Genomic DNA, 228,024 nt, shown 5'->3' on the forward strand with positions numbered 1-228,024 from the left:
GTAACCCCGTACTGGCCTGGCAATGAGAGCATTCACCAGAGAAGCAGTCAAGAGACCCATGGTACCTCTGGGGAAGCTACTGAGATTCACAACCTCTGGTGGGAGAATCTGTAGACTACTACTATTGACACACACTCCACAAATCTGGCCTGCATGGAAGAGTGATTAGAAGAAACAGCCATTATTTACGAAAAAAAACAAAAAACATAAGAGGTCCCACTTGCAGTATGGGGGCAATAAGGGGAGCATAAGGGGACACATCAAACATTTGCTTTGGTCAGATGAGACCTAAAATGTAACTTTTTGGGCTTCATGCAAAGCACTATGTGTGTCAGAAAGCTGCACATCGCAGAATTGTGGTTTAGGTTGGCCCATTCAAAGTCTAGACCTTAAACCAATTCAAAGTCTAAGAAAGACATGAAAAATACATGTTCACAGACTCTCGCCATCAAATCTGACTGAACATCAGCTGTTTTTGAAAGAACAAAAAGCAAAAATTCCAGTCTTCACATGTGAAAGCTGGTACAGATATACTCCAAACACTTGCAGGAGCAAGTGTAGGAAAAGGAGCGTTCTACTAATGGTTGACTTAGGGGGCTTGAATACATAGTGCTTTTCACTCTTTTTTATAAAACATTTAGAAAAAACATGTATCATTTTAACTCCACTTCACGAATAGGTGTTATTTTGTGTTCATCAATCAGATAAAATTTCAACAAAATACACAGAAATCTGTGGATGTAAGACAACGAAACGTGAAAAAGCTCAGGTTTCACAGGTTTCTCCAAACTTCAGGACAAACTGCGGAGTTGCTGAATTATGGATCTACGGGGGGATCAGTGAGAGCTACGACACGATCTTAATTAAACACTCTTTGATAGAAGGCCATGAAGTCTTACAGAAACTACAAAAAGTGTCTCCAATTTATGGTGTGAGCTGCAGTCAGTGTGTCACTCTGAGGATATACGTTCACGAGCCCCAGTCAGGAGAAATTATACCCGAACACTGTGACTGACGGTATCTTAATGGAGGGGGACAGATCAATAAGTAATATGAGCATGTTTTAATTCCAGGCACCTCACATAAACCTTTACCAACTTCACAATGTCACTCCGTGTTCATAAAAGTTTTCTCCTCAGCCGCCTTGGACAAAAAGAAAAGATAAATCCATCAAAAAGTCTTCTCCATTTTATAGCCCTTCTCTCCCACTCCCTTCCTCTTCCTCCTCATCTCCATTTTGATGTCTGTCTATTAGCAGAGGGTGAGGCCTTTCCTGCTCTCCCATCCAGGGGCTAAATTAGCTCAATCAGCCCTCTTTCACCTCTCTTCCGTGGGCTTCGGGCTGAGTGACATACTGCTCCCATGAGATATAGAGAGGACACACATACACACCAAGCCCAGCAGCAATGGAAGGAGGGGGCTGCTAGAGAGCGATGTGTTGGGAAGGAGGAAGAAGGATGAAAAGGAAGGATTGGTCAGAGCAGAGCATAAAGTTTCACTCTTCCTCACTCCATTAGAGGTTTCAGCTCTGAACGGAGCACCTTGTTCGCTCCTTGTTGAACTTTATTTCATCATTTCCCTCTTCTTCATGCCTTTCTAGGCAAAGATGTGCTCACTTCAAAAAGGCCCCTTCCACATAGAAAGGGGAACCTAGGAGTAACTACTCTTAAAGCGTCTCCTCTTACTCGGCCCCTAGCCCTCTTAGTCAGAGCCAGTCTGCTTTCCTGAGCCAACTTTTCTTAAATTGCCCCTTCATGTTTGATTTGTCTCAACCCTTCCCCTCTTGCTAAACAGCCAACCAAGTGTTAGTAGAAGTGCAAGGCATGCATTTCTGTAGTCATGCGCGCATGTATGTCTTCGGAGGAGGAAAGATGGGTGAAAAGGTGGTGATCAGAGTGAGCCATAAGATCTTCTCTTTGCAGCTCTAGAGGGATTTATTAGACCGGGAAGTACATTACCATCATAAAGACCCTAGAGAATAGGCCTGTGGATGGGCTGCAGACACCATCATCGCACTCCAGCGTGCTTCTCACTATCAGGGAGCTTTCGAGTGTGTGGATGAGGGAAAAGATTACCCTGATTTAACTTAAGAAAGGCAGTTAGATGGTTTATGGATCATCCCAAAGCAGCGCCTGACTAATACATCAGGAGATGATGGAACGAGGTGCAGGAGAGGTGAAAATGGGCGAACTACAGAAGACATGTAGCATTTAAACCTGAACTGGTATGAGCACATCGTGTCTTGTCAAAAATGTTCTTGTTTAGATTGTACAGTAGTGATGCAATAATTGTTTTAAAACTGTAAAATTCAAATGCGACTCTTGCAATTTATACCTTTCTGTCTATTGAGAATGAGCAGGAATTTAATTAGTTAATTGAGTGGTTTATTAAAAGGATTAACTACACATAGACTTAGGCCTCTGTGACTGTTAAGAAATTAGCAGTCAGAAAATACGAGGAAGTTGGTTTGATGTCCCTTTTTTGTAAAGCTCTGGTGCCCTCTTCTGGACAGGCGATGCAATAACATTTAAAAAAGCATCTAACGCGCCTGCCTCCATACACCAGAAAATATCATAGACACAAATACCAGGATTTAAAGGTGAAGGCTGTAATTCACTATTTTGATAAAGGTTGCATTTGAGACTGTGGAACTCAAACCTTTAATCTATCTCGCCACAAAATCTGAAGACAGTTTTTGGTTTATGAGGTTTTCCTTGTTTGTTTTACTTTATATTATTCAAAAACCCTGTTTATCATATTATTTTATGGCTCACATTTTAACTTTTTTTGGCAGTGCAATATGACAAACATTAATATTTAAATGTCCCCTCCCCATTTTTTTCTCAGAGGAATGCAAAGATTATAATCGCAGATTTCAGAGCACAAGATGACTTTGCAGCTAGACTGAATAAGTTTAGATGAAAGCATATTTATGTGTTAGAATAGCCAAAATCAATAACTTAGAATTTGTGGCAATAAAACTGATGTTCATAGCTGCTCTTCATCCAGTCTGACTGAGATTGAGCTGTTTTGAAAAGATGCATGGGCAAGAATTACATTTTTTAGATGCAAAACACTTGCAGCTGTAGCTGCAATGAATGGTGGCATTGAATTAGGAAGGGGGTTAATCTCATATGCACCCCACTCTTTTCATTGTTAGTTATAAAAAACCAAAAAATACATTTATCATTTTCCTCATTTAACAAATAAACTCTATTTTGTGTTTATATCATAAAATCCCAACATGTCTTAGAAGTAAAAAAAACAAACCAAAAAAAACAGATCCAAAGCCAAATGATGGATTCTGGTAAAACATTTTATATTTTTAGTAAAATTCAGAACCACATTTCTCTGTTGGGTTGCTTTGCAGAGCAAACTGAAATCAAATAACAGATGAGGCCCAAGGAGCTCTTTGGAGTGTGGTCTGGGTGTCTGTGCAACATGGGTTGAAGTGTAGCAGAAAAAAAGCACAAGTCTGGACAACAGCATATGCAGAGTCAATGATAAAGAACCACAGAGGCATAAAAACTCTGGTTTTCATGGAGTTCACAGAAATGTCCCTGGAGACCAAAATCAGGAAGGAAACAAGAAGGTGGAGGAAAAATGTTTGATGTATTTCAGCTCAACCAGAACCACTCTAAACCTTACATTCATTAAATAAGTAATCGGATTTCAGTCAAATCACAGAATCATGTTTAATCTGTATCTGCCAAAATTTAAAGCAGACCGAATCATCTAAAAATCATGTCCCAAATGTACATAATCTTTTCATCTTTAAACAAAAAAAATTTGAAATTCAGAAATTTATAAACCTTTTACTTTTTTTGTTGTGTGAAACACTTTATGACGTAGTTCCCCAAACTGGCTCTAAGAGGAGCAGGTACTTTGGAATAGAATTGAAATAGAACTAAAGCAACAAATACAAATAAAATACATTTAAGTGGCATACTGGTATACAACATCGGAAATAAATCTTATTCCATGTACAAAGTCTAAATAATACAGATTCCAGTGCTTCGAGAGATAAAACAAATGACAAATTCTAAAATAAAGAACACAGGTCAACATAAAAATCACTATCAATATTCTTTTTTGTAGTTTTTTGGGGTTTTATCTGTTCTGATCAAAAGCAACAATAAATAAAAGTCAAACTCAAGCAGAGACACAACAGACTCAACCTGCTTCAACCGTTAATGTGACGGCTGGAGTGATGGATCACCTCAAGGTAACGGCAGACCTGAGGTTCGCCTTCCGTGTCCGTATGAACTGTAATGCATACATGTTGCATTACAGTCTTTTCATGTTTCTGTAAAGAGTGTGAAAGAATGCATGTGTTCTGATTCTGTCCTTACAAATCCAAGATTATAAATGCGTGACCAAACTTTCTCAATCCTTCTTCAGTAAAGCTTAACTGCATCTTTCTTTCATGTTGACCTTATTCACAACCCCTAAAAACTGAACTCAAAACCATGGTTATCCCTTGGAAACTGCATAGTTTAGCCAAAGCAAAGAGCAGAAAGGCATGGCTGAATGTGATATTAAACCTCGATGGCACAAAACATATAAAAACATGCTGTAAAAAGAGGCAGAAGCAAAACTCAAGAGGCACGCAAGGCTATGGATTTTGGCTCTGAAACAACTGAGTTTAACATCTGATGAAAACTGATGCTGTTTCTGTTACAGTACCTGAGTATTTTCTTCTAAGTTAATGCTAAATCTTTCAGATCATCTGAAGAATTTGATGAAATTACTCCTAAAGGATTTGACAGCATCTGAGTGAAGGTCATGACTAGGGATGTCCAGACCCTGTCCAAAGGATCAGATCAGGTTTCCAGTCAGGGTATATTTCCTGGCTGGACTTTGCTCCAAATACCGGTTATTATGATTTTATGCCAGTTGCACCCACAGCGAGATGTAAGTCTGCAAATTGCAAAGCCAGATTTAAAAAAAAATATCATGGTCTGTTTTTACAATAGTTGTGCACAACATTCTGTTTATTTGGGTTTTTCCAAGCACTCAGAAGATGAGTCTATTTCCTACTGCAGCTAAATGTCCGTCAGTGCTATGTGACTTAAGAGAGGAGCTGTAAAACTGCATGTTAAATGTTATGTTTATGAAGCTGCAAGTTTCATCTGCACACAAGTAACTGGATCCACATTAAGATATGTTTCAACCCACATCAAAACAAAAAGTAAACATACTAATAGTAGCCACCCACATTAGCAAGCTGTGCTGCAGGAAAACATGCAGGATAAAGATTTTATTGAGGACTTTAGCTCTATGTGTTGAGTCAGATGTCATCAACTGCCTGTAATTTGGTATCAACTGATCGCTATTCCTCAATTACTTGGATCAGCATCAGGGAGAACAATTCATGGTTGGGATGTCCCTAGTCATGACAATATCAAGTGAAAGTTTGGTATATCACATTTAATCTGAGAAAAAAAAAAAAAAGATCAGCTTGCAAAAGATCATCGTCCAACCACTGAGTAATTTTTTTTATTTTTATTGAATCATAAGATGTGAACACTTATAGAGATCCCTCCAATTTATCAGGGTAACTCAGATCTTTGTCAACACCTAACATGTGTGGCCAAAGCTAAATGTGGAAAAGCAGATTGAGGAGAGCAGCTATGTCAGAAGACTGCTTCCCCTACATGATGAATTATGCATGCAGGACCATAAAGCTATTTCCTTTTATTAACTATCATTCACCAAATCATTTACGGTTATTAAAAAAGGTGTGCAGGGGGTAAATAACAATCAAGTGAGACAATGCCCCCATTTGCCCTTGCATCCGATTCTGTCAATCTAATTAACTACTGGTGTTGTCCTCTGCTTAGTTAGGATTCAGAGTCACCTGATGGAAATACGGCTAAATGTGCTGCACAACTGGTCTGCATACTTGAAAATGCTCAGCCTGCAAGGTAAAGCTTCAAGCTGCACAGATTAACTTGCAGGCACTTGAGTGTCTATGCAAAAAGTTTACTCTAACCAGAGCCGGCCCAAGAAAGTCTTTGGCCCTTAGTCGAATCTGATTTGGGACCCCTTTCCAGTCCACATTATTTGGTTAATAAATAGTTTCAATGCAGACTCAGTAGGGTTGGGAAGTATCAAGGGCAAAATGTGCCACAATCTAAACACCATTAAATTTAAATTACATTTATGTGAAAAAAAAACATATTTCAGTATTTCATATTTCCTGTGCTACACCCCATCATGAAATAATTTAAACTGTAAAAATAATGCTGTGACATAGGATAATTAACTATTTGAATAAATACTTCAATTATATATGCTCCTAAAATGAATACAAACTGTATTAAATTACTGGTTTTATTTGCTGAATTTCCAATTAATGTATTAAATGTATGTATATTCAGTTTTATTTATATTATCACTTATATAAATAGTTATTTTTTAACCTATCAATGTATTGAATTGTGGCCCTTTTGTTTATCCTTGAGGTGTGACTCTAGCAGACATTAACAGCAGCAATGATAAACTAGAAACATTAAATTTTGACCGTTAACATAATGAACAAACTATGAATATATGATTACAACTAGTGCCTATGTCAGTTTCTTTAAATCTTAAAGTAATTAAAATGTAAAATTTTAAAGAATTATAAATTCGTCTACATAAATATTATTTTAATTGTTTAAAGCAATTTTGAGGTTTTTGATATAAATATATATATATATATATATATATATATATATATATATATATATATATATATATAAAGATATATACTCTGTCTAAGAGGTCAAGCACTCTTAGAGCGCCCCTTGCTGGCCCGGAGGCCCCAAGCAGAAGCTAAGTTTGATTTTGCCTTGGGCCGGCTCTGACTCTGAGAGTGGTGTACCATACCATTAAAGATAGATAACTGTACCACTAAGTGTGTGAAAATATGTGATGTTGGAACCTGGTAAATAATCAGTATTTTTTTTTTTTGTGGAGAGTGAATATTTATGGTGTTTTCCTTTTTTTGCTGTTTACAGTTAAACTGCAACCACACTACATTTCTACATGATGTCTCCATCCTCTATGCTAAAGCTGGATCTGCGGCTGGAGTCGACAGATGCCTCAGGGGACATTCCGGACAGCAGTGGGTCTCCACCCATAGGGGACAAAGGCTCGTCCATCATCAAGAAGCCCAGCTCGCCTCTTCTCCCTTGGACGTCCAGTCCGCCCAGGTCGCCCAGCCCCGACATGCCGTCTGAGAATCCGGGTATCCCATCGCACAAGTCCAGCGACTGGGTAAAGTCATAGGTTTGGGAGCTGCCCACGGCTGGGAACTGGATGGGCTGTTGGGGTGGGAGGTGCTGTGGGAGTGATGGCATTTGCCGGAGCTGAGGCTGGAGCTGGTTCTGATGATGGAGGTGGGTCTGGGGGAGGAAGTGGTGCTGTTGGGGCTGAGCGTGATTGTGGGGTAGGTGCTGCGCCTGGTGGAGAGCTTGTGGCTGAGGGTGAGAAAAGTTCTGCTCTGGGCTGGCCTCATGTTTTATGTAAGGAGGCATCATTTCATTCGGGTTTAAGCCAGATGGGGAGTTGCTTGGCAGGCCATGCAGCTGAGCCTGCATCTCCAACTCCTGTTGACAGAAGAATCAAATGTCATCCCAAGTATCTTCATCTTTTTTTTTTCGTTTATGCATTTCTGTTTGTGTTTTAACCTGGATACGTAGCAAAAGCTGCTTGTTGGCCATCTCCATCCTTTTGAAGTTATTCTCCACCTCTCTGGACCTCTGCACATCTTTCTGCATACGTTTTATATAATCTACAGAGGCCCGCAATATAGTACCTTTGTTCCAACGCACATCGCTACAAACAGAGGAAAATAAACACAACAGCTTATCCAATGACCTTTGAATGATAGACACATCTCAATAAATTAGAATATCGTTAAAAATGTATACTTTGTTTTTCAGTAAGTCAGTTCAAATAGTGAAACTTATAAGTTAATATAGATTATTATAGCCTACAGATAATGAAAATCCAAAATTCAGATTCTCTGAAAAATTTTATATTACATAATACCAATAAAACATGACTTTTTTATACAGAAATGTTGGCTTACTAGAAGATATATTCATACACTGTACAGTATATGCACTTTAAGTCCTGTGAAATAAAATCAGCATTTCCATAAAGCTTGTCAGCAGAGGGAGGTATGAAGTGCTCTAAAATATACTGGTAGACACCTGTGAAAACTGCACACTGGACCTCAACTTGTAATGTGTGCCTCTCCACTCCAGACTCTGGGACCTTAATTCCCAAATGAAATGGAAAAAGTAATGTTAGCTAAAGAAGGACTTTGAACCTCTGAGTAACACTCCAGTCCTTTTTCTCCATTGTCCAAGTAAGACACTCTTGACATTGTCTTCTCTTCGGGAGTTGATCAACACAAGGAATGTAAAAGATGTAAAACGTTTTCCTTCCACTTAATCTTTCCATTAATATTAATACAGCACTTGACTCTCTGCTGCATGACTGTGTAGGCCATAACACGCCCATAACAAGGCCATCATATTCATATGAAGAATGCCTTTTTATTGGTCTTATGTAATATGTTGATTTTCAGAGAAACAGAATTTGGGCTTTTCATTACCTGTAAGCCATAATCTTCAAAATTAACAAAAATAAATTCTTTTGAAATAAATAATTGAGTGTGTAATGAATCTAACATGAGTTTAGCTTTTTTGACAGAATTTAGATGAAATTCTAATTTATCGAGAAGCACCTGTAAAAAAACAGCCAAGTGAAAGGAACTCACAGGTCATTGGTCTTAGGAATCATAGTGCCCAGCTCTTTGATTCGGTCATTAATGTTGAATCTTCTCCTTCTTTCAACTGTTAAAGAGTAAAGAGACAGAAACAGTAAAGCAACATAGTTAGTGAGGGTAACCTTTTACAACTGATGTGTGGGCTTTGCATTGTCTACACATCCAGGTCCACATTTTTGCATTTTGGAGATAAACAGGAAAGAGCACCACAAATACACACGCACATACACATACAAAAAGTCACACATAGTCACAGGCAATTACTCTTAAGTGCTAGAACAGCAGAAATGATCAAGTTAACTATCCACCCACTTGTTGCTCTATGTCAGCTAAATCAGCACGAAGCTCTAGACTGTGCAAGAGGCTGACTACAATGTTCATGTTTGTCAAATATACTTACTCAGATTGTGGTTGTCTTTCTTCTGTCTCTCCTTGGCCAGCGCACGGGCTTCTGCGTCTTTGCAAAAACAAAATATAATCAACTAAAGACTGACAAAGTGGCATGACCTCCCAAGGTGAGTCACCGTGGTGACATGCAACGTCTGTGCCATCTACTAACAGTCAAACGTGGAGAGCAAGATGTTTTAAAACTCAGTTGTTCGCACCTGACAGTTCTCGCTTGATGGTTAGGTTGGCGGGACAGGAGTTACTCGTCATTGCGATAGTCGGCGCCTTCATCCCAGGGCCTGTGTAGACGTCCAGGTGGCTGCTGGAAAGTGGGAGCTGGGGACAGGGGGAGCACACACAAAAAATTATGTACACATTTTACTACAAAACACACGTTTACAAACTCAGTTAAGTATTTAAAAAATAATTATTTCATTGTACTAGCCTAAATAAAGGTTCAAAGTATTTTTTGTGTATCAAAAAGTCCACAAGAAAGTAAGTTTTTAGGTCAGAAATAAAAAATGATACCATTTCAATTTATGCTTGAGTTAAAAGTAAGTTTAAATCAAATTTATAAAATACAGCATAAATTGTATACTGTCAATCTACAGTTCTTCAGTTTACATCTGTTATTTCTTACAGAGAAATCATTCACAGCTTCATACACCTTTTAAACTACTTTTATGAAGTCAGTGTTCATGTTTATTGTACTGTAAAGTGCGCACAGCAGCACATATTGCAATAACATCACACCTGAAGACAGCTTGCCAAATGCACAGCAATGATTGACAATTGTGTTATCTACCTTATCTGCCTTTATGATTCGATTCCCTCCTCTGACATCTCCTGCACCTGAATTTACACCTCTGAAGTGCTCCAAACTCCAATATCTTGCACTTTAGACGCTATATAACAGAGATTTAGCTCTGCGAGGAGTGTTAAAAAGAGCTAATTTCACCTTAATTGTGCATGTCAATGATTCAGTAAGTTTTAGGCTAGTCGAGGAGCCATGTCACACTACTCTGAAGCACTAGGGACGAATATGGCACTGCTAATGAGGCCTAACAGATAAACAGCTGAAAGGGAAAGATAACTTAATCTGCAAGCTACTGTTCAAGCTAGGAGATGAATCACATTTGTAGACATAGACATAAACCGGCATTTCTGCAGCTTAGCGACGACATTCAAAGTTTTCAATGCTTATATGAACAAAAAGCTTCAAGTTATTAGAAAGTTGAGCTGTGTAGGTATGGAAAACAGTTAAGAAAAACGTAAAATGATTATTAACAACTTAATATAGCCGCTGTTTGATAGCATTATTCAACAGTGTGGCTATTCAGTTATAGGGAAATCTGATGCTTTTAAGGGTTAATGTTTAAAACAAATCAGTGTGCCATCACAAGTAATAAAATCCCAATAAACACTTTTATTTGATCGCACCTGGTCGTGTTAACATTATTTCTGCTGACATCAGATAACCTACAATACCCATGCTGTGTCCCAGTATCTTCCTCCACGGTTTCTGCACTCCACGCATCTTGACCAACAAAAAAAACTCAGTCCGTTTGTTTAATTAGCAGCTAATTCTGACCCAGTGTCACCACCTGTTCGCAGACTTTTAAAGCATTTCCTCTGTGCCTGGTATTCAGTGGTGTCCCTGGCCCTCGCTAAACTTGAAAAGATTCCAAGAATTCCAAGGAATTTGCTGTCCTAATCCCCGTCAGGATTAGCAGGTGAGTTTTACTCACTGTTCTGACATTAAAAGGAATAAAGAGAGAGGGTGAGGGAAGCTGGAATCTATGCAGCACAGTTAACATACTGATATAAAGTACCTAATGCTTTAAGAGCCATCTTTTGAAACACAGTCTGTTCTGAGATTGATTAGTGCGCGCTGGCCAATCTAATCACACAGTGCAGCACAGACTCGTGCACAAAGACAAAGTTTAAGTGATTAAACCAATCAACCACACAGGGCAGTGTGAGATAAAGTCACAGCAGCATATGTGGGTTTCCCTCTCTCTACACAGCAGTTAGCAAGGTTGAACTTTTACATAGTGTCTGAGCCTGCTTTGATTTAAACTCAGACTAAATTGTAAGACCCAATAATGCAAAATGAAATGAGTAAAATCTTGATTTATCTGCAGCAAAAAAAACATCCAATAACGTGAAAAATAGGTCAGCAATATGCAACCTTTTTCATTTTGTCTCTCATAATTAAAGATGGAAGCAAAAACTGCTGCTGCTGCATCTCTCCTCACTGAAGTTTAAACTATTAACACACAGCATAACCCACTTGCTCAGATCTAAATCAGTCATGTTAAAGCATCCAGAGAGCTTTTATCTTACCAGCTGAATCTGTTCTCCTTCAATGACTTCCACAATGGCATACGTCTTATTCATCTCCTTCATCCTACACTCCTTTGCCTATAAAGGCCGAGGGGGCTTTCAACTTCTCTACTGTGCTCGGTCAGCACATGCAGCGTTCAGTGGCACCCGCCTCCCCTGCTGCTGCTGCTAAGAGAATGACCTCAGCGGCGCTCCTGCTCGTCTTCTACCTCCGTTCTCTACTGAACAGGAGTGAACTTTCCCCCAACTGGACTTTCAGCCTGTTTTCCCTTCAGCATAAATTGTCCTCATCGCCCCCACCCACATCCCCCCCCCCCCCCCCCCCCCCTCCTCCTTTTTTTCTCCTCCACCTCGCTCTCTCTGAATGTCTTGTAAACAAGTTGAACTCTAACTGGTAGCGGCTTAATTGTTAATTTTCTGAGTTTGCTCCTTCAGACACAAAACCTTGTGTCCCTCGGACATAAGGCTTTGTGTCTTCCCTGATGTTTCTAACTATGTCCAACACGGGTTAGGGGTGGAATGTTTAGTATTTAAGCCAATTATACACTTTGTTTGGCACACTTCACTTTGTTTGTCTATGTGTTTTTGTTTATGGCTGCACAAAGACATAACTGATTGGAAGCTGTGGGTATGTGCTGAATGAAAAAATGGATTTGGAGTGACATTCAATGGCTGCTTTGAAACATTAACTCACTGTGGTTTAATTAACAGATGAGCCTAACAATGCCCATTAATAGTAGCAAACACTAGCAATGCAGGTTATTGTAGCAACAAAGTCTGATGGCTGACTTGCTATATCCAACTATATGACTGATTTACTAAGCTTGCATAAGCCCTAAAGGTATGGGAGAACAGCAATTAAATTTGAAAGAGAAAAACTTTAATTTTATAGTCTACATAATAGGGTTTTCTTCATTTTATTCATCTAAGCAAGCTTCAAAGAGACTTAAAGTAGTACAATATTCTTGGAAAAGTGTAATTATGTCCATAGCTAAGTTTTAAAACCAAATTAATTTCAATAATGGAATAAAGTGAAACAAATTCTTTAAAATTCATACTTTGCTCTAAAAGAGACTCTTCCCAATCTACCTAATTAGATAGATACAGTGCATGCAATGCAAACGTGTTCATACCTCTGGAACTTCACTCATTTTGTCACATAACAAGGTTCCACATTTTAGCCATTTGTTCCTTGCAAAACAGCTCAAGTTCAGAGAGACTGAACTGAAAACATGTATGGACATCAATTTTTAAGTCTTACTACTAACTGGTAATTGGATTTAGCTCGAGACTTTGACTGGGCCATTCTATCACATTTACAAGCTTTAATCCACCTGATTGATTGATTGATTGATTGATTGATTGATTGATTGATTGGTTTGTTGGTAGGTAGGTAGATAGGTAGGTAGGTAGATATCCGAAACAGTTGCATTTAAGCGGAGATTAAATCCCACACAGGTGGAGTCTATTTATTAATTAGGTGTCTTGTACAGGAAGTTGGTTGCGCTGGAGTTCATTTAGAGGTATCGGAGAAAAGAGGACTGCATACAAATTCATGCCACAATTCAGGTTTATTTGTAAAAAAAAAAAAATCTGTAAAACCCTGAATCTTCTTGCTTCTGTTCATCTATGACATTAAATCTCAACAGAGATCATTGAAGTTATTAGTTCTAACGTGACAAAATAGGGAAAGTTTCAAGAGGTATGAATACCTTTGCAAGGTACAGTATGTTAATTTAATTTGATGTAATATTTAAATAATTAATATGTAAAGAAACATTACTGCAAACTGTAAAGGAAAAAAAACTGCTGAATTGTTCACAGCAAAAAATCACTAGTGACAAGTTTGCCTTATAAGGGTTTACAGCCTGAGGAGCCAGCGATGAACTCAATCTTACCTCCAGGTTAACTGGATGCAAAGTACAGGCATCATATAAAAACACCATGAAAATGAAGGAATCTGCTTCTTTTTAGGAGGGTTCTCTCTACTTACTGTGTTTGGCATCTGGACAGGGTCCATGTAACCCTGAACGTCATCGTAACTGGACTGCATACTTATAATGTCATCAATAACTTCGTCCATCTGCAAAAGAAAACCAAAATCTGATTAATTTAAATACCACCACTACACCAACTGAATTCAGTTCAGTTTATATGTCTAGCACCAATTCACAACAAATTTAATCTCAAGACACTTTACAAGACAAACAGTTTCTGTGCAGAAATAAAAGTTGCTGATGAGACAATAAAGTAAGTTTAAGATTCTTGTTCAGCAGGTCTAGAGGAACTTGTGGTAAATAGTATTCAAATATTCAGCAGATAAGACTCTAAAACCACTGGCCGTTTTTGCATATTTGTTTTACTGAAGCTTTAAAACCCTGAACGCATTTAGACACTTAAATAAAGACATTTTCTTTCTGTCTTGTAAAGTTATTTTTTACTTAGAGAGAATCAAGAGGAATTGCCAAGTTGAAGGCAGTGTTGGTCAAAGTCCCCCAGGTTCAAAGGCCCTTACGTTCTGCTGTCACTCTGTCACTTGTTAAGCTGTAATTACTGCAGGAAGGCCATTATGGAGCATTTAAATTCCACTAATTGCCTCTCTCAGTTAGTCACCACTTTCTTCCTTCGCAAGTGCTGCTCCTGCCACCAAGGGGACTATTAAAACATTATGATGCTTTCATAAAAAGTGGAGATCATGTCGCTTTTGGGCTAATTTTCAACCCTTATAATTTTATATACAGGCATAATTAAATCGTAATACAAGAGATTTGTATTGGGTCCTTGCAAACTGAGCTTTAAAACAAGACCATGAGCTTAATGTTTATGGGCTTCAGTCTGCCTAGCACGCTTGCAAGCGCCTACCTCCTTCTCATGGCTGGAGCCAATGTTGAGCATGGCCATGGGGCTGTTGGGGGCGCTGTTGCCAGACATTAGCTGCTCCTTCCGCATGTGCGGGGAGTGGAGAGGTGGAGGTGCAGACGCTGAACCCCCTGCAGGTCCCATGTTTGTGGGTGGAGATGGGGGCATGGGCCCTGCCACTGCATGGACTGTCTGGGGACACAAAGAGAAAGTTGACAGTGAAGGTAATCTGGAAAGACTTAAAATCTGTCACTGAAACTATGGTCTGTTCTTCTATTTACTACAAATAATTAAGAGATACAGTGCCTTGCAAAAATGTTCATTCCTCTAGGAACTTTCTCACTTTTTATCACATTACAACCACAAACTTCAATGTATGTTTTCAGAAATTTATGTGACAGACTGACACAAAAGTAGTGCATAAATGTGAAGTTTAAGGTAAGTACATAGTTGAAGAAAAACTCAAACATACCACCCCCATGGTGACATACGGGGGTGGCACCATCATGCTACTTTTGTTTTCATCTTTTCATGATGACACTTTTCTTTCACAGGCAGATCTAAAACAGGATAATCCTGGAAGAAAACCTGTTAGAGGCTGCAAAAGACTTTAGACTAGGGCAGAGGCTCACCTTCCATTTGGATAAGGAACCTAAAGACAATACGATAGAATAATTCAAATGAAAGCAAATCTATCTGTTACAATGACCCACTCAAAGCCCCAACTTAAATCCAATTGAAAACATGCTGCGAGATTTTTAAATGTTCACATATTCTTACTACCTACAGTCTGATTCAGCTTGAAAAAGTTTGCAAAAAGAATGGGATACATTTACAAAACGTAGATCTGAACATATAGGAGAGAAATACCCAAAAACCATTGTAGCTGTTATTGCAGTAAAAGGTGGTTCTCCAAACCGTTGACCCAGGGAGAAATACATTTATTAACACGCCATATTTTAGTGAGCATTTTTTATAACATTTTCTCCTTTTTGCTTCACTTTGCAGTCACGCACTACTTTGTGTTTGGGTGTAAATACTTTTGCATAGCACTCTGCAGAGTTCACCAGACAAATACCTGTTTGTTGGCATAAGTGGTTGAAAGATATTCTTTCACTTGTTGTCTCCGTGACTGACGGATATGGTAGTCTGTTGGATTTTCAAGGTGTGTTTGCACCTGTATAAAGCAAAAACACAATAAGTCAGTGTAAATCATAAAGTAAATGTCACTTTTTTTATTAATCCAAACCCTGAACAATACAATTTGAAAATAATTAAGCTGATATCAATGACTAAAACCTTAACACAGACATAAATAAATCAATTTTAAAAAGTCCCTCTACATTATTCAGTGAAAGATAAAAAGCCAGTTAGCTCATTACATTTTAACACTAATATTTAAACCCACAAGACCTTGTGTTTAGACCTTTGTATAACTCAGTGATGTGATGGCACAGGATATATAGCAGCCAGTCAGTGATGTCTACAGAGGCAAAGCTGCACTAAATCCCCAAGTGTGGCTGCATAGACCCATGTTCCGGCCTCATTCCTTCACATCAACGGCCAGAGCTGAGGAGGGAGCTGCACCCTCCTGCTTTTATCCGCGTTAATAGCAAAGAGCAGGATGACAGCAGGAGAATCAGAAACCTTTCAGTAAATAGATATTTCTGCTACTTTCCACAGACATAAGTGTTTCACAACTCCCTCATCAAAGCCAGTACTACTGCTAGATCTCATTTTACCTGTTTCCCTTCTTCTATGACACTCTTCTACTGGGACACTGAGTAGGCTGTGCTTGCAAATATACCCAGACTTATTTATTTTCTTACCTGAATAAGTTCCAGCACTAATCTTTGGCATATGTGTCATATCCTTTTAGGCATTTAATGATGCACTTCAGCTGTTCTTTTTCAGGCTGGACTGACAATAAATGCAACTTCAATGTTTTTTTTGCAAACAATAACTGGGTGCTCAAGTTTGAATTTGTGTGAATTTCTGTTTGAATTTACTCTAATTCACGCAGGCTCAAAATTAAATATCTACATGCAACCCCACAATTCTTAGCAGAATTTGTAAAACTCATTTAAATTGGTTGGTTTCCTTCAAGGACCCAACTTTTATGCAATTTGCATACATTTTCAAAAACACTGAGGTCGTGGCCATTCTGGAAAGCTAGTAGTGGCCTACTTTATTCATTACAAATCTAGTTTTGATGTGTGTCCAAATTTTAACGAGTTAAGGAATCTGGAGCTCGGTCTTCATTAATTCATCGAACTTCTGGCATATGATGGATCCTCAGCATGATGCTACTATCACCATGCTTGACAGTGCAGTGTTGTTAGGTGTGAAAGCCTTGCCTTGACTTCTCCAAACATTCTTCTTCTCATTGTGGCTAAACAGCTCAATCTTTGTCTCATCTAAAACTTTTATTCAGAACATTTTTGTCACATATCTACACAGTCCATGTTGATGTAAAACGTACAGGGACACTGGTGTTCCAGAAGTTTAAGGATCATTGCAGGCTTGAGACCTGGTGGTTGTTGGGTAGTACTTGATCGTTAAAATACATTTTTTCTCATCAGAGGGTGACAGTTTGGGTCAGATGAGTGAAAACTTGTGATAGGTTGGAGTATTTCACCAGGACAGTGACCCTGAACACACATCAAAACTGATTTTGGAATGAAAAAAGTAGGCCAACGTTAAACCTTCTTAAATGACCCTAACCTTAACCTTTTAGAAAATATACCTTATGCTGGCCAGTGCCAGGAAACCAGTTGATTTGAATGAGCTCTCCCGAGTTCCGATATGAAGAATGGTGAAATATTCAGCTAGAATAATATCAGTGCTTTGTTGATGGTTAGGGACATTTATGAAAACATTAGTAGGGGTGTATGTATAGTTGTGTTTGTATGTATAATTTTGACCTTTCTGTAGAGAAGATTCACAAACATTCTTGTTTTTAATAATCCTTGAAGTTATATGCCCTATGATCATTTCACCCTGGAAAAAAAATGGTTCAAGCGCATCATTAAAAGCACAAATCAATAAGATGTTCCTGCTGATGATGAGTGTTTGCAAACCTCTGACCTGAACACTACACAGACATACTGAAGTTGAGTCTGTTTACATAAACTGATGGGTAGGTAAAGACATAGTTGTAGGGATAGGAGCAGTGCTAGAAATCATTGTTTGAACTTTTAAATAGAATGATCTGCATGCACAGAAAACTCTATGAAGTCATTTTTTTGGCAACAAGTTCCATGAAATCAGACTTTGTAGATTATTGCATAACCTTGCTTTCAAACGGACAATGAACGCAAATGATTACATTCCTGTCTCTCAGCTCCTCACCTTGCAGAAGGAACAAAAATCCTCACTGATAAGCAGACAATAAAAACACGTCTAGCACAGAGAAAAAACTATTCTGTGGTGACAGCTTGACCCGTCAGGTCGAGTGGTACTGGAACAGATGAACGCCATTGAAATGTGTTGCAGTAGGTATGACAGCCTTAAAGGGCCAGACAAACAAATAACTTCCTTTAACTACAACAGGAAAAACACTGAGATTTCATAAACATTATTCCATTCAGTTACACACACACATGCACATAAAGTAAACAGTCAATACAATATAGGTATGTTGCCTCACACTGTGAAGACTGCACACATACTCGACAGATATACAGTTACAAACAAGACAAAAAAACAAAGCACCTGAAGGAGTGTTGCACAGACACATAGATAAGGACAAACACAGGCAGCTCTGGAATCAGGCAAATTGTCACTTTGCTTTATCAGTGCCTGTATGACCCTATCTGCATCAGCCCTATCTGGCCTATCTGGCCTACCCTATCTGGCTTGAATTCAATCGAGCCACAAGTTTCTATTAATAAAAGACATGCACAAAAAAATCTTACTCATTAGTAAAGTTCTCTAGTAGACATATAAAACATTTCCAGTTTTTCTAAATAGAATACCATCAAAAAGTGATCAATATATATTTGCAATCCTAATATTTTTCAGAACAATATTTCCTCAAGCCTTATGGTCACTGAACTTAAAACCAGCTGGTCAATAGTAATAATCAATGCCTGTGGCCTCACCAACCTTTAAAACCTCCACGGGAACCTCCATGCTTTGGTACTGCTGCGGGGTGCTAATGGCTGGCGTAGGTGCAGGTGGACCAGTCATGCATTGCTGCATGTACTGCATCGCCACGTTCTGCTGCTGCTGCCGCTCACGCTGCTCCTCCTGCTGCAGCTGGTCTCGCATCAGCTAAATGCAACCAAACAAAAACAATTTAGAACGCTTCAGGAAACCAAGAGTAGGGCAAGATATTGAATAATTATGGAAAAGTTAAATAGTTACATCAAAATAGAACAGCAGAAAACAGCACATAATTTAGAAGCAGAAGGAAAATTATGCATGGTTATAAAATATGTTTACAATAGAAGAATCAAACAAAATGTGTTGCATTTAAATTCATGTCCTTTTATTTTGAAACCTCAAATCAAAATCAGATACAATCAAGTCCCTTAGAAAACATCTAATTAACAAACAGAGTAAATCTGGTGTAATTGATTCATTCCCGTATTATTACAGAAATGAATCAATTACACAGTTTTTTATGAAGGTTCAAGTGAGATAATTAGTTGCACAACTATGAGGTGTGCATGCTACAAATCTGATAAAGTGGCAAGAAGAAAGACATCTCTAAAAGAAAGCCATTGGAATTTTTTTTTTAGATTAGCCACGCGCCATGTAGAATAAACAATAAAAGCATGTGGAGGAAGGTGCTCTGGTCAGATCAGATGAAACATTTACTGTGCAAACGCACTGTGCGACCGAAAACTAACACTGGGTATCACCCTCGATGCAACATCACCACTGTAAAACGCAGCGGTGGCAGTGTCATGCTGCGGGGAGGCTTTTTGTTGGCAAGTACATGGAAGTAGATTAGAATTGATTGGAGGATTCATGAAGCTAAATACAGGGCAATTATGGAGAAACAACCTCTTAGGAGCTTCAGATGACAGTCCAATGGATGGTTAGTTTTTACAAAGAAGAATGGGCAAATATTCATGTTTCTATATGTGAAAAGCTTGTAGATCAGATGAAATCAGGGGGCTGAATACAAGCGCATACCACACTTTTTAAAAATTTTGAAGTAAAGAAAACACTAAAAGTCACTTTACAGTTATACTCTACTTTTTGTCAGTCTATTACATAACCCCCCCTCAAATAAACTAAAGTTTGCAATTGTCCCATGGCAAAATATAAAAAAACTCAAAGCGATATGAATACTTTTGCAAAGCACCCTAGCTACCGTCCAAGTAGAAATTATGAAATTGCTGAGAGTAATTTCTTAACCAAATTTAGGATGATAATAGCAAGCAATAAAATATAATCACAATTGCTAATGAATGTACGGATTTCTGAAAGCTTGAATGAAGCTGCGTTGTACCTGCATTCGCAGCCCGATGCGTGAGGCCATCGCTGGGGGCCGAGGGGGCAGGGGAGGGCGAGCCGACGTTAATGCACCACAGTCCAGCCCGAGAGGTAGAGAGATCTGTGCAGAAGATAAGGAGAGGGATGGTGTAAGGCTAGACAAGGGGAGGAGAAAATCAAAGATGGAAACAGAAAGGGACAGTAGAATTTCTGTGAATATTGCAGATAGCAGTCTTCATCAGATCAGTGGTTCATCATGAAGAAAACCAATAATTATGATGGCCTGGCAACAGTTCTTTTATATCTCTATTAAACTTAAATGAATGCCGGACTATTTATGAGAACCACTGTTTTGAGGAGGCAGATGATTAAGTGTTTGGACTTTTACATCTTATCTCAAGACAAAGCACAAAATGCTAATTTTGCTCATGCTACTTGTAAGGCTATACATGGGTATAACTAAAAAAAACTGAATATTGTGAAAAAGCTCAATATTTTTTGTCACTCATCTCAGAAAGTGAGACTCATGTAGATTCATTCCACATAGAGTGAAATATTTCACGTCTTTATGTTTTGTATTTTGATAATTATGGCTTACAGATAATGAAAATCTAAAATTCAGTGTCTTTGAAAATTAGAATATTCCACAAAATCCTTTGAAAAAGAAAGTTTTAAATAGAAATGACAGGCTTCAGAAAAGTATTTCCATTTGACATGGCACCCCAAATCTTTACTGACTGTGGAAAATTCACTCTGACCTTTAAGCAACATGGATTCTGGGCCTCTCCACTCTTCCTCTACTCTGAGATCTTGATTTCCAAATTAAATTCCAAATTTACTCTCACCTGAAAAGAGGACATTGGGTACCTAAGTAACAGGCCAGTCTCTTGTTCAGGAGTAGCAGGACAAAAGGAATGTATCATATAAAGCCCATGTGTAGGATTTGTCTGTCTGTAATGGCTCTTGATGTGCTGACTCCAATCTCAGTCCACTCGTTGTGATCCTCCTCAGAGTCTTGAATGGATTTTGCTTGACAGTCTTCTCAAGGCCCCCTCCTTGAACCGACACCTTAACGTGGTGGAGGGGTTTGAGTGCTCGAATGATCCTAGAGGCTATGTTGTCTGGGGCTTAAATGCCCCTGGTAGGGTCTCCCATGGCAAACAGGCTCTAGGTGACGGGTCAGACAAAGAGCGGTTTGAGAATCCCTCATGACGACTACAGAATCGAGGCACGTGACGTCGCCCGGTATGGCGGAGCCGGGGTCCCACCTTGGAGCCAGGCCTGGGGTCGGGACTCGTCGGAGAGCGCCTGGTGGCCGGGTTGCTCCTCGCGGGACCCGGCCGGGCCAAGCCTGAACGAGAGACGCAAGACCATCCCCCAGTGGGCCCACCACCTGCAGGGGGAACCGTGAGGGACCAGTGCAAAGAGGATTGGGCGGCGGACAAAGGTGGAGACCTCGGCGGACCGATCTCCGGATGCTTAGGCTGGCTCTAGGGACGTGGAATGTCACCTCGCTGGGGGGGGAAGGAGCCTGAGCTGGTGCGGGAGGTCGAGAGATATCGACTAGAAATAGTCGGGCTCGCCTCCACGCATAGCGTGGGCTCTGGAACCCATCTCCTTGAGAGGGGCTGGACTCTCTTCTACTCTGGAGTGGCCCGCAGGGAGAGGCGGCGGGCTGGTGTGGGTTTGCTTGTTGCCCCCCAGCTCAGCCGTCTCGTGTTGGGGTTTACCCCAGTGGATGAGAGGGTCGCATCCCTGCGCCTTCGGGTTGGGGAGAGGTCTCTGACTATCATTTCGGCCTACTGGCCGAGTGGTAGTGCGGAGTACCCGGCCTTCTTGGCGTCCCTGTCGGGGGTGCTGGATAGTGCCCCTCCTGGGGACTCCATTATTCTGCTGGGGGACTTCAACGCCCACGTGGGAAACAACAGTGACACCTGGAGAGGCGTGATTGGGAGGAATGGCCTCCCCGATCTGAATCCAAACGGTGTTTTGTTATTGGACTTGTGTGCTAGTCACGGATTGTCCATAATGAACACCATGTTCAAACATAAGGGTGTCCATCAGTGCACTTGGCACCAGGATACCCTAGGCAGGAGGTCAATGATCAACTTTGTTGTCGTTTCATCAGACCTTCGACTGCATGTTTTGGACACTCGGGTGAAGAGAGGGGATCAGCTGTCCACTGATCACCACCTGGTGGTGAGTTGGATCCGCTGGAGGAGGAGAAAGCCGGACAGACTTGGCAGGCCCAAGCGCATAGTGAGGGTCTGCTGGGAACGTCTGGCAGAGCCCTCGGCCAGGGATGTATTCAACTCTCACCTCTGGAAGAGCTTTGACCAGATTCCGAGGGATGTTGGAGACATAGAGCCCGAATGGACCATGTTCTCCACATCTATTGTCGATGCTGCTGCCCGTAGCTGCGGCCGTAAGGTCTGCGGTGCCTTACGCGGCGGCAATCCCCGAACCCGGTGGTGGACACCGGCAGTAAGGGACGCTGTCAAGCTGAAGAAGGAGTCCTATCGGCTGTGGTTGACTTGTGGGACTCCTGAGGCGGCTGACGGGTACCGTGGGGCCAAGCGTGCCGCGGCCCGGGCGGTGGCAGAGGCAAAAACCCGGACCTGGGAGGAGTTCGGTGAGGCCATGGAGAAGGACTACCGGTTGGCCCCGAAGCGATTCTGGCAAACCGTCTGGCGCCTCATGAGGGGGAAGCAGTGCTTCGCCAACACCGTTTACAGTGGGGGTGGGGAGCTGCTGACCTCGACTGGGGACATTATCGACCAGTGGAAGGAGTACTTCGAGGATCTCCTCAATCCTGCCATCCCGCATTCCCTGGGGGAAACAGAGGCTGGGGACTCGGGGTTGGACTCTTTCATCACCCAGGCTGAAGTCACCGAGGTGGTTAAAAAGCTCAGCGGTGGCAAGGCTTCGGGGTTGGATGAGATCCGCCCTGAGTACCTCAAGTCTTTGGATGTTGTGGGGCTGTCATGGTTGACACGCCTCTTCAACATTGCGTGGCGGACGGGGACAGTGCCTTTGGATTGGCAGACTGAGGTGGTGCTCCCCCCTCATAAGAAGGGTGACTGCGGGGTGTGTTCCAACTACAGGGGGCTCACACTCCTCAGCCTCCCTGGTAAGGCCTACGCCAGGGTATTGGAGAGGAGAGTCCGGCCGATGGCCGAACCCCGGCTTCAGGAGGAGCAGTGTGGTTTTCGTCCCGGCCGTGGGACACTGGACCACCTCTATGCCCTCTACAAGGTACTTGAGGATTCATGGGAGTTTGCCCAACCGGTCCACATGTGTTTTGTGGACCTGGAGAAAGCATTCGACTGTGTCCCTCGTGATGCCCTGTGGGGGGTGCTCCAGGAGTATGGAATCGATGGCTCTTTACTAGGGGCCATCCGGTCTCTGTACAAGCGGAGTAGGAGTTTGGTTCGCATTGCCGGCACTAAGTCGGACCTGTTCCCGGTGCATGTTGGATTCTGGCAGGGCTGCCCTTTGTCACCGGTCCTGTTCATAACTTTTATGGACAGGATTTCTAGACGCAGCCAAGGGCCGCAAGGGGTTTGGTTTGGGGAACAGAGGATTTCGTCTCTTCTTTTTGCAGATGACGTGGTCCTGCTGGCCCCATCTAGCCAAGACCTACAGCAAGCACTGGGGCGGTTCGCAGCCGAGTGTGAAGCGGCTGGGATGAGGATCAGCTCCTCCAAGTCCGAGGCCACGGTTCTCGACCGGAAAAGGGTGGCTTGTCCTCTTGAGGTTGGGGAGCGGGACGTCTGGGCGTCTCTGCTGAGTCTGCTGCCCCCGCGACCCGGTCCCGGATAAGCGGAAGACGACGAGTACGAGTACGAGTGTTCTCAAGGCTGCAGTTTTTCCTCAAGGCTGTTGTTGTTTCCTGTTGTTGTTTTTGACATGTACCAAAAAAGCTCATTTATCTCATGATATTTAAACCTCCTCACTCTTGTTAGGGTCCACAAATAAAGAATTGATGGCTTATCTGCTCCACCATCAATGAGTAAGAGGAAATTGCTAGCGTTGAAACCATTTAATTAAATATGTTGTAACAAATAAACATGTACATATACTATAGATTTTAACTAAAGAGCACACACAATATACTGTTAAAATATTGAGGGAAGGCTCTACATGTTATTTTTATGATAAATCAGATAAAAGAAGATTATACTAGCATTGAATAATAAACAATTAGCAGACTACGTAGTGTCTGGAACTCCTGGATAATCTGACTGATTAGTAACAAGTGAATATACACTGCTCAAAAAAATAAAGGGAACACTCAAATAACACATCTTAGATCTGAACGAATGAAATATTCTCATTGAATACTTTGTTCTGTACAGAGTTGAATGTGCTGACAACATAATCACACAAAAATCATCAATGGAAATCAAATTTATTAACCAATGGAGGCCTGGATTTGGAGTCACACACAAAATTAAAGTGGAAAATCACACTACAGGCTGATCCAACTTTGATGTAATGTCCTTAAAACAAGTCAAAATGAGGCTCAGTGTGCCTGTATGACCTCCCTACAACACCTGGGCATGCTCCTGATGAGACGGCGGATGGTCTCCTGAAGGATCTCCTCCCAGACCTGGACTAAAGCATCCGCCAACTCCTGGACAGTCTGTGGTGCAACGTGATGTTGGTGGATGGAGCGAGACATGATGTCCCAGATGTGCTCAATCAGATTCAGGTCTGGGGAACGGGCGGGCCAGTCCATAGCTTCAATGTATTCGTCTTGCAGGAACTGCTGACACACTCCAGCCACATGAGGTCTAGCATTGTCCTGCATTAGGAGGAACCCAGGGCCAACCGCACCAGCATATGGTCTCACAAGGAGTCTGAGGATCTTATCTCGGTACCTAATGGCAGTCAGGCTACCTCTGGCGAGCACAGGGAGGGCCATGCAGCCCTCCAAAGAAATGCCACCCCACACCATTACTGAACCACTGCCAAACCGGTCATGCTGAAGGATGTTGCAGGCAGTAGATCGCTCTCCACGGTGTCTCCAGACTCTGTCACGTCTGTCACATGTGCTCAGTGTGAACATGCTTTCATCTGGGAAGAGCACAGGGCGCCAGTGGTGAATTTGCCAATCCTGGTGTTCTCTGGCAAATGCTAAGCGTCCTGCACGTTGTTGGGCTGTGAGCACAACCCCCATTTGTGGATGTCGGGCCCTCATACCATTCTCATGGAGTCGGTTTCTAACCGTTTGTGCAGACACATGCACATTTGTGGCCAGCTGGAGGTAATTTTGCAGGGCTCTGGCAGTGCTCCTCCTGTTCCTTCTGCACAAAGGCAGAGGAAGCAGTCCTGCTGCTGGGTTGTTGCCCTCCCACGGCCTCCTCCACATCTCCTGGTCTACTGGCCTGTCTCCTGGTAGTGCCTCCAGGCTCTGGACACTACGCTGACAGACACAGCAAACCTTCTTGACACAGCTCGCATTGATGTGCCATCCTGGATGAGCTGCACTACCTGAGCCACTTGTGTGGGTTGTAGAGTCCGTCTCATGCTACCACGAGTGTGAAAGCACCACCAACATTCAAAAGTGACCAAAACATCAGCCAGAAAGCATAGGTACTGAGAAGTGGTCTGTGGTCCCCACCTGCAAAACCACTCCTTTATTGAGTGTGTCTTGCTAATCGCCAAAGATTTCCCCCTGTTGTCTATTCCATTTGCACAACAGCTGTGAAATTGATTGTCAATCAGTGTTGCTTCCTAAGTGGACAGTTTGATTTCACAGAAGTTTGACTTACTTGGAGTTATATTGTGTTGTTTAAGAGTTCCCTTTATTTTTTTGAGCAGTATATATATATAATATATTCTATATTGTAGTTAAAAATGTAAAACATGTCCTATTCTACACCTATAGGTACTTTTGGGTACTTTTTTCAGTTGTGCCGTAACAGTACAAAAAAAGAACAATAACAAATGTACCCAAAAGTATACTGAAAAGAAAAAGGAAGTAACATCTCCAAAGTAATCATCTTTACATTCACTAGATTACAGACATTAACAACAAAGAAAACTTCCTGTCATGTCGAGGAGGTCATGTGGAAGTCATGTTATCTTGTTGTCCCTGCGAGATCATGTGAGCAGAAAGACCAGGGGAACACCCATCACCTCTTAGCAGCATCTCCGCCTCTTTTCTCGCACGCACAGATTCTCCAAAACATTCAGAGGGGAGTCCCGGCGGAGACAGTTCCCCTTCTGCAATGACTTGTGTTCATCTCTGCCTGACTAAGCTCATCTGGACCCACAAGCATAATGAAACGAGAGCCTGCTTTCTGCTCTGTTCAGATGGTGATGCAGCATGTGTAGGGTAATGATAGACAGCACAGCTTCAGTCAGAATCCGATTCGTCGGATCTTTCATCAAAAACGCTGTCTGTATATGGTCATAAAGAGAGAATGACCCAGAGAGAAAGACAGACAGAGGGAGAAAAGCTCATTGTGCGTGAGGTACAATAAGAAGGACAGCTCCTATTGAGAAGGACTGAAGCCGCCTGTTGTCCAAAGTGTACATTTCAGCAACCGAGGGGGCACACACTGCCCGCTTTGTGCCAGTTAGATGGCCTACATGAATAACACGCACCCATGCAGAGATAGACATTGATACGCATTCCAACACAAACTTGGACCAGAACGTGGATTTCAGCAAACAGTAACATTGCACTCTGCAATGAAGTCCTTTAATCTAATACTCATGACAACTGATCTAAACATTTGGTATTCCACCCCTGAAAAAGTCAACAGTAACTGTACACATCACGGTCCCTACGCAGAGAAACAAGTTTGTATGCATGCATACACAAGAGGTGGAAGGTATATTTAGGCTTTAAGTATGTGACAAAAGGAGAACCTATGTCTGAGGAATTAACCTGTGACCTAAATTAGCATGTATAGTTTGTTCCATGTTGCAAGGAAAAATGAAGGTTATAACTGCCAGTAAAAACAAAAAAACAAAAAATTGCATTTGACGTGATAGAGCAAAGCTACTTTGTTCTGTAATTTATGTGAAACAAAAAAAAGGCCAATCAAACCTCAGCATTTTACTTTGAAATGTACACAAACACATTTCCAACATAAACATTATTAGACTAAACACCAATTTGGCAATAAGGGCTTTATTCACTATCCTCCACGCACAACACTGCTGCCTGTGATTTGATCATTTCACAGAAAAACTCAGACATAATGGCTCATTGCAGAAGTATAAACTAAAGGATCCTAGTTTTTCTCTAAAAATATAGGACTCTCTCGTTACTTCAAAATATAGCAGTCACTTTCAACACTTGGTAGTAAGTACTGTCCACTTTTGAAAGAGTTTACAGCTACAGATACACTTCTTATTGTGCCAAGTAAACACAATTCCAGCTGGTTAGCACGGGTATAGGTAGTGACAACTCAGACAGCACAACTAACAATTGCAGTGTAAGATATTGTAAGATACTAGCTTAAAAACTTCTCATGTTAATGCAAATCATGTCTGGATTTTAATAAAATATTTTATTTTATGAGTGATATGTTTTTCTTTTTTGGCAGTATTAAACAGGTAGGTATTACCCCTAAGCAATTTATAAGGACTATTGTTTTTCCCAAATTTAACTATGAGACATGAAGATTAGACTTTGCAGTTTCCTTTTTGATCAACGTTTGCCAGAAATTCCTAAAGGAAAGCAGAAAACAAGTATCAACAAGATATATTGGCAAGAAGGCATTCCTCATACAGCTGCCAAGAAATTTTATGTACCGGCTACTTGTCATAATCAAGAACCCTGTTGTCAATGCACACCTTGATCTGGCAGACCATTATAACCACCTGTATAATGGCATGTTAGTCACCCTTCTGCTGCCAAGACAGCTCTGACCAGTCAAGGATGAACTACACTAGACCCAACAAGGTGCTCTGTGGTATCTGGCACAAAGCCCTCAGCAGCAGATTCTATAAGAACTATAAGTTGACAGTTGGGGCCCTCTGAATTTCTTTTCCCAGCACATCCCACAGAAGCTTGATTGAATTGAGATCCAGAAATCTGAAGGCCATGTCCTCATATCAGACTTGTCGTTGTCCGCTGCAGACCATTACTGAACAACATTTACTTTGAGGCATGGGGAATTATCCTGCTGAAAGAGGCCACAGGCATCAATGAATATCGCTTCCATCCAGACTGGTCTGCGGCTGCAGCCCCGTACACAAAAAACTGTAATGCACTGTGTACTCTGACGCCTTTCTATCAGAACCAGCCTTTGCCCTTTGTCGTCTCGATGGATCAGATCACACAGGCCAGCCTTCATTCCCCTCGTGCATTACTGAGCGTGGTCGCCCATGACCTTGTCACCAGTTCACCATTGTTTCTTCCCTTAACCATTTCTGATAGATACTGACTAGAGCAGCACAATGTCACACTTTTCATTGAAATATCAGTTTGTACAATATTGCAATCACAAAGTATTCCATGGAGGCAATATTTGGTAAGGTGTTGAATATTCACACTCAACATCAGTAATACATTGATGCCTACCCTAGATGTAAATTTGTAGTGACTGAGATGCTGAAGCTCATGGAGAGTGATGAGAACATTGTGTAATAGTAAAGACAGACGTGCAGAAAATGTGGGTTAATCATAATTTATATCTTTATCGGCATTTTCTGTGATAGTATCACAGTTAATATTTTCCTGATATCATGCACCATTATTATTGACCACTGGAGCCAGTGGACAACACACAAGAGCTGTAATTTTGGAGATGCTTTCACCCAGGCTTATTGCTGTCACAATTTGAGCCTTGTGGACCTGAATACCAAGTCTAACCCCCTTTAGCGTCACGTTAAGTGCTGCTGAAGCTGAGAGCTATCCAGCCAAAGGTTCATGTTATTACTGCCAAATTTTCAAAAACACTGCAAGGATGTAAACCAAAGACCTTTTTATTTTGATTCTTACCCTTGCATGGGACATTTTACAATTAGCTCTTCAATTTCCAGAGGGTAGCATTCAGCGATCATTCCCAGCTGAATAATTTAAATTCACCATAACATAGTGTAACAGAGATAAAGCATAAATATGAGGGAATTCCCAGTCAATAAATAAGAAAATTATAGTGGAGCTTTACTCCAAGACATGGTGAAGTCATCTGAGGTTGTTTGTAGAAAAAATAAAATAAAATCATAATAGTTTTTTTTTTTTCATGAAGATAGATGAGCTTAAGGAGGTTAATAATTGCTGGAATGGGACCTAGAAGTTTTTTTTTAATATTACACCTAATGTCAGCTCGCACACATTTCAGTATAATTTTAACAATTTAATTACTTTAATGACCTTTAATATAATTTCAGACCCAAGCCAGAGGATTTTATTTTATTTATTATTAAATTAAATACTTTACCAGACTCAAACCTTTAGACTTGAATATAAGTCATGTCTAATTATCTGTAATTAAACACAATGCTGAAACTGGCTTCTGATTTACTTAAACGCAGATTATTTAAAGCAGTTTGTGAACTTTGGTACCTTTGTCAAAAATTTCTATTTTAGTGATTTGCTTGGCAGCTTAGACACAGTTTTGGAACCCCTGGTGTAGCTCAACCTCATTTTAAAGTAGTCTAGAGAGCAAACAGGTAGTAAAATGGCTTGATTTTTTCACACAGTAATCATTTTGTCAATAAGTGAAAAAACCTCAATGTGATGTGGCAGATAAAAGATGAAGTGTGCCAATTTAATTCAGATTAATGTAAAACCGCTGCAATTCTAAGAATCATTAGACTTTTCTCCCATAAGAAAGTGAAAGAAGGAAAATGTAATTTTTTTCCACACTTCTCCAGACCTGAAAAAAATGAATAGCAAATTCCAGACTTGCAGTAAGAGTTTCTAAATAGCTTATCTTATTCATGGTTTTAATTTATTTTCTGAGTAAAATTGCTTCTGGAGGTAGAGTCTCCAATGTTTACATTTAAAGCACCCTCCACCCCACCCCCAAACACATCTGCTGCATATAACCTCCAGTTCCCACTATGACTCAGCCATGATGCATACTGTATTACATTTAACATATTGCACATACATAGAATGGATGCAACTTCCTAATATAATATTCAAGACTCACTGCTACCAGACAGCATGATCCCATCCATGGGCCCTCTTGCTGCCTGACAACCGTGGGGACATTTGTGACGCAGTCGCAGCACACAGCAGCTATTGTGTGTCCAGTGCTGTAATGTCATGGCCCCCTTTACTTCAAACACTGACAGCCAGTAGGAAGATGCAGAGCGGAGGAAGCCCAGGTCAGAGGCCAGCTATGGATTGTGATGCTGGTTATTCACAGACAAACTCACTAAGCAACAAGTACGAATAGCGGTGTTTTAAGCATGTTGCATGATGACAGCCTGTCTATTCCAACAAAACATACATAATCGCAGATAAACTCAAAAGTGCACACACACACATACAGAGAGGAAGTAAGAGGCCATGGCACCTGTGCTCAGAGACATGGTGTTAATTTGTGGAGAGGGTATTTTTAGATGTGAATGTGCAACGCCAAGGGAAGCCTCTTTGACAGGCAGCACTTAAAAGTGGGATACACACACACACACACACACACATTATCCCCCTCACACAATTGTACACATGCACTCTGAGTTCGTAAAGTGTGCAGCCAAAAATGCAGAAAAAACCTTCAAGAGCATTTAATGGCAATGTAAGTATAATATTAAAAAAAATACTTTTAATTGAAGTTTAATCAGAAGAAAATCATCTAAGGTCACACATAGCTGAAGAATAAACCTCAGCAGTCCAGCCACTGCAAAACAAAAATTGTTCGGGGGAAGTCTGGAACAGCGTTAGACTTCCTGTTTCTCATCCACGTTACCACCGACCTTGATTTCCCCCCAGTATCTGCACATAAAAGTTAAGAACAAGGTTTTTCTTACCCTTGGCAGATTTAGGTTTAAAGGAATCTAATTATTTTACCAACGTGTTTCTTCTGATTGGAAGTAATATTAAGGTTATGAAGCTCTCCATCCAGAGTCCTGACTTAAATCTGATAGAGAATATGTGGGTGCTAAAGATTTGGGGGATGGCAAGGAGGCCAGTAGCTGGTCAGCATTTATAAAAATGGTTTGATTGCTGTTGTGTTAATAATGATTTTTCCATTGATTACTTCATGATTTCCTGTCTTGGTTGAATAAAATAATTTGAAATCTAAATCCGACCGAGGTCCGAATATTTTAGGGCTTAACTGTAATGTAGACTTTTTGACAAACAAAAACAATAACAAAAAACGCTGGCACATTTACTGAGAAACAGACCACAAGGTGAGAAGTGTCACCAGAAAATCTTCACCATCAGTAGGACTCCCTTTTCAGATTTAACTGAGCATACTTTAGTTACAGTTTCACTCTTGGGGTTTCTGATAACAGAAACAGAAATATAAATGATCACAATAGTTATTCAAGTGTATCAAAACAAAGCCCTAGAACATATACATTCATAAGACGCTTATTTGATAAAGAAAAATCCTCTTTTAGCCTTAAATCGAGCTTTGATTATCATCTTTTATACAGTTTTGACCTGAAAATATCAGAAGGTTTTTCTCAGCGTAACAATAACTGACAGAACATACTTCTTCTGCATTAAGCTGCCTGTCTGCCTGCTCTAAAGACTAAAATAACTCTCTGCTCTCTGTTCTCCTTTTCAGGAACACCCTGTTCCCCTGAGCCTTGGTGCATCTTTTATTTGTTTACATGCATGTGTGTATCTGCATGCATCTGTGAGTGCCTTTGTGTGAGTTGGTGGGCGTGATGGCATGCACGTAAGGGTTTGCATGCGTAATTTCTCTGTAGAGCTGTTTGGATATAGCACACGTTAAATCAACTATCAATGTTCAATAAATACAACTAAAACACACACAGTAAGTAGAGACGCCTCTGGAGGTTTGACTTTGTGGTCCCAAGATCACCTTAACACAAAAAGACTCCAAACTCATTTGTGGGGCTGGTAGACAGACACGTTCAAATCAATTTCACATGCCGACAAGTCACCTGCTGCAGGTGAACACCTATGATGGCATATTCAAACATGTACAGTACACATGCACATGTGCAATTACCTGTTTTAGAGGAAAAGACAGCTCACATAGAGGTGTACACTCTGCTTATGCTGCACGCTACATGTGTGGGTGCTGCAGAAGCGATGGTCAAGGGAGGTCACAGGGCAAGCAAAGATTGAGACAGGTGGTAAAGGTGCAAATGGAGAGAGAAAAAAAAGACAAGAACAAAAGGTGAAGATGGAAGACAAATGACTGGTGATTAACTGCAAAACAGCAAAAAATGGTAAATCAGCAGTTAGTTTGGGTCTAATAAAAAAACAAGCAGAGAAGACATTGAAGTTTTAAAGGGGGACGCTGCAGGTGTGAGCTGAACACTTTGAATAGCTAGCTACTGAAGAATTTCCACAGCGGAAGCAAAGGAAGCAATAGACCGTGGTTGAGGCATGAACATGTAGTCAGTTGAATGGGCTGGTATGAAATTCTTACTTTGTGTAAATCAATACAAACATTTAAAACTAAATGTATAACATACTCTTATTGCTTTCATTTTAAAAATGATTTATTCCTACTTCTATTAAAATAGTAGTATATATTCAATATTAAAGTTATAATGATGGTATTTATGACTTTTATCATAATTTGTGTTATCATAGACTGACTTAAAATAACAATGAACACCTGCAAAATGTGGCGGTTTTCAAGAGCTTCTACTGCAAAATATTATATCTTCTTTTCTTCTGCTCTTTATGGAGTCTGAAAAGCTGGTTTTACCTGGACAGTTATTCAGGGCCAGCTGCCAATCACCTGCCACTGGTAGCTTTCCAGCTGTAGTTTTAAAACAGCATTAGCTTCACGAGTGTGACGGGTTCATTTCCAAATAGCCGAATTTGCCTTTCTTTTAAATGAGGGAAATGTTTAAATCTTTCAGCCAGCTGATTAGCAGTTCACAGTAATAGATTTGTTGGAGGTGGCGCTGCACTACTCCGTGCTCCATACCACCAGAGCAAATTGGGGTTCCTCAGACACTTTGTCTGGCCTCTCATTAAAGCAACATTATAGGAATGGTAAAATCTTTGTGATTTTGAAATGTTTTAAAACCTTGGTGTGCCCTGATTCTGGTAAACAAACCATGCTTATCAAGCTCTTATGCTTTAAATGTTGTTGCTCCTCCTGCTGCGTGTTTTCATACATGTCTTTACAACTGACCCAAGGCAGGATTTATCTAAAAGGTTGCATTTAAACAACCACATCTTATTCAACCGGTATTAACACTTGCACGTTTCCAGAGACTTGACATTTCCAGCTTGGATCAAGCGCCTAAACATTTTAAAAACCCAAAAGGTACTTCCACATGACAGTAAACCTCAAAACAATCATTGCACCATCTTTTCGGTATGCTTGAGGTCAAAGGCTGGAAAATAGAAGCTCCAGAAAGACTGTCAGACAGCTGTTGATTGAAAATTTGTTGTAAGAATTTATTGAGTAATCTGTTAGGAGAAAGTGTCAAGTGCATTGCAACTGGGTCTAATTGCTGTCATTCACCCCAGTAGCCAGCTTCAGGAAGGTCATCTTGATGTATCGCTGCATCTAATCACAGTGTATAAATCACTCTGCCTGTCAGCTTCTAAACAGTCTGTTAATGGGCATTTCAAAGAGAGGGCCTCTGCTTTCCTACTGAAAATAAAGCACAGTATCCTTTTAAATAGAGATGCTACTAATCTGATCTTATATCAGACAGGATACTGACGTCACTCTTGGATTGAATGTTGGGCTCAGGCTGTCCACTGATCCAGATGTATTGTTGCAGGTCATAATATGGTTGATTTTACTCTGTAGGTTTAAGCATGCAGTGAAAAAGTTGTTGCAAATTTGTTAATAAAAATTACATTGTTGTCTCATAAACTGTATTTCAACAGATGTTTCAAACATATAAATTAAGGCTTGGACTTTAACGCAATAATTCTGAGTAATCCTTTACAATAAAATAACATCTGATTGCACCTCTGTAAGTTCCCTAATTATTATATTGTTATAAATATTACTGAAAAAAAATTGATTATTCAAGATTAGTTCATTTAACAGCTTCTAATTACTCAGATCAATTTTTAAAATTGTGTCCCACCACTATCAATAGATGTATTTTCTATTTTTTAGATTTTGCAGACTGTAGCACAGCATCACCTTCCTGTAACATATCATTAGGTTAAATACAACTAAGATGTTTGTTATGTGTTTTGCACAAACATATAAACCAGTGAGTGTCATGTTGGACCGTCACAGTAAAGATAGCTGAGTGGAGAACTGTGGAGCTCCACAGAGAAGCAACAAGGAGCTTCAACAGCAACAGAAAAGCTAACTGGGAATGTTATTACCTCCGCCATGGAGGTTATGTTCTTGTCAGTGTCTGTCTGTCTGTTTGCAAATACCTCAAAAAGTTAGAAACAAATCTGGATGAAATCTTCAGACAAGGTGGACAAGGAACAGATGATTATATTTGGAGGACAATACTGATCACCTTCTAGATCCAGGATTTTATTTTTCGAAGGATTTTTTATCATTGTCAGACCATGTTGCGATAACTTGGAACACCCACATGGTTCCTCACCCTATTAGCAGCTGACATGCAGTGGCCAGAAGTCCTCCAAATTAACGCTCATCAGTATAGAAAATAGTTGAGCCTATTGCCTTGGCGGAGGTCTGCTCTCTATGAGTACTTTTCTAGTTTTTTATTCTTTCAAACTCTATCTCTATCTGCCATAAAATATGAGAATTGGAGATGTAGGGTATCTGTTGAAGACATGCACACAAAGTAATTAGCAGTAAACTGGGCTTACTAAACGCTTACTAAATAAAGTGTGAAAAATGTAAACACCACACGTTTGACTTTGTTTCACTAAAATGGTGAGTTTATGTTTTACTGAGCAGTTTCTTAATATTTATCTCTATCTCTCAATTACAAACGTGGCATAATATTGTCTCTGGTCATGAATAAATAATGACTATTCATGGGACAAGACTTATTAAACTACACTTTTTTCATTGGATGTAGCAGCTTTTTAGACCATTTTACCAACAATTTACATCCCCAAAACAGACAGAGTTGGCAGCAGAAACTAAACTACTGTATTCTAACACTCTGAAGTGTGTTGAGCAACATACTTCCATGAAAGGATCATTCTGGGGCCTTTCATGTAATTATTTATTTTCTTAATATAAATACAACTGAACATATGGGGAAACAAATCCAGCGTTCTAGCTGACAGTGAATGGATGCAGAGCAGTAAAAACGGAAAATACTGGGAATAATAGATGATTACATTCAGATAATGGTATCTGGACAGAATCTATAAAATCTGGATCGGAGGTTATGTGCTTTATTCTGTTCAGGGTCATGGGGAGGATGGAGCCAGTCTCAGCCATCACAAGATGGTAAGAGATGGGTGTTAACTTGACAGATCGCTAGTCCATCACAGCGTCCTACAATCTAGCATTAACTGACTAAAGCACTGCTCAGTTAAAGACTGGGAAGACAATACAACATCATCATCAATAAATACCACAATGCATCACTTCCCCTTTCCTTTCATGAGTTTTCACAACTCCTTGTTTTGTTAGTGGTGAAGCAACTTCCTCTGCAGGCAGTCCGGGGAAAAAACAAAAAGCTTTTTGTCATACAAATTTCTAGAACTGGAGATTACTCAAAATCAAGATCCTTGCTCACTTTGTTTACTGCTGACACACCACTGCACACACGGTTCTTGAAATGATTCATTCTAACCAAACTGGTTAGACAACAACTATACCACTGTGCGGGATATGAGGGAGTAAAGAGCATGTTGCCGCTGAACTTGAACAAACATATTGAGATATGGAGCAGCTCCTGGAGCGATGTATGCCACATATAAACAGCTGCAAAGGTCCTAATAATGATCCAGTGGATCTGAATTCTGTTTGTTTTTGAGCAGTCATAGGTATTTTCACAGTACTGTTGATAACAATTCAATAAAAACTGTTACTGTCGCTTTTTACATGGAGCTAATGCATTTTTTGAGTGAGAAAACAGCAGTTTGTTATTGAAATGTCTTTGTCATTAAATGTGTTCACGTTTTCAGATTTATTTTTCACTGAAGAGCAAACCGGTATGACTGGATAGCAAACAGTGTCCAGTCAAACAACATATATCACAGGAAGTATGATTTTTAAGATTCTTACCAGCGATTCGCCTATTATCCCAAACACAACATAGTGAATCCAGGTGAAATCCACTCCTCCACGCGTTACTGCTTGAAACTGATAACTGATTGCCTTCTCAGCCAAGCTTGTGCGTACAAAGTGTGACGCCACTCCCCTCCCCGGTATACTGGGGGACGTACAGTAGGCTGAGTGCAGTCAGTATTAGTCACCTTCTTCCTCTCTAACTGCAGGCTCAGCTTCCAGCTCGCCCTCCTCCGTCTCCCAATCCCACTTCCCCTAAATTAGCCGGAGTCTAGGCAAACAACAAGGACAGCCCTGTTATTGAGTCAACTCATTTGTCTATTTTTTCTTGTCTTGCTCACTAAAGTGTAACTCCTCCTTCAGTCCGGCCTCCTCTCTATCTCTCTCTCTCTCAACGCAGTATTTACATACAGCAACACCTACACATGTGCATGCAGAAGCACACAGAAGCCCGAAGGCAATTCCTTATTTTGCTAGTAGGTCACAGTGGATGTGTTTTATAGCTCAATGCATCAGCATATTTACTTCTTTATTTGCCTACCCACATAATGTCATTCTGCCAAGCACGCAAAAATTCACACACGAATCTCCATGCAGCGATAGCAACTGAGAACTAAACAATATAAACTTTCATTGCACTCTGTGTCAGTTCCATGTTAGTTAACCCAGAATGTGCTGGCTTATATTAATAAAGACAGGATAAGATCCTCACAAGAACACTTTTTAATTAAAAAAGCTTTAAAAAAAAACCAATACTTTAAATATAACTTAAAAATATGTGGAAAGACTATCAAAGCATTTCTTCAACAGTAACTTAAGAGGCATGTTATTGTTTTAGGGATAATACAAGAAGAAGTGAAATGGAAATATATCAAATTAAAAATACAGCTGTGTTTAACGCAGGGGTCAGCAACCTGAGACACTTTAGGCCCATTACAGTTTATCCTAAGACAATGGCCAAAAGTGATGTAAAACTGAGCAGTATTATTACATAAGAAAGGGAACAAAGACAAATTCCAGAATTTTTTCTATGTTTTGATGCAAAATTGCCAGAACATTTTCACAACAGAATGATATCAGAAAACAAAGTTTTTAACTACATTTTGTTTGTCATTACTTCGCAAATATGGAACAACATATAACATAAATTCTCTTGCCAAAAATGTGATATTCAGTGCAACTTTCGTTGCAATAAAACGCAAAAGAAAAATTAATACTGTTTTTATTTAACCATTAAAGAAATTAATTTTACATAATATACATTTTTAAATGGACATGTAGGCTTTGGAGCTCTAGGCAAACCTTACTAGTAAAAGCAAGGGCAAATACAGCTTTTTGGGTCGTAAAGGTTGGTAACACCTGGTTTAGTGTTAGTTAAGGAAATCCAATTTAGTGTGGATTGTATACTATTGCATATTAAAAAATATATATATATATTCCTCATAATGTTTCATAATTTACGGATAGTTGCATTCATGTGATGTTTTAGGCTGGGGTTTACCTCCCTGTAGTTGTTTTCTCATTTCTCAAATCAGTGGCATTTTACAAGAAGCCTTGCACTCTTTCAATTCCTTGGTTTTACATCAAGACATAATGAAAATCATCTGCTTATCACATTACCCATATTTATCACCCAAAAACCAAGTCAAAATGGGGAAGCAGTGTGTGAAGACTCAAGAACAGCTTTACCAGTTAAGGACTAGAAAGATAAACTCTCAGCTTGGCACTTTTTTACAGCTACACCTGACCTGTGACCACCTCTAAACACTAAAGGCAAAAGTGGAAATGCTTAGAGGTTTCATGTATATACTAACACTCTGCCGATGAGGACAAACATCATGAACAACCTCCGAAATATAGTTTACACTGCCCATCTATCTGGACAGGATTGTGAGGCCATTTCTGAACAATCTGTGAGAAACAATATAAACAAGTGCACAACATTCAAGACACGCAGTCACTGTCAAACAGGGGCATGACCAAGCAAGTGTGCCTCACTCAACACCATCTGCTTTTCTGAAAAGCATGCAAAGTTGCTGAGTTAATGAGATCAGGTTTATGTTTATTTTAGCACTATATTAGCCTTTGCAGGGCACTGCTTCAGCAACTCCTTCTGGCGTCCTCTTACATCGCACATATATTGACATAATACAATATATACAAACGAAATATAACAATACTTATACTCACAGGTAGAACAGGAAAGTACAGAGAACAATATAGGAGTGATGCATTTATGTAGTTCCACTTATATAATGCAACTTCAGATTCTTTTTGAAGTTGTAAGTAGTATTCTGTTGTTTTATGTTCAATGGCAAATTATTCTATACATGCAGGGTTTAAAATACAACTGTACTTTGGCTTTGACTCTTTCTATGCAGCTTTGTTTTGCATCACCTGTAACGTTTTTACATTTTTTGGTGAAGTGTTCAACCAAACAGCTGAACTGTAATCCAAATGCGACAGAACTATCCACTGAATAACATATGGGAGGATATAATTTCTGATATATTTAGATACACTGTTTGTTTTGATCATCCCAAGTCAGTTTATTGTCAATACAGACCCCTAAGAGCTTCACCTTCTCCGAGATTAAGGTGACATTTGTCTTTTAAAGAATGGTTAGTAGCATTCACAATATTTTTTTTAAACTTAAAACTAGTTTATTACTTTAAACTCAGTTCACAACTCACAAACTTGCATGTTTGAGGTCAGATTTTACTTCACCAATTGATTTCCCCACTAGGTTTAACGCTGTATCATCTGCAAACTTTGAGATGCCAGCCTTGCCTAACACTGATAGTAAATCATTTGTAAATACTGTGTACAAAAGTGGACCAAGGCATCTGCCTTGAGGTATGCCATGTTTGACAGTTTTAGTCTCTGAGTAAACTAGTTGATTCCTATCACATGAATAGCCATAACATTAAAGTTTTTTCAACAGAATTTTATGGTCAATTAGATCAAAGGCAGCCAAAAAAATCTAATACAGCTCTTATAATGTTATTTCGATCCATTTTCCATAACCATTCATCTGTCATTCGGGTCAACGCAGTTGCCGTAGAATGTTTTTTCTCTGTATGCAGGCTGGTAGTGCGTTATCAAATTATTATCTCTAAAAAGGGAATTTATCGGTTCACAAAAAATTTACTAAATACTGGAAATAAAGTGATAAGTTGGCTATTTGTTTCAGAAATGACATTTGTTTTTTTAATAAAGGTATAACTTTAGAAATTTCCCAAGCAGACAAATACATTGTTACTAAAGCACTGATTAATAACATAAGTGCTTACAGAGCAGTAATGGATGCTCTAGGTTTTAACAGTTGTCCATCTAGTTCATCCACCCCTAGAGGTGTCTCCTTAAATGTCATTAATAATTGTTAAACTTGTTTTGCATATTGTACTAAATTTAAAATAGCAATTTTATTTATTGAATTGTAGGATAAATTTAGAGTTTTTATTTGTAATGAGTTTCTTAAAGCCTCAGTTTTACTCAAAAAATAATTGTTAATAATAATAATAATAATTTGCAATGTCTAATGGTTTTGTCAAAACGTTATCTTTTGTCTTCAAGAAGGAAGAAGTAGATGTGTTACCTTTCAGAAGGGAAATCAAGTTCTTTCAATGGTCTTTCATTGAATCTTTCTAATTTCTCGTGATATGCCTTTTTCCATGGCATTTCTAAGTGGGCGTTATACACCCCATACTGACTGAAGTCCCTTTCTTGTTGCTTGATCCCTTTCCTTCATTTGTTTTCTTAAATCTTCATCCAACCATGTAGAGTAAAAATTACACAAAAAACAATTTCTTAATAGGTGCATATTTGTCCACAATGTTAGTTATTTTATATTTAGATAAACTTGTGAAAAGCTTCTTTAGGATCTTCCTCTTCCATAACTTTAGACCAATCAACCATCATTTGGAGATATGATGAATAGTAATTAAGCAAATGTACACTATTCTTTACAGGAGAAAAAGACAAACTAAAACAACTGATTATTTTGATATAAAATGAACTAATTGTAAATGCAAACATAAAAATAGAAGTATATTTTATAACAATAGTACAATCGACGTGTCAGAAATAAATATCGTCAGATTATCCGCCTGCATTTGTCGCAGGTTGCCAATGCTCATGTGTAGAGAGTAGCATGTGAATGTAGCACAGAGGTTAAGTTGCTTTGATGATATTTTCCATCACGGCCTCTATTCCAGAATTCCAAGTCCCTTCATTTATCCTCTCCCCACTCTGTCTTGTTAAATGAAGAAACATAAACCACTGACGCTGTTCTTGTCACAACAGAGAACAGAGGCCAAGGTGGCTCAGCAGCACCAAACTGACGAGAACTCTGTGTTTGCACACAAAGAATTCACCAGTGGGCTCACTCCAGCTCTCTTGGAGCATATAGTGCATGTACTGGGTTATTTTTGTCTGGGATGGACCCTCGGAGGCTGCCAGTGCATTGGTTAAGTAAGATGTGTTCCTGATCAGTCTGAACAGTCATAAACCAGTGTTCAAGACTTGTGGACTTTAAAAATGGCCCGTCGAAGACGCTGGATAAATTGAAACAGACGGCCTAACGAGCACCTATTTTCTACGACAGGTTTTCCCCCTTTAACTCTGTTGTTTACTATGGTAACCAGGAGCCTGCAAACAGACACTATAAAGTTTAAAGGTCATTACTGTGGTTCTGCTAAGAATGACAAGCTGTTTGGATATGGCAGAGGTGCAGCAATCTGAGCAAGACACTTTCTCTATAGCTTATTATATATTAAAAATAAAACAGATTTCTTTTTTTTTTTTTTTTGCTTTCAAGAGAAATCTATTTCAAATATCTATGTAACAAAAATGAGAGGATAGACTTAAAAAGACACTTGTGAAAACATCAGAGACTATAGGCCACCTGCAAAAAAATGTTTTTAAGAATTAGGAAAACACTGAGTAAAATCACTTAACTATGACAGTGTGTTTAAAAAAGTATCACGCGGTAACAAACCAGCCAGCCACACCACTTTTCTTTATGCATGAGTTAAAGTCATCGTATACGGGACAACAGAATGGGTGGCATTTGAGAGATGAGTCAAGAGATGAGGTGTATGCAGAGAAGCCGAAGCCCTGTCCACAAAGGGACAAGTTTAGGCATACATACTACAGCTTTTTTAGAGGCGATGCGTGCTCTCGTGTGGATATTTTTTCTAATACGGTGCCGTCTTTAAGGAAATCCTTTTTGAAATAATATGATTTTTGTCTTTGCGGGGACAATACATGGGAAAAAACTTTAAACCATTTCTTAATAAAACTGGTTTTTAAATCCTGTCATAAATCCTCTAATTTATCCAGATTCATTTCATTTTTCTCTGCTATTTTTATCATAAAATAGACAGCATGCAGCCTCTGTCCCTTTAAGAGTTTGAGAAAAGAGAGCAAGGGGATTAAAAAGAGGCCAAGTGGGGAAGCGGGAAGAAGGATGACAAGATAATGAGTGGAAGTGTGTGCTGAGTTTAAGGAGGAAAGGGATTTGCAGGATGCTTGTACAAAATGTTTATAGCCACATTTTCGAGACTTGGGTTTCTCATAGAGAAAAAACATTTCCTTGTACATCACAATCTCAACTCAAAAGGTTTTATTTAAGATTAAAGTAAGTGCAAAGCATGAATTAAGACTTATGGCTTGATGAGCTCATAAAATTTAATTTCAGGGACAGAAAACACTATACATTGTTTGAGTCCTGCTTGCTTTAGTGCATTAGTGATGTTTTAAGGTGAGAAGTTACATTAGGGTGATTACTAATCATTAACCCTCTAAAAGGACCCAATAATTACCCTTTATTTAAACTTTACTGGTATTTCAAATAGTTTAGGATGTAATGCTTGCTAACAAGGTTCCAAGAACAGAAACAGGCCTACAGTCGCACAGATCTTCCACCATACCTTACAGCAGACCTGAGTTGCTTTTCACATATTCATCCTCTGTTCTACACCAGACCCAGCTGGATGGACTGTTGCCAAAACACTAAAACCTGGTTTCATCTGACTGAAGTACACAGTTCCAGTAAAAAAAAATCCCAGCAGCCTTAAGCAATCTCTACACATTTATTATCAAAATGACAAAAAATGTGTGTTATTAATGGTTGTCAAGGAGACTTGGTGACTCAAAGATATTCTATGGATTTTCATTAAATGGACTTTCTAACAGCAATCTTTGGAGAATAATTACCTTCCTTACCATCCTCTTCCATGTATGTGGTACCAAGAGAAACAAGCCTTGTTTACAACAGTTCCAGTTTCATTTATTGCTCATACTGTATATATTGACAATTAGTTATATTCTTGTAGCTCTCTTCTGACTTATTAAGATCAACACACATCTGCCTTCCTTAAAATTACATGTTTTCCTTCCCATGGACATTAGTGTCATATCATATTCATCAAACAGAAAAACAGGAAACCATCAAATATAATGACAGGTTCCTAGACTCTGTAATCAGTTTTAAAAAAACAGTAAAGGTTACACTTTTAAAATATACTTGAGTTAGAATGATTTCATAGGAAAAAAACAATTTCTTAACACAACAATTAAAGGTTGGATTGTTCCCGAAGTTTTTGGTGAGACATTATGCTGATGCAAGAAACACATCTTTACCAGGGGTGCCAATAAGTGTGAGTATAATCACTCGAAACAAGAAAATATCCAACCTAAGTTAGATTAAATTAATTTTGCAGTTAAAACTTGTCATGTAAGGTAATAAAATATATAACAAAACTCAACATATTGGTTTTACATAAATGATTTCTGCTTTCTTTGAACTTGAAGAGTTAAATAATAGTAATCCTGTTAACATTTTGTTAAAATATGCGTAGAAACATATTACTAAAAAGAAAATTAATTAATTTTAAAAATAAAAGAAAATGTTAAAAATGTTCATCTTTATCCAATTTAGTCATCTTGTGAAACACTGAAAGTGATTCATTAGATAGTGAGGGTCATAGAGAGGTCTAAGGAAATTCTTCAAACTACAAAATGACGTGACAGACAATCGAGCCCAGTTTTCAATGGTTAGTCTGGAAACAGTCACAAAAAACAAATAATTCTATAGAAAAATACAAAAATATCAACTGAGTTTCTCCAGATATTTTTGAAATTCCTAAGTAATCGTAAAAAGAGAGCCAGATATATTTGTCAATAGATTGCCTTTCGTTTTGCTGCTGATACACCTGAATTTCCCCACTGAGGTACAGTAAAGGGTATTTCTATCCTGTTCTAATCTATTCTGTTTCATTCTTTTCTCTTCTTCTAATCAACTCCACTGCATCTGTCTGGAAGAGTAATGTCATGAGTAATCAATGGGCTATCAAACACTGTCACAGGAACAGTTGAAAACTGAATTTTATGGCCGAATTGTATTACCTCTCAATGGAAATGATACTTGGAATTACATTAAGAAAACTATGTTAACACATTTTTTATGGATGCGGTTCCATCCATGTATTTCTTCTTTTATTTTTAAGGATATTGTGGACATTGGAGTAAAAAAACATTTGCTTAGTTGGTTTTTATTGTTTGTTCATCTTTTCCCCAAAATTATTAAAGAACACAGTGCTTACGCTGTTTTCTTGTTCAGCAGTGTGATTAAGGGCTGTTTCACAGCTTAAAGTTTAATTCCATAATAATTCTGATTTCAGCAACTCTGGATTACATAAAGACCTACATGACATTTTGTGATTGGTCCCCGTGCCTCCATTTCACAAAATTCCAAAAAAGTGCAAATTACAAGGCTTTGTTTCGCATCTAAACCAAGCCCAGTTCAAACACCTTGGGTCCAATTCAAAACATAAAATTAAGATCATCATCCAAATATAAATCCATGCAAAAAGGCCTTTGATTTTATCTTTTACATAACAGAAGTCTGGAAATTCAAACACTTTTTTTCATACTCTGTTTTTTACTATCCCATAATTATCTAGCCATGGGAAATGTTAACCTTTTTCCAGACTGCATATGAATCCTGCATTCAGGAAACAAGTCTCCTTATTAGGATATTAGTATGTCTTATAATTGCCGTAATTTTGAAAACTAGATTTCGAAGCTGATCAGTGAGAAGTTAAAACATAACAGCGAAATTTGTTCTAGGACTTTGAAAGGGATGAAATTTCAAAGTCACATCTGAATGATCCCTGTGGTTCATACTAATAAGCAAATTGTCCAAACACCCACAGCTGGGCAGCAGCAGAAAAAGCTTCACATGAGCAGCTTAAATGACCTTCTTACACAGAAAAGAGACAAGAGCAAGACTGCCACTACTGTCTTTTGTTCAAAAGAGGATATGAAACTGTGGAGTGGAGAGAAGATGAGGAAGTGGAGTCATACATTCAGCACATGCTCTAAAATGGCCCACCCACACTCACTTCTGATCGATCATGGGTCATATTGTCATGCAGCACATGCCACGCTGTCATCCCCCTGGTTTTTAAGAAAAAGTATGAGTTTTGTTGACAAGGTTGCTTTGTTGTTTTGCCTAATTTTGTGTGCCCAAAGAAACCAGATCACCACAGAGACAGCTCTTAATACACCTTTTCTTGGCCTAATCACAGAGCAGCAAGACAACCGTCCACGTCACGGAAGATGTGTCCATATGGCAAACGGATGAAGCTGTGTTTACACACACCTGATGCTCTTTCACACTAGAGTACATATACTGAACCAAGCAAACTTGCTTGTCTGTCTTAGCATTTGTATGTGTGTGTGTGTGAGGGTGTGCATGGCCCATCTGCATACACGGTGCAAATCTCTGTTTACCTGAACAAAATGTATCCCATCACTGACACTTTTAAGCAAGACGAACGCAATGAAGATAAGGTTTCATAAAAGCAACACAAAGAAAATTTCAATGGCTCAAAAAAACCTCAAACACGCTAACAAAATCCAGCTAAAAGAAAGCATAATGATCTTTATCGACATGGTAACCAATCCTGTAATATTCCCATCCTCCTCTGTACTCTCTTTATGTCAGCTAGCCAGCTGGGCAACTTGCAGCTGTGCAGCTGGAAAGAGTACAAGTCCATCAGCTGTCACCAATGCTCTACATGCTCGCTAGTGACCTCTGACTGTGTGCTTTCTGTGGTGGATCTCTTTCATCCTGAAACCCTGGAAACATACCTGTTTTAAGACCAGAGCAGGAAAACCATCTTGTATTTACATACTTATATAAACTTTCTCTTTCTTCAACACACACCTTCTGTTGCACAAGTGGTTTTACCTTACATAATTAGTCTTGTCATAAAACGTCTAACAGTTATGAAACTGTAAAAACTGAATGCTATTATGTGCGAAACAAGCCTGTTAAAGCTCTTTAACTATGAACTAGTCCTAACTATTTAGTGAATGTCTGCCATCACATCCACAGAAGCTCCTCTTGCTCAAGGAAAATGTGTGTTTTCAACAGAGATTATGACATGTTATGGAGAAGATGTGTGGCCAAATGCTAAGGAGCCAACCTAGCTGATCTAGTGAACATGCAAGTAATCCAGCACAGTCCTGCTAGTGTGTATACATTGGATAACAGGATGGATTTACAGAACCCCCACAGCATGCACACCCATAACCGGCACAAAGGCAACCTTTCTGACTGCAGCTATATGTACTGCCTGGCAGCTAAAATCATTTCATCAAGAGGACAGAGATACGCCAGCTGCAAAACCTACATCACAGTGTTGTAAATATCTGAATGTCTGTCTATACAGCAGTTCCTACAAAACAGGGATTTACTTATATTTTAAAACTAAAATCATTACAAGTTTTACATTTAAAATAGTTGTTATCATGTTAAATGAGAAATTAACACAGTTGTCATGGCCTGTACACCCATAAAAGAATGAATGAATGAATTAAACCCAAAATCTATTAGTGCATTAAAACAGCTGTCACCATGTTCATTTCTTAGAAAATGCAGATTCTTACATTAACTCTTATTTCCGAAAGGTTTCCAACATTTCCAAACTAAGCATGCTTCACTGCAGACTGAAAGCAACTTTCCTATATTATATCCAGCCTTCCTGCTATCTACTGAAAATCTGTTTCTCTCATTCCAGTGCAGCCTGAGTGAATGGCAGATATGTCTTGACACAGTGCAGAAAATACTGTTTTCATTTACACATCTTCTTACACCTCTGTCCTTCAGACTTCTTTTTTAAAGACCCCTCTTATATTGAAAATAGCTAACTTTGGGTCTTCTTCAATCAGTAACAACTTCTACACTGAAGTGTGTTTCCAACACCTTCTGGTAGTGCCTACGTATGATGGGGGCCAATCAAGCTGAACATTATCAAAATTCTGGTCAACAGCCAATTTCCGCGTACGTCGGTACAACATTAGGTTACCATGGAGACCGAATGGGGGTTATAGATTAGACATTACTGAACAAAGAGTCCCACTGATTTGTTGGGCAAGTTTCAAAAGAAGTGACAGGTGCTGCTCACCTCCCGGGTGCTGTTTGATCATCTATAACTGATGGAAGACACTACTTAATCTATATCCTCTATACAGAAATGCAGTTTTATACCATTGTATATGTTTTTATTTGTACATGAAATAAGAAAAAATAGCTTACTTGCTAAATTAAACAGTATATTAAAATTTTAAAACTCCAATGACAATGTAGTAGGGCTTGATTTGAGAGAGGATACCACTAGTTGATGGCTGTACCAGTCAGCCATGACATTATGACCTCTGAGTAACGTTCAGTGGGCTCCACACCCACAGAGAATCAGTGTAGTGTGCATGAGATTACTTATTCTTGCCTTAATGCTTTAATTCAGCATAATATTATGAATGACTCTCAATTACTGACAATTATACAAACTTTTTCAGTATTTTGTTTTCTCTGTGAAGGTTTTTAAAACGTCAATTTAATTTTAGTTTTCATTAAAAAAAGTTAGTCAGTTTTAACTTTTTCATACAGCAATCCCAAGTCCTATGATTTCATGAAAAATACTATTTCACAGTCATTCCCATGAGCACTATACAAACACAGGGTCACATGATTAAACTGAGCAACAATAATATAATTAAACTTGTTTATTCACATGCAAAAATTCTGATCAGTTACAGCTCAACTCTGCGCCAGTGCTACCGCAAAGTGGATCCATTTTAATTGTTTGGTTACATAATAGAATAGTTTTCATTCACGGACTAGATAAAAAGGAAACATTGGATACAGAGAGTGAACAAGTAGGACAATGGTAGACACACTTTAAAGTACTCCAATGCTTCAAAGTATACATAAGTTCCTCAGACCAATGCAATAAGCAGGTTCTGTTCATTTGTGTGCCACTACTAATCGGTAATAGAGAACAACACTCCAGCAATGTATTTACGCAGGATTTTTAGACCGAATCCTTAAAAAACTAAAGGATATGTCCAACTATTAACAATGATCTTGCGTAACTTCCCCTCAAAACTCATCTTACTGGAAGTGATTCAAAGCAAAGTTGAAAAAAAAAAAAAACCAATGAAAAGAAATATTATTCCTGTATGACAGTAGTTAATTTCATACACATTTCATCATTGTTTGAAGTTAATATACCTCAACCAGACACAAAATGTGTAATATGTGAGTGAATAATATTTGTTTTCTTGGATAGCTGAGCTCTACATTTTCTATTTGTAGTGCCTAGTGTCCTTGTGTTTAATTACACAACACCATTACTGCCAAAGGTGATGTCTCAAGAGCGTTTTCTTGGAAAGTAAGTAGATCATAACAGAAATTTACAAAACATTTAACAAAAGTACATAGGTGTACACATGCCATGTCTAGTGTTCATACACTTTTTCAAGCTTTAAAATGTTGCAATCACAAAAGGCAATGTATTTTATTGGAATTTCACGAGATAGACCAACACAAAGTAGTGCATAATTATGAAGTGGAAGGCGAAGGATTGGTTACAATTGTTTTCACAAAACAGCCTCCTAAACGTTTGTTGTGCATTTATATTCAGCAGCTGTGAGGCAATAGCCACTTTTCGCAGCATTTACAGCAAGTCTCTACCAGCTTTGAATATCTAGGGCTGACATTTTTGTCCATTCCTCTTTGCAAAACAGCTCAAGTTTAGTCAGATTGAACTGAAAACTTTTCAAGTCTTGGCAAAGGTTCTCAATTGGAGTTATGTCTAGACTTAGTCTGGACCTTTAAAAACACATAATTATGCATATTCCTTTCAATTGCTCATTGTCCTGGTGGAAGGCGAACGTTCATCCTGGTTTCAAGACTTTTGCAGCCTTTAACAGATTTTCTTTCAGAAATGCCCTGCATAATGTGTCAACCTGTCCACGCAGGTTGGCTGTACTTACCTTACCCTCATCAGCTAACTTCTAAGAGTAATTGGTTACCCTAGATTTCATTTGGGGGTATCATGGTAAGGGGGTCAAAACGTAAAGGATCAAAATGTTCGCCATCATTTTTAGATTTTGCTTTGTTAAAAAAAACAAAAAACTTAAAGACCATGTTTCATTTGCCTTCAACTTTGCTTCTTTGTGTTGCAATAAAACATAAAATCACAAGAAAACACATAACATATTTTGAGGCTGCAATATAAAACAGTAACAAAGATTCATGGGTCATGACTACATGTTCAAGGCATTGCACTCTTCACTTTCAAGCAGGCTCACTGAGACACCGTGATCACTAGACCTTATGTTTTTCTTTACAGCACAATATGTCTGATGACAGAGGCCAGACACAGAGGTCAAAGATCAGAGAGTGAGGCCTGCTGTTGTAATGCCAGGTGGCATGCATGCAGTAGCCTTAGAAGCCAAAACTTCAGCAAAATGGGGGGGAAATGTAAAACAAGAAATTATATATATATATATATATATATATATATTTCAAAGTAAGGTGTACATATTCATAGTAAGAAAACAAACAAAGCAGGTATGATGGTCATATTGCTGACATCAGATATTCAGACTGCACTGGACAAACAGGCATTAACCACTGCTCTTTCTCAACTCATGCTCACATGCATTTCGAATAAATTCAGAACCACAGAGGTGTGTAACCAGTCAGCAGTGCCTTCGTTATTTCTGTGTGGGCGCTATGCAGGACTGTCAGCCACAGGCCTTGAATAAGCAGCATAGTATTACACACTGTACTGTTTACAGTCATCGCTTATACATAGCAGCATACCCCACTGCTGAGGTGTTGTCACTGATACCGACCAGGCTCCAAGTGTATAAATGGCGAGAAGGGCAGCTCCCTCCAGACTCACAGATGACAGTAAAACGGAAGCATGGTGCTCTGCATGTTCTGTTAACTTCATTATCATTTTTTTTTTTTTTTATCTTGTTTTCCACCCCACACTTAAGGTGACAGGAAACAATAAATCTGGCAGTGATGTTTCAAAACAAGCTGATAAATATAACTTGGATTTATTTTTCTCTGCATACTATATTAATAGATTTAATCTGCAAATATCCTTAAGAAATGATTGTGGGCTCCAACTATGAGATCTGAGAAGTCTTCACCAGCACTGCATGATTTGTGATGACTGACAACTACCTAGTATTTTTAGGTATAACGTGTGTGAAGCAAGTATTATTTTTGGAGCGATATAGCAAAGTTAGAAAAAAAAAATGTATGACACAAACTGAAGCTGGACCCCCCCTTCAGCCTATTTAGTCAATTAACGACACTTTTGGCTGTAAAACAGGAAATGCGCACTTAAAACCCCCTCCGCCGGGGTTTCCAGAGGTGTTTCAGCCGGGGCTTTATCCCAATAATGCCGCTGAAATACAACTCACCCGCTCTGAAGGTCAGACAGAACGAGTCAGGTTGAAGAAAAGAGCGCGTCCGCTTCCCTGAGCCCAGATACCAGACCCACCGACCGTTTTCAAACGGTGACTGGAAAATAAAAGTCCAAAACAAAACAAACTACAAAAGTTTAAAAGTTCAAAGTTTCTCAGAATTGCCACATACTGGAAGCAGACAACTGCTCGCACTTCGGCTCCTAAATTGTTTTCGGTTTGACGGTCGAGATGTTGTCACAACTCAGAGCGTCTGCGGTCACCTGTGCCACCGCCAATGACAAACCGCTAACGGGATTGTGGGTAATGTAGTTTTGGTTCATTCTCAGCTGTTCGCGGTCTTCTTGTCCTTGATTGTGTTACAAAGAGAATAATGTGACCTGTTACTATTCACTCGATACATGTGACAATTTTAAATAGTTAAATCGTTATCATTTTGTCATACAAATGAGAATGTTACTCTTTATGTACACTCTTATTCCAAGGAATCCTGGGTCTTCAGTGCCTCCCAAAGTATTCATGCTTTCTGAAAAATTTCCCACGTTGTCTCCATTATATTTTATATGTATTTTACATGACAGACCAACACAAAGTAATACATAACTCTGAAGAAATGGAAAATTATGCTTTTTTTTTTTTTTAAACTTTGCAAGATAAAATCTGAAGAGTCCCTTATTTACTTTGATAGCACAATCAAGAAACATAATTAGTAAATAGAAATCGCCTGTGTGTAATTTAATCTCATTATAAACCCACTATTTCATGGAGCATTTTAGAGAACCTTACTGAACAAACAGCTTCATGAAAACCAAGGAACAAACTGCTTGCTGAAGAGTTGTGGAGAAAGTAGTGTTTGAATATAAAACCTTGTTCCCAGCTTTGAACCTCAAAGTGTTGAGCATTGCGCAAATAATGCTTTATGGTTGAGTGGCAAGAAGAAAGACATGTTGAAAAGAAGACAAGAAGTCTTGCCCACAGTTGGTTACAAACCATGTAGGGGTCACTGCAAACATGGGAACACAGTACTCTGGTTAGATGGGACCAAAATGAACCTGTGAGCAGGCATGCAAAAAACCTAACACTGCACATAACACTGAACACATCATTACCAACAATGAAACACTGTGGTGGCAGCATCAAGCTTTGGGAATGTTTTTTTTTTAAAGCAAGGATAGTAGATCTGGTCAGGGTTGATGAAAGGAAAACTTTTAAAAGGGTACACTATTAGGGTCCAAAGAGACGAGGACAGTAGTCTCATACTGTATAAATACAAAACATGTTTTAAGGATAACAGTCAAGTTAAACAGATGGGATCTCAGCTTCAGGTGGAAAAAACTAGGTTTAATACAGGTCTTCAAGTCATACTGAAAGTTTTTTTTTTTTTACAAGTAAAAACTATTATGTTTGTAATCCATGAATATCACTGCAGATTTCCTACTTTGTTCTGCTTTACCAGACTTTTACTTCAGCTGTTTTCCAGCAACAAGACACTATTAGACTTTATTTTGCTTTCAACATGTAAAAGTTCATATTTTACAAAAGAAAAATAAGATTAATCTTCTGTCATTTGTTCATCTGGTGTCTCTCATCTTCCTTTTGAAACTGCTTCCGAGATATGAGATAGGTAAAACATTTCTTCAATGGGTTCAACTATTGTACACAAACCCTACTTCACAAACCAATAGCATACAACGATCAACCAGGCCAGGCTGTCCCCGCTCACCAGTACTTTTCAAACTAACAATAGAACCATTGGCCATAGCAGTGAGAAAAGATACAGGAATGACAGGCGTTATAGCTGGAGGAAGAGATCATCATTTCTCCCTTTTCGCAGATGACATATTTTTTTGACTAATTTAAGAAACAGTATTCGCAATCTTATGAATTTAATAGAAAGTTTTGGTGAGTTCTCAGGATCAATAACTCTAAATCAGTACTAAGGCTCCTCTGTGAGGAAGAGAGGAAAAAATCCTACTATGAACACCATTCATAAAAACTAATGAAAGTCTTAAATACCTAGACATAAAAATAACCCCAGAACTTCATGAAATAATTCCAGCAAATTATGACCTCTTGGTAAAGGAAATCACAGAAACATTAAGCCAGTGGTCCACTTGCTTAATATCACATTGCTACCTATACTCATCTGTTGTAAGAGCACAAAAAAACTCTCTTTCTGAAAAACACAATCTTAAAAGGGATGCTACACATAAACACAGAAGAGATTCCCTAGCAAACTCTCAGTTTAGCCTTAAAAGATGGAAGGTTTAAACTATGGAATGTGAAAGAGATCCAAAAACTTAAAGATGTGTACGAGAATAATGTTTTACTTACCTTTGAGCAATTAAGAGAAAAATACCAAATTCCTAAAAAACATTTATTTAAATATTTACAGCTCAGATGTTATATGCTTAGCAGATCCAGAAAAATCATGCAGATCCCACAATTATCAAAAATAAAAGAAAATATCAGTAAAGAAATTATAAGGAAAAGGTTCCTCTCATCATTTTATAAGGTAGGGATCTCTAGCTCAAATGACTCAGCAATGGACAAACTCAACACCTGGAGGCACAATATTCAAGAAGACGTAAACTAAACAGACTAGAGTGAGGCCTGTTTAAAAGGCACAAAAACAAACAATAAATACTCGGTTTAAAATGCTACAATATACGTGGCTGATTAGGATATATATAACCCTCGCCAAACTTCACCAGATGTTCATAATGTTCCAGATGTATGTCAGAAATGTTTCAATGATAAATTAACCATTTTGCATTGCCTGTAATATTATTCAGGATTTTTGGAAAGAAGTTATCAGTCATTTGTCAGTCTTAATATTTCTTTTGATGTAAAATTACGTGTGCTTGGAATCTACCCAGAAGACCTCAAACAAATGAAGAAACAAACCAGATTACTGGACTTCAGACTTCTACAAGTCAGGAGAGTAATTACCTTCAGTTGTAAAAGTGCAGAAGCTCCCTCCATTAAACAATGGATAAAAGAACTTCAGAATGTTTAGGTCTGGAACAACTAACTTGCATGGGTAAAGGTAAATCAAAAGACCCAACTCTGGGGACCATGTATGAATAATATAGAAGCTGGACATGTAAATCCTGATCTCATAATAATGCATTTTTATGGGTGTATAATTGATGCACGTTGGTGTTACTATGAGAAGTGTCTGTATTGATTCTTGGTTAATTTCAGATCTTTTTTCTCAAAATCCATTTTATTTTTATGCGATGTCATAAACAAAAACAAATAAAAACATGGGGGGAGAAATGCTTTATTTAAATTAGTGTTATGTGATATTACACTGCTCAAAAAAATAAAGGGAACACTTAAACAACACAATATAACTCCAAGTAAATCAAACTTCTGTGAAATCAAACTGTCCACTTAGGAAGCAACACTGATTGACAATCAATTTCACATGTTGTTGTACAAATGAAATAGACAGGGCCCGACATCCACCAATGGGGGTTGTGCTCACAGCCCAACACCGTACAGGACGCTTGGCATTTGCCAGAGAACACCAGGATTGACAAATTCACCACTGGCGCCCTGTGCTCTTCACAGATGAAAGCAGGTTCACACTGAGCACATGTGACAGATGTGACAGAGTCTGGAGACACCGTGGAGAGCGATCTGCTGCCTGCAACATCCTTCAGCATGACCAGTTTGTCAATGGGTTAGTAATGGTGTGGGGTGGCATTTCTTTGGAAGGCCGCATGGCCCTCCATGGGCTCACCAGAGGTACCCTGACTGCCATTAGGTACCGAGATGAGATCCTCAGACCCCTTGTGAGACCATATGCTGGTGCGGTCGGCCCTGGGTTCCTCCTAATGCAGGCCAATGCTAGACCTCATGTGGCTGGAGTGTGTCAGCAGTTCCTGCAAGATGAAGACATTGAAGCTATGGACTGGCTCGCCTGTTCCCCAGACCTGAATCTGATTGAGCACATCTGGGACATCATGTCTCGCTCCATCCACCAACGTCACGTTGCACCACAGACTGTCCAGGAGTTGGTCGATGCTTTAGTCCAGGTCTGGGAGGAGATCCCTGAGGAGACCATCCACCGTCTCATCAAGTGCATGCCCAGGTGTTGTAGGGAGGTCATACAGGTACATGGAGGCCACACACAATACTGAGCCTCATTTTGACTTGTTTTAAGGACATTACATCTAAGTTGGATTGGCCTGTAGTGTGTTTTTCCACTTTAATTTTGTGTGTGACTCCAAATCCAGGCCTCCATTGGTTAATAAATTTGATTTCCATTGATGATTTTGTTGTCAGCACATTCAACTTTGTACAGAACAAAGTATTCAATGAGAATATTTAATTCATTTAGATCTAGGATGTGTTATTTGAGTGTTCACTTTATTGTTTTGAGCAGTGTATTTCTGAGACACTGAAATGTGGGCGTTCATTATCTGTAAGCCATAATCATCAAAATTACAAGTAAAAGGCTTGAAATATTTAACTTGGTGTATTAAATCTATAAAACATACTGTTCACATTTCTGAAATGACTGAAAAAGATTATTCTGCTCTTTCAAGATATTCTAATTTTTTGAGACGTACTTGTATATTCTTCTGGGTTATGCTTTTTTCTTTGTACTAGCTCTGGATATAATTGACAACTAGCGTAAATATATTTGTACTTGAAGTTGGATGACAGAAAAAAAGAACTTGAACACATGAAAAAAGGATGTTCTTTTAAAATTGTTCCCTGTTATTAAATGTAATTCTAGGACTTCCATCATCATGATTTTTTGCTTGAATGGTTTGCATCCTCACCTAGTATTGTAGTCCTCTTTATCATCATCGTAGACAATGGACCATCTAAACAGTGCTTTTCACAGCTTTACTTTACGAAGATAAAACTTACTTAGTCCCCATCAATCCTTGTACCCCTTAGTGTAAATCAGGTATTTTGTGAGCAACCTTTAGGAGCCCCGTTTCAGTTTCACTGAGAACTCATTGAACCACATGTGTACATGGACAGTGTATATATGATATGCATTAACACATGTTGAGCACAAGTTCTGGACTTCTGTTACACAACATGCAACATGGCACACAATAACATATTGCTTTCAAGGCATATTGCAATCTAGTGAGTCCTGTTATGCAAAAAGCTGTGTCCCAATTCATTTAACACGTAAGCAAATCATTATTATAGAGGCTTATATCTTTTGTTATAAAGAAATTTATTCTCAAAAAGCTGCATAACAATTCCAATACTGCAGTGTGTGAAAGGCATATATGCAAAGTTAAAGAAAAATCTGGACTGCTTGCCCACCATGAAAACATATAGTTTAAATATTCATTACATGCAATACCAAGAGCGACCATAAGAGGGAGGCACAAATAACATTATTGTCCTGAAAAGGGTTATCCATGGGAAAGCTGCATCTGGGGATTCTGACCTTTACAAAATGTTAAAAGTTGGTACCATCCACATGAATCAGGTTCTTTTCCATAAAACACATTTGTGATAAGATGGCTTTTTTTGTTGTCTGTCAGTGACCATTCAGTTAAGGGTGATTTTCATTTCAGAAACAAGAGTGGGAAAGTCTGAATGAGCAGTTGTTTTTATTGTCCAATGTGTATATTACAAAAGCTTTCGTTTGATGAACCTAAAACATCATTTTACATAATTTGCTAACCTAAACATCCAGTTGTCCTTTGGTAAGTAGTAAAACGTCCAACAATAATTTCAATACTACAAGGATAAGTGGTTGATTTAAGGATTTCTTTTTCCTTGACACTTTACATGCAAATCAAATATTAATGAAATTGTTAAAACAATGAAAAGTGTAGCACTGCCCCCATCATCAAGCGTAACTGATCCAAATATAACATTCAACCCAAACCCAGAATAACACGGCCTATGGCAGTGAAAGGCAAACCTAAAGTAATGTGCAGGGAAATAATTAAGCTCTAAGGAAATAATTCAAAAGAAAACAAACCTGTCAGATCAGAGGATGACATCCGAAGTAAATTATATTTTTGGCCCCTTTCTAAAGCAAAGATGAACATAGTCAGAAGTGTTTCCCATTGAAAATAAACCAGAAACCTACTCTCTTGATGAAACGTAACAAATCTTAAAATAAATCTGCCAGATGAGTGAAATATTGGAACTGACAGAAACAGGCATGAACCAAACAGCTGGAACAACAGGACTAAATACTGCCCTGTTTATCTAATATTTCACTTCAAAGAAAACATCTGGAAACGGTGTATTACATATAATTTAAACAAGCAACACAACTGTCTTTGTATTATGGTCAAGAGCAGTCGACTCAACCAAATATATATTTATTTCATCCATGTGGCTGTAGTTGAAATATTCAATATTTCCATCAAGTTAGTGCTTCCTTTTTAAACATTTAACAGTCAAAATGTGTTATTGAATGTGATTTGGTTTTTTTATGGTTAATTCGGAATAGGTCCCTGGTTTGCTAAGGAGGGGTCAACATGTGTAGGGTAACGAAGGGTACAGTGGATGCCACCAGTCCATGAGCTTCACGCTGTGCACGGGATCCAAAACAACCTGTGTCCCACCTTGATCCCCTCTCTTCATTCCCCGCTGAAGAGGAGAGTCCTGGAAGACCAGACGAACCCGGTGGTGACGCATGTCCTGGCTCACATTGATTGTGAACTGTTAGCAAAACAAGAAAATCACATTAGGGGATTGGTTATAGAGGTGGCTAAGGTAAATATATGAATTATTCTTTGAACAAAAAAATATATACTGTACAGCTCCGAAATGAACAATAAACGGCTTAAAGGGGAAGACCAGTGTTTATCAAGCTGTTAAATTTGCTCTTCGATCTGCACAGAAAGTTCACACCTCATCGTTAAGATGAAATTTAAAATTTTATTAATCCTTGGGTTTTAATAATAAACTGATTAATGCAGTTTGCACAACCCCCAAAATCTGATAGTGCTGTTAAGACCGTTTCTTATGCTACAGCCGTTGCTTCTATGAAAGCACATAAATGTTGATTTCATTTCAAAATATTACTTAATTATTGCACACTGCTTAGCAGTACACTTGAACAACTTCCTGAAAACTGGTGTAAATTAGCAGCGTTTTTATTAATGAACATGTTTTATGTTTAGAGCAATATTTGTGTTTGTTAGACTCCGGCCGTACGCAGGGATAAACTTGGAAACAAAAAGAATGAGATGAATTTTTAAATTACTTTTTATTTTCACTATTATCCTCCTTTTCACCAATCCTTCATGGACAATATTAGCAAAGTAAACAATTGCGTCCAACTGTAGTACAGATAGACGCATCCGTTAGCGACTCGTCGTCTGCAGCCAGCATCATGAGAGAAGAAATGTTTAAAACAATTAAGATGTTACAATACAAACATACTGGACGTTGTTTTAAAATATTCATTAAAGTTTATATATTAAGAAATAAATATGTTAAACTGAAAATTTTTTAGATTTTTTTATTAAACAAATGAACATTTAGTATCACATACACACACACGAAAGTACCGAAAACTGGTACCGTTGAGTACTGATACCGATTCCCAGGTACTGGGCATCGTACCGTTTTGGTTCAAATGTGAAAGGTACCCATACCTAATTATAGGCATGTAAAGTGGAAACCCTCTACATTCAAAACATAATTGCCAAAAAATAGTGTTCAGAAGCCTCCTTTGTTATATTAATATTACACACACTGATCTTGTGATGAAATTTTGTTAATTTCTTTATTTATTTTGCAGCCAGAATGAGACATTCAATTGAATACTTGGCATTATCCATAAAATTCAATAGCTTAGAAGGAGATCATTTAACCTCTTTTTTGCCACATAACCGTGTTTTTAATTTGTAGAACATGATTTTTTTTGCATTAATCAAAACCAGTTTCCTTTTTGATTATTTACAGTTATTAGGAATGCTAGGATCCAACCCGGATTGGGCTCCCAATCATACAATCAGTATTGGAGTACCTGACTACATTCATCTCCTGACATTTTTGTATTCAATCACAAACCCAAGTAAGTTCCTAGATTTATATATATGGCACTGATTTTAATACAGTATCAGACTGGGATTGGATTCGGCCTTGGTCTGTTCTTAAAGGACTTGGATCGGTATCAGGGACAAATCCTGTCAGGACATTTTAAATAATTATCATTTTAGCTATCAAGGTAGGATACACTTGTTTTAAAGAAGAATGAAGCTACAACAAAATACAAGCCACTTGCCAGAGTAAGGGTCAGGCCCATGACTACAGGGATGAAGATGTAGTTGAGGGTGGTGACCTGAAGCACACTGCAGTCAGAGTCTGGATTCATATGAACATCTTCATATTGTTTGGGCAGGTGCAAAGACTTGGCACAACAATTCTTAATGTGTCCCTGCAGGGATGGAGATGAACAGAGACAGATTCAGATAGCCACCACAGCAGGGCACACAGCAAGTGAAATGTATTCATTTAAACAAACTGCAATCATTACAAAAAATAAAAGAGTGGGAGTTTACTTGTAAAAAAGGACAGATTTTGACCTGATTTTTAAATTTGAAGTTGAACTCCCACAATGCTTCTGGCCGAGTCCCTGACAACTTTTTGATCCAGAAGAGTAAACACTGCACCAACAGAAAACAGGCACATATTTATAGGTCAAATGTCAGCTATGGAAACAGTCCTCATTGTATGTCTGTTCCTGTTGTTTAACAAATATTAAAGGCAAACAAAACAAAAAAATATTAAATGCTAATGAACCTTGGAGTTGAGCAGCGTTGTGGGCGTGGATTCTGGCAGTGCAGGAACCTTTGAAGCACGCAAGCTAAACGGCTCGTACAAATGGAAAAGGGAGCGAATCACACAGGCCCGTAGACAGCGCATCCTATCTACGGAGACAGGCTGGAGACGAAATGGCAGGTCAACTTCAATCCTGTAGTGCCTTTAAAAAAAACAGACCACAAATAGGAGGGTTAAAAAAAAAACAATACTCTGTAGCAGTTAATCTGAAAATGAACACAATAGAAGTGAAGATTCAATTTTCTTTATAGTTGCACTATTTCTAATAAAGGGAATAAAAAGATTAATTCACTGGTAACAGCTAAGCTACTGCTGTTATCTGAGTGAAATAATAAGAAATAAATAAAGACAAGGATGGATAATTCTAGTCATTAGGAGCCAGTTTCCTGCATGTTTTAGATCTTTTCTTGCTTGAACACACCTGATTTGAATTAACGGGTCATTAGAAGCCTTGCGCAGAGCTTAAATTTAAGCTGAGAAGATATATAATTGGTATGATTCTGGTGTTTCGGAGCAAGGACATGTCTAAACAAAAACAAGACACGAGCCTTCTAAAGACCCCAACTGGCCACCGCTAACATGAGTGGTACATTACAAAAATTACCCAACGCTGATTAAAGCAAATTAATTAGATTAAAGTAGCTAGCTCCAAAATACTTTCAAATATTGGTCGTTCTAAGACAAGTTACCAATAAAATAAAATAAAACAGCTAGTAATAGCTACATTTACATGCACAAAATGTCACGATCGGATTAAAATGTATTCGGATTAAAAAAAGACATTTTTTATTTTTTTTTTAATCAGATTGTACCGTTTATATGGACAAAAGTAAATGTCATGTAAACTTGCCGATCGAAATATTCTGTTAGCATCTAGTCAGAGCGACTAGCCACTCAAGGCAGAAATACGTCACGTTGACGCAGGGTGCACATGCGCACTCAGGTCAGTTTGCCTCATTCAGAATAACTTGATCCTGTCAAGCGTTTCCATGCATGCCGATCGGATTATCAATCAGAATAAACCACCCCTCTCAGTCAGATTACAATTTCATTCCGATCCTGCCAAATCCAACTTATGTCCATGTAAATGTAGCTAATGTTTTAGAGACCTTATTCTAAATATGATGCTGTCTGGTTAGCTGTATTCTGAGATTTGTCACATCATGCATAACAGCGTAACTTGCAGAACAGTAAATATGCCAGAAAAAGATCATAATGGGTAATATTTTTGTATTAAACCATTTCATATTAAGCAAAGAAATTTCATGAAGTGAGCCAAAGATCCTGCTGTCTGTGACTTTAGCATTATGCAGGCTGTGCTACAGAGTAATAGCTAAAAGCCTGATACTAGGAGAACGAGGAGAAGAAGAGCATCTTAAACACAGACACGTTTTTGAGGAATTTAAAAAGATCAACAGTTCCATTTTTACAACACCAAAAATTAACATTACCTGTTTAATTATTACCAACATGCCGATAGCCCCATTACTCCTCTGTTCAGAAGTAGTTAACAGTTATGGCTAACAATAAACCTTAAACGTTACATTACGTTTGCAAGGGACCGTTATATATGATACATATTGGCTATTACTTTATGGTTCTGCACTAATTAGGACAATAAACAAATATGGTGATATTGTTAGCGCTTGGTTTTATCTTTATTGAAATTGCATCAAATACTTTACTAAGTGTCAAGTTTTATTATTGTGATCATCCCATTTCAAACACCTTATGCATACCGAAATGAATGCACCATTTACTGATTGGAAAAAGGTTGGAATTTTGAGTTTTAGGCCTGGAAACTTCTTATCGATGCAACTCTACTAAAAATCTAATTTCATTTGCTTTAAAATAGTCCAGGAACCCTTGAACTAATCACCTTCTGTAGAGTCTAGTCCAAAAAGCAGCAGTGCAAGTCACTGTCCACGCATTCCTGCAGATCAAAGCAAATCTGCACACGTCCTCAGGTCGAATGTAGGAAGAAAGTACCAACCAAATGTCTACTGGATAGTCCTCCCCATCACAGCTCTCACTGCTTTCTGGGAAAGTAAGAAGAAAGACACTGAATAAACTTGGAATAAATTACCGACTTCATCATGGGTTAAAGGAAACACAGAAGCTGTACCTTTCTTTCTCTTGTTTTTCTTCTTGCGGGCCACTTTAGTTTCATTTTCCCCTTCATCGTCCTCAGGGTCATCGCTACTGCCCACGGCGTCTGCTCTGACAGTCAATGCAGACGAGAGGACTTCCTCCACCGCCCCTTGAGAGGCTTCCAACCCGCACAGCAATTTTACTAAAACAAAAAGGATTTTTAGAATAAAACTACTGTCTTATTTTCATTCAGGGGACGCTGCATGCCAGTCAGTCAGCTATTACCTTCTTTTTCAATCGCATTTGCGACAGCTTTCTTCACCCTACCCGACTTCACAACGGCTGGGTCGGCATCAGCAAAATCAGCGACTGTGACTAAAATAAAACAAACAGAAAATCTCGTACATTATATACACTAAGAGAAAATACGTCTTAATCTGCCAAAACTGAATTTATAATATGTTTTAATTCTTCTCTATACATTCACATTTTACAAAGTTGAACTTGACTTCATAAAGCTGGGTAACTATACAAACAACATGGCTCTGTCACAGGTTGAAAGCTAGCTTCCTCCCGGCTAAGCTACCTGATTCCGAGCACACGTCCCCGGCCTTAAATTTCAGCCGTTTTCGGTTCCCTTTCTTGGGCATGTCGACACCAGTGATATGTAGACGCTTAACGGGGCTGTGAGTCCTGCCATGGCTCTATGGCAAGCCGACTTAAAGAGAAAGACAGAAAAATAACAGAGAAATTAAAAACTGTTCCACCGGGGTCTTCAGCCATCATGGAATGACGTCACATCACAAAAACCGCGAGAGTGAAGGCTGCCCTTGGTCTTCTCCCTCTTCATTGTGACTTCTGTTTTAGTAGCAATACTGCCATCCACTGGCGTTAACCGAGAGAGTTTATTGCTGTCACGCCCAGATACACTTAAATCATTTTAAACAAGTCAGCTTATATAATTAGGGTAATGTTTGTCCCTTTTCACCAAAGTATGTATATTGTTAGGGTTGTATATATATGGTTCATGTACATTGATTCATATCTAGTGCCTATTTCATGTTAACGCATGAAAAAAAAAATTATGTTTAAACTCTTTTAATGAAAATAAATACTCCTCTTGATCTTATCTTTAAATGTACATGTGCTTTTTATCTGTTCACACTCTCTTCGTCTCTACAATGCTAATCTGAGCTCTGACCTCTTTGTTCTTATTTCTTCACATTCTTCTTTCTACAGTACACGTTTAAAAATAGACCTAAAAGACTGAGTGTTTTCCTCAGTGGCAGAGTGTATTGCCAGTATTTCTCCAACATATCTGGTTTGCCATTATATTGTTGTCTGTCATCTGTTCATTCAGATGCATTCACTTGTATGTTTGCAACCCCCACATATTGACTTCACCTTGAAGATAACGTCTCCCTTTGTCCTTCATAAAAAAACAATATTTTCAGCACCCTGATCGATAGGTTTGCAGATTAGCCCTTAAGGTAAATTATAAACCACTGACTGCTTGAACCCAAATGCAGAACATGCAGTGCCTTGCAAAAATATTCATACCCCTACTATACCATATAGCACATTTTGTCACGTAAAGTGTGGCATGCATTTGCATTCAGCTTCCCTGATTTACTACTTTGTAGAATCACACTTCGCAGCAGTACAGCTGCAAGTGTTCTGCAGTTTAAACCAGCTTTGCTCATCTTGGAGCAAACAGTTTGTTCTATTATTCTTTGTAAATTTGCTCAAGCTTAATCAGACTGCATATAAAGGGTAAGTAAAAAAACATTTTGAATTCTTGCAAAAGATTATTAATGGGACATTTGGCTGTATTTTGGCTGTGTCATTCTAACATACATTGATGTAAATAATTTTATTGTAGCTTTGGCTTCAAATTGGATTTCTAATAATTTTATTTCAACAAAGGTTTGGCTCTCCACTTTTCCACATAGGCCAGATTGATGGACTAAACAACTAAGAGTTGTCCTGTCGACAGATTCTCCTACCTACTAACTAGGTGACCTCTGAAGGCAATCAGTTGCACTACATTTTATGTTGTCACTGTAAGGGGTTCTGATGATAAATGCACAGCCTACCTTCTACATACACTTTTAGCGAACAATTTATAAAAATCAATTTATGCTTTTCCTTCTACTTCATAATTATTTAGTGCTTTATGATGGCCTATGGGATAAAAACCCAACAAAATACATTGGGGCTTTTGGCTGTAATGTGACAAAGACATCAAAAAATTCTTCCTTTACTGCCCCTTTAAATATTATAGTGTTAGAAACAACAGTGTTAATTTGAAAAAGTAGTTAACATAGCTAGAGAGAAAAAACTGATTGCTGAAAAAAAGTGAATAGATACTATTTTTATCAACCTTAAGAGTAACTACAGCAACGTTTGCATTGCTATGGTTACTGCAATCTGTCAAATATTCATTAAAGAACTGGCTAAATTTATCATAAAGTGAAAAGGAAAGAAGGGGAGTTTTAGTAATCCACTGATGTCAACACACTAATAAACAGAGAACGGGGACACAAGAAGGGCTCCGATGTGCTGTCAAGATACAAAATTAACTTCTAACATTCACTAGAGCCAAAATCCCATGATTTGGCCTCAAATGGGACCTAAAAACATTTTGCTTTGTGACAATTAATTGTTGATTTTCTACTCCTTCAATGGTATGGTGTTATTCAAGGTATGGGTAAATTCAGGTATGTTGGGAGATCAGATACTCAGCTGCAGCAATTATTGTTTCTACTAAAGACTGTACACACTTTTTATTCTGATACCTTCCTGTCAGGACCAGCATGAACTTTTATCAATTTAAGCTACAGTGGCTTGTCTGTTGGACCCTGTCATTAGGTCCTCACTGTCCCTTCTTTGCACCACTTTAAATTTATACTGACCTCCGCAGACCACTTGCACGCCACGAGGAAACAGTTTTGGACATGCACTGAACCACTCATCTAGCCATCAAAGTTTGTAACTTACCAAATTGCATTACCTTGTGCCATGACCATAGGGACTTTGGTTTTGTTTAACACTTTGGTCTGAGTTTCATCCCTTTTGAGCTTTTTGTCATTTTGGTGTAATTATGTGTCTCAATTCTTTGAACATTGGATGTTGGTTTTGTCTTTACTTTGCAGTTGTTACAGTTTCATATTTGGATTTAAGTTGTAGTCTTAAGTTGGTGTTTTCCTCCAACCAGTTTGCAGTTCCTATTTTAATTTGAAATAATTTTTCTCTTGAGCTCTGTGGTCCTTTTATTTTCTGTTATTCCTGTTTTGGTGTCTCTTTGTTGTTTTTTTGGTTAGCTATTTTGTCATCCTTGTGTTGGTTATGTTCAGCCATTTCCTCCCATTAGACCTCTTCAGGCAATCCTAGCTCCCAATCTGTTAGTAATCACTCGCCTGTTTCCACTCTTGTCCGCCTGGTATTTAAACACCTCTTTTTCCTCCATTCATCACTAGATCCTGTTGTTGTCAGTCTTGCTGTCTCCATGTTCCAGAGCCAGGGTTTTTTCCCCTCCATGTTTAATTCCATTTTAAGTTTGGACTTATTTTTGATAAACCTTAAAGTTTATAATCATACCAGTTGTGATTATTCTGTGTCAGCCCTCCAGTTCCAAACAACCAGGTCCCACCAGAGCTGCAACCTGTCAGTTCAATTCAATTCAATTCAAAAATACTTTATTAATCCCAAAGGGAAATTAAATGTTTAATTAATGAATTAATTGATTAAAGTTTAATCACACTCCTCTTTTTTCTTTTTCAAGGTAGCAGTATTTTCATTGCTGTGTCAGTGAGCAAAATAACTAAATAAATCAGCAATGAAAAACAGCATTATATGAGGGAAGAATGAGAAAAATAGATTTATTTTACAAATATATATGCATATATGGGCAAGTTCATTACTTACCAACTAATACACTGGAGAGATAGGTTTTATGTTTTGTTGAAGTCATCGAATAGATGTGTGGAAAGTATTCACATACTTTTAAAAAGGCAAAGAAATACATAATGGCCAGCAGGAGTGCTGATAATGTAAAAGATAAAAAACAGATTTAAAAATAATAATAACATTAGTAACCACAATTCCAACAAGTCCCAGAGTAATAGTTATAATAAAATGGTTAACAGTTCCATTGTCAGGCTGCAGGATGAGTTGTTTAGTAGCACTGTTGCCTTGCAGCAACAAGGTCCTGTGTTCAAATTCTGACTTATGGTCTTTACGATGGAGTTGCCATGTTCTCTCCAGGTACTCTGGCTTTCCTCCACAGTGCAAAAACATGACTGTTAGGTTATTTGGTTTTTCTATATCTTCCTTAGGTATGAGTGTGTTGTGTGCATGGTTGATTGTCCTGTGTGTCTCTGAGTTGTCCTGTGATGGAATGGTCACCGGTCCAGGGTGTACCCTGGCGCTTGCCCAGTGACCACTGGAGATAGGCCTCAGCTCTCTTGTGACCCTGCAAGGACAAGCAGGTATAGACAATGAATGGATGGATGGAAATTCCATCTTCATTTCCATGATAAAAACTGAAAACTAAAGTGAAACAATAGATATGTACTTGTCTTGCCATCAGTAACCGTGAAAGGCCAGTAATCACCCTCTTCTGTATGTGTTGGTTCTTTAAGTTATTTTTCAGTTCCTTCTTTTATTTTTCTGCTACTCTTCATGCCCCTCGCCCAGTGTGTCCTGTGTCGTGGTCCTCTCGATGTCTCCAGTTTTATTAGTTTGCTATTCATTTTCATTAAATCACTTAAAAATGATCCTACCTGCTCTTCCCCACCTCACCCCAAATGTGAGCTTGTCCATTTTACCTGTGTCTAACAAATAAACCTGAAAGATGAAAATGTTCACATGCTGCCTAATATATTCCACCCACTAATAGATGTCACAATGAAGAGTATATTAGTGTTAGTTGCCTATCAGTGGTCGTAATGTTATGCTTAATAGGTGTTAGAAGCTGAAATCGCTGATTCATGCAAGATCCTGCAGGGTGCGCTGCGCACTCCATATGCATATCTGTAGATATTCCTTGGCCAACCTGAAACCACTGGATAGATAGATAGATAGATAGATAGATAGATAGATAGATAGATAGATAGATAGATAGATAGATAGATAGATAGATAGATAGATAGATAGATAGATAGATAGATAGATAGATAGATAGATAGATAGATAGATAGATAGATAGATAGATAGATAGATAGATGATAATGCCCCAGGAGCTATCAGGTCAGGACTGTGCTCGGTCTTACTGAAATGAGTGGACCCTGGGCGTGCGCGCTTCTCATAGTAGGGGTTCATTTATACAGGCTGTAGTGACAATTGCAGCAGATTCCCAATCCCCTGTGTGTGCGCACAGGGGGACCGTGTTTGTGTGTGTGTGTGTGAGTGAGTGAGTGAGTGAGTGGGAGGAGGAGGTAGCGTCGGTCCGGTGGCTGTGTGCAGGGATTGAAATGGAGAAGGCGGATTCAGCGAAGAGTCGCCCTCACTATCGCCAGGAATAAGGATCTCCACCTGGATATTTGTATTTTTCTGAATGCATGTGCGATGATATCCGCCTTTTTTTTCGAGCAACACCCATTTAGACTTACCCGTCTGTCTCTGAGCTGTCAATCATTTCACGCCGGGGACTCTACATGTGAGTGCATGGCGCGCCCGTCAGGGCGGATCTGGGGTGAAAAAACGCCGGTTAATATGGATAAAAGATCAACCATCATCTCTTCAGCCCAATCACTCGTTTAGGGCATGGCCGTAGAAAGGCGTATTTGGTGCATGAGAAATGCAGCTTAACGGGACTCGTGTGCGCATCTTGGATTGGTTTGGCTGTGTGGCTGCGCGACGTTATTAGGCCCTCTCTTATCATTCATTTAGAGACTGGTCCTCAGGTTCGTAACCGTCACATCCCCCTTTCTTAACCCTGGTTTAGCGACAGTGTCCCATAGCGTCGGTCAGACCGCAGAGCAGTGAAGATGATGTGCGAAGTGATGCCGACCATCAGCGAGGGAGACTCGGCTGGTCCTCCCAGAGGTACCGGCAGCGTCCCGAACGGCTCGGACCAGGAGGCCAACTTCGAGCAGCTGATGGTCAACATGCTAGACGAGAGAGACAAGCTGCTGGAGTCCCTCAGGGAGACACAAGAGACCCTCATCCAGTCTCAAGCTAAGCTCCAGGGGGCGCTACACGAGAGGGACATGCTCCAGCGGCAGATCAATGCCGCGCTGCCTCAGGTGAGCAGGGTGTGGGTTTCTTTGAAGAAACCTCGTTCATTCAAGTCTATAGAACATCAGCTTGTCATGTAATTCAGGGGCTGCATGTCTATTTAATAACAGACTGGACAGGTATCTGAGCAGTTTAAATTTTAGATGACCAATGGGTTTTACCTGGTGCATTTTCCCTGCGCTCAGTGCAGGTTGCAGGCCTATTTATGAGTTTTATTCTAAAGTATTAAATGTCAAATTAATTTACAAAATCAATAGAAAACTGCACACATTTGACCTATAAATGCCTCCATAGTAAGTTTTTAGTGTATCAAATGATGGTAGCACATAGCACTTTTCTAGCCATTTTGAGAACTCAAAGCACTTTACACTATAGTGCCACATTTACCCAGACGCACTCACTTACACAGATACGCAGATGGGTGGTCAACTAGGGGTTGGGTGCCTTGCCCAAGGACAGTTTGGTCACAAATGGGCATTAAGAAAATCAGTATGCATTGAACGAGACTCTTTTTACCCAGAATTTCTCTGTGCTAAATACCAACATAAAATGCATGGCACCTGAAATATTAAAGCCAGCCATTGGATACTGGTATTGCGATGTTGCAGACACTGAAACTGCAAAAACGATGGCAATCGTGCATGTGCCAATTTCCAGTATCAAGGTACACTAAGTTATAAAAAAGTTATGGTTTAAAACTTTTTAGTCATACCCTTTCTACAGGTAGCCAAAGAAAGTGTTCAGATTTTTCACATTTTCTTCAGCTGGTATGATCATAGAGTAACGTAGTGCTGCCCCTCCCCCACTTGTTGCTGTGCAATGCTATCTGCAAGAAACCACACTCTTCCCTTAGGTTTTAAATGATTTTCCTTTATTTCTTTACTTGTTATAAATTATTACATTTTTTTACTTATGCAAACAGTGCATGCCTGAGGCTCACAAATGATCAAAGGTGACCACATCTATGCACACACACATTCACACACCTAAAGATTTATCAAATACCAATGATTGCGACAGCTTTTATTTTTACTTTTCACTCCTGTGTAAGGTTTTCTCTCTCTTTTTCATGTTTTTCCTCTATCCTGAAAAGACTGATATTTTATTGTTTTTTGTTTTAAGTTTACGGTATTGTTTAGGTAGTGTAGGTATTAGTTGTTTGTTCTGCAAATAAAAAAAGACAACAACAAAAAAGAGACATATTGAGCTGCTGCAAACAACTGAAATAGCCGGTGAAAAGCTGAAATAGCCTGAATAACCTGAGATGGTGAAAACTGTGGACAATCTTGATGTGGAAACTAAAGGAGCACCACCCAGTACTCTTATCAACGTTACTCTATTATAGAACTACAGTTTGCAAGCTAAGAGTGTCTTTCAGACACCTGACTGTATGATGGCTAACCCAGCAGATGGGCTGGTTAATAGCAGCTTGTTATACTCATGTAACTCTAAAAACTGCCTAACATTCTACGTAAAAAGCATTTGAAAATGAATTAATTTAACAAATTCTAAATTTATGCCTAAGTCTTTGTACTAAAATAAAAATAATAAATAAATGTCAGTCAGTCATTTTCTACCGCTTATTCCATAGTGGGTCACGGGGAAGCTGGTGCATATCTCCAGCAAGCTATAGGCAGGATGCGGGGTACACCCTGGACAGGTCACCAGTCCATCACAGGGCAACACACAAACAACCATGCAGACACTCATTCACACACCTAAGGGCAATTTAGAGAATCCAATTAACCTAACAAGCATGTCTTTGGACTGTGGGAGGAAGCCAGAGTACCCAGTGAGAACCAACGCATGCACGGGGAGAACATGCAAACTCCATGCAAAAAGAGGGAGTCAAACCCAGGACCTTCTTGCTGCAAGGCAACAGTGCTACCAATGGTGCCACCGTGCAGCCTAGATAACATTTTAACAGTAAAAATCAAAAGTACATTATTTGAGCAGCATATGATATGATTGTTGCTCTTCTGTTGCAAATCAAAGCAAAGAGATCTTGTTATACATTTTTCTGTCACATATTGTGTTAAAACTGTGATACCGTGATACTGTGGTATTTTTAGTCAAGGTTATCATATCTGGAAAATCTCATACCGACCCGTGTGTAATTCCAAACCAAGATATTGTTCGGCTTTAACATTGTGGATTTCGTCTGTAGAGGCCTGAGCCACATGTTAGGAACCCCTGCTGAGGAGGGCACAGCCCTCTTGTAATTACCTCAGTGTAAGCGACCTAACTTCTGTACATGCTGACCTGCATGTAAAAGTGAGATGAGCTGGTTGTAAATCTAGTTATGTTTCACAGTCTTTGTTGGCTTTTTTCAGCAAAAGAGAGCTGAAGAAGGGCTGTTGCACTCACCGTACATGACGACAATAAATGCTCAGCACATACACTCACCGGCCACTTTATTAGGTACACCTTGCTAGTACTGGGTTGGAACCCCTTTTGCCTTCAGAACTGCCTTAATCCTTCATGGCATAGATTCAACAAGGTACTGGAAACATTCCTCAGAGAGTTTGGTCCATATTGACATGATAGCACATTTGATAGCAGATTTGTCGGCTGCACATCCATGATGCGAATCTCCCGTTCCACCACATCCCAAAGGTGCTCTATTGGATTGAGATCTGGTGACTGGAGGCCATTCAAGTACAGTGAACTCCTTATCCTGTTCAAGTAACCAGTCTGAGATGATTCGTGTTTTATGACATGGCGCGTTATCCTGCTGGAAGTAACCATCAGAAGATGGGTACATTGTGGTCATAAAGGGATGGACATGGTCAGCAACAATACTCAGGTAGGCTGTGGCGTTGACACAATGCTCAATTGGTACTAAGGGGCCCAAAGTGTGCCAAGAAAATATCCCCCACACCATTACACCACCACCAGCAGCCTGAACCATTGATACAAGGCAGGATGGATCCATGCTTTCATGTTGTTGAGGCCAAATTCTAACCCTACCAGCAGAGCAGAAATCGAGACTCATCAGACCAGGCAACTTTTTCCCAATCTGCTATTGTCCAATTTTGGTGACCCTGAGCCTGTGCGAATTGTAGCCTTAGTTTCCTGTTCTTAGCTGACAGGAGTGGCACCCGGTGTGGTCTTCTGCTGCTGTAGCCCATCCTCCTCAAGGTTCGACGTGTTGTGCGTTCAGAGATGCTCTTCTGCATACCTTGGTTGTAATGAGTGGTTATTTGAGTTACTGTTGCCTTTCTATCAGCTCAAACCAGTCTGGCCATTCTCCCGTGACGTCTGGCATCAACAAGGCATTTGCGCCCACAGAACTGCCGCTCACTGGATATTCTCTCTTTTTTTGACCATTCTCTGTAAACCCTAGAGATGGTAGTGAGTGAAAATCCCAGTAGATCAGCAGTTTTTGAAATACTCAGACCAGCCTGTCTGGCACCAACAACCACGCCGCGTTCAAAGTCACTTAAATCACCTTTCTTCCCCATTCTGATGCCCGGTTTGAACGGCAGCAGATTGTCTTGACGATGTCTACATGCCTAAATGCATTGAGTTGCTACCACGTCATTTGCTGATTAGAAATTTGCGTTAACGAGCAGTTGGACAGGTGTACCTAATAAAGTGGCCGGTGAGTGTACAGCTGCGTTACGCTCCGACCCTCTCATCTAAATGTGATACATGAAGTCACAGCGTGCCGTGTATTCATCTGTGTGCAAGAAAAAGAAAGCAGGGAGGAAAAACCATGCTGATTGAGAAGCAGGCTGCTACCTCTTGTGGAGGAAACATGGCTGCTTGTTAGAGCACATGGCCCTGGGCTGCTTGCTTCCACACACATCTGTGCGCATTTGTGTGCATGTGTAGCTTTTGATGTGAGCTGTCATGCTTGTCTTCTAATCCCACATGTTATTTTTTATTGCTGCAATAATATTAGTTATGCAGTCACATACCTACAGGGACGTTATGACTGATCTGTACATGCTCAGTGAAGAAGTGAAAGACTATTTGGCTACAAATTTGATTCTCTCACTATATCAGTCAGACTTTCAAAAAATAGCTGCTATGAAAGTCATCAGTGACAACACTCTTGGTGGCAAGCAATGCTATGTTTTCTCTGAAGAGCTGAATGCTGTCGATCACTGGATTTTAATTAAACCCTTTGGTTAGATGGTTTGCAAATAATCTCCTATAACCCAGACAATTTAGATAGATTGTTCTATCTCAGACCTATTGTAAGTTTATGAATGTCCAGAATGTCCAACAAGGTTAAATTGTTTGCCTTTTTGTTTTCTTAACAAACAAACGACCTAGGACAGAGCATTTCAAGTACAGCTTTTTCAATTCTATGCTGATAAAACTGTAATTTACCGCTCCGCACTTATTCAAGGCTTTTGAGTATCTTCAATCTGTCTTTGACAGAGTACAAGAACAGTTCCATCACATATAGCTTGTTTTAAATGAAGAGAAAACAAAGCATATAATTAGGAATTTGAGAAACGGCCAAAAAATAGAGTTGATGTCTACTTTTATATATTTAGGAGTTTTAATTGATTATAATTTGTCTTTTAAGGAGGACGTTCATATCTTTTTAAAGAAAGCTAAAATTGTTATCACGATTTTTTTATATATATAATTCTAGCTTTTCTTTTCATGTAAAGCTATAGGTAGAATCAACCCTTTCACCTCTTATTGTCTGTGGTGATGCACTGTATATGTATTCCAGTTCTTGTCTTCACATGTTGGATAGTGTATATCACAGATCACTTACATTGGTGCATACTCATATACAAAGCCACTTTAGGTAAAATTCCTTTACTTTCCATCCATTTTGATATAGAGAAAAGGAAATCAATAAATCAAACAACAATTAGCTCTGTGCAAGTGTTTTATGTAACTGATTATTTTGTTGTAAGATGATTGTAATTCCACTGTGTTGCCAAAAGTATTTAGATGCTCATCCACATCCTTAATTTTAGTGTTTTCTGAGAACTACAATTGCCACAGGTGTAAACAAAAATCAACCACCTTGACAAGCTGAGTGCTTCTACAAACATTTCTGCAGAATGTGTGACTCTCCACTGAATGACTCAGTGAATTCAAGCATGGTACCATGACAGGATGCCACCTGTGCAATAGATGAATTTGTGAAATTTCTTCAGAACCGAGCAATCCACCGTCAACTGTTTGTATAAAAAGTGGAACCAACTGGTAACAAGAGCCACTCAACCACAGAGTGATAGGCCACATAAAATGATGAAGGCTGTCTCATGCATCACGGGTTGCCAAATGTGTGCAGAGTCAGTCCTTTGGCCTTCAGATTAGCTCAAGAAGAGTGTACAGAGAGCATAATGGTATATGTTTCTATGACCGGCAGCCAAGGAAACCTATCATGAGTATAACATCCAAACTTTGCATTGCAAGGTAAAACCTTATATCAAAGCATTTGTATTAAAAATATGATAGTATTAACATTTATGGATGTTGAGGTAAAACAATATTTATGGAAGTATTGTGTATGTTTGCTAGGTCATAGTCCTGTGATCTCCAAAACCTGATTAAATAAAGAAAACAAATTAATGTTCTTGCTTCTGTTCTTACAAGTACTATACACACGTTTGCATTGCTCAGTGCTAAGCATCCGAGTAGTCAATCCCCACACACACACACAGAACCATGAGATGATCCCATGGATAGGGGGTGAAGTGATACAGAAAAATGAGGAAAATCCCAGTTGGAATCGATTTCCTCTCAGTTTAACTCTGCTCGACTGAGGAATGAGGATTGCCTGTTTTTGATGCATTACTGTGCAAAGAGCAGGCTGCAGTTTATAATGATGAGTGGGAAGTGTGGAAAAAACACATACTGTACCTGATATCTCAAGTTAAAGTGTGATGAATATATTAGAGCATGTTGGTGATGCTCCTGACCCCCTGTATCCTATTCTGTCAGTGGAAATTAGGTTAACTTCTCTCTACGTGGGCGTTGCTTATGTATTTATGTCCTCAGGTCAACATAATATCACAGGTTTTGGTTTAATGTTGTCGCCATCACTGTGTTGCCCTTGAGTTAGCAGTGGCTGCATATGTTTTTATTAATGTGCTGTTTCAGTCCTTATAGGTGCATACATTTTAGCACAGCCGTATCGCCTAGTCTAAAAGCAAATTTATTTTCATTTGGCAATCAGATGTTTTGTTTTCACCCTGCACACATGTGTGTGTGTGTGTGTGTTTGGTCCTCTGTAGGTTTCCTGACTCAGTGGGACTCGTCTGACCCAGAACTGTCAGGTCCATGTGTTTCCTTAAAAAGATGCATACTCAAACTCCTACAAATAACAGGAAGAATGGCTCCAAATTCAGGGATTTTTGAATGTTGTTTGACTGAAATAAATACATACATCGCAACTTGCATCAGTGCCCATATTTATGTTTGCCTCAGCAGGATGATAAAAATGGCACAGCACTTGCATTTCATCACCCCCCCCACACACATGTAACATAATACCACATAGGCAAGTATGAATATGTTCATCAGCAGCAGAGAATAGTTTTCAGATTAACACGTCAGCCCATTACTGAGCATAATGCTTCTATTGCAGCTCTAAGAGATGGGCTTGCCATACACAAATTAAGCTTTAAGGACACACACACACACACACACACACAGACACGCACACATGTCGCGCCTACGTTTGATTTCTATTGTTGCATACACTCAAACACATTGTTCGTTTTGTGTGTGAAGAAAACTGTTCTGACACTGTCAGAGAAAATGTGCTGTAAAGCAGCTGCATGTTAAAATGGGAGCGTGCTGCGAACAGGACGGAGAGTGGACGAGCATCATATGTGTCCAAACTAAGCAGGTCACGGTTCTTCAGCTGTCACTTGCTTCAAAAAAGCTTATTTATGTGTTTGGAGTAAAGAAAAAAAAATAAAACGTGAATATTTTGCATTAATAAAAAAAATATTGAAAATATGTAAAAAAAAAGTTACTTTAACTTTATTGAACTTTTGACTTTTTTGGCTGCAAAGAAAATTAGTTTACTTCTGTAATGAATTTCATAATTAACTAATTATAATCAAATGATTTGACGTTTTCTCTGGAAAAACACATTAGTTATTATTCCTTGTTCAATTTTTTGTAAGATGTTCAGTGGTGTTTGTGCGTTTGTAATTGTCTGTGTGTAATTGCGTGCGTGTAAGTGTGTGTGTGTTTAGACACCTGTTTCAGTCAGACACAACGCCGGCTATTTTTGCCACTGTACACGAGCTGAGATAAAGATACACACCTCCATGCCCTTCCAAAACAATCGTCTCTGTTCCAGTTTCACCTTCTCTGTTTCCACTCTGATAAACACCTACAGGACACATGTACAAAAGGTTCCAAATGTTTAGTTTTTTTCTAAGGTCACGGGTAGTTTTTCATAGTTGTGTTTTCTGTTTGTCCTTGTATGGACTCTTGAACTGTCAGGCAGTAGTTTTTGTTTATGTGGGAAAGAGTGTATGCCTTTGAGGTTACTGTATGTGCAAAAGTTTCCACCCTCGTTTTCCCTCTGGCGTTACCAGGTAAGGGTTGATGAAATCTCTCTGTAACAGCAGGACAAATTGATTTACAAGCCTCTGCATCTGGCACTCTATTATTAGTTCTTTTTTCCCCGTTTTTCGTACATTGGTTTCTTTCTATCTATATGAACTTCTCACTAACCCAGGAGTTCAGTAATTGATCTCTCACCCTGTGGTCCTGGCCTACTGCTGCTGTGGTTGACTGCTGAATGCTGCACAACAGAGTAGTACCAATAGGATGAGTTCAAAACATCGTCTCAAACAGGCAGGAGACCAATGAACTCTTTTAAAAATTAATTTTCATTTAAAAACATATATGAACTCACAGCCTCGATTAAAGCTCAAGTCTTGAATCAAATACTGAAATCCTCTTCAACTGAATTTTATTTTTTCCCTTATTTGTAATATTTATAAAAATAAATTATGTAATTTTAATTGTGTTTTAGATCACCTACTTGAAGTTTGTGTAAATGATTATTTTCTAAAAATGTTAAATGGAAGAAACTTAAAGTGTTTTTCCAGCTATACTGACAACTTAAGGCTCTTTTCCACTATGAGCCACGGGCCCTCACTACTCTACTTCAGATATTTTCATATGAATGATTTCTGCACTGTTTTTGCAAATCTGCCTATGTATTATCTAATCTATCAATTTAAAAATGCTGAAGCACACATGCTGTGCCAACAGGTGCCGATGATGTTCAAAATTAACCACATCACAACTGAAAAGAAGAAGATCCTAAGTATGGCTAAAGCGATTTTTGGAGCATTTCTGCCTTCACGTTTAATTTTAGAATATGAAGCACATACATACAAAGGTTTACAAATATTTAGCACGTGCTAATAGCTTTGTGCATCTTGCCCTGAGTTGTACAGTGTGAATTAATTTTAGTTAGGTACACTTAGTGGGTTAATTTTCTAAAGTTATATTCAACCCTGCTGACGAAGAGTTGAGAATAGTCAACACTCCATTGCAAAGTGTTCAGCTGGCAGTTTTAAAGACTTTTCAACTGAAAGTAGAGATTAAATCACTCAATTTTCAATTACAGAAGGCCAGTGTTCTGCATGTTTTAGAAGCTGCTCTGCTCCAGATACAAATAGATGATTTATCTCCTCTCTTCAAGTTGTACAGGCCATAAGCCATTCAATTTACTCCATCAGTAGAGCATGCACACATTTTAAGTTAAATCGGACTTAACAGTTTAAAATCATTAATAATTACCTTCTTGTGATTTCCAGTCCCACTTTTCTGTCCGTGGTAATTATTTTTGTAGTTAATTTTTAACTGTGCACTAACAGATTACTCTGCAAGCAAACTCAAAAGAGTTATTTGTTTCATTTTGCTCAAACTTTAAATATGCTGTCAGAACTTCAGTCGTCCTGACTAGACGTTTTGGAGTGGTTTGAATGTAGTGCAAGTCCAATAAAGGGGAAAGTAGATCACAGAAGATAATTTGTGTTCAAAGCAATGAATAAACACATGACCTTCAAACCTCTGTCCTTGTTCTAATATTTAGGTCAGGCTAAGATATGCCAGGGTATTTTACATTATTTTATCAAGGCCAGCAGAAGGGAGCCTTGCAGGCTTGACATGTAGCCACCATAGTTATTGCATTAAAGGTGTGTTGTGCATGCAGTTACAGTGTGAGGCAGTGTGGGTGTCAAAGATAATATATGTTAAACTGCTGAGGAAAGGAGCTCGAAGGTCTCATGCAGTATTTAGAAGTGAAACAACATTATATAATTTGCAGTTTTCAAGAGTAAGTATTTGCTAAGCAATTCAACTACCTCAAATTACAGGTCCTTCTCAAAATATTAGCATATTGTGATAAAGTTCATTATTTTCCATAATGTCATGATGAAAATTTAACATTCATATATTTTAGATTCATTGCACACTAACTGAAATATTTCAGGTCTTTTATTGTCTTAATACGGATGATTTTGGCATACAGCTCATGAAAACCCAAAATTCCTATCTCACAAAATTAGCATATCATTAAAAGGGTCTCTAAACGAGCTATGAACCTAATAATCTGAATCACAGAGTTAACTCTAAACACCTGCAAAAGATTCCTGAGGCCTTTAAAACTCCCAGCCTGGTTCATCACTCAAAACCCCAATCATGGGTAAGACTGCCGACCTGACTGCTGTCCAGAAGGCCACTATTGACACCCTCAAGCAAGAGGGTAAGACACAGAAAGAAATTTCTGAACGAATAGGCTGTTCCCAGAGTGCTGTATCAAGGCACCTCAGTGGGAAGTCTGTGGGAAGGAAAAAGTGTGGCAGAAAACGCTGCACAACGAGAAGAGGTGACTGGACCCTGAGGAAGATTGTGGAGAAGGGCCGATTCCAGACCTTGGGGGACCTGCGGAAGCAGTGGACTGAGTCTGGAGTAGAAACATCCAGAGCCCCCGTGCACAGGCGTGTACAGGAAATGGGCTACAGGTGCCGCATTCCCCAGGTCAAGCCACTTTTGAACCAGAAACAGCAGCAGAAGCGCCTGACTTGGGCTACAGAGAAGCAGCACTGGACTGTTGCTCAGTGGTCCAAAGTACTTTTTTCGGATGAAAGCAAATTCTGCATGTCATTCGGAAATCAAGGTGCCAGAGTCTGGAGGAAGACTGGGGAGAAGGAAATGCCAAAATGCCAGAAGTCCAGTGTCAAGTACCCACAGTCAGTGATGGTCTCGGGTGCCGTGTCAGCTGCTGGTGTTGGTCCACTGTGTTTTATCAAGGGCAGAGTTAATGCAGGTAGCTATCAGGAGATTTTGGAGCACTTCATGCTTCCATCTGCTGAAAAGCTTTATAGAGATGAAGATTTAATTTTTCAGCACGACCTGGCACCTGCTCACAGTGCCAAAACCACTGGTAAATGGTTTACTGACCATGGTATCACTGTGCTCAATTGGCCTGCCAACTCTCCTGACCTGAACCCCATAGAGAATCTGTGGGATATTGTGAAGAGAACGTTGAGAGACTCAAGACCCAACACTCTGGATGAGCTAAAGGCCGCTATCGAAGCATCCTGGGCCTCCATAAGACCTCAGCAGTGCCACAGGCTGATTGCCTCCATGCCACGCCGCATTGAAGCAGTCATTTCTGCAAAAGGATTCCCGACCAAGTATTGAGTGCATAACTGTACATGATTATTTGAAGGTTGACGTTTTTTGTATTAAAAACACTTTTCTTTTATTGGTCGGATGAAATATGCTAATTTTGTGAGATAGGAATTTTGGGTTTTCATGAGCTGTATGCCAAAATCATCCGTATTAAGACAATAAAAGACCTGAAATATTTCAGTTAGTGTGCAATGAATCTAAAATATATGAATGTTAAATTTTCATCAAGACATTATGGAAAATAATGAACTTTATCACAATATGCTAATATTTTGAGAAGGACCTGTAATTATCAGTTGTTGTCATGATTAAATATTTTTTAATTTGCTGAAAATGTGGTGTTTTAGTTCCAAAATGTAAAAAAAGGCTGCCTTTCTTAATTGAGATCAAATTATTATGGATTTCAAACAAGACATTTAATTTAACATCAGATCTTCCGTACAACACAAAGTGGCATTGTTTTACAGTTGGGATTCCTCATAGATACTGTCAAAAGCACTGTCGGCACACCACCCTGCATCTTCAAAGGCACTGTTTCTTTTCACAAATGTCTCCTCCTCATCCAGAGTGTGCGTGCTTGTAATATCTGTAAGTGTGTACGGCCTACAGCTAATATTGCTTATGCATGGATGGCTGAAACAGCTTTGTGCGCCCTGATAGGAGGATATTGAGGTGAGGGGAGGACGGGGCACAGGCAGATGAGAATTTACCATGTCTCATTGGTCTGTTTCTGAAGCTCAGATACTATGATGTTTGTTATGTAAACTCCAAATAGTGGAGCTAAGGTTGAAGGAAATTGGAGCATGAAGTGAGCAGCTGAACGTCACCGGGAAGCTCTGTAGGAGAGAGAGAGTAAAATAGGATCTGACACTGACACAAACAGAGGTCACAGTTTTACTGATCATGCGACTGTATTGATGTTATCCACATTCTTCTGATACTGTAAAGACATGTCTTTGTTTTGGAGACACCTAAACAGTGCACTTTATAGCCCCTGGTTATCTAAACACCTTAAAAGCTTAAATATCTTCTAAAATGTTTCGTAAACCTTTAGTGGAATACTAATAGAGCCGTTTTATAGTTGTATTGCACGTAGTTACATATTCAGGCATATTCAGTCACATTTTCTGACATACTGATACTGTACTCGTCACGCTAATTGATCCAATTAAAGTTAGATTATATTAAACTGTGAATAAATTTACGGCTTTTCTGCTACTTTCACACCACTGTACTCAGGGGTAGGGGTGTTAAGCATTGATCGAAAATTATTTCAGAATATTGTTTACCATTTTCTTAATGAAAGTGATCTTATGTTCTACCTTTAATCCCGGTGAATAGGATATTTACTGTTGTCTATTAGTGATACTTAAAAACAGCACAGAAATACTTATTTTTATATAAATCAAAATGAAATCACTGCAACATTCTATCAATTAAGAATATATATTTTCATCAATTTCTATTAAAATTATGAACAGCAACGTAAAGTCTCTGTCATAAACATATCCTCTTATAGCAGGTATGTCAGCAAAATGACACCAAGAGCATGTATCTAAAACCTATTTTTAGGTATTGCACTAAACATTCAACTAATTCACTGACTTGTATGAATCAATTTATTCAGCCAAAAGTTCATGTTTGTTACTGCAGAATATGTTTTTGAATCAAACACATTCTGCTTACATTACTTTTCAACGTAAACTTTATAGGTAAAGTCTGAAATATGGATAAAAATAGTTTGCAATTTCTGATGGAGAACAAACCTTGCTTGGGCAAATTATCCATCAAATAGGATACTTGAAAACATGACCTAGAAGGCTATTTGTTTGATGGAAAAAAAATCTACTGGTCTTTAGATAAAATAAACTATTTTGTTGGACCACAATTTCAAAAATAAACCCTGTTTTTGACATTCACAGGAATTAAACAAAGCTGATAATAAGTGATATGCTGGGTATGTTCATGTTACGTTATCAATGAGAACTTGCAAAACTTTGTTTTTGAGGTGACGGGGGAAAAGCCAGTAATTTAACCGCAAATCAAATGATTTTCTTATTGACAGCTGTTAGTGTGGAGTGCAACGACAACATTTGTGTCTTCTCATAGCAACCATCATGTCGGCGCTTCAATTAGGCCCAAAATGTAAGACGTCTGCAAACAGCAAAACTGTAGTTTTACTCTAACGTTGTTTCAGTTTGAAGAAAGTGAACTGAATCATTGTGGGGGGATCTTACAGTGACCACCTTTCCACATAGTTGGCAGAATTGGTTGGTTTGTCTGACATCCTCTTTCTTGGAGCCAAACCATCTCCGTGCCAAAGTTGAGAGAAGACCGGTGTGCACAAGCTCCAAAGAAGTAGTCAAGAGTCGACAACAGCAGTACTGTCTTGTTAGTGAGTTAGTCCTTCTTTCTTCGGTCAAAGCTCAGCAGTCCTTAACTTCCACTGACTGAAAAACATGTCACCAATACCTTACAGCTGATCCACTAGTACAACAAGCATGTGACAACGTGGATTTATAACGTTTCAAGGTATTTTGTTCTCACTATTTTATCAAAAATAGATTATACCAATGCCATCTGTGCATTTCCAGTTGGGAGGGACTGGTCCTTATCTCAGGCGGTCATTGGCAATAGACAGGGCAAAACCTGGACTGGTAGTCAATCTATCACAGGGCAACATAGAGACAGACAACCAGGTATGCACATACTCCCAGCTGAAGTGTGTGAGTTGGGCCAATTTACCCAACATGGAGTTTTTTGGACTTGTTTGACTGTGGGAGGTAGCTGAAGTAGCCAGAGAGCATACACATGTATGTACACGGAGAACATGTAAACTCACTCCAGAAAGGTTCCATATTTGAATCGAGATCTTCTTGCAGTAAGGCAACCATGCTACCAACTGCTCCACTGTGCAGCCCAGTGCCACATGCTTCATTAAAATAAATAATAAATAAATAATAATTTTTATTACTTAAACAGTATATATTGCACACCCTTACTCAGGTAATAATGCCTTGCGTTTAATGTGATTCAAATCTACATTTTGTTTTTCCAATAATTGGGATTTGTTTCCTTTCTTGAAATATATAAATCTAGACATTGGTAGAAGAATAAAGAGGAGCTTAAACTTGCCAAAATGTTCTTGGCTCACATGAATTGTAGCGTCAGCGTTGCCACTTGTGGTGGTTCCTGCAGTCTACATCCTAAACAGCAGACAGGGACACTCAGAAATTAATGAAACAGACATTGTTCAGGAAGTGAATTATTCATATGACCCTGTAGCAGTTTCAACTTGTCTGCTTTACATTAAGTTGCTTTTTTTTCTTGAGTTAACTTAATTGAACAAACCTCTTTACAGACTGTTTTGCTCTGCTGTTTCTGCTTTTCATAGCGTGCAAGCTGATGTAGAGATTATGAAATGTATTGCAGAGAGGCTTTGTTTTCAGACCTTACCACTTTTAGCATACAGGTCCTTCTCAAAATATTAGCATATTGTGATAAAGTTCATTATTTTCCATAATGTCATGATGAAAATTTAACATTCATATATTTTAGATTCATTGCAACTAACTGAAATATTTCAGGTATTTTATTGTCTTAATACGGATGATTTTGGCATACAGCTCATGAAAACCCAAAATTCCTATCTCACAAAATTAGCATATCATTAAAAGGGTCTCTAAACGAGCTATGAACCTAATCATCTGAATCAACAAGTTAACTCTAAAAACCTGCAAAAGATTCCTGAGGCCTTTAAAACTCCCAGCCTGGTTCATCACTCAAAACCCCAATCATGGGTAAGACTGCCGACCTGACTGCTGTCCAGAAGGCCACTATTGACACCCTCAAGCAAGAGGGTAAGACACAGACAGAAATTTCTGAACGAATAGGCTGTTCCCAGAATGCAGTATCAAGGTACCTCAGTGGGAAGTCTGTGGGAAGGAAAAAGTGTGGCAGAAAACGCTGCACAACGAGAAGAGGTGACCGGACCCTGAGGAAGATTGTGGAGAAGGGCCGATTCCAGACCTTGGGAGACCTGCGGAAGCAGTGGACTGAGTCTGGAGTAGAAACATCCAGAGCCACTGTGCACAGGCGTGTGCAGGAAATGGGCTACAGGTGCCGCATTCCCCAGGTCAAGCCACTTTTGAACCAGAAACGGTGGCAGAAGCGCCTGACCTGGGCTACAGAGAAGCAGCACTGGACTGTTGCTCAGTGGTCCAAAGTACTTTTTTCGGATGAAAGCAAATTCTGCATGTCATTCGGAAATCAAGGTGCCAGAGTCTGGAGGAAGACTGGGGAGAAGGAAATGCCAAAATGCCAGAAGTCCAGTGTCAAGTACCCACAGTCAGTGATGGTCTGGGGTGCCGTGTCAGCTGCTGGTGTTGGTCCACTGTGTTTTATCAAGGGCAGGGTCAATGCAGCTAGCTATCAGGAGATTTTGGAGCACTTCATGCTTCCATCTGCTGAAAAGCTTTATGGAGATGAAGATTTCATTTTTCAGCACGACCTGGCACCTGCTCACAGTGCCAAAACCACTGGTAAATGGTTTACTGACCATGGTATCACTGTGCTCAATTGGCCTGCCAACTCTCCTGACCTGAACCCCATAGAGAATCTGTGGGATATTGTGAAGAGAACGTTGAGAGACTCAAGACCCAACACTCTGGATGAGCTAAAGGCCGCTATCGAAGCATCCTGGGCCTCCATAAGACCTCAGCAGTGCCACAGGCTGATTGCCTCCATGCCACGCCGCATTGCAGCAGTCATTTCTGCAAAAGGATTCCCGACCAAGTATTGAGTGCATAACTGTACATGATTATTTGAAGGTTGACGTTTTTTGTATTAAAAACACTTTTCTTTTATTGGTCGGATGAAATATGCTAATTTTGTGAGATAGGAATTTTGGGTTTTCATGAGCTGTATGTCAAAATCATCCGTATTAAGACAATAAAAGACCTGAAATATTTCAGTTAGTGTGCAATGAATCTAAAATATATGAATGTTAAATTTTCATCATTACATTATGGAAAATAATGAACTTTATCACAATATGCTAATATTTTGAGAAGGACCTGTATGTCCGGTTCATAATGTCTTTGTTGTCATGCAAAGACATTATGTAGTTGTGAACCACAAGAGAACTTATACAGGTTTAGTTTTGCACAAGTGCAGGTTGGAGAGAACGTTTTGCATAAACTAGAAGGGGCTTTGGACCGTGGACTCTTAAGAGTGGTGTTGGTTTTTAGAGTCATGTTGAGAGTTTGCAGCTATATTTTATGGATGTTGTCAGCCAAAATGGTACTGAAGTGTCCAGAAAGCAAGGTTCCACTGTGAGTTTTAGGATAAATGAGAAAAGCATTGTTGTCAATTATTTAAAAACTTCAACGGTAACGTCTTATTCATTAAAATTTTTACCGACTATTTCATCCAGAGGCAACATTTCTTTTTAGGAGCCATCAAACACTGTTTAAATGAAATCTGTCTTTTTCTTTCACTGTTGTCTTAGTTTGAAATTTAAATCATGCCCAAAAAGCTGTTCCAACTTGCTGCAAGTATAATTGAATTTGAATCACATTAAGATGAAAGCCAGGTTATTTTAATGCAAATACATGTGTTCGGCCTTTGCTGGCTATTGGAATACTCAGCACTAAATGAAAGTTTTTTTTTTTTTTTTGCATTGACCTATTGAATTGAGGTGAAAACGTCTTATAGTAGTCCATACCTCCCTATCTCCACCCTGCTGTAGCCTCCTTCATTCATGATTCAACTATCCCTAATCTCGAGGGTTATTTTTATTGAATTTCTCTGTAACAAACGTGAGTAATATAGATCATAAAGCTGGAAATCAGCTTAAAAATCAGTGGTTTAAATAAATTACCTCCAGGTGCTTCTTAATAAATTACAATTTCATATTTCGCTTATTTAAAAAGTAACACTTAGAGATACTTAAAGTCATTACACAGAAATATACATTTCAAGTGTTAATATCTGCTATGTCAATGATTATGGTTTACATTATTCTGTATTTTGGTAGTTAGTACATTACATATAGACATGTTGGCCTGGTGAAAAGTATGTCAATGTGTACTTCTCCTAGGTTCATATTCTATGAATAAGCTCATTAATGAGGCGTGGCATGGAGGCAATCTTGCAGCTCTGCTGAGGTTTTCAGGGAGCCCAGGTTGCCTTCAGCTTGTCTCAGTTATTGGAAGGGGAGGATATGAAGTGCCCTAAACCTTCTTGGTAGACTGCTGCACCCAGTGGACCAACATCAGCAGATTAGATTGCTCGCAAAATCATCACTGACTGTGGTCACCTCCCACTTGACTTCTGCTTGGATTATTTGCCTGTCCACTCCTCCAGAGCGTGTGACCTTCATTTCAATATTAAATGCAACATTTATTTCTGTCTGAAAACAGAACTTTGGACCACTGGACAAGAGACCTGTCCTTTTTCCTTTGTCCTTAATTCTCTTACTCCAGCCACAGTGCAGGGCTGTTTAATCTCCCCTGCTACTCTTGATTGGGCTTCACTTCAAAAATATACTTTTCAATTATTTTCTAATCTGAGATGCACCCCTGAGATGCACATCCTTTTGCACAGTTCAGCATAACTTGATGGTAGAGATATACAACTAGAACAAGCTGTGAGTCTAACAACATATCCCAAACATATCTCCCCACAACTGACTGACACCCCTAAGGAACAAGATACCTCTGTCTTATCCTCTCCATGACATCTCTTCATCTTGACATTTTGGCCCGTCATCCACTATTCATCCACTATTTAATTTTTTTAACTGAGTCTTTTATATTATGCAGATACTGAATCTTTCTTTTTACCAAAGCTTTACCAGTCTGCACAAAGTTTTTGATCCCTGTGTGCTAGAAGATTATCAGCGTCCAAAGCTAGCTCTCCTATGCTGCTGTGTTATACCACGACTTAGACGTTCCCTCTCACAGGAGCATCCGTCCTTTCCTCCACCCTTCTGTAAGGGCCATCTGGCTCTCAGCACTGCACATTTAGCTCAGCTGGGTGCCAATTTGTCCCCGCGGCTGCACGGGAGAAATAGAAGGAAAGCAAGAGGAAAGGTGAGAAATCGAGACAGAGTTATATTATGGAGAGTTTCAGCAAACGGAAAATAAATCTGAATAAAAGCTGAATCAAGCATACCCGATGGTCCCCGGAAGCAAAGGACATGCTCTGGTAATGGGAAGAACAAAAAGCCACTCTATCTATGTGTGTATGTGTGTGTCCCTTGTAATAAGAGCAGAATGATTGGAGCTGCAGGACCACCACAGGCGAAGGCGAGAGTGATGAAGGAAGGGGCCAGGAAAGGACAGAATGAAAAAGACAAGGAGGAGGAATGGGAGTGGGGTGATGTGAGATGAAGTTTTCCAGCTAGCAGTTACGCCCACAGCGGCCCTGCCGTGCCTAACAACCACACAATTGGAACTCTGTCAGTTTGCTTTTCCTCCTGCAACTCTCTCAGAATAAAAGATAAGGCATCGAATAGGTAGGGTGGGGATGGGTATGGTAAAGGGCCGAAGTTAACAGTTTAAAAACAGGGGAGACTACACTTTATTGGAAAAAACAAATAGGATATCTTAAATGTGGAGGTTGTACTATCTATAACTGTATAAATCAGCTGAGACCCAAAACCCAAAATATGCACCCTCTCCTATAGACAAAGAGGCTGGGGGTAACTATAGATCCCAATTTTTTCCCAGCAAGAGATTTAAGTAGCAGAGGCAGAAGCGTCTCACACTAAGTCCCTGGCTGGACCCTTAAAGGGATTTAAAGAACTTCAAAATGCTTCCTCTGCTCCATGAAATAGAGCTTGTCAGTGTCTCACAACAGAGCACAAACCCCCCACTGCTGACTGTCAATAACAATCACACACACACACACACACACACACACATATAGACATGCTGAGATTGCAGAGCGCATGCCTCTGCAAGTGAAATACAGGATTTGTGAGAAGGACACAGTGGTAGGATAGATGTGTTTGTGCATTTCAAATGAACATACCATAGACCGGATTAGGTTAACATTTTGTTGTTTCAGTTGTGTGGCATTTATCATAGATTAAAAAGGTCACCTTTGTATTTGTGATAAACCTAGCATAATAAGGAAGCATTAAAAATGATTGTGTGGTATTTAAAGTGTTTACTACGTATTTCAACTTTAATATAATAACAATTACATTGCCTTCATGTTGACATATGAAAATATTTATACCCCTTCACATTTTATCACGTTGAAACCAAAAACTTTAATGTATTTTCTGGAATTTAATGTGTGTAATTTCATCTCAGTATAAATCCTGCTGTTCTCTGAAGGCCTCAGAGGTTTGTCAGAGAACATTAAAGAACAAACAGCATCATACCGAGATATTTAAAGCAGAGTTAGGTTATAAAACAATATAATATGCTTTTGACATTTGTTTTGCTGTTCAATCCATCATCTAAAAATGAAAAGATTACAACTAACACCAAAACTAACAATGGGATTGCCTTTATTAATCCCCTTCAGAATTAATTAAGTATTTTTTCATTGAATTCAATAGAGAGCATTAATCAGAAAATCATCCAAAAGGCCCAAAGAAACTTTGGAAAAGCTGCAGAGATCTACTGAGGAAAATCTGTTGAGAGTACTATTAGTCGTACTCTCCACAAATTTGTCCTTTATACATAACATGCAAAATTAAAGCCATTGTTAAAAGAAAACAAAAATAAGTCCTGTTTGAAGTTTTCAACAAGCAATGTCTAGTCAGATGAAAATGTAACTTTCTGACCTACATTCAAAATAATTTGCGTGAAGTAAAGCCAGCATTGCACATCGTCCTGAAAATCCTACTCCCATGGTAGTGGCAGCATTATGCCTTGGAGATGCTTTTCTTCAGCAGAGATGAAGAAGCTGGTCAGAAATGATGGGAAGCTGGATGGAGCTAATCTTGGAAGAAAACCTGTTAGAGGCTGTATATGTCTTGAGACTGGAGCAGAAGTTTGACTTCTAGCAGAAAAGCAACCCTAAACATTCAGCAAGAGAGACAATAGAATGTTTTAGTCTTTTGCAAGGCACTGTATATAGCCTATGGTAGGCATGGTTGCACACAGCAAAAAAAAGACATGTGGCCAGTTGTCCAACCTTTTTTCCAAACAAGTGCGTCAGCTCATGAAACCACTGTTTATATGTCAGCAAACAGTTGCATATTTCCTCAACACAAATATTTATCTGTAGACATTTTGCAGTGCAAAGATCTAATTGGATGTTGGTCATTTTATTCCTTTGCCATTGTTTGCATTTGGAGTCTTGGTTGATTGGCTACCATAGGGCTTTTGGTGTAGCCCATTTTTCTGACAACTCATGATTTAAAGTAACTATCTGTTATTTAGTCAGAAGCAATAAGAACATGTGTTGTGACACCAAAAATAATAGCATTCAGCAAGAGATATTTTGTTTAATCTTAAGTAAATATTGTGCAAAGAAAGAAATTTGGTCAGGTATAAAACAGGCGATACAAACTGACAAACAGACAAATTGACCCGATGGCATCAGATCATTACTGAGTTGGCAGCAGAAGTTGCCAAATTTGATGCCTGTAGAGTGAATAGACTCCATGCTTCATATACTTTAACCCAAATACAAGACAGACTCACAACTGGTCCCTAATAGAAAAAAAAGGTATATATCATTTCAAATGTTTTCATTGGCTGCTTTGGTTTTTCTTATCCTCCTTGCAGCTTTGGTTGTTTAGGGGTTCGTCCTGTAACTGGTGGGTTGCCAAACCCTCGCTCCGTCTGCCTCAGTCGTTGGGTCCTTGGGAAAGACACTTTACCCCCCTTGCCTGCTGATAGTGGTCAGAGGGTTCGGTGGTGCCAATTGTATGGCAGTCTCACTTCGGTCAGTCTGCCCCAGGGCAGCTGTGGCTACAATGTAGCTCACCACTGTCAGTGCAGGATATTTATTTATATATACGTATACATATACTGTATATAAATATAATTTGGCACCTATGTCTGTTTCTCATAAATTGTGTGTAATATTAGCAATAACAGACATAAAAGCAGCTTTCTAGCAATGTGTTTAATGTGTAAAAACAAAGAGGGTAGTTTTCCAGTGGGTCAGTTGGCAACACTCTTCTGTAATCTGGACCTTGGACAAGTGAATAAATGGGAATCTCTGCCTGGAAGCAACAAAGACAGCTCTAAATAGTTCTGCTCATTCTGAGTCACTGTTGTATCGCTTTTAGTACTAAATATAGACCTAAATAAACAATGCTTTGCTTGTGGGTAGAGTTTTAACAGTTAGCCCAAAGGTGTTTGAAATGCCTTTGGGTTAATATATTTTTTCCTTCCCATTTTTTTTTCTACCAACCAGAAAGGAGCCTTCTCTGAAGACATATCTAAATCAAGTCACTATTTGGAAGCAAAAAGCAAAGCAGGCCAAGACCTGCACATTATCACCACTATGTTTTACTGTCAGTATGGATGTTCTTTGTCTGAAATGCTGTGTTAGTTTTACAATAGATGTAATGGGATGCACACCTTTCAAAAAGCTTCACATATGTCTCCTCAGACCATAAAATAATTTCCCAAAAGTCTTGGGGATCATCAGGATGTCTTTTGTGTGTTTCTTTTGGTCTGCAGGGTGTCTGGCCTTCGAACGCTCATTGTTGAATCATGAACACCTTAACTTGAGGCAACATAGCCCTGTGGTGCTTTAGATGTTTTTCTGGACTATTTTGTAAGTTTTTGATTCGCTCTTGAAGTAAGTTTTGCAGCCTGTCCACTACTGGAAAGGTTTACCACTGTTCTAGGTGTGGACAATGTAACATGGGCTACAAAGGAAATAGTATGCCTTTTCAGAGTTATAGAGCAACATATTAGTTAATGTTTTGTCTCATATGTTGGGGAATTTCTTTAGATTGGCCCAGGATGTGTAGTTTTTTGAGATCTTAAAGCCTACTTCAAGTTGTCATAAAGGTTCTATGTAAATGGTTTATTGTTTCTACAGATCTGACTAATTGGGGCTGGGTGTGGCAAGGAAAATTTAACCAAAAATGACTAATCACAACTAATTTGTCATTAGAAGGGAGCAATTATATGTTCATGTAGGGCCAGATTGCTTTGGATAGCTTTTTTTCCTTTAGGTACGAAATCCTCATATAATCCTTTAAAAATGCATTTTGTATTTACTCAGGTTATTTCTGTCTCGTATTAAAACATGGTGGGCTCCTAAACATTTTCTGATCTGAAGCATTTCAGTGTGACAAAAAGAGGAGACCAGGAATAATCAGCTCTGTATTTGTGAAATTGACAACCATCACCACCTGTTTGGTGTAATACATTGATCATAAACCTGAATATAATCCTAGAAAATCCCAAATTTTCTAGGATTTTAAGTAAGTGTGCATAGAAGAATTGATGCTGGTTAAAAGGTGAAGGGGACTAACATTATATTTTCATTTGATTTTGAATTTTTGTATGTCTGCTAACTTTGCATTTGTAAATTGGGAAAATAAACAATCCTTTATATTTTCAGAAACATTCTTAATCTGCAGCATTTGTTTCACACCTGCCTAAAACCTTTGCACAAAACTGTCTATTAAATAGCTATGAGTGTGAGATAATTCCTTTGTATGTTGCTCGCTCATTAGTCTAGGTGAACCAAGTTTATATAAAATGGTCATAGTGATAAATAGACCACACTGATTCAGCACCTCTTGGTATTGTAAAAACTGGGCTGATACATCTCAGTCACACATAGACAAACATGTGGGGGCGAATAAACTCTCACACTACCTACAGAGTTGGATTCATCTCGGACAAATGTAGCTAACTCATGTGCTGACATGAGTTAGAAGTTAGCCATGCCGTCAGATGCCAATGCACGCATGTTGACGTACATTGACCTCATCATATTCCAAGGCTGATGCAAGGAGTGGGATTTCACAAGGTACTTACTGAAGAGGAGGACGATGAATTTCATGTGCCTGTGCATCCACTGAGTTCATAGATCATGTTGTCTGCATTAAATCTAGACCTATTTATTCAGCATCGCCCACGACATGCCTCAGTTCTCAGCTGCAGTCTGTTATTCATTTGCTTCCAGCTCCATTCACAGATATGTGGGCTGGAGCAGACACTGAGTGCTGACTTTCATCCAATAAGATACTCAAATACGAACTTCTAGTCCTGATTCACTGAGGTTTGTCACATTCAGTTTAATTTGTGTATCTGTGTATGTACAACTATGCCTTGTTGAAGATTTGATATCCCAGTGATTCAATATCCGAATGAAGGTGATCTCATCTGTCTTCAAAGGATCACCCTCCTCCTGTTGTTTCCTCTTTCTCAGTCTCATTATTTCCCTGCCTCGTAAGTCCCTCGCTCCATGTCTTATCAGTAATAATGGCTGTAAGCGAGGGTGCTGAGAGGTCTATTAGTTAGCTATCGTTCTGTCTGATAATGCTTTAGATCGAGCGGCTAAGTTCTTGTACATACAGCCTTGCTCCGACTCCTCAAGAAGGACTCACTGATACTGGCAAGTTATAAAGTCACACAAACGTGCACATTCTTCGTTTGATGTGTTCATCAAGACAAACAATAATAGTTTTTTTTATTAAATTTTACTTTTGTTGGACAAAATGGAGTGATGCTTTATTTAACCAGTTTTTCACCAGCCATATGTTTTAAAAATATTTGGTCTGTTTCCATATGTCCATCAGCAATTTTGCCTGTGCACTGAACTGACCTAATCACTTCAATGAGTCTTTACATGGCCTGTGTGTGTGGTGTCCGTTGATGATAAAGGTCAGTAAGCATTGTGTTTCTTCATTAGAATAATGGGAGCTGTGACGTGGGTTGCCCAATGCAAGATGAACATCATTCACACTTAGCTGCCTTGCTCTGCCCTGCAACATCTCTTCTTGCCCTCATTTCTACACTTCAGCAACCTTTTCATTTTTGCTGGCTTACTCTCACTCAGTCACTTCCTCTTGCACTGTCAGATTTAAATCGATCAAACACACTAGTAGTGTTTGAACCACTTGGCAGATGTTTAAAAGCAGCATATAAAGGGTCTTGCTAATGTATTCACACCCTTTGGACGTTTAATCATTTTCGCACATTGCAACCACAGACTTCAGTGTATTTTATAGGGATTATATGTGATAGAGCAACAGGTTGTCCATAATTGTAAAGTGGAAGGCAAATAATAAAAGATTTTCCTAAACTTTTAGCAGCGAATAATATTCAGCGCCTTTGACTCTGGTGCCCTTAAATGAAATCAAGTGGAACAATTTGCCTCCAGAACTTATTAGTCAACAGAGTCTGTCTTTGTGTGCTTAAATCTCTGTATAAATCCAGCTGTTCTGTGAAGGCCTCAGAGGTTTGATAGAAAGCATTAGTGAAGAAACACCATCATGAAGCCTAAGGAACCCAACAGACTAATCAGGGATTAAGTTTTGGAAACGTTTAAAGCTTACAGAGCACTGTTCAGTCAATTATTCGAAAACTGCAAACCTGACAAAACATGGCTGTCCATCTAAATTGACAGGCCCGTACAAGGAAAACATTAATCTGAGTAGCAGACAGAACTCTGGAGGCGCTATCTATTAATCAATCAATCAAACGTTTTTACAGAGCACTTTTCATAAAGTCTGATCTAGTACAAAGGGCTTTGTAGAGGTTAAAAACAGGAAGGCAGACATTTAACGACTAGAGACACACACAAGGAAATGATCAAAATGATCAATTCAAGTTAACAGACAAATAACTAAAACAAATCACTAATGATAAAACAATTAAGAATCAAAAGTCAGAGAAATCAACTAATTACAGATTCTAAGGATTACAGAGGATGGAAAACTGTTGACTACTTTACAAACCTGGCCTTTCTTTAAGAATGGCTGAAAGAAAACTAATGTTGAAAATAGGAGTGCACAATATTAATCTTAACCCAGTTAAATATGTTACTGTTAAATATTATGATGACGATATCAGTTGCAATAAACCCACATACCGTAATAGCCAACAAACATTGCATTCCAAATAGGTGTTGTGATATTTAGCTCCCACAAAAAATGCAGCCATAGTTGAAAGAGAGAAAGTAATGTGAAAGAAGGTGAGACTAAAAGTATTTTTTTAGTCTACATTCAAAACGCTGGGTGGCAGAAATCTAACACGTTGTGTTAGATTTCACTGTGAAACACGGAGGTGGTGGTGAAAACATAATAAAAATTCTAGGAGTAGCAAGACTTTTTGAAGTTAGTGTAGAAAGATAATATATAGATTATAAAAAGTTTTTAAGTGAGAAATGCTTATTGTAAATTGAACTGAAATGACTTCAGTTTTGAATCTATTTATGTATAATTACTCTGATCAGCTTTAAATCTCTGACCACTCCCAGTCAGGTAAAGATTAAACATTAACTCTCTTGTTATAAGGTTGTCTTACAATATTCACAATATTTTACAGGCAGGAAGTGAATGTTTTATCCTCGAAGTTGATGAGGGGGGAGCAGAAAAATGGGAAAGTGAGGAGCTTTAAGGAAAAGGTCCAAACTGAGAAAGTTTGAAAACTGAGTCATAGCATCTCCACTACTGCAGCTCTTGAGGTATGGTCTTAAGTCTCCACTAATAAGGACCTGCCAAAAACTGGTCCAAGAAAGAAGCAATTGTAAAGCGGAAGGAGTGACATGGCCAGGAGAAGGTTGTTCACGTACCACTGTGTAGCTCTAGACACCATCACGCATGCCTTATCATAATGAGTTGTTTTCATTTAGAATTTCTAAGCCTGAAATAGAAAATAAGGCACTGGAGAAAGCACAATATGTGGAGAAAATGCCCTGTTTTAGGTTATATGAAGACCAAATAAAGCTATGTCCATCAGACAGTGCCAAACCCTAACAATCCCAACCCCATCTGCAGGACCCATCCAGAGGTCCTCTCCAAACTCTGGCTCTCCAGTTTCAGCTGCTTCCTTGTGTCATTGTGACCTGTTCTTTGTCTTCGATCTGATCCTTTGTTTCCTCTCTCCATGCCTATCTAAACTCGCTGGGCTTCTTGTGTCGGCCAGTGAATGGCATCATCTTCCATTTTTTTTCCTTATTTATCTCTGCCTTCTTGTGCGTTCTGAGTTATGGGTGAAGGAGGGGCCCTGGAAGGAAGACAGGGGGCTCCAACAGACACGCATACTCTCTCTGACACATACACATTTATGTGCTCCCAACGATCTGTGCTTTAATTGGTTCAGACTGACTGTGGTCTTGCTGCCAGGGTGATTAATGTATTGTAGCATGCTATACACACACATACACACACTAAAATAAAATTGTTTTACAGTGAAACAGTTAATGTTCTATTATTTCATTGCATTTTTTTATTTTGTTTTTCATATTTTAAGGCATCTCTAAGAAGATAATAAAACAATATAACAGGAGTATCCATTTTGAAAAGTAAGTAAGTTTTTTTTTTTTTTACATTTTAATTAAAACTGGCATCCAAAAAATTATTTTTACCCTTCTCAATAATCAATTAAAAATCTTTATTGGTATTATGGCAATCAAGGTCTTCTTATAATTACTGAGCAGCTTTTCTGCATGTTTTCACAGGTATTTTGGTTATGGGGTAAGTCTTTGAGGTTGAAAGCCTTCTTTGCCATCACCTTAATGTTTAGCTCCCTCCACAGTTTCTCAGTCAAATTCAAGTCAGGCCTCTGGTTGGTCCACTCCAATATTACTTCCATTCACAAAAAACATGTTGGTTAAAATTAAAACATTACTTTAAACCTAAATCTGGAAGTGGTATATTATATTGTATTATATTATTTCAGGCTTAACTTGTGGACGTTTTAATAATAACATCTTTTAAACTGTTTTAGGCCACCTTTATCGAAACACCAGATTCTGAATAGCAGCAGAACATGAAAACATACCATAATCTACATCATCAATATTTTTAAGATTGTCATAATTAATTTGAAATTAATTCATAGCAAGCTAGCAACCATAAAAAGTTTGGTTTTCTCTATAGCAACAGGGAAGATAATATTTACTAGAAGTTTGAGGGCAACATCCATCAGCAGCACCAGGGTGCGACATGTTAATAGACATACATTCCCTTATTTAAATAAGCTGTTGCAGCCTTAAATTCCACCGGGAGCCCTGAGGTCAAGTGACCAGCTTCTGTTGGCTGTTCCTAAAGCCAGGATAAAGTCCAGAGGTGATAGAGTCTTCTCTGTGGCAGCACCCAGACTGTGGAACAGTCTCCCTTTGTCTGTCAAGTCCTCTCAGTTTTTAGGTCATTTTAAGACTGAAAACATATCTCTTTTCCATGGCCTTCGACACTAGCTGAAATAAGATAATAATGATGTACTTTATTGATCCCAGAATTGGGAAATTATTGCAATTTATTTGAAATGTAGTATATCTTGGCTTGTTGTTTTTACCATTACTTGTATTGTTATTTTATTGCTAATTTTATTATTATCAATAATTTTATTTTTATTACTTATTTCATTATTACCTATTTTTATCCATGATACAGTAACTATTGTGGTCTTTGGCCAGCTGAGGTTGTTTTAAATGGGCAAAATAAATACATTTTGAATTGAATTGAATTGTCAGTGAGTTGGCGCCTTTAAGACACATTGGATTTGTCATGCATGTCGGAAGTATGCTGAGACAGAGCAGCGTACCTTTGAATGCCTTATCAGTACTCGTGAATAGAAATGGTTCACAAAGGAGCACTTGGCATTGCGCCTTTGAGCCGCCAGCAGCTGACAATGTTGATGGGTGTTGCCCTTTAATATCTTTGATAAAGTACGTACCTTTGATTTAGTTGTTGGAAAAATAACTGACACTTGTAAACTGAGTGTCTTGACTGCGTCTTAACAGTTTTTGTATATCTTGGGATTTTTGCTTGAAATTTTCTTTGATGGTCAAACAGAGTAAGAAAATGTCGTTTGCCAAGGGGTTCTGAATAGTTTCTAGTTGACTTTTGTCAGGTTCAGACTGGGTTTAAAAAAAAACAAAAAACAATGATATAAAAGTGTTTTAGGAGTCAAAACTCTTAATTTGTTCAGTTGTTGATTACCATCGAACTGTGCAGGACCTCTTCAAAACACTGAGAGTAGTGTTATCCATCCTTTCATTAGCCAAAGCTGTATCCCCAACTTTCATGTAGTTTAACAAATAAAATTAAATAATGCTGTTACTAATACTAAACAAGAAAGGGTCAGTCTTTAAGGTGCTTCATCAGGTTTGTGGGGTTATTCAATTTTGTAGTCTCCTCTTTGTTGCACAGACGGTATAAGGCAAATCAAGATGCTTTTGATTTCTGTTTGTGATCTCTACAGACAAAATACTTTCAAACAACACTTTTGCTTTTTGCATTTTCGACTAACAAGGACTAACAAGACTCTTCCCTGGACGCACTTGAGTCGTTAGGGTAGTTTTCAACTACCGGCTTTCTGTTTTAATTGTCAGCCATCATTGTTTGCTTTAGATCACATATGTCAAAGTCAAGGCCCGGCCCGCGAATTAATGATCTATGGCCCCCTGGATGATATTTAATTACTATTAGAACCGGCCCGCAGGCCACAGTCGTCCGCTGGCGATTTGCACGCACGAACACTACATTCCCCACAATGCAACGGTAGTCCGCAAAGTCACTGTAGCAGCTTCATTGTTCATCAGCAATCACAGCAGGGATCAACTTTCAGGTACCCCCCTCCTCAAACATGGCTAAACGTAAGGTGGACGCTGAGAACAGGGGTTTCAAGCCAGGTGGGAGGCAGAGTACATGTTCACGGAGGCAAAAGGCAAACCTGTGTGTCTTCTGTATGGAGAAAGTTTGGCTGTAATGAAATAATATAATGCAATATAAAGTTTATAATGCACGCACTTTTATTTATGTATTCATCTTGATATTAAGAAACATACTTTGTATTTCAAACCAATTAAATTTTTCGCTGTTTGCCTGTTGAAAATGTTTCCACTTGAGGTTACTGACAGAGCCATAACAAAATATTGCTTTATTCATTTAATTATTAAATAATGTACTCTGTGTTAAGTCTTGGTTCAATAGGCTATATGCAATCATTTCAATATGTTTTAATAAACATTGAACCAGTCTGGCCCTTGGCTTGTAGCAAATTTGGTTTTTTGGCCCCCGGTGTATTTGACTTTGACATCCCTGCTTTAGATACTACAAGGAAGGGAAAGGGGTGATCATCAACATGTCTGCACCACTGTTGTGCTAAGTTGTGTGCCAACTTGGGAAGATGAATACAGCTCACCTTTGATAAATTTTTGTGCAGATAAGTCTGTTTTTGGTACAGGCTATATACAAACTTTATTTTGATGACCCTTGTTAGCAGTTGCAGTACACAGAGATCTTTATGAAAAATCTTTACCACAGAAAACTTGTAACATTTTGCTTAAATTGCAGGATCTTGTTGTGCTGTCTGTCACATCAGTGTCTTTCTGTTCTTTTATGGCACCCATTATATAAAAAAAGTGTGTCTTTCCCATTCGCTTCAAACTTAAGAGCAATGTCGTAACCATCAAAGTTGAAAGCCTATGCCTTGCTGTGCATGCACCCCATGGGAACATGCACATCATGCTCCAGAAGTGGAGAAAGTCCAGATGTCAACGTGCAGACATGGCAGAGAGGACGAGAAGCAGAGAAACATTTTAAAGACACTGTGCTACTTCTAAATTTCTCTTTGACCACTGTACATTCAAATATCTCTAAAATAAAATGCTGGACCTTGTTTTCAGGTTCAACAGATTGAGGTTTTGTCAGCTGATGTGTTACTTAAATGTATCCAAGCATTGCTAGAAAACTTTGATCTTGGGGACCATTGAGATTTCAGGGATGTCACACCCAAACAAGGCTATCACCCAGGATTGCCAACATTAAAAACATCAATAGCTTGTTAAATTAGAGCATCGACCTCACAGGGATTTAAAAATAAGCTTGATTAAAAATGCTTTCATGGGCTGCTTTTTAGTCTATATTTTGTTTTCTTTTCTTTTTGCTTTCTGAGAACAAGAACAGAAAAAATATTTGTATAAGAGTTGTGTATACAGGTCCTTCTCAAAATATTAGCATATTGTGATAAAGTTCATTATTTTCCATAATGTCATGATGAAAATTTAACATTCATATATTTTAGATTCATTGCACACCAACTGAAATATTTCAGGTCTTTTATTGTCTTAATACGGATGATTTTGGCTTACAGCTCATGAAAACCCAAAATTCCTATCTCACAAAATTAGCATATTTCATCCGACCAATAAAAGAAAAGTGTTTTTAATACAAAAAACGTCAACCTTCAAATAATCATGTACAGTTATGCACTCAATACTTGGTCGGGAATCCTTTTGCAGAAATGACTGCTTCAATGCGGCGTGGCATGGAAGCAATCAGCCTGTGGCACTGCTGAGGTCTTATGGAGGCCCAGGACGCTTGGATAGCGGCCTTTAGCTCATCCAGAGTGTTGGGTCTTGAGTCTCTCCACGTTCTCTTCACAATATCCCACAGATTCTCTATGGGGTTCAGGCCAGGAGAGTTGGCAGGCCAATTGAGCACAGTGATACCATGATCAGTAAACCATTTACCAGTGGTTTTGGCACTGTGAGCAGGTGCCAGGTCGTGCTGAAAAATGAAATCTTCATCTCCATAAAGCTTTTCAGCAGATGGAAGCATGAAGTGCTCCAAAATCTCCTGATAGCTAGCTGCATTGACCCTGCCCTTGATAAAACACAGTGGACCAACACCAGCAGCTGACACGGCACCCCAGACCATCACTGACTGTGGGTACTTGACACTGGACTTCTGGCATTTTGGCATTTCCTTCTCCCCAGTCTTCCTCTAGACTCTGGCACCTTGATTTCCGAATGACATGCAGAATTTGCTTTCATCTGAAAAAAGTACTTTGGACCACTGAGCAACAGTCCAGTGCTGCTTCTCTGTAGCCCAGGTCAGGCGCTTCTGCTGCTGTTTCTGGTTCAAAAGTGGCTTGACCTGGGGAATGCGGCACCTGTAGCCCATTTCCTGCACACGCCTGTGCACGGTGGCTCTGGATGTTTCTACTCCAGACTCAGTCCACTGCTTCCGCAGGTCCCCCAAGGTCTGGAATCGGCCCTTCTCCACAATCTTCCTCAGGGTCCGTCACCTCTTCTCGTTGTGCAGCGTTTTCTGCCACACCTTTTCCTTCCCACAGACTTCCCACTGAGGTGCCTTGATACAGCACTCTGGGAACAGCCTATTCGTTCAGAAATTTCTTTCTGTGTCTTACCCTCTTGCTTGAGGGTGTCAATAGTGGCCTTCTGGACATCAGTCAGGTCGGCAGTCTTACCCATGATTGGGGTTCCCTTTCAGTCGATTCACTCAGTACAACACATGAGTATGGGATATCATGCCCTGCGTGTCCTGGCTGAAGCCACCTCTAATCACGCCTCCTAGGCAAATGATGTGATGACGACAGGTGACAGGCCCCGCCTGCACTATATACTTGTCCGTCATCATCGTCATTACTCAGCTCTTACGCTCTTCACCTCGCTAAGAACACCTCTTTGAGTCAGGCTAGCTAGCTGCTGCTGGTTAGCTCTGTGTCTCTTTTCAAAGGGCTACTTGGAATTAGTTCAACTGCTTTTGTTGGAGTTAGCCACTGCTGCCTGCTGGTAAGCGTGTCTGCCCGCGAAGCGCTGATTTCAAGCAGTTCGGTCTGGCTTTGTGGTTCGGGATGAGCACAAAGCCAACACAAGCGAAGCAGAAGTCTTCTATTCGTCCCTGTCCTCAGGGGTGCGGCTTCTCGCTTCATGAGAAGGACCAGCATGAGGCTTGTCCCATCTGTCTCGGGATCATTCACGCTCGCAGAGCGTTGGCGGAGCCCGAAGCATGTGCGTTCTGTCACCAGCTTCGTCGCTCGACCCTGGAGAGGCGGGTTAAATTCCTCGAAAAGGTGCTGGGAGAGGCTGCTGTCTCACGGCGAGACCCACTGCTCTCCGAGGCGGGAAACCCAGTTTCGTCAGATTCTGACGAGGACGGCTTTTCGGTCGAAGTCCCCGCTTCCAGCTGGGCAGACCATATGGAGTATATTGATGGGTTAGCCGATAATGCAGGTGCTCGGTCTCAGCTTCAGCTACAACCCCTTCAGGGAGAAGAGGACGTACTGGACATCGGTTTGGATGTTCATGGTCTGTCCGATGATGAGGATGAGTCTCTGCCGAGTCAGGCTGCCGCTGCTGCGCCAGCAGACCCGGGCGACACGTCTTTCTTCTCTCTTTGCCGCCGTGCAGCTGATACACTGGACGTGGAAAGGCCATCCCCACCTCCTGCGGAGAAGCCATCGCGATTCGCGGGATTTTATCTCCCCTCGGAGCCGGCCGCAGTCAAGCATCATCTACCCATGTTCCCAGACTTTATCTCTGAGTTGACGTCTTCATGGAACAAACCACTGTCCACCCGCGTCACGGTACCAGGTTATGGACAGTATCTGGACCTGGAAGGCGCCGAAAAAGCCGGACTGGTGAATCTTCCGCCTATGGAACCGTCTTTGGCAGCATATCTGGCCCCATCCCAAAATCACGGTGTGGGTGGTCCAACATCGCTTCCGTCTAAGCACTGTAGGTTCTCCGCTGCTCAATTGGAGAAAATCTACAGGGCTCAAGCGACCACCGCTCGTGCCCTGAGCTCCATTACCATGCTGCAAACATACCAAGCTATGCGCTTGGCGGAGCTTGGAGCCGCAACACCGCCGGAGAGTCCTGTGATGCCACTCTTGAATGAGGTGAGAATCACCGCTGACTACATCCTCCGTGTATCCCGCTGTGCAGCGCTATCACTGGGCAGAGGGATGGCATCGACGGTGGTTGCCCAAAGGCACCTGTGGCTGACGCTCTCTGACATCCCGGATAGGGATAGAGCCGTCTACCTAGATGAACCGCTGGTAGCCGACGGGCTGTTTGGACAATCTCTCGACGCCATACAGGCGAAATTCGAGCAGAGGAAAAAGCAGACCGAAGCACTGCACAGTATCATCCCCAGGCGAGATGTGAGACTCAAATCCAGCTCGGGCACTCGCAAACCAGCTGTACCACCACCCCCAGCGAAGAGGATGACGCGACCCGTGAGCTTGAACCCTCAGACGGCACAGCCACAAAACCACGGCCAAGCTCCCCGAAAGACGGCCTGAAGCAGGGGTCCTCCTACGGGGCTCCAGAGGGACTCGACGTCCCGAAAGAAGAAACCACAGTCCTCCTAGCTGTGGGACTCGGGACTCAGGAGTTTCGGGAGCAGGGAGACATGTTTGCCAGTTGTCGGCGGGTGCCGTCCAAAAGAGGTTTTGCTGGTGTTGTTCGGGAACCCAGTCCCAAGAGGCGCTGCGTTTCCCCCACACAGTCTCCCAAGCACAATTTCCCAACAAATATATTTGCACTAAAAGCCCCCAGTTTGGGTGCGTTGAATGTGTTTCTGAGCACTGCAGTTGTCCCAAATGTTTGTATGGATGCTCCAAATGTTTCAATAAAGACAGTTTTTTCTATGAAAAAAAAGTCAAAATCAAAGAGCTGCAGGCAACGGCCAAATGAGGCTGCACCTCTCTCGCACGTCGGGAGAGGGCAGCACCGTTCCGCCAACAGTGCCGCAGGCCAGTCGCCTGGCTTCCCGTCTCCATATGTGGCGCGCATGCGCACTCCATCCTTGGGTGGAGAGGACCGTTGCTATGGGTTACGGTTTACAGTTTCGCCGGAGACCACCCCACTTTGTTGGCGTGGTAAACACGGCAGTAATGGCCCGAGCAGCAAAGGTTCTGAGAGAGGAGATAAATACACTGTTGGCAAAAGGAGCTATTCGTGCGGTTCCCGAGTCGGACATGAACAGAGGTTGGTACAGCCGTTATTTTGTTGTTCCGAAAAAAGGGGGCGGCTTCGTCCAATCATGGACTTGAGAGTTCTGAACAAATACCTCCGAACATACAAGTTCAAAATGTTAACACTCAAGCAGCTTCTGAGTGCTCGGGCGATTGGTTCACCACGATCGACCTGACAGACGCTTACTTTCACGTAGCAATATACCCGGACCACAGACAGTTTCTGAGATTCGCCTTCGAGGGCAAGGCGTACAAGTACCTCGTACTACCTTTCGGTCTGTCTATAGCGCCTCGCACATTTACAAAATGTGTAGAGGCAGCGCTAGCACCTCTCAGAGAGACAGGGGTCCGCATTTGAACTTATCTGGACGACTGGGCTTTAATAGCCAGTTCCAGAGAACAGGCGACAGTGCAGCTGTCTCGGGTTCTGTTGCACATTCAAGCCCTAGGATTTTTGGTAAACTCTCAGAAAAGCTCGCTGATCCCAAGTCAGCAATTTTCATTTCTCGGTCTGGAAATATGCTCCCTTACAAGCAGGGCACGTCTTTCCGACCACAGAGTGGCCGCGTTTCACCGCTGCCTCGCTCAGTTTCAGTTGGGACACAAACTGCGTTTCCAGACCATCTTACAACTGATGGGTATGATGGCATCTATGATTGCAGTAGTACCGCTCGGTCTACTGAAGATGCGCCCATTCCAGCGGTGGACCCGCTCTCACCGGTTGTGTGCATGGCGTCACCGCAGCAGAAAGCTAACGATAACCACTGCCTGTATGTCGGCTCTCAGTCCTTGGCGGGAACCAGGACTGTTGTGCCGAGGTTCGCCAATAGGGAGAGTAACCTTTCGCGAGGTGGTATCCACGGATGCCTCCCTGAGGGGGTGGGGCGCGTTGTGCGATGGCATGGCCGTGAAGGGGGTTTGGACACTAGTACAATCCAAACTCCACATAAACTACCTGGAGCTCTTAGCGGTTCTGCTGGCTCTGCAACATTTCTGCCATGTTCTGTTAAACCAAGATGTTCTGGTCAGGACAGACAACACCACTGTGATTTCATACATAAACAGACAGGGAGGGACTCGTTCACTTCCTCTCCTGAAACTATCTCACACCCTCTTACAGTGGTGCAGCATACATTTTCTGTCTATCAGAGCTACTCACGTCCCGGGACGTCTGAATCTGGGTGCAGATTTGCTCTCCAGAGGCGGACCTCGGGTGAGAGAGTGGAGGCTTCACTCTTCCGTGGTGGCACAAATATGGTGTCTGTTTGGGACAGCAGCAGTAGATCTTTTTGCCACCAGAGCCAACACCCACTGTCCTCTGTTCTTTTCCATAACAGATCAGGATGCTCCGCTGGGAGTGGATGCCCTGGCCCATCCATGGCCCAATGTACTCCTGTATGCATTCCCCCAGTGGAAATGATACTACCTGTACTAGAGAGGGTGCGCAAACAGGGTCTGTCCCTAATTTTGGTAGCACCCCGTTGGCCTGCAAAGTCATGGTATTCCGAGATAATCAGCCTGCTGGCAGCAGAGCCGTGGCAACTCCCCGTTTGCCGGGATCTCCTCACTCAGGCAGGGGGGGAGATATTTCATCCACACCCAGAGATGTGGAAGCTGCATGCTTACCTGCTGAGAAGTCCAGCTTATTAGCCAAGGGCCTCCCCCCTGATGTGGTGGCAACAATCCAGAATGCAAGAGCATCCTCCACTAGAGGCTTATACGCTTATAAATGGAAAGCTTTTGAGCAGTGGTGTGAGGACAAGCACATTGTTCCATTTCAGTGCTCTATGGTGGAAGTTTTAATGTTTTTACAGGATCTGCTGGATAAAGGTCTTTCCTTTTCCACAATTAAGGTCTACTTGGCTGCCATTTCTGCCTGCCATATTGGTTTTAATGGAGTCACACCAGGTGCTCATCCTCTGGCTGTACGCTTCTTAAAGGGGGTTCGTAGACTCAGACCTGTGATTAAACCCAGTTTTCCTTCCTGGGATCTCACATTGGTACTAGAAGCTCTTTGTGACCCTCCATTTGAACCTTTGGAGTCAGTAGATGTGAAGTTCCTTTCATATAAGCTTGCTCTGCTTCTTGCTCTGACAACTGCAAAGCGAGTTGGAGACCTCCATGTTTTGTCTGTAAATCCTACCTGCATACACTTTTCACCTGATGGTTCCAAGGTCACCTTGCGACCCAATGCAGCTTATCTTCCTAAGGTTATACCTTCGGACTACAGCTCCATGACTATGGAGCTTTCGAGTTTTTGTCCACCTCCTTTTGCATCTGAGGAACAAAGGAGGTTACACTTCCTGTGCCCTTTACGTGCACTGCGTAGTTACATTGACCGTACTCAGTCTGTGAGGTTGTGTGATCAACTGTTTGTGTGTATTGCTAACCCAGCAGGGGGGAAAGCTCTGTCCAGACAAAGACTCTCCCACTGGATTGTGGAGGCTATTTCTCTGGCTTACAGCAACAGGGGTCTCCCAATGCCACGTGGTGTGAGGGCTCACTCCACCAGGGGCATAGCGACCTCCTGGGCACTATTTAGAGGGGTGCCCATGAGTGACATTTGTGCTGCAGCCAGCTGGTCTTCGCCACACACATTTGTAAAGTTTTATCATTTGGATGTGACAACCCCTTCTGTGGCTCACTCTGTTCTTTCTGCTGGGTTTGAAGTGCTGCACTAGTATGCAGTGTATGATCCAGGTTTGATGGCTGCTCTGCGGGGCGTTTATATATGTCCCATACTCATGTGTTGTACTGAGTGAATCGACGTAAAGTTATGCATATAACTACTGTTCCCTGAAGGAGAGTAACGAAGTACAACACATTGCTGCCCCGCTGCTCAGCTGTGCTCGGTGAATAGCGGCTATCGAACTGAGTAATGACGATAATGACGGACAGGTATATAGTGCAGGCGGGGCCTGTCACCTGTCGTCATCACATCATTTGCCTAGGAGGCGTGATTAGAGGCGGCTTTAGCCAGGACAGGCAGGGCGTGATATCCCATACTCATGAGTTGTACTTCGTTACTCTCCTTCAGGGAACAGTAGTTATATGCATAACTTTACGTTTTGAGTGATGAACCAGGCTGGGAGTTTTAAAGGCCTCAGGAATCTTTTGCAGGTGTTTAGAGTTAACTCGTTGATTCAGATGATTAGGTTCATAGCTCGTTTAGAGACCCTTTTAATGATATGCTAATTTTGTGAGATAGGAATTTTGGGTTTTCATGAACTGTATGCCAAAATCATCCGTATTAAGACAATAAAAGACCTGAAATATTTCAGTTAGTGTGCAATGAATCTAAAATATATGAATGTTAAATTTTCATCATGACATTATGGAAAATAATGAACTTTATCACAATATGCTAAAATTTTGAGAAGGACCTGTATATACATTTGGTGAAAAATGATTTTCAAATCCGATCATTTTCTGATCTTCACACAATATCTGTTAGAAGAAACATATTTTCTCTGAAGGTATTATTAGACCTCACAAGATAAAACTGCTCGACGCTGGATCCTGTCTCCAGCGGCCAGTAGACGAGAGACGGGGTATACCCTGGACAGGTTGCAAGTCCATCACAGGGCAATACAGAGACACAAAGGACAAACAACCATGCACACAACATATTCATTCCTAAAGGCATTTTAGAGTAATCAACTAACCTAGCAGTCATGTTTTTGGACTGTGGGCGGTACCTGGGGAGAACCCACACTTGCAAAGGGAGAACATGTAAACTGCTTGCAGAAAGACCCCAGGCCAGTATTGGAACCCAGGATCTTCTTGCTGCAAGGCGACAGTGCTTCCAACTGCATCACTGAAGCCCTTTGTGATAATCATGCTAATCTCAAATATATGATGCCCAAGACAGTTTAAAACGTCAGCTCCTTTCTCCTTAATCATGTTGTATTTGTTTTGAATTATTGGTGAAACCCTGTATTACTGCAGAGCTGTGAAAAACTGACTGCTCTCTTTCACACACAGAGTAACACCTCTAACCCTGATTGAAACAGTTAAAGATAGATCACAACAAAAGGGCTTCTTGGAGGTTCCTTTATAGTTATAGTTATACATTAAATGAATCAATGATTTAACAACATAACAAATAACAGTATAACAGAGCTTTTTCCTTAGAAATATAAAGTTCAACATAGCTGTAAAATTGAGTGGATATTGTTATATTTACATTACATGTCCAGTTGTTTGTTCTGTGTGTCTCTGTGTTGCCCTGCGATGGACATGCAACCTGTTCAGATGTACCCCGCATCTCGCCTGTAGACCACTGGAGATAGGCACCAGCTGCCCCCCGATCCTGTATGGAAGAAGCGGGTATAGAAAATGGATGGATGGATGGATGGATGGATGGACGTGCAAAAAACTAATTCTGAGCTATAATCTCTCTCGTAAAGGATATATGTTATAATTGATTGTAGTTAGGCTTCATTTGTGGACATCTCTGTCTAACAATTTTAGTGCATTTGTAGATTTTAAGAGATGCAGATAGACACAGCTTTCTAACTTTGGGCTATTTTTGAGAAAATTTTGTTTTATTTTACCAGAAACTATTTATTATTGAGATTTCTTTGTTTATTTTTGTTATGTATAGTTAACAGAAATTGGAATCTGCAGGTCAGAGCCTTACAAAATCTGAGATTAGTAATATGCCACAAAATCTCTGATACTTGGTTGGACAGTTTGCAAATGTTACACAATGACATAATAATTATGGCTAATGAATGAGTTTATCTACTGACACTTAACAATCTAGTTTTGGAGGAACTTGTTAAGTAAAAAAGTGATCAGCAAATATACAGGTCCTTCTCAAAATATTAGCATATTGTGATAAAGTTCATTATTTTCCATAATGCAATTATGTCAATTTAACATTCATATATTTTAGATTCATTGCACACTAACTGAAATATTTCAGGTCTTTTATTGTCTTAATACGGATGATTTTGACATACAGCTCATGAAAACCCAAAATTCCTATCTCACAAAATTAGCATATTTCATCCGACCAATAAAAGAAAAGTGTTTTTAATACAAAAAACGTCAACCTTCAAATAATCATGTACAGTTATGCACTCAATACTTGGTCGGGAATCCTTTGGCAGAAATGACTGCTTCAATGCGGCGTGGCATGGAGGCAATCAGCCTGTGGCACTGCTGAGGTCTTATGGAGGCCCAGGATGCTTCGATAGCGGCCTTTAGCTCATCCAGAGTGTTGGGTCTTGAGTCTCTCAACGTTCTCTTCACAATATCCCACAGATTCTCTATGGGGTTCAGGTCAGGAGAGTTGGCAGGCCAATTGAGCACAGTGATACCATGGTCAGTAAACCATTTACCAGTGGTTTTGGCACTGTGAGCAGGTGCCAGGTCGTGCTGAAAAATGAAATCTTCATCTCCATAAAGCTTTTCAGCAGATGGAAGCATGAAGTGCTCCAAAATCTCCTGATAGCTAGCTGCATTGACCCTGCCCTTGATAAAACACAGTGGACCAACACCAGCAGCTGACACGGCAACCAGACCATCACTGACTGTGGGTACTTGACACTGGACTTCTGGCATTTTGGCATTTCCTTCTCCCCAGTCTTCCTCCAGACTCTGGCACCTTGATTTCCGAATGACATGCAGAATTTGCTTTCATCCGAAAAAAGTACTTTGGACCACTGAGCAACAGTCCAGTGCTGCTTCTCTGTAGCCCAGGTCAAGCCACTTTTGCCGCTGTTTCTGGTTCAAAAGTGGCTTGACCTGGGGAATGCGGCACCTGTAGCCCATTTCCTGCACACGCCTGTGCACGGTGGCTCTGGATGTTTCTACTCCAGACTCAGTCCACTGCTTCCGCAGGTCCCCCAAGGTCTGGAATCGGCCCTTCTCCACAATCTTCCTCAGGGTCCGGTCACCTCTTCTCGTTGTGCAGCGTTTTCTGCCACACTTTTTCCTTCCCACAGACTTCCCACTGAGGTGCCTTGATACAGCACTCTGAGAACAGCCTATTCGTTCAGAAATTTCTTTCTGTGTCTTACCCTCTTGCTTGAGGGTGTCAATAGTGGCCTTCTGGACAGCAGTCAGGTCAGCAGTCTTACCCATGATTGGGGTTTTGAGTGATAAACCAGGCTGGGAGTTTTAAAAGCCTCAGGAATCTTTTGCAGGTGTTTAGAGTTAACTCGTTGATTCAGACTATTAGGTTCATAGCTCGTTTAGAGACCCTTTTAATGATATGCTAATTTTGTGAGATAGGAATTTTGGGTTTTCATGAGCTGTATGCCAAAATCATTCGTATTAAGACAATAAAAGACCTGAAATATTTCAGTTAGTGTGCAATGAATCTAAAATATATGAATGTTACATTTTCATCATTACATTATGGAAAATAATGAACTTTATCACAATATGCTAATATTTTGAGAAGGACCTGTAAATGTATCCACAGTTGGAGAGTGGTTTTCGTTCAGAATTTGTCAACCATTAAACATTAACTCAGTTTCAGTCTGTCTTCACTGAATTTTGAGGTAGTTCTTGTAAAGAATTACCATATACCACCCGACGACCTCCTTGTTCATAAAAGCCTCAACATCCTGAACAGCTTGGGGACATGAGAACAGTGAGCAATTTGGAAAAGCAATACAATATTTAATAGAGCACTTTTATTTGACTTTTATGATGTTGCTGTATTGATCTCATCACTATTGATGTCAACTAACAGACAGCATTCAGTGGAGGTATAGTGCTCTTTTGACCCGTAAGTTGGTTTTAATAGGTGTGCTGTATACAGAAGCCTATGATGGTAACTGTACCTGCTTTTGACTGGCTGTCCTATATATGCAGATGCTGATTTCATTTATCATGCTAATTTTGGCCTTTTGCACTTACATTAACATGGGGATCCTCTCACAGCTATGTAAGCATGACTTTGCTTTTTATGTATTCAAATTACATTAATTAATCATTAAGTCTGACCATACTGAAAAATAACAAGCAGTTGTTATGTGTTTAAATCACTGGTGTGAATATTTGTAGTCTGGGTTCTTGACTTTTGGCACAAAAAAAAAAAAAATTCTTCCATCTCTTTCGGTTATAAATTGTGCTTCATTCCTGCGGGACATTATTGTTGGCTCACACACAATTTCACACATATACACACAGACTCCTCTGAACACAACCGCCTGGTGGGAATACACCACACATCTACTTGGCTCTTGTTTAATGCTGACCCGACAGAATATGCATCCAGTCTTCCCCTCACCCCCATGGCACAGTGCCATCCCCTTACATTTGCACATACAATTTAGTGTCCCTTATGTAGATACTGTCGACTTATTGCCTCCCCTTGTTCCTGCTTACACCTCTGAGCATGTCTGTCACAGTCCATAGATGCAAAGGCGGAAGGTTGTCTTGAGCTTATCTCCAGCAGCCATTGGCTAAGAGACAGGCGCACCCTGGATAGGTTGCCAGTTTATCACAGGGCAACATAGGAACACACAGGAGAAACAACCATGCACACAACAAACTCATACCTAAGGACAATTTAGAGAGACCAGTTACCCTAACAGTGTTGTTTTTTGAACTGTGTGAGGATCTGAGGATCCCGGAGTACCCGAAAACAACCCTTGCATGCATGGGGAGAACATGCAAATTCCATACAGAACAACCTCAGGCTGGGATTCAAACCCAGGACCTTCTTACTACAAGGAAACAGTGCTACCAACTGGTCCATCGTGCAGCCATTTAATATTTTCAGTGCTGTATAATATAGATCTTGATTGCTGTGTAAAATGTTACTGATTTGATACTTATTTACATACTGTATATGAAAGATGAAAACTATGAAATACACATCGTAATTCAAAATAAAAAAACGTTTTTTTCAATTAGGAATAAAGAATCCACAGGTATTTTCAGTTCTCCTGTGCTGATCTAAATGATAATGCTGGTTTCTGCTTATTCCACCTTTCTGATATCTGAGGTCCTATAGACCTCAATTCAAATAAAAACCCAGAAAAATAAACTACACTGTTTTTCAAATGTTCAATAAAAATCACCATCACACAGAGATAATGTTAGGTGGAGACAAATTTAGCCTTCAGTAAACGAAGGAAGGGAGTGGCAAGAAAGGGAATAAATTCTTTAGGTTTGAGCTGCTGAATTCATTAAACAGCTGTGGACCGCATCCTTAGTAAACACACCTCAGCTTTGCCAAGGATGCTGGTCCTTGGCAGCACAGCTGTGTGTGTATGGGTGTATTTCAGGATGACATCATACAGTAGCTTGCTGAGAAGGTCTACTGCAGGCACATGGCATCTACAATATTTATAGACCCCAAGAACAGATGAGCTCACTCAGTCACTCAGTGTGACTGGCTTCACTTCACACACAAACACACACAAAGGGCAGAAAAAAGGAGATTGGAAAGTTTGTGGTACACCCATACATGCAGTACATTCGCCTTGAGGTGACCTTAAAAGGTCCACTGCATTCAGGATGGCAAGTTGATCACAGCATATGATTTATAAGATATCATGTCGATAGAAATTGGGCTTATTAAGATTTTAAGACTGAACATTCATACGCCTTATGATTCAAAAGTACTTTCAGTGAAAATTAGCTGCCTTGGCATGAGTCATAAGGAAAGGAAATGTGAAGGATTAAACTGGTGCACAAAAGAACTGCTTCAGTACAATTACACATAAACATTAAATGCAGTCTCACACATGCACACATTTTAGGATCTCCCCTGCCCTACAACACACACACACAGGACAGGAATGCAATCACCATTTCCCAAAAGACCAAAAATATTTTTATTTTGTTGGGCCAATACTGTGAGTCTGTGTAACATTAAATAATGATTGAGAGTGACCACTTGCTGTGTGTGATTGTGTGTGTGTTTTCTGCATGTGTTTGTGAGGAAAGCTACCAGTGACTGTGGATGTGTGCTTAATTCATATGGCTGAAAAGCTCCAGAAGGAAAATAAAATCACATTTTATACATAAATCATCTGGGGCCTGGTGATGGATGTGCACATACACACAAAGCTGTGATGCTTCATACCACAGACCAGATTATGTGTGAATCAAAGAGAAGTGTGATGCCGCTGTCTTCTATTTTTGTGCATGAGCATGTGTTTGTTTATGTGTTTGTTCTGGCGGAGGAGCCTTGGATCTGCCATTGAACTAGGTTTGTTGGTCCAACATAATGACAATTTAGTTTCAAACATACGTTTTCAAAACATGTACAGGTCCTTCTCAAAATATTGGCATATTGTGATAAAGTTCATTATTTTCTATAATGTAATGATGAAAATGTAACATTCATATATTTTAGATTCATTGCACACTAACTGAAATATTTCAGGTCTTTTATTGTCTTAATACGGATGATTGTGGCATACAGCTCATGAAAACCCAAAATTCCTATCTCACAAAATTTGCATATCGTTAAAAGGGTCTCTAAACGAGCTATGAACCTAATCATCTGAATCAACGAGTTAACTCTAAACACCTGCAAAAGATTCCTGAGGCCTTTAAAACTCCCAGCCTGGTTCATCACTCAAAACCTCAATCATGGGTAAGACTGCCGACCTGACTGCTGTCCAGAAGGCCACTATTGACACCCTCAAGCAAGAGGGTAAGACACAGAAAGAAATTTCTGAACGAATAGGCTGTTCCCAGAGTGCTGTATCAAGGCACCTCAGTGGGAAGTCTGTGGGAAGGAAAAAGTGTGGCAGAAAACGCTGCACAACGAGAAGAGGTGACCGGACCCTGAGGAAGATTGTGGAGAAGGGCCGATTCCAGACCTTGGGGGACCTGCGGAAGCAGTGGACTGAGTCTGGAGTAGAAACATCCAGAGCCACCGTGCACAGGTGTGTGCAGGAAATGGGCTACAGGTGCCGCATTCCCCAGGTCAAGCCACTTTTGAACCAGAAACAGCGGCTGAAGCGCCTGACCTGGGCTACAGAGAAGCAGCACTGGACTGTTGCTCAGTGGTCCAAAGTACTTTTTTCGGATGAAAGCAAATTCTGCATGTCATTCGGAAATCAAGGTGCAGAGTCTGGAGGAAGACTGGGGAGAAGGAAATGCCAAAATGCCAGAAGTCCAGTGTCAAGTACCCACAGTCAGTGATGGTCTGTGGTGCCATGTCAGCTGCTGGTGTTGGTCCACTGTGTTTTATCAAGGGCAGGGTCAATGCAGCTAGCTATCAGGAGATTTTGGAGCACTTCATGCTTCCATCTGCCGAAAAGCTTTATGGAGATGAAGATTTCATTTTTCAGCACGACCTGGCACCTGCTCACAGTGCCAAAACCACTGGTAAATGGTTTACTGACCATGGTATCACTGTGCTCAAGTGGCCTGCCAACTCTCCTGACCTGAACCCCATAGAGAATCTGTGGGATATTGTGAAGAGAACGTTGAGAGACTCAAGACCCAACACTCTGGATGAGCTAAAGGCCGCTATCGAAGCATCCTGGGCCTTCATAAGACCTCAGCAGTGCCACAGGCTGATTGCCTCCATGCCACGCCGCATTGAAGCAGTCATTTCTGCCAAAGGATTCCCGACCAAGTATTGAGTGCATAACTGTACATGATTATTTGAAGGTTGACGTTTTTTGTATTAAAAACACTTTTCTTTTATTGGTCGGATGAAATATGCTAATTTTGTGAGATAGGAATTTTGGGTTTTCATGAGCTGTATGTCAAAATCATCCGTATTAAGACAATAAAAGACCTGAAATATTTCAGTTAGTGTGCAATGAATCTAAAATATATGGATGTTAAATTTTCATCATTACATTATGGAAAATAATGAACTTTATCACAATATGCTAATATTTTGAGAAGGATCCGTATAGTTCACCAAGGTAACAGTTCAGTTAACTTGTTTTTGGAAAACAAAACAACTCGAGAAACTAATTAAAACAGTTTTATACAATCACACTTCAGTGCGTTGACTGATTAACATACACCTCCAAATTGTGCATACAAACTCGTTGCTGGGAGAAGGAGGTTTTTAATGCTGCTAATGCAAAATGCATTCTTCAGGCTAATAAAAATAAGCCCTAGAATGTTGTTTAGCAGTGAGGAAGACAACCAAATGGACCAGAAGGAGGACAAGGTAAAGATTTAGGGACATGACAGCTAACTTCAGGGCTCAGATCCTCTGCGCTATCAGTAATCAGTGGAAGAAAGAGATTTAGAATTTTTTTTCCTGATTCCTTTTGAATGCCCTCACCAAAATATGCATTCTGAGTGCTGCCCTAGATTTAAAGGACTGCACAGCATGGCATGCTGTTGCAACACCTATCTTATCTGCATCCTCTCATGCTGGTGAGAAGCTGATGAAAATACTGTTGGTGTTTCACTCTCCACAGAAAGGTTTTAACTAGTTGTAGAGGTGTAGAAACCACATTTATATGCACATTTTTTAGATTATACGGAAATATTCTAGAACAGATGTGATACCTGTGGCAGTAGCGTTATGGTACCATGGCTGGTACTGCAGCAGGCAAAAACTATTTAGAGGCTACTCAGAATAAAATTCTGTCATCAAAACCTTCATGTTGAAATCAGGTTTTACAAATTTGCTGTGTTTGAGGAAAGTTTAAATGGTCATGGATGTTCTGGAGACTTTAATTTTAATCCAAGGTGAACAAGGCTTAACTGATTATTTTCACATACTTTAAAGTACATCATCCTTTCTTTAAAATAAACCTAGTCATAATTTAAGTGCCTTTAAATAGTTGAAATAAAAGCTATAAATTAAACAGTAATGTGATGTATTATACCGAGTGATAAGTATTATGCTTTTTGTTTTGACAATAAGTATTAAGTATGAAACTTAACTTAGCTGCAGTTCCACCATTCTGGGCTGGAAGTTTTCTCTATACACAGTTCATAAGAACCCTAAATTAAAATGTTTGCTGAATTACTCAGGAAACAGGGCCAAGTCCCTTTCCTTATTTACCATCTTAAGCCTTTAGCATGCTGAAGTGAATGAACCTCTAATCAGTGCAGACAGTGTGTCTGTATAATATAGCACCACATTAAGTTGCAGTGACGTGTGTGTCTGTGTTGTCGATTTCGTAACCTTGTTACATACTTGCAGTATATGTGATGTCTCAAAGCTCCACAGGAACAAATATCAGAAGCACAATACTGTGATAAGGACAATAATTAGTTTGTTTTTATTTTTTGTAAACTGATCTCCGAGAAAGAAAAGTGAATTAGCACAACAATATTTTAACAGACAAATTGTTGGTTGCAGCGTATTGAAGTATATCCACCTTTCAGAAATGTGCCTCTTTTCATAGCATTTGTTGAGGTGCATTGTATACTGTAAATATAAACCAAAGATGGGAGGCAGGTTGTGTGAGATGTGTAACGAAAAACAATCCCTGTAATAAAATCAATTTTTATCCTTTACTTAGCGTTGGTGTAACTGATTGGTTTTGTATTTAGTCCAATGGACATGTCACAATCCATGGAGATAAGGACAAAGACTAAGGAAAAGAACAGCAGCAGGATGTTCCATTTTCAGTCACCTTGAGATCTGCTTGTCATGTCTCTGTCATTACTGTTACAGTTATTGGGAACCTATACTGTACATTCACGCACAAGCACACGTATGGGTTCTCAGCGGTGTACAGTTACATCCTGCAACTGCAGTTTATGCTCTCTGAAGGACACCGGCAGCATTCCTGACCTCTGCAAACGTGCAACAAAGAAAACAAAAACACATACGTTGGCTGCTCATTTTTCACAGTCAGGTTTAGCTGCACAAGGAGCTTGGAAGTCGAAGATTATTGAAAATTATGCAGGATGCACTCTTGAAGCAGTTCATTTACTCTGAATGTGAAGATTAATATTAATACAGCTACTAATTAATCTTCTGCTTTCCTCTAGAATCATAATACACCTTCATCTGCAAAAAAAAAACACCAGAGCAGCTGGGATGTTCCGGGTTCGTGTTTATTTGTTCTCTAGAGAATACTTGTGTGGATATAAGGTTGGGTTCAACTTTGTATTTTCATGGGGAAGTAAGCCAGCTATGTTTGCATATTAGGAAAAAAATTGATCTAACTTAGACCTTACACTTAAGTCTAAGCAAACAATAAAATGCGCAAAAAGAACTGCTGTATAGTGCTGATTGTAAAGTCAAAATGTAGCTGGATGCACAAAGTTTGTCTGTTTGCTGTGGTGGTTTGCAGTGTGTCTTCTTGACATTAAGTATTCGCTTGTATTGGCCAGGGGCTTAAAGTAGAGACAAGCCAGGAGGAGTGATGGAAAGAGCTAAGCCATGCACTCCGACTGAATGATGAGGACAGCAGGAGAGAGACACAGAGCTGACACAGGTGCTTTACACCGACACAGAGGGAAGGATGTGACAGCCGAAAAGAAAAACCAAAAGAGGTTAGCAGGAAGCGCGGTAGAATGAGACAATGAGGAAGGAAGTGATGAAGAAAAAAGAGATAAATCTTTACAGTGATAATAATGTTTGATATCTGCATGTAATTTGCAATGGAGAACACTTTCTTCTCACCTCTGTCATTCTTTTTGCTGGTTAAAACATTTAGCTGATCTCTTAAACAGGTTATATATGTTCAGTTTATTGAGGCTGCTTCAATTTTTGCTGTTTGTCTCTCCGTCTACGTGTCTCTCAGATTTTCCATCATATCTTTCTGAAATTTTGTCAATAGTTTATTATACCATAATGTTTTAAATAGATGTTGCTACTTTTTGCAAGGGAGCATGATATATAGAAAACATTCAATGGTGGTACATTTGACATGATAATATTATTCCACATTTTCCATCACTATGTTTCCATCGCTCACTCTGGGTTTTGGCATCTCAGCAGCTGCTGTCATATAATTTGGTTGTAGGAATTAAGGGCAGAAAGTTTACATCTGACTAGCCACATAAAATATTGGTGTGCAGAGTTGTAAAGGCAGAGCTCTTAAATATTATAGCTACAAAATATTCTAGGGAAAGCAATCCTTTGCAATTTAGAAAAATTGCACACATTGAAACCGAGTTCATAATTGTTATTTAAAATAATGTATGCACGTTTACATTCTATCAACCTTTTTCATGGATTACGTTAAATATTGTGTGAATTCTTTTGGCAACTTGTGTCATTTTTACACGTAATTAAGCATCTCTTGTGGAGCATAAATGGGTAAAAAACATGTGGGAACATCAGCTTTCACATTATTAAGGATAATATTGTGACACTAGTCCCTTCATCTTTGACTTATCAACTCCTCTGCTACAGACAAGAGTGGATGTAAAAATATTACATTTGGTGTTAATTTGACAATTTCTATTATTTTAAATCACTGAGAGCACATTAGGTGCTCTGATGAGAATAAAACATGCTAACCTTACTCTAGTACTACCTCAAACGTTTGCAAGATGTGAGTTAATTAAAGACTGCAGCATTTTGAGCAGACACTATATGTCACTGTCCAACAAAAAAGGATACTGCAGAGTCCAGAACATTATTGGTGAGTGAGTTCAGTTGCATGTAATACTGATGAAATGTAGTGTTAATTCCTGCACTTCAAAGCTTCTGAATTTTATTAAAGTACTGAACTGGGCTCGTTATTAGCAATTCTTTCTTCTTCCATGACTCCAATAATATCAGGCACAAAATGTTGCCAATATTGATTTTGAACATGACCATAAACAAATGAGTGGTAAATTATGATTTAAGTTCAAAAGTTGTAGGTCTTTTTTGTCTTTTCTCATGTTTGCGTATTAATTCAGTCTCTTTTTCTTTGTGAGAGCCATTGGTTTTGCTTGTTGCACAAAGGACATTTAAATGCTTACCTACAAACAATAAACCCTGAGATAAACCTTAAGAATTGCAACCAAACAATTCGTAACACCTCTCGTAATTGTTAATAAAAAAACCTAGGAATTTGACAATTTGACATTGAAATACTCTGTTTTAGAGATGGTGACTTGAGTTTGAGACAATGACTTAAGTCCCAGTTAAGTTGCAAAAACAAACTTCAGACTCTACTTAGACTCTATTTAGCTCTCATCACTTGACTTGGACTTGCTTGGGAAAAATCTCTTGGGAGTGTTAGATTCATTTGAAACATTAACGTGTTACATAAAGTTCTTTAGGCAATAATAGTAATATTTGTTTTACTGTCATTTTGATATAATTCCAATATATATATTTAAATTTTTGTTTCATTCTTGTTTTTATATAATATTTTACTTTATTCTGTAAACACCTCTAAACACCAAAAACAGCAAATTAACATGTTTATTTACCAAGCTTCCCAGAGACTCTACATGGACAAGTGGGCTTAGACAATGCATGGATGGATGAATATTGTGAAAACACCTGTAAAGGGCGGGATTACTAAATATGGTCCTTATACTATACTATATAACTTTACTTCTACATGATTTAGTCTTCATACCTAACGTATGCCTTTTGTTTATATACATATATTTATTTCCAAATGTATTTCAATTCAATTCAATTCAAAAATACTTTATTAATCCCAAAGGGAAATTAAATAATTTATGAGCATGCTTTGCATATGTTTCTGGAAAGAATGAGTTGTGAAGATGTCGTCTGCTCCATGTTACAATTCGTTTTCAGTTCAAAATGGCTGCTCTTTGTCAAGAGAAGTTTCAGCTGAGATTAGTTATGCTTGAAAAGAATAAGGAGGAGAGGAAAGAGCTAAAGGAAAAAGAGATGTGAGGGTAAGCAGTGGGGAGCTGGATTGGATGGAGTGTGAAAAAAAGTGTAGTCTACATCAAGTCTACATCAAGTGTAGTTAGGCAGCGTCAAGAGGAGAGACGCTGGTGAAGAAGAGGAGTCTGACAGAAAATGTTAGATGCTGTCAGATATAAAAACTAAGTCAGAGGTCTCTCAGTTCTGTGAATTCTGCCACAGAAAACGCTCTTTCAAACGTGTCAGGTTTCATGTCTTTTGTCAGTGTAGAGGGCGTGTGTGTGTGAGTGCCTTGCATGTGCATGTGTTTGTGTGTTGAGTTGCCTGTTTCGGTGCTTCTTTCTGTGACAGTAAACACCGGGTTCTGCCAAATCTGGCTCCCACCGATGTCAAGTAGGACTTGTCACCGCACATGAGTTCTTACCTGCTTTTGTTGACAGCGCTGTTTTCCTGCCTTTCCTTCATCTCACTTATGGGCCAATTTCATTTTCATTTTGAAATCCTCTAAAGCTTGTTATCTGTCCCTCCCAAGTGTCTCTTCTTATTCCTCTGCATATTTTTGTGAAAGTTTGTTCCTGTTTCCTCCATGCTGTCAGTAGGGGTCTCTCTCTCTCCACTAACCAAGCCACTTTCATTGACCAATGCCCTCTTTGGTTAAGGTCCAAACCGGCAGGAAGCTGCTGGCAGTTAGCAATGATGGTCAAGACAATCTCTAAAAGATTTATTTGATGTGTTAAAATGTGTCTTCTTTACTGACTCATCTTCTTCTCCTGCTCTTCCTCTGTGAACACCTGTTTCCTTGACAACCAGGTGAAGGCAAATCCTGTAGACGGGAACCGTTTAAACGTCATTTTCTACATTTATGCTCTAACGCTCCCAGGGCTTATGATATTGAACAAGCTTTTCAATCTGGGAGATGTAGAAGACCAGTTAGATATGGAGCTCCAGGTGAAAATAGAATGAAAATGAGAATTCAACTCCAGTTAGCTAAACTCAGCTTTATTTAGTAACTTTAAATGCATGCAATAAAAAAATATTAAACAAATTTACTTTTGAAAACAGGTAGTTTCCATTTTAGATACTGATATGATTTTCATATTGTAGGCCTACAACTCGAGAGCAAAAATTTCTTGAGAACTTGCAAAGGATAAGACAATTTTTAAGCAAGCCAAGGGCACTGCCAATAAAAGCTTTAGATGCCATGACATGAATCTGAAACTCCATCCTTGATTTCACAGGGAGCCAGTCCATGCAGGCCATCTCATTTGGAGCCACCAATCAAAAATCTGGCTGCAGCGTTTTAGATTAGCAGTAACATTTTTAGCGAGGTGTTCAGGCATGAGGGATGTCCAGTTAAACACACAGACACACACACAAGTTTCTTTCCTCAGTCTGGGTAAGGATGTTCCTACTTTCTGCTATGTTCCATACATGTAGGACTGCTGTACTTGAGAGATTTTTAACATGAGACTTAAAAGACATCTCCAAAAAAACACAGTCCTCTCACAGTCTGAAAACATGACTATAAGGTTAATTGATGTCTCTAAATAGCCCTTAGGTGTGCATGGTTGTTTGTCCTGTGTGTCTGTGTTGCCTTGCGATGGACTGGCGACCTGTCCAGGGTGTACCCCGCCTCTCACCCGTAGACTGCTGGAGATAGGCACCAGCTCCCCCTGTGACCCAGTATGGCAGAAGCGGGTATAGAAAATGGATAGATATTTTTTTTTCCTTAAGCATTTATTCTATTGTGTGAACTAGAATGTGTGCTGTTATGCTAACTGCTTGCACTGTGGTTGCTAAAGTCGTCAACAGCTGATGAACTGAGTCCAGTGGGAGTTGTTTTGTCTCTCTAACCATCAGTATAATGTCTGTACAGTTTGGTTCACACAAATACCATCTAATCTCCCCTTTTATAACTTCACCGTCTCTTTGCTTTCACAGTCTACAACCAGAATGACTCAGAGAGGATTCTTTCTGTTTTACTGTCTGTTGTTGTTTTCTGATTAAACTGGATTAACTGGGAGCTGTTGCAGATTTGCAGCCGGAGATATTCAGCAGCCCCAGTACATGAGGGACTGCTTTTGTATGTTGTTTTAGATGTCTAAAATTCACTCTTGAATGGGTTGTTTTCTGAGTCACTGTTGTCATTGATCTCAGTTGCTTCCTGGTTATTCACACCGACATCTATTTCCTACAGATAAGATTCTAATTGGTTTAAGTTTCTCAACACAACCTTTTACAAAACGTCAAACCATCTTCTTAAGACTTTGCTGCTTCCCAAATGTAGTTTTAAAACATCGTGAATATTTGCTTTGACAGTGCTGGTTAGGGGTTTAGGTCCACTTATCACTGGCATAACTTTTAAGATAATTAGTGGCTTTTTTCATTGAATGATTATACAAAATCCAACTTCAATGGTTTTTGAAAACAAAAATTGGATGCACAAGTTTGCAAATATCTTGGATTATCTTTAATCCACACAGGGGGAAAATTATACATACAGACTCACATATTTACATACACCCGCACAGTTATACCTTTTAGCTAGTTGTAGAAAAATATTCCACTTTTGTAGCCATGAAACATATCCTGGTATAATTCTGGCTGTCTATTTGATCACCCTTCTTGTCAGAAATGGTATAGGTCATTTAAATTACTAGTTTCCTTGCCACAAACCAGGTATTTTAATAATGTTTAAGGTTGGAGTCCCTCAGAAGATTATTTTAGTTTTTTAAAATTTATTCCAAAACCACTTTTGACACATGTTTGAGTACATTGTTCTGTTGAAACACCCAGTTCTGTTCAACAATCTACTTTGTAAATTTGAAGAGAAGTTGACAAATTTGGAAGTCCAGCTTCTTCTTCCTTTTTACCTTCTATTTTCTGCAGTGTTACACTGGCAGCAAAACAGACCTTCATTATGCTGCCACCAAGCTTGACAGTTCGTATTGTGCTCTTAAATTTGAAACCTTCACTTCGACTTCTCCAAAGATATTTCTTATCATTGTGACCAAATAGCTCAATCTTTGTCTACCACTGACCATACAACATTTCTTCAGAAGGCATTTGTGGGCAGTTGCAACTTTCAGTCATACTTAAAGATGTCGACCTTGGAGCTTTCTTGATCGATGCTCTCATAGACTATGTTGATGTGAAACTTGCTTCACAGTAGACCATGACACCGATGTTCCAGCAGTTTCCGCTTTATAAAAGCTTTGGTGATTCCTGCATTGTCCCTGGTCATTTTGAATTAATTTTCTTTAAAACTGAGACTGACAGTTTGGGTCAGATGAGTTAAACTTTGACACAGCCGGGTGTTAAAAACAGGACAGGGATCTCAAATGCAAATAAAACTGGTTTGGAACGGGGTAAGCTTGAAAAAAGCTTCTTAAATGTTCCCCACCATAACCCTATGCAAAATGTTTTAACTATGCTTCAAACCCAGGTCATTGCCAGGAATTCAACTTATCTAAATGAGATTTATATTAAAAGACAGGTCAAATATGCTACAATAATCGTTCTAGTTCGTTCTTGATGGCTACAGTACAAGGTTCCTCTGCAACTTTCTAAGTAATATTAAGCCAAATATTAAACAGGTATAGTGTTTATATTTAAGCCTGTATGCATTAATTTTGACATTGTGTGTATTATGAAAAAATAGCTTTAAATTCCATTTGGTCCACTTAATTCTTGTTTTCAGAATTCACTGAATTTGTATTTTGTAACAGCACTCCAACCTGGAAAAAAAGGTAAAAAGTGCATAATAAAAAGCCCAAAATTAATGCAACATTTATGGTGATGATGGGTGCATGTAAACCTCTGATTAGCCCTGTATGTCTTCATCAATCGGACACTATTGTCTTGATGGAACAAAATGTTCTGGTTCTCATTATAAGTCATGATAGAGTGTGGTATAAAATCAAATAACTACAGTTTTCAGACAGTGATACTTAACCCTTCAAGGTATTCTTTTGTGTAAAAAGCAGCAGCAAGAATATCAAACTGTAGTCAAGTGCAAGCACTGTGTAACTCTACCAACAGAGGCAGGACAAGCCAGCAATGATTTATAAATAGAAAGAATCAGCACACACAATGTCACACTGGAGGAAAGCGGGTCTGTTGAATCTGTGTTAAGTAAGCAGTGATGGAGGAATTTTTTTAGGAGGATATAGAGCATTATATTTCATGCTAATCCAAAGTATTAGACCCAAATATGACTTTAAAAACTCTGAAGTGTGCCCTAAAACTATCTCTGAAATAGAAACAGAGCATCTGGTCAGCAACCTAGAAATTCATCTGTCCCTGACTCTTCACTCCTTCCTCTATCATCTGACCATTTTGAGCTCCTGCATCCACCTTGTTAGTCTTAGTTTGTGTCTCTATTCAACATGCTTTGCTGTGTTTTCTCTATTCCTGGTGTTCCACTCCCTTCCCCTTTGTTTTTATACAACTATCACATGGTAGGCAGGAGGGATCCTGTCTCCCATTTGAGGCTGTGTCTGTGGGAAGCTGTGTAGCAGGGTATCATCCTGGTGAAGGGCAGTGTAACTCTGGACCAGGCTTTTTCCTGCATCTGTCTTCCCTGCAACTCCTCATTCAATCCACCCATCACCCTCTTTTTATGGAGTTTACTTTTCAAGAATCTGATATGTGTAGCTTCCATCATGAACCAAACAGTTAGGAACTACCTCCAGAGCTGGACCAACTTTAACACCTACATGTACCAGGTAGGGACTCAGCTCTCAGCGACTATCCAGACATTACCGGTGAAGGATCATCTACGGCTCGAGCACCTCTCTGTGCGATCTCCATGTGCCCTTGGCTGAGTATTGATTTCAGCGCTGATGACTCTTTTCTAGGACTGACATATGGCCTTCTCTGCACCTCTTCCTCCTTCCTTCTCCTCTTTCCTTTGCCTCAGTCAACCTGGAATGCATAATTATTACTTTGTAGTGATGGGATGTGCATATCTGTTTAAAATGAGGCTGTTTGATGTGTTGCATGTTTTCATCTCTCATTGTTTAAGAAAATAATAGAGATAACTATCTGTCATGCATTGAAGAGAATACTCTTTCTTTCTTTGACTGCTTTGCATGCCTGACTAAACACATCTTTTATTACTCTGCGTGTAAGAAACAGACTCCAATGATGCACAGAAGCTCCTTAATGCTTTTCCTTTCATCTAACAGACATTTTCCCTTCTCATCCCTCCGTGTCTTTCTTCAAATATGTTTGTTCTGCTTTGATGAAGGAAGTTAAAATACATTAACGGGTGCTACTTTCCTCAGGTCTACAGTTGTTGAAAAGGTTTTATGAATATTGGGAAACCAAGAGAGGTTTGACACTTGCCAATCTATATAAAAGTGAGATAGACTGAAGTGTGAGCTGTTCACTCTTATATTGCTGCATAATAATCAATAAGGAGGTTATCAAATTACCTTTTCTGTGCATGATTTAGCAGATATAGACACTGGGCTGTTGCTCTTGTTTCTGCCACAAAAGATTGCAAACTCTATTAGATGCATGCATTCTTTGAATGTAAAACAGAAATCTATTATGTTTTGATATGTATTTAAACCGAACATACTGAGTACATTGATTTTTTCATCAGTTCTAAAGATGAGTCCTTAAAAGGCCAGAGCTTTTCAGTACTTGTGTAGAGTAATTTATCTTTGATATACATCTGCCCTGTTGAATTCTGGTTTTAGATTATTGAGATTTCTCTTTGAGAACAATAAATAAAGTCATTCACAATGTACATTTTTGCAACAAATATAATGCAGCGGTTTTTTATTACATTTTTTTAAACAGCACAGAGATTTCTCATTCTGTATCACCATAAATATAGTAATGATATACTCAAGAATATTTTACAGATGTATTTGTGCAAATACAGCATCCTCCATACTTATTGGCAACCTGGTATAGATATTTTGAAGATCTTAAAATAAGTTAATCTTTTGTTGCAGAAGCATAATCTCTGAAGCAACACTGATCTCAAGTTTATCAGAAAGTCTGATAATTGTTAGGTGTGATGGTGGATCTATAATACTGTGGGCTGTTTTATCCAAATACCCTAGGAATCCTGTTAAAGTGCATAAGCTCTTTAAATTCAAGAAGATTTTAGATGAAAAAATTATCAACTAAAACAGAAATTGGGTCATCATTGGTTCTTTTGGCAATGATTGAAAACTTATGACCAAACAGGAATGGTCAAAGTACCTCGCACCGATGGTTCAACATATGCCCCTTTTCCAAATGCTCTAGTTAGGCCGCATGAAGAAGTTACAATTTTGGGCAGTTTTTGTCTCAGCCATGGCAATTGTAAGGACAAGAACTTTAAAGCACAAAACCATGGACTTGCGGCCACGGTGAAGTTAGTTTTATGTTGAATATTAGATATTCGTGTTCCGCGAATTCACCAAGATCTTCCTTCCGTTTTATCTGATGTAGGCAGAATGATTACAGGCAGCTGCTCTCTGCCTGGTCCCTCCTCCTGCACACGCTGGTTGGTTTAAGGACCATCAATACATTTCCAAACCAAATATGCTGTTTCATGGTGATATTGTTTTGTGCGTTTTGGGGAAGTGTTTGTGCGTCTGAACAGCTGAATGTGTGATCAGCTGATTTGGGATAAAAACAGCACCCCATTGGTATGTAATTCAGAAAACTGATGTGTCCTTTTTCCTTTTCTTTCAGCCTTGAGGCATGGTTTATGATTTGTAAATAGTAAAATTATATCTGGGTTTGACCTGTTCGGTCTATTATGGTCCTTAATATTATTATAGTCGCTCTTGAGTTTTATTAACTTTTCCCTGCGCTGTCTCAGCAAAAACCTTCTCATTTCTCCTTGTCCCATGGCCAATTAGTGAAGAGCAGTCTATTCCAGACTCAGACCCAGTCGTACCTGCTCAGGAGCAGAGACTAAAACAATTTGTACCGGTACGGAAAAAAACAGTAATGGAAACCCTCGCATGGTGAGCCGAGTTGAGTCGAGTAGGGCCAAATCAAGCCAGTGGAAAAGGGGCAATAGTGAATGTTATAGGAGAGGCTAAAGTAATTCTCTTGAGGGGTTCCTTGTCTTTTTTGTGTGATTTTTGAGGCATTAAAAGAGTTTCATAAAGTTGCTGCAAAATTATCAAAGATGCAAATATTTTAAGCTCTCCCCTGGTGACTTGCTGTTTCTGGGGTCCTTGCTTTTCAGCTATTTTTCTCACATTTTGTGGTTAAAAAAGGGTTCGATTTTTGTCTATGTTCCACCACAATGTTGCATGTGGCGCTTATGAGCTTTCCGATTCTTTTGTGTAATAGTTTAGGAAGCTGACTTGTATATACTGTCACCATAATATTTGATGGCAAATGTGATGCTTAGCATCGCACATGTTTTGATTTTTCTGGTTTGGGTTCAAAGATGCAAAACCGTGCAGACAGGAAGTGAAATAAGTCAAAGGACTAAGGGGGTTGGTCAAAATGGATCCAAGTTATAAATGGGCTCCCACCCATGACATTCTGTAACTTGTAGAAAATCAGTCATTATTTACCTTTTCAAGACATGATTGATGCTGTACTTTATTGCTTTCCTTCTCCTTCCATGTTCTCCCTTACACGTGGGGACAGTTGGGAAGAAAAATAAATAAAAACTATTTTATGTAACTTAAAAAAGGAGATCTACACTTTTTTTTGCAAACTGGCCTATTTTGAAAAAATATTATTGCCCATATTTTGATACTCCTACCATAGGCTTACCTGGCTGTTTCCCCCTGTCGGCATCCATGCTAATAAGTATGGTATAAGGATGTTGGGAAAAAGAAAAAATTTGGCTTCGGCTGCCAGCATTGAGGTGGAGCTGGACCGAGGGCTACTGTGCCCTTTTGTATGGCCTGCTTCCTCTCCTGGCTGGTGTAGGCAGATCCAGGGCTGGGTCCCCAGGCGGCTTGGGGCTTGCTGTAGCTCCCGGTGGTGTGGCTGCATGTGCGCCGGGTGGGGGTGCCTCCTTAAAATTACCTGCAAGACGTTGGCCACAAGGCTGGAAAAGATAACCCCTCATAATATACATCCTGAACAGGCTGGGTTTAGTAAAAATCAGTTTGCAATAAATAGTTTGAGAAGACTAATCAGTCTAATAGACTATTGGAATGTCTAAAATAAAAGCGGTTCAATTGTTTCATTAGATGCAGTGAGGGCTTTTGACAAGGTTCATTGGAAACATCTGGGAGGGAAGTTGAGGGATTTGGGTTTGTCCAGGTGGCCATTAGTTGTCTAGAGGCTGGGAGAACCTGCCGGGGACCTGTGTGGTGCCTGTGGTCCAGGCAGGTCTGGGTTCTGGGCTACCGGTGATGGTACTCATCATTGTTGCCATCCAGGGACCCAGCAGGGGGAAGCTCGCCTTGATGGGATGTTGTCTGTGTGGATGCTTGGGGCACATCCTGGAGTGGTGGGCTCCATTTGGCACCCAACGGCTTCTGGTGATAGGTTGGGCTGGGCTGTGCTTGGCTTTGATGGGCATCTCTACCTCTAAAACTCTTGGGGACTGGCCCCATGGGGTGAAATACAAAGTGCCCCATACTTCACTCCCTCCAGGTTCTCGCCACACTTACAAATGTACACTTCCAGGTGACAAACTCACACTCACATAGTCACACTCACATACAGCCACTCAACACAAACACACTTGTTTCTAAACATGTGCTCAACACACACACACACACACACACACACACACACACACACACACACACACACACACATACACACACACATCCATGCACCAACACACTGGATGGTTTACAATACTTCAGATGGATGAAGGTCATACAAACACAGGTTACTATTCCATCAATGTGGCCTGCCTACTTTGATGCTGGATTGAATCTGGAATTAATAAAGTTAATTATGCTGTTAGGATACTGCCTTGAGATAAAATATTTGTAGAGCAAAACTGCCCTGGCACATGTAGGGAACCATGTGTGCTATATGGTATGCCTGAAACGCCACAACAGGATGCGTTAAAAAAATTTTATTTAGAAGACCTTAATTAGAAATAAATTCAATTCAAGCAGTGTTAAACTTTGTGTTGAGATCACATAGGCATAAATGACACAATGATACTGGCCAAAAACAAAATGTATTATTGGAAAGCAGTGTATGAAAACATGGCACATGAATTATAATAACCTACCAAATGTTGCATCTAAGCAGTCTTTTTGGATTGTGATTCTGAATACACTAATACTGCGATTATAATTGTGATTCAGTGTATTGTGCAAGTTGAGTTGCCTATTTTAAAAAATCTCTCCAATACATAATTTCATACAGAAACTGTATTTGATGATTTTTAAATAGAAAATATGTTGTGTTTTGTATGTAAAGTTTTACAAAAGATTCCTTCCTCTATAGCTTGACAGGGAGCTTGGATCTGTCAGGTGCTGCAGCCAGGTGCCTCTGTCACCAGAAAAAAAAAAGACCTCTTAGCAGCCTTGTACATGTTTTAGCGTGCTCTCCCACATGGATGCGCAACTGGGCATGTCTACATCCCTCCGATGAAACGTTCATCCAAAGTTTATCGGGCTCTCAAACACTCTTCCTAATGAGCTGTTGCCATGGCATCCACAGCAGTGTGAGGTTGTGGCGTCATGGCAACAGATTACTCACTGCCTACTTTAGGAGCCATCGCCCAGGCAAAAAGCGCTGCGACGGTGTGTGTTGCAGTTCCTGCGTGCGTTGATTAAGGTTTGTCAGAGCAAGGTCGAGTCAACCTCGCTGTCGTTCGCCACGTCTGGTGCTCTCTGCCGCGGTGAGGAGTTACAGAGATGTGATATATGAAGCCCCACAGGATTGCTCTCAGTTTCCCAGACTGTATTCATCTTTGGCACTTATTGCTGAACTGATGCAAAGAAAACAAGAGTTAAAGCAGTTTGGTTACTATGAGGCATCTTGTATTGTATTAAGCACTGGAAAAGCAAATGTATCTGTATCTTGATTGGCTGCCCCTTCAATCAGTAGTTTTGGATCTGAGAAAATAATTTGCAGTAATCCTTAACTAAATTGAGACTCATTTCTGCACTATTATTGCTGGAGAATGGACAGAAAAATTGCAAAAGCAGAAAAGACAAAATGATTTTTAGTGGGAGCAATGATTTTTGTCAATGAACTCTGAAAAATCTATTAATTCAAGAGCTATTGGAACTTTTGATTTGAGGGTACCCAATCAAACGGGTCGTAGCAACAAAAAGAAAACAACCCAAATGTTATATAGATTTTAATGATTGCTGCTTTTTTATTTTCTGGTTAGCTGTGGGCGTTATACATCTACAGTGCCCTTTCACATTAGAACGACAAACTTCAATGTATTCTATTGGAATTCTGTGTGATACACCAAAACATAGCACATCATTATGACCTGGAAAGAAAATAGCTGTAGGATATGTGGTTTTCAAAATCCATAAGAAATAAATATCTGAAAAAGCATCTTGACAGTATCTGTAAACATTAATTTTCCAAGTCTTTGCACTAATTCTGAATTGGATTTACATCTGGGCTTTGACTGAACTATTGAACCATGTCTTTGTATAGCACGATTTGTACACAGGACAACTCAAAGTCTTTTACAGTAAAACAAAGGAAAAGAGATGAGAGAACTTAAAACCCCAAATACAGAAACACGAGATATGCTTTAAATCACATAATAATTAAGAAATGCTCAAATTTAAGCCAATAAAAAGCTGAGTCAAGATAGAAATGAAATGATAAAGCAGTATTTGCCCTTGATGGGTAAGCTCAAGTAAACAGTAAAGTATTTGTAGCCTTAATGTAAAGCAGTCAATTGTTTTTGCATGTCTCAGATTTTTAGTTAGTTTGTTCCAGAGCTCAGAGGCATAAAAAAAAAGTATCAAAGTTAAGCCTCTGCCCAAGTCACAGTTCTTTTCCAGACTCTTAATTGTTTGTTTGTTTTTTTCAGGATTGCTCTGTATTTAGCTATATTCTTCACCCCATCAGCTCTCACAAGCTTCCCTGTCTCTGTGGAACAAAAGCCCCCTACAGAAGGATGCAGCCATCACCATATTTCATGAGATATTGTTTTCAGACTGCTGTGCAGGACTTTTCCACCACACATAGTGTTAGCATGAAAAGCAAGCCTTTCAGTTTTTGGTCTCATCTGATCAGAGCACCTTTTTTCCACATGGCTGCTGTGGCAAACCGCATTCTTGCTCCAGAGCTCCCCAACTTACCATGGACCTCTTGGCTGCTTCTCTGATTAAAGCTTGCCTGGCCTGTCAGCTTAGGTGAACAGCCATTTTTGTGGAGTTAAGTGATCTCCTATTTTGGGTAACAGATTGACTAGATATTTACAGCTTGGGATATTGTTTCATTACCTAAGCCTGCTTTAAACTTTTCCAAATGTATTCCTGACTTGTCTCTGTTCCTTAGTCTTCATGATTCTGTTTATGTAGTAACATTCTCTTAACAGAACAGCAGGATTTACACAGATTAAATTACACACATTTAAGGAATTTACTAATTACATGCCTTCTGAAGAACTGATTCAACTGGATTTTATGTATGCGTCAGGGTAAAGGGGCCTAAATGCAAATGGACACCATAGATTTAGTCTTTTCTTCCACTTCCCTATAATGTGCTACTATGTGTTGGTTTATCACACAAAATCCGAATAAATTACACTGAGTGTTGCTGTTGTCAAGAGACAAAATGAGAAGGGGTATTCCAGGGCTGCGAATACCTTCGCGAGGCACTATATATGTACTTAGGCTGTAAGCTTCCTTCGATTAGTATAAATGATGTCACATCACCAAAACATGCAGTGTAAATCATATGATGTGTGAACGAACTGCTGTGTTGACACTTTTAGCCTCCTTCCTTTCTAACTTAGTAACAGATTGTTTTCTTTTCATTTTTGCTCCCACCGGCTGACGTTTAACCTCACTGTTGTGAAGCAACGGCGCACATCCCAGTAGATTTTCTCACAAATAACACACCTATCAGAATTCTCTATCCCCACCTCCATCTTACTGCATTGGCAATACCAACTTGAGTTAATGAATCCAACAAGCTGCAGAGAAGAGATGCACATGCATGCTGAGGCAAATACTGTTCCTGAAAAGAGTAAAGCTGTCAAAGTAACAAAGGGATTCTGAGGGAGATTTAGAATATGTAATTTGTTCAAAAGGTAGCAGAATAATGAAAAACATGAAAGAAATGGTTCAAAGCAAGTAAAGAGCATAGATTATTAATGATTTTTAGATTATTAAACTTATCAAGTTATGAGTTTCAGTAGCATTCATAAGGTCATGTTTAAATATAAATCTTTAGTCTAGTATTATCTTAGCACTCCCCCCAACTTATTGCTCTCACTTGTTTATTGTAAACCAGGAATTACTTGTCACTCTGCAAACCTAATCTATATATACTTTCCTTTTTTTACAGCACACTCCACATTATTGGCACCCCTAGCAAGGTGTGTTATTCTCTAATTTTGGTGAGCCAGGTGCATGCTCGGTATGAGAGATTGCTGCAAAGTTAATGACTTGAGGCAGTTGTTGCCAGATGCTCGTTCAGGAGGAGGGAATTTGCTGGGGTTCCTTAGATGGAAAACCTTTTATGAATGGTCATATTAATCCTGAACTTAAATACATTGTTCCATAACTAGGATCGAATGTAATTTTTTTGTAAAGAGCCTTGAGATGACATTGGCTATTAGTCAGTGCTATATAAATAAACTGAACTGAATTGAATATAATGTAAAATTACTTAAAACTGGTTGTACTGTAACATTTGTTGTGAATTGGTGCTGCATGTAAAATTGAAATGAATGCCAAAAGTGAATACCAAAGTGTTTTTTTGTTGGCAGTGGGATAAGGTGAAAAAATGTAATCTGTGACTGAAGGTCCTCAGACCTCAGTTCTCTGAACTACAGCAGCAAAAGACATGGGTCCTTGCTGTTAAACTGAAAAAAGATGACAACAGTTGATAACCTCTGTGGGCCTTATGGCCCCGTGGAGGCACATACTTTGAGCTAAAAGATTAGTTTGGTTTGAACTGTACTTTAGTAACCATATCTAAATGCAAATTACAAATATTTCTGAAATATTTTCTTTGAAGTTAGAATAGAATAGAATTCTACCACTTTTTAATGTCCTAATTGTTCATATTTTTATTATTCAGAAAATGAACAAAATAAGAGGTGACCTGTGATACAGCAAGCACCACTACAGATGGATAACCATGGTTAAATGCTGTTTGGTATTGTCTGTATGCATGGAAACACTGAATTTAAATATTTGCTACCTTTTTAATCTGACTGTGCTCCAATCTCCTTCCCTCATTCCTCTTGCTCAGTTACTCACACATAGCTTTGTTTTTTTCATCCATTAATCCCAGCCTGCTTAAGGAAGAGAAAAGAGAGAAATCCCTTTACAATGTCTGGACTCAGCCATGTTTACTATCTAACACTGGAGGTAGCAGCATTCCTCCAGACGGCAGAGGCCCTTTTTTGACGCTCTTTACGGTTTTACTCCCTGACAGATGTCGAGGTTGTTGTCAGTGAGCCCCGTCAGTGTCTGACTATTGAATAGCCGTCCGGGGATTTTTGTTTGGTTTAGGTTGGTCTGCATGTCAAAGGAGGAAAAACACAAAGACTGTAAATGCTGTCAGATGAAAGGTGTTAGACAGGCCCTCATGAGAACTTAAAGCAATTTTTGGTTTCTTTTTCTTTGTTTTTTTATGGCGATGTGTTATATTGAGAGTTATATAGAGTTTTTATTCATGCCTTTTTCTATTTTATTTATTTCTGTGTTTTGCCCCCTTTTTAAGGAGAGATACTGAGGGCTTTCGAAAAGCAGAGGAATAGGGGCATGGAGAGATGAGCTAAAGGACTAAGACTGCCTGTTGAGCCATTTTTTGCCATTATTGAAAGAGACAGTGAGATGTAACATCTGTTGGTGGATTTGGGCTGAGCTCCGGTCTATTGGTCCACTCCTGTGGAATAAAGGTTAAATGTGCGTGCTGACCCATTTTCCTTCTCTAGCAGTCACTCCTTTCTTAGTTCTTTCCATTTCTGCTCCAAGTTGTTGCTCTTTATTGGAGTGTAACAGACAGGGTCAATAACCATGCAGGCAAGATGATTTTATCTATGCCTTGTGTCCATTTGGGGTTTATTTAATTTTTTTATCTAATCCAGATTCAGCTGTTTGCATTATTATTCCAAAAGCTTAGCTTGGTTAGTGTGCATTGGTGGACACCTCTGTTCTCTTTGATGTATTTTCTATGTGTGGTTCAGCATGTAAACAGCCCAGCCCCGACAACATGGCTCCTTCAAAAGCACCAGGCAAATTAGGGCACACACATTATCCTCATTCAGATTGCAGTTATAATTGTAGGTACTTCTCTGTTTTCTCAGTATTTGTGAGTTTTTGAGCAGTAAAAACTACAAAAACTACAGAACCTACAAAGTCTGTAATTTGTATTTTCTTAATCTGCACAAATATTGAAAAACTAAAAAGATATGATTCCCTATCGCACTTTGAAAACAGCCAAGCCATTAATCCATCTCCCGGTCTCTGCATCCATCCATCCACCCATCCATCCATTTGTGCTTTGCAGATTCCATATTTAAAACCTGGCCACTACAGAAATATTAATTAATAATGAAGCTTTGTATTTGTACTTTAGAAATTGCCTCAAGGGACTAAAAACTCTGGAGAAGAAGGAATTTTCACATGGGAAATGGGTAGGAATTCTGTTTTTTGCAAACTGAATTATGTTGTTTTCTCAATTAGAGCTGTTTTCTTAACCTCATCAGATCATTCACAGTGTTGAGGATTATCAATCTGCAGGATGCCAGAGGAGCCCAGGAGACACTGAGATATTGATGTCTGTCAAAGCATTCAGAGTTTCTGACTAAAAGTGTCATACCATTTTTTTATTTTTTTTACTGAACGGCAATTATATGTTGAGTTCCAGGTTCATAAATAGTTATACTGGTATGGCTATTATCTTTAGTGGGCTTCAGAAACTTTGTGCATTATTTAATAAAAGGCTGCATGCAGAACAAATAAGTATTTCCAGCATTTTTACCTACTAATTGTTTATGCATTTTTACCTTAAATTTAATATTATCCTATTCAAGATGGTGGTCAACATCACCGGATAAAATATCGTACACCAGTCTCAAGGATAGTTTATTTTTAGTATGTTTCACCTTTGTGTTTTTTGGGCAGATCCTCATCCACGCTCCACCTTTACACCTGCTGCAGTTTCACTGAGAGACTAAATGCTCACAGAGCCAACTTTCTTTCAGTTTGAGCCAGTGTTTATCATAAGAAAGTGGAATACAGAGTGCAGTGCCATAGCTGCAAGGAGAGCCCAAACTGAATGTGAGTAAGTGAGTTGATATGTGTGTATGTATTTTCGAGTAAAGAAACAGAAAGACAATGGATCTCTGGGTACCAGTTTTGACTGACACCAACCTTACAGGAAAAGCCAACAAAAGCCAAGAGACGTTAAAACATCATGGGCACATAGTAGGACTATGAGATGCACCGAGTTCATTAAACAAATAGCCACCCTGGTACTTGACCAGTGCACTCAGACCAAAAACATATTACTAAATGACATTAAATGACGTCATTTCTCAACCTCTGGAAATCCATTAAATGATGAAAAGAATCAACAGAGATTTTTTTTAAAAACATGTCTGACATGACTATCAACTGCTCAGACAACATCACCTGTATTTGTACAAGTGCTAAAAAGACATCATGTGCAGGTAAACCTACAGCTATAAATTGTATGTGAAGGATCTTTGGGTTGCCGCTGTTTAGAGGACCCATATAAAATGCGAGTAAAAATGACTGCCCAGTCATGCACCATTAAAATTTATAAACTGTGAAAGCAAACACACAGCAGAAATGCTTGGGATATACATGCCCATCTCTAACTATGAAAGGTAATGGAGCAATCTATTAACAGCTACACAGGAGCATGAAATGTCCATCAGAGTCGGAAACATGTGGTTGTTTGTAAATGTTTGGAGGGAGATGATGCCATCTCAAATGATGTAAGGGCTGGGTATGATGAAACTAGGAAAAATAAAACCCCATACCCAGGCAGTGAGATATGGGAAACATATTATTGCACAAAGAGAACACAAAACGAGTCACTTCAGTTTACTTATGGATATAATTGTTGAAAAATAAAACTTTCTCCTTTTATTACTATATAATTCCACTTTTACCATTGCCAAATAATACTGTTAATATAAGCTTAATCTATTCAATTAAATGTAATGTTAACCTAAAAAGGAAATTAAATGTTGTACTAAAAGTCTGAGGCCTACAGACAGAAAAGGAATGATGAGAGAACTGTGCCCTATGGTTCTCATGTGCTGCAAAACACTTTTCTTCTGTCTCATGAACTGTGGCCTGTTTTTCAGGTAGACATTATTTCATTATTCAGGCCCATTATGGAGGTATCCACCTGTATCTTGTTGAGTTTCTTATATAGTAAACCAGAGTGATTTGTATTAAATGCATTTAGAAGTTCATGTTTCTCTCATTGCTACCTGCTTTGTCTAGATGACAGTGAGTATGAAGAAGCAGAAGTGTAGGGGTGTATTTGAACCTCATGAAGAGGTAGAGTACCATTACCAAGGTGGATGAAACAGTTATGGAACTTGTTTCTTTATTGAACCTTTGATCGATGTGTGCAGCTCATGGGTTCTGTCCTATCTATCTCAATGTCCTTGTTCTTGGAGTGTGTGATCTTTATTCCTGAACTCATGTCTTTTACATTCTTCTGCTGGAGCTTTGTCTAATCTTTTGCAAACTTTATGATCTGCCTTACCAAGAGGAAGTTGTGCAAAGTAGCTGTATGCATACTTGACATATGCATTAAACTAATCTAACATTTTATTACCTATGATGAAGCAGCTGACAACTCTTGAAAGGTTGGAAGTGTAATATAGCGAGAGGCATGGTAAAATCTCCAGAAATTGGCATTTTTAATGTTTCAGCAACATCTTGAAAAGCATTTGAAACTGTAGCTTACAAAATGTGATCTCTAGTTAAGCAAGGCTGCTACTAGCTTTGACACCACAGAAAATCGTGCTACTTAAATGTCAAACTAATGCCCCAATAATAACATGATTGTATCTCATAGTAAGCCATGCAGAGGTTCTTTCAGCACTAAAGAAGATTTACCAACTTCAGCATGCTGAATGCTTATAGTGACTTCGCCTGAAAGCAGCTCAACCTACTTAATGCAGATATTGATTATTTTATGATTTGGGGGCACTTATAGATTTTGTATAGTGCATTGAACTTTCATCTGTAAATAGTCAGGGGTTCCTTAAATATGGAAAAATAATAATAATAAAAAGAAAACCAGAAAGTAGGTGCAATAGTACAAACTTTTACACTCGTCACCTCAACACACACACACAAATGGGTGCACTTGTTTCTAAACATGTGCTCAACACACACACACACACACATACACACAAATACACACACACACACATATACACAGAGTATACAAATTGGTTGTACATCAAAAATGAAACGCGTTCTTCAAAGATGTGACAGGACTTAATGTTTCATGGACTCAAATTACACATTACCCACATAACACATTTTTAATACACCCACATATGTGACAGTAGCTTAAAGCATATTCCAAGGACTTAAAGTGCCTCAAATGTTCTGGGAAGTACAAAACTAACTGTGAAAAAAAATCTGTAAGCCGAAGACTTTTCCAACCCAGACAAGATTTCATCTTTTCTGATTTGTTTCTAGTTCAGTAATGATAAGCCCTGGTAGTGTTTTAGATATCTGTTATGTTGAGGCTGTGGGATAAATAATTTCCGTGTTGGGTTTACAGCTGTGCCATAGTTTCAAATAATGACTCCTCAAATTGTGATTTAAAATTCAAAACACCTTTCTGAAGTATGTTAGCATCCCCTGATAATGACTGTCTTAGAGAGCACTATGCCATTGCAACTATCATTTTGCTGAGAGACTGGCAGTGTGGGCTTGGTCAATGACATATTTGCTCTGGTTAATGAGGATGAAGCTGATTTTTATTTGTCTAGATTGATTGATTAATGGCCAGATACTCCAGTACAATATTTAAAAATTTCATCGCTGTTAACCTTCTAACTTCTATTGACAAATGCTCAGAAAACATTTCCGAGAGCAAAGAGAAAAAAAGAGAGAAGTATTCCTCAGACAGATAGTGTACTATACTCCTCTTGGACTGCTTTTCCAAATGTGACTCAGTGACTAAAGTAGTGCCCACTGTGTTGATCAGGGATACAGTATTAACCTCAGTGTGGGTGTTCTGTCTGTTTGCTGTGTAGGAGTTTGCCACTCTGACAAAGGAGCTGAACATATGCCGGGAGCAGCTGCTGGAGAAAGAAGAGGAAATATCGGAGCTGAAAGCTGAAAGGAACAACACCAGGGTACGTGTATGTCTGTCCACGAGCAAATGTGTGGGCAAAGTGTGTTGTCTTGCTGACAAAAAAAAGAAAACATCCAAGTTTGAAATGAATATTTTCATGTTTGTGTGTGGTGTTGTAGCTGCTGTTGGAGCACCTGGAGTGTCTGGTGTCTCGACATGAACGCAGCCTCAGGATGACAGTGGTAAAGAGACAGGCACCGCCGCCATCTGGAGTCTCCAGCGAGGTGGAGGTCCTGAAAGCTCTGAAGTCGCTGTTTGAACATCACAAGGCTTTGGATGAAAAGGTGGGCCCACAGACACCCTTTGACCTTGGTCAGTTTGTGCACACACATTAAATGCCTAATTAAATTGTTTCGTTGCTTTTTGTGTTATGATGCCATGCTTCTTCTCAAACTGTATAGCTGTCCCCTCTCACTGATTAATTATGAATAAGTTGATTTTCTGATATGTTTTTCTTGCCGTTATTTTGTTAATGAACCTTATTACTACCTCGCTGTCATAGTAAAAGCTATATATGTAAATAAGGAAACTGCTGCTCAAATACTTTTTAAAGAAGGAAATGGAGGATGTCATAAGATTACGTTAACACTAGTGGCTGCATATTAACATTGCCTTGCAAAAATTGATGGACCTTGAACTTTTTAACTTTTTGGCGTAGATTCTCAATTGGACATAGGTCTGAACTTTGACTGGGCTATTCTAAAACATTGATATTCTTTAACATAAAGCACTCTATTGTACACTGTATATTTGTGCTTGTTTTCCTGCTGGAAGGTAAATCTCCACCCCAGTCTCCAGTGTTTTGCAGCCTCTAAGAGGTTTTTCCTTTATTGCCTGGTATTTATCTCCATCTGTCTACCTTTAACCTCTCACAAGATTCAATGGTACTGTTGAATAAAAGCATCCCCACATCATGATGCTGCCACCACCATGCTTTAACAAATAGAAAGTGTTTTCATAATTATTTACAATGTTTTCTGCCAAAAAAATTGGCTTGTGAAAGATTTAAATTTGGACATATATGACCAAAGCACATTCTTTGAAGGTTTGAAGTTGTGCAATACTGTTTCCTTTTTCAGATGATTGAACAGTGCTCTGTGAGATGCTTAAAGCTTGTGATATTGTTTTACCTCCTAACCCCACTTTAAAGTCCTCCACAAGCTTTATCCATGAACTGTCTGCTATGTTCCTTGGTCTTCATGTTGCTGTGTCTTAATTAATGTTCTCTAACAAGCCTCTGAGGACTCCACAGAACAGCTAGATTTACAGTGAGATAAAATTACACTCTAGGTGGACTCTATTTACTAATTAAGTGATTCCTGGAGACACTAGGTTCTACCACATTTTATTTAGGGGCATCGTAGTAAAAGGTGCTGAATAAATTGCATGCCCTACTTTTAGGATTTGAATTTGTAAATACTGTTGAAAACCATTTTTAATATTTCACATAAATTGAAAAAGCATGTGTTTGTAATTCAAGAAAACCTGGGAACGTTCAAGGAGAATTAATAGGTTTGCACACCACAGCACCAAAAAAACTCATGTCATTTGAATTGTGACCCATTTTCTCTGTGATTATGTTGTCTTTGTCAGGTACGAGAGAGACTTCGGGTGGCTCTGGAGAGGGTGGCAACCCTGGAAGGGCAACTAGCATCCACCACCCAGGAGGTAAAACAAGGAGGTTAAAGCCTTTAGGTTTGTGAGGTAGAAAGTGTATGACAATGATGGCTAATAATTAATGTTGTCTTATGACTCTGTTAGCAAGCATTCACACATAAAAATCTCACCAAAGGCAGATAAACTAAATATTCAGCTCAGACCCAGTTATAATGTTATGCCAGAAGGAAGGTAATATGAGAAATAAAGTCAGAGCTTGTTTAGATAAACGGGTCACTTAGTTTTATAAATAGAGAACCCTTCTTTTTCTGTAACGTAATTTATATTTGTAGGTTAGTCAAATTTACAAGTTTATGTGTTCCTGAGTGGCACTATGTTCTGTTTCTAAATGCATGCAGGAAATAAAGTAAAATAATGTTGTTGTTTTTTTGTTTTTTTTTCCTTTTAATCTCCTTTGCAGTTAAACACGGCAAGGCAGAGGAAGGATGGTGATTCAGTGGAGCGAACAGATGGATCCAAGCCTACATGGAAGGTCTTTTGTGCTAGTTTCTTGCACTCTGGTGTTTCTCAGCTTTGGCCTTAGTTTCCCATTAACATTAAAGATCTAAACTTAATGCATCTTTTTTAAATTTGTTTGTTAACTGAGGTGTAAGAGTAATAAACGTCTATCCTTCCACCAGCTTATCTATGCATTTATTTTACTAATGTTTCTTTTTTTAAGCAGAATTTCAAATCTTTTCTATATGTTTAGGTGATGGATTTTATCCATTAGTTTTCATATAATTTTTTTAAAGAATATAGAAATATTCTTTAGTGTATCCTCGTAAAGATCGTTTTTCCTCCCTGACAGCTCTACTCTCTGTATTTGATATTTGGTTATAATGTTTATTGTTGCATTTAAATGCTTGTTGGCATGTATGAAGAAATGGTGTTTTATGGGTTTCCAATCTGTGTTTGTGAATATATCTATTGTACAATTTATGTACAATACAATACAACATATTTATGCTTATGCTTATGTGATATCATAAGGTGTTATAGAACCTGACGTTTGCTAATCTTTTATACAGCCGCAGGGCCTTAATTTGAATCATTTGAGTTATAATGGTAAATATAAATTATACACCGCTGCACAGTTCACCAGGTGTGTTTTATTACACAGTTTTAGCGTGTATGTTTATGTATTTTTCAAAGGCATTTATTAGACAGCAAAATAGAAACATTTGGAAACAGAGGGGGGTCATAGAATAGCTTTGCTGAAGCCCACTGTGTTTTCTGTCAGAATGTGTCCCTGAAGGTTTGTTTAATCCAGATCCTGGAAATAAAACCACTTTTAGTTGCAAAGAGAGGAGAAACATCTAAACAACATGAGAGCTTAACCTCACATCATTTATCTTTAAATGCAAATATCTCAACACTTTTTTATGTAGGCCACTAAAAATCATCTCTGTAACTCAGCCCAGTGGTGTAATTCATGTATTAATGTTCAGACAGGTGGTTTATTCCTTTTAACTGTGTGTGTGTTCCCCTTTACAGAGACTTCCCAATGGCTCCATAGACGCCCACGACGACGGCAGTCGGGTGTCTGAGCTTCAGGACCTGTTGGATCGAACCAATAAGGAGCTGGCTCAGAGTCGCGAGCATGCCGCCACACTAAATGGCCGCATGGTGGAGCTTGAGGCGGAGCTAGCCAATGCACGACGAGAGCTGAGCCGCAGTGAGGAGCTTTCAATAAAACAACAAAGGGAGCAGAGAGAGGTGAGATTACATGGTAATAGAGGTGGGAGGCGAGACATAGAGACACAAACAGATTTGTTGGGACCTTGGTAAAGATGTGTGAAATCTTTGAAACAAAGTTGTGCTTGTTTGTGGTAGAAAAATCCTTTAATTTGTTGGAGTAACAATATCCCAATTAAGAAATAGTTTTGTTTTTTTCACAAAAATAATGTCTGAGTGCTGAAATGGCCACTAAAGAAAGTTGATTTTGTGTCTAGTAAACAATTTTCTTTGTTGATTTGTCCTTGAAAGATACAATGAAAACAGTTTTAGTTTACTGACAGAGTCCACAGTATTTGTAATTTAAAATAAATGAATATCTCCAAGAGTTCATGATACCAGGCAATCCAAGAAGGTTTCCATGGACTGTGGGGGAGAAACAGGCCCACAGCATCACAGATCATCCTCCATTCCTAACACTGAGGTGCTTTTCCACATATCCATCTTTTTCCTCTCATGCCATACCCACCTGGATTATTTGTTGCATAAATGCTCAACCTTAGGTTCCTCTGACCAAAGCACATGGTTCAGTCAAAGCCACAGTAGAGTTATACACATGTTTACCCTTGTGATTGTACAACCAAAAAAGGATTTTACCTGACATCACTCCCTCACAACTCGTTGGCATGTAGATAGTGTTTATTGGTTGTTATGGACTTTGTCACTGCAAGAGGCCACTCTGCTGCAGTTCTCTAGCAGTGAGCTTTGGAGATTTCTTTACCATCATCACTACCCTCCTCAGTGTGCATGGTGGCAACCGAAATATAGGTTCCAGCCTAGAGGCCAGTAGCTGCAATTATACCATGTTTGTATTCCAGGAAACAGAAAGTGATGCAATCAAATGTGAGCTTATATTAAGTATTTTTATGCGTCTTTGCCAGGGCTGTGTTGTTTCTTGTTCTTTTTTGGCATCTAATGCAGAGAACACGATGTTGCTCTGTTTTAGAAATTTAAATATTTTCATTCACTAGCATCTAAACAAGATACATCTTATCTGTTTTTATATTTTTATTTCTATGTTACATGTTAGGAAAAAAATGCAGCACTCACATAGGACAATGCCAGAGAGGCTAGTATTGCAACATGTTGCAGAAAAAGTAATGGACCTTTATTAATTGGATCACCCTTTCTCTCTTTTCCACATGTAATGCCAAGTATTTCTTTTTTAATGGAAAAATGTACACAGGCATGGCCATAATGATCCAGCTATGTCCACTATGTGTAAAACAAATTCTAGTCAGAAAAAAAAAATAGAAGTAGGTTTTGAAGTTTAGGAGTTTGTTCAGTTTTCAATCATTTTGTTGATAAAGGTTGGAGCCTTAGAAGAACAAAGCAATAACAAGCGATTAGCTGAAGATTACAGATAAATCTCAAAAAATGTGAAGATCATGAAAAATGTCAACATTTTTTGTCACTCATTTCAGAAAGGGAAACTGATATATAGATTAAACACACATAGAGTAAATATTTCAAACCTTTATTTCTTGTCATTTTGATCACTATGGCTTACAGATAATGAAGACCCAAAATTCAGTGTCTCAGAAAATTAGAATATTACTTAAGATCAATAAAAAAGAAAATTTTAAAAGTAAATGTCAGGCTTCTGAAAAGTATGTTCATTTCTATGCACTCAGTAGTTGATCGGGGCTTTGCATGAATTACTGCATAAATGCAGTTTGACATGGAGGTGATCAGCCTGTGGCTCTGCTGAGGTGTAATACAAGCCCAGGTTGCTTTGATAGCAGCCTTCATGACATCTGCATTGTTGGCTCTGGTGTCTTTCATCTTTCTTTTGACAATATCACTTAGATTCTCTATGGGGTTCAGTCAATCAGGCCAATCAAGCACAGTAACATAATCGTCAATGAATCAGCTTTTGATTCCTTTGGCATTATGGGCCTGTGCCAGGTCATGCTGGAAAAGGAAATCAGCATCTCCATAAAGCTTGACCGCAGAAGAAAGCATTAAGTGCTGTAAAATTTCCTGGTAGATGGCTGCATTGACTGTGGACTTAAAAAACACAGTGGACCAACACCAGCAGATGACATGACACCCCAAATCATCACTGACTGTGGAAGCTTCATACTGGATTTCAAGCAGCATCGATTCTGTGCTTTTCCACTCTTCCTCCAGACTCTGGAATCTTAATTTTTAAACGAAATGCAAACTTTTCTTTCATTTGAAGAAAATACTTTGGACCACTGAGCAATAGTCCAGTTCCTTTTCTCCTTAGTCCAGCTAAGAGGCTGGTAGCCCATGTGTAGGGTTCATCTCTGTGCAGTGGCTGGGCTTGAGCCCCCAAATTCTGGTTGAGGTTAGGACTCCAACCAGGGACAGGTGCATCGAGGACTGAAGCCTCCAGATGTGGAGCTCCTCTGCTGCTACACCGAGCGCCACGCACCGATCCCCCAAAGTCTTGAATGGATTTTGCTTGACAATTCTGTCAAGGCTGCAGTTAGTCCTGTTGCTACTGCACCTTTTCCTAGCACATGTTTTTCTTCCACTCAACTTTCTATGAATATGCTTGGATTCAGCACAACAATCAGCTTCTTAGCAATGACCTTTTGTGGCTTACCCCCCTTGTGGAGAGTGTCAGTGACTATCTTCTGAACTTTTGTCCAGTCAGCAGCCTTCCCCATAATTGTGTAACCTACTGGCCCAGATTGATAGACTATTTAGAAGCTTGGCAAACCTTTTTCTGGTGTTTTGAGCTAGTTAGTTGATTAGGGTGCGACACCATGAGTTTCCAATGTCCAATGTATTCGTAATATTCCAATTTTTTGACAGTTAATTTTGGGTTTTCATTACCTGTAAGACAATAATCACCAAAATTACAAGAAATAAAGGTTCTAAACATTTCACTCTATAGTGAAAATATATAATATGTGTGTCACTTTCTGAATAAGTGACATAAAATACTGAACTTTTTCACAGTATTCTAATTTTTTTAAATGTACATGTATGTTTGTGTGTAATAACAAAAAGGATGACAGAAGAAGATCTACTTTTATAATTTGGATGATCCAACATAATCTTAGTTAAGTTGAATTGATAATTTAGTAAAAATCAAACTTTACTGGTAGATAAAATTAATAAAAATGACTAAATATTAGCTTAAAATGTAATTATGTACAATAATTGATAGGTATTATTTAGTCAACTCAGAGGTAAGGAACGACACAGAGTCAGTTATACTTGCGGCAAAGGTAGCTGTGCAACACAAACTACGAAGTATTAGCCCCCTCTCTCTTTATTTATATATGCTTGGTCACACACAGTTCAAACATCATTCAGGGTGGGGGTGTGTGTGTATATGTGTGTGTGTGTGTGTGTGTGTGTGTGGGGTCAGAAAGGTTAGGGTTCATGTGTCTTGATTATAAACAAACAGAGGAAGTGGGAAGTGGGGACCTGGTGAATAGCCCCCAGATGCTGCTAGTAAAATAATAAAATAATAAAAGAATAAAAGCATAACTCATTCTTGTGACCATCTCCCTTCCTGTAACATGTAAGGAGGGAAAAGCACTTAGATGAGTGATAAACAATACAAAAAGTCATAAAAACCCTAACAGTTCCCTCCTGTTTTATCACGAATAAGTCATGAGTAAATACATGTAAAATGAAATACTCTGTGTAAGCACAAACCCACAGGACGGAAAACAGATTATTTTGTGGGAAACACTTACACGGTCCCTCCGCCCAGGCGACCACCAATCATGGCAGAGTAAAACAATATAATAAAACAAAGAAACAAAATGTAATAATAAAAAATAAAAGAATTAAAACAAGCCTTGTTCATATCATCATTGCACTTTTCCTCATTTCACTTAAACAGCAACTTCTTTCGATTTTCTGCTATAAGGTCATTTTATGAAGTACAATTATGAATACACTCAGGCATTGAAGATATATTCATTTACAACATGTCATCATAATCATCTGTTTTTGGGTCCAGTGTCCATCTTGTCCATCTCTTCTCGTGTGATGTTACATCCTGTGGATCCTGTCTTAAACAGAGAAAGAGCCCTGCTACCAGGTTTAAGCTCAGGCTTAACAGTCCTGTCCACACGTCACAGAAAGCCATGCTAAATTGGGCACAGGTCAGTTGTTTTCTTCGCCGGTTTGAGATGTTGGACCATATGGGTCCAACCCCTTTGTACCCGGTCATTCCCCTGTTACCCCGTCGGTTGGTTTGGCTCCTGTAACGGTGATATTAGCTTACAGTGGCTCTTGTGGATCCAGGATGGTCTCTCTGCGATTTTCAGAGCTGTCGGTGAGGTCAGGAGAACACTGTATGGCCCTCTCCAGCAGGGGGTGCTCCAGTCCTTTCTGTGAAGTGTCTTAATCAGGACCAGGTCCCCAGGCCTCAGGTTGTTCTGTGAAATCAGAGCAGAATTTACTGGCAGACTACTGGACAACTGTACTTATTTTGTTTGTAACATCTTATTCATCCATTCAGCTAATGATGTTTCCTGCTGTGCTTTTCCTATGTCATCCATTTCTGATGGCAATGGAAAAGGTCTGCCATGTACCATTTCAAATGGAGTGAGACCAATTTGATTTGGAGTTATTCTCATCCATAATTTAACCAGAGATAGACATTCAGGCCATGGCCTCCCTGTTTCTTCCATTGTTTTCCTTAATCTATTTTTTATTGTTCCATTTGTTCGTTCAACCAGCCCAGCAGATTGTGGGTGGTAAGAACAACGGTTTTTTAACTGAAACCCTAATGCTTTAGAGCACAGTTCTATTACATTATTTACAAAATGAGTCCCATTATCTGATCTTATGATTTGTGGGATACCATATGTAGGGAAGAAATGTGTCACTAAACTCTTCGCCACTGTGAGCGCATCACAGTGTTTTGCAGGGTACATCTCAACCCACTTTGAAAATGCATCTATGACCACTAAACAATACAGGTCCTTCTCAAAATATTAGCATATTGTGATAAAGTTCATTATTTTCCATAATGTCAAGATGAAAATTTAACATTCACATATTTTAGATTCATTGCACACTAACTGAAATATTTCAGGTCTTTTATTGTCTTAATACGGATGATTTTGGCATACAGCTCATGAAAACCCAAAATTCCTATCTCACAAAATTAGCATATTTCATCCGACCAATAAAAGAAAAGTGTTTTTAATACAAAAAACGTCAACCTTCAAATAATCATGTACAGTTATGCACTCAATACTTGGTCGGGAATCCTTTTGCAGAAATGACTGCTTCAATGCGGCGTGGCATGGAGGCAATCAGCCTGTGGCACTGCTGAGGTCTTATGGAGGCCCAGGATGCTTCGATAGCGGCCTTTAGCTCATCCAGAGTGTTGGGTCTTGAGTCTCTCAACGTTCTCTTCACAATATCCCACAGATTCTCTATGGGGTTCAGGTCAGGAGAGTTGGCAGGCCAATTGAGCACAGTGATACCATGGTCAGTAAACCATTTACCAGTGGTTTTGGCACTGTGAGCAGGTGCCAGGTCGTGCTGAAAAATGAAATCTTTATCTCCATAAAGCTTTTCAGCAGATGGAAGCATGAAGTGCACCAAAATCTCCTGATAGCTAGCTGCATTGACCCCTGCCCTTGATAAAACACAGTGGACCAACACCAGCAGCTGACACGGCACCCCAGACCATCACTGACTGTGGGTACTTGACACTGGACTTCTGGCATTTTGGCATTTCCTTCTCCCCAGTCTTCCTCCAGACTCTGGCACCTTGATTTCCGAATGACATGCAGAATTTGCTTTCATCCGAAAAAAGTACTTTGGACCACTGAGCAACAGTCCAGTGCTGCTTCTCTGTAGCCCAGGTCAGGCGCTTCTGCCGCTGTTTCTGGTTCAAAAGTGGCTTGACTTGGGGAATGCGGCACCTGTAGCCCATTTCCTGCACACGCCTGTGCACGGTGGCTCTGGATGTTTCTACTCCAGACTCAGTCCACTGCTTCCGCAGGTCCCCCAAGGTCTGGAATCGGCCCTTCTCCACAATCTTCCTCAGGGTCCGGTCACCTCTTGTCGTTGTGCAGCGTTTTCTGCCACACTTTTTCTTTCCACAGACTTCCCACTGAGGTGCCTTGATACAGCACTCTGGGAACAGCCTATTCGTTCAGAAATTTCTTTCTGTGTCTTACCCTCTTGCTTGAGGGTGTCAATAGTGGCCTTCTGGACAGCAGTCAGGTCGGCAGTCTTACCCATGATTGGGGTTTTGAGTGATGAACCAGGCTGGGAGTTTTAAAGGCCTCAGGAATCTTTTGCAGGTGTTTAGAGTTAACTTGTTGATTCAGATGATTAGGTTCATAGCTCGTTTAGAGACCCTTTTAATGATATGCTAATTTTGTGAGATAGGAATTTTGGGTTTTCATGAGCTGTATGCCAAAATCATCTGTATTAAGACAATAAAAGACCTGAAATATTTCAGTTAGTGTGCAATGAATCTAAAATATATTAATGTTAAATTTTCATCATGACATTATGGAAAATAATGAACTTTATCACAATATGCTAATATTTTGAGAAGGACCTGTATTTCTTTCCCCCTGACCATGATAACTCTATGAAATCCATGTGTATCGTGTGAAAGGGATGAATTGCTGCTGGGAACTGGCCTCTTTTGGGTCTCATGTTCCCCTGTGGATTATGTTTGCAGCAAATAATACATGATCTACAAATGTTTTTTGCATAGTCAGAAAAATTTATGGTATGGAAATGTAGATTTACTAAGTGTATCATTCCCCCTCTCAACACATGGGAAACCCCGTGTGTCGCATGGGCCGCCGTCTTGTATAAATTCTTTGGTAATATTGGCTTATTTCCCAAATGATAAATGTCATCTTTCTTTATGGCCCCTCTATTTAGCCAAGATTTAACTTCTGCAGCTGGTGCAGATTGTTGTGAATTTTTCAGCACATCTGTATCTATAAATAAGAGATCTGACATTTTCAAAGTGAGGGGAAGTCTCGAAGCTATTTTAGCAGAAATATCAGCAAAGGTGTTCCCCTTCGTTTCCATGGTTTCATCAGATTGATGCGCTTTATTTACAAAGTGCTATCTTTGCAGGTAGCTGGATAGCTAACAGAAGTCGTTTTAACAGATTACATGTGTCAATTCTGTTCCAGATGATGTTTTAAACCCTCTATTTTTCCATATTTTGGCAAAATGGTGAACAGAACCGAATACATATTGTCTGTATAAATGGTCAGGATTTTTCCTTCGTATAATTCACACGCTCTGATAACAGCACACAGCTCTGTAGTCTGTGCTGAGCATGTATGGGGCAGGGCCTGTGATTCTATAATTTTAGTTTCAGTGGTTACTGCATAACCAACTCTGTTTTTTCCATATTCATCTTTTGATGCTGATCCATCTACAAAGATTATTTGTGAGTTTTCCAAAGGAGTCTGAGAGATATCTTGCCTAGGTTTTGTGTCTTCCTCAACCTTTGTTTTGCAAGAATGTGGTTTCCCATCTTCTGCTGTTGGAATTAATGTGCTAGGGTTTAGTGAGTCATGAAAGGAAGTGAAGTTTGTACCAATATAAGTGACACTGAATGAGGAACTTTCAGTGTGAGCGGGTGGCACAACACAATTTCAGCTGTCTGCTTCACAGTTTCTGCTGCTGCAGTGCAGCTCTGCAGACAATTTGGAAATCCAGATGCCACAGAGTCCAATTTTTTAGAATAAAATGCTAAAGGTCTGTTTTTGGAGCCAAATGGTTGGGTTAATACAGCTTTCATATAACCCTTACATGCATCTACACAAAGTGTGAAAGGCTGGCTATAATCCGGCAGAGCTAAGGTGACTGTTGTTTGAAACAGATTTTTTAGCTCTGTGAATGCTACTTCTCCTTCCTTAGTCCATGTGATTTTGTCTTCTAATGTCATGTCTTTGCCATAGATCATAGATTGTAAGGATTGTACAATGGCTGCATAGTCTGGTAGCCATGTGCAAAAATTACACAGTCCCAGAAAGGACATCATTTGTTGTTTAGTTCGCGGTTTTGGGGCTTCCTGTATGGCTGTTTTTCTACTACTTAGGAGGGAACGACCCTGTTGTGATAACACATGTCCCAAATAAATCACTTTCTCCTTGCAAAACTGCAGTTTATCCCTAGAGGCTTTGTACCCCGTCTGGTAGAGATGTTTCAAAACTGTTATGGTAGCTTCCTCACAGTGTTGTTGAGTGTCTGAAGCTATAAGAATATCATCTACATACAACAGGACTTGACTATGTTCAGGCACCTCACAGGTGCTCATAGAGTATCTTAAGGCTTGTGTATATACATGTGGACTTTCACTGAAGCCTTGTGGTAGTCTGGTGTAAGTGTATTTTTTCCCTTTAAACTTAAAGCCAAATAAATGCTGTGACTCTTCATGCAGTGGTACTGTAAAGAAAGCATTGCTAAGATCTACCACTGAGAAATATTTTTTATCTGGAGTTAATGAATGCAGTAATGTATGTGGATTCAGGACGTCTGGAACCACATGTCACACTATTTTATTTATCAGTCTAAGATCCTGAACCATCCTCCACTTTCCTGTGCTGGTTTTCTGCACTGGAAAGATAGGTGTGATGCATGTAGCATCAGGTGCTTCCCTTAATATTCCTGACTTCAACATATCCTGTATTACTGGCTCAATACCCTCTTCAGCTTCTGGCTTTAAGGGGTACTGGCGAACTACTGGCCGTTCTTCAGATATTAATTTAACCTTATATGGTGGAAACCCCTTTATAAGTCCTACATCAGTCGATGATTGGGACCACAGTTCAGGTGGGACAGCAGCTAAGGCAGGGTGCCTGTTGCTCTCTTTGCTTTCAGCTAGGCTCTGTATCTGTCACTTTGCCTCATCCAAATGTGTCTTTGGATGAACTTTGACTATCCACCCTAGAGTGAGTTTCCAGATTCCTGTGTTAGGATCTAGTTTCCAGTCAGAGTTTGTTAATGCCTCATATCTTCCTCTTTCAGCACACTGTATAAAGTTTTCTAATTCTTTCCACTGACCCCCCACAGGTTTAGTTAATGACAGATGAGGTGTACTGCCTTTAAACTGTTGAAGCTGTCTTCCTGACAGTATGATTGAGGTGGAAGATTTCCCTGTTTTGGGGTCAACATACAGGTGCTGTATGGTAACAGTCTGATTATTTTCTCTGTGAAAAACAGTATCATACTGATAATCTGACCCTGCAGTATTTTTATATTTCATGGTTACATGGAGTTCAGTATCTGGCATGTACTGTGCCTCCTGGGAAGTTTGTTTTTCTCTGGTTCTCCTCAGTAGTTCTCGAGCTGTTGGTGTGGGGCCTAGATCGAGGGACCAGTAATAATGCGGCTGTGAGAGTTCATTTAGGACTAGGGCATCTTCTTCCACTACAGCTTTCATACCTGTTTCTGTTGATACTATATTTATATGCAACTTTTGCATAAGATCTCTTCCCAACAGGTTTACTGGACATTTTTGACTTATCAGAACGGGAGCCTGACAAGTAAGTTTTGTCTCAGGTTCTATTATTATTACTGGTGCACTTAGGTAATGTACCTCTGATGTGCCAGCTGCTGATCTAACATGCACTGCGGTGCTAGAATATTTTACTCCGGGTGGAGGTTTAGTTAGCACAGTTCTACATGCCCCTGTATCACACAAACAGCTATATACTTTGCCATTTATTATTATGTTTTTATATGGCAAATCTTGCATCCTTCTTAGTGCTATAAGTTCCAATGCTGCTTGTATATCAACTTCCTCCATTTCACTACTGTTTCTCTCTGCTAGTGGGGGAGGAGGTGGGGGCTGTGGCTGTAATTGTCAATTCTGGGTAGAATTGGGGTTATACACCTGCTTTTCATGACATTCTCTCGCAAAATGTCCTGGCTCATTGCAGATCCAGCAATTTTCATCTCTTGTGCCAGGGTTTTGTAAAATTGTCCTACATTCTCTAGCAAAATGCCCTATTTTTCCACACCTCAGATACTCTGTGTGTAGGTGTGTCGTGGCCCTCCTCCTCCTCCTCTGTGACCTCTGAATCCCCTCCGTCCTCTTTGCCCGCTTGCCCCTGAGCGATGCAAAGCCATTAAACTCTCTTGCATTCCAAACGTATCTGTCTTCCTATCTCTCTGTGTTTTATGAGCGTGCTCCGCGTATTCTAAAGCTTGGGTAACAGTTCCTGTATTTTGATGAACCCAGTGTTTATCTATATACCGTCTGAGTTCAATTTTAAGGCCTTGCAAAAAGGCTCTCTTCAACTGTTGCTGATAGGCTCCTGCCTCTGCTTCATCATATGGTATAGCAGAGTTTGCTCTAAAAACACGTCTCATCCTATCCAAAAAATCTTGTGGGTCCTCCTCCTCCTTCTGTTTGCATTGTGAGATTTTACCATAATCTGCTGTCTGTATATAAACTCTTCGAATTCTTTCAAAGAGTAAGCTTAAGGCGTCCCTTAAATCTAGTGAATTATGTGCTAATATGTCACCATTATCATCGCATCCAGTGAAACCTCCTGCTACTCTGCACCAGCGATGACCAAACAGCTGGGTAAAACACTGGAGCATCTTTCTGCCATTAAGATGAAAGCTTCCTCTGAGTTCTGTAATAGCATCTAGAAATTCTTCCACGCCTTCTTGTATTGATGGGATACCTTTTAAAGCAGCAGTTCTGTCTTCCTGTGTCCATGGTCTATATACTAGAATAGTTGGCGGCTGTCGGTGATTAGCGTCACCTATGTTTGGATTTGCTACCTCAACTAGAGGGAATGTGTCTCCCTCTAAATGTATTTCAGATGGATGAAATTTCTGTTTGTGAGCCATTAACGCTTCGCCTGGGTATATGCTGGGGGTAGTTTTCTTATTTTTACTTCTAGTTCACACTCCTGTGTCCCACCAGGAATTAGGAGACCAGGACTCACTAGAAGAGCTCTGTTCTTCTGTTTTAAAAGGATTACTTAATTTTTCTTGCTTACTTATAGGAGTTGTAGGAACAGCTACAGCTCCTTCCATCTCTCCTCCAATTTGTTGTGCTCCAGCCTCCTGTCCTGCTTCCTGCACGGCAGGGGGCCGAACACCTCGCTGTCTGGATGCGACCACTGTTTCCTCATGTGGGCGCACCAAGACTGCAGTTGTCAACTTCTCCTGTCGCTTCTCCTTCTTATCTTGCCTCTGCATGTTTCTTAATTTACTTTGTTCCAGCCATTTGTCTGAGAATTTATACTCGACCTTTCTCTGTTCCTTTTTAGTTGGTTTCTTGGTTTTAATTATTTCTAATTTTAAATCCCTTTGCAATTTTAAGATATTGTTAATATTTAGTTTACCGAAGAAACCATGTTTTTTGTTCCATCTATGACAGATCATACCTGCTCCTTTTACATAATTCTCCATAAATTTTACATTTCCTTTTAAGTTAATTAGTTTACTTTGTTTCTTCCCCATTATGTTTAATTTTAGTTCACAATACTATAAATGTCCCAGATAGAATTTCATTGGCATGAGATTCAAGGAAAGGACATTAACACGCCCTTCTACTGCGACTAATCCGCAGCGGTGTTAATTTTCTGGGATTAAACCCAACCTTTATCTCCAAGAATCACCAATACCTTTTTCTATTCTGGGCAAAAGAAAACACAAGACCAGCAGAATCCTACTAAGATTCTTCCAAAATGCGTAGTCTTCCAAACACACAAAACAGCACAGTCACACAGTTAGTATTTTAACATATTTATGTCCCTTCAGCAATATGTATGGTCGACCTAGCTTAGTTTATGAGCTCTCTTTATTATTCAACACTTAATTTCATTCCCTTCCAGCGGAATGTTACCAACCAAATTATCCTGTTCACTTTACGGCGCCTAGTCGTTTTTAATCTCTTTACGGCGAGATAACTACCCAAATTTATCACTATTTCTTTGCGGCGAAATAAAACCTATCCAATGCAGTGTCCTTTCGGCGAGACACTACCAAACGACTTTAAAGTACTTTTCTTCTTTCATTTATATAGCGCTTACTCTTATCTCATGTATTGTATTTTAAAACTATCTCACCTCGGAGTTGACTTCTAGGTGACTCTGTCAGACCTCCAGAGTCACCCGCCATCGAGCAAGACAATAATCCACCGGCCAGGTGCGAATGTCACACACCGGAACTTTCAGCCACCAGGCCTAGGTGCGGCTGTGCGGCAGCGCTTAACTCAACGTCAGGCTGTTCCCGGAGATCCGCCAGTCACTGCAAAGAAAGATAAAATCAGTTTAGTTCTTATAATATCCGGCTCCGAAGGACCAAATTAATGATAGGTATTATTTAGTCAACTCAGAGGTAAGGAATGACACCGAGTCAGTTTTACTTGCGGCAAGGGTAGCTGTGCACTACAGACTACGAAGTATTAGCCCCCTCTCTCTTTATTTATACATGGTTGGTCACACACAGTTCAAACATCATTCAGGGTGGGTGTGTGTGTGTGTGTGTGTGTGTGTGTGTGTGTGTGTGTGTGTGTGTGTGTGTGTGTGTGTGTGTGTGTGTGGGGGGTCAGAAAGGTTAGGGTTCATGTGTCTTGATTATAAACAAACAGAGGAAGTGGGAAGTGGGGATCTGGTGAATAGCCCCCAGATGCTGCTAGTAAAATAATAAAAGAATAAAAGCATAACTCATTCTTGTGACCATCTCCCTTCCTGTAACATGTAAAGAGGGAAAAGCACTTAGATGAGTGATAAACAATACAAAAGTCATAAAAACCCTAACAATAATGCATACAAAGAATCATTATTTTGCTTTTAAGTTAATCAGGTATTATAAACTGGAAGTTTATCTCACTTACTAATATCCAGTAAATATATTATAAATAACTTTATCTATGCTGTATGACTTTTCTCTGTTTACACTTTTCTGTTATTTTTGCTTGTGAAGAGAGAGGATTTGGAGGAAAGAATCACAACATTAGAGAAACGCTACCTGGCTGCCCAGCGAGAGACAACCCACATCCACGACCTCAATGACAAACTGGAGAATGAACTGGCCACCAAAGATTCCCTGCACAGACAGGTGACAACCCTGCTAACTCACTATTCACATTTGAGAAGATAAAGCTTCACAAAATAAAGCTTTTTCGTGGAGTCAGTGTGTAAAACATAAATTTTTTCATGTTTCAACCACAAACTTCAATGCCTTTTACTGGGATTTTATGTGATATACCAACACAAAGCTGTGCATGATTGTGAAGTGGAAGGAAAATTATACACAGTTTTCAAATTTCTTTACAAATAAAACTGTATCGTGCACATGTACTCAGCCCATTTACTCTGATACCACTAAGTATAATACAGTGCCACAAACCTTATAATTATGATGCCGCCTAGGACAGGGAGAAAGTTGTGAAGATGTTTACAGCAAGAATAAAATGTAAAACAATATTGCAACCTTTTAAATTAACACTGCCCATCACCCTGAATATCCCATCATCTTTGTGAAACATGGCAGTGGTAGCATCATGCTGTGGGAAGGTGGAGCTAAATGCAGTCTAATCCAAAAAGAAAACTTGTTAGACGGTGCTGCGCAAGTTCGCCTTCCAGCAGGACAACAACCCTAAACACAAAGCCAGGGCTATGGTGAAATGGTTCAGAACTCCTTTCTCAGGCACCGGTGTCCTGCAACTTTTCAATGCATCCCTGGTCCAATGCCCCAGAATGAAATGGCAGAATTCTATCCTCAACGTCCAGTGAATTTCTGCATAACCCTGATAATAACCTCATAGTTTGATTCAAGTGGGTTGCAGTAGATACACATCTAAAAGTTGCAGGAGATTTGCCCCCAAAGACTGGAGTATAATGTCTGGTTTAGATCAACACTTATTCATGTGTTGGAGTGGCCCAGTCAAAGTCCAGACAAAACCCAATTGAGAATCTGTGGCAAAACTTGTTCATAGAAAATGTTCATAGAAACTCCCTATTCAAGGTAACTTAATGTGATTTATCTAAAAATCTGTCTAGATGTGCAAAGCCGGTTACAAAACATACCACAACAAACTTGCAGCGGTAATTGGAACAAAAAGGTGGTTCTACGAAGTACTGGCAGGCTGAATACATATGGAAACTACACCATGTCTAATTTTGTATTTGTAAAAAAATAAAACCAATGTTTACTTTTACTTCCATTTCACAATTCTTCTCTACTTTCTGTAGTGTGAAATCCTCTACAAAAAATCAAACATCCCAGGGGTAAAAGGGGTAATATCTGTAAAATCCACTACAACATCATCATGTATAGCACATGTTTATTGTGAGATGAGCTGTTTCATGCCTTTTTTCCAAGTCTGGATACTCCTAGGCTACACTACAGCAATTTAACACTTCTTCAAGTTGTATCAATGCCCCTCCTTTTTTATTTGAATATGTTGGGTATTGTCAGAGCGAGGAGAAGGTGCGCCAGCTGCAGGAGATGCTGGAGATGGCAGAGCAGCGGTTGGCTCAGACCATGAGGAAGGCCGAGACTCTGCCAGAGGTTGAAGCTGAACTGGCGCAGAGAGTTGCAGCTCTAACCAAGGTAACACAACCACAAATTTCACAAGTTTGAACATGAGATGGGTGAAATCACCTCAGTTATTAACAACAGCATATAAGCATGTAAAAAAGAACTTTCTAAAATTGTGTGTGCTTACAGTATATGCATATGTCGCCCCCTGCAGGCTGAGGAGCGGCATGGCAATGTGGAGGAGCGGCTTCGACAGCTGGAGTCCCAACTGGAGGAGAAAAACCAAGAGCTTGCAAGGGTATGCGTTCGCTTGTTAGTTTGCATCAGACATGAGTGTGTGTGTGTGTGTGTGTGTGTGTGTGTGTGTGTGTGTGTGTATGTGTGTGTGTGTGCGTGTGCATCAACCCTGCAGGGTTAATCTGACCTCTCATAATAGTGCCTGTATGATTTGGCTGATGCTCCACGCTGGTTGGACGCCCTGACTTTTGGCTCTGTGCTCCCTCATGCATACATGTACGCACACACACTCAAGAAGAATTTGTCATTTTTCCCAGTGCATTGTTGCATGAATTCAAACCAAATTGTACAAATCTCTCTGCCCTCCCCCTCACTCTGTGCGCTTTAAGACTGATTGGATCCTATCTTTAGACTCTGAATAATTCACACACAGCTAATTTCTCTATACCCCCCACTCTCTCTGTGATCTCATGACTATATTTAATAGAAAGACCTCTTTGAATGTGCAGATGTGTGTTTATGTGTCTGCGATAAATGTTCTTCTTTAATACTGCAGAAAATATAGTTTTAGCACATTACTTCCCATTTAATAGAAGCTGTTTAACCATTTTTCATCATCATGTTAATGATGGTAATTAAATCATCCTGGTTGGCCAAGAAGACCTATATCTGGCAGCTGGTGTTCTAGAGCTAAATTCACGCTTTATCCCTTAATCCATGTAAAAAGGCTTAATTAGCTACATAAATACGCCCACATGGAATCTGTTTCAAAGAGAAAAATGTGACAAAGTTGTTTTTTTCCCGGTTTTCCCTGTCTTGCTCATTAGGCTCGTCAGAGGGAGAAAATGAACGAGGAGCACAACAAGCGTTTGTCCGACACCGTGGACCGTCTGCTCACGGAGTCCAACGAACGGCTGCAGCTCCATCTGAAGGAGCGCATGGCTGCACTGGAGGACAAGGTAAGGCCTCTTCACACGTTCATCCAAGCAGCAGCGTTTTTTATCTCATATGATAAATGAAGTCACAAAGAACAGAGTGGTTTACTTCAATGAATTAGAATACAAAAGATTAATTTTAATACAGAAATATTATGTTCTGGCTTAGACGTTCATGATTATGACTGTTAACTTGACAGTTGCCCACCAGACAGTCATTAGCACCCTTTACAAGGGGGTTAAGTCACAAATGTTTGTTGCTGAAGAAGCTGTCCAATCACAGAGTTTGCTCTATGCAAGCATATTAGTGAAAAGTTCAGTGGAGGGAAAAAGTGTAATTAAAAAAACTGTGCACAAGCAACAGTAATAACCATACCCCTGAGAGCCTTCATTGTCCTAATGCTGTGTTGTACATTGACACACTTCTTTAGTGAGACTACATTTCTGTATTAACAAATATTTTTTATTGGTCATACGGTATATTACTTAAATTTTCTGAGAAGCAACATTTTGGGTAATCATCATCATAAAAGCGAACAGAAATGAACAGTTGATTTATGTCACTTTGAGTTTAATCAATGTATATAATACACGGGTTTGACTTTTTTGATCATTTGAAATGAACTTTTCAGAGGTTATTCTAATTTATTGAGATGCACCTATATTCTAACTAATTTTGGATATCTTCTTGCCAGAATGCCCTCATTCAGGACCTGGAGAACTGCCAGAAACAGCTTGAAGAGTTTCATCACACCAGGGTCAGTGAAACAGCAACGAATCATCAATAAAACAAGAACCGTTTCTTGTCTTACAACTTAGATATGCCAACCTCTCTACTAATAAAGGAATAAATTCATTCTCTAATTACTTCACCTGGATATAGTATCGCAGTGTGATAATAGTTGCTATTTACATGTGGCCCCTTTATATACCATAGTGCATCGCAACAGTTGAATTGTTGAACCTTTCCACGTAAGATCACGGTTCAGTGCTAAGCTTTACTGTATTTTATTATGATTATATGTGAAGGACTAACTCATTGTAGTGCAGAGTTGTGAAATGTTTGGAAAATATTTTATTTTAAATCAAGAGATAAAAAGAAATTCCAGTTCAAATTTTATCACAAGCCATGAAGGGGACATAGCATTTGGAAGGAGGCGTTTTGGTCAAATGAGACCAGAATAGAACGTTTTGGCCTAAATGTAAAATACTACATGTGGAGAAACACGTCGTCCACACAGTGAAACATGATGGTGGCAGTATCATGCTGCGTGGTAAATGGAGCTAACTGCAGGGCTATTCTGGAAGGTTAAAGACTGCAAAGGACTTGAGACAGCGACCCTAAACAAACAGGGTGACCTAAACTGGGAGGGTTTAGATTAAGGAATATGTGTCATCATGACCCATTCAACCTCCAGACCTCAACACAGTTTAGAATACATGACCAGACCTGAAAATTGATGTTCACAGATGCATCAATGCATGCAGAAGTAGAAAATCTTGCTTCCTTTTTCTTTCAATCAATTTGTCTTTGCTAATTTGGTTTGGTCTGTCAAACAAAATCCTAGTAAAATATTTTGAAGAGAAAGGGGGTATGAATATTTTTCAAGGCACTGTAATAAAAATGTCCTTGACAAATGTTTCAACTTTAACTTTTGGGTTAGGGACATTGCTTACAGGCCTTGTGCAGTCTATACATTTTAGCATGAAGTATTTTTTCAAGTAACTGGAGACTTTCCGAGCATTGGATTTGTTTGTATAAATTTGTTGTTCTTTTAAGAATGGCCCTTTCTACTTTAGGAACGGCTGATTGGAGAGATTGACAAGCTGAGAAACGAGATTGACCATCTGAAACGCCGCAGTGGAGCGTTTGGAGACGGAACTCATCCTCGGTACCCATAATCTTTCTCATGCAGGCTTTTATTTCTGCATCCTTTTATATCGATAATCTGTGTCTCATGTATATGATCTCAGGTCTCATTTGGGAAGCTCCAGCGACCTTCGCTTCTCTGTGGTGGAGGGTCAGGACGGCCACTATAGCACAACTGTTATCAGGCGAGCGCAAAAGGGCAGACTTTCAGCTCTACGAGATGATCCAAACAAGGTGACGATTGTGTTCTGAAAAGGAGGCAGCAACCGGCAATCCCCATGCACACATACTAATTAGAACCCACAGACTGGATCACACTATAACAACTCTTCTAACCACATGCAGCTTTTTGCCACTGCCTAATTTGGGTTCATGTCTGCTTGGCCAGTAAGTGTCAGTGCTTGGTTCTGTGTGATCATGCCTAACTTCCCACTTTCTACTAACGTCTCTGTATTCCTGTCTCTCTCTTTCACCTGCTGCTGGACATGATGTGTGATGTAAGTTCCTTGTTCATCCATCTCTTCTCTCGCGGCTCCACAAAAGTCTGATTGCACTTTTTAGATGTATGCTTGTACTCTAATTGAATCTGTGTAATTAATTTTTTAAGCGGTTTTTCACAAATTTGAATAACCACGATTTGCTTTGTCCACGCTTATCTTCACACACGCATCTGTTAGGTGTGTGCCATGTTTGAGCAGGATTACTCGTCTCTGCGCGGGAGCGTCAGTCACCTTCTAGGCAGCGACGTCGAGACAGAGTCGGACATGGACGACGACGTGAGTTCGACGCTTCTCTCACCCAGCGGCCAATCAGATGCCCAGACTCTTGCTCTCATGCTGCAAGAGCAGCTTGATGCCATCAATGAGGAGATAAGGTGGGATATCTCAGGCACATTACTTACCTCACTCCATGATTCGTAAACTGGTGGGAAAAAATATAGGTGCATTTTTGATTAAATCAGCATTCCCTGCAGACATCTTTACTTTTTACCAGACGACCAATCAAGTGTAGTGTAGTGAAGTGTAGAAATATTCATACCAGTTACACTTTTCCAGATTTTCTCTCATGTTTTAGCCACAAACGTTTATAGGAATTTTCTGTGTAACACCAGAAGGTAATTTATAATAATAAAATGGAAGAATATGCATTTGTATTCAGTCGCCCTGAGTCAATGCTTAGCAGCCACTATGTTTTACCGTGGGAATGGTGAGTTCAGGGTAATGGGCAGTGTTAGTCTCAAATGATCAGAGCATCTTGCTACACATCTCTGCTGTCTCCTACAAGGCTTGTGGTTAACTCTAAAGCGGCGATCTTAGGGCTTCCTTTTGACAATCTCTTTTTTGCTCCCCTCTCTTCCATGAAGGCCTGATTTCTATACCGCAGCACCACTCTAGACAGATCCTCACTCCTGGGCTGTGGATCTCGGCAGCTCCTCCAAAGTTACCATGGGTCTTTTAGGTCCTTTTCTGACTAATGGTCTGCCTGCCTGTCAGTTTCTATTTTCAGATGACCAATTGAAAAGTGCTCCTTGAGATGTTCAAAGTTTGAGATAGTGTTTTAGAACCTAACCCTGCTTTTGATTTACTCACAACTTTATCCTCGACCTCTCCGGTGTGTTTCTTGGACTTGATGAGGCTGTTTGTTCACGACTGTTCTCTAACAAAACGCTGAGGCCTTAACAGAACAGCTGCATCTATAGTCAGATTAAGTTCCATATATTTGGACTCTAGTTACTAATTAGGTGACTTCTGAAGGCAGTTTGTTGTACTGGATTTTATTTAGGGGTGTAAATCGTGCCAAAAGTAAAAGCATGCCATGCTTTTTAGATATTTTTTGTAAAACAATTAGGGACTGTTTTTAGTTGGAATTTTCCAGAAGATTTTAATAAAATACATAATATTTATGATTGTGATGTGAGAAAATGTAAAGGAGATCAAGAAATATAAATGCTTTTGTAAGGCACTGTACATTGGCTCCGAATAAGTTTTATCCCATAATCTTCATGTTTTTTGCCTGCTATAAACAAACTTTGACTTGTAAAATTAATTAGAGAAGAGAGAAATAATTACAGTGAAAATTAAAAATAAATATGAAACTGTCTTAGTTAAAAATAGATATGAAACTGGGGTGGCGGTGGATCTGGCGCTGGCACCTCATCTGTACACTAACCATGGTCCCTCAACACAGAAGTCAGGGGTTTGATTCCTGGCCTTACAACCTTTGCTGCATGCGTCCCCCCATCACACTCTGCTCGTTTTCTGTCTGATTAGTTTGAGAAAAGCCCATCAGCACCGTTAAATATTCCCAAAAATTACTTACACTATTAAATCACTATTTAAGTTAATCAAGAGCAATCGGGCAAAATAGACAGTAACGTTATGAATGTGCATGTGTGTGTGTGTTGTGTGCACAGGATGATCCAAGTAGAGAGAGAATCAGCCGAGCTGCGTTCTGAGGAGATCGAGTCCCGCGTGAACAGCGGCAGCATGGACGGTCTCAACGTGACCCTTAGACCCCGAGCCCTGCCCACCTCTGCCACTGCCCAGTCCCTGGCGTCATCCTCCTCCCCGCCCACTAGCGGCCACTCTACACCCAAGCATCATGGACGCAACACTAGCCACCATCTAGGAATCATGACTCTGGTCAGAGGGAACGCCACAATTATTAAATACACACACAGCCATCAGTATGTGTATAAAAATGCTTCAGCTTCATTCTGACAATGTGGGTTTTTTTTTTTTCTGGTAGCCAAGCGACTTGAGGAAACACAGAAGAAAAGTAGCGGTAAGTTTGCAAATGCAGCTAAAGTGGCATAGTTCTAGTGTCTTTCATAAGTGAGCTGAGTTGTTTATGTGACTCTTTCAGTCTCCTGTGGAAGTGGACAAAGCTACTATCAAGTGTGAGACATCACCTCCCTCCTCCCCTCGAAGTTTGCGGCTGGAAACCAACTTCGCTCAGTTCACAGGCAGTCTGGAGGATGGGCGAGGGTAAATACATCTGGAGGACCAGACTCCCATAACACCTGACAATATAGAACAACACTAACACTTGACAAAAGTGTTTTTTTTTCTTACACAAAAAAATACAACAGCCAACATCAACAGAAAAAAGTGAGACAAAAAAAGTGAAGAGTGAGAAATTTCCATGTGGGAACATCCATTACACACAGTTGTATATTTTAAGGTGTTTATTAATGTTGATTTTGATGATTATGGCTTACAGCTAATGAAAACAGAAAATGTTGTTTCTGAGAAAATTTGATTGTCACATTGGATCATAAAAATATGTTGGACTACTGAAAAGTATGTCCATATGCCGTACAGTATATGCATTCAATACTTGTTTTGCTTGAAACAGCGTGGCGATGAGCCTGCGGCTCTGCTGAAGCCCAAGACGCTTTAATAGAGGCCTTAGCTTTTCTACATTTTTGGGACGGATCTCTGTCTTCCTCTTGACAACACCCTTTAGGTTCTTTATGGGGCTTGACATTAATGCACGGTGATACCATGGTCGTTAAAGCATGTATTGGTAGTCTGGACAGGTGCCAACTCCTGCTGGAAAATGAAATTACCATCTCAATCGATCAGTCAAAACTTTATTTATAAAACGCTTTAACATACCATAAGGCAATCAAAGTGCTGCATAGGTAAATAAAAAAACACAGTAAAATAAAATCATAATAATAAAAGCAGTAAATAATAACAACACAATAAAAACTGTAAAATAAATAAACAATAAAAGACCAGAAACAAGGACAGGTCTACTGATCACGCTCTCTGCAGTTAAAAGCCAGTGTAAAAAGGTGAGTTTTTTAAGGAGATTTAAATTCATTGAGAGTTCTGGTAGACCTCACAGAAAGAGCGAGACCGTTTCACAGTTTAGTAGCTACAGCTGAGAAGGCTCTGTCTCCTTGATTTTGGACTTGTTAAACACAGTGAACCTACACCAGCAGATGACATGGTTCCCCAAATGATCACTAACAGTGAAAACGTACCATGGAACCTCAAGCAACTTGGATTCTGTGATGTATCGTTCTGCACATCTAAATTCACATTCAAATTATATTCCCCTAATAACTAGGCATCATTGGTATCATTGTTAACCTTGCTCACTGGGTGATGTTCTGTTACATGCAAGAAGGTGTGACTTGGTTTGAAACTGTCTGGGTATCAGGCTTAATGCTGAAGGCTATTTTTTCAATACATCTGTGTGTGGTGGTTTTTGAAGCACTAACTTCAGCTGCTGTCCTCTTCTTGTGAATCTCCCCAAATTTTGGAATTTGCATTGCTTCACAACATGTTTAAGGCCTGTCGTTTATGCACCTTTTTCTCACCATACTTTTTCCCTCCACAAAACTTCTGATTAATATTATCGTATACAGAATTGTGTGAATGGCCAGTGTCTTAAGCAATGAGCATTTGTGGCTTACCGGATAAATGGAGGGTACATGCTGAACAATTGTCAAGTCTGCAGTCTTTCCCATAATTGTGTAGGCCATAACATGACATCTCTATATTAAAAATCCTGTTTTTGTTGGTCTGTGTGCAATAAGCCTATGTGAGTTTAATGCTTTGGAAAGAATAAAAAATTTTGATCTCATTCTAATGTACTGAGATGTATCTGTATAGTTTAAAGACAAATCATAGGTTTTAAAGCAAAGTGAAACAAAAAAGGTCATAATAGAATGTAAGAAAATACATTCTATAAGAATAAAACACTTTAATATGACAATAACGGAAATAGTGCTTTCCCTAATAAAATTAATAAATTCAATCTAATGTTAAAATAGTTATTAATGTCATCATTTTTTTTTCAAGTTTTTAAATGAGATAAATTTTTGTGTGTCTCTCGTTCACTGGCCACAGCAAGCAGAAGAAAGGTATTAAATCGTCTATTGGTCGGTTGTTTGGGAAGAAGGAGAAGGGTCGAATGGACCAGACTGTTGGCAGGGATGGACAATCTTTACCAGCCTTAACAGGTTCTCCATAAACTGAATGCTATCGAAGTACACTGCTCCAAATGATGAGGACTACATGAGGGTAACACAATCTATTCTTGTGTTTCAGACTTTGAGATGAGCATTGGTGACACTATGACTCTGGGAAAACTGGGCACGCAAGCTGAGAGGGACCGACGGATGAAAAAAAAGTTAAAGATTATTTGTTTAGAGTGTTTTATCTGCTTCTTATTGCCATTATTTCGCAACATTCTTCTTTTGCCACAGATGTATCCCTCTAACTTTGTGTTAAATTCATTCAGACATGAGCTTCTGGAAGATGCAAGGAAAAGAGGTCTTCCATTCGCACAGTGGGATGGTCCCACAGTCGTTTCATGGCTGGAGGTATTTCATCAATCAGCCTAATTAGACATTACCAGAAAATATTATTATTATTATTGTACTTTGTATTGCTGCTTTCAAGTCATGCACATTTATGGCGACTGTGACCCTGACGTTTGTTGTCTTGATGGCTCTGAACAGCTGTGGGTGGGGATGCCAGCCTGGTATGTGGCTGCCTGTCGTGCCAACGTGAAGAGTGGAGCCATCATGTCCGCCCTGTCCGACACAGAGATCCAGAGAGAGATTGGAATTAGCAACCCTCTGCACAGACTCAAACTGCGTTTGGCCATCCAGGAAATGGTCTCCCTCACCAGCCCCTCTGCGCCGCTGACCTCCAGAACGGTAAACAAGTAAACCAGTACACCTCCGTCAACACAAGTGGTTCCTTTTTCTTGGTTTTTACAGGGAATCAGTTGCTTGTGCAAGAAACAAACAGTACCCTGCAAAAGTATTCATTCCCCTCTAACATTTTCTCATGTTGCATGTTACTTTAAAACCACAAATTTCAGTTTTCGTTTTGATTGTGGGTCATAGATCAAATTAAAGTAGGCCATAATCATGACGTGGAACGAAAAGAATACTTTTTTACCCCCTGTACGGTGATACACTTAAATAATATCCAGTGCAAACAACTACCTTTTAAAATCCCATTTATAATAAAAGAGTCTTTTTCTGTGTAATTTAATTTCGGTACAAATTCAGCTGTATTGTGAAGGCATCAGAGGTTCATTATAGAACATTAGTGAACAAACAGCGTCATGAAGACCCAGAAATACAGCAGACAGGTCAGGGATAAAGTTGCTGAGAAGTTGAATGATTAGGTTATAAAACAGCAGCCAAAGCTTTGAACTTCTCAAAGAGCACTCAATCTATACTCAAAGTATAAACTGGCAGGCCGGGCAAGTAGATCTTTGACCAGAGAAGCAGCCAAAAGGCCAATGGTAACTCTTGAGGAGCTGCAGAGATCCACAGCTCATGTGGGAGAACTGTTGGCAGTTTATGGAGTCAGGTACTCCGTAACTCTGGATTTTATGGAAGAGTGGGAAGTAGAAAGCCACTATTTAAAGAAAGCCAAAATAGGTACCATTGGCAGTTTTTTAAAGGCCATATAGGGGCACAGCAAGAAGATGCTTTGGTCATAAGAGATCAAAATTGAATTTATATGCAAAAAGCTATGTGTGAAGAAAAACTGCCACTGCACATTACCCTGAACACAACATTCCCGCCCAAAAACATAGTGCTCATTATCATAATGCTGTAGGGATTAATTTCTTCAGAAAATAAACATGGCAATAAATACAAAGGAACTTTGAAGAAAACTTGTTGGGGGCTGCAGAAGACTTAAGACTGGGGTGAAGATTTGCCATCAAGCAAGACAAGCACCCTAAACATACAGCCAGAATGGAGTGGTTTAGTAAAAGCATAATAATGACTTGGAATGGCCCAGTCCAAGTCCAGACATATATGCAATTGGGAGTCTGTAGCAGAACTTGAAAATTGCTGTTTTCAGACAAACATCTAGAAATATGACTGAGCTTAAGCTATTTTGCAAAGAAGAAAAGGAAACATTTCAGCCTCTAGACATGCAAAGATGCTAAAGGCACACCCCTAAACACTGGCAGCTGTAGTCACAGCAACTTAACTGATTTACACTTTACACAAAATCAATTGTTATAGTTGCAATAAGATCAAATCGCTATAAAATACATCTGAGTTTGTTGTGATGTGACAAAATGTGAAAAATCTCAAGGGGGAAGAATGCTTTTCAAGGCACTGTAAGCAGTGTGTTTGAATCTACAGAACATATTTAATCCTGAGATGTAGCACTTGTGGACACATTACCCTGCACTCCAGGTCCTTTCATTACGCCTGACCCTCACTTTGCATGCATGCTCAGGTGATACTTCTTCACAGTAATTAGCCATTTGTTTTATTCAGCATGGTTTACTTTTGAAATTATACCAAATGACTAGACCTTGATATATCTACAAGCTACCTACTTACCTGCCTGAAATACACTCCCTTCCTTGGCAGCACTCAACAAAACATTTGTTTGTGTGTGTGTGTGTGTGTGTGTGTGTGTGCGTGCGTGGTGATTGGATATGTGTGAAAACGTACACGCGAGTGTCCTCCTGGATGTGTCTTTGTGTGCCCATGTATGATGCCTCTGTTTTTGTGTGTATGTGTGTGTGTGTTTTTCGTGTGTGGGTTTCTGTCCTCCGAGCAGTCCTCCGGAAATGTGTGGGTGACTCATGAAGAGATGGAGAACCTGGCTTCTTCCACCAAAGCGGTCAGTACCATCTGGGTGCTCCCCTCCATGTTAACCCCACCCAGCACTTTCTCACACTCACACTCGTCCCTTCGGCAACAGACATATGTCCTCTCCCTCTGCAGACCACTTAGAAAGACCCACTACATCACACACTAACACCTTTTTTGCATCCCTGATCTTATTTGAATGTAGTTGTTGGATGCAACACATGTAGCTTGTGGACTGCATAATATGAATGCTAGAGTGATAGAGTATAAACTGAGCAGAGATTCGAGAGTGTTTCTGAATTTATATTGCGTGTGTGTTTGACTAGCCCCTGTCTTGCTAACCTCCTATGTTGTCTCCACCATGCTGCCACTAAGGAGAATGAGGAGGGCAGCTGGGCACAGGTGAGGGTGCTGATTTGCAAACACCTCTCTGATATCACTAACTAAATCTGTACCAGGACTCTTTACGCATTCATATGCACAAAAACAGTGTTATGTTACAATTTTTTTAATATGTTACAGCACAAACATTAATGGATTTTATTGGGGTTTTACAGCAATACAATTATTATGAATGGGAATCGAGAGATTGCATGGTTAAATAAAATCTAAAAAGTGTGGCATGTATTTGTATTCAGCCCATCTAGATACATACTGTGTAGAAGTCTTTTGGGGTTTGTCTCTAATAGGTTTGCACATCTAGAGACTGAAATTCATGCCCATTCCTCTTTTCAAAATGACTAAACCGCAGATTGGTGTTTAGCTGCGTCCATCTTCCCATCAACTCCATCCAGCTTCTCTGTCTGATCCCCACCGCATGATGCTGCCACCACCATGTTCCACTGCAGGGATGGTGTGTCCTTGCTGATGTGCAGTGTTAGTTTTACTACTGCATACATTATGTTTTTCATGAAGGCCATAAACGTTAACCTTAATGCCACACTTTTATTGAAAACCACAATTTTCCTTTCACTTCAGAATTATACATTACATTTATGTTGGTACACACATCAGATTAAATCCCAAAAAAGTGCATAAAAGTTTGAGATGTAAAAAGGAAAAAATGTTTCAAGGCAAGTCTGAAATGAAACGGTTTACTGGTAAAAAGGTGTTTTTGAACGTGATGCGAAGTCATATAGAAATTCTAAAATCTATATAAAATTGTACATTTATATTATAAGTATAAGTAGTAGTTGTAATGTAAAAAATATCTCAAGAAAATGTTTTTATGTTATTTTTATTGTTGAGATAATTTCCATCACATTAAAGATCTTAAACAGGTAGTTTTTGTTTTTTATTCTGATGGGGACACATCAGTAACGTTTTCTGCTGTTGTCCCTGCAGACTTTAGCATATGGAGACATGAATCACGAGTGGATAGGAAATGAATGGCTGCCCAGCCTCGGCCTGCCTCAGTACCGCTCCTACTTCATGGAGTGTCTGGTTGATGCACGTATGCTGGACCATCTGACCAAAAAGGACCTGAGAAGCCACCTGAAGATGGTAGACAGCTTTCACAGGTCTGTGGCCGTGACACTTAGCTTAACTGCAGTTGAAGCTGCTTTACCTTTTATCTGATAAATGCATGTGTGAGCTTCAAAGATGGGAAGGATTATGATTCATATGTATGTGTGCTTTTTATCTGTGTGTCCCAGGGCTAGTCTGCAATATGGAATTATGTGCTTGAAGAGACTCAATTATGACAGGAAAGAGCTGGACCGCCGGAGAGAAGACAGCCAACACGACATGAAAGGTACCGTATAAACACAGTAATCCTCATATATAGCAAAGAAATACTCACCTGCATAAATAGGCTCTGTTGCTGCTTCATCAGAAAAAAATTTGTTTTTCTGGAGAACCACCTTGTGGTTTCATCTGATAGTGTCAACTTGCCCTTTGCACTGAAACAGGTGCTCCTTAAACAGTCAAGAAGCCAGTCTTATGATCTAAAGCTCCACTTGGATGTGGAGTGCCCCACACACACGCTGGAACACACATTTAAATCCAATCAACCCTCTCGCCCTTTTGACCTTGAGCTCAGCACATGAACTTGACTCAGCTGTCGTTTCAAATCACAATCCAGCTCTGTTTGCACACACATACACACTCACACATGCACAGGTTGCGCCTGTTCCAACTTGGAAAGCTGGCTGACAGCTGTGCTTTAAATGAACAAAGGGAGTGTGCCAGAGGGTTGACGCCATGTGGACACACACATTAAATCTTTATATCGCTCTTTCACTAAATGCTTCTATTTGCTGTTTATGAGGCACATTAGGTTAGCTGTTTGTTTAACACTATGGCACCACTTTACTTTTGTTTCAGATGTTTTGGTGTGGACCAACGAGCAGGTGATCCACTGGGTCCAGTCCATCGGTCTGAGGGAGTACAGCGGCAACCTGCTGGAGAGCGGTGTTCATGGGGCACTCATTGCTCTTGATGAAACCTTCGACTACAGCAGTCTAGCGCTCATCCTGCAGATCCCTATGCAAAACACACAGGTGGTTATAGAGGAAACAGCTATATATGTTTAACGTGTAATGATTATAGTATGTGTGACCGAATTTTATTTAGTAAGGCTGCTTCTTCTGATGCCACAGGTAATGAAGTTTTAAAGGGATGGGTTAGGATTTATGAAGCGAGATTCTGTACAGTTGATATTTTACTCGCCGTCTTCAATTAGTATAAATTGAGATTAGTTGGTTACTGGGGTTAAAGGTAACAGCTAGTAGAGGTGACAAGACTAAAGTGGACTTTTGATATCTCAAAACAATCAAGTAATCTTTCAAATGTCATAGTGGTTTATGCAAATTCTATTATGTGAAACTTTAAACAATTGTCGAATTTTAATTGGACATTCAAAAATCCTGAACTATCCCTTTAAGATGTCTGCATGTACAACTAAATGAATCGTTTTATTTATATTCTTAATTTGCTATTTATTTCACTCTCTCTTTTGCACTAATGAAAGCTCATTACAGTTCTTTATTAGCACTGCGACTGGGGTTCAACAGAAACTGTGAATATTCATATTTATATTCTGATTATAGTTATTGTTTCTATACATATACAGTTAAGCTTATCTTCTGCGGTTAAGCGAAAGGTGAGGTACACCCTGGACAGGTCGTTAGTCCTTTACAGGGCAACACAGAGACACACAGGACATACAGGTCCTTCTCAAAATATTAGCATATTGTGATAAAGTTCATTATTTTCCATAATGTCATGATGAAAATTTAACATTCATATATTTTAGATTCATTGCACACTAACTGAAATATTTCAGGTCTTTTATTGTCTTAATACGGATGATTTTGGCATACAGCTCATGAAAACCCAAAATTCCTATCTCACAAAATTAGCATATTTCATCCGACCAATAAAAGAAAAGTGTTTTTAATACAAAAAACGTCAACCTTCAAATAATCATGTACAGTTATGCACTCAATACTTGGTTGGGAATCCTTTTGCAGAAATGACTGCTTCAATGCGGCGTGGCATGGAGGCAATCAGCCTGTAGCACTGCTGAGGTCTTATGGAGGCCCAGGATGCTTCGATAGCGTCCTTTAGCTCATCCAGAGTGTTGGGTCTTGAGTCTCTCAACGTTCTCTTCACAATATCCCACAGATTCTCTATGGGGTTCAGGTCAGGAGAGTTGGCAGGCCAATTGAGCACAGTGATACCATGGTCAGTAAACCATTTACCAGTGGTTTTGGCACTGTGAGCAGGTGCCAGGTCGTGCTGAAAAATGAAATCTTCATCTCCATAAAGCTTTTCAGCAGATGGAAGCATGAAGTGCTCCAAAATCTCCTGATAGCTAGCTGCATTGACCCTGCCCTTGATAAAACACAGTGGACCAACACCAGCAGCTGACACGGCACCCCGGACCATCACTGACTGTAGGTACTTGACACTGGACTTCTGGCATTTTGGCATTTCCTTCTCCCCAGTCTTCCTCCAGACTCTGGCACCTTGATTTCTGAATGACATGCAGAATTTGCTTTCATCTGAAAAAAGTACATTGGACCACTGAGCAACAGTCCAGTGCTGCTTCTCTGTAGCCCAAGTCTGGGGAATGCGGCACCTGTAGCCCATTTCCTGCACACGCCTGTGCACGGTGGCTCTGGATGTTTCTACTCCAGACTCAGTCCACTGCTTCCGCAGGTCCCCCAAGGTCTGGAATCGGCCCTTCTCCACAATCTTCTTCAGGGTCCGGTCACCTCTTCTCGTTGTGCAGCGTTTTCTGCCACACTTTTTCCTTCTCACAGACTTCCCACTGAGGTGCCTTGATACAGCACTCAAGGAACAGCCTATTTGTACAGAAATTTCTTTCTGTGTCTTATCCTCTTGCTTGAGGGTGTCAATAGTGGCCTTCTGGACAGCAGTCAGGTCGGCAGTCTTACCCATGATTGGGGTTTTGAGTGATGAACCAGGCTGGGAGTTTTAAAGGCCTCAGGAATCTTTTGCAGGTGTTTAGAGTTAACTCGTTGACTCAGATGATTAGGTTCATAGCTCGTTTAGAGACCCTTTTAATGATATGCTAATTTTGTGAGATAGGAATTTTGGGTTTTCATGAGCTGTATGCCAAAATCATCCATATTAAGACAATAAAAGACCTGAAATATTTCAGTTAGTGTGCAATAAATCTAAAATATATGAATGTTAAATTTTCATCATGACATTATGGAAAATAATGAACTTTATCACAATATGCTAATATTTTGAGAAGGACCTGTACAACCACACACACACATACCTAAGGGCAATTTACAGAGACCAATTAACCCAACATGTATATTTTTGGAGTAAACAGAGAAAACCTGTGAACATTCAAACTCCTTGCAAAAAACCCATGCCAGGATTGGAACCCAGGACCTTCTTGCCACAAGGCAACAGTGCTGCTCCACTGTGCAAATGAATTACCAATTATCTAATATCATTACAAATATCTCATAGCATCTATTAGTGGGTGGGATATGTTGTATCAGACAGCAAGTACAAATTTTGTCCCAAAGTTGCTGTATGAGAAGCAGGAAAAATTAGCAGGTGTATAGATTTTAGGGAGTTTGGCAAGAACCAAATTGTGATGACTAGACTGCTTTTAAACTTTTTTCTGGTCTGAAATGATCAATATCTTTTAAAAGTCATCAAAGCAATTACCAGTAGTGGACTCTAATTTCAAAAATGGAGCTGTGAGAACTGCAGATGGAAATGTATTGTGGAGGGGCTACATAGCTGCAGACCAGTATGAGTGCCTATGCTAACCATTTTCAGCAGGATAAGGCTCCTTGCCACAAACCAGAAATGGTTAATAAACGGTTTGAGGATCCTAACACGTTTGAGGTGTTGATTTAGTGTCCAGATTCCGTAGATCTCAATAAAATTGTGTTTATGTGGGTTGAGCTGGACAAACAAGTCGGATCAATGGAAGCCCCCTACTCATAACTTACAGTTCTTAAAGGATCTGCTGCTAAGATCTTTTGCCAGATACCAGAGCACACTCTCAGGAGTCTACTAGACTCCATTTCCTGACGCATCAGGGCTGCTTTGGCAGCAAGGGGAAGAAACACGCTATTAGGTAGGTGGTAGTAATATTTTATCCTGATCAAGGTTTGTATTAACTTGGTGTGTTTTGTATGTTTTTCAGGCAAGGCAGGTTCTAGAGAGAGAATTTAACAATCTTCTAGCCTTGGGAACAGACCGCCGACTGGAGGAGGTGACTTTGCAAAAGCTTTTTTAAATAGTGTCTTTGATAGTTAAAGAACTTTATTTCAGCTGTTATGTTTTAAGATTAATTGCTGCTCTCCAAGTTGCATCCTCAGATAATGTTTTACTGTTTTCCTCCTTGTAAACAGCGTAACCTTACTTCTCTTTCTTTTATCTTATAGAGTGGGGATGACAAGTCATTTAGGCGTTCACCATCATGGCGCAAAAGATTTCGGGCTCGTGAGGGAGGGACGGGTCTAGGGATGATGGCAGGCTCCATGGAGACGTTGCCTGCTGGCTTCCGCATGCCCCCAATGTCGATGCCACCTTCCATGAATTTGGCTGCCAAGAAACAACTCCAGCCTGAAGGTTTGTTAAAATCAGAATCAGCTTTATTGCCAAGTTCGTACATACAACAAACAAGGAATTTGACTCCGTTACACTTTGCTCTCTGGTTTTTTTTTTTGGTTTTTTTATCCGTTATAAGATATATTATGCATATACAGGGGTTGGACAATGAAACTGAAACACCTGTCATTTTAGTGTGGGTGGTTTAATGGCTAAATTGGACCAGCCTGGTAGCCAGTCTTCATTGATTGCACATTGCACCAGTAAGAGCAGAGTGTGAAGGTTCAATTAGCAGGGTAAGAGCACAGTTTTGCTCAAAATATTGAAATGCACACAACATTATGGGTGACATACCAGAGTTCAAAAGAGGACAAATTGTTGGTGCACGTCTTGCTGGTGCATCTGTGACCAAGACAGCAAGTCTTTGTGATGTATCAAGAGCAACGGTATCCAGGGTAATGTCAGCATACCACCAAGAAGGATGAACCACATCCAACAGGATTAACTGTGGACGCAGGAGGAAGCTGTCTGAAAGGGATGTTCGGGTGCTAACCCGGATTGTATCCAAAAAACATAAAACCACGGCTGCCCAAATCACGGCAGAATTAAATGTGCACCTCAACTCTCCTGTTTCCACCAGAACTGTCCGTCAGGAGCTCCACAGTGTCAATATACACGGCCGGGCTGCTATAACCAAACCTTTGGTCACTCATGCCAATGCCAAACATCGGTTTCAATGGTGCAAGGAACACAAATCTTGGGCTGTGGACAATGTGAAACATGTATTGTTCTCTGATGAGTCCACCTTTACTGTTTTCCCCACATCCGGGAGAATTACGGTGTGGAGAAGCCCCAAAGAAGCGTACCACCCAGACTGTTGCATGCCCAGAGTGAAGCATGGGGGTGGATCAGTGATGGAACCATGTGCATCCAATGGTTCAAACATTGTATCCTGAAGGCGGTGCCGTCTATCAGGATGACAATGCAACAATACACACAGCAAGACTGGTGAAAGATTGGTTTGATGAACATGAAAGTGAAGTTGAACATCTCCCATGGCCTGCATAGTCACCAGATCTAAATATTATTGAGCCACTTTGGGGTGTTTTGGAGGAGCGAGTCAGGAAACGTTTTCCTCCACCAGTATCACGTAGTGACCTGGCCACTAACCTGCAAGAAGAATGGTTTAAAATCCCTCTGACCACTCTGCAGGACTTGTATATGTCATTCCCAAGACGAATTGACGCTGTATTGGCCGCAAAAAGAGGCCCTACACCATACTAATAAATTATTGTGGTCTAAAACCAGGTGTTTCAGTTTCATTGTCCAACCCCTGTATCTTTATGTCCTTAAATATACATATATACAAATATACACATATGCAAAGGTACATTTGCAACTTCAGTATGCAGTTGTTTTGTACTCTATTAAATGTTCATCAGAGAAACAGCCTGGGGGAAGAAACTGTCTCTGTGGCGGCTGGTTTTAGTGAACAGTGCTCTGTAACGACGGCCTGAAGGTAAAACTCTAAACAGTTTATGTGCAGGGTGTGTGGGGTCTGCAGAGATTTTTCCAGTTCTTTTCCTGACCTTTGACCTGTATAAGTCCTGGATGGAGGGGAGGTCAGCCCTGATTATTCTCTCTGCAGTCCTGATTATTCGTTGCAGTCTGGACCTGTCCTGTTTGGTGGATGAGCTAAACCACACTGAGATGGATGAAGACAGGACAGACTGAAGGATGGCAGTGTAGAAGATGACCAGCAGCTCCTGTGGAAGGTTGAACTTCTTGAGTTGCCTCAGGAAGTACAGTCTCTGCTGGGCCTTCTTCCGAACAGTGTCTATGTGTGAAGACCATCTCAGGTCCTCTGAGATGGTGCCACTCTAACTCTAGTTTTTCCTCTATGTAGCTACTCTCTGGTTAACATGACTAACTGCATGTTGTGTCTTTTGTTTCCTGCTATGCTCAACACCTACTTTGTCACAACCTGTTAAGCTCCTCCCCCTGCTCCACCGAGACTTGACCCCTCAGCAGTGCGGACCTATTCCTGCTAACGACACTCTACTTACTAACAGGAGCACTAGTGCTAACAGGTAAGCTAGTAGTGCTTTATAGCTGAGAATGTTGGTTGGTGGATTATCAACTGGTAGTCCATAGGTCATTGCTAAAAAAGTGGGCTGTTCATAGAGTGCAGTGGGGAAGTATATTAATAGAAAGTTGAGTGAAATAACAAAATGTGATGTAAAGAGGTACATAAGCATCAGGGATAATTGGAGCTTTGACAGGATTGTGAAGCAAAGCCCACTCAAGAGTTTGGGGGAAGTTGCTTGGGGTCTGTTGTAAAGTTGATGATTTGGAGAGGCATGTCATCTGCTGGTGTTGGTGTACTGTGTTTTCTAAAGTCCAAAGTCAGCATAATCATCTACCGGGAAATTCCAGAGCCCTTCAGGCTTCCCTCTGCTGACAAGCCTTATAGAAATGCATGCTGATTTCATTCTCCACAGAGAATATATGCAATATTGTCAAGACAAAGATTATAAACACCAAACCCAACAATGCAGATGAGCTGAAGGCCACTATTAAAGCTACCTGGTTTTCTTAGCATCTCATCAGAGCGACAGGCTTATTGCCTCCATGCCACGCTACACTGATACAGTAATTCCTGCAAAAAAGTACTGATCGCACATACTGTACAGCATATAGACATACTTTTCTGTAGGCTGAAATTTCTGTCTTTAAAAATCATATTTATTGGTCTTATGTAATATTCAAATTTTCCAACTGAATTTGGGGATTTCTTTAGCAGTAAGCCATAATCATAAATTGTCTGTTTAATATTGTTTTAGGTTATTGAGCGCTGCTCTACTTAAAAAAGTTATCTTGGGTGGGGTGCTGTTGGTGTAGGTGTTTAAGCACGTGACCCATGTACTGAGGCTTTGGTGCAAACTGCAGTGGTCCCGGGTTTGAGTCCTGACGCCGGCGGACGTTTGCCGCATGTCTTTCCCTCTCTCTATCCCTGTTTCCTGTCTGCCTACTGTCAAAAAACACTGAAAAATAAAGGATACTAGTGCTGCAAAAAAAAAAAAAAGTAAACTTAAACACATCAACAGCCTATTTAAGGTTTTCCAAAATAAACTTTAAAGCACCTTCAGAAAGCTAGAATGAAAGTGAAAAGTGAAACAGTATAAATAAACAAAGAATCATTCAAATGTTTGCATAATACAGTTCTTAATGTTAAAATCTTATTTTTCCTTTCTCCTTTACTATTTTGTTTCTAAATCTCTCTTCCAGTGCATACTCATTACCTATACGGACACATGCTTGCGGCCTTTTGAGAGTGATATGCCAAAACTGGAGAGAGAAAGTTTGGGTGCACCAAGAGGGGGCGGAGTCTTACCCCCTCTCACGCCCAGCCTCACCTCCCACCTTTCATCTCTCTCCTCCCCTCCGGACTCGTGCAATACAGGGGGTACCCCTGACCTTTGGTCTCCGAGAGTGCTCGTTGGCTGCTTTCCGCTGCTGCTGTAAAGGAGGCTCGTCCCAGTCTCGCCTTGTTTACCCCAGTGCTCCCAGTAGCCTCATTGTTGTGGTGTCGTGTTCCTGCTCTCCTTGTCTCAGCTGTGGGGCCTCGTCCTGGTTCCGATCGTCCTGAAATGGCCAAGACCAAACAAATCTTCCTGGTTTAACATGACAGTGGTGAAAATGATTAAAGGAGATGATGAGCAAGTCGTTGCTTTGGACTTGAGAGTGATGAATACTTGTATAAAATGGCAGATCACTCTGCACATTACCCTTCTACCGGTTATGCAAGGTATTAATCATTGATTATCATCTCTGTACAGAAAAATGGATGACTTATGTTTTTTATAGAAATATTATATATAATATATATATATATTGGAAATATATATGGAAAGTAATATAATATTGCTGTTTGAAACCCAATGCCCTGTACTTGATAGTGACTGTTCTCTTTCTCTTCCTTTCCCTTTCTCTCTGTGTTGGACCTTTGCGTGTCATTTGCTGTGCGCTGTGTGTGAATAATTGGTGGGAGGGACTCACTAAAGAAAGTGTGTGTTTTTTCAAGGACTCTTCACAGGTTCATGGGTCCAATTCTCTCTTCTTCTCTTCTCCTGCTCCCCCGTCTGCCCCCGAACCTTTTGACACGATGTAGCTGTAATTTCTCTTCCTCTCTTCGCCTCTGTCGCCTTCTGTATGATGCTATGTAGCCTAGAGAGAGAAATTTAATGTGAGGCTTGAATAAGGAGTGTGTGTGTGAGATTGAGCGGATCAGTCTATCTGCTGGAGACTTGTGGTGGGTTTTGTGTGTGTGTGTGTGTGTGTGTGTGTGTGTGTGTGTGTGTGTGTGTGTGTGTGTGTGTGTGTGTGTGTGTGTGTGTGTGTGTGTGTGTGTGTGCATGTGCGTCTGTGTATGTGTATTTTAGTGTGGACACTGTAGCTCACTTCCGTCAATTCCAAACTTTGTCTCATGTCAAACAATAAATTGCTGCTCAACATCAGCCAGTGACCTGCACTGCTCAACACTGCCCTTCCAAAGCATCCATAGCCCTTGAAAGTTTTTTTATTTTGTCGTGTCACAATCACAAACTTCAGTGTTTTGTTTTACTGGGATTTTATGCAATGTATGAACACAAACTATGGCATAACTGTGAACTGCAAGGAGGAAACATGGTTTTCGTAATGTTTCACAAATTAAAATCTGAAAGGTGTGGCATGCATTTTTATTCAGCCTTCTGTGCTTTGTAGAACCACCTTTTGCTGCAATTACAGCAGAATAATTTTTTTCCCTCACAAAATATCCTAACTCCAGTCAGGTTGAATGGAAGGTGTCGAAGAGGAATTTTCAAGTTTAACCACAAATTCTCAATTGGATGTAAGCATGGCCTTTCGCTGGGCTATTCTAACACTTGATTGTGGTTTGATCCTAACCATTCTATTGCAGATCTCCCTGTATTCTCTGGGTTTTTACCTGCTCTAAGGCAAACCTTAACCTCAGTCTCAAGTGTCTTGAAGGCTCTAACAGGTTTTCATCCAGTGTCGCCCTCTATGCAAGCTTCTACCACCATGTCTCATAGTAGGGATAGTTTGTTCAGTTATCTCCACACAGTGTTTTGCAAGTAGACATAAAGTATCAATTTTGCCCCCATCTGACCATTCCACCTTCTTTCACAGATTTGCTCTGTACCCTTCACAACTTCTGGCCAACTGCGGGCAGGACTTCTTAGGGCTTTCATCAACAATGGCTTTCTTCTTGCCACTCTTCCATAAAGGCCAGATTTCTGGAGTGCATGACTAATAGTTCTCTGGAACTCTACAGCTCCTCCAGAGTTACCTTGGGACTCATGGCTGCTTCTCTGATTATTTTTTTCTCCTGCATGGCCTGTCAGTTTAGTTTGATAGCCATGCCTTGGTATGTTTGCAGTTGAGCCATAGTCTTTCAAATTTTCTGATGACAGATCGAAAAGTGCTCTGTGAGATGTCCGAAGCTGGATATTGTTTGTGACCCAACCTTGCTTGAACCTCTCCACTACTTTATTCCTGGCCTGTCTGCTGTGTGCTTTAAGATTAGGTGGCTCCTTAAGGCAAATAACTACACGGGATTTTATTTAGAAATAACAGAGTAAAGGAAGCTAAATCAGAATGCATGCAGGTTTTTGTTCTAGTACACACTACTATGAACTAATCTGAATAAAATATGTTGACATTTTTATTTTGTAATGTGAGAAAATGTTAAAAGTTTAAGGGGTGTGAATACCTTTGTAAGGCAGTGTAACTCTGATCCTGCTCCGCCACCACGTTCAGTTTTTATGAAGATATGTCAGTGGGTGGTCCATACATTCGGCTGACCAACTCCTCCTCCAATGAGAACACAGCATATGAATTTGTGAACTGCTGGATGGCTGTACAATTTTTTTATTATTATTATTTATTTTACTGATTTTTTTCAAGATGTCTAAAAGGTGTAATGTGCTACGTGGCAGCTATAAGTACTGTGTCTTTATTCCAGGTGTGAAACAATGCTGACAAATCAAGATTTTATTATTTGGCCATCTGAAAAAATGTACTGTATTTATGACACTATATAGACATAAGTAAAGCTGTTTTTTAAAGAATTTGGACTTTGTGTTCCTTTTCTGAATTTCTCAGTACTTTAAAACCACGACACAGCGTATTAAAAATCGTCTTTATTCCAAGAGTTAAAATGGAACAATATCACTTTTCAGAACATCTACAAATACACAACAATCTTAGTTATAAAAGTCAAAAATAAGTTAGCAAAGATAAAAAAAATTGCAAAACCACTCTGTAAAAAAAAGGGAACGTATTTACAACAAAAGCATTTATAACCTGTTTAAATTAAGCAGATCTTGGTCAACACTGCCATGGTACATATTGGCCCCACAAATAAACTCATGGTTTTTTTTTAAGCATTAAACTCACACAAAAAGAATCAGAGATAAGGAGGAACACTTAAATTAAGTTCGAACAATACAATTCATTTGTGAGTCTGGAGGAAGGTTTAACAGAGATTCGCTCAGATAATTAGGATTTTGGGTTCATGCAGCAAACTCATGCAGCAAAGTTATACTGAGCGTCTGTAGTTCTGACAAACAGGACTGGACCACATGATAAGGCAAGTAATACAGGGAATAAGGCCTCATTGTGAAAGGAGGAATTCAGTTTGGCCAGTAGACTTTTAGATCAGCAGAGTTGCAATCATAATTAATCACAAATTTTGATAGTTTGCATAAGACAACACACTCAAATCATTAGATTCACTAAAAGATTTAAATTACTCCTCAACAGCATCACCAATTATCTTTCTTCTCTCTATTATTTATGGATCTCTGTGCATCTACATCTATGATCCCGCTGTTTTGGTGGGTCTATTTGGGAATGTCTACTGGAAAGGCCACAGCTCCCTCAGAAGCAGAGATGCTGTCCACAATAGAATTCAAGGCCTGCATGTTCCCCTGCTCAGGAGATTCAGCAACACTCAAAAGATCTGCAGAGAGCGAGAGACAGACCAAATCACACAGTCAGTACCGTCTACAAAACACTAATCTTTCATCCAGTAAAAATGAATTTTGAGCTGTGCTCACCCTCACCGCTGTAGCTTGGCGGGCACTGCTCCGGAGTACTGCTCCACTCGGGGCTGCTGCAGCAGGTGCTGCCTGAACTGGGCTCGCTGGACGACGACACCTGTTAATACAAAGACACATATGCAGAAGTTGCTGTCAGTCACTTATACAAAACTGCACACAGAAACCCACCACAGCTAACAGCCCTGTGCAGTTTGTTTATGTTTCGCACCTGCAATAGCTTGAAAAGTGTATATTTAAGAACTAAAACAAATACCAGTTAATATAGTCAATTTTAAATCTGAAACCTAAAGATTATCTCTGCAACTAAATATATTTTTTATTTATTCTCCCAATAATTTCTCAGCCTCTTTTCAACTAGAGCTTGTTCAACTTTTTAGTTCTCTACATTTGCCTATCATCCTGGCTTCTCTCATCCTGTTTCTGTTGTACTCACTCTGGGTTGATTCGGGGTGGGTCGATAGTGCAGTCCCTGCTGTCCTGTTTCTGTGTCCTGCTGGTTAAGAGAGGACACCAGAGCTTGTAGCCTTTCGATGTACTGTATGGCACTACGCAAGATCTCAACCTTGGGCAGCCTCTGGTTGGGGTTCATCAAGGTGCTCCTCTTCAGGGCATCAAAGGCCTCATTCACCTTTTTTAGGCGTCTCTTCTCCCTCAGCGTTGCTGCTCTCCGGCGATCCATGGTCACGGTCTTCCTTTTGCACAGTTTACAGGCCCAGGGTAGGCATTGACCGGGACAGTGGGGCTCAGAATGAGGTGACAGGCTGGAGGGAGAAGCTTTATCCTCAGTGCTTGCTACTCCCACACTAGCACCCCCAGCAAGATTCCCACACAAGCCCATCATGGAGTTTCTGTCTTGGTAAGCAGCTTGGTCATATGTTCCAGGCAGACGAGAGGGAAAATAGCTGTCGCCTCCTTCATAGAAGCGCTGGTCAGGAAAGAAGTAAGGGTTGGTCTCAAAGAGCTCCATATTGGCTCGTGTTGTGCTCTGGATGTAAAGGGGCAACAATCCCTGCTTCGTTTGTAGCTGCTCTTCAGTGAGTGGTCTTGGTTCCTGCCTCTGCGACGTGTGTTGGACTGTACGCCTGTGCGCCTGTCTTCCTCTTGGCCAGAATTTGCGATGAGTGGAAGACGTTTGGTGAACAACTGGTGTGGAGCAACTGTAGGCTGGCATTTAAACCCTTCTGCCTTCTGCAGGATCACAAGGTTAAATTTAGCACGAGCCCCCAGAAACCTGACACGATGGTTAGCTGTTGCTGCACATCTACACTTCACATCTCTGTTGGGCCTGCTCTCTAGGGCTTTAAGGCCCATTCATGTGTTTCAGTGTGTGGGTTTGAGTACTCGCTTGCGCGTGGGTGTTAGGAAGCCACAGTACGATCAGGTTGCCGTGGAAATGGAAGAGATAACCTCAGATCAAAGATGTCGGCCTTAATAAGCTAATCCCAGACTTGCGCTCTCCTCCATGACGCTGAACGAAAGAGGCTTTGTCATGGGGGCAGGGTTGGCGATTTGGTAGGAAGAGTCTTGAGACAGCTGTCACCTCCACTAGGATCGAATAATATGTAGTGACGAGAAGATGTTTGTGACCAGATTGTTTACTTAAAACTAGGTCACAGAGGCAATGTCAGGATCATACTGATCATCTGGGTGAATGTGTAAACGTGGTGACGTTAAAGGGAGACAACTTTAGAAGTGAGCTTCTATGAAAAGGTTTTAAACAGTTAATATCTTACCTGCAGGTAATAATTGGTTTTATAGGCTAAATCTACCAGCTAGGCTGAGAGTGGCCAGGACAAAAACTACACCTATTGGGTATAATGATGGTTTATGGAAACGTTACTTTTTTACATGGATGTAGTCACCTTTGCATTGGACAGTTATGTACACAGGAAAGGGAGGTTACACCACCAGTGATCTTCCTGAAAGAAACATGTGCTGGGAACGAAACACGTAAAATATCTCCAATCAGAGAAACTATTTAAAACAAAAGTAAAGCTGTGTGAAAGGCAAAAATATGAAGCTATTTTATGAATTCTATTTTACAGTGTCTTACCTTTCTATTTGTTAGTTACTCTGATGGCAAATGATTTACATATTTCCAATATGTGTTACACGCAGAAAGATCACTGGTGGTACACTGCTTCTTAACTAATAACCATCACATTTTGTGAAAATCACTGTCTAATGAAAAACCTGTGACAGGTTAAAGCGTTGTAAAAAGCAAATATATATTGGAGGTTTAACTGAAGGCTATTTTTATTTATTTTTACCCAGCCTTACTTTTCTATTTGTTAGTTACTCTAAATCGGATTACATGTGCTCCTCTGTATATGTATTTAGCACATGAAGATTATAGTTACCTCCGTTTCAAGGGTCTTAATTTTTAAAAATCCACCTAATCCAAACGTGACTGTGTTAAAGGTTAAAGGAATAGCATTCACATAAACCGCTTTGACACCATGAAAGTTCTGGACTGCAGGTGAGATAATAACCACTTAAAACGTTTTAACAGAGCCTGACTTAAAAAATCCAGATATTTTGGTCCTGCAGACTAAAACAGGTAGAGGGACCAGGACCAAGGTAGACGTTCGTACATCGTTAAACAAAAAGGTCATACCGATTTAAGATGGTGTTATTTTATGAAGCTTTAAACTGTTCCCACCCTTGCATTGGGCAAATATTTAAAGAGAAGGTGATGATTATTTGCAAGAAAAATGGAGGTTGGAGGGAGTGCGGCGCTAATGATCTCCATTTGTGAAACATGTCCTAAGAGCAGAACATGTAAAACATTTCTAGTGAGGGTAACTGAAATAAATGTAAAGCTGTGTAAAAAAGCAATAATATTGTGGCTGTTTAAGTGAACACTGTTTTAATAGGGTTTTAAATAGTCTTACTTTTCTATTTAGTTGTTACTCTGACAGGAAATGCTTTACATGATCTGGATTCAGTGTATCACACAGGAAGATAATTGGTGGTGCACCGCCTCCGATGATAATTTTCCAATAAAACAATAACGTGCTTCTGTGTAAATAGGTTTTCCATTGCAAACAAGATAAATATTTAAAGGCTTGTAGAAGAGCATTTGCATAAACTGCTATAACATTTTTACGATTAGTTCTTTTAAGACAGTAGAGTTTCCGTTTGGTTGTGGTCTCTCTTGTGGGAACCGTTAGCTTCAGCTCCAGGGAACAATGAATGGAGATTTATACGTAATAAGGAAGCAATGAGAGTTATCAACTGCAGGTCAGATACAGGTACTTCTCAAAATATTAGCATATTGTGATAAAGTTCATTATTTTCCATAATGTCATGATGAAAATTTAACATTCATATATTTTAGATTCATTGCACACTAACTGAAATATTTCAGGTCTTTTATTGTCTTAATACGGATGATTTTGGCATACAGCTCATGAAAACCCAAAATTCCTATCTCACAAAATTAGCATATTTCATCCGACCAATAAAAGAAAAGTGTTTTTAATACAAAAAACGTCAACCTTCAAATAATCATGTACAGTTATGCACTCAATACTTGGTCGGGAATCCTTTTGCAGAAATGACTGCTTCAATGCGGTGTGGCATGGAGGCAATCAGCCTGTGGCACTGCTGAGGTCTTATGGAGGCCCAGGATGCTTCGATAGCGGCCTTTAGCTCATCCAGAGTGTTGGGTCTTGAGTCTCTCAACGTTCTCTTCACAATATCCCACAGATTCTCTATGGGGTTCAGGTCAGGAGAGTTGGCAGGCCAATTGAGCACAGTGAGACCATGGTCAGTAAACCATTTACCAGTGGTTTTGGCACTGTGAGCAGGTGCCAGGTCGTGCTGAAAAATGAAATCTTCATTTCCATAAAGCTTTTCAGCAGATAGGAGCATGAAGTGCTCCAAAATCTCCTGATAAAACACAGTGGACCAACACCAGCAGCTGACACGGCACCCCAGACCATCACTGACTGTGGGTACTTGACACTGGACTTCTGGCATTTTGGCATTTCCTTCTCCCCAGTCTTCCTCCAGACTCTGGCACCTTGATTTCCGAATGACATGCAGAATTTGCTTTCATCCGAAAAAAGTACTTTGGACCACTGAGCAACAGTCCAGTGCTGCTTCTCTGTAGCCCAGGTCAGGCGCTTCTGCTGCTGTTTCTGGTTCAAAAGTGGCTTGACCTGGGGAATGCGGCACCTGTAGCCCATTTCCTGCACACGCCTGTGCACAGTGGCTCTGGATGTTTCTACTCCAGACTCAGTCCACTGCTTCCGCAGGTCCCCCAAGGTCTGGAATCGGCCCTTCTCCACTATCTTCCTCAGGGTCCGGTCACCTCTTCTCGTTGTGCAGCGTTTTCTGCCACACTTTTTCCTTCCCACAGACTTCCCACTGAGGTGCCTTGATACAGCACTCTGGGAACAGCCTATTCGTTCAGAAATTTCTTTCTGTGTCTTACCCTCTTGCTTGAGGGTGTCAATAGTGGCCTTCTGGACAGCAGTCAGGTCGGCAGTCTTACCCATGATTGGGGTTTTGAGTGATGAACCAGGCTGGGAGTTTTAAAGGCCTCAGGAATCTTTTGCAGGTGTTTAGAGTTAACTCGTTGATTCAGATGATTAGGTTCATAGCTCGTTTAGAGACCCTTTTAATGATATGCTAATTTTGTGAGATAGGAATTTTGGGTTTTCATGAGCTGTATGCCAAAATCATCCGTATTAAGACAATAAAAGACCTGAAATATTTCAGTTAGTGTGCAATTAATCTAAAATATATGAATGTTAAATTTTCATCATGACATTATGGAAAATAATGAATTTATCACAATATGCTAATATTTTGAGAAGGACCTGTATAAGCTCCTTATATCCTTTAAACAGAACCTCACTTCAAAAATCCTGAACTATATCTTTGAAGCTTATTCCATTGTTGTTGGGTATCATATTTACTTATTTTCCTTCCAAGATGATTGCACAGAGTGATGCAAGTGGGACTTCTGAGCTCTGTGTGTGACAGGTCTGGGCAGGCATGAGCAGCACAGTAAGTTTAGCCCCAAGATGATTCATTTTACTCTTTGAAATCAAGAGGTAATATTGAGACCACCGTGCAGGGGAAACGGCATTGGCTGTCCTGACCTCTTCTAGTCAGCTGTAGTTTTAGCTTAGCCAGCTGGTGTTAATCACACAGAACGCATCTCACCTCATAGCTAAGCAGCTAATTCTGACTGACTTCGGCTAGCATGGAAGCATGGCCAAAACACACACTTCCATCAGCAGAGAAAAAGCATGGAATGACAGGGACCATTTAAGATGTGCTACAACCCTGCGTATGTCGCCATCATAGATTTATCACTATGACACTTTCAGTTAACAGGAAATGCTTGCTGGTGGCAGGAGAATTTTTTATTTCATGTAGCCACACACAGTGTATAGAGTCTGCAGTGGTGTGTTGGCTGGTGAATTTGTCACTGCTGATGACACGTCAAGTAAAATCATGGGATATTGAGCCAATTGTCCTTTCTCTCTAAAACACTTTAGATTTTTTCCAATGACAATAATTGTGCGTAAATGTAAACCTCCAGAAACTGTATCACATTGAAAGATGTTTTTTTACCTAAGGACCAACCAACAAAAAAATCCTGAGAATACATTTTCAAAAAGTGGTAAATGAGGTCTCTCCGAACACTTATATAACAGTTAGTTACAACAACATTTTTATATGTTTTAAACATTTTCCTTTTTTAATTTGAAAAAGAAAATCCATCCATTCTCTGTCAGAATGGAGCAGAAGCTGCAAACTTCTGAAACTGCAACACCATGAACGTTTTTCTTTTTTATAGCATCCAACAATAAAGCGAAAGATATTAATGTACGTATCAGTAATCAAATGACAGGAATGATAAGTGCCTACAAAAAAAGTCGACTTACAAACATTGATTACCTAACAAACATCTCCTTGGAGTGTGCACAGTACAGGAGGAACATGGCAACCGCATACAGACATCTGCACAACTGAGATGCTGTGTTCATAGCATTACCATCACATCTAAAACTTGAAATTTATTTTGACAACACCAGACTTGTCATCTTCCTAATTCAAAAGGTTGATCATCCATCTTGTAACTGCAATGTTTAAAAGTCAGTGCAGGAGCTCAAATAGTTTACAAAATTATCTCTTGAGCATGTATGCATTACTTATTTTAGCAAGTCAAAGTCAATTTGTGACATTTCAGCACATGTTGGCAGTTAAGGAGTCTGCTTGCTTAGTAGTATGACCTCCCTGCAGTCCAGACCTAGACAACATGTAATGCGTTATGTAACGACAAATATGACAAATGAGGCTCTGACCTCTTGAGTAGTTGGAGTCCTATATCAAGCAAGACTGGGGATGTATTTCTTTTAAGACTACAAGTGGAGGTAAGATGAGAAAGCTTTAAACATGCCTTAGTTAATATTGTGGTATTTATTTTTTTTTTCTACTTTATTTAGATATATATGAGAAATAGAAATTCAGTTTTGTCTGAGAAAAAATTGGGAAAGGTTTGCTTAATGAAGTATATTTCTTAACATTGTTGCATGTCGTTTGGCAATAGAACACATTAATGACGTCTGTTTTATATGAATCAGTCACATGGTTATACTGGCTTAAGGGGACACTGACAAAAGTAAAGGAACCCGTTTTTTTTTTATTGGTCCTGCTTGATCCATCCCTGTAAATTCTTGATCTTTCAGAAATTAAGACAAAATGAAACAAGTAAAAGTGTTTAATTCATTGAAATAACAGATGTTTTGCTTTGACTCAAGCAGTTGTATTACTCACTGGTTGAAGCAGAGCGTGCAGTTGGAGCTTGGCAGAGGCTTGCCGTTGGCTGTCAGGTTAGTCTGTGATGGATCTTCACTGATGGTGGAGGGAGCACAAAGACGCCTGTGTTGGACCCAGGGGTGAAGCAGGGAGGGGGTCCACAGTGTGTCAGAGTCACTCATAACGCTCTGTCCTCTTAACCCAATGTCAGTAAAACAAAAAAAAGTGTGTGCGTGTGTGTTGTAGCATCAAACATGCAAACAAGTCCCCGCTCAGCATGAACTGAGTCCTTAAAATGCTGCTCAGAAAAAAAGAAGATGACTATAGCCCACTGAATAAATACAGCTCTCTCCATATTTATTTGCACACCTGGTAAAGAGGAGTAAAAAGTCATAAAATAATTTTATTTTTATTACAGTATAACTATATAACACTGGAAAGGTTGGAAATGTTTTACCTATCTTACCATCTTCCTGTGTGGTAGCAGAAAAAACATAACCCCTTATCCGATACTTGCAGTTAGTTTGAAATATTTAAACATTGTTCTGATTACACATATTTTCTGCTGATCTTTGTTCTTATTTAGACCGTTGTTTTAGGCCATGAATTTTTTATTTACCCTAAACGAAGACATAGATCAAGCTTTTTTTCTTGATCAATCCTAACAACTTTTAAGCATATTAAAATTCCTAAAAAATACTTTTCAGTTAGCACTTTGAATCAGATACCAACTTCAGCTTCGTTAGCCAGCATACCACTATATTTCCTTACTGTGTTTCTGCCCTTCGCAACAAAAGGGGATTATGTTTCCCATTACCAAGACATGCCAATAAGCAAAAGAAAACTGACAACTATTTTTCCCCTATAGTGTTCTCGGCCTCCCTCAGCCTGTGGCGCCCTGGGCAGTGAGCCATATCACGCACATCAAGAAGGTGTAGCATTGATTTTGTTGCTTAATACAGTAATGTGCAACATGTTTAGCAACTCCATATTTATTTTTGTTTGCAATAAAGAAGAGTCATTATTTAAAATGTTTATGTATCAATGTTATACTTCCTTTAGGACTGTGAAAGTAGTCCAAAAAAGCGTCTATACTCACATGTATGTAGATGCCTTTTCACCTTTTAATTTCAATTTAACATTGTTCACAGAAAGTAATGTCATTTTTACTGTCTTTATACCTGAAGTGATTCCCTTAGGGGGCTGGGAGCTATTTTTATGTAGCAATTTCCTAATTTATGATGAACATACATCTGTTTTACTTGAATGGCGTTTTCACTCGTCTTTCCCATTTTTAAGAGTTGCTAATAAAACTGCACCTCTTCGTCATGTCAAAAATGCTTCATTTACATTTATAAGAATTGTATTACCCACTGTGATTCCAGTGAATTGAAGTATTCTTAATATGAGATTTTTTTCCTAGGGTCAAATAAGTGCATAAATCTTTTAAATTAACCATTTTTTCAGAATACATCCATTTGAAATTGTGCTTTTTGTAATGAAAACTGTAGTTAGTGTAAGTCTTTTTACACATCTTTACTAAGTGTGTTAATACTTATTTAAGGGCTCTGTATAATGTACACTTCTATATTGACATACAAAGCAGGATAAATAAACACTAAATCTAACTTTTCTTCTAGAGGCAACTATTCATATTCAAATGTGGAAACATGCTATAATTAACTATAAGAAATAATGGTTAAATAAATAATTTCAAGTTCAATATTATTACTGAAAAAAATCAAATATTTACATGACTGTGAGTTAGTGTATGTCCGCAAGGATTGCCCTGTCACTGGCAACACCGTCCCACTTCTCCTCAGTGACAAGCAGCAACACGTTGTGGGACAGCTGAGGACGGTGGGGTGGGGGTGGGTGGATCAATCCTCCTCACTCCAGGTTAGCCTCAAGATCATTGCTGAACTGGAGAACCGTCATTTGAGTACTGTCGGAAAATCTCAGATATGAAAGAGGAGAGTAAGATAACAACAGAGAAAGAGTGTTAATCAAAGGTGGATGAAGCAGGACATCCGTCCGGGGAGATCCGATACGAGCGACAGCAACAAGGGAGGGTTTGATCTACTTTTAGATAAAATTAAGGTTCATTTTAAGGGTCTCACAATATACAGAATAAAACAAAATATTGATTATATACTGGCTGTAGGGGTAATTAAGTTTATCTATGTTAATTTGGGGGTATATTAGGATGACATTTCTCAGAAACATCTGACATTTGCGCTAATAAATAGGTTGAATATTTTGTTGTATGGTATATAAACAAAAGTTTATAAACTTGTTGTTCACCAGTCATGATGGGTTGGAGCCAGAGATGGATAAACAAATTGGGGCCTCTGGATTAATGCAGGTGCTTCTACGATCCAAGGAGAAGAAAAAGTGGAGCAAAATAAATGAAGACCCCTAACTTGAGAAATTAATCATAACCAAAAGATGGAGATCCAAAAAACAAGTGTAGCTGGGCTTAGCGTTAGAGATAGGTGAGGAACTACAGGTCCTTCTCAAAATATTAGCATATTGTGATAAAGTTCATTATTTTCCATAATGTAATGATGAAAATTTAACATTCATATATTTTAGATTCATTGCACACTAACTGAAATATTTCAGGTCTTTTATTGTCTTAATACGGATGATTTTGGCATACAGCTCATGAAAACCCAAAATTCCTATCTCACAAAATTAGCATATTTCATCCGACCAATAAAAGAAAAGTGTTTTTAATACAAAAAACGTCAACCTTCAAATAGCAGCTGACACGGCACCCCAGACCATCACTGACTGTGGGTACTTCACACTGGACTTCTGGCATTTTGGCATTTCTTTCTCCCCAGTCTTCCTCCAGACTCTGGCACCTTGATTTCCGAATGACATGCAGAATTTGCTTTCATCCGAAAAAAGTACTTTGGACCACTGAGCAACAGTCCAGTGCTGCTTCTCTGTAGCCCAGGTCAGGCGCTTCTGCCGCTGTTTCTGGTTCAAAAGTGGCTTGACTTGGGGAATGCGGCACCTGTAGCCCATTTCCTGCACACGCCTGTGCACGGTGGCTCTGGATGTTTCTACTCCAGACTCAGTCCACTGCTTCCGCAGGTCCCCCAAGGTCTGGAATCGTCCCTTCTCCACAATCTTCCTCAGGGTCTGGTCACCTCTTCTCGTTGTGCAGCGTTTTCTGCCACACTTTTTCCTTCCCACAGACTTCCCACTGAGGTGCCTTGATACAGCACTCTGGGAACAGCCTATTCGTTCAGAAATTTCTTTCTGTGTCTTACCCTCTTGCTTGAGGGTGTCAATAGTGGCCTTCTGGACAGCAGTCAGGTCGGCAGTCTTACCCATGATTGGGGTTTTGAGTGATGAACCAGGCTGGGAGTTTTAAAGGCCTCAGGAATCTTTTGCAGGTGTTTAGAGTTAACTCGTTGATTCAGATGATTAGGTTCATAGCTTGTTTAGAGACCCTTTTAATGATATGCTAATTTTGTGAGATATGAATTTTGGGTTTTCATGAGCTGTATGCCAAAATCATCTGTATTAAGACAATAAAAGACCTGAAATATTTCAGTTAGTGTGCAATGAATCTAAAATATATGAATGTTAAATTTTCATCATTACATTATGGAAAATAATGAACTTTATCACAATATGCTAATATTTTGAGAAGGACCTGTATGTCATACCGGGGGTTGCTTGAAGTAGAGCCATTGGTCCCCCACACTGAAAGGAGTCCGTTGAGATGGTTGAGGCCTCTGATCAGGATACCTCTCTTTGAAAACTTTCCAGTCATGTCCCAGTGGGAGGAGAACCATGGACAGACCAAGGACTTGCTGGAGGAACTATATATAGATATATACATAGGTTTTGGCCTATGGATGGATGGATGTAAAATGTAAATTTAGAAGATCACCTCAACACTCAAACTATGCCTTCATTCCTATGAATTACTAAGTGGTAAATGGGCATTTCTTGAATAATCTACAGTACAGACCAATGGTTTGGACACACCTTCTCATTCAAAGAGTTGTCTTTATTTTCATGACTATGAATATTGTAGCTTCACACTGAAGGCATCAAAACTATGAATTAACACATGTGGAATTATATACTGAACAAAAAAGTGTGAAACAACTGAAAATATGTCTTATATTCAAGGTTCTTCAAAGTAGCCACCTTTTGCTTTGATTACTGCTACGCACACTCTTGGCATTCTGTTGATGAGCTTCAAGAGCTAGTCACCTGAAATGGTTTTCACTTCACAGGTGTGCCCTGTCAGGTTTAATCAGTGGGATTTCAAGCCTTACAAATGGGGTTCGGACCATCAGTTGTGTTGTGCAGGACGTGGATACAGTACACAGCTGATAGTCCTACTGAACAGACTGTTAGAATTTATATTATGCCAAGAAAAAAGCAGCTACAGTGCCTTGCGAAAGTACTCGGCCCCCTTGAACTGGTCAACCTCTTGCCACATTTCAGGCTTCAAACATAAAGATATAAAATTCAAACTTTTTGTGAAGAATCAACAACAAGTGGGACACAATCATGAAGTGGAATGAAATTTATTGGGTGTGTCAAACGTTTTTAACAAATAAACTGAAAAGTGGGGCGTGCAATATTATTCGGCCCCCTTGAGTTAATACTTAGTAGCGCCACCCCTTGCTGCAATTACAGCTGCAAGTCGCTTGGGGTATGTCTCTATCTGTTTGGCACATCGAGACACTGAAATTCTTGCCCATTCTTCCTTGCAAAACAGCTCGAGCTCAGTGAGGTTGGATGGAGAGCGTTCGTGAACAGCAGTCTTCAGCTCTTTCCACAGATTCTCAATTGGATTCAGGTCTGGACTTTGACTTGACCATTCCAACACCTGGATACGTTTATTTGTGAACCATTCCATTGTAGATTTGGCTTTATGTTTTGGATCATTGTCTTGTTGGAAGATAAATCTCCGTCCCAGTCTCAGGTCTCTTGCAGACTCCAACAGGTTTTCTTCCAGAATGGTCCTGTATTTGGCCCCATCCATCTTCCCATCAATTTTGACCATCTTCCCTGTCTCTGCTGACGAAAAGCAGGCCCAAACCATGATGCTGCCACCACCATGTTTGACAGTGGGGATGGTGTGTTCAGGGTGATGAGCTGTGTTGCTTTTACGCCAAACATATCGTTTTGCATTGTGGCCAAACAGATCGATTTTGGTTTCATCTGACCAGAGCACCTTCTTCCACATGTTTGGTGTGTCTCCCAGGTGGTTTGTGGCAAACTTTAAATGATACTTTTTATGGATATCTTTGAGAAATGGTTTTCTTCTTGCCACTCTTCCATAAAGGCCAGATTTGTGCAGTGTACGACTGATTGTTGTCCTATGGACAGACTCTCCCACCTCAGCAGTAGATCTCTGCAGTTCATCCAGAGTGATCATGGGCCTCTTGGCTGCATCTCTGATCAGTCTTCTCCTTGTTCGAGATGAAAGTTTAGAGGGACGGCCGGGTCTTGGTAGATTTGCAGTGGTCTGATACTCCTTCCATTTCAATATGATTGCTTGCACAGTGCTCCTTGGGATGTATAAAGCTTGGGAAATCTGTTTGTATCCAAATCCGACTTTAAACTTCTCCACAACAGTATCTCGGACCTGCCTGGTGTGTTCCTTGGTCTTCATGATGCTCTCTGCGCTTTGAACAGAACCCTGAGACTCTCACACAGCAGGTGCATTTATACGGAGACTTGATTACACACAGGTGGATTCTATTTATCATCATCAGTCATTTGGGACAACATTGGATCATTCAGAGATCCTCATTGAACTTCTGGAGTGAGTTTGCTGCACTGAAAGTAAAGGGGCCGAATAATATTGCACGCCCCACTTTTCAGTTTTTTATTTGTTAAACAAGTTTGACACATCCAATAAATTTCATTCCACTTCACGATTGTGTCCCACTTGTTGTTGATTCTTCACAAAAAATTTGAATTTCATATCTTTATGTTTGAAGCCTGAAATGTGGCAAGAGGTTGACCAGTTCAAGGGGGCCGAGTACTTTCGCAAGGCACTGTAAGTAAAGAAAAATGAGTGGCCATCATTACTTTAAGAAATGAAGGTCAGTCAGTCCAAACAATTGGGAAAACCTTGAAAGGGTCAATGCCACACAGAGTTCTAGCAGCAGACACATCTCTAGAACAACTGTTAAGAGGAGACTGTGTGAATCAGACCTTCATGGTAAAATAGCTGCTAGGAAACCACTGCTGAGGACAGGCAACAAACAGAAGAGACTTGTTTGGGCTAAAGAACACAAGGAATGGACATTAGACCAGTGGAAATCTGTGCTTTGGTCTGATGAGTCCAAGTTTGAGATCTTTGGTTCCAACCACCGTGTCTTTGTGCGGCGCAGAAGAGGTGAACGGATGAACTCTACATGCCTGGTTCCCACCGTGAAGCATGGAGGAGGAGGTGTGATGGTGTGGGGTGCTTTGCTGGTGACACTGTTGAGGATTTATTCAAAATTGAAGGCATAGTGAACCAGCATGGCTACCACAGCATCTTGCAGCGGCATGCTATTCCATCCGGTTTGCATTTAGTTGGACCATCATTTATTTTTCAACAAGACAATGACCCCAAACACACCTCCAGGCTGTGTAAGGGCTATTTGACCAAGAAGGAGAGTGATGGGGTGCTGCACCAGATGACCTGGCCTCCACAGTATCTCCACAGTAAGCATCTCTGGGAACTCCTACAAGATTGTTGGAAAACCATTTCAGGTGACTACCTCTTGAAGCTCATCAACAGAATGCCAAGAGTGTGTGGAGCAGTAATCAAAGCAAAATGTGGCTACTTTGAAGAACCTAGAATATAAGACATATTTTCAGTTGTTTCACACTTTTTTGTTCAGTATATAATTCCACATGTGATAATTCATAGTTTTGATGCCTTCAGGGTGAAGCTACAATATTCATAGTCATGAAAATAAAGAAAACTCTTTGAATGAGAAGGTGTGTCCAAACTTTTGGTCTGTACTGTACCATTGTGATCAACCGCTGAACATCAACACAACTGAAGATCTGAGGAGAATTCTTTCAAAATGACGTCTTAAACAACAGTCCTCATTGACTTTTGAAAACAGAGCACTGGAGAAACAAAATTTAGTGCTTCAGCAGAGTTAAATTAACTTCTAAAATCAATGTTCACATCTACTGAAGAGTTTCTTACTCATCTCACTGCTTTTCTATTAATTTGCTTATCATTTGCCTAAATCATTGTAAAAATATATATATATATTTAAATGTACTCGTATGGTCTCAAAAGTTACCTTTAGTCATTGATAAATAGGCATTTGCCTATTTATTTAAATATAAATCTTTATTTAAATCTTTTCAACTGTTTTTGTTTTTCCATTTTTGGCACTAGCAGCTTTTATTTTGTAAGTTGACCAACAGGAAATGGGGTTGAGAGAGGGGGGTAGAGATGCAGCAAAGGTCAACAGGCCGGGATTCAAACCCGTGACTGCTGCATCAAGGATTATAGCATCTATACATGGGTCGCATGCTTTACCCCTGTGCCACTGCCCTGCCCTGAAGAAGCCTTCAATGAGCCAACTGATGATTGGCACATCTTGTGTGGGAGGGTCAGCGCTGTTTTTATCCAGCACTGTCTTATCCAGCTGGAAAAACTTCAGAACTTTGCCTAGAATCCCATTAAAACCACTTCAAATAATAAGAACTGTATGACAAAAAATGTTAGTGATTTTGAAACCTTGATACAGGTGATCAGCTGAGCCTACCTTTAGTCCATTAGCTCAAGATCAGTTCTGGCTATGTGATCTAATCTGGGGTGATTTTGAGGTTTGTTTAATTTGCCTTGACCCGTTTACTTTGAAAGACAACTTATTAAATCCAACTACTTCAGTAATAAGGTTAATAAACATCAACACTGAATGAAATCTTATTTTTCTTCAAAAAAAAGTCAGAGACTAGAGGTCAGTAAACCTTAAAGCTCAGATTTGCACAGCTGTGGCAGGAATGGGGAAAGAAAATGACAGTGAAAAAAGCATCATGTGTCATATCTGGGCCAAGGCTGCAGAGAGTGTATCTCTACTACTTGTGGAAAACAATATTTTGCTTGAATACTGGTTTCATGCAGCAATTTTAGAGCTTATAGTCACCATAGTGACAGCAACAGATGCCGTAGTCTGTCGCCTCAGAGACCAATTCACTACTGTCGTCATGATACCGGAACATCACTCTGTGAACCTTCAAAATCAGATGTTTTCCTATTGCTAACATTTCCAAGTGCCGTCACAACTTTGACAGTGAAAAATGGTTAGGCACTGAAAAGGAGTCCATCTTCTTAATGAAAGTGAATTGACTGATACCAAAAAAAACAACTGATGAAGCAGTCATACAGTGCTGTTATGTTTCTGTTGAGTAATGAACCTTACATAAACTGCAGTGCCGAAACCACTTGACTGATGTCTGATAGTAATATGACACTACTACTGCCTGCCTGATCGTCTGCAGACTACTCCCATTCATTATGGTTCAGAAAGATGTACCCCACCTGTGTTTTCAAGGGGCTCTGGAGGCCTGGAGAAAGCTTTCTAAAGTTCAGCAGTTGGGGGGGGGGGGGGGGGGGGGGGCAGTAGTTCTGCAAGATCGGCCACGGTGCAGCTCACTGGGGCTTTTATCACAAAGTAATCCCCTACAACAAACAGAATGGCCGGCATGTGCGTATGCAGCTGTCGCAGTCTTAGTGCAAGTGGTGTCATGTTAAATCACAGGAATGGACTGAGCCCCTGAGCCATCCACTGCCCTTCCCCTCACTGGCATCCCGCTCGCCCCGAGGATCCAGTTTACACAAACACACATACATTCATACCTATGTACATTACCCACTTCCCACTAACACAGTTTACAGCTTTCTGTACCTCTGCAGTTGTTTACTGTGAACAGCCAGTTGTCTTCTGTTTAACATACATCATTTAAAGTGCCTTGCAAACATTTGTAAAGGCATTAAACCTTTTCACATTTTGTCACGTTACAGCCACAGACTTCAATGTATTTTGTTAGAATATTATGTAATAGATCAACACAAAGTAGCACATAATTGTGAAGTGGAAGGAAAAGGACTTTCAGTTTTTATGGCAAAACGCCTGAAAAATGTGGGGTGCATTTCTTTACTTGGCAACTCCTAAATAAACCAGAATCCAGTTGTCCTCAGATGTCACATAATTAGTAAATTTAGTTCACTGGGGTGTTATCTAATCTCAGCACCACAGCAGCTGTCCTGTGAAGGCCATTAGGGAACTAACATCATTATGAAAACCAAGGAACGTAGGAATCCTGTAAGGAGTAAAGTTGTGGTAAGGTTTAAAGGAGGGTTAGGTTATTAAGCAATATCTCATTATTTGATCATTTAAATTAGCATTGTTTACGATATCGTTTAAAAATAGGAAAGGCACAGCTGCAAACTTGCAGAGGTTTTCACCCACCTACACTGATAGACAGGGCAAGGAGAGTGTTAATCAAAGAGTCAGTCATGAGGTGCATGGTAACTCTGGAAGAGCTGCAGAGATCTACAGTTCACGCTGGAGAGTCGGTTTAAAGGGCGGCTATTAGTTGTGCGTTCCACAAATCTGACCTTTACTCAAAAGTGCCAAAAAGAAAGTCATTGTTTATCGAAAGCCACAGGAAAACATGGAAAAAGGTGCTCCGGTCATAATTCAACTTTTTAGAAAACTAAACTTTTCAGATATTTAATTTAAGTGTATCAGTACTTTACAATGGTCTATAACATAAAATCCCTATGAAATACATTACTTTGTGCTTGTAATATGCCATATTATTACGAGCTCTGTCCATTTGGTGCGTGTTTTCCCCTTCTCGCTCCACCTTTTTTTTCTGTCAAACTACTGTTCAATAAAGCCCACTAGTGCCAATAAACCTCACCACTGCCCAGTTCAAATCATAATAGAAAGTATGACGTGAAGGCTTTACCAGTAAGACTGATAATAGACCTATGTGCATGGCTGTGTGGAAACAATCAACTTACTCTTTTCAGTAACAGTTCCACCAACATGACTTGTCTGAATGCTTCTTCTGTTCATCTAATTTCATTCAGACACACCTCTGTTATTCTCTCACCACCTTGTTATCACCCACTATCTTTATATCATCTTCCAAACCCTTCTCTTTGTTTAGCTCGGGCTCCAGTGACCTTCTCTCATGTCAATGCTTGACAAATATAGTGGCCCGGTTTCTGCAGCGACCAAATAGTCGGACACAACAAAGGAGAATGTGTGCTTAAGCATGGAAGTCAGAAGGGAAAGCTGGAGACTCACAACTTGATGGAAGCAAAGTTAGCTGGCATTGAGGCACAATGCTGAAGGACACACGAAGAGAGTTTAAATACATGGAAAGTGGATTCATTTATGAAATATATCCAGAAAGAAAACTCAGAGGCAATGAATTGAAACAACAATGCTAATGTTCAACAGACTAGGTTATAGGAGTATAAAGAAACAATGCGTTGAGTTATTCTGGGATGTTGAAATGCAGAAACCATTGCCATGGAAACATTTGGATCCCACCCTACCACTCCCTGGGCCATGCCATTCTGGAGCTGCCAAGGTCTGGATGCCATGTCACCAGGGATGTTGGGGCATTCTTCATCTTAATCTTTACTCGGTGATGCACCAGATACCTCAGGCAGTGCACTGAGCTGTCTCTGAACCAGATACAAGACATGACTGCTCTAAAGCTTCAGTTTTAGTCACATTTGAACAGAGCACCTTCGTCCACGTTTCTTGTGTCTGCTACATGACGTGCAAACAGAATTTCACATGGTTTTCTTACTTACCACTCTACCATAAAGGTTAGATTAGTGGAGCGCACAACTAGTAGTACATTTGACAGATTCTTTCAGATCTCTGCATGTCCTCCAGAGTTGCCATGGACCTCTTGGCTTCTTCTCTGAACACTTCTCTTGTTGTCCATCCTTTCAGTTAAGGTTTCAGTTAATGCTAAGACATCCATGTCTTGGTAGGTTTGCTGTTAGGGTCAGTGACATAACTCTTTTCAGATGATGGATTAAAAAGTACTGCGTGGAACTTCCAAAACTTGGGATATTGTTACAGAACCTAATTCTGTTTTAAGCTTCACTTTGTTTCTATCTGCAGTGGTCTTCACAAACGCCTATGAGTTTAATCCACATACAGATGGACCCATTTCACTGATTGTGCTGAATTTTATTTGGGGGTATCTGAGTAAAGGGATGCAAATGCAAATTACAGCACTTCTTAGATTTGGATTTAATTAAAATATTGAAAACTAATTATCATTTACTTCCAACTCACAATGTTGCCCTATTTTGTGTTGATTTATCAAATAAAATCCAAATATTGAGGTGGTAACGTTACAAAACATGAAAAATTCAATGGATATAAACCTTTGAAAGGCACTGCAGAGAAAAAGATAAATGCAAATTCCAGACGTAGAGACTATGTAGGAACCCTATAAATAGATCCCGAATAGGTTAGGACTCATCACTAATAAAATTGAGAAAAAATATCTACACATATTTATCACTTACTTACTTGAATAAAGTGCATATACTTTTCACATTAATGCAAGATTGCAAGATTATGATTCCACTCATTTACAGGACCTATCAAACTACATTTCTCACTGTAAAGTAACCAGGCAACTTCAAAAACGTTTGATGTCATCATTGGATTAGTAGGCCTTTCTTGAGGACGACATCAAAAGGGGACTTTCCACAAACAGAACCTGGTCTAATGAGCACCTAAATAACATTCTGGGCCTCAGGAGCAGTGGTATTTATATAGCAACAGAGAGCAGGAGAGGACGGCGTGTCTGCCCCACTTCGCAAGAACGGGCCAAAAATAAGTTAAGAACAAGCAAGCAGAAAAGAAATGGTGAGTAAGCAGAGAAGAGCTGCAGGTGCTGGAGCTCAGTCAAGGAGAAGAAACACAACAGCTGTTCCGTCATACAATGACTTATTCTTTACCCAGTAAACACACACATTAGAATGGAGAATTGTAGTCCCACTGATGAGCAATTTAACAGCAGTGTTTAACTTTTTTAATCTTTATTGCTTAACATTTATTGTGTAACAGAGAAAAAAAAAAGTGGAAATTGTACATTCTAATCTTCTCAGAAATGATCACTTCCTTCAGCACCTGAATCTAAATCACTAATAACAATATGTCCCTCACCTAAGGTCCATATCTAGCCTATTATACCTTGATGCTTTCTGATGCTAATACAACTGGCTTTGTTCATAATTTACATCTTCTTGGCTTCTATAAGCTTCAAACCAATTCTGCACAAGCTCAAGTCACGGCAAAAAGCATGCACTAGATGCATATTACAGGTCTGCACTGATACTGTACAGCTTACGCAGGAAGCGGTTACAAGACAGAACCCTCTCCACCTACTGGCAGAAAGATTAAAGGCAAGGAAAAATGCTGATGCAAACTACATTCAACGAGGACCGCTTACAGTTTCAAACCCATTGAGAATCCGTCACAATCCTAGTTGTGCAAATTACATAGAGCAGTGTTTTTCAACCCGGTTCCACAAGGCACATTGCCCTGCATGTTCCAGAGGTTTTCCTGCTTTTACACACCCGATTCAGATAATGGAGTTCAGTAAAAGCCTGGTAAGCCATCAACTGAAATCAGGTGTGCTGAAGCAGAGACACATCTAAAACATGCAGAACAGTGTGTCTTAAGGACCACAGTTGAAAAACACTCACATAGAGGATGCATTTTACTTATAGCACACCGATTAGAAACATCTATAAGGTCAGACAAGGCAGAACCATCAGGATAAAATCTACTATATACAACATAAGCTTAAAGTCATTACATGGCAGTGTGACGCTTAAATCAAAATCTTACTTACACACTCGTACTTCTGAAGATATTTGAAACGAGGATGCTATTACAAGTGCGACCTTTTCTGTTTAAAACAGAAGCACCATAAATAAATTAAATACAAAATTATTTTAAGTCAGGGAGGTGAAATATTGTACGTGTTAAAGCACCATCTGACAGTCAAGATTTCAGCCAACATCTAATTATTAAAATATATTTTTACAAGGCTGCCGATACATTTTTAAAAGATACGCTTTGGAAGGAGGCTTTCACAAACCTGAAGCAGGTGTAAACAAAATGTGTTAGACTTGCTAACCTGCTGTTGATCCAATTGTTTACATGGTAACGTTTATTTCTGAACACCAATAAAGAATTTAAAAAAAATCTAATTTATCCAGAACAGAAGAACATGCCAACTGTTGCCACTCTGAAAGCATAGGGGCTGAGGTTAGAAAAATCTATGTAGCCATAACAAAAAAAAAAAACCTTCAAACTTGAGCACTTCATTATAAATAAATAAATAAATACCTCTGCCTTGTCCCTTATTTAAATGAGACCACAAAGAAAATATTAAATGCAAACCTTTTTGTCTGACAATACTTTACAGGCAGTGTGATTGAAAATAAACCTAGCAATGAACTCAGCAAACTTTAACACGGTCCTGTAATTTATGTATTCCTCCCTGAATTTTTGAGTTAGCGCAACGTGTTTATCTGGTTATATTTTTATCTGTGCGCAGTGTTTACATTTAGGTGCCAAAACCCTATAGATCCCTTCACGTGCTCTTTAGAGGATGAATATCTTAATAACTTTTTGAATTATCTTTCCACACCCTGGACAGGGAGCCTGGAACTTATGTAGCCTCCGTGCACATGGGAAACAGGTAAGCAGGTGAGCCGTTCGTCCATGTATTATATTCCCATTACGGGGTCGCACTCGACACAGCTTGCAGGGCTCCAGCAGCGCCTCCGGTCGAATGTCTTGGACCTCCATACCCAGATTTTCCTGGCTTTCCCCCTCTGAGAGCTGATCGTGCCTGTGGAAGCCAGAAGGGCGTGGCCCTTTGCCTTTACCCATACCTGCTGTGGGAATCGGTCGGTCAGCTGTTGAGTGGGAGGGCAGCACCACAGGGTCCGAGACCGTTCTGCTGCAGTCTGGGACATCAATGCCTGTGTCGCTGTCATCTTCTTCGTCATGGGCAGAGAGAGAACTACATGCTGGGATGTCAGGGACAGAGAGGGAATGAGCCAGTCGAGGCACGTCCTTGTACCAGTTTTTTTGCAGAGCCCAACAACGAACGCAGTACCGCTGGAGAGGTATGTTGTATTTCCTGCACTCTGTGCACTGCCATGCATCCTGAGGAATGAGGCAGATAAAAAGTGAAGTCTAGTTCTTTGATATTTTACTCAACAAAGATAAAAACACAGATCTTGCACGGTGATGCACACCTGTGTGGAGATCTCTGTATCAGTGTCATCACTCAGACACTGAGAGTCTTCATCGGGCTCGTCTTGCATCTAAAAATAAGTAAATGAGATATCTCACGATACTTTTGTATCTTCTATTTTCTTGTTAATGTAATAAAATAATTTTCCTCTATGTTGTGCTCTTATGTGGGATTTTCTGGTCTAAATACAGACATCCAGTCTGTTATTCCCACAGCCAGAGCTACAAATCTACATAAACACCTCTAGATGAAAACGTTTGAAGAAAATCTACATAAAAGCAAGATGCATAAATAATATATTGAATAAACATTACAATTGAACATCACCAGTGTGCATCTTAACTGGTCCCTATGAAGCCTCAAATGAAGCCTGGATTGGTGAAGTCCAAAATAAAACCATTACCTCTCGGTTTGACTTTTCCTCCTTCCCTCCTCCATAATCATCATCAAAGGAACCTTCTTCTCCTCCACTTCCCTCTTCTAAGGCAGCTTCCTTCATTTCCACGCTTACTTGCTCACTCTCGCCCTCTGTCAGAATCCACAAGTCTTCTGTTGTGTCTGACACAATGGCTGTGTCCTCCTCCTGTGCAAGAGACAGCTGCTTCATCAGTCAGACTACCACCCACTGCCAGATGTAATTTGTCTTCAAAATCAACAAATACTGTCAAAGATATCATAAATACAGAACAAACTAAAGTCTTTAACCCAACGTTTGTCTTAACATTTTTTACAAACAGCAAAATGTAAAAAGACTTCCAAATGTAACATGTACAGCTGCCATTTTAAGCTCTTTAACATCACAGATTTGCGACGAGAAATAGTCTAGTGAACCGTGATCAGCCAGTTGGAAATTCCAAAATCCAACGCTTTTCTGATCAATGAACACGCCATACGCAAGCGTTACCACGACAACCCTCATGCTGTTAATGAGGGAAGCCTCAAAGTCGGCCATTTTCAGTATCAGTGAGACTTTTAAAAATGAAGTGAAACTAAGCAGAGCGAAAAAAAAAAGGAAACCATTTTCAATGACATGACAATTTACTCAGGCTGTGAGAGGGAGAAGAGCAGATAACGGGAAAGCTGAACTTTGGAGCTTTTAATCTCTGTCAGAAATGTTGCCAGGCTTGGAAATCTCTGATTTAAGGTAAGGATCTATATTCTATAGGAATTACACAAAGAGACAGTTGTATTTGATGCTACAAGCTAAAAAAATATTAACCACCAAAAATCCTTTTATTGTTAACAGTAAAACCCTGTTTTATAGCGACTGCTCTCTCACAAACACGGCGTGATGTTTCCACAGCACATAAGATAAATAACAGTTCATAGCTGGAAGGCTTGAATAAATCCTTTCCATGCTGTTCTTATATCTTCAAATATAATTGCACTTAAAAAGAATTCGCCATCAACTAAAATCGGTATTGGCACATCAGTGCTCTACAAAAACCGGCAATTGGATATTGCATGCAAAAATTATTTTAGTGCATGAAAGTGTCATTCCTGCCTGAATAAAGATTTCAGCTATTCAAATCTCCGGGTTTAGTTTCTGATTTAAATGGTTTTAATGGTTAATATGTCAGAGCTGTTGGTGAGTTGATTTAAACTCTTCCTATAAGAGACATCAAAATCACAAAGATGATCTAAGACATATACCATGTTAGAAGACTGTCTTGAACTTGCTACATAGGGAAAAAGGTTTCCTTTAGTGTCCAAAAGACCCCATAAGATTTGTTTTATTCTTGATTGTGTTGATTTACTGGCAAATTAACTATTTTTACATACTGTCTTTTTATGTATTAAGCATCTTTTCTTACATTTTTTCAAGTATCCTGCTGGTAGTCATTTTTTTCTCAATATTGGATATGTTGTTTTTGGTTAATTTATTATTTAACATAATGTTTAAATGGACTTAGAAGCCATTTTATGTAATTGAGTAAATATTACCAGTATATCAGTGTACTTTTCCCGGATATTTTTGACAAACCCATGAGGTGTCTTACTTGGTTTGTATGGATGTCAGTGGAGCCATTGCTCCTGCGGCTGTAGTTATTACGGAGATTACCCAGAAACCACCAGGGCAAACCAGAGAGGTCCCACTCTTCCAGGCTGACATCCAGTTTGGGGCGTTTGCAGGCCGAGCGCGGCAGGCCTTCAAGAGACTCTGTGGAGGTTTTGAACAATTGAATTCTGCTTTCTGAAACAGCTCCTGTTTAAGCATTCTGATGCTGTATGTTTACAGGCCGCTTGCTCACCGTCGTCAGGGTCACGAGGTCGTCTCTGAGAGGGGGTGGGCAGAAGAGGCCCATCGCTTCCGGCCACCACTCCTGCTTTGACCACACCCTCACACATCTAAAGAGGAGAGAAACACGAAAAAAAAAAAAAAAAAATGATACGACCGACCCATAACTAGATACTTGGAGGACTCACAGCACCTTCTCAAGATGGCCTTGGGGAATGGGGAGGTGGTACAAAAAGATGAAAGGTAGGGGATTTAGGTAAAGACCAGGAAAGGCTTATTTCATAATTTGACCATAATGCTAATGTACCAATTAAAATACAAATATGTAGTCTGTGATTTCTCTAAGTAGCGCTGCTAGGAATTTGTAGAATTTATTGTATATATTTACACTGCTCAAAAAAAATAAAGGGAACACTTAAACAACACAATATAACTCCAAGTAAATCAAACATCTGTGAAATCAAACTGTCCACTTAGGAAGCAACACTGATTGACAAACAATTTCACATGATGTTGTTCAAATGAAATAGACAACAGGGGGAAATCTTTGGCGATTAGCAAGACTCACTCAATAAAGGAGTGGTTTTGCAGGTGGGGACCACAGACCACTTCTCAGTACCTATGCTTTCTGGCTGATGTTTTGGTCACTTTTGAATGTTGGTGGTTCTTTCACACTCGTGGTAGCATGAGACGGACTCTACAACCAACACAAGTGGCTCAGGTAGTGCAGCTCATCCAGGATGGCACATCAATGCGAGCTGTGGCAAGAAGGTTTGCTGTGTCTGTCAGCGTAGTGTCCAGAGCCTGGAGGCGCTACCAGGAGACAGGCCAGTACACCAGGAGACATGGAGGAGGCCGTAGGAGGGCAACAACCCAGCAGCAGGACCCCTACCTCCGCCTTTGTGCAAGGAGGAACAGGAGGAGCACTGCCAGAGCCCTGCAAAATGACCTCCAGCAGGCCACAAATGTACATGTGTCTGCATAAATGGTTACAAACCGACTCCATGAGAATGGTATGAGGGCCCGACGTCCACAAATGGGGTTTGTGCTCACAGCCCAACAACGTGCAGGACGTTCGGGATTTGCCAGAGAACACCAGGATTGGCAAATTCACCACTGGCGCCCTGTGCTCTTCCCAGATGAAAGCAGGTTCACACTGAGCACATGTGACAGACGTGACAGAGTCTGGAGACACCGTGGAGAGCGATCTGCTGCCTGCAACATCCTTCAGCATGACTGGTTTGGCAGTAGGTCAGTAATGGTGTGGGGTGGCATTTCTTTGAAGGTCCGCACGGCCCTCCATGCGCTCACCAGAGGTAGCCTGACTGCCATTAGGTACCGAGATGAGATCCTCAGACCCCTTGTGAGACCATATGCTGGTGCGGTTCGCCCTGGGTTCCTCCTAATGCAGGACAATTATAGACCTCATGTGGCTGGAGTGTGTCAGCAGTTCCTGCAAGATGAAGACATTGAAGCTATGGACTGGCCCGCCCGTTCCCTAGACCTGAATCCGATTGAGCACATCTGGGACATCATGTCTCGCTCCATCCACCAACGTCACGTTGCACCACAGACTGTCCAGGAGTTGGCAGATGCTTTAGTCCAGGTCTGGGAGGAGATCCCTCAGGAGACCATCCACCGTCTCATCAAGAGCATGCCCAGGTGTTGTAGGGAGGTCATACAGACACGTGGAGGCCACACACAATACTGAGCCTCATTTTGACTTGTTTTAAGGACATTACATCTAAGTTGGATCAGCCTGTAGTGTGTTTTTCCACTTTAATTTTGTGTGTGACTCCAAATCCAGGCCTCCATTGGTTAATAAATGTGATTTCCATTGATGATTTTTTTGTCCGCACATTTAACTTTGTACAGAATAAACTATTCAATGAGAATATTTCATTCATTCAGATCTAGGATGTGTTATTTGAGTGTTCCCTTTATTTATTTTTTCCCTTTACTGTATATATATATATATATATATATATATATACACACACACACAGTACAGACCAAAGGTTTGGACACACCTTCTCATTCAAAGAGTTGTCTTTATTTTCATAACTATGAATATTGTAGCTTCACCCTGAAGGCATCAAAACTATGAATTAACACATGTGGAATTATATACTGAACAAAAAAGTGTGAAACAACTGAAAATATGTCTTATATTCTAGGTTCTTCAAAGTAGTCACCTTTTGCTTTGATTACTGCTCCGCACACTCTTGGCATTCTGTTGATGAGCTTCAAGAGGTAGTCACCTGAAATGGTTTTCTAACAGTCTTGAAGGAGTTCCCAGAGATGCTTAGCACTTGTTGGCCCTTTTGCCTTCACTCTGCGGTCCAGCTCACCCCAAACCATCTCGATTGGGTTCAGGTCCGGTGACTGTGGAGGCCAGGTCATCTGACGCAGCACCCCATCACTCTCCTTCTTGGTCAAATAGCCCTTACACAGCCTGGAGGTGTGTTTTGGGGTCATTGTCCTGTTGAAAAATAAATGATGGTCCAACTAAACGCAATCTGAATGGAATAGCATGCTGCTGCAAGATGCTGTGGTAGCCATGCTGGTTCAGTATGCCTTAAATTTTGAATAAATCCTCAACAGTGTCACCAGCAAAGCACCCCACACCATCACACCTCCTCCTCCATGTTTCACGGTGGGAACCAGGCATGTAGAGTCCATCCGTTCACCTTCTGCGCCGCACAAAGACACGATGGTTGGAACCAAAGATCTCAAACTTGGACTCATCAGACTAAAGCACAGATTTCCACTGGTCTAATGTCCATTCCTTGTGTTCTTTAGCCCAAACAAGTCTCTTCTGCTTGTTCCCTGTCCTCAGCAGTGGTTTCCTAGCAGCTATTTTACCATGAAGGTCTGATTCACACAGTCTCCTCTTAACAGTTGTACTAGAGATGTGTCTGCTGCTAGAACTCTGTGTGGCATTGACCTGTTCTCTAATCTGAGCTGTTGTTAACCTGCAATTTCTGAGGCTGGTGACTCGGATGAACTTATCGTCCGCAGCAGAGGTGACTCTTGCTCTTCCTTTCCTGGGGCGGTCCTCATGTGAGCCAGTTTCTTTGTAGCACTTGATGGTTTTTGCGACTGCACTTGGGGACACTTTCAAAGTTTTCCCAATTGTTCGGACTGACTGACCTTCATTTCTTAAAGTAATGATGGCCACTCATTTTTCTTTACTTAGCTGCTTTTTTCTTGCCATAATACAAATTCTAACAGTCTATTCAGTTGGACTATCAGCTGTGTACTGTATCCACCTCCTGCACAACACAACTGATGGTCCCAACCCCATTTATAAGGCTTGAAATCCCACTTATTAAACCTGACAGGGCACACCTGTGAAGTGAAAACCATTTCAGGTGAGTACCTCTTGAAGCTCATCAACAGAGTGCCAAGAGTGTGCGTAGCAGTAATCAAAGCAAAATGTGGCCATTTTTGAAGAACCTAGAATATAAGACATATTTTCAGTTGTTTCACATTTTTTTGTTCAGTATATAATTCCACATGTGTTAATTCATAGTTTTGATGCCTTCAATGTGAAGCTACAATATTCATAGTCATGAAAATAAAGACAACTCTTTGAATGAGAAGGTGTGTCCAAACTTTTGGTCTGTACTGTGTGTGTGTATGTATATATATATATATATATATATTCTTCTAAGAAAACAGGATAGAAAACAAACATCATTTTTCTCATAAAGTAAAAGACATTCATAGTGGAATAGAAACATCTGCACGATTTGTATCTGTTTAGGAATGTTTCATGTCACAGCTTCAAGAAAAGAGAGAATGAGAGAAGCCATAAGAAACCCATTCCAAACATAAATACATCTGAAATTTGATCACACCATGCAACAACTACAAATACATTAATACCTTTGATTCAAAAAGCTGAAATAAACTGACTTCAGATCAATTATGTTAAAGTTGCAGGGCAAATTATCTAAGATTTGATTGTATGGAGAGGAGAAACAATGGTATATAGGAACAGATGGGTGGGTAAATAGGTTCAGGGTTATTAGGCCAGTGCCTGATCAGGAGCTGAGATCCTCCAAACTGAAGCAGAGAAGAGAACTCTGAGACAGACAGAGACAGTGACTCTGCCCCCCCATCCACTGGGTGGAGCTGGTGGGTCACAAACGAGTGCTGGAAATACCACCAGACCAAACCAAGGATGGGGTTGTACAGAGACGGTGCCACTCTGTACACATGTACACCAACGAAGACAGCAGACCGTTTCTCACTTGCCTCAATGCACACAAACAGAAGGAAGTTCCTTTTACTTTACCTTAACTTCTAAGGAAATGGTTTATAAATTATCTTGAGAAACAAAATGTATTGAAACAGCTGTACAGGACGGCTGTGAATCACTGAGTCATGCCTATGAGCATTGTGTGCAGTGAGGCGAATAAGGCCGAGGGTCTCTGTTTCTCCTGAGCACCATGCTTCAGCTTTACCTGACCACGATCCTCCACTCCGCCCTCTACACACTCATGGCCCACAGAAAGATTCACTGCAGCGTCTGCATTTCAGATGAGACACAGTAACAGACAAAAGGACATCCCCCCTTTTAATTATACCAGTACACACTCTCTCACTATGGCCTTCAGATATGTGGAGCCTCTTCATCGGATTTGAAGAACAAGTTGGAAAACACTTCTTCTTCTGGGCCAAGAAAATCTCTGCATCTTCATATGATGCATCAACTCTCAAAGACGGTTATTAATTTATTTTTATTTTTAAGAGGAAACGATATGTACAACGTGAAAACATTCTCTAGAAATCTTTGTTGCTATATGAAAATAAAACAGTAACTCTGCTACAAAGAAACAAACATAAGGGATTTTGGATTTTCAATTCATCAAAATCTAAGCTAGTTTATACAAAATGGCTCTGTACAAAACTTATTGGAAAATATAGACAGAATGTGAAGCAGTACATAAAATAATCACTTACCACCACAACCAATCACAACCAGGTACTTCTTGAGCATTTCATACACTGGGCTGCAAAATGTGTTATTAGAATTAGTTCATGTCAAAAAATAAATTGCTTTTATGCTTATAAGCAATGCAGTTATGAGTGAAGATAAATACCTTGGATTTTTGACAGAGAAGCTTTCAACTTCCAGAAGTTCACCCAAAGGATCATCCTGGCAATGAACAATGTGCTGCCTCTGCTTGTCATACAGCTGCTTCCCCATGATGTACTGACCCAGGTAGTGCATCACCTAAACAAGTTAAAGGACATGCTGAATTTTCTATTGCTTGGTGGAGGTTAACTTTTTGCCCTCCTAATGGCTTAAACTTAAATTTACAGAGTTAAACCAACTCCACTCTCAAAAACACCATAGGAATCTGTGCAAATGTTATTTTCTGGACCTTTAAACCATCATATTGTTTGTATTAGGCGGGTATAATGACAGAAGCAGATGATTATAATGATTATAGTGCTTTACTTGTTTAATATGTAGTTACTGTGACAAAAAACACTTGACATGTTTTGTCCTTAGTAACTGTTTCACAACGGAAGACTATTGGTGGTTCCTCCCTCCATTGCCTTTGTACATACCCACCAATGCATACACGTTGACCGTTTTAAAGTTCATGAAATAACATGCAAAACTACAAAAATGTCATTTTTGGTCTTGGCACCTCTCACCTTTATCTCCTGCCTTCAGGACCAATTATTCTTGATTTATTGTAAATTAGGATCGTAAAAGCGTAATCTACAGCTGATATTAACAACTTTATTGGGCTAAAAGGATTCCTCAAATGATTCCAGTACTTTGATTACTAAATTTACTATAAATTTGCCTGTAAAAGTCTGCTGAACTATTCAGCGAATTGTGTTTTTTGTTATTTTATTTTTGATAGCCTACACTGCTGATACATGGATGCCAAGTGTATCACGCATGGAGGGAGACAGAGAGCGGCAAAAAGAAGCGCTGAGAAAATGGATTAAAGTGTCAGTAGTGTGGGATCCCTTTAAACTACACATAAAGAAAGCACAGCGGATGTACTGCAAAACCGAATCACAATTCCAAAATAGCACGTCCTCGATGCTGCAACACCATCCACTGTAGCTGCCGAACCACCCATTCCTGTGACCAAATCATGCGTTTATTATCAACTCAAGCTTCAAAAGCCCACCAGAAAGGCATATTTTACTGACACTTATGTAAACAGGTGTCTGCAGAGGGAGACCACTCACTTGTGGGACAAAATTGAAAGTGTGTTTTGATATATAAAAAGCAGTGTTTAATGTGCCTGAATTTAAATTTGTCGTTTACTTTTTTTGATTGGCAATATGTAATTATTTTTTTAATTTCTTGTCTTTTTGCAAGAAGAGTGTAACTTTCCACTTAAGTACACTACAGTGGTTCTATTTTATAACATCATGCTTTTTGATGTAAAATAATCTCCAATGCAATCCAGAATGCAGTATGCAAATGACATTTGATGCACATTTGTTTGTGGCTATTTTCACTACAGAGGCAACTAGCACTGTATTGATGTTACATCAACCAGCTGAGCTTTTGATATTTTGATGATAGAACTTTTTCTTTTAGCTGCAGATGCATCCTTTGCTACAAATGTTCAAGTGTGCACTAAAGACATGCTGTTATTGGATTTTAAGCAATAAAATCTTGATTTGAAAACAATGAATTTAACTATTTGTTTACCTGTTTTCTTTTTCATGCATTTCTATTCCTTGATAAAATAAGCTTAAGTAGTTCAATGAAAAATCTGCAGCCCTACAGCCTATAAACGTTTTAACGTTTCAAAATTCCCAAACTATCACTTTGACAAGTCATAAAGCCCATGTATACATACCAAATTATCACTGAAGCTTGTGACCAGGCTCAGTAAAAAAGAAGAAAAACCAAACACACACATACACCTCACCTCTTTAAGAGTGAAGACATCCTCCTGTGCTCCAGCTACACGCAGGATCTGCAGTAGAGGGGCTTTTGGTTTCACCTGAACAAGGAACAAAACGTCTGTTCAGCATTAAGCATTAGAAGTAGTAATAACTAAAATGTATGTTGTCTGGATTGAATGATATTACCTGACTACCCTCCCCAGGAAGCGTCCTGCATGACGAGCTTGAAGCCTGAGGCTGGACCGACAAGGAGCTCATAATAACACAACTAAACCTGAAATACAAAATGCACAATGTACAGGTATAACAATTTAGCGCCAAATAATATGTATTATTTGTCAAAGTTAAAGTGATAATCTTAAGTTATATAAATCTTTTTTGTTTCAGAATCGCACAGCCGCATGGATGGGGTGGTTTCATTAACTAACGCATTACTTTCCCTTTGTAGTCCGCTGTGACGGCCACGAAGCGGCACAATGCTGATGTAACCAAGAAACCAATTCAAAAAGTATGATTAAACAACTTAAGTGCTACTGTAGACCAGACAGGTGAATCAAACTTTATTATAATCAGTGGTAAATCTGCAACAAGTCCCATCAACCGTAACTGCCAAGCTAACATTAGCTAACGTAGGCGGCTAACTAGAGACAACAAATACCTTCGTTACAAACATCTCACCGTTTGGAGTTGGCATTACTTCACAGCTGCTACGTTGTTTCACTCACACGCCGTTGCCTTAACAGCAAGCCCATATCATATAATAACAACAGGAACTGTATTTAAGGAGTTTTAGCACCAGCTAATGCTAACTACAAAGTGACGGTTAGGTGAACTTCAGCTTCAAAACGACTATAAACTTCCGGGCACGTAGATGGAATGTACTGCCCCCTGTTGACAATAAAATGTTGGCAGTTGTCAGGTCCTAGAATATACTGGGACTCCGGAATGCGCTCTATTAAATACAATCACTTAAAGACATGGAACAAACTACAAACTTGAAACAGTCACATCACGCACATGTATACATGTAACCCTTTAACTACCTTGCAGTGTTAATGAACAAACTTCATATATCAGTTGCGATGAGTCTGCGTTTTCTTTGCCCCTTTCTTTCCGGTCTCACTATGACGCTTCCAACACTCACTGTGGCCTTTAACATCTTGAGGACTGTCCTCTGTATCAGGTGGGAAGCAGCTACTTCCTACAGGTGGAGCTGCTTGTTAGAAGCTGCAAAAAAAAAAAAAAAAAAAAAAACTAAATATGCATCCAGAACTTCAACAGACTGGTTTAGATAAAATCATATTCAAGTGTTTGAATGGCCCACTCAAAGTTCAGACCAAAATTTAATTGAGAATAGGTCCAAAAAACAAAACATTTATATTAATAGACAGACCTAATCTAATCTGCTTGATCTATTTCATAAAGAAAACTAGGTAGTTTCTTCACTCATCTCAGGCTAGCCATGCAAAGATGGTAGAGACGAAAGACTCACAGCTGCAATTGCAGTTAAAGTTGGTTCTACAAAGTATTGACTCAGGGAGCTGAATACAAATGTAACATTTAATTTTATATGCGAAAACCATATATATTTTTATTTCAGCTACACAATGAATATTTTTCAATTGCATGGTAAGTATCCTGCTTGTTAATTATAAGCATTGCTATGATGAAATCTCTTTCTGCTTGTATATTATAATCACTGTGAAGTTGTAGGGTCAAAGTAGACATATTCACATGGTCCATCAACAACAGCAACACCTGTTTTTCATTGTGCAAAGAAAACTACTGATTTCCCAAATTTCTTAAGGTTTTTAATATACTGTATGTTAGGTGTAGCTTCTGCTATATATCTCAATTCAATTCAAAGATACTTTATTGATCCCCGAGGGGAAATTAGAATTCCAGTACAACCCATCCAAACATACATCATGACACAAGACAATGGGGGGGATGGGTCACCGAGGCTTTGCTGCCCACTCACAGGCGATGCCCTTGCTAGATGAGAAAAGAGGCCACATTAGGTAAGTAGAGGGGAAAAAAATCATATTTCACACTTTATCCTTATACAGGTTGAGATTGCAAAAATCCTCAGCACAAAGAAGCTACAAGTTTACAAAACAACATCATGCTGGGAACGGTGAAGGTGGTGTGAGGGGTGCATATGTTTATATTGAGCATGTGTGTGTGTGCAAGTGAGTGTGTGCAAGTAAGTCCATGAAGCACTGTCACAGAGGCCATTGTCCTTGATGGTTCGTTGAAATGTTCATCAACCGGCCACAAAGTTCTGAGCAGGTCCACAGGTGTCCTCAGGGAAGGGAGGGAGCAGAGCGTCATGTTTACATAACTTCCAGGAGAAGTTGAAGATAGCCAGCCATCAAGGCCGCGCAGGGGAGCCAGATTCAGAAAAACAATAATTATTTGGGTTAGGCTGACTCTTAATTTTCCGTCAGCCTTGAGAGTCTGACTGGTGCTTCACAAAGGCAAATCCAAACAGCCAAATTCCTGGTCTTTCTGCCAGATCCGAGCAAACAACTTTCTCCAAGATTTATCCCATTTCACCCCTGAGTCCAGGAACCGCAACCTGCCTGCGATCCTAAGGATCACATCCAGTCTGCGATTCGGCTCTCGTAACATCTCAGTCTGAGTGTTGATCGCTCTGAAGATCCCATCATACATGCCAGGTAGCCTTACAATGGCCAGAACAGCTGCTGACATTCTCCGAATTTCTTGATATGCCAGGTAACCGCTGACTCCAAAAAGCAGAAATCCTGATATCAAACATCCAATTATATACACATCTTCCGCATCCTCGACTGACATTATCGACAAACACACAATCCTCCACTTCTGCCAGGAGTCCATCGTGTATCCGGAGAAAAATGTCCCGTCCGGGCAAGTGGGCTCTCCCGACCCCTGTCTTTTCGTCGAGAAAATTTGATCAATTGCATTGAGAGACCAGCTGACCAAATCCATATTTTGGAAGAATCTGAGTGTCATGTAACTTTTGTCAATTCAGTTAAAATACAAGTTGGGATCTACTGGTTATATGTTCTGTTGGAAAAGACGGGTGTTTTTATTGTTGGTTTGATTGAAGAATTACTATTACCTATAACTGAGTAAAAAACTTCTAAAATCGCTGAAGCCCTTTTCGGACGTATCGGTTTCCCTTCCTCCCATGCAGTTCCTCAAAAATCTAACTGATACCTGTCGTTGCTTTGTGGACTTCAGTGGGCGTGGGGAACCTAAACAAAAAGGGCCAGGAGCTGAAAGGAAACACAGCATTTCCTACAAGAGTCTGTGAAAGATGAAGAGTCTGCAAGAAGGCATGGGTGCAAAAGGATTGATTGTGATGGCCCTGGTCACCAACATCTGTGAAGGAGGTGAAATGAATATCTCATGAAGAAATGCGATTTGTCAGTCATTGTCTGTGCAAAGTTAATGCATTCCTGTCAAATATATATCTGGCAGCATTGCTTGGGAAATCATCAGCATATGGCTTCCTGCAGAAAGTGAGGGAAAGGCGTGGACTGGAGTGTTTCCCTGAAGGATGTAGCACAGAAATCAGCGAGGCTGAGGAGCTGATAGACGTCAATGTTGGATACGTAAGTACATTCAAATTTCACAGCTGTAGTTCGCACGTGTCATCTGAAGCTATTTTCTTTTGAGTATTAAAACCAGACCAAGATTAAAGGTATTTTTACTTATTTCAACATAAAAGATATAGCCATTCAAAATTTTAATAAAAGTTAATTATTCAAAATGAGTTGACCTAAAGTTGTCAGTTGCACAATGACGTGTTACACAATTGTCATAATAAACCAAAAGTAATTAAGCTCACTTGTCAACTTCTGAGAGGAAGAATTTCAACCGTTCTTAGAGTTTCATCCAGTTCAAGTTTAAATATTTTACCCACAGAAATGTATATACAAAGGTTTTAAATTCCAAGGACAAATGTTTTAGAATGTGTTCAGACAAAATCATTAAACTCATTTTTGCAAGATTTAAACACAAATGTGAATGCCAGTTAAAAAATGAAAATGTCAGAAGCAGGGTACTGGTAAAACATGGGCTGTGTTTGTGTTTTGGAAACTGGGTTTCTGCACTGAGTGAGATTCTATCAGTATGAAACCAAACATCACCAACAGAAAGCACAACCAGAGAGAGAATCGAAGAACAGAGAAGCAGCCCTCTGTTTAAAAGGGATAAGGTGTAACTTAGTCAAGCATGTCAGCAAGGCGTTTACCATTAATGTGTTCCGACATACCAGGCTTTGCAAAGTCATTACCGTTACTCTGTTGCTTAGTGCACCCGCTGCATATATCAGATGTCCCGAGTGAAAGCCTGCAGAAAGGTTGAATGTGTTTAAGCAGTGGTCGTGTTGGTCGAGTTTGCACATTTCTTTGCATTCAGCACTGTTTTTGTGCTGCATAAACCATAATATGCAAGTATATATGATACATCCACAGAAGGAGAGTGACAGCATCCTGTACAACGGAGCAGTGGCCAGTAAAGAAATAAACCACGTAAGCTCATAATTCTGACACTGAATAATGACTTTTACAGAAAAACAATCGTAAACCTTAGATTTGCTTAAAAAAATGTCTGTCTTTTTTTTTTGCAGAAATATGAGAAACCCACAACTGAAACTGTGTCGGATGAAGGATCTGGAATGTAGCCAGGAGGGAAAAGTACAAGAAGATGTTGGTTTCTCTGAAGCATCTTCACATAAAGTTCAACGTTGCTTGCATCTCAGCAAAGAAACATCAGATAATGTTAGATATACATCAATAATGTTGTAAACAAGCATGATGTGGTACACACATAAAGACTGCTGACCCAGTCTAAGTTCCATTTAACAGCAATAAAAGAAAATAAAAAGAAACTGGTTCATAAAAAAGAAGAAAACAATGTAGTTAATCTGATGTCACATGTTAAAATTTAAGATTTTAAAATGTTATAAGCAAACACTCAGTTTAGTGAGTATGAATGTATAATTAAGATCCTTGAGTTGGCCTCCAAAGATGGGTGTTTGAATTGATTTAGAAAAGATATAAAGGGTTACTTTTTTTTAGCTTTTTTTTGGACATTACTCTTTGAAGAGGTTCTTGTCTTCAAATCTTTTCCCACATATAATAAGCATCATATAAAAAATTAAATAAGTTTTTTTGTCTTCTAATTTAGCCTGTAAATTTGTTTCTGCATTGAAGTGCATGTAACTGTACGGGGCCTACCAAACTAGGCCCTCACCCTCCTGCCACATGTTTGTTTCTCTTATTTATGTACACCATTTGCTGTCTTACTGAATCTTAAATCGTTTTTTATCCATTGTAGTCTACTCAGAGGTCAGTTTTTAATGACCTCTTAGTGGTTTAGTCATTTACTTAAATTCCATCTTATGTTAAAACAGCTACTTGTGATCACAATCTGTTATCACTAATTGTCTTTATATTATTGTATTTAATATCGCAAAGCTAATAACAGAACTGAAACACTCTGTTATGTAATAGGGCACTTTAGCTTTCCCTATTATTATTATTAACAAATAATTGTAGTGTTTAGAGTGATAAAGGACCTTTGATAACAGTGCAGTTTTGTTTCCATTTGTCACATGCTGATCACGGGTTTGTGGGTGCTTTACCTTCGCATTTCTACCATGCACTCTAACGTTGCGAGAAATATACATATTTTAATATATATTATGCTTATTTTGTTCGTAAACTTAATAGTTTGCTTTACATTTGAGGATTTCTTATCGCAAATGTGACTTTAGATATGCGTGGGCTTTTAGAGAGCGATAGGAAACAAACTTCCACTCTTAGTTCATATTTTTGCTTTCAAAATAGTTAAAAAGAGTTGTTTAATACAACAACATCTACTGTTTCTCAAACCTTTTTTGAATAATGTACTTATAGAATCATTTCAAAATTTATAATAAATATGATCTGGCGTTAATTTTGTTGCGATGTAAACTGTGCCAGAGGTTTTTCTGCAGACTACAAACTAAAAACGCGAGACCTATCCTGGTATAGCAAAAATAATTATAAACGTTCCAATAAGTTTTATCATCCTCGTTTATTTATTTTATTACTAGTTAAACTTCCCATTTCTGACAGCTCCTGAAGGCAGCATATCGAACGACAGCACTTGGTGTTACAGCAGCAGCTGGCTACACACTTTAGAAACTACAGCGGCGAAGTCGTTCAAGAAGAAGCCATTTTCACAATGTAAGTATTTTATGCTTCTAGTTAAAGTTATGAAAATCATATTTTTAATAAAACTGCTGTTTACCGGGTAGAATAGCGACACACGCTGTTCAAAAACAACGCCCCAAACTTTGCTATATTAGCTTCCAACAAGTGCTAATACTTTAGCAAGACTTTCCAAAAGTAAACCAGCTAAGCTAACTGTAGCCGCAAAACATTGAAACTTTTTAGCTTTGCCTACAATACACATGATTGCCATTTCTTTGTTAGGCACAACTAAATCCAAACTATGTATTGGAAATTCGTGTAACGTCCACTTGTGATGGCAAAAGAAATATTAGCTGGTAAAGACTAGTTAGTTTTGAGCCGAAGCAACCATTTCCTTTTGGATCCAGCTTTTCCCAGCTGGCTGGCCTTGCTCCAAGATACTTATGTGCATCTTTTGTTGATTTGTTCATACTTATTTGATGTTTCCTAATGTTTTATTTTCAGTAGGACGTAGTTTTAGCTTTAGTAAAAGGTGAGATATTGGTGAGTACATTTTGACCTGAATCAGGAAGACTTTGAATGTGTTGTTGGTAAACAATAATTGTACGGATGAGGTGTTACTCAGAGCTCAGTGTGGTTATGACAATTTATCAGCGTTTTTCTTTGATATTTAGACCCTTTTTACATTACATAGATAAGCAATTCTAGTTATTTGGTTGTCAGTTTTAACAAGAGAACACCAATTAATAGACCATTTTCCCTTAATATGTTCTGGTTACATGTTGACAAATCATATTTTTGTTCTCTTTTTTATAAGATGGTTTAATTCAGGCGAGAGCTTAGTAAAAAATGTCAGTCGGCATCGGCCTGGAAAAGGATGATTCATGCAACTGTACTTTCTACTTTCACCTCTTTCTTTAAAGCAGATACTTTGTATACTACAAAGTGCTTTCTTGTTCTAATTCTACATATCCAAGTTAGTAGTGTTAATTTTTCATGCAGTATGCAGAGCTGCCTAACACCCTAACTCTGTGATGGTCCTCCCTGAAAAGCTTTGTTACTGTTGTGTTTTATTTGAAGAGCATGATGCGAACTGCAATTCTAAACAACTCATATCAGCCAGATAACCCACATTTCATTAAAAAAAATTGTATATGGTTTTAAAAAATATTGGTCAGTTGCATATTGTGTAATCTTAAAACAGTAAACTATTCAGGGTGATGTCACTGTGGAAAAAGTGTAATAAAATATCTGATATATTTTCAGTGTATACTGTGGTGGTGTTACTTTTTGAACCCCTTATCAGCAGACTCCTATTTTCGTAACGCTGTTATCTTAAAAACAGTTCCATTGCATTACCAACGTTTTGTACATGTTGAAGTTTTGAAGTGGACTGATGTTCACATCTCAGGTTTATATTTATACTATAAAGCTTTCAGGTTGTGGGAGAGTATTACTAAAGACGTTTTGTTTTTGTTTGTCCTTAACGCATCTTTTCTCCCCAGAAATTGTCTGTTTATTGATTGGAAAGAGTTAGGTTGAGGAAAAATGTCTCATTCCAGATTAAGAAGATGTATTTTTTTTATATAGAAACTTTACATTGAATTCACTGATACATATATGTGGTTTTTGTTATTCAATTCTAGGTTAAATCTGCATGTTTAACTGTCTATTACTTGCTGGCGATAATTTTAGAGATATTTTATGAATCACTCGAGGATGTTTTCTACTCCCATTTCGTGTAAGGCTGTTACTCAGCTTTGCAGAACTTCCCGTTCTCTCAGTTCTTAGTTCAAGTAATTCTTTAATTGACACTTAGTAGTTTAGTGCAAAAAAACTACATAAAGCACATGATGATAACCTCCCAACATGGTGCAGTATGATAAAGAAAAATACATAAACTCCTGTTATTATTTAGTGAAGCAATGATATCCTTGTTCAAAGAGTAACCTGATTGTATATGTACAGTTTGAGTTATGCCATGGGCAATTATTTTTAAGTTATGTGAAAAGCATATATTCGCTTGAGCTTGTTTATTAAATGATTGGAAGAAGAAATAAATGGGCTGTAGCAGCGTTTGGGTGGTGTTATGTGGCTAGGGCTCTTAAAGGGCATGTAAAACAATACATGAATAGCATTCATAAAGAATTGGCTTCCCTGCTTCTGGGTTTCACATACTCATCCTTTACCCTTGACATGGTTCATCCTTCCAACCCCAATAAAATGGCTACTCTTTCATCGTACTGCACATGAGCAAAATAGAGCCCACACAAACATTCTGTTAACTTATGCATAGCGTTTCATCAATGATGCAAGGTGACTAAGGATGATCTTAACATTTCACAAAGATTATTACAAGGTGGATAAGTCGAAGTAAAAGTTACAATTTTATCTCGGTGGTCCTGCTAACAGCTGTTATTGGTTAATAAGATGCCAGAAGTAGCCCCTCACACTTTATACTGACAATTAAACTGATGTATAAGGACCTAAAGGTTTACAGGCAAAGGGATGACTGGGTTACCAATTTCTGCAAACCTTTGTGATTTCTTTCTGGTGTATAAGTAGCTAACAAATCTTGTCAGGTGCAAATAAAAGTTTAAGCTTCGGATACAGGAAATAGGATTTAAAGAGCCAGTTTAAAGGCTAGCCAGTGCAGAGGTCTAATGGGATAATGAGATTTTGTGGATATATTCCTTTGAGAATTGTAAAGCTTGTTAATTTTTATACATTTTCCAAATGATAAAAGATGATTCCTAAATGTAATTGTATTGAATTTTAAAAGGTAGACTTCCATCTTATGAAGCACAATATATCGGTGTTAACATTGGTATTGGCTGTCAGTCATTGTTTAAGATGTCGGCATTGGGCTGATAAGTAAAAGCGCCCAAAGTTAAATCCAATGTTTATTTCCATCTTATTGCCATTTGTTTATGTGTTTCAGAAGTGAAGGGAGTTAACCATTTGGTATTTGTTTGACCATGTGACAGTGATAGTAATGTAGAGCAGGATTGTGGGGTGTTTAACTGAAGCAAAGAAGCAATGTCAGCGGTGTGGCCATTTTTTTTATGATGTCAAAAGGTTAGATAAATATATAGATAATATTAATAATATCGGTAAACGTTGGTTATTGGACATATCAGCAATAATAATATCGGATATCGATATCAGCCCAAATTTTCGTATCTTTGCATCCCAATATTCACTGTCTTATTATGGTGATGTTTAGTGCTTCATTGTTCTACTAAAGAGACAGAACAAACATGGAGAACTGAGATGGAGAACCGAGATGGAGAAGTGAATTAGTCTGCAGGTCCGCCCTAAATTTTATTTAGAAAGGACGGCGTAGTCAACTTAAATGACTGCAAAGTGCAGAGGTCTTGTGGTTGGGGGAAAAAACAAGGCCAAATTATTAGCTCTGCCACCACCATGCTTGAGCATGAGTTATTTGACTTTATCTGGTTTTCTCCTAATGTAGAGATGTGCACTATATGTATCGACAATTACCATAAACCTAATGCTTTTTGTTAAATGTTATTTAACAAAAAGGGTTCATTTTAGCTTTTTGTATTTTTTTGTTGAAGCACTTTGTAATTTGTATCTTGAAAGGTGCTAAATAAATAATGTTTTATTTACTACTTACTTAGTATTTATCGAAAATACTAAGCTGTACATTGTAGATAACCGTTTTATCTGAATATATTGAGGCATTGTATTTTAACCATCAACTTTGTGGCTGATGATATATAGAAGGAAACACATTTTTGTAATGTGTGTCATTTGTTGTGTTGTGCAACGGTAGGTTTGGCTATTTGCAACAATTTAATGATTATAAGTAATGATTCACAAAATTATTAATAAAGTTAGAATATAAAATCTTCAGTCAGACTAACAAGTCAGAGCACCATTGTTGGGTAAATATACATACATACATATTCAATTCAAATTCAATTCAATTCAAAGATACTTTATTGATCCCCGAGGGGAAATTAGAATTCCAGTACAACCCATCCAAACATACATCATGACACAAGACAATGGGGGGGGACGGGTCACCGAGGCTTTGCTGCCCACTCACAGGCGCTGCCCTTGTTAGATGAGAAAAGAGGCCACATTAGGTAAGTAGAGGAAAAAAATCATATTTCACACTTTATCCTTAGCAGGATACAGTTTGAGATTGCAAAAAACCTCAGCACAAAGAAGCAACAAGTTTACAAAACAACATCATGCCGGGAACGGTGAAGGTGGTGTGAGGGGTGCATATGTTAATCTTGAGCATGTGTGTGTGTGTAAGTGATTGTGTGCAAGTAAGTCCATGAAGCACTGTCCCAGAGGCCATTGTCCTTGATGGTTCGTTGAAATGTTCATCAACCGGCCACAAAGTTCTGAGCAGGTCCACAGGTGTCCTCAGGGAAGGGAGGGAGCAGAGCGTCATGTTTACATAACTTCCAGGAGAAGTTGAAGATAGCCAGCCATCAAGGCCGTGCAGGGAAGCCAGATTAAGAAAAACAATAATTATTTGGGTTAGTCTGACTCTTAATTTTCCGTCAGCCTTGAGAGTCTGACTGGTGCTTCTCAAAGGCAAATCCAAATAGACAAATTCCTGGTCTTTCTGCCAGATCCGAGCGAACAACTTTCTCCAAGATTTATCCCATTTCACCCCTGAGTCCAGGAACCGCAACCTGCCTGCGATCCTAAGGATCACATCCAGTCTGCGATTCAGCTCACCTAACATCTCAGTCTGAGTGTTGATCGCTCTGAAGATCCCATCATACATGCCAGGTAGCCTTACAATGGCCAGAACAGCTGCTGACATTCTCCGAATTTCTCGATATGCCAGGTAACCGCTGACTCCAAAAAGCAGAAATCCTGATATCAAACATCCAATTATATACACATCTTCCACATCCTCGACTGACATTATTGACAAACACACAATCCTCCACTTCTGCCAGGAGTCCATCGTGTATCCAGAGAAAAATGTCTAGTCCAGACAAGTTGGGCTCTCCTTCACTGTCTTCTCCTCGAGAAAATTTGATCAATTGCATTGAGAGACCAGCTGACCAAATCCATAACTCAGAATTTGGAAGATATGCAAAAAGAGGCTCCAAAGACAAGACACAGAGCTGAAGCAGGACAGATATGGGAGGGGGTGGGAGAGAGAGAAAAAGCGTCCTCCTCCACCGAGAGCAGACACAAAGTATTTAAGTATAAAACAACTTTCGATTGGGTTGGTCATGTAACCAACTCTTTAACCAGGCCAATAACATTCAGCTATACTACTGAGTAAAAATATTAAAATCAATTGGGAGAACTAATAAACTACTAAAGAGGGAACAATATAATAAACATTAACCAATAAATGGTGCAGTACAATCACAATTGAGTGTGAATATGTTAAAGAACAAAGGTTTGTTTAGGGAATTTGAAATGAGGTCAAATTAGTTTGAAAACATATAAGAGCAATAGTTTGTGTGTGTTTTTTCTGTTCCCAGATTAGTTTATTTCTGAACCCATATTTATTGGTACAACCCATGTCAGCTCAGAGGGCCAGTCAGTATTTTTCTGTGCTGCCACACTGAATTCCAACTAAGCTGTATATTTCTAATTTAATGTTTTATAGTAATTTGAAAACATAATCTCCAACTTTACTGACCTCCAGTATCACATGGAGCTGTCATTGCAGTGTAATTTTGCGTCATGTCAAAAGGTGGCAGTATATTACTACTGTGCTGTTTTAAGTTAAAGTTTTAAAGGGTGCCAAAATACTAAGCTTTCTGTTGTATTTTGTTGTAGTAAAATTTCTACAAGGGTATGAACCCTTAATTTTTTGCTCTTGGGTAAACATTTATTTGTAAAACATGTTAAAATCTACTCGTACTGAAAAAACTGTATTTTATTTAATTATTCTCAGTTCTCTCATTATTTTGATTTTGAATTTGCTTTCTCACAGATGGCAGTAGAGAGGAATAGTTGCAGTTGTGATATTATCGAATATTTGAGTAAAAATATTAGTTGCTGTATACTCACACTTTCGTTACTTTCTTTGTTTACATCATCACAATATCCCCACTACTCTGGGTTATTGCATCTTGGTCACCAAAAGCTATATAAGGTCAGTGCATCAGCAACAATAAAAATGTATCCCACTGGTTAAATACATATAGACATGCATACTGTCAATGCCTGATACTTCATGGTAATGGAATGAATTTATGTAGCACTTTTCCAGTCATACCGACCATTTAAAGCCCTTTACACTAGAGCCACATTCACTCGATCAAATTCATAAACACGCACACATTCATACACCAATATGCAGATCAGTAGGCAACTTGAGGTTAAGTGCCTTGGGGCCCATCGACATGTGGCAGGAGGAAGCTGGAATCAAACACACAACTTTTGGATTGCAAGATAACTACTCTTCCCACTGAGCAATGGATATACCGTATCATTTAAATATTAATCTATGTAATTGTTTTACGTCAGGTGGATATTTTCAGTAGAACTACAGTAGTCACATGTATGCTGGCCTTAGGCTCCGATGCCAGTAACATAAATATACCATTTTAGTATATTTGCTAATTGCTGCCAGGTGTGGTATGCTCCATGCTACAAGTGTGAAAGCATCTTTTCAATAATCAACACACCCTTATCAACCATATTGTCCCACATGGTGGCTTTTAAACCAACAACACAAGCTGGATTGACTTTTCTAACTAGTTTGTATGATGCTTCGAATAACTAACCAGCTGTGTTATTCCAAATATGCTAAAATAAGTAACTCTTTAGACAGTATATGCTACTGGAAGGGGAAAACATACTTGAGGGTATGCATCAGAAAACTGTGTGAAAAGAGGTCTTTACTTTTTTATTATTATTTTACTTCTGATGTTGTGTATATCCTTTGGTACCTTGCAAAACTATTCATGCCCCTTTAACTTCTTCACATTTTAACTACAAACTTTAGTGCACTTTATTGGAATATTATCAGAACCACATTTCACTGCAATGTCCCATCAAGTCTTTTGGGGTATGCCTCTACCAGCTTTGGGCATCTAGAGACACATTTATTTTGCCAATTCTTCATAGCTGAAGAGCTCATGCTTGGTCAGATGGAATGGAGAGCTCTGGCCCAGACATAACCGCGTTTAGGGAGATGTGTAGTCTCAGTTTTATAGAGCACACAGCAATTTGCATGTATGCGAAGATGTTCAATTTAGGTCTCATCTTCATGGCAAATTACAGAAGAACAGTTTAAATAGTGAAACTGAACAAATATTTCCAAAATTCAATCCAGTTTCAATACTAAACTCTACTTTCAACGACCACTGCAGTCTCTATATTAATCAACCATCTGAAGGGAATCCTTCATAGGAGCACACATTTGAAAATTAGGTGTGGTCTCAGGAACATCTGTTGCAACCAGTCCATTAATTAATGGTACCAGTCCATTAATGGTTAATGGTAGCAAATCATTGTATGTTAGAAAAATGGCCAAGTCAGGGGAATCGTCCAATAGGTTCAAATAAATAATTTCCTTGTACAAACCAGAAAAAGGATACAAAACGATAGCAAAGGCCCTTAATGTTAAAATACATATAGTTAGCCAAGTTCAAAAATTAAAGGGGCAGTGACTACACCAGCGATCAGATTTCTGAGGAGTTAGGTGGTCAGAAACCCTCGACAAACTTTTAAAGACCTGTAGCAAGACTTGGCAGCAGCCATTGAGGTTTTGGTTTCTACATACCTTTGGACTTCGTTTCTGATACAAGACATACACCACTAGCTATATCTATTAACCAACCATGTTTGGAAATGTTGTACTGTACAGCAGTAAATCAAAAGCAGAGTGTTTTAGGACTCTAAATCAGCAGTAGGCCCATGTTAGGGGGAGGAAAAATGAAGCATACACTGAAAAGAATACCCTGCCTACAGTGAAGCATGGCAAAGGTTAACTGGTGCTCTGGGGCTGCTTTGGTTCCTCTGACACCGGGAATCTGCAGCCTGATGATGACATGATGGATTCTTTCAAGGAATAGAAAAACGTGGGAGAAAATGCCATGGCATCTGTCACACGGCGCAATCTTAGGTGTCATTGGGAGCTTTTTTTCCTTGTGTGGTGTCCAGTCTATGATCTATCACAACTAATTAGTCGGAAATTGGGTGTGGTTGCCACACCTCCAGACAAGTCACAGGCTATCAACGGAATGCCCGACCTTTGACCTTTTTTTCTTGCTAATACCACACATACACTATATCCAGAGTATGTTTAGGCGTCTGTTCTACTGTGTAAATTGTTTAACTTGACAGCCAACATTAATGCAGTCGGAAGGGTTTTTTGGCAAATAAGAAAAATAGCTGGACAAAAGATTATTGTAAATTTAGTGTTGTCATAGTTTAGACTAATTTCTGCAACATTTGGTGTAAATCAAAATACATTTAGTAGGTCTATAAATGATTAATTATTGGGCTATACAACATAGATTTGTATAATAAGGAGTAACTGATTTATTAAAATAGGATTGCCACTGGTGGTCAATGAGGAAAATGACATTAACTCTAAGATAGAGATTTTATTGACATGTTTTAATCAATTTATCAGGTCAGCCGCCGGTCCAGAAGGTTCTGCTGCAGCATCAGGCAACAAGCGCTTGCAGCAGACACAGGCCCAGGTGGATGAGGTAAGTTACATTTTGGCTCTTCATTCGATGAATGAAAAAGGGACTTTTTTTATAAACAAACTAAACACCATGTCTTTATTGTAACTGATTGCTGCACAAATGACCAGTTTTGAACCACAATGCTTAAATCAGGCAATCTATGTAAGGCTTTCTTTTTATTTCTCGCTTATTCAAAACAGATATCGAAAACTAAACTCAGTGTAAATTAATTGTGTTGCTTGGCTCCCATCCACTAGCCCTTCCCTTTTCCCTTATTCATTTCGTTGCAGAACCTGCATAATCCTTGGCATAAGTGCCATGATTCACCATACTGAATCTTCTCTCCCTAACGTTCTACCTACGCAATACCATTCTTGTGTCAAATGGCGTTTAGGGATGGCCAGCTGGTAAACAGTTTAAATGTCTTCTATTCACAACAAGTTATTAAGGACGTTAGGTAAAAAAGTAGCAGAGAGCCCCTCATAGTCTCCATTACTCTCTTCTCCCTCTCTGTTTTTCATTTCTCCTGGAGGTCCACCCCTCCTACCTGGAACTTTAACCTCAGTCTGCCACACAGTTTCCAATTGGTTGTCAGAGGATTATATAATCACCATCTCTATCCTTATGTAAGACCTGCATGGGCTTACGCACTCCTCTACCGTGCAGCTCAGTCAGAGAGGAGGGGCGGTACTGAGCTTTGTGGATCAGTGGAACATGTGTGTTACGTGTATTCCGTGTTTCAGTGTACGCTTACTGAGGTTTGCTGAAGTCACAGTGAACTCTAAGATAAACGTTACGTCAATTACATCTTCTTACAAGTTGGGATATGTCTTGATTGATGTTGTTAGGTAAAGTTGCCTCAGGATATTTTACATTCATAGCTATTATGTCATCATTTTGTAGGGTATTACATGGCACAGTGCTTAACCTCCCCTATTAATGATTGTGTATTTACAACATACAAAGTGTGTGTGTGTATATATATATATATATATATATATATATATAATATAATGTTTTTGTGTGTTTTTATCTTGTGTAGGTAGTGGATATTATGCGTGTTAATGTGGACAAAGTACTGGAACGTGATCAGAAACTGTCTGAACTGGATGACAGAGCAGATGCACTGCAGGCTGGAGCCTCCCAGTTTGAGACCAGTGCGGCTAAGCTGAAACGGAAGTACTGGTGGAAGAACTGCAAGGTAGACTACCTGTCTGGTCTTAAACTATTCTCTACTGATAATAACTTGATCATAACAAGACCACTTGGAATGGTTGTGATTACATAACTGTGGCATTGTTAAAAATCTTATCTGATCGCATTGGTTGCAGATGTGGGCCATCTTGATAGCTGTTGTGGTGATCATCATCATCATCATTATTAGTGAGTATAAAAACAAAAAAGCTTACCACCAGTTTTGTGAACTTTTTTGACACTTGCAGACCTTTAGATAAATGTTATTGTTAAAATCTAGATTTCTCTATTGCCTAATGCTTTAAGTTAATATCATATCTAAAAAGCCTTTATAATGTGTCTTGCAAAAGCATTCATACCTTTTGATTTCTTTTTTTTTTTAAATCACGTTACAACCATGGTGAAATGGCTTGTTAGTAGTGCATGATTGTGAAGTGGATGGAAAAGAAAACATTTTTTTTCATCAACAAAGACGTGTAATGGTGAAATCACATATTTATCAAATAAAGTTAACCTGTGAGTAATGTCCGTATAAATTATTTTTTGTAGGTTACGAAGGTTTATGAATGGTATGTAGCAAGCATGAAGATGTTTTACCCAGAGCTATTACCAAACGTTTTTTGAACTTTATGGCCTACATGTAAAATGCTATGTTGGCCATAAAGCTAAGACTGCACATCACCCTGAACTTGCTAGTCTTTAGCATGAACAGAGATGCTGGTCAGTTGACGGGCAGATGGATGGAGGTAAATACACAAAAGACTTGAGACTGGGTCAGGAGTTAACTTTCCAGTCCTCGCTACAGTAGAGTAGCTTCGACAAAACTGCATTTATGGTTTATAAAGGCCCAGTCAATGCCTACATCTGAATGTTACACTCAGTGGCAAAACATGAAAATCTGCTGTTCAGAGATGCTCCCTATCCGGTCTGACTGAGTGACTGAAGAACTGGTATACAATCCAGTTTCTAGATGTGCATAGCTGGTTGCGACAAAATCAAAAATCTTGGTGCTGAAATTGCTGCAAATAGTGATTCTATGATCTTTTTATTCAGTAGGGCTTGAATACAAATTTACACAATTTTAGATTTTCATTTGTAAAAACAATTTCAAACCATACATTGTTTTCTTGTTAATTAATAATTATGCATTACTCTGTGTTGGGTTATCAAACAAAAAAAAATACATTCAGGTACAATGATAAAATGTGAAAAAGGTATGAATATTTTTTCAAGGCCCCGTAAAGTTGGCTAAAAGTAAATTCATATTTTAAACAATCTGCATCAGTAGTGAACATTACTTTTCTCATTTATACTGAAACTATAAATGACATTACAGATATGCTTGTTAAAGCTGTTCTTTAAAAAGTTCCTACTGTCTCTACAGTTTGGAGCACCTCAAACTGAAGAGGATTGGAGGAAAAGATGAAGATTTGGGCAATATGCATACTTCAGATATTATAGAAAGAAATCAAAAGATCACAATATTCACCTCTCTATGGGTCTTCCTTTCTTCTCCTGGATTGACTTGAGTGTTTATGTGTGTCTCTGTGTCTATGTAAAGGATTGTGTTAAAACTGCAGTTTTGCTTATGTGACTTACAGCACACACACACACACACACACACACACACACACACACACACGCAAAATGCATTCTTGAGACTAGAAGTGAAGAATATTGTTGTAAACTCTGAACTTCTATATTAATAGTCACTGATATTGTGTGCCTGGCTAAGAAATGTGCCTTTTGGGGATTTTGTTAGTTTTTATGCCCCTTTTCTACCACAGACAGGTTTTTGTTTTTCAAACTGTAATGTTTTTTTCCAAGATTTAGTCTCTTTTGCCAATGGTTACAATGGACTTGTGAACAATAGGATTTAAATAAAATTTATTTTGTGTTTTTGCACACAATCAAGTGCTTATTGAGTTACTCTTAGTAGAAAATGTTAAAGACAGAAGTAATGTAAGAGGTCATCTACATAAACATTATGCTAATTAGCAAGAACCTGGTAAAAAAACATGTGATCATAATTGTCCTCATTCATGTGGCACTTGCATCTTGTAAATGCTTATGTTTAAATAAGTACCTAAAAGACCAAACAGCCAAATTGCCTTACAAAAACCAGAGAAACTGCCTCGAAATAAGAAAAAAAAAGAAATAAAAAGCCTCAGCCTTAATAACCGGTGAGTTGTTTTACTTGGAGGCTCTCAAAGATTTGTCAAAAAGATTGCTTTTGTGTAGTGTTCAAGCACAGTGCTGTTAGAAAATATAGTTTTAGACTGATGTCTTGAAGGTCTCCTAAATGAGAACAGTCAAATATACCCAGCCATAGTTGTTTTATCATTTGTTCAAGCCAGTAACGCACTATCACCTTCTGAATGCTCAGACTGTCAGAGCAAAGACTCCCCCCCTTGCTACAGTCAGTTAAACCTAACCTTTAATAAACTTTTCAGTTATGTCATACCTGTATTTATTCCATCTGATAATGTAATATACTTCCCAGATGTGATACTTAAATTTTAGTGTAAAGTATGCCTTTATTTGCATGCATAAAATGTAGAACTAATCAAATACTTGGAGGAAGTATTTTTATGGTGGTTTTCTCGCTACTGCTTAGTATTTACACCATTACATTGTAATATATTCTATACAACACTGGATTTGGAGTTTTGTTATTTTTGTGTATAATCTTTCCATTACTGTTTATGTTTTGTTTTTTTGTTTGTTTGGTTTTTTTTGCATTTTCAGAATATCTAGTGCTAATATAACATTGCCCTTCAAAATGCATGCACGATACAGGATAATTAATGCACATATTATTGTGGTCTTTTTTTTTTTTTTAGATGATAGACAACTGTTTATAGGTAATACTTTTATCGCATACGTTAAGCCATGTTCTCAACTGTCCTCCCATTGTATTTGCTCAAAAATCTGACACCCTTTAACTTTTAAGCCTTAGTTCTAATTACATGCTGGGAATTTTTTTGTAAAAGTGCAGTTGTACTTTGTGGCCTTAAAAACAGTTGCTTGAATAAAACGGATGAAATTTATATTAATGACTGGTGCTGTTTTTTTTCTCACCTGTTTAAATATGTTAGATATTCCTAATCATTACAAAGCCTTTCTGCGTTATTGTCTAATAAGCAAAATCTTTTTTGTTCCTTCCATTGGGGTCTGATTTAGTAATGTCAGTCTTGCAGGTGCAATAAGAAGAGCCACCTTTTTTTGCAATTACAGTTTCGTCTTCTGGCATGTCTCTACCAGCTCTGCTCCTCTACAGACTGAGATTTTTGTCCATTCTTTGCAAGATAGCTTGAGCCCAGTCAGATTAGATGGAAAGTGACTCCATCCATCCATTGTCTTCTGTTTATGTGAAATCAGGTCACGGGGTAACAGGTCTTTGAGAGGAACCCAGACATTCCTCTGCCCAACAACGTTCTCTAGCTTATTTTGGGAGAATCCAAGGTGTTCCTAAGTGGGAAGGGATATATTGTCTCTCCAAAAAGTTCTGGGTCTGGTGGAAATTGCTCAGAAAACCTCCATTGGGAGGTGCCAAAGAGGCTTTCTAATCAGATCCCTGAACCGCCTCAACTGCCTCCGTTCGATACAGAGAAGGAGTGACTCTACTTCAAGCTCGTCCTGCATGACAGAGCTCCTCAACCTGTCTTTTAAGGTTGAGTCTGGCCCCCCTCGAAAGGAAACTCGTTCCAGCTGCTTGTATCCGGGATCTTGTTTTTTCACTCATGATCCATGTCCCATGACCATAGGTTATGGTTAGAATGTAGACAGACCAGTAATTCGACAGCTTTGCCTTTAGGCTCGGCTCTTTCTTCTGCGAAAGAGACCGGAGCAGCGCCTGCATTACTGTATACAAAGCCCCAATCCTTTTGCTCATCTATTGCTCCAGCCTATCACTCAGAAACAAGATACCATACTTAAACTCTGTTTGAGGCAGAGCGTGACTTCAAACCTAGAGAGAGCGGTTCACCTTGTTTGGGTCCACGACTTTCTTCCCAGCTGCTTCCCATCAGCTGTTTACCACTCCAGTGGAAGCTGAAGGTCATGGCCGGAAGAAGACCAAAACACCTCATCATCTGCGAAAAGGAAAGCTGAAACGCTGAGGTTCCTAAACCAGACAACTATGCCTGGAGATTTTGCCCATGAACACCACAAAGAGAATCGGTGACGAGGGACAGCCCAGGCATAGTCCCAGCCATGTTGAGTTTCTGTGATCAATTAGGTTTGTCACATATCAGCTGAATCTAGTACTGGAATCGGGTCTTTCTGATGTAATTTTACTTGAATGATCCAATTGATGCTTTGGCTTTATGTATTCCTCCTTTGTCTTTCTGGAAGATGAACCTTGACCCCAGTTTAAACTGTTCTGCAGCCTCTAACATTGTTTTCAAGATTACCATATATGTTTATGCCCCTTTGCATCAACTCAGACCAGCTTCCCTCCACATGATGAAGTAAAAAAACCTAAAAATATGTTTCTGCAACCACCATGTTGCATGATGGGGGTGGTGTGTTTTGGGTGTTCATTTCTTATCACATAGTATTTCGTGGGGGGTTGAAAAATTAATTGTTGCCTCTATCTGACCAGAGGGCCTTCTTCCCTATGTTTGCTATGCATCCAATGTGGCTTGCCCATTAATCTCTCTAAAGAACTCAGCAACATTTACTCATTATAGTCATCTATGGAGATCTATTTTTAAGTTGTCAAATGATTTTAGGTTTAGACTTCAGTTTGGTCATTCTAACAATATGTTTTAGCAATGCAATTAGTCATCATCCTGCAAAAATGTGGACCCTAGTATCAGGTCTTTCAGAACCTCTAACTGGTTTTCTTCCAGGATTCCATTGTATTCAGCTCAAATCATCATACCATCAGCTTTGACCTGCTTTCCTGTCACTGCTGAGAATGGCATCCCCATAGCATGTTGCTGCCACCACCATGTCTCAATCAGGGGATCATGTGTTCAAGCATATTTGCAGTTTTAATTGTCAACCACACTTAACATAATGTGTGTTGGCCTCTCACCTGCCCAAGGCACCTTCTTTCATATGGTCGCTGAACCGCCCTATGGCTTGTGGTTTTCTTTCAACGGAGGCTTTCATTTTGAGACCCACCCAAAAAGCCTACATTTGTGGGGAGGACAGATAGTTATCCTGTCAGATTTTAAAGCGAACGGGATTTCTTTGCATTTTCAGTTGATTAATAATTTTCGAATTGTACTCCGCCCTTAGCTTCTTTGATTAAGTTACATTTAAATGTGAAGATACAGCGTTTCAGTGGCAAATATATATAATAAAAATGAAA

General features: G+C 39.6%; 6 protein-coding genes across 20 annotated transcripts; 2 read left to right on the forward strand and 4 right to left on the reverse strand.

Moving 5' to 3' along the window:
• Positions 1-3,298: 3,298 nt before the first annotated feature.
• On the reverse strand, positions 3,299-50,162 carry tfeb (transcription factor EB). 7 transcript variants are annotated; one of them, XM_047347917.1, is made up of 12 exons: positions 49,903-50,162; positions 31,951-32,022; positions 19,842-19,946; positions 18,485-18,652; positions 15,456-15,554; positions 14,381-14,569; positions 13,512-13,601; positions 9,391-9,508; positions 9,186-9,242; positions 8,777-8,852; positions 7,677-7,824; positions 3,299-7,595 (listed from the first exon to the last, which is right to left on the reverse strand). In XM_047347917.1, the coding sequence occupies exons 3-12, from the start codon at positions 19,869-19,871 to the stop codon at positions 7,029-7,031; spliced, it is 1,542 nt and encodes a 513-aa protein (XP_047203873.1). In that variant the 5' UTR covers positions 19,872-19,946; positions 31,951-32,022; positions 49,903-50,162; the 3' UTR covers positions 3,299-7,028. The 7 variants fall into 7 exon arrangements, with proteins under 7 accessions (XP_047203873.1, XP_047203871.1, XP_047203872.1 ...); XM_047347915.1 differs by lacking the exon at positions 31,951-32,022; XM_047347916.1 differs by lacking the exon at positions 31,951-32,022 and having other exon boundaries at positions 19,842-19,980.
• Positions 50,163-55,485: 5,323 nt separating this feature from the next.
• On the reverse strand, positions 55,486-61,590 carry tmem183a (transmembrane protein 183A). The gene is made up of 8 exons (XM_047346482.1): positions 61,379-61,590; positions 61,078-61,167; positions 60,827-60,994; positions 60,581-60,740; positions 58,663-58,843; positions 58,446-58,526; positions 58,145-58,297; positions 55,486-56,571 (listed from the first exon to the last, which is right to left on the reverse strand). The coding sequence occupies exons 1-8, from the start codon at positions 61,440-61,442 to the stop codon at positions 56,383-56,385; spliced, it is 1,086 nt and encodes a 361-aa protein (XP_047202438.1). The 5' UTR covers positions 61,443-61,590; the 3' UTR covers positions 55,486-56,382.
• Positions 61,591-66,197: 4,607 nt separating this feature from the next.
• Positions 66,198-175,413, forward strand: ppfia4 (PTPRF interacting protein alpha 4). 3 transcript variants are annotated; one of them, XM_047347555.1, is made up of 30 exons: positions 66,200-67,040; positions 134,651-134,752; positions 134,871-135,035; positions 136,345-136,419; positions 136,829-136,900; positions 137,905-138,126; positions 151,030-151,164; positions 152,527-152,661; positions 152,804-152,887; positions 153,654-153,785; positions 154,457-154,519; positions 155,562-155,653; positions 155,736-155,865; positions 156,309-156,505; positions 158,045-158,273; positions 158,380-158,415; positions 158,497-158,618; positions 160,497-160,609; positions 160,698-160,779; positions 160,891-160,972; positions 161,111-161,311; positions 163,197-163,259; positions 163,604-163,630; positions 164,573-164,748; positions 164,884-164,981; positions 165,554-165,729; positions 168,876-168,944; positions 169,117-169,303; positions 171,275-171,372; positions 172,571-175,413. In XM_047347555.1, the coding sequence occupies exons 1-29, from the start codon at positions 66,783-66,785 to the stop codon at positions 171,331-171,333; spliced, it is 3,582 nt and encodes a 1,193-aa protein (XP_047203511.1). In that variant the 5' UTR covers positions 66,200-66,782; the 3' UTR covers positions 171,334-171,372; positions 172,571-175,413. The 3 variants fall into 3 exon arrangements, with proteins under 3 accessions (XP_047203513.1, XP_047203511.1, XP_047203512.1); XM_047347556.1 differs by having other exon boundaries at positions 66,201-67,040; positions 156,330-156,505; XM_047347557.1 differs by lacking the exon at positions 163,197-163,259 and having other exon boundaries at positions 66,198-67,040.
• A 57-nt stretch (positions 175,414-175,470) lies between these two features.
• On the reverse strand, positions 175,471-178,154 carry myog (myogenin). Of its 2 annotated transcripts, none has more exons than XM_047347559.1 (3): positions 176,840-178,154; positions 176,410-176,503; positions 175,471-176,306 (listed from the first exon to the last, which is right to left on the reverse strand). In XM_047347559.1, the coding sequence occupies exons 1-3, from the start codon at positions 177,575-177,577 to the stop codon at positions 176,188-176,190; spliced, it is 951 nt and encodes a 316-aa protein (XP_047203515.1). In that variant the 5' UTR covers positions 177,578-178,154; the 3' UTR covers positions 175,471-176,187. The 2 variants fall into 2 exon arrangements, with proteins under 2 accessions (XP_047203515.1, XP_047203514.1); XM_047347558.1 differs by having other exon boundaries at positions 176,404-176,503; positions 176,840-178,136.
• Positions 178,155-195,263: 17,109 nt separating this feature from the next.
• mdm4 (MDM4 regulator of p53) lies at positions 195,264-207,742 on the reverse strand. 5 transcript variants are annotated; one of them, XM_047346850.1, is made up of 11 exons: positions 207,700-207,742; positions 206,843-206,930; positions 206,680-206,754; positions 204,868-205,001; positions 204,728-204,777; positions 204,229-204,293; positions 199,770-199,866; positions 199,518-199,678; positions 197,921-198,115; positions 197,519-197,587; positions 195,264-197,426 (listed from the first exon to the last, which is right to left on the reverse strand). In XM_047346850.1, exons 2-11 carry the CDS (start codon positions 206,912-206,914, stop codon positions 196,857-196,859), a joined length of 1,488 nt encoding a protein of 495 aa, XP_047202806.1. In that variant the 5' UTR covers positions 206,915-206,930; positions 207,700-207,742; the 3' UTR covers positions 195,264-196,856. The 5 variants fall into 5 exon arrangements, 4 of the variants coding, with proteins under 4 accessions (XP_047202806.1, XP_047202807.1, XP_047202805.1 ...); XM_047346851.1 differs by lacking the exon at positions 207,700-207,742 and adding an exon at positions 207,335-207,522 and having other exon boundaries at positions 197,921-198,100; XM_047346849.1 differs by lacking the exon at positions 207,700-207,742 and adding an exon at positions 207,335-207,522.
• A 1,825-nt stretch (positions 207,743-209,567) lies between these two features.
• On the forward strand, positions 209,568-225,751 carry vamp3 (vesicle-associated membrane protein 3 (cellubrevin)). 2 transcript variants are annotated; one of them, XM_047346854.1, is made up of 8 exons: positions 209,568-210,036; positions 210,125-210,258; positions 211,123-211,179; positions 211,278-212,880; positions 221,450-221,528; positions 222,550-222,708; positions 222,839-222,890; positions 224,086-225,751. In XM_047346854.1, coding segments are annotated over exons 4-8 (312 nt in total). In that variant the 5' UTR covers positions 209,568-210,036; positions 210,125-210,258; positions 211,123-211,179; positions 211,278-212,878; the 3' UTR covers positions 224,106-225,751. The 2 variants fall into 2 exon arrangements, with proteins under 2 accessions (XP_047202810.1, XP_047202809.1); XM_047346853.1 differs by lacking the exons at positions 221,450-221,528; positions 222,550-222,708; positions 222,839-222,890; positions 224,086-225,751 and having other exon boundaries at positions 209,632-210,036; positions 211,278-212,239.
• The last annotated feature ends 2,273 nt before the right edge of the window (positions 225,752-228,024 follow it).

The sequence above is a fragment of the Girardinichthys multiradiatus genome, chromosome 20 (assembly GCF_021462225.1).
Source record: "Girardinichthys multiradiatus isolate DD_20200921_A chromosome 20, DD_fGirMul_XY1, whole genome shotgun sequence".
Taxonomy (NCBI): domain Eukaryota; kingdom Metazoa; phylum Chordata; class Actinopteri; order Cyprinodontiformes; family Goodeidae; genus Girardinichthys; species Girardinichthys multiradiatus.

Bases quoted from the DNA above. Each gene is read 5' to 3' on its own strand.
- vamp3 (XM_047346853.1), top strand. From the start codon at position 209,961: ATGAAGAGTCTGCAAGAAGGCATGGGTGCAAAAGGATTGATTGTGATG. The intron at 210,259-211,122 runs GTAAGTACATTC...ATACATCCACAG, and splicing joins TAGACGTCAATGTTGGATAC to AAGGAGAGTGACAGCATCCT. The intron at 211,180-211,277 runs GTAAGCTCATAA...TTTTTTTTGCAG, and splicing joins CCAGTAAAGAAATAAACCAC to AAATATGAGAAACCCACAAC.
- ppfia4 (XM_047347555.1), top strand. From the start codon at position 66,783: ATGATGTGCGAAGTGATGCCGACCATCAGCGAGGGAGACTCGGCTGGT. The intron at 155,654-155,735 runs GTACCCATAATC...ATATGATCTCAG, and splicing joins GGAGACGGAACTCATCCTCG to GTCTCATTTGGGAAGCTCCA. The intron at 168,945-169,116 runs GTGACTTTGCAA...TTTATCTTATAG, and splicing joins CAGACCGCCGACTGGAGGAG to AGTGGGGATGACAAGTCATT.
- tfeb (XM_047347915.1), bottom strand. From the start codon at position 19,871: ATGGCCTCACGCATCGGGCTGCGAATGCAG. The intron at 9,509-13,511 runs GTAAGTAGAGAG...CCCTGTCCCCAG, and splicing joins CTGTCCAGATGCCAAACACA to CTCCCACTTTCCAGCAGCCA. The intron at 7,596-7,676 runs GTTAAAACACAA...TTCTGTCAACAG, and splicing joins AGCTTTTGCTACGTATCCAG to GAGTTGGAGATGCAGGCTCA.
- myog (XM_047347558.1), bottom strand. From the start codon at position 177,577: ATGCCAGCCTACAGTTGCTCCACACCAGTTGTTCACCAAACGTCTTCC. The intron at 176,504-176,839 runs GTGAGTACAACA...TTGTATTAACAG, and splicing joins CCACCCCGAATCAACCCAGA to GTGTCGTCGTCCAGCGAGCC. The intron at 176,307-176,403 runs GTGAGCACAGCT...CGCTCTCTGCAG, and splicing joins GCCAAGCTACAGCGGTGAGG to ATCTTTTGAGTGTTGCTGAA.
- mdm4 (XM_047346850.1), bottom strand. From the start codon at position 206,914: ATGAGCTCCTTGTCGGTCCAGCCTCAGGCTTCAAGCTCGTCATGCAGG. The intron at 205,002-206,679 runs GTGAGGTGTATG...TAACTTGTTTAG, and splicing joins ATGTCTTCACTCTTAAAGAG to GTGATGCACTACCTGGGTCA. The intron at 199,867-204,228 runs GTAAAGCTGAAG...TCTCCTCTTTAG, and splicing joins GAGTGGAGGATCGTGGTCAG to ATGTGTGAGGGTGTGGTCAA.
- tmem183a (XM_047346482.1), bottom strand. From the start codon at position 61,442: ATGCCCAAGAAAGGGAACCGAAAACGGCTGAAATTTAAGGCCGGGGAC. The intron at 61,168-61,378 runs GTAGCTTAGCCG...GTTTTATTTTAG, and splicing joins GGACGTGTGCTCGGAATCAG to TCACAGTCGCTGATTTTGCT. The intron at 58,298-58,445 runs GTCAAAATCTGT...CCATCCCTGCAG, and splicing joins ACTTCAAATTTAAAAATCAG to GGACACATTAAGAATTGTTG.